The sequence below is a fragment of the Lichenostomus cassidix genome, chromosome 4A (genome assembly GCF_008360975.1).
Source record: "Lichenostomus cassidix isolate B80296 chromosome 4A, HeHo_3.0, whole genome shotgun sequence".
NCBI lineage: Eukaryota > Metazoa > Chordata > Aves > Passeriformes > Meliphagidae > Lichenostomus > Lichenostomus cassidix.
The window spans coordinates 9607439-9895796 of record NC_139485.1 but is presented as its reverse complement, the minus strand read 5'-3'; the positions used below and the strand labels follow the sequence as shown (position 1 = coordinate 9895796).

The window sequence follows — 288358 nt, the reverse complement described above, 5'->3', positions numbered from 1 at the left end:
ATACAGTAACTGTGTGAATGAAAAACCAGCAGTAAAATTCATCAGCATTTCTTTAGTTTCTTGAAGGCTGCCATGCCTTCTGCACTGATACGAGACTTTTGCAGCTCCCAGTGATGAACCTCCTGAAACAAATGACTGAGATTAGTATTATTTATAGATAACCACAGAGATCATTCATCCCTCTCAAGCTGTTTATTTTTGGGCAGCCCAGTAAAACTGATGAAATTGCCAGTTGTCTGAAATGCTGCTGCCAGTTGTTTGAATGAACGGTATTGATTATAGTTACAGGACTATTCATCTCATACTGGCACGCATACAATACATGGATTAGAAAAATGTTGTCTCTGTTGACAGCTGGGTTATGAAATGATACACTGAATTATATGTCCTTGCAGGCAGTGTCTGCATTGACTTTTCTTACCTTAATTCAAAAGTATTAAAAGTTGCTTGAAGGAATACAGAATGGAGCATCAGACTCTGAAAATATTAAAGTCCCTTCATTAGAAACAGCCAGTTAATGAGTTTATGTTGAAATGAGGTGACACAACAAAACTCCAGTGGGCACTAACTGGTTTGAGCAATCTTCTGCTGTGGAGGTGAAAAACATTTTGTTTTATTAAAAGAGTAAAGGACTTCTTAGAAGTTGCAGATGCAAAAGAGATGATTGAAGTGTACTCTATTACCACAGTTTTGTTTTAAAATCAAAGAAAACCTTGAGTCAAGCCCTGTCTGCAGTGGATACGGTAGTAGTCTTCTAGCTTCAGAGCAAATACCTTCATCTTTTTCATTTTTTTTTTTTTTTAAATGCACCAATGCAGTGATCGTGTTTGTTTACAGTTATCCTCAAAAGTTTTCCATTCTTCATTCTGTCGCTTACTTAATGGTGTGTATCCCACTTGTCTGGGTCGTTCCATCACAATGTCTTTTGCCGTGGGATTCACTGGAGACAAGGTCAGCAGATGGCCCATTGGCTGTGGAACAATCTGTTCTTCTAACTCAAATGACTTTGAACCCCAAAAGTTGAGATAAAAGTCCCTTTCACATTTTAGAGGATGTGCTTTTTCATTGATAGGTTGCTGTGTATATGAAGATTCATATTTTGAAAAAGTGGGATCATTAAATAGAGATTAGATAGATTTTTAAGTACCATGCTTGAAAATTTCCATTGTCTTGCTCTGTAGTCATGAGCAATTGAAAATAGATTAAGGTGCTCAGAGCATTTTTATTTGAGTTTTACTCATGCTTACTTGTTTATATCTCAAATAACACCATTGCCTCCAGCTGCTGTCCTGAGAGCAGACTTTCCCTATATCTACCTGAACTAATTGGTACATTGAACACCAGCAGTACACAGCAGTGACAGAAGTAACTTTAGAATGCTTGGATGTGTTTTAAAATGTATTTGCAATTGTCACAAATTTATTAAATATCTGCATTTAAGGTTTCACAAAATACATCAACCCAGGTGACTCCAGCTGGCGTAGATTGACTTACCATGCCACATGGAACTAGATCTGTATCACTATGGTTCTTAAAATGGTATTTAGCAGTTCTTTTTGGTAGAACCATGTATAAAAATGTTTATGAATTTGTGTGTTATTCAGTTGCCAAAGGATCATATCCTTCCTCAGCTTACATTACCTGTGATAGCTTTCAAGTGGAATATTTTTTACCATAATTCCAGTTTTTTTACAGAGTGAACTATCAATTTCCTGAACAGGAAAATATTTTTTTCTCTTGTTCTTGCTTTCTTTTCCTTCATATCTGAGATTTTTTTCTTAACCTATAATATTTGAAACCAAGAAGATGCTTCATTTGAGCATCTTTGGTTCTTCAGATCCTAGCAAGCCACTTTTTATCTGTCTGCTTCCTTTTGCTTGCTTTTCCTTTGTCTCAGCCTCTGCAATGGACCACTTTAATTGATGGTGTTTTAGTCTTAAATTCTTTCTCCTAAAATTTAATTTCCTCTTATGAGACGGGATATGCTCATTCTCTACATAAGTGGATGAGTTAGCGGAAAAAATACCCTACATGTTCATGGGAGAATAGACACCCCCACGCCCATGCTGTCAGCAGAGAGAGATGGATTCTGTTGATAATTTGTGTGGTGCAGTGGCTGTCAAGATACAGTAGCAAGGATAAAACACTTGGCAAAATTTAGGGGTCTCTTCAGCTGTGACTGGCTCTGCTTAATTGTTCCCCTGCTGAAACGATGCATCAGAGCAGCACAAGCTGAGCAGTTGTGATGGCTGAACTTGCTCCTGCTGCTCACGAACCAGAGAGACTGTAAATGCAAACAGTAGGTGCTCCCCTTACCTCTAATTAAAGCGTGGATGTGAGTTTGACTATTCAGCTGCAGTGTCAAGTTACTCAGCCAGCTTGGGAGGTGATAAGCAGGTATTTTTGCTAGATAGCTTTGCCTTTCTGGCTTCCTCGGCAGAAAGGACAGCTTGAGGGTGGAGAAATGTACAGTGATGAATCTCTCTTTCTTTAATTATGGAAAACTGTGACATTTTCTACAGTTCACTTTAGTGCAAAGGGGAAAATTTCCTGTGAATCCTAAGGAAAGATGTCCCTCCCTGAACAGAATTGCCTCATTCTTCTGTGAAGCTGCAGTATGACTGCTTCTGTCCTTCTTGTCTTTTAAAGATACAAGATCAGTTGTGGTAATAAAGACTACCTGTGATGGTTATCCAGATTCTTGAGAAAAGAATGACAGAGGAAGAAGTAAGAAAGGGTGATATTGTTATTTGAGAGGTTGCTTGCATAGGGCTTGTAGCTAAAAGACCTTATTTTCTTCACTGTTCTGTGCACTTGTCCATAAGGGCATTAACACCTTGTTGGAGAACTTGGATGTTGAAATTGGACACCCTAATGTCCAAACTTGCCTTTCAGCAGTCTGCTCAGCTGTGTAAAATGCTGTGTGGATATTCTAATTCAGGCCCCAGCTTTGTTCTTTGTGAGTAGCAATATCCCTTGCAAGAGGCAATCTGTGTAATCTCTGTTAGATGTCAGTCAAATGTCTGCTTTGGGGTGGCTTTTGTTGCCTTTCAGGAGAGTGAGGACGTGTGGGCTTGCTTATCTTAAATAACTGGTTATTTTTCAGATCTAGTTAATCACAAGCCCAAGTTCTTCACCTGAGCCATCCTTCCAGAGTCATCCATTCAGGTAGCTTTTTCTAATATTGGGCAGCAATTACATTTTTTAACACAAAAACTCTGATTATGCTTTAGAGGAAGAGCCCTTCTTCTTGTGGTTGACAGTTCTTATTTTTGAGAAGTTTTGGGGTTTATTTATATTTTTCATTTGATTCAGATTTAGTTTTATTCTTTTTCACTGTAATTGTGTTATGGATTAAAAACACGTCTTCTGTTTGTGCAGACAATGTCTGCTTACATCAAGGACAAAAAATTTAAAATCATATGCACAGCAGCATCTTTGTGTAATATTACTGTGATCAATTTCTTAATAAGCAACACCATATTATTGCTCCATTCCTGAGGAGAGTCTCACAAAGATGAGTTCAGTTTTCCAGGGTGAGATTAATTTCTCGCTTGCTCCCCCCTGGTCTCCCAAAACTGATATTCAGAAATAAATCTTTTAGGAGAGGAATTTAATTATCTTGCATTTCCCACATTGTTGGCTCTAATTAGCTGGCTGTGCTTTGGATTCTCTCTCTCATTTGGGAAGTTTGAATGGACTCTGTAGATACAACAGTTTTAGAAAGAGACTTCAGAATGTGGCTCATCAGAAGACTACAGCTCCTTAGAGTATGATTTGTTTCACTTATTGACTTGACCCATCACATTTATTCTGCTTAGCTGAAGTAATGAAAATTCTAGATACTGAACTTATTTACATTTGTTTGAACCATCCATTTGGTAAAAAAAATATTTTAATTGTGGCATTTCCATAGTTTTCTTTATTCCCAGTAATACTCTCCCTCTTGTGTTTTTATTCAAAATGAATTGTGTGATAGCAGGATATGTTTTATTTTTGAATGGGTTTGGGTGCTGGGAGAGAGCAGGAGTAGGACCAAATAAGTGAAGGGAAGCCGCAATTTAGAAAAGGATCTGGAGCCAAGAGTTAAATTGTACTTCTTTCTAAGACATGAAATGGCTTGGAAATTCCTTCTAGGGCACAACCTGGGTGTGTTTGCTGGTGCTGTTTAGAAAGATTTTCAATTACTGTATCATGAGTAGATTTTTAAAGGAAGGTTTTTTCCTAAAAAGAGTATTTAAATAATACTTGCTTCTTTTGGAACTAATGTGTAGCAATATATTCATGGTTACTGAATTACCCTGTTACTGTCAATCTCTCTGTTCCTGTAGTCCCTCAACAAAATTAGAGGAAGAATTCAGTGTAGTTTTCATTTCCTCCAGAGTGAAGAGGTGGCTCCTATAAGCTGGCTATCACTGAATCCTTGTAAAACCCAATAATTTTGATGGAATTAAATATTTCCATCGAACATAGATTAAAACAATAAAATCCCAATGGTTCTGTGCTTAAAGAGACAGCATTATTTTATGGATTACATACACTATGTGTAAAATTACTTCCTGCTGTCCTTACTCATAGTGCCAACACAACAGTCAACCAGAATGGAAAAAGCTTTTTTTTCTCTCTCGTTTATTTTTGTAAGTGGTAGCAATTGCTGACTTGTTACAGGCTTACATTCCTGTGTTTGTTAGTCCCATCACTTTGCCTTCTTTTTATTTCTACAAAAACAAGAAAAAAGAACTGTATGTAATAGTATACTGCTAAACCCATACAAAATTCTGAGCAGTCCATGATTTTTCAATCCATGGAGTTCATAATTTGGTTTGTTTGGTATGGTTTCTGTAGGTCTCAGGACTTTTTGAAATACAAGAATATACTGAGAGTGCTTAACTAAAACTAGCAATAGCCTGTGTCTGCTTCTAGCGTGGTTTTGCAGACTTTGCTTGGTTTAGTGGAGAACTATAAACGTCAGTTGTTTGCTTTATGTCTATTCAGTACCTTAAGAGTTCAGAACCGTGCTCTTAACCAGAAAGGGGGTTAGAAGTGTATTACTCTAATAAGAAAGATTAGAAACAAATCAGAATATTTTTAAATGTGTCACATTTGATTACAGCAGATTCAACAGTGAGTTTAGCCCCAGAGGCAAAGAACAGCATAATAGAGGGGCTTGAATGCCTGCTTTTCTTTTATAGGTGATATCTGTAGAACAGGAGGTAAGAAATACTGTCTGGGCTTCTTTGGGAAGCTTGGAAGAGCTGATGAATTCATCAATCCCTTTTATGCAGCTCTTCTGGAGGATTTAAATCTTCATGTCTTCAACTTATTAAATTATTATGAGAAAGTCATTCTATTGTTATCAAATTCATTTTTCTTATGCAAGTTTCTGTGCTATTTTTGTTATAGAAAGGTATTGTCTCACTGATAACATTGCCAGTGGGAAGGAGGGCTTGGACCAGCTCGTGCAAATGGAAAATACATGGAGAAAATCAGACTACAAAGAAGTCTTCTGTGCCTATAGCTGACATTTCTTAGAAAATGAGGTCTCTTAAGCCTCCTATTATAGTCTGGAGAGACACTTCACTTAGTCCATTAATCTATCTGAAAAGCTTTACTACCTGAGTTCAACAAATAAATCTATTCAAGGCCTACAAAATTTTCAAGTCCCAGAATAGTCTGTTGATGGGATGCTTTAAAAAGCTTGACCCTGTCAGGGAGTCAGTTTGAAAATCCGACTAGGAAAATTCAATAGCGCTAGCCCAACATCAGCTCCTACAGTGTATCAGTTTAATCAAACACAAGGACATATTATCATAGCCCTTTCTGTTGCCTGCTGCTTAGGCAGGGTAGAATTACTTGAGATCCATTTGTGAATGATGCAGAGAAAGAGAGGTTTCCTGGTTTGGAACCTAACTTTGTGATGAGCTGCTTTTTGCTGGGTGATCTGAGCGCTTCTCTTGATTATTACAGTAGTTCTAACAAGAGACAAATATTTTCAATTTACTCTGAAATTGGCACTGGACCTTGCAAGTTAAAATTCAGAATCATTAATCTATAAGACCTAGAAGATACTGTGAGTTACTTCATAAGAAATTAGTAAAGCAGAAATTTAATAAGCTTTTATTTGGTAGGACATGGGCTCATTTAAATTAAAGTAAGGCATTATTTACAATCTCTAACTGTGGTCACATATCCGTTCATACTCCGTCGTGCATAGCAAGCTGATTTTTTAAAAGCTTTTTTGAAAGGCAGCTGAAAAATTAATCGAGTTCATTGAGTTCATGCAATGGTTCCTCCCATCATTGTGTCTGTGCCTGCTGTGAGTGTGGTTGTGTCATCCAGAGCTGGCAGTGACTCTCCCCAGTCTCATCTCTCTCTAAGATCCTTCCTGTCCTTAGCACTGTTTGTTCCATGGTTGGCCTCCCAGAACAGGTGGTGCTGCAGACCAGGGATGAGCAGCAGCGGGGAGAGACCTTCAGGGTGACAATGGTCTTCTGCAGAGCTTGAGGAACGCCACAGCCCTGTGAGAAATTGCCTTAAAGCACAGGAATTTACTGTCTGTCATCCATGGTGCTGCAGTTGAGCTGTTTGGTAGATTGGATGTCAGAACTACTGTCCCAGAGATACCCACAGCCCTTTTGAGGCTGTTTCCCCCAGCTCTGTACTGATTTGGGTGTCGTGCAGTTGTGTTTGAGACAGTGGTGAGGCTCATCTGCTCATTCCTTGGCTGAACAATACCCCATAACTGGCATAATTCCTTACAGTATGTCAAAGACTGAGAGCTGCAGTATTTTACTGAGGGAAAGATCCACAGTGCATTGCTCTTTGCAAATTCATACTTATTTTCTGCCATAGGGATTAGCGTTTTTGTTCTCAAAACCAGAAAAAGCTTGGATACTGTTGCAGCAACATTGCTGTTTTGGACTTCCCCCTGCTATTTTTTTCCCCTCCCTTCTAAGTTTACTCAGTAGTTTTGCAGGATGCTCAGAATTTGTTGGTGTGTACAAGCAAGTTGTTAGCAGATTTAGTGATTCTTGTAAAAAGCCAGAGACAAGAATTTTTTTTATACTTCTGATAAAGTGTCAGAATATTTTCAGAGGAAAGCTTGTGTTTGCTAGCCATGTTTCCAATATGGAGGAGCTGTAATGGCAATAATGTAATCCAGATCTTTAGAAAAATATCTGTGGTTCTGCATTCATTTATACTTACGCTGATAAGACCCACACATGGCAAGATCACAGGAGGATTCTCTGCCCTGGATGATGTTTGTGTGTAAAAGAGTTTCTAACTCATAGGAATGGAAATTACAAGAGTCTTCTCATTTTCTGTTAACTCTCCAGTAAGTGAGAGAGAAAGGAAGAGAGAGACGGGGGAAAGGAAGGCTGTTCTTTGAAGTCATGGATTTGCAGGTGGTTTACTGCTCTGAGAGATTTTAGTAAGTGTTAATAGAGAAGAGACCAAGTAAGTATGGAAGTGTAATGGTGTAAATCAGATTAAATCATCTGACAGCCCCTACTACAGCTGGATTGTAATACTTTATGGCAGGGGAGCCTTCCACCAGAGTGAGCACTATGGTATTTTGACCCTCAGCTCTGATTCAGTGTCTTGAGCACATGGTTCTGTGTCTGTCCATCAAAACACTTTAGCGTGTTCTCAGATTTGTGTGCACAGTTTTAGGGTGTAGGAACATTTAGTAAAACCTTCTGTACATGCAAAGCAAGGTTAATTAAGCTGTGGTTCTTCAGGTGTGTGTGTTCCAGAGAAAGCCGAGGGCTGCCCACACTGCCACTGTCTCATGACACACCAGGGCTCTGATGAGGACTTCCAGGATCTCCTGAGTAGAGCCAAAGGGCTGCTAGTCTGGAGCTGGCATGAGGCAGTTAGCTCTTCTCTGTCACATGAAGATATGGGAAGAGCCCCACTTCTCCATCAACATTGCACATACCCCTGCAGACCACAGGGTGCTGTTGCTGGTGATTAATGAGATTGTTCTCTGCTTAGGAATGTAAGCAGCATTTCATGGAGCACAAAAAATGCATTTGCACCGTGTTAACATTTCACTATGCAGGTGGCTGAGAACAGACTTTAAACCAGTATTTAAAACTATAACAGTGTGTCCAAACCCTCTGAGATTAACATGTAATTTCAAAGTAGGTCTGCCTCTCTTGGCCTCCTGCTCCTGCTCTGAAAGGGCAGCAATCAGTTAAGAATTACCATGTAGCAATGTGACTTTTCTTTCACAATCAGGATTTTGCTGTACCATTTCCATCAATTTTGGCTTCCACATTACTCAGCTGTGCACCAGACAACTCTTTTGTTATGTGCCAATTAACCCAGCTTGATAAATAGTGATTATGCATAATTTATAAAGAATAATATTCTTGTTGTTCCCTGTAAATAAGGCTCTGGTTTAGCTGAGGGTACTGGCCTGTGAATTACTGTCAGATGTGATCATGAAGGTCCAGGAGGTTGGTAGCAAGAAGGACTCCATGGACTAAGGCAGATAGAAATTATATCGGGAACAAAAATAGATGGGGCTATGCTTTTGTAAGGGCAGTTGGGAAGTTGATGTGGCATGTCTGTAGTTTGCTCTTTCAGTGTGAATAGGTCTCTCAGTTCTAGTCCAGTTCTCACTGAATTCCATGTGAGCTTCTCTAGTGATACTGGTGGGTGCTTTATTGGATCCCTAAGGAGCATCTCCAAATAATTTCCCTGGCTGCTTAAGCCAGATTTCACAGCCATCCTCTTTCTGCTTCTACATGAATGGATCTGAAGCCTCTCAGACTGATAGGCTGACAGCAATGGGACACAAGAGTGAGAATTTCATAGCCCCATGAACTTTGAGTAGAACAGGGGAGGAGATACAGAAATGTGAAATCCAGTCCACTGGTCCAGGATGTACTTGCAGTGATGACAGTGCTTGCTGGAACACCATTGCAGAGCCTCCAGGAAAGTGTGAGGGACTGTTGCTTTGGGTACGCTGGGCTGTCTGTCAGCCAGCACCATGCTCTGCATACATAGAGCCAACTGGAAACCCTCCAGAGCTGGAGGCTGCTTGCACAGCTGCTGTTTTGGCGTTCACATCCCCTTTCTCCTTGGACAACCTTAACAGTGACCTTCACCTCCTGGTGAATGTTACCCAGCTCAGTGCTTCAGGTGTGTCGGCCACTTTGCCTCTTCTATCTCATCCTGTGTAATATATCCCCACAGGCCTATAAATGGCACCACCTCAGCAGACTCAGCTCATCTTTCATCACACTGCCAGAGCCTTGTTTTGATTTATTGCCTTTCACCACAGTGGCCCAGAATGAAGTCAACTTCTGAAATCACTTAGGGAAGGATCTGCTGAACAAGCATACATTTAATAATATGCCTCTGCCTTTTCACTTCCTCCATCCTGAGATGTTCCAGTGATATGAGAAATCCCTTCAGAGTGCTGGGGTGCTGGAGATCACTGCTGCTGATTCTCAGCTCTGAGGCACAGCATTGCCTTTAACTGCTGCTCTTTGATTCAACCCTGTGTTCTGCCTAACATCCTCAACTGCAAAATGCTGCCCTTTTCTGATGGGTGTGATTTTTTTTTCTTCGTACCACAAAGCTGTTGCTTCCCCTTAGCCTGTTGTTTAAAGTATTGTTCAGATAGATCATCTCTGAAGAAGGTAACAATAGCGACATGGGTACTCCCTGGTCTACCACAACTTGTCAAGTTCATATTAAAAGCACTTTTGAACATGTCTTTTTGTTCCAAGGCAGAGTGATTAATGGCTTGTGGAACTCTCATTACTTTGAATATACTTACAGAAGCATTCATGTTACTGTGTTTATTAGAATATGCATATTAATAGAGTATATTTTCTGCTTGTAAATAAATGGCTGATAAATTTTCTAGTGTTATAACTGAGCAATTTTTGAAAGAACAAATGTTTTCATATTTTCCTTAGACCAACACTTTTAGAAAAATTGCTTCAGAAAATAAGAGATACAGTTACAATCCAAAGTGATCACAGCAGGCAGGCATGACATAGGAGATTAAATTAAAAGCATTTCAAGTGGTGCAACAGATGGAAACAAGTTATTTCACTCGAGTGAGTGTTACATATTTGTGTTGCATGCACACTGTCCATGTTTCTGCAGAGATTAGTCACGAAACAGGAGTTGGAGTGTTGGATGTGAAGAACGCAAAGGATCGTTGTTTGCTGGGAATATATTTAGACTCTGCTGGGGAAAGCTCTGCCAGGCCCTCTGGCTCTCTCACACAGGTGTTAGCTCATCTCCCACGGTTCATGGAGCAAGGAGTGTGTGGTTATGGGTACAGAACAGGCTAAAGCTCTCGAAGGGCAGAGCTCAATGAACTGCTTTACATCCACTCGTTAAGTCTCTAACACTCTCTGAACCTGAAGGAAGCCCATGCCATAAATCTTAAGCATCCAGGATGGTGGAGCTGCAATCAGGAGCAGAGTGTTGGCATTGCACACGCTGCTGTTGGCAAGGCTTTGATCATCCTGGAGTTACTGAGCAGAAACATCTCTTTACTAGGGTCTGAAAGGCAGAAACCACTGCCTTTCCAGTTCTCTCCAGCACTGAGTTTAACTGTCTACCAAGAGAAGCCTCTTGCTGCTTCTCCTGCAAGCATCTGCTTTGGTGTCAAGACCTGCAGAGGCAGAAAGCAGTAGAGGTCACAACACAAATCCACAGCATTTAAATTTGAGTTCTACAACGGTGTTACAAAGTCTTCTTTCTCAAAGCTCTTTGTTTAAAACTGTGTGGTATGTGTTTAATGTCTTTCTTTTAAAACTAAAGGAAGTGTTTCTTGTGAGTAGCTTGTGGGGGTGATGGCATCAGAATGAAAAGTGATTTGTTGACAGTAGAAGATCCTGAATTGCCAGGACGGGCTTAATAAGAGAAAACTTGGTTATAAATTGTGCTGCCTGGTCTGAGAGCTTGAACTCCATCTTGTAATGACACAAGCAGGATAATGTGGTATTCTGAACAGCACGTACCTAAGTGTAGTCCTTAAGTACCTAACACGTTTTTTAAATCATCTTCCAAAAAAAAATCAATTGATTTTTATGGCACATATCTATCTTCTCTCACCTTTAATCCATTTTAAGCTTAAAACCCTATTTTATTTCTTTCAAACTCCAATGGTTTATACTTCAAAATGAGTCATTATTATCTGACTCATAGCTTTCCAAAAGGAAAGCTGTAATAGTACTCTGAATCAATGGTATTTTTTAAAAAAATAGTGTGTAACAAGTAAACAAAATCCTTTTATAATTTGGTCCTGATAAGAGGCTGACACTTTTCATGGAAACTGGCTAGATTGACTCCTGGGTCTCTTCCACTATCAGAAATGTGTCATAAATACAGAGATTCTGAATGGCAAGTGATTTTTCTTTTATTTTTTTAATGCAAAACATATATTATAATTTGGCAGGTTTGTGTGACAAAAGACTCATTTTGAGTTTTAACAAGGTTCTGCAGAAAAAAGAAAAAATTTTCCTTTAGCTTTGTGACCAGTAACCTGAAAACAGAGGTAGTTCAGACTCTACACCATCTTTGGTTTAGAAGTAGCTTGGGAACTAAACAGTGAGTACAAAATAGCAACATAAGCAGTATTCCCTTTTGGAAGCTGTTTAGCCTACCTGCAGTACATTCTCAGACTAGAACAGTTTTCAGAAAGTTAAGCACAGCTTTCTCAGTAAAATCAAGGTTGTGTCAGCCTGTCTTAGAGTTTGGCGCTCAAGAATGCCCCTTTTATTGGCATTTAAAATATACTAGCTGGTTTTTTAAGTACTAAAGCTTTCCTTTGCATATATATCAAACTGGCAGTTTGGGCCAGGGAGGTTTTGGTTCTGGTTTGTCTTCACCTGACTGAAGCTGAGCTAATGGACATCATGGCACGTGTGAGGCTTGGTGCTGCTGGTGTTCCCACTAGCACTGTTACAGCCTAAGTGGCTCATTTTTGTCATTGCAAGGTGGCATTTTTCATATGCTCATAAAATTCACATAAATGTTTCAGTGTGAAGAGAAGCTCCTGTGCACAACAAATTCATGTACATTGTTAGGGTTTTATTTGACTGCAGTCGTACATAGAAAAGCCAAAATATGTAAAATTTAATGAGTCAAGTATGTCATAAGTAATTGGGCACACTGAAGGAAAGCAAGGTTGTCGTGATGGGTTTGCACAGCACCCAACACTGAGGAACAGTAATTGGGATTGGGGTTCCAAAGTCATCCTGAAAAGCAGATAGGAAACAAAGGCTCCTTTAACAATGTGTGATGGAGTTGTGATAAGGTGACCAAATCTTGAGCAGGATCTTGACCAGAGAGTGTTTGGGGATCCTTGAATTTGAACATGTGTTGTGAATTGCTTTCCAGTAAATGGTTTGTAAAATATAAATGGATTAATCCTTATGCCTTTCATTTGCAATTTAATAATGTCCCCCTCCTGGTGCCTGAACATGCTGTTTTTATTTTATTTGCTCTGCTAAAAAGAAATGCAAACTGAAGGAAGTGTGTGTGTTTGAAGAAAGCATTAGATAGAATAAAGCAAGCTGAGCAGTTCTTTATAAAAATAACTAGATAAAACATTGCACTTTTATCATTGAGAAAACTGATGCCATAAATGAAGTAACAAGTAAATCATAATTTTGTTTTGTGCTCTGCTGTGAGGTTTTGCATTGGGGTTTTTTATTTGTTTTCAGAGGATTTTTTTGTGTTTGTGAGGGCTTATCCTTTTCTAGGTAGGATGAGAAGTCCTGTCATAGCCAATATCTCAGGCAGGTTTGTATCCAATTTCAAGTTGTAGCTTCCTTGGTTCCCTCCTGCCCCCAGGAACATTCACTATTAACTAATCCAGAAATAGCTGTTTTCAGAAATGCATCTTTACTCACCTGAATTTTAAGCAATATTTTCTTCGTGACAGAATTAAATGTCTTAATGAAAATGTAAAAGATGGTTTTATTGGCTATAGGTAAATGCAGTTCACTTCATTTTAAATTTTTAATATGATGGGCTTATCTTTAAAGGAAGCTCTCAAGTCTGGTTGCCTGGAGCCCCCTGAAAGTAGCTCATTCTGCATGCAGGGGCACTGCTGTGCTGATCTCCTCAGGGCTCAAGGTAGAGTTGTTGCTTTTCATTCTGTGTATTGAAATGAAAGCAAAAGCAAGCAGTAGAGGCATTGTCTGTCTCTCTAAGAGTAGGTCTGTATTCTTACTGTAAGAGGTAATGTTAATGGTAACCCTTGCTTTATTACAGCAAGGAAGTCATGGGATGGAGCCCTAGAAAATGGCAACTGCTCTGAGATAGGCTGCATATTATTCCATTATAAAGTGGTCCCATTAGTCTGTTGGCTGAAGCTGCCAGGGAGAGTTGTCTGGAGTCCAAGACAATTGGCAGAAGAAAGTGGAGGGAATAAAATTATTTCACAGCTGAGGGAAACACAGAACACAAAACTGAGGAACTGGTGTGAGCAGCATGTGATAATGCCGGCGGAGATGGAGCTCCTGCAGTGCCTTCCCTCCCAAAGAGCTGTGGGAGCATCCCTGGGGCAGGCTGACAGTGCCCCTGTGACACAGGGCAATTTTGTCAGACCTACTTTTGAAGAAATTGATATGGACAAAGTGGAATTTGCTCATAAAAAGAGTAATGAAGAAGGAAGAGTGTCAGAGGTATTGTAACCTCCAACCTCTGTCTCCAAAACCACTGGGCTGTTGCATCCAGGGCAGAAGTGCACTGGGTGCCACACCTGGGAGGATGCTGCTGACTTTTACAATTCAGTCATTAATGATATCATCCAGTGGAAATGGTGTAATACAATCCACCATTAACGTATCTGTTTTGTTGGCTTTATACATCTTTCCTTTAAACAAGCAAAATCCAAACCTACTTGTAAATGTTCTTAGTAACACTTCAGTTGTTTATAGTAAGAACTGGAAGTAAAAAAAAAATAAGGTGTCAGAGAAGTTTTGACTTTAGCTTCCAGGCAATAGACAGTAGAAATGTCAGGGCCTGTACAACCTTGTTGTGTCAGGAATACTCACAGTCACTAAAACGTAGAAAAACTGAATACCATTAGAAGGCAAAAATAAATTTTAAAAAGACATAAAGCATCTAATAACTTGTGTGAAGTGGGGCATCTTTTGAGATTCTGGCTTGCTGCCTTGCTGGGATCTTGCTTCTGCACTTGCTGGGAGTGGAAAAAAAATCTTGTCTGGTTAATCATAGCAAGTTTCAGCAGTGGGCCTGATCTGACCAGAGGGAGGATGGAAATGCAAGTAAAACAAAAGTCTAGGTTCATTGGGTTACACTGATGCTTGGGATGGCTCAGCTGCTATTCAGTACAGAAAATTAGATTTTTATTTATTTGGCTTCAGTTGCAGTTTGGTTGTTTGGTTTGGGGGGATTTTTTTGTTTTGGTTTTTTAAAGTAAATTGTGTTTACCACTGTTATCACTCTTGCTCTGAGCATTTTCCTTCCTCGGCAGGAAACACCAGTCTGTCATGGCCTGAAAGTTTCTTATCCTCTCTTGATGTGCTTGAGAATTCACAAGCTTCTGCCATACCAACACTTTCTCTCCTGGACACAATGTCATGTGGCAGCTCACTTTGAGAACAAGCCCAGTGTTAAATCTCGATTAATAAATACTCACCTTGCACCTAATGCCAAAATAATTGCTTCTCATGCTCTCCCACTGGCTAACTGCTGCTCAGGACCTCTCTCTCATTGTTGGACATTCAGACTTTTTCAGATCAGGTTATAAAGCAACTTGGTTATGGGCTGTCCTTGGAAACAGATGCGCAGCCACATAATTAAGAGCAGTTTCATACCTCAGCAAAAAATTCGCTTTTTTTCTTGGGGAATGAGGTTGCATCAAGCCTTGTCCAAATAATTTTTTAACAGCCAAAGTATGTGTTTGACCATCTGCATATTCCAAATACGGAAAAACAAACATAAATCAACTGTGATTAATTAAGGAAAAATACCAAAATTCTTACTCGAACATGAGATTGTTCTGATTGTTAATAGAAAGTACTTTGTAAAAAGAGCTTAAGGCTAAGGCTTAGTTAGCCTTTTAAATTTTTTTCTTGCAGCTCAGTGATGCTAGAATAATAGTGTAATTAAAATGACTGTAATTGCACATTTGTTTTTTGGAAAACAAGTAACAATATGACTGTGGGTTCATGGATATTCAATAGATTTTTCTGATCACAGAGGAGATTAGGTCACAAACTGTGTGAAAGTCCTAATGCTACAAAATTTCAACAGAACTGTGAGTTCAAAAATGCAAATGAACACTGAGGACCAAGATAATTGGTCTTTTAGCTTTTCCTTATAAAAACAAAGGTTTATTTGCCTTTTAAATGGGACAGTAAAACTGAATTTTGTCATCCTACAGTACATTCAGAATAGATAGTCAGGAATAATAAGCTACTGATAGAAGACAGACAGTCTGTCAAAGAGTTAACGTTTAAAATCTGCAGTGAATACAAACCTGAACCAGGGGAAATAAGAGTGGGCAGTAGTTGCATTTGTTAGAAGATATTTTTGGTGATCCTCCAGTAGGAAAAACAGTTGCAAATACCTGAAGGACCAAATCAGAAGCTCTCTCCTCCATGTGGGCAGCAGCTCTGTGTTGGCTCTGAGGTGTTACTTGGAGAAGGTCCTGCTTAGTCAGGTTGTTCACAGACTCTAGTTTTTTTCTCAGACTACTCAAGAATTGAGGATGGGCTCTTTACATTAACGAGCACAATCTGCAATGGAAATACACTTTAATTCAGTTGAGTCACAGCTCAGAAGTATTGCTCAGTCTTACACCTGATAAGAAATAATGGGTGAATCCAGGACTGTTTGAAATACTCGGGGATTTTAGGATCAGGAGACCTTTGAGAATATGTTTGTTTACATTGCAAGAAGGGATGTTTCCTAGAATACTTGTTTTTCTCTGCCGTACAAAATCTACATAAAAACTAGTAAACTAGGCCATTAATAAATATGTAAAAGAAGCTTGATCAGTGAGACTCAATGTATGTGAGGATACTCAGCTCCATTAATCCCACTTCTCTTATTATTCCCATGGAATTAGAGGGTTTTACACACCATTTAAATGATTTGGAGACTGCCAGACTTCCTAATGTCATTTTTGGTTTTCCCTTTTTTTCTACCTGTAAGTTAATGCTTTTTATTTGTTCCTTCAGCAGATAATTTTTATGGTAGCTTTTCTGCTTTATATCCTGCTGGTATATAGTTTAACAAAATGCCTTTTTAAACAGTGTATTTAATTCCTCAGTCATGCCTCTGGGAATAAATTCTTACTGTATTATAACTTCTTTTATATCTTTACTGTAATTGAGAACCTCTGCAAACTTTCCTTTCAGAAATTACCACCTCTTATTTCCTTTCTGTGTCTCAGCAGCTGTTTTTTGCTGCTGGTACCACAGCTGATCATGTCCTGTTACAGTGGCTTAAATACTTAAAGAAATTCCTTAACAGCATTTCTAGTTTTTGCATCTGGAGCTCCAGGAAGAAAATCAGATTTTCACACCTGATTGCCAATTTTAGATGTTCTCCATGATGCTGTGTCAATGAGCTGATATTGTGGAGAATCCTTTTTAAAATTACTTTAACAGTTTTTAGTGATCCTGAATGGTAGCATTGATGGTGGGAAATGTTTTGTGACAGTACTTTCAGAAGTTACAATGCTGTGCATTTCTGCATAGAAGTCATGTCTTCCTTACTGGTAATTACTTCCCCCTGCTTTTTGCAAAGTTAAATATGCAGCATTTTTGCAAAAGTGTTTAATGGGGCTGGTTGAAAATCATTAAATCCAGTTCTTGACAAGTGAAATTGTTAATGCTGAATGAACATTTTTCTGGAAAACTTTTTCATTACAAATGGGACTTGCTTATCCCAGTCCAGCAATGGTATGATTAGAAGTTCTGCTGTGCTGTGTTGTATTGCAGTTGTGCAGTCTTTTTGTGATCCAGAGCCCCAGCACCTCAAAGATCAGGCTCCCTCACTATCTCTCATGGAGATTCCCTCTATGCAAAGAACCTGGGGTCACAAGAATTTTGCACTTTTCCTACAGAGCTGAACAACAAAGAAGCTCTTTTTCCTGCAACTCCCATGAAGCTGGCCATGTTTATAAATTGAAATACTTTCGTTTTTGTCCAAAAGGGTCATTGTTCAATCTCTGTAAAGGATGGGAAATAATGAAGTATTTCCCCAGACAAGTACATGTGAAAAAAACCATCTTTGTCTGCGTTTTTATTTTTTTCTGGTACAAGATGGTTTCCTCAGGACAGCAGAATGGTTAACGACTAAAAGCCTTCCTCTTAAGGGATATCAGCTTTAGTCCCATGAAGTAACAATACCTACTCCTCATTTGTGTTGTCATATAATAAGTCACAGATTTTCCAAACTGCTTCTGAAAGATTTTAACACTCAGTAAAGAAGCCACCTTAACTTCTCACTGAAAAAGACCACAGAGTTTTCAGAGCTGTGGACTATAAGGAAATAAAGCATCCAGATGTCTTTGAATCAGATGTGAATCAAGTTTGGATACCAGGAAAAACTACACTTTAACATTCTGACTTTTAGGCAGACCTGACATTTGTCATGTAGCTCCTCACAGAGCTCTCAAGGTGCTACTCAAGGGAGGAAGGCAATGTAATCCCATTTTTACAGAATAAAGAGAGATTAATGGATTGTAACAACATAGGACAAAACACAACCGAAAAATAAATGTGTTCAGGCCAGTTTAATTGTTACAAAGTTGGTACAATTTACAGCTACACTAAAATTATTATATATTATCTCATTAATTCACTCCATCTGCTGCATCATACAGAACAATTTCAGGAATGCTTAGAAGGCTTACCTCAAATATACTTTGAAAGTTTGGTTGCATTCATTATATTTCAGATTTTTTTAACACCCTCGTCTGTCTTTCTTAGTCTGTTCACAGTTTTCCAGAGGAGTTTATGCCATCTTTGGATTCTATGACCAGATGTCCATGAACACCCTGACGTCGTTTTGCGGAGCCCTTCACACGTCCTTCATCACCCCCAGCTTCCCCACAGACGCAGATGTGCAGTTTGTCATCCAGATGCGGCCGGCGTTGAAAGGGGCCATCCTGAGTCTCTTGACCTACTACAAATGGGAAAAGTTTGTGTACCTCTATGACACAGAACGGGGTAAGCACCAGCATTTCTACTGATTCTTCTCTTTCATAGCTTGCTCTAAGTACTACCAGCGTTGGTATGTGCAGCCCAGTTTTCTTCTGGATGTAGGTAGAACGTTCTGATGGTCCTAGAAAACAAGTTTGTTCTGAAGGAGCTAAAATGACTAGATAAATGAAAAGAAGGCATCTTCATATAACTGATCATTTTTAAAGAGATTGTCTGAGAACAGTGTTAGCAGTGTAAGTATTCAAATTGGCATGCCTGATTTCCGCAGAACTGCAGACTCCAAACTTGCCAGGGTGTTTGAGTCCTTGCGAAGTAAATAGTCAACACTATGAAACAGGCTGATAAGGACGACCTTGCAGTGTGCATAACATTGCAAATCCCACACCACTTTACATAAATACACATTTCTTCTGTCACTGGACAAAAGCAATCCATGCTCAGATATGCTCTGGAGATGTCTAAGCATCAATAATGGTCTAAACATGTAGTGTGAAAGGTGCTTTAGGGCTTGGCTGGAGAAAAGATGCTCTAGATATCTCACATTCCACAGACAAATTGAGATGCATGCCAAGAATGGCCAGTTATATTTCACTATTGGAAACATACTAAAACCAGTGTTTTCACACTTAAGCCAATTGTCAACTACTAATAAGCAGAAAGTGTAGCAAATGCTGTAAAAAAGAGATACAGACATCAGAAACCATTTTCTGTGAGGAATTTTGTGGCTACTGCCTGCTTTGAGTGTACGGAATTTGCTCTGTTACAGATTTCACCTGGGTAGCATTTTTTGTATCAAACAGACGTGCCACTGCCCTTCTCATCAGCCCTATGATTTGCAGCTTTAAGAAATTCTTCAGATCAAAGAGATCTTGATAAACACAAAGAAGCTTAGATTTTGTTCCTGGCTCCCATGACAAAATTTCCTTAGGCTACTGCATATTGTTAGGATCAAGTCTTCAGTGGGTGTGCTTTTCACAGTGAAGGTTAGTAGCATCACCCAACTGAGAACCCAACTAAAACCTGAAAAAATCATATATTGAAAGAAAGTAATTTTTAGTCTGATTTAGGTGGATGCCAAGAGTTTCTAATTTTCTGAATGATTTCGAGGTGTTAAATATTTCTAGCACTGAAAAACACCAGCTGTGAGATCAAGTAGGAAAGTATGGAGAAGTTAAGAATGCCATTACATCTTAAATCTTATATCTCAAAACCACTACCCATACACCTGTCTTTCTGCCTTAGTCCACTTTTAGATGAAAGCTGCTGTGAATAAGCCATTTGTCTGAGTAAGAAAGGCTTGATGTGGCCAAATATGATGAACTTACAGCATGTGATAAAGTAAAACATCATGTGTTCAAGGACTGATGAAACTTACCATGATTCAGGGTAATAAAATTTGCTTTGGAAAGAATTTCACCAGTCATTCAAGAAATTTGGTACTTTAGACTGGAAAAATAATCCAAAACAGTGAGAGGTTCCCTAGAACTTGTCTAGATGACATGACTATCAGACTTACTGAAATAGCAATGGGAGTCAGGAGTGGGGACTTGCAGACTCAAACTTGCATTTATTTGCAGTTCTCGGTGTGTCCAGTCTTTAGGTAGACACAATCTAATCATGAGTTTATTATGATGGCTAATCCCTTTGCAACAGTTTACTCATAATCTTACAATGACTAACCAAAATCCTGGTGTGAACCTGCCATGTCTCACATGGGTGTTACACTGGCCCTGTGTTGTGTCAGCCATTCTGACAAAGTGTCAGAGCAACCAGTCTGAATTAGATGACAGTGAAGGTCACTGAAGGATTATAAAATGTAGCACAGGGCTAGAAGAAAAAGGACAGCTGTGTCTTCAGGATGGAAGAAGCATCAGTACATATAGGTAGCTTGATGATGAGCTCTGAGTTGTTTGGGGTAAATTTACATCTGTCCTTCCTCACTGCTGCTGTTTGATAACATATCTACTATCTGCTAAAATAGGGGGGGAAAATAACAGTTCATTAGCCCCACTTCCTGCTGTTTTAGTTTGCTTAATAGAAACTTGGTAGACATCCCATCAGAGTTTTAAGTCTTCCAGTATTATAGTAAATTAAGAAGTTTACTATAGGAGAGATGCAGGGCAATTCGGTACTGAGATTATGGACATTAGATTCCTTTGTTTAAGGAGTGGCAATCATGTATGACAGCACCTGAAACATTTGGAAATTCCAGTAAACTCATGAATTTCTTGTGATAGGCCTTCAAATGCCAAACAAAAAATCCTAAGAGTTTGGACAGTAATACTGGGGAATGACTGCTTGTGTCAGGCAGTGAATGGACTGTACCTGTTCCTTTGCTGAGAAATGCAAACACTAGAGCTGTCACAATTTTTAATAATTCCTGTCTTAGATACTTTACTGCTTTAGGGCACAAACACTGGAGAGAGAAGGAGGTAAGCAGTTTATTGTCAGTTCCTGAAATAAAATACCATTTAAATAGTGCCTTTCTAAGAAGATTATAATCTCACTGACAATTTGAGAAATCACTAAATATTAGACCACTCTTTCTTACGTTGAATATAATTTATGGACTAAATTGCTGTTGCAAGTAGCTTTACCGTGTTCTGCTGAAGCAAAACATTGCCATGTATTAAACATTGAATTTACTATTAATAAATACCACAGCATATTACAGATGCCATACAAAACTGAGTAAACCTTCTTGTGGTTTTTATTGAAGGCTTTTGGTTTAAGCTTAGGAAAACTGAGCCTTGTAAAATTGTTTTCTTGTTGTTCTTTGCCATCAAGTAATGTAATTTTATGGTTTCCCCCTCAGGTTTGCTCCTGCAGTGAATACAACAGATAAATCTCAAACAATAGAATAAAATTAAGATGTACAATTACATAGATAGGTGGTGAAGCTTTTAATCAGTTGACTTAGTGTGTACATTGTATATACTTACATTCTTAAGTATAAAATTGTACTTTCTTTTGCTTTGAGATGACTGCTGCAGATTGTGCTCTCAAATGTATATTTATGTGAAGGTAAAAAATTCAGTTTCTTAAAAGCTGCTAAAGCACACAGGAAGGAAAAAAAGTGAGATTCATTTATTTCACCAGCAAGAATTATGTCTTATCATTGCGAATTTCAGTGGATAAACTTACCCTTCTATGAAGAGACAGAAATTTAAGAGAAATACCAAATCACATTTCTCTCCTAATACCCGCAGGAAAAAAAACAAACCAAAACATCCTACTTTTCAGAGAGTAATGATGCTTTAGGAAATGGCTGCTGAGGGAAGAAAGGACATTATGTGGTGTGTAGAATAAATAGTCATATGTTCACTCTGTGCCACATGCTTTCAGTTCATGTGAAAAGGAAAGGCAGGGTTGATTTCTGTTTGTATTAACTCACATCAGTAAGTTGACACTGTTGGTTGCTGTGATGCGTGCAAAATATCTGATTAATTGTGTGGTGCTAACTGGCTCAGTAGGATTCTCTGCAGTAGAACTAAGACTAATTAAGATTATGTCAGGATGAGATGAGGTGAGGTTACATGCAGAAAGCTATTAAGAATTTGGGTGGAAATTGTCAGGAAAGTCACCTTTTGTATCTCATGCTGAGGATTATGTTTCATCAGAACCCTCAGGTTTATTTTCTGTCTTCAGGTTTGTTTCTTCTCTTGCTTTACTTTAAATCAGATGTTCCACTGAATTCAGTGAACTGGAGTAACACAGGTGTGAATGTGTGCAGAGGTAAACTTGTGGTTTTCATAATCATCTTACTGTTGCTTGAAAGTGTGAAGTACTTCTTGTGTAATTTAAAAAATGGTAGGGTGGATTATAGTACTGAAGCTTTTGTTTATTTAAATTATTAAACATTTCATAATGTTAAGTAACATTTTGGTTTATTTTTGCCAGAGAAACACAGTTTTGTACAGATTGTTTGCTTTCCATCTGTCAGTGTAACACAGACATTTTTTCCTAAGTTACTTTGATTTGTCATACCTGCTATGCACAAAGACACTGATTTCTGTCAGGCAGATAATTTAAACAAAACCGCACCAAGTGGTTTCTGTTATTTGCATCAAGTCTTCATCTTCTTCGGGTCACAGGAATCTCCACAGGACAGGCAAGTGGCTGACTGAGTTTGTGTAATGCCTTCCTACTCAATGGCAGCTCAGTCTGGACAGAGCTACAGGGAGATCAGATTTTTCACAGCATTGTAACCAAACCCCTCACTAAATCTGAAGTTCTTCTGTCATTTGGTTTTGATTGAGTCTATCAGTAGGTATCTAGGAAAAAAACCTTGATAAATAAGGTTATTGTTGGCTAATATTTTTTTTTCATTGGCTAGCAGTGGCTAGATGAAGACTGAGGCAGGGAAGTGTTAATCTAATGCTCCAGGTTATTTGGCTAAGTAGAGTTGAAAATATCTGCTTTAAAAGCAATTGCATCTTTAATCCTTACTGCTACAGAAAGACAAAAATTTGACCTGAATGTAATAGGTAAGGATGCAGAAGGCCTGAATATACAGGTTCAGAAAATATGACCAATCCTGTTTCTTCTAAATATAAAACCTCCTCATACTCTTCTTGCGTAAAGAAATGCCAGGTGAAAAGAGTGGGGAGAAAAAAAAAAGGTACAACTGGAAGCTTTTCAGTGATCACGTGTAAGGCATCAAATTGCCTTAAAATGGGTTCAGTACAAGGCAATGAGGTCTGATTCACTGCTTCTGCTGAAGACAAAGAACAACTCTGTTTAGTTCTGCTTTTACAAAATGAGGTTAGTTATCTATCGCTATCAAAGGACAAGACACTTCTGTGCTGCTTTCCCAGGAGAATGAGAGATTGGAGCTGATAAAAGAACTGGTATGTAGAACCAGGCTCATTATAGCTTCCACAAAATTAAATTGATGTTTTTTTTTTTTTAATAAGAGTTCCACTGAAAAATACTCATATGTAGAATGTAATTTTTTTTTTCCCAAAATGTGGGGTAAGATTAATGTTTATGGAATCTGAAAGGATTGTGCTTTAGTACTTGGTTGATTCCTAGGGATTTTAGAATGTTGGGTTCTGGTTGACTGCCTCTCTCCTGAAAAGAGGAATGAAGACTGTAAACTAACAGAATTACTGACTCTTGTTTATAAACACCATCCATCAGTAGAGAGGTGCAAAAGAACTCCTCCTTCCACATAGCTCATTTCTTAAACTCTGTATTGTCTTTCTGCATGTCAGGAAGTTTTATTTTCTTTATAATGATCATTCTTCAGTGAAGGGGAAAATGAAAATAGTGGTAGCAACTACACCAGCATTAGTAAACCCTGAATTCAGCACCTGCTGATCAATCAAATGTCAAAAGAATCAATGGCTGAGCTGTTCATTAAAATATTTATTCTTCAGAGCAGGGGAGTTGTAAAACTTATCTGAATCCCTTACATAAAGAAAAAAGGAATAAATGCTGGCTTACAGTATTCTCAGAATTAAACATGGGCTTGGTCCATTTCAAAATTACGATTCTTGTTTTCTAGCATGTTTATACCTGTTTAATTCTTCTCGGTTGCACTGTGAGGTTGATGCATTGTGTTTTGCTTACACTTTCAAAAGTATGAAAGGATTTAAAATTTTGACATTTTCTTCTCTAAATATCAGTCTGTGGTGAAGAATAAAGCAACATACAAAGCTTGTTTGGGAGCCTATAAAACACCAAAGGTGACAAAAAAGGGAGGGGTTCTGCAAACCTTGATTCTTCTGAGTTTTTTGGCTCTTTGCAGGAGTGTTTTGGACTGCAGCCCAGGATCATGGGGATGACATGCAGACAGTATCAATTGCTGGTATTTAGGTAGCTGTGTAGATGAGCTGTCTCATTCTCCTTTCCCACTTCTTTATTTAGTGGGAAATGCACAATAGGGAGTAAAATCTTGGCAAGACCTCCTGTGTCACAAGACCAGGTATCACAGGTCTCTACATTTGAAGAATTATGTGCCCCAGTAACTTCCATGTGGAAGTTTTCTTTCAGGTCAAAACAAACTTGCAGCATGGCCACAAAATGTGGCATCTTTTGCATGGCTTTGCTTGAAAGGATGTGGTGTAGGTTCAGGTTTTCTTGCTCTGCTGCAACAGAGACCACACACAGTGCAAAGATCCTTATGAAAGAAAATCCATTATTTAGCTTTAGAGAACAATCATACTTCATATACTTACATGCAATAGGAAAATTATCTGTTTCTTTCACTATCTGTCTTTTGGGAATGAGTGATTTTACCATCTTAAAAAGCCTAGAATTTGTGTTTATATGGGGTTGAAGGTCATAGATATTGCTTAGAGATGTTTGTATAAAATATAAGCAATTTACCCTCACTAGGAGGCAAACCTTGACATACTTATTTCAGGCTCATTGTTTCATTGCTTTCAAGAGTATAATATATGATCCAAAGCTCTATTCAGGAAACATATCAGGACCTTAACTGAAATATTTCAGGATTGCTTTACTGTTTGATTTTACTGCCTAAATGTGTTTGGGAGTAATCTGAGCCTGAACAGTTAAATCTAGCTTTTGATAATCACTTTCCATTTATTTCCTCTGAAATCTCTGAAGTCTCACACAGACTCCTTTTATCTTGGTCTCTGTGGCACACAGATACAGAAGAAAGCCCTTTTACTGATCCTTGCCCAAGCAAACATTGAGACCCTGTGTGGAAGAATGGATGTTGGCTGGTTTTTAGGTGGACTGAGAGCCTTAAGCATTTTCCTCCTGATCTTTCCCATTAGCTGCTATTTGTTTAGCTTACCCCTGGTAATCACTTAAACCGTTTTTCTAGCTTATGAACAAGAGGAATGAATCAACTTTGAAAGTCATCCAGCATGAGATGTATCATGCTGGCAAGATGCAGCTTAAGACCAACAGCACAGAGTTCATGGGGATATTCTGTATGGCAGCTTTGTGCCTCTTTACAAGTGTTGTGTACACACAGTGGGTTCAGTTTGGTGTTGAGATGCCCAGGCCCAATGCCTGAGCCTCCCTTGAAGCTGTTGGAACACACACTACTGTCAGCAGTGTTTCCAAGAAGAGCAGTAACTGCACATGTGCAGTGCATTTGTGTCTTGCTCCGTGGGGCCTCTCAGAATCAGAGTGTCTGCTCATTCATAAGGAAAAGGGTGTTAGGATATCCTCATATCCACACCTGCAGTGAGTGTGAATCCAGCTGTGGTTGAGAAAGTGTCAGATCTGACTTAAGTGAAATCAGGTTGTAAACTCGAGTCAGAGCATTCAGGATACAGAGTAGGAATGGGCAGGTTCAGGATAAATAATGTCTGGAAGTCTAAAGCAGGATGTGTCCACCCTTGTGGTCCTAATGAAAGCAACCAGAATCCTCAGGATTGGGAGTTGAGGATATCTTTGTAGTAAACAGGAGAACCAGCAGCATTACTACTCACCAAAGCCTTAGAGATAAGTCTGCAAATGATTGTATTTGTAAACCGAGTTGGGTAAATGCATGACTTTTAAATATTTATCAACCTTTGGTAGTCGTAACATTTAATTTTTTCATTGTGTGCACAAGTAATTTAAGTGGCAGATGCTTTTGTTCTCAGTTCATTTTATGCCTGCAACAGCAAGGCTTAAATGGTTAGAATCTCACTTTCCCAGATCTGAAACAAAGCTAAAGTTTCAACAGTTTCCAAGTGCAGGTGGAGGGGGAAGAGGCTGAAAAGATACATGAGAAGCATTATTGGCCCTTCTTCTCTGAGGCAAAGACAAGGACTTGACACAAAGCCAAGCCTTAGAGGTGATGGAGAGGCTTTGCTTGGAACCAGAGATGACAAGGTGGAATTTGTGGATCCAGGGAAGGAGATGGGACTTTTTAGACTAGAAAGGAAGGCTGTAGAAAAGAAAACCTGTATGCAAAAGGTTGAGGGTAAATTTTTTTCAAACCTATTTATTTAGTCCATCTTGCCCAACAGATCCAGGAGTTTCTGGAAAGTTTAGTTTTCTTTTTTATTATTTTGCACCTGTATATGCAGCACAGCTTTAAAAGCTGGAAGTCTTTGGTGTCTTTGGCATATGGATGCTCCAAGAAAGGCAGGCTGGCTTCACCTGGGAACTTGGGTTGATTCTGTCTGTGGAAGTAAACTTAAAGTCTGGGTAAGGAGGCTGGTGCTGTCTTCAGTGGGACTGAAGAAAGCAGCACTATTTAATACGAAATCACGATGAAGCAATTTCAGAGTGTGTACAAAAAAGAGATGTGTAACACTGCGTTAGTATGTGATCTTGACTACTTCAGTGAAGTAGCATGTTCTGGTTATCACAAGTTTTCCAAAGGAAGGACATTTTGACACCCTATTCCTCAGTGCAGTTATTTAGCATGGTAGTGTTCTTACAAGTTTGCAAATGTTATCACCTTTTGCTGGCTCTTGACTGTGTGTTTGCTTTTCCTGTGCTTCTTTCTTCACCTAGAAATCATTTTCTTAGCCTGAGTGACAGCTGCTACTGGTGGCCCCTGGTATTTATGGAACAAGGGCTGTTTCTTATTCACAATGAGGGAACAGGATCCCAACATACACTGTGAGAGACTACACACTTCTTTGAGCTTGACGTGGTGGTGAGAAGATGGTTTTCAGCCCAGGCAAATGAACCATTCACCAGGTGAAGAACTTCTGTGGAATGAGCACAGGCTGTTGAGGCTTAATGGAGCGACTATAATAGTTGCAAGTAGTAAAAAACACCAAACTCAAAGGAGATTTCTCCAGTGCTCGAGAAATATATGAGTAAAATGGAGTATCTCAACAAGTTAGTAAACCAAAGCTTCTCCTTTCACAGAGTGGCCTCAGATGCTCCAAAACAGCTTCTCAGCTGAGCAATGACATGCATGCTCTTTTCTCACTACTAAAAGGGAGACTTCATATACACTTTGAATTTCTTTTGGTACAGAACTGTATCATGCTGGGTTAATGATGAGTAAGAATTTAGCTTTTTTAAAGCCTTTGTGCTTTTGAAGTGATTTTCATTTGATGGTCTCAAACAGCAGTGAGTGAATGTTGGTATGCAAGGGGTTCCAGGCCCATTTTTCAGATGGAAGATTTGATGTACTGATCAGCAGGATAATGACCTGGCCTTCATCTGCTTACGTGTATGGAAATACCTTTGTTGGGTTGAAAGCACAGCGTGCTTTGACTTAAGAGATGTGCACAATATCATGCTGGAGGTCAATGGCCATGGTTACTAATGAAAAGCAGTTTTTCATGCTCCTGCACACGAATTCCCTTAAATTTTACCATGAATTTCCCTTTTCACCTAGAAAAATACTTGAGCCTTTGAAAAAAGTCATAATGGATTACTTAGAAGCTTTACATTTGAGGTAGTTATTTAAAGATGTTTGCCATGGGGTTAATATCAATGAATCCATTGGTTATAGCTTCAGTACTTTCATTCAACTAGGACACTTGGCCCTTTTAGATGTACTTTCTTCTTTCAGGCTTCAGAGAATTTACCCAACTAGTTTGACCACATGCCTTTTTCTTTCCAGAAAATACCAGCTGTCTTAGTAAGCATAAAGATGACTCGAGTGCTTTGTAGAAGGAGAATAAATGTGAATGCATTTGTGAAAAACCCACTCAGCTAGCAGGTGAAATGACCTCCTATTGTATTTAGGTTAAGGAGTTTTTAAAGGATTTTTCTCTCATGGAGATAGATTTTTTGCTGGTTTCTCATGGGACATTTAATATCACACCTTCTTTTTCTTTTTTTTTTTTTTAATTCTTCTTCTTGCAGTTCAGAGTAGGACAGCACTGTGAGCCTGCATTTCAGGAGGTATATAAGATATGGTAGTACAGTGGGATGAAAAATAGCTCCATAAAGTGATTAAGTGTTAATCTCTAAAGAAAAAAAGTGAAAAGTTCCTGACATGACTTTTATACTCAGTAACAAGCAATTATTCATTTCTTCAGCTCTAGATGCATAGCTTTTCCTGGCCACCTCTTCTGCTTTGATTCATGATGCAAAGAATCATCGGGAGGGAAAGGTGACCTGAGGTTTTATTCCTCCTTAGCCTGAGCTCATCGTGTTCACAGACTGTTGCTTTGCACTTATAAGTATTTCTGACTTACCTTGGTTGTCAGCAGCCCAAGGAAACAAATCAGCAGTCAATGATTTGCACAGCTTAGCAGCATTTATTCAGGGCCCCTCTTCAGTTTGTTCAACTGAACAGAGTTGTCATCTCTTACAACAGCAAAGCATCTCCTTTAATGCTGAAGTGTTTCTCCTCCACTGTTTAGGGCCACATTCCTCAGGCACTGCTCCATGATGCAGATGTGCCTTGGAGTCTGGATTTGCACCTGAAGTACATCTCTGCTCCTTCCAGTGAATGGGGTGAGGCCTAAGTGAGGTGCTTTTGCCAAGGCAGTAGCTCAGTGAGCAGTGTGGGCTGGTGCAACACACCTGAAAGGGAAGAATTTCACAAGCCAGAGCTGTGAGTGCTGGGAACAAAACTCAGGGCTGTCCTGTGCCCCAGTGCAGTGACTGGTGCTGGAGCTGTGAGCATCCCAGAGCTGTGCTGGCTATTCTGTCTTAGCCTAATGTAAAACCCTTTGCTCCTTTCCTGTTCTTGTGGCATGGTGTACAAAGCAGTCTAAACACAGTGGCTCTGAGCTGTTCTCAAACTGTCTAGATCTCATAGTTAAGAGCACTTTTCCAGAGAAGAAAAGGCATGACCGTGGTCATTAAAGATTTTCCGAGGGTACCTTAGAATATTTTAGACACTCTGAAGCCATTTAAACAAGTATGGCAAATAATGCAGACAAGTTCAGGTGTCTTTTTTAGCAAAAGTGTTTCATGCCGGTCACTCTAAGGACATAATATTGTAATTTTTTGTAGCTATATATGGCCTTGTAAATTTATACTATGATCCCCTTGGTGATACAAAAATAATGATGTAGTCTCAGAATTAACATGGGAAAGCATTTGTTAAAACTCTTGGGTGCCTTCAATTCAATATGAGTGGAGTAGTTAATACTGAAGGATGTGTGGTTCTAATGGATGAATACATCAAATAAACTAAAATGTTGGATGGAGTTGTGATATAAACAATATATTTCCTCTATTGAATGTAGTTTTCAGTTACATTATGTCCTGCTGAGCCATCTAAAATATTTCAAAGAATCCATAATTGTCACTCATTTTTACAAAATGCCAAAGTCATATACTACATTGACCTCATTCTATGTGCATTAATTCATCAAGAATTTAATTTGATGAGTTTCAGTCAGAACTGCAGTATTAAATCCTTTCAGTGCAATTCATTTATTTTGCCAGCATCATATACACATAACACCATTGTAGACTGGATTCTGTCATGATCTGCTGCTAAGACTGAAGATATTGTTACTGTGTTTCTAGATCAAAGAGTGCTATTTGCTGCAATCTTAGTTCTTTCTGGCTTTTTTTCCCCCTGCTTAAAAAAGGGGATATTATGATTTTAGGAGCAAATATTAGTCTACAGTTGGTGTAGCTTAGCACATCTTTTATTAGCAAGATAAGGCTTTATTCTTTAAGGGGAATGAAAAAGAAAAAAAAGAACAAAAATAGGGATATGAAAAATAAAGAAGCCAGTCTCCTGACATTGTTTGGCTCAGCAAGATCAAGCCTTTCAGCTGACTACACTGGTGTCAGTAATTGCTCTGTAGATAGAATTGCCTATTGCTCAGTAGTTCTGGCATTATCGATCTCTTGGGTTTGTCCATGAGCTGACAGCGATAATCTCAAATTAGATCAAGTTTTTATTAAAGGAATAAAATCAAATCATGCTTGACTGTAGACAAATAATAATGAGTTATATAAACACATAATTATTGAAGTAACATTTTTGCAGAGATCTCTTGAAAGGAAAGCCCCAAACCCCCCTGTATTGTTTTTCCTGCCATTTGTTACGCAGTTCTCTGGGCAGGCCTGTGGATTTTTAATGGCTTTGTAACGGTTGCCACAAAGAGGTGGAGAGGTGGGAGTGGAGAGCTGAACTTCTCTTTGAAAGGGGAGGTGGATGAGGGGGAATACAAGGATGCATAAGTTATTGCAGCCTCGAGGCAGCAGTAATTTATGCACTGACAGTTTGAGTTTCATGCTATGCTATTTTAAAAAAAGCCTTGCAATGAACTGCCTCTGTTACACAAGTGTCTGTGGTGCTTTCAGAGATATTCCACATCATGGAGACAGTTTGAGCAAAAACTTTTGGAACACATGCATCACAGTGTGGTAGTTGTCCTGTTTCAGTAAGAAAAAATAGTGATAAAAAAGCAGAGTTATTTTCCACATTTTAATATGAATTTGGTTGCCCTGAAGCATTTTCCAGGGTTGTCTCATTGCTTATTTGTCTGGTTTTAGATATGTTGATGCAAGTGAAGATTGTGTGCATCTGTGTTGTATTAGTGTAGTTATTATTGTCATCATCCTCTCTGGAACCACTTAGCTACACTTGTCAAATAAAACAAGAAAATGGGTGTGGATGGCAGACATTTAATAATGACCCATTTGGTTTGCATGTTTTCCTTATGCTCCTAATCAGGAGAGTCTTAACTTCACACAGCATTCCTAATACACAGGACCAAGCAATGCTTCCATTTTGACATGACCATATAGTTATATCTCTGAATTAAAGCACCATTTCCTTGTAGGAAAGTATTCAGCTTGGCTATTTGATTATGAATCTTCAATCATATATTAGTAATTTTCATTCTTTTAACAATTATTGCAAAACTACACATCTGGAGGCATAAATAAAAAGTGACATCACAAGTTTGAAGTGTACAGAACTACACTGAGCTTTCACTAACAATATAACATACTGAGTGTAAGCAGCTGTAGACCATTACAATTTAGATTTAATTTATGTAATCTCTGGATGGACCTTCTTCAAAAACTGGCCACAGTAACAGGCAATGTAAACACATCATTGTCTGTCTCATAGTGAATTTTAGATGCCAGCTGCATCCTCATAACATTTTATTGGGTCTCCTATGAAAATTGCGGATAAAAAGATAATGTGAGCAATGATGTTATTTGTTCTTAAGTTTTAAGTGCTATTCATTTTGCATAGATATCTTCTTGCTTTATGGGATATTTATTAGCATTTTTCTGCAGATAGTGTTTCCGTGACTTCAGTGACCTCCCTCTGACTCAAAAGCTGGGCTTTTTCAAAATGATTTTAACGTTAAAACTTTTACTGCAGGGAATTCAGACTGCTACTGGATGTAACCAAGCCAGCTCAGTTGTGTAAAAACCAGCATATGCCTCAGAGCATAGCAAAAGCCATTCACTGCATTTCTTTGAAGTGAAGCAATGCAGATTTGCACAGGTGAAGATTTGACCTAATGTGTTTAAAAATAATTTCTTTTCGTGTCCATTTCAAACAACAGAATTGTAATACAGAGATAAGAACTTGTGCAAAACCATTCTTATAAAAGATAAAAAAGTCTGCCATTTTTTGATATTCAAATGTGTTCTTTTTTCTAAATCCCAGATAGGTAATCTTTAGGACTTCACATGAATAATGGATGCTATTTAAAATGTTTGCTTTAGAACAATGAGTTCATTGTATCAATAATGAGAAGTTCTGCTGTGGACCACTTTGTAATATTTTGATTGTCATGTTTTATACCACTCTTGAGGTCAGATGGTAGAACTTCACTTAATTACTGTATTTAACCTGCAGTCATTACTGAAGGTGGGAAGGGAATACATTTTTGCTCTGTTCTGCAACATCTGTCACAATGGGGATTATTGAGAACCACTTTAAACAAATAATTGCAGATTATTACACTAGAGTGAAGGGAAATGGGGAGGCTTCAGTGGACATTTTGCTAGGAAATTGAGAATTAGCTTCAGTTTTATTACTCGAGGTATGTTTATTTGAGTTACAGTAAGAAGAATCGTGGCCGCAATTGTCACACAGAGACCAGAGTCTAGAAGCAATAAAAGTGGAAATTGCTGTGTCACAAGGGAAACTGGTTTTCTGTAAACTAATAAAAATGATGTTCTAATGATTTTTCTGTGGTTGTTCAGGGATTTTTAGGGACATATTTGTTAAAGAAACCTGAAAGCTGTTCTATTTTCCTGTGTTTAGTCTTTTTTAATGACTGTCCTTTACAGAGTATTCCTTGCTGCAGTGTCTTCTTCTCCAGTTACTATTCACAGTCTTTTCTCATTTCCTTTCCAGGAATTTTTATTTTGTTCTGTGATAACATAGGACTAGGCTCTTCAACGTAAATAAAAAATATATATTTTCTTTCCTGCCTGACAGAAATAAAGCTTAGAAAGAATAACTTAAAGTCAAGTGGAACCTGAGAAGGAGTGGGAAATGTTGAGTGAAACAGAATTTGAAAAATTTTTTGAGGACCAAGCTGAAAGATGTTCGTTTATCTGCAAGAAATGTGCTCCATGCTATTTCCAGCCTAACTTTTAGTTAAATCTTTGTTCAGTTTTGAAAGTAAGTGTTTTGAAAAATATTTTCCTTCCTTTTTTTCAGCATGAATTATAAATTCATCTTGGCCTACATTAATTTATTGTTGTGGTCCCCTTTTCTCCTAAAGGTGTGTTCTTCCAGGAAATGTATTGTTAATTGAAAAAAAAATTCATCATCTTTGTTACTGAATTAAAGGAGCTATAATTTCTAATGGGACACTTCCACACTTCCATAAAGAGTGAGTCAAGTTATAAGCTCACATTCGTATGCAGGGTATCTAAAATTTGAGAGTGGCCACTGACCACACTCTAAAGAAGAAAACAATAGATATGCTGCTTTTTTGCAAAAAAAAAAGTTTATCAGGATGTTAATATCCCCATCAGTAATATCCCCATATCAGTTAAATATTTTATCATAATATGTTGTCCAAGAATACAATTTTACTGAGACTAGAATTACTTGCATACCTGCCTTCAGTTGTTACCATCCACACTTTGTTTTATTGTATTAATAGCTATTTAAAAATAAGTAAGTTAAGACACCGTAAATCTATTTTAAATATGTTCCTGTATTAAATTTCATCAAAAGCAAACCAGATAGTTATTATTTTAAATCATTAAATTATGGCGTTGTTGCCCTTCTACACTATATAAAATTATTTAAAATTCATTTATCATTTATAGATGTTTATGAACACATCCTAACTAAAAATCATTAAATTATCATTGAAGCATTTTGCTACAACAAATATAGCAAGTTTTGGTCACAATTGTTCAGGTGCAGAGCAAACTTTTCCATGTTTGTTTTATTTCCTGCTCCCTGTGGTCTTGTTCCCATAACGTTTCCATACTGTTGTATAGTGTTGATCATGCATTATCTTTGTACACTTAAACATTGTTTTATTGATGTGAATGAGAGATGCTTTGCCTTTGCCCCAAGTGTTGGTATTTTTGTTAGGAATGATTATCAGAAACTGACCAGAACCTTCTCTGTTTGTAAGGATCTACTCAGGAGCCAAGGGTGGTGGGAGTAGATTCTAGCCAGACATAAGAAGCCCCAGACAATGAGCAGTCAGCTTTGATTGCTGTCATATTTCTTGCCTGGTACTTCCCAGACAGGCAACCTAATTTATGTTATTTTTGTATTGCCTTGTGCAGAAGATGAATAGTACTTGTGGCACCACTGGAGTCAAGTGAAGCCATGGTACAAAGTTGCATCTTCTAGCGGTGACAGTATATTTGTGGATGGAGTAGATCACCTAGACAAAGTGGAGTACTGAGACTGTCTTATCTCTTAGTCCTGGTGGCATGTATAGTTCATTCTCACACTAGCCCTTACAAATACCACCATGAAAATCCTGTTAAAACGGAGAGCTTTTCCTTCATCCTATTCAGTTTTCAAAGCAAAAACCCTAAGCAAAAGGAAAAACACTCCAGAATTCATTAAGCTTCATAAAAAATTGTCCTGCCAGGAAAGCAAGCTTGTTCTGTATTCCTTGTGGAGAATGGAGAATTTGGTGTCTCTACCATCAGCTGTGGCCCCATCATAAAGGACCACTGCATGCTCTTGTGTTCTAGCAGCCACTTCCACCACAGTGCTGTAAGGCTCCTTCCAGACCTCTGGTCTTTTTAGATAAGTGAAACTGCAAGGTAATCCTTTTTTCTTCTGAAATTAATAGAAATATGTAGTTTAAAAGGCAAGTCTCTGTATGTTGGGGTCTTGTTTTCAAATGGTGCCTGCAAGAGACTTTATGCATGAACTGTGCTTGTTTCACTAATTGGATTGTTGCATTCAGCTGCTGTGGGTTGCTTTGACAATACCCAGTGGAACCTCTGCATTTTGTGAGCAAAGGTACAATCATGGTGCATCAGTTTCACCACAACTGTAGCTGTGTTAAAACCATCACATTTGCCGACCATTCAATAAAGGTCATTCTGTTTGTGACAGAACAAGCCAGCCAGAAAAGGATTACATGGCTTCTGGCCAAAAAAAAAGAAAAAAAAAAAAAGGAAGGAAAAGAAAGGCACCATAGAAATATTTTACCTTTAAAGTTGTCCCTCTTTTTTTTTTTTTTTCCCCTTGGGATTCTTTTCAAAGAAATGAAGTGTATTATTCATGTGACTTTTGGGAGAAGGAATATTTGAAATAGTGTTTTAGCAATACATCACTGAGGTCAATATGTGTATGTCAGATACAGGTGTTGCAGTTTTATTTACTATGCAGTGTAGAGAGATGCAGTCTGATCCATCAAAGTAAAGAAAAGCTGCCTTCCACCACATTCCACCTGAGTGTGGAACAACTGCTTTAATGCAATCTGAGTGCTGCCACATCACAGTCTTCATCTCCCACCTTTCTTTGTGCTGGTAATGTTATTCCAGAGCACTTGGGAGAAAAGGCACAGTTTTGGTCTTCAAATGCCAAGTGAAAATTTAAGTCATTCTTTCAAAGAGAGCTGCTGGTGCAGGAGCTCCCTTACTAGTTCAAAGCAATCCCATGGCACTGGAGGGTTAAAGGTGCATCCAGTGTGGGTTTGAAGGTCATGCTCAGTGTTGTTGCTCTGAGGAGCTATGGGAAGGAAACAGGAACTGAAGCTTCAGTAGGGAGTGAAATTTTTCTCAAATTGTCAATAATGAATTTCATTTAGGAGAAAAATCAAGCAAGAAAATATGAATAATAGCAAGGAAGAGCTTTCCTGTGTCACACCAGATGTTCAACTCCATTCAAAATTCCTAGAGGAGTCAATGTCCAGTGTATTAGATGTCTCCATACTGCTTGAATATCATGTCAGTTGGCTGTGACTTGATCTCTGCAGCTTTCTAAGGTATGATAATTTGGATTCAAATTTGCCTTTTCTCCCTTTTTCGGCCAATATATTTTATATATTTTAAATTCTGCATTGCACAGGGTCCTTCCTGTCATTCAGGTTTAGATGCTTAGATCTAAATTGGGTCTTTTTGTAAACTCTTTCTGGAATAATACACACTAATCTCTTCAGAAATATGGCTGGAATGATTGCAAATGATCTCTAAATTCCCACAAAAATTCCACATGGCTTTAGCTGAAGCACATTTAGGCTAATGTTAATTGTCAGTGGTTTAAAACTCTTGGCAGGGAATGGGCAAGATCTAGAACATACACAGTTAATTTAGCTCTCTTCCTGCTTCGCTCCCAAGGTGTTACAGTTCCAGGATGTAAGAGGGAGAATAAAATATTACTATATGGGGAAAATGAGGTGGGAGTATTATGTGGAAGGCTGAGGAATTAGAAAGTCAAGTTGTTTCTCTTGTGCTGTTTGGGATAGATAATGTGATAAATCCACTCATCTCCAGAGTCCTGAGTACAGAGGACATTTGGGAGTGTGCCTAGGATAGGCTGAAGGTCTGAAGTGGTTTATCCCAGAGTTCCTGAATCACTAATGCAATAAAATCCGGGGAGGTGTAGACGGTGTGTGCCTCAGGACATGGCAATAGGATCATGCTCTCAGCCCTGTGTCTTTCAGAATGCCTTAATTTTGAACCTTCCCTCAGTTCCATATCATGCAAAGTGACAGAGGTGAATCACAGTGGGGAAAGTAAATTGAGTAGAAGCCATGAAGTGTAGCAGAGGAGAACAACAGTGCCATTTCTGAAAGATAGGAATGGAGACAACAAGACTTCCATTGCAGGAGAGACAAAAGGACCATCCAGGGAATGAGGACAGAGATGCAAAGTGTAGACCTTTTAAAACAGAGACAAAACTTTTGCTGCATTAAAAAGAATAAAAAGGAAAGGAATCAATTAAGTGATGAGGCATGCTCCAAACAGTGAGCAAGAATATCTGGCACTGAGAGCTAAGACCTTAGTGGGAGCTGTTAAGCATAGCAGTGCAGCTGGAATGTGATTCTGGACCTTTTGATACACTGTTTTACATAGCACAGTCATCATAGTCCAGTGTTTAAAGAATATGCTTTATAAATGTTTGCACGTCTTTTTTTTTTCTTTTCTTTTTTTTTTCTTTTTTTTTTTTTTCAGAAACAATAATAGAACTTTCTGCTATAAAAAGAAAGCTGTTGGCTTGATATTCACTGCAGGGGGAGTGTTGGTTAGTATTGAGCACAATCAGAGGGGACCAGCTCCCTGGAGTAAGCACAGGCATTATATTTTGAGCCTGGAACATTTGTACATTAATAATTAGTAAGGTTAGATGGAAATTTCTTATTGAAGTCAACTCCATTTGCTTGCAGGCGTGACCGACCTGGTTTTCCCTTGTATTTCATACCTGCACAGAGATAATTGCAGTGGCAGAAAGTGTTAAAAAAGTCTTACTTCGTTTACTTCGGGGTAAAAAATAAAAGTAGACAAGAAGTGTCAACCTGTTGCAGGAGGGTAGTGATGGAACGAGAGCCTTTTGGTTTAAAGTATTGATTTCCACAAAACACAACTTTTCCACTCTTCATACCTGGGACCTCCCTTGTTCTGTGAAATCTTTCTGTGCTTGAATGGCTACAGTAATGGTAAACTGGGAGATCAGAACTGTCAGTGCTTGGGCCTCTAGCTGTGTGTGCCAGTTACTGTATATTTGCTCCTACAGATTAGATAATGCTAAAGATTTTGCATGTTTTAGTTGGCTAACCATTGTAGTTTGCTAACCATGCAATCAGATTTGTGAGGCTTTGAATTCATGGAAGAGTAGTCATGCATCACTATAATATCAAAACAAATGGGATAAAAGAGTTCTTTTGTTTCACTGAATATCAGATTGAATATTCAAATAACATATAAGCATTTTAAATAATAATAAACACTTGGCAGCATAATTGCGTGTAAAGCCCAGCATAATTGGAGTACTGAGCCTGTCTGGTCTCAAGGATGTGTTTGCCACAGCTTCCTAATTTTACAAAGCAACTCTGAGAAAACATTAAGAGCAATCAAGTTTGAAACTGTGAAAACAGGGACTATGTGGTTTACATGCAACCCCTTCCTTGGAATGGATAATCTACTGCTCTAAAACCTTGGAGGGGAATTTTCTGTCTTCCTTTTCTTCTTCAAGCTAATAATGGATAGTCTGTCTTGGATATATGTACATCCCATTTAGTCAGACAGTCCTTATCTGTGCACTTGTTGAACATGTTGCAGTGAAAAAACTAATTAGCAGCATATTCTGTAGAGAATTCTGTGCCACTTTTTAAGCAGGCCACAGAGTACATATCCTGAGATGCAGATATCCTATTTTGGTAAGTATTTCCAAAGGCACACAGGACAGGTCTTTCAGAGGTATTTAGGGTTTCAATACACACAGAGTGACATTGTAAAAAGCACGTCAGTGAGATCTATGTGTGGCTGCCATTGAAGGCAGTGGAGGGCAGGCACCTCACCTGCTGAGGTTCATCAGCATCTGCATCTTAATTGCTTCTGAAAACCTGCTCCCACCATCCTACCCAAGTCACTTTTGAAAATGAAAGACAAATACCTGGGAAAATGTTACCTCTGCTGTACTGTGAAGCGAGTGTTTCTGAGAGAATCATAGGCGAAAGTCTTAGCTGTTTCAAATTTTCTGGTTATTGCTATTTCTAGATCATTTAACAGAATCTTTAGTATTTACCACATACACATGCAAGAACAAGACCTTTTTTCTATGTTTATTTATAATATAAAACTAAGAAACACAGTTTTACATGTTCAGTGACTTTACTGTGTAGTCATGGGTAGATACAAGTCTGTAGTTCAGCAGCAGCAGCTAACAAAAACCTAGTGGACATGAATTCATGAAGGATGCATGACCTTTTGCTGATTCTGCTCCATGTTCGTGGTGACCCAGCAGTGTACACTTCCATTATGCTAATTTCTGGACAAATTTTGAGGGCATATGTGTGTCTGTCAAAAGGTTCTTTATATGCAGGACCAGGTTTTGCCCAAGGTGATTGTAAGGTAAGGCTGAGCCTCTGCTGGAGTTGCCTTTGAAGTCATATAGGTTATTCCCTGAGTCCAGTTTCTTTGTGAAGCCTGTCATACTGGTATTTCCAAGCTGTCAATTATTTGGGCAGTAAATTAGACAGATTCTGCCCATGCCTAAGAAATGTTACTTTTTTTTTTCTTATTTTTGGTAAATATCTTGTGCTGTAGAAAAGTCTGGATCTGAAGCTCAGACCTGGCTGATTTGTGGAGCCAACTCCAAACTCTCTCCTTGCTTCCCCAGCTGAGCACATTGAAACTTGGAGGGATGAAGCCAGACCTGAATGTTTGAATCACATCCCTGTCTCTGTTTAGTGAATACTTAGGCTGAAATATTTGCACATTTGTGTATAATCCATCCTAATATTTCACATGAGCTGCCTTCCTGAGCTGAATCAGGAACAGCATGTGCAGTAACTGACCACAGATCTGGCACACATCTGGGGTTTCTTCCCCATCTGAGCTTACTGGCTCCAACCCCTTTATTTAGAAGGTGCAAAATACAGCAGAGCAGCCAGAAAATATTCTGTGGTAAGAGAAGGGATATCTGATGCTAAATTTCTTAGTGAGTTTTGGTGCAATGAAACAGACCTCTAATAGCCAAATGGGGTTACAAGGTTGAATAATGAAAGTAAGGTACTGTTTCCCCTTTAGTCTCTTTCTTCAAGAGCAGGTAAAGCCAAAGGGATTTCCTGACTGGCAGTGGGAAGCCTCTAATCTGCAGGTGTCATGAGCTTGTTGTGTGTCACCACCCTGCAGAGTAAACCAGGTTCTTTTTGAGACACAGAGCATTATGCTGCAGCAAGGAAGAGAGTTAGGTCACTGATACAGAGCACTGAGCCAGTCCATCCTCATTCTGCCACCTCATCTGTGTGAAGTGTTCTGAAAGGTAACTTGTTACCCCCAAGCTTTGTGCTGGGTCAGGTGTTGCCTGTTGATGCCATGTGAATTCTCCAGAAACTGCAAATTGTCATCCTGTGGCCTCACTGCAGGAGGCATCAGTATAAAGCAGGTCAGATGATACAGTCTGTGCTCTGGTCAATGCAGTAGGACTGTATCTGTATGTTCAAGCTCAATTCAGACCAAATCTGTTCTACCAAGTAGTTAAGGGGAATACAGACCAGTTTAGAATTAATATGAGGCCTTGCAATTAACAAATTCATCATTGTTATGGAGGGAAATGCTTGTACTGAAAAAATATAGGAAGTAGTGCTATATAAAAACTCCACATTGCCAGCTATTAGTAAAAACAAGGCAGAAATAGCCAGTTGAGTGACAAAAAAGAAACACATATGCAGACTGTGAATATGGATCCATAAATTATCATTTATATTACCATAAAAACTCATTTAAATTTCAGAATACTTTTAAGCTCGGTAGTCACCCTTTGATTGCTATTTTTTTTTTGTGTGTGTGTGTTCTGAATAAATAAAAGGAAATTAACTTATGGGTTGAGACATGAGACACATTCCAGCTGCAAGGGCAATTAAAATGCTGGCTACTAAAGGGTGAGATGCTGATGAAGAGAGACTTTGAAAGGCTGATAGCATCTGTTAATGAAAATTCTCAGAGCCATAAGATCTGTTTGCTCAGGTAGTTTGAAAACAGAAAGTGTAGATAAAAGTTAGGAAGTGGAATAAATATTTTTCTAACATGATTGATTGAAGGTCAGATAGAATAATTTTACTATGTTTGAGGACAATTCAACTAGCATTATTTTTTTCCAAGACATTTATCTGAGGTGAATCCAGGGTTTTTTGTGATTAATATGTATTTCAGTTCGTAGTCTGATTACCATAATCTCCTGTGATTGTTTCTTCAAAGGAATAATATTTATCAGTTTTTAGACTCAGCAGTTCCACACATCTTTTTAAGAGAAGGCAGACAGCAATACTCTTGCACACTCATGCTAAAAACCCTAAGGTATCATGATAAAGAGTTAACTTTTGTTATCAATACTTTTAGCTTACAGCATACTTTGAAATTATGTTTTTCACTCTTTGGATATATGAAGCCAAGTTTTAGGTATTTTCAAAATCCTCTGTTGTTGATAAGTGAATAAGTTTCCTTTTTCCATCCTTTAACAGAATAAAGGCAGTGATGCTTTCTTTTAGCTAAAAAAGTTATTTAAGCTTAAAAAGAATTAATTTTTATTTCCTTTCTCAGATGATAATTCCATGTAATACTTTCCTTCTTAACTCTATTTGTAATTGTATCACGATTATGCAGCTTTACCTGGAATAATAAATATTTTTTTCCATCAGTATCCCAGCTCAGTGGGGGCTTATAGCTATTCAGCTTACTCTAGTAAATAAGAGGAAAATGTATTCTGAGATGCCATAGGGATGGAACTGGCTTTACAAGGAATGTTTAGCAGACAGGTTGTCTTCTCCCGACTGATAATTGTTAACTCTGTGATTCCTAATTAGAACCTTTTTTTCTGGGATAAATATGTAAACACAATTAGATATGTACTTTTAACATGCAGTAATCAGCCTCATCAGTTGAGTGCTAGTCAACACATTGGGATTTTTGTTCTGGTTTTAGTTTTTCAGTTGCAGGTAAAAGATGTGAGTGATACCTGATGATGTTGCCTCACACAACTTTGTTCTGTTTTCTTCCATTCATTTTCATGCATGATTCAAACACAAAAAAATTACACAGCATCTCTCTCCCTCGTGAATAGAAAGAGAATATAAGAGACTGTCATCCAGATGTGCCTGAAGTTAAGTACCTGTACTAAGGTTATAGTGATAGCTTCCTGAGACCGGTAGGATGCAGGGCACTCAGCAAATGGTCTGTTGTGGATTTGCTGATGGCACTTGGAGAATGTCCTTGCTGGAGAATTCAGGGCACTCAGGGAAATTGGTGTTGGGCATGAATATCATAGGAATTTAACTCCATAGATTTGTATCTCACTGGTAGCATCAGTATCAGTTTCATCAGCATCAGTACACAGAGGATACCCTGCAGCCCATGCCACTGGACAACACAATGCTCTTCACCTTCTGTCACTTCTCAAAATTCATTATTCCTTTTTCTGATTTTCTGTGCTAGTTCTGACTTCTCTACACAATTGTTTACCTGTTACATTTTCCTCAAGCAGAATCTACTCTGGTTTTGAAGTGGTTCCATCTTGTCTGTTCTGTTACCAGAAGCTGTTCACTCAATTATTATTCCTTTGAAAATTATTTAAATAAAGATTTGCATAGCAAAGCTAAAACTGGAACACAGCTCTTTTGATAAAGTTTGGATCATGTCCTTGCACTGAGGTATCCCTATCTGTCCTACACCAGCAGATTTGCCCACAACAGTGTGAAAGTCATATGAATAAGTCCCCCCACGGAAGTGACAGCATTGCTTACGGCATCTTTTTGTCTTGTCCTTGGTTATTGAACTCTTTGATCCCTTACTACATTGCTCTCATTTTACACTGGCACAGCTTCATTCAAAAACAGCATCATTGCACTGACCTAAAACTTGAATAAAATGAGAGGTGAGTTAGATGCAAGGTTGCTATGAAAGAATAGATCAAGGTGAAATGGATTCTGAAAGAGCCATTTAGGGGGGGAAAATGGTATTTTACTGGCATTCAGCAGCTCTGAATTTCTACAGTTTTAGCTGTATCCCATCCCTAACAAATATGAACCAGATGGTTCCTGTAAATTCTCCTTTAGAGCCAGGCAAGTTCACATTCACTCAACCAAGCTGTCATATCTATTTGTGTGTATTTCTCTGTGTTTATGGATGACAGGTTGCAGTATTGTAGTGTATGTACAGGGGAAACTAGAGGTTTACAGAACAGAAAAAGCAGAGTAGAAATAAAAAAACATGTCATTAGAATGTGTTTTCTACTTGTCCTAGAAGGTTGTCTGCTACCCGAGTAGTGGAGTGTAACACTTTACATGTTGGTTACCAGCTAGAAGTGATCAGGTCAAAACCAGATGCAATCCACTTATTCTATTTTATTTAATAACTTGAACTTAATTGTGTTATGCTGAAAGAGCATCCCAGAGTGTGCTCATCATTTGCTGTGTTGCTTCTTGGTGACTGTTTGCTTGTTCCTTACTTCTTCCCCTACTATGAAGTTGTTAAGCAGACCCAGGTTATGCGAAGTGTACTTGCCACACAGACATGTTGGGATTTTGGATGATGGAGAATGTTTAGGGTTGACTAGTTGTTCTTTTTATACTTATGCCTAATGTGTTGATTTGCTTTCAAATTAGTGTTCGGCTCAGTGCCAAACTCACAGAATATCCAAAAATGTCTCAACTTACCAGCCTCGGGTACACTTTTAGTGTAAGTTGGTGTCATAGAATTTGTATTTGTCATGGGGAATCAATTGCCTGCATGGTCTCCTGGTTGGTGAGTTCATTGTGCCCTTGTCAAACACAGCTTAACTCTTAAATCACTGAAGTTCACTCATGTATCATGTCCCAAATACATCGTTCAAAACACAAGTATTCCGATTAGAGCCAATGTTCATTCAGGTGGCACAAGCACATTGCATGTCAGGAAAATACACCCCTCACAGATCGTTGGTACTCAGCAAGGCAAAAGGAAGAGCAAGTGCTCTTTCATTTCTGTAGGAGCCTAAAGGTCCAAGATCCTAGCAAGAACATTCAGAAAAAGGGAAATTTATGTAAGTGGTACTTTTTTTCCAGTAAGTACTTCGCTGCCAACTGCAAGGGCTCATGTGATGCTACAGATGTTCCAGTGGGGTCGTTTAGTCATGTCACATTAATGATTGCTGTTACTTAAACAAGAGTAAGTTCAATGATGTAGCACATAGAATTTCATATGGCTGATCAACCTGCTGAGATGAATTTTGCCTATGTGGATATGGGAGAAGTTTTGTGAGCTTTCAGAGATGTAAAAGAGTGAAATGTCCTCTTCACTTGTGTGAGTAGGGTTAGTTGAGAGATGCTTGTATCAAAGGAATGATTGGAAAGACAAGCACAGACTTTACTTCCCTGGCAGAAGTAGGAATACTGGGTGAATTTGTGTCTTAGTCCCACGTCAGGGAGGACTGGCCAGAATGTAAATACATCTTTAGGGTTGCCTAAAGTACAGATTGCAACAAATAATATTTTCCCTGCTTTAAGGGAAATCAATATAGAATGTTCTCCTTCTTTGCAAGCTTCAGTCTGCACACCAGACAAAAACTTTGGACCAGAGATAGTTGCCATGGCTGGCTGTTGCCTTCTCCTTTAGGGGTAACAAGATGAGAGATACCTGTAAGAGTTCTGCACTTCCAGGGTGCTCAGGGGTGAGCATTTCTTGTGGGGCTTTCACAGGTGTGTGTCCTGAGGGCAGAGTGTGGAAAAGCACTGGGTACAGGCCTGGTCACCCAAGAGCACAGAACACAGGAAATAATTTCCCTTTCCATTACTCAGGCAGTGCCCCCGAATTGGCACAGCTTGCATTGTTATGCTAAAGAGAAAGAAAAGTTCACATTTGAAGATAAAATGGTCCTTTTAGTTAAACAATCACACCGCTTATGTAACAGCTCTTTTAATGGTAAAGTACAGCTGGAGCCTGGAACATGTTGTTTACAGAAATGCCACGTAATGGGTAACGATGTGAAATGCGGTAAATGGCGCTGCAGGCATTAGATGTGGGGAGAGAGCAGAGGCTGGAGCAGTGAGGATGGGAGTGTTGCCTGCCTGAGAGCAGGGGGTTTGAACCAAGCTTTGGCAAACCAGGGAATGGGCTCTGCAAAGGTCATCAGAGCACTGGCCTAACAAGCTGCCCTGGGAAGGACAAATGGTTCTTCTCAAAGCAAGGACAGGAGAAGGCTCAAGAGAGGGGAGCTGGCACAGCACAGACAGTACCATAGGGAGGATTTCAAGAGCTGGTAAGGGTAGAGGGGGCTGTGATTGTAAAGACTTGATGTGACAAGGAGAAAGAGGAGGCAGAGAAGGCAGCAATTACGCAGCTCTGAAACTTTTCGCTCTTAGTTTACTGTAATTGTATTTTCATGCATAGGAGAAAGGCTGCTGAGTAACCTTGCTCTGTCTTGAAATGGTAAGCACTGACTAATGCACATGCAAACAAAACCACACTCACACCCACACAAACATGCTATTGCACAAAATTAGGAAAATTGCCCAACTTCCTTCTGAGATACTCAAGGTTTGACAAAGTGAGTTCTGACTCAGTGTTAACCAAAACAGCATGGCAGGCAACCAATGGCATCTTCACTCCAGCATATTAATTTTCCTTCTTTCCTTGAGATAGTTAATAGGCTTTGTATGTGTCATTAGCAAAAAAGAGCTACAGATATTAAGTGTCAATTTTTCATAATATTTTGAATTTATTTGTTCAATTTGGATTGAAAAACGTGGACATATGGACTGTTGTTGTTTACAGCAAGCTCAAGGTTCATACGTAGATGTTATATGAACAATGAAACTAAGTTGTAAATACTTATTACTGAGTAGAATCATATCTTTATAAAAGTGCATCTTTGTACACAAAGCATTTTTAAATCCCCATTAGTGGTATTTATGTTTCTACATCAAAATTCCTCATTTGCAGCCATCAAAGTATCTTAGGCTTAGATCTTCCTCCTACATGGAGTGGGATCACAATGCTGTCACAGACATCACAACCATTTTTGTAAAATATGATGTTAAGGAAGACTGAGTTCATTGTACTATACATATGTAAATGCCTCTCTTTCAGTAGTCTCAGAGGAAAGAAGATGCCAGAAAGAATTCTCAACCAGGGTACATATTAATTGTCACCACCTTTCATGGGATAGTAAAGTGCATTCATACAAAGAAAAGCATTAAGAATCAAAGAGGCTGCACAGGGAAAGTGAGGGCATTTGAGTGAGACCTAAGGAAGTCACACAGTAAATTATAATAATATAATAGTAATCCAGAAAATCACTCTTGCCTTGTTTGTGTCTGTAATGAGGTAATGGTGCAGCTCCTCTGGCTTCAGACAGCTGCTACAGATTTACAGCAGGCTGTGGAAGATCAGGCTGCAGCACAAGTTCTTTGTTATCACTGTACCTCTGCAAGGATGTCTGAGTTCAGAACAGCTATTGGTGTAATTCGCAGCAGTGAACGTGTTGTTCCTCTGTAGCTCAAACTCCTTTCACTTTCAGAAGTGTAGAGAACTGGTTATCACAGAGCACAATTAATTGGTTGTTGGTCCTGTACGTTTATGTGCTTGTGTATAAGCTTTTAAAATCTGGCTGTGGATAAGAGATCCACAGTACGACTAAATAATTAGACTGAAAGTTTTGCAAATAAATTATCTGGACAGAAACAGCACTCACATAGTTATGCTTCTGTACAATGAAACTACTGAAAACCACTGTGCATGCCTGAAGTAGATGACCTCTGTGTTCGATGGGCCTCTGCTCAGAATTGAAACAATTAGAACTATGCCCAAAATTAAATTGCCTGAGTCAAAACAGGTAATGCACCAAGTTCCCAGCTACATACTATAGTAAAGGGATGCAAATCAATATCTGATGACTCCTACATAGCAAGACTTGACAGAGGTCCTGTCTCCACTTCCATCACTTTTCACTTAGGGACTTGACTTGGGTTCTGTCTGTCGCTGAGGCACAGCTGTTCACAAGAAATGAAATGCTGCTTGCTGCTGTAGTTTCCCACTGTGCAGTCCTTGGTCGTTCTGTGCTGCTTCTCTCCTGTGTTGAGGATGCTAAATGAGTTGGTATTACCTTAATGAACGCATTGAAATCGTGGTTAATGCTGCTAGACTCCATGTTTAAAAACAATTTTTGAAATCAAAGTGAGTACCAGTAAAGTATTCTCTTGTGGTTGTGGCTCCAGTGACCAGTACAATGACTTAATTGGCATTCCTGTGCAGTGCTTGGATCCCTGCCAGTTAATGACCCATTGCTGCAGTCTGCACAGGCAAATCACCCCTTCTGTCCCACTCCTCAGGGTGATGGACTTCTGCCCAAGTAATGGCTGCAGGCTCCTATTCTCAGCTGGCACAGACCCCAGCATGACCATAAACATTCCTGAGAGGATCATAATATGATATATTGGACGGATTCTGATATGCCTTGCAGTAATGTACCACCAAGCCATTCTGCTGAAGTCAGTGACTTTGCCAATGGCGTAGCTGAAAGAAGAAACTGGTGCCTACACTGTTGTTTTCTCAAGTAATGAAGCACTTGCAGGCTCTCAGCTAGTCTTTGTCCCTTTAGATGATGCAAGTTTTTGTGAACCCTTTGTCAAACATTCAAAATAGTTTTTATCTTTTGTTCTGTTTTTAAATGGTTGCATTGTCTCTTCCCCCACAGGATTTTCCATTCTTCAGGCGATTATGGAAGCAGCAGTACAGAACAACTGGCAAGTGACAGCCAGATCTGTAGGAAGCATAAAAGATGTTCAAGAGTTCAGAAGAATTATAGAGGAGATGGACAGACGGCAAGAAAAAAGATACTTAATTGACTGTGAAGTAGACAGAATCAACACCATTTTGGAACAGGTATCTGCTTTTCAGAAATTGTGATCTGTGACAGTCATCATTAATATTTCCAGAACTACCTATTTCTTGAAATTAATAAAGTATCCTTTGAGATGTGAGTCCCAACAACTGGCCAGTTAGTGAAATTAAAATGCCACAGTGATGCTCATAGTTGATGGCAGCACTTACATGTAACCTACCAGGAAATACCTCTGTGATATTTTTTCCCAAATGTTAATAATGAATTATTTTAAAGTAGGTTGAGAACCTAAAACCTCAGCTGCCAGAGTAACATTACTGGAATCAAGGCTGCTTGTAGGGATTGCAAGACAGGTGCACTTTTTTAAGTGGAATATGAAACAAGAAATTAAAAGCCAGTGAAGTATCATAGAATCATCTTAAAGAATTCCCAGAAGGAAATACTGCTAATGAAAAAATCAGCTGGTAGTCCAAATGACTCATTAGCACTTTTTAGTGCATAAAGCACTCCTCTTTGCACAGCCAGTGCTGTTGACAGGCTTAAATTGTGGGTGACAGAGTCTAAACACCTTTATGGGGGAAGATGCATTTGGAGTGACTGTTCTGCTCTTGCATGGCTTTCCCAGTGTTTGCTTTGCCCCAGAGGCATGGCCATACCCTCTGGCCATCCCAGGGTGCTGCCCAGAATGCCTGTGCCACTGGTTGTGCTGTGCAATGTGCTTGAAGAGCTGTAGTAACAGATAGAAATTGTCGGGAGCAGATGCAGGACAGTGCCTTCTGCCTGGGCTCACAGCAGAGCTGGTGCTGCTGTGGAACCAAATCCATGCTGTTTGGTTATTCACAGGCATGTGGAATTCACTTGCCTTTAGACTGAAAAACCCTCGGATTACTGCCACTTTGTAAATTTACCTGTGGGTTCATAGTATGGAACAGATCAAGAGTAACATTTAGATTTCAAGAAGCATTAGCATATCTCTTAGAAATGTTGTATTGTAAATGACCAACAAACTGACCTCACTGCCATAAACCCTGGGAAATGTGAAACATGTACTCACTGTGTTCCTTGTCAAGATATTCAGTTCCTGCCAAGCCTTGAGGTGTATGACTTAGGGTCACTCTGTGGGGACAGCCAGGTGCCATAGCTGCTGCTGACAGAGCAAGGAAAGAGGTGCTTGAGAGAACAGAGCACAAGCCGTGCTGGTCCCTAACTCTGACAACTGGTATGCTTGTGTTGCTAATACACAGCATTGCATTTTACACTGTATTTTTAGGCAATATGGTGAGTGCTCTCTTTAGGGAAATTCATACTGAAAAGTGTAAGAAACTTCTTTTTTTTTTTTTTTCCTTTCGTTTGCTTATGTTCTTGGAAAAGATGCAAAACACCATACCTACCCACAGCCCACTCTTCTGAAAATGCTGCAGGAGAGCACTCCTGAGCCGAGCTTAAAGAGATCTTTGGGCCCACTCTCAGCTGAGAAACAGGCCTTTTGTTTGATCTGTCTAACTTCATTTACATTTGTTCTCATTTTTTCTTCTAATGTGCAAGTGAGAGAAAAAAAATCAAACCATTTCAATGCCTAAGAGGAAAGCTACATACCAAGCAAACCATATAGCAAAAAACCTTTCCTTCTGCTACTATTCTAAATTCAACTATAGTGAAGTTTAAATTTTATTAAGTGTATGATTCAGTCTTCTATCAATGTGATTAGCATCTGTTAAGTAAAAATCTGCTACTGGGGCCTCTGGGTTTCCCCAAACTCTGCAGTACATGCTGGTGCCCCTGATGCTAAAAATACCTTCTGACAGCAATTTACAGAGGTTTATTTATTGGATACTGAAAAGCAGTGACTTAAATTTCTGCAGGGAAAGTCAGGAATGGTGGATAGACCCTAGGTTGATAGCTGAACAATTACTAGTTGTAGGCTTTTCCTTCCATCTCCTCTGCTTACCTTGTTATCTTCTCATAAAGTAGTTAAAAGTTTTCACAAACATCTGTGGTACTTAAATCCATCCATCCAGTTTGCTCAAGGGAGTGGAGAGTTGTCTTTTTTTTAGCCAACTGTGTTTGCTGATAGCATATTACTGAGGGGAGAGATAAGTCTGGATTTGCATATTTCAAATCTAGCGTTTTATTGCAGTTTAAAAAGTCAATTCAGTGCTGTGTGTGGAGTCTAGGAAGGCTGCTCAGCTGAGAGGCACTAACATCTGAGCCTATTACCACTTGCTGGTGCACAATTGCAGATAGGCTTGAAGAGGTTTTTCCCAGTGAGAACAAAAGGAAGCCAAGACACCCTACCTGTCTGAACTGCTGTGCCAGAGTACTGATGGACAAACTGTGTCCTACAGAGGGTTGGCATAAGCTGCCTCAGCCCAGCTGCCTTTCCATCCCTCTCCCTTTTTTGGCCTCCTAGGAGCACACCTTCAAAGGTCAACCCTCCCATCAGCTTCTGGGAGTGATGCCTCCCTCCAGAGAGGAGGTCTGTGTGGTCACTGTGTGGCACCTGCCATTTCATTCTCTCAGTCAGCAGCAGCATTTGCCAGTGACCCTGGATTTCAGAGGCTTAAATAGAACTTATTCAAGAAGAAAAGTCATAGCAGAAATAAACAGACTGTAAACCACTAAACAGTCTACACACGCACTGAGTTTGCTATCAGACTTTTGGGCTCTTGGCCAGCCCATTCAGCAAGCTTGTCAGTGCTCTGCTCCAGGAGCCATGTATCATGGCTTTGTGTTAGTGCTTGGATTCAGTAAGAGTGACCTCTTTTCCTGTACCAGGCTGGTCAGTGTGTGCAGTTCTCTTCCTTTGATCCTTTTTTCAACCAGTTCAGACCAGGGTATACATCTCTCCCAAAAATTAAGGCTTATCCAAAACCAGTTACACATCTGGGGATTTTATTCTGAGACTCCAGGTCATTGTGAAATACTCTGTACCTTCCTCCAGCGATGTACAGACAGTGACCTTGAGTATTCCATATGCCTTTAGCATATGGCACATCTGTATGTCCCTACATTTCCAAGATCTGTAACCTGTCATGTGAAGTATTTCTCTTCGGAGGGCTGTCTGGTACCTGATCTTCCCAGCTGTAAATATAAGGTGGGGGAAAGAGGGCACCTCAGCTCCTACTCTGCCTGAGCCTGTTTTGTGCCAGATTTCATGCTGCAGGCCTGATCTGTTTTTGTTCCCCATTCAGAAGATTTTGTTCTATGCCTTATATTTTATCCTGAAGGTGGATACCCTGTCCAAACTTCTTCAGCTGTAGAGTAAGGGGAAGCAGAGGGATCAGCAGTTATTCTCTAAGTTGCCCTCTGTTTGTTCACTTGCCCTATAGCTCTATAACCACTGAGTGTGTGGATCTATATCCTCCCTTGCACAACAAAACTATATCCAATTCAATCATCTCCTGGCCTCTCAAACATACAGATAACAACACTTATGTCATGCAAAATTCATAAGCTCCCCACACTTCTTGTCCCTCGATGCTAAAATATTCAGTATTTCTTCACAGACAGATATAAAATTTTGTTCTCATAAACAGAAGAACATTTTCTTCTGAGAGCTAACAGTAAGCCTTAGCCTGTTCAACCATGTATTTAGAGACATGTTTTTGAGTTAAGAAATATGTTTTTCTTATTCCCAGGATAATAAGCTGTATTTCAGACTAGAGTGGCTTTATGTCCATTTAGAAGAAAATCTCCTGAGGGAAAATGAGGAGGAAGAAACTCCATTCAGGATCAAAATAGTGAAACTTTACAAAAGACCTGTTTATTCCAGAGACTGCATGCTTTTATGAGAAGTACACTATCTCCAAAGTTAGTCATAAAGGTTAGGCTCCAAGGCAATGTCTGTATTGAGTGTAGGCATCTCACAAAGCAAAAGCAATATTACAGTAAAGAATGCAGTGCCCAGAGTTTTTCAATAACAGCCAGACTGTCAAAGACAACTTAAAGTGACACATCTGTAGGATTAAGGAGGGTAATCTGATTGACTGAACTCTGTCCTGTGCAAGCACTGACTATGACCTGACCTTCGACTCTGAAATTTTGAAATTAGGATGGAGGTTCTCAGTACAGCCCAGCTGCATCTCTCTGCAGAGCTGCTCAGATCTCAGAAGAGTGGGCTCACTGCACAACAGCTTTCACCTTTAGGGTGTTGTAAGAATAAAAACAGAACTGCAGTATTGGGTTGGCCAACAGTCATTAAAAATAACAATAGCGAAAAATGTAATTGAAAAATTTCTACGCCTCTGTCGTGTCAGCTCCCTGGTTTATATGTTCTGTTATGAGCAGATGGTCTGGTGGAGGTTTGCCTGTGTGCTTCATAGCAATTTAAAATACAATTGCCTACAAATGCAGAGGGACACTTGAAGCAGAGCTATGGGTATCTTCAGCTTCTGCTTTGCATTAGGAGCCCAGCAGTGCCATGTCCTCTGAAGGCCATGTGCTGCTCAGAGCACACCCTCTAGAGCAGTGTGCCCATTGCCTTCTCCAGGGCTCAGGGCCACAGCCATGCCACAGGCTGATTTTATCCTCTGTCTGGAGCTGTGTGGAGCAGAGGACGAGGTTCAGCTGAGGCTCCAAGAGAGTATCTGCTTCGTACACTGTTGTGTAACATCACTCTGAAACTGGTACAGTTCATTTTTACATTTCCAATGAACTAGAAACTTAAAATTTAGGACATTTCTTCATTAGGGACCCATGAGTATTGTTGAGACCAGGATGTAAAGCGGAACGAAAGGTCACTTCTTTCCCTTCAGACCCAGGGAGTTTGAGCAGCTCACAAGTCCATATGGACATGTGGGGAGGAAAGGGGAATTGCTTAGGTCAGTCACCCTGAGGACATAGCCAGCAGAAGAGTAAGTAAAGAATGGACATAAGTCAAAAGTGACAGCTGTATGTGCCTTAAAGGGCCTGCTCCTGTCAGCTGTGAAACTCATAAAGGGCAGGAGATGAATTGCTAAAGCAGAGACAGCAACATCTTGGGTTAATCTGCCCCCCACACACAGCACATTTCACACACACCTGAGGAGAGAATTTCTAGCTTGTGAAAAGGAATGTCTCTCCTAAGCCATCATCCAGATTTCATAAAACTAGCCAGGTTCTAAATGACAGGAATTTATCGGAGCATTATTAGTCATCCTGCAGAATGATTGAAGTAATGGCACACAAAGCTTAAAAGTGTTCAAAGGACATTAAAGCACCGTTTTAAATGTATCTGATCAGTAGTAATAATAATTAATACAAAAAATGTCTCACTGTAAATGTGGTAGCTGTATGTAGAAGATTGCTGCCAAGCAACTCTTGTTTCTTGTGCCAGAGGCGTATGAACCTGAAGTCACCATTAGAGTTTTTATTTTTCTGTGATTGTAGCGGTTACTCATTTTTTGTTTTATGATAGTTTATGGGATATAAATGCACACACCAATGCACACACATGCATGTGCTTTTAATATTTTGCATATTTTTAGCGTATGTGCAGTATGCAGTTCTGCTGTTACAATCGTATTTATATGGCAACCTCTGCATTACCATTACCATTAAATGTATAGGGAACCAAAACCTTTGCACAGCTATGCTACTGCAAGTAGAGAGTCAACCATTATCCTGGATACAATATTTAAATTGCTATCATTGTGCTCATACAGAGATTGTGTTGGCTTTGAACTTCAGTTAATAGGTAGCTGTAAAAGCACAATTTGCCTCAGAGTCCACCTTTCTTTGCAGCTTTTCAGTGCACAGAAATGGTGCACATGTTTGCCCTGAGCCCTCTGAGCAATCCCACTCACTGTTTAGCCTGTGTCCACATTGTCTGAGCTGCTGTCATTGTAACCCTTGTGGTCAAGTCTCGGGAGCAAAGTTGGTCCTGAGGGCCGTTGGCAGTCGCCTCTCCCTGCTGCATTTGGGGTGCTTTGGGAGCAGATGTACTCATGGGTTCTCGTGCCATACCTGGACTGGGGGAGAGGATTTGGTCATTCATTTGCTCTACAGGTATTTTTCAAAACCATTCACAAGAAGTGTTTTAAAGACACAGAGTATTTGAGGGAAAGGGAGAGCTGGCTAGAATTTGTTCAATATGTGATCCCCTGAGTTTTTTGTCCTTCCCTATTTGTCTATCTCCACATCCCTAATAGCTCTGTGAATCTTTGTCACCTCTTCTAAGCTCCTGACTGATTTTGAAATCCCTCACTTACTCATCTCTTTCAGGTTTTAAAAATCAGTGTTGTATATAAGTTGCTTTGTTTCAGTCCTGGCATTTAAATGTGGTTCTTTCTTCTTACACATAAAGGATAAGCCCTTTCATCTTAGCAGACATTACCTTAATTTCTGCATCTGTCTCTCAAATAGTTTAATGCTTGAAACTCTGCTTCAAACCAAAGGCTTTCCTTAATTAGTTTCCAAGGCAACCAACCATCTTGGCGACAATTCAGATGAACCAACTGCAGGGAGAGGAAGGAAACACACTATCAAAATGAATAGTAATAGCACAATACCACTGTGCAAACAGGCGTTGTACATCACCAGAGACAGCGCGATAGTTCTGGTGTCTCATCAGTTCATTTACAAGGGAAGAAGTCCCAACTCAGTAAAAGAAAAGCTCCACAAGAGCGTGTCTTTTTTTCACAGCTGACTAAACTGGGATTAATGGCTTCACTGTGATACGAATCACGTATCTGGGGGAGGAGGAGAACCACTGGGGCTTTTCAGGGCCCCTTATGGACTGAGGTGCTCCCAAGTGCATTTCACAGAGCACAGTCGCCCTGCAGTTCAGACAGCAAGATTTTCAGAGTGGGAGCCACCCCCCCGGGCTTTCTGAGCCCAGCTGCTGGTGGTGCAGTCTGTGAGGCCCTGATGGTTCATAGCCACAGCCTTGTGGGGAGATGTCCCCAGACTTGAGCTCCAGAGGTGTGGTGTGTTTGCTCAGCCTCCAGCTGGGTTTGGATTCTGTGGCAAAATACCACCCCAGGGCAAGTCTTTCACTGCTTGTGATTATCCATTCCTACAGGATTCCTGTCTCTTGTCCCCCCTCTCACCTGTGCAACTCCACCTGTGCTCCAGCAGATGACCAGATTAAAGACATCAGGGGCAGCCTGGACTAAATTTATAGAGAATCAGGCCCTATACGTCATCAACTCAAATACAAACTTACCCCACAGAATCCAGCCAATCAGCTGGAAAGCAGGATAATAATTTTAGAGAAAACTAATGTTCCCAGTCTTAAAAAAAGCCCACGTTACTAAGTTAGATTTATTCGTGTCACACCCTGGGTGTGCATGAGGAGGTATAATGTTGTATGTACTGCTGGAAGCTCTTGTAAAATTTGTAATAAATAAAATTGTGAACAACATACATAGTCCTTTAAAGATACCCCAAATATATTCTATCCTGGGAAAACGCATATGAGAAATCAGAAAAGGAAAATATTGCTGTATCTTTATTAGCTCATCTAAGTAAAACAGCCACCCCTGCTGCATAAACTAAATCTAGTGAAAATAAATTAACTCTTCATAATCTTTTTCAGTTCATGGTTTATGCACCAAGTTATGTGGAGAATATTGCAGAGTGCTGTTTATAGTGAAGCAGAATAAACCTTTCAGACTCTTTGAATGCATTGAAAAAGGCAAATTGAGTACAATTCCAGTCACAGTAAAATGCTATTTATAATCAAAAATATAAGAAAAAATAACCTTGTCTTTCCTAGAGAAGATTGCACTGACTTTTTTTTTTCCTTAATTTTGTAGGGCATTTGAAAAGGAAAGGAAATGCTTAAAAGGAAAGAAAAAAAAAAGAATGGCTACTATTCAGTATTTTTGGTCTGCTTGAAGGCAGTGCTCTGCAGTACAGAACCCTTTCCAAAAAATTCTCATGTGAGCATTGGGACTGAATTACTGCGACACTTCTGGGTTATATCCAAATAATAGTTTGAAGTGATCCTGACATGCAGTAATGGTTTATATAAGCAGAATTCTTTTTCCAAGGACTCTTGTCCAATTCCAGGGAGTAATGCTGGGATTTTACTCTGACATGCTGATGGGAAGTATGAGGAAAATGGGAAATTTGTGTGTTTTTAAAATGAAAACTCTGTGACTCAGTTTAGCTGATTTTTTCCCTTCTTCCCCCAGTGGATGTAGATCCTTTTATATTTTGAACAGCGAAGACTGAAGAAGTTTTGTTTCCCCTGTGGGATATGAAAAAAAGGAATGAGCATTATTAGGGATTACAAGGGTGTGCTCTTAAGGGTCTTGGATGTACAGTTCCATGGTATTGAAATGCAGAAGGGACAGCTGCATATCTCCTGTGTCACAGGGATTGGGGACATGATCCAAAGGGCACAAAGAGCTGCCTGTGAGTGATGTGGATGCACCACCAAACTGTGACAGTGCTGAGCATTTGCGGAAGGTTTGGGCAACTAAGAATAAATGTAATATTACTAACAGTCTTTATGAAAGTGACTCCAGGTGTTGTGAAATTTAGGGAAGCTAAGGTGGAAGTCAGCTTTGGTAGTGCTGGTTTTGATCTACCTGATATGGGCTTGAAGGTGTACAATGAGAGCATCCACAGCTGCTGAGGAGCAAGGAGGCAGCGTAAGGAAAGGAGGGATGGAAAGCTGGAAATGAGGATGGTATTGTGGTGGGACCATGTTACACAGGATTGGAGCTGGTTGCACTGTAGATTGAGGGAAATGCAGTCATGAATGTTGCTAGGAAAAGCAACTTTTCTGTGATTTCTGTGAGATCTAAAGCCTATATGGGAAATTTTAGGTGAAATTTAAATTTCAGGAGAACGTAAGATTTTACATAGGCTTGAAAAAGTACTGGAACTTCCTTGGAAGTTAAATCATTTTTTGTGATCATTTTTCAAGGGAGGATATTTCTCAAAAAAGGTACTAGAACTGTGTAGACAATTTAAATATTATGTCCTTAAAACGATCTATGTGTGAAAACCATTGCTGCAGAGTAACATATTTAATAAGTTGTTTACTTCCCATAAATACAGCTGCAAAAATTCCTCCAGAACACTACTGGATTTTTAGTTTATTACCCTTACTTAAGAATCTAAAGAATTCAGTAACTAAAAATTTCTATGACACATCTCTTCAAGGAAGCTGTCTAGGAACAAGTATATTTTCTTGAGGATGTGTTGGCAAAATAAGGGGGAAAGGTCTCAGCAATTTTGGGTATCCTTTTCATATGGTACAAAGAATTTTTGTTGTGGTTGTAACAGCCCCTTGTATCTGATCTTGTTTTTAATGCACTAGCCTCAAGTGATGAAAGGTAGCTTAAGTTTTGATTATTTTTGACCTGAAGGTCTTTGTGTTGAAGGATGTGAGCTGTGAAGAGAGATGCAGTCCTGAGAGATACAGCACTGGTTTTATCTGTCTAACCAAAGAACAAATATTGATAGAAAGTTTATTTAATGAATTTTATTCAACTTTAAAGAGTAAATAATGGTGATTATGAACGGCAGTTACCAGGAATTATAAAACTCTTCATGTGCTCTGGGGTCTGGTGTTTGGCAGTCGAATATATCCTTTAACAATAATTATGCCAACAGATTAGTTTATCTGACAATATTGCTAAATCATATAAAGGAAAATTAATTTAAGAAATTTTTTTCAGGGCACAGAAAATTTTGTCAGCACAATTAAAGAAATTAGGAGACAGTATCATGCCCTCAGAACCAATGTTGCAGTTTGTGCTTTTTTTCTGAAATAATTTCCAATGTAATCTTTTATGCCCAAATTAAGTGTGTATTCCACTACACAATCTTCTATCAGCAAATGTCAGATTAGTTATGAGAAAAGAAGGTTTAGCCATATGGAGGGAGAACGAAACGCAACACAGCTTTCAGATGTTGCATTTAATTACCCTCCAAGGACTAACATGTACAACCATCATGTATCTGGAGATGGCCTAAAAGCAGAATTTCACTCTTGATGTGACTATCATGAAGGAGAGAGGCAAGGGAGAGAAGGGCACAAGAAGGGGGCAGAGGGGGAAGAAACTAAAGAAGTGCTTCAGAGGCATCAATTCCCTGCCTCCACCAGGCACATTTTTGTCCTCTTGTAGGAGATTCCGGTTCTCTAGGAGGGAATCTCCCGTGAGAGATATGTTGCGGAACAGCCAAAAGCTGTTTGAAGAATGTTTTATATGCCCAAACAAATGATTTTGATCTCGTGCTATAGAGAAGAGTGAGAATTTGTTTATGAAGTGTAGTCACAAATGTATAAGGTGGCAGTAGCATGGAAGTAAAATTCTTAGGTCCATATACAGCAGAAAAATAAAAAATACATCAGTTGGGACTGTGTGTGGATTTGTGACATTCTCTAAAGGGCATGAAGACTCTGAAATGGTGGCTGGATTAATCTCAACTATATATTCAGTTGTTTTTATCTGCAACAAATGGTATGTGTGTGGAATCTTCATCTTAATATTTAATACATTCTTCATTTAATATTTAACTCAAATTTAATATAGTACTCATTCTTCATATAAATGAAATCATTGTTTACTGCATATTTTACAGCATCCCTATCCCTGGTGGCCTGATTCCCGTCCCATTAATACCAAGTGAAGAGATAAATCGCCTTCCCTGGGTTTGCACTACAGTTACAGTCATGAGGTTTTGACCCTTTGTGTGAGGGAAGCAGCTCCTGCAGAATGTGGAAATGTTTTTCTCTCTGTGGAATTAAAGGCAGCACAGGTATCACTTGTTAGGCAGTGACAGACCACCAGTAGCTGGGACATATCTTGTCACCATGAGATTGTGGTTCCTGTGGAACCTGATATATTGGCACTGATAGTGTTGGTGTGATACAAAGAGACAAAATTGTGACACCAAGAAAGCCTTTTTTTATAAATTTACTGAGGGAAGATTGAACCTTGTCTAGTGTTTATAATCCTCAAAGGGAATTTGTTCTTCCTTCAGAAGCTCGTGTGTAAATTGGAAAACAGGCAAGTGGGCTCGGCAAGCTTACAGTAAAATTGAGCTGCTGAGGTTACAAGGAATGTTATTTTTACTGTGGTGTCTGTTTAGATGGGGAAAGTCCTGTTCCCATTCCAGGAGAATTTTTCTTTTCTGTTCTCCTCCTGTTTTTCCTACTCCTGCCTGGAAAATTTACGTGACAAGGGGTGACCTGTGCAGAGTAAACATAGTGAGGAATGGTTGTGTCCTGCTGTCCATCACTCGCATGGCAGCACTCGGGGAGGTGACTGCATTGCTGTTGGCAGTGTGCTGAGGCAGAGAACTGCAGTGCTGTGGCTGCAGACCCCACAGGCAGCTCCCCCACTGCAGGGGTGTCTTCAGGCATGGGAGGGAGGCCAGGGACTCTGAACTGCTTCATCAGTTTGTCCTTTCCTGAGTGTAGAAGAAGAGCTGAGATGCAGTGCTTTGCGTCTGACACTCAAGAGAGGTTAAACAGCTTGCTAACATACTGACAACTTTTTGGGCCTTCCCTTCAGTTTCTATTAAGCTGATTGGATGGTCACTCTGATATTCTGTTCCTCTCCTTTCTTCATTTTGTCCTGAAGACCAGAGAGCCAGCACGGCTGGTTCCACAGGGTGCTGGATCACAGGGCACACCTTTGCAGTTGTTCAGTCTAATATCAGGTAGGAGCTGCTCAGGTCTGAGATCAGCTTTAAGTAACTCCATCCTCAGAACAGAAATGCTTCCAGTAGGGATAGAAGCTAGAAAACACCTGACTTCATACCCAGGTGAGAAAACAGTGTGCTCCACAGCAGCTTAGGCTTGCCAGACAGTTGTTGCTGTGCTTGGTATCCCTCTGTTCCCATGAAGTGCAATCAACACTGATAGCTGATCCTGACAATGCTGTTAAAATTTTTTTTGCCCTGAGTCCATTTATCAGTTTTGCTTGTTTGCTGTGGGAAAGAAAGAATTGTGTGATCACTTCTGACATTTGCCCACTGCTTTGAAGGCAAAAGTGTCATAATTGTATTTCTGTAGCGAGGTATAAAGGCACATTACTGTCTAACTGGGGGTAGCTAAGTTCTCCTGTCCTCAGAAATGTGCATATATACTTGAAAAACAGTGGATTCTTTTTTAAATGTGGGCTTTTTGCTACAATGGAATCCAAATTAATGTACAAATAACCTCAACGAAGACAACAAAATACTTTTTAACTCTGATCTTATGGGAAATTTCATTTTTCTTACTACGGTCTTACTAAAACCTAGGAAGGAAGAGCTAAAGTTAACACTGCCTCATTGTTCCAGATACAGTCAAAATGGAAAGAGACATTACAGCAGGTCAGATCTCTGCCTGTCATTCCATTAAAGTGGCATATTTCTGCCACTTGTCAGGTATGAAAAGCGCAGTAAAAATTTTCAGACCTTCTTTGTGGCAATACTGCCTGTCAGCATCAGTATTTTATGTTATGAAAAGATCTAATAGACTCATAAAATATCTCAGTTTTCTGCTGTAGATGAGGTAGTCTGTACTTTTGTGATCTATTTTTTTTTCTTTCTTTTCTCATTTGTAAATAAAGGATGATAAATAACAGACTAAACTGACCAGATGGCAGTGGATTCAAGTGCAGGGAAGATGTGCTTTTAACAGGTATTAATTGGACATGGTAGTTTTCCTTTCACTTCTGCCAAAGTCCTGAGAACTCCTTCTCTCAGTAAAGTGCAAGCATATCCTCTTAGCTTGTACTTTTCAATGACTCTTCAAAATTAAAGTCAAAGAGGCAGGAAGGTGGATTTAAAAGTGACGGAACTGCTGGGCTTAGAGGGTTGTGATCAGCAACACAGAGGCCAGCTGGGGGTTAGTTACAATTTGGGGTGCCCTGAGGGTGCTGGGGCTAATACTGTTTAACCTCTCTCTGAGTGATCTGGGGGTTGTGGGATGGATTGCAGGCTCAGCAAGTTTGCAGATGGTACCAAATTAAGAGGACTTTCATACACCAAGTAGTTGTGCTACAATACTTTGAGAGGCTGATGAAGTGAGCAGAGAGGAACCTCATGAATTTCAACAAAGGAAAATGCAAATATCTATATATATCTATAGGGCTATCTTCCAAAACTGTAAAAAAATGTAAAAGCTAAGGCAAAAATTTTTAGTTGCCTGTTTATTACAATGATGACTGATGCAGTGGAAACCAAATTGTCTTTATGCTTGCATTCAAAAAATAACTCCCCTAGGTAAATGGAAGAGTAAAATTGGCAATCCTGACTTGATTTCTTCATCTGGCATGTAGGTCTGTGCTTCAAGTAGACGTGGTGCTGACCAGCAGATTTTACTTTAATTTTGAAACCAGATACATCTTAGTTATGTTCCCTCTAGATGTTCTTTTAATTAATTGGAAATATCCAAAGAGTTAATTAAAAATACAAACTTTATTTGATTCTATATCAAACCTGACATTATGATCTTTTTATCTACAAAGCAAGAATTATGTGGGATCAGAAATCTGAATTATTCATCATGGTTTCCAGCCATTTTTTTTCTCTCCTCCTTTGTTCAATGTAAAATCTTATAAGCTTTTCTTTCAGTCAAGGTGAAAGCAATATTAAGTCTCGGAAGTCAAACTTAGGAAAGACATGTAGCTCTGTGAAATCCTTGCCCTGTAATCCTGGCTTTCTATTCACCATCACTATTCAATATCCCACTTTCTGTGTAAGCTTCACAATATATCAGCAGTTGATGAGATTTATTTGTTATACTCCTGTTTTTCTTCTTCATAAAAAAATCTTTATCCATCGCTTTGCTCCCCTGGGAGTAACACATGTCTGTGATTGTTTCTGCTGGGCTCACTAATCCAGCAGCTCCCTTCAACATGCTGGACAGTTGGTGCAGGGTGGAAAGTGAGGGAGGAGAGTTGTACTTGTTGAGATTTAGGACAGCTGTGTAGTGTGTAGTGAATTTTAAACACATTGTTAAGATCCAGTTCAATAGTTATGAGCCAACACGGTTGATTGTGTGAATAGAAATGCTGGCAGGTCCCTTCTGAAGGATGCTTTATGAATTAAAGCTTGACTGTAGTATGTTGCACCTCCCGAAGGTCTAATAAACAGAATTATTTTTGGTCATTTTGAAGACATGACAACAGATGATACAAAGGTTGAGTCTGATCTATGCTAATGAGTCCTACATTTGCTGTTTGCAGTATTGCTCCTGATGCCTCTAGCAGCTCCATGTATGTTTTTCTTACAGCCTCTGACTTCATCTGTGGTGATATTTTTCTCTTAAATAAACACATTTCTGAATAGAAATGTAAAAGCTTTCTTATTTGTTATTAAGGTTAAAACCACAAAGAGTATTGTTGTTCTTAAATAAGTTCTTTGTCTCTAACCTGCCTTTAAGGTGAGATTAAAACATACAGAGAATTCAGTATGCAAATAGAATGCATACCAAATGATCTGAAGGAAGCCTGCACATTTCCACAGAAAACAAATGTGAGTGTAGGAAAGCAGATGCTTTCTACCAACAGAGTGTACATACAGTTCTCAAGAGGACCTGAACAGTAATTTATTTTGAGGCTGCTGGAAGTATGCAAATTCCTACAGAATTAAATGTGAATTTAAAAGAAATGGCATCTGTTAAGGACAATACTACCCAAAGAGGCAATTGGGAACTTAATAATTTAATCAAAAACTTGAACAGGCTCAGCAGTATATCTAAAGTCAGTGACTCAAATGTCATCTGTTTTTAGCAAAGACGCAAGCGGTCATGTTGACTTTTAAAGTGTGGTGTTTGGAGCATTTTTCTGTGACCATGGAGTACGTTTGTATGGTTATGTATAGATTTTCAGATGATTCTCCATCAAAAAGCATCATCTGTTCACTTGAGCTGCTCATAGGATATAGTCAGTGATACATTTGTGTGTATTGCCAGCATTATGTTTGCTATTTTTAATCCAGCAAGCCTGGGTAAAATAGATTATGTCCTGACACACATGCAATCACCACAATTATAAATTAAAATCTTACTGCTGGATGTTGTTCTGCTTGATGTCTGTGGGACTGGATGGGTGTTGCTGAGGTTATAATCTGAAGGCAAGGGCACAGTCTTGCACAAGGGGCATTGCTGGTGAGCCAGCAGCCGGCTGAGTAGACATGAGAAGTGTGTGTTTTCCTTCCTTATGTGAAAGCACAGCATCCCTGGAGTGGGGATGAGCACACAGGATGGCAGAGTTCAGGCTTGCCAGACAGTACTGCCTCCCCTGCTCCCTGTTACCCTCAGAGAATCCAGCTGCTGAGCTCGTCCTGCTGCCCTTTTGTCTCAGCAATTCCATTTAATGACTGTTTTTACAGAGAGATGCCCAAGTGAGGTCAGCGAGGGCAGGAGATGCTGCTTAGTGGAATGTGCAACATAACATTTAGTAGCAATTTTGACAAAACATGTGAGGTCAGATGTGTCTGTTTAGATGCACTGGAAATGACAAGTTTTCAGGCCTTTTGAAAGCCGTCAAAAGGCAATGAAGGTCACTGCTTATAACTTTGGGAATTTAACTTTAGGCATTCATGTATGCCAAGGCTTGGCCAGGGGTCTTGTGGTAGGAAATTCCCTGTACAACCTGGAGCCTGCCCAGCCCTGTACAGTTTAACAAACACAGTGAGAGGCTGGGCTGTGTCCTGCACCTCTCCTACACTCCACAAACAAGGAACAAAGTAAAGTTTCTTATGGGTGGATACAGTATTACCTCATTTCAGGGCAGAAATGCTTGAACTGATAATCAAAATTATTTTGGTCAGCAGGGAGGACCCTGTGATCACAAGAGTGAATCTGCCAGGTAAGGTCATCTCTGCAAGAAGAGTCTTCTGAGCCTCATGAGTTTCTCTTTGTTGTACTCTGCCCATGTGTTTGAAAAACACAAATTACTACATCCTGTCTGTAATGCCACAGGTCTGGAATACTCATGCTGCCCGTGGATTGAGCATGGAAGATTACTAAAATGTTCATTCTCTTACAACTGAATAATATGTAATGTTTTTCTCCACACAGGTTGTAATCCTCGGCAAACATTCTAGAGGCTATCACTACATGTTAGCTAACTTGGTAAGAACCTTTCTTCATGGCAATTATAGCTATGTTTTAGAGGGTAAAATATTCTGTTTGGGTTGTGGAAATTTTAATCATGAAGTGGAAATGCATGGATGAGTTCTTGGGTTATGAGAAATTATTTCAGTAAATACTAGAACTGGTATGTCATCTCTACTCAGGGTCTTTCTTTTGTCAGAAAATCTCATGTCTGCTACTAATTTTAAAGTAATAATTTAATTATATGTTTTCCACTGATTTCTGTCCTCGTAAATTGGGTACTTGGAACTGTAATTTTCTGTGTAACATGTTTTAAATTTAAGTACTCCAGGAAAAATAATTGTAGCGTATTTGTGTATAAGTGGTAAAAAGCTGCAAATTACAGTAATTCCATCAAGTAAACCACCAAAGCTGTTTAGCTTTTCTTTTGTATTTTAGAGTGTAGGGTTGTGCCTCTGTATGTGCTGACCTACCACGAACAGGCTATCTGTACCAGGAACACTTCTATCTGTATCAGAGCATCTTCTGGAGAGTAGGGTTGGTTTTCAGGGATGTTTGTGATGCTTTTGAAACACCATCTACTTAAGTCCCTTATAAAATGTCATGTACTGCAATTAATCTTGCAAGAAGGCTCAGGTTTGATTTTTATGTCTACTGTAAGTGGAAAAATGTGAGTTTTTCCAAAACTCACACTTTCTAGTTAGCAATCCTAATTACCCAGAAGTTCTCTGTATCCATGTTTTTGTGTGATTAAAGCAGGAAAGACAAATTTTAAAATATTCTTATTTAATATAAATACTGTATGACTTTAAGATGCGTCATTTTGCATTATAGAAGCAGTCATGATCTCACTGATTAGCTCGTGCATAGAAATACAGAGGTTCTTATTCTGGGCTGCCTTTTAGCATGTGTAACCATTGACATTCAGATAAACATGACTGCAATCAAGTCATACTAATCAAAAAGACTTCAATTTACTGCCTCAGGTATAAATAACAACAGAGTGGGAGAGAATCATCCCGTTCTGCTTGCACGTGACGTGCTGAGTGATGCTGTGATGGAGATGTGCCTGGCAAGAGGTTGAGTGGTTTTCTTTCCCAGTGCTGAACCTTTGTGTTCATTTTGCTGTACAGATGGGATTTGAGGTCTTTGACCAGTTCTCACCATGATCAGGATAAAAGAGGAAATGGTACTTCGAGTTTCCCTGCTGGTTTTTTCCTGACCAGCAAATATTACCTACCACATTGCCACAGCCAACAGGGAAGTTTTCTGTCGCAAAGAACAAGATGTTTTAATTTCTATTCTATGCTGCTATCAAAATCCTAATTGTGCTAGTAGTTGTCTCCTTGGTAGAATATTTTCAGCTAACAGGAGGGACATCAATCAGTTTCTTTTGTGCTTCACTTGTAGCAGGTAAAACTGAGCCAAAGGAAAGGGACTTTGTATGACAATGATTCTTTTTTTCTACATGTGTCCTCCCAGGGTTTCACAGACATTGTTCTGGAGAAAGTAATGCATGGTGGTGCCAACATTACTGGATTCCAGATTGTTAATAATGAAAACCCAATGGTTCAACAATTTCTACAGCGCTGGGTGAGGCTTGATGAGAGGGAATTCCCTGAAGCCAAAAACTCACCATTAAAGGTATTTATTGTAACCTGTCAGTGATGGACATTATATGTTTCTAACAATTCTTTGGGAGTTTTTAACCTCAGAGATGTGCATGAGTATGATACAGATCACTAATAAGAATATGTTGCAACATTCACTGCCCTTCCAGAAGAAAGAGGCAGAGGCTGTTAGACACAAGTGCCCACTGTGGTGGGAGTTCCTCAGATGCAAAGGCTTGGTCTTGCAGATCCTGTCACTGTGCAGTGGATATAAAAACTTTTAACTTGAACCTCTTGAGTTAGTTTTGGGCTGGATGTGGGGGCTAGATAGGTTAGGTTTTAATGGACTAGTGGATTACTAGTCCATTTTGATGGTAATAAAGATTTCACATGCAAAATGAAGTTGCTGTGGATTCACTAAGGAGCCACTGCCACCTCCTAGTCACTGCTGGCAGTTGCCCTCATAATCTAACCCTCTGTTTTGCACCATTGTCCTTTACTTAAATAGTCTGGCTGTTATAACTGCAGTCAATAAAATTTTTCAAATTTTTTTTGCGTGGAAGTTCCCAGTTCACCAAAACTGTCACAGATCGGATGAAGTAATTGCAACTGTTATTAGGAGACTTGCAGCCTGTTAGTATCTCCCCCAGATTTTTTTCTTCCTCAGCATCTCTATCATAGAGGGGGATGTTATTCACTCTCAAGTCAAGGAGTGCATCGGGGAACCCTGTGCAGGCACGGAAGTCATAAAATTGTCTAGGACCACTGCATGTTAGTAATGTTCCTATTATGTTCCTTCTTTCTCTTCTTTTGGTGTGATCTGTTCTTTTTCACCACTGTGCATAGGTGAATGAAACCTGGGTCTGGTGGTATACAGACTGTCTCAGGGAAGCCAAACCTAAGAACCACAGCCCTGATGAGACAGTTCAGGTCTTTCCTGTTTGCTTTGGGAAGGACACATGCAAATTAATGGAACACATTCAGAATTCAAAATTACTTTGATAAACTGGGGTAGTGTCTTGGTATGAGTAAGACAAAATTCAGGAAAGCATTAAAATACTAGATAGGAAGGAACACTCTAGTCCAGTTCCATGCATGGGGGTCTACCACTATAGGCAGAGGCACTGGGTTGGGCAACAGACAGAGTAGGAACCACTTACGAGGTTCTGCTGCTTCTGGCAGTGCCATTCATGAATGACTGGTGCCATTTGGAGAGATATTTTTCCATGCCTGGGATCATGTCATTTCTGTGAGGGAGGAAAATTATCTTAATCCCACTCCATCCCACAGCCTTGCTGGCATTTCAGAGGAAGCAGAGAAAGGCAAACAGAGGCCCACAAAAACCGGATTTTCTATTGTTGCCTGTGGATTAGGACCTAGTCCTGCTTTCTAAAGCTTCCTAGCAGTGATGCAGAAGTGAAGATAAGTATCATACTAATCTTAAAAGCCCTGAAATATATAAAGTTAACCTGAGATGATTTTATTCCACTTGAAAGCAATTTACCTTGAGGAAAAAATTATTCTCCCTCCTTAAAAAAGAATCTTAAGTATGTGGTACAAACACAAAGATTACATTACCTTTCCACAAATGTACGGCTCATTATAGAAATGTGTGCAGTATTTGTCAATCAGACAAAAAGCATACTTAAAAATTGATGTACAATATTTTTGATTAGGAAATAAAATTGCCTAGAGATTAAAGCCCTGATGTTTAATTTATTCTGTATTTTATCAGCCTTTCCCTTCTTTCTCTCTTTTTACTCTTTGCATGCTCATGCATTTATAAGTAGAATTCAAATAAAGTAGAAAATTAGATAGCTCTCTTGGCATGACTTGGAAGGGACTGCATTAAGGTTACTGACAATTGACGCAGTCTGCTGAAAAAATTATCAGTGTGTAAGTTCTATGTAGTGCTAGATTGGACAGCTATTACAAGATTTTTTTCTAATACAGGAACAAATACCTTAAAACCTCTGTCTAGTTCTGTATTGTTGTGTGGATTGTGACGTATAACCTTTGTTAACTTTCTGAAAGGGGAGGGAGTGATTATTGCAAAGCACCACAGGGAGAGGTAAAGGTGGGCAGGATCAGAAGAGTGCCTGTGCTGTGCAGTCAGAGGAGGAGCCACCACACTCCCCCAGTTTATAAACTGCTGTCATTTAAAACGCCATGAAATGTCTGCTCTATAACCTTCCTCACAGCCCTACCTTTGCACTCTTGTTTGTCAGATACAATCCTCTTGATCTGTACATGCAGACACACCTTGTGTTGTGCAGAGCTCCTGTGGCTTGATATCAAACTGGAGAACTTGCAGTAAGATAATACTCAGATTTAAGAAATGCAGAACCTCCAACTGTGCTACCGTGCCCTACAGGAGAATTAATTTCTGACTATAATAAATCTCATCCACAAAGAGAGTAGCTGATCAAGCAGTTGAAATTTGGATTTCTGCCTTCCTAACTCACACATGGGCAGCATGTCTTGTGGCCTGAACTCCAGCATGAGGTTCCTCAGGAGGCAGGGTCTCTGTGGTACCACAGAGAGGTGCACCTTCCATTCTTCATTTATTCTCTTTGTTCTCTTACAAATGATGTGGAGATACTGAGGATCATTTACAAGGGGTTTGAGATCTGCTCTTACACACTGAGCACGTTTGATTGCACCCAGTAGGTCTATGCTGAGAGGGTCTGCTCTACACCTGAAATTACAGGTGTGCTGAAATGCCAGTGGAACCCAGGGATGTCATATACAAAGCCCAGGCCACTCTAGGAGGGAACAACTTTCAGTCAAACACATAAATATGGAAAAAAGGTGGGAAAAAAACCCTCTTCAATGACATTTCCTAGGTGATACTAAATTTATAGCAATGGGGGGTGTCAACCAGATGCATGCAACGAGCAGTGGATGAAGTTGACAGCAACAGGAACACGTAAGTTAAGTTGTCTGCAGGTTTTGTTCAAGAGCTGTTGCTACACAGAGCTTACCACCCTCTGCAGATTTATCATGGAGTGAGGGAAAGCAGATGGGGAATTACCAAGGAGATGTAAAGCCTAAAGTGTATTTTGTGATTGCTTGTATCGCTGTTTCTAAGAAAAGTAATCTTATGTATTCCTTGCCACAGATGCTACCTAATCAGGATTGTGATCCAAACAGGAATGATTTATGTTAACTTTGATTCAAAACTGTCTTGGCAACCTTGTTAAAAACAAAACAAAATACCTAAAGCAAAAAGTCAAATATGAGCTTTTTTTTGGTATTGCTGTGGTCCCAGCATGGAATTGCAGACTTTTGTAGTAAGCTCATCTAGATGTGCAATTTTACAATTAAATACAAATCTTATGCAACTATGAACTGCTATTGTTATTTTGCTGCTATACGCTATACAGAATGAAAATATTTTTATTTTTCATTTGTTAATTCAAATAGGTGGAATTGTTACAAAGCACCAGCTGAAAGAGAGCAAGCAAAGGGCGTTGCAAGCATGATTCTTCTGTTCTAACAGAGAGGAGGACTTGACCTGATACACCTGAGCCAATTCTGAATTTGCTGTTTGTCACCATATTTTCTTTGTGTCAATTGCAGTACACATCTGCACTGACCCATGATGCAGTCCTGGTCATAGCAGAGGCGTTCCGGTACCTGCGAAGGCAGCGTGTGGATGTCTCCAGGAGAGGCAGTGCTGGAGACTGCCTGGCTAACCCTGCCGTGCCATGGAGCCAAGGGATTGACATAGAGAGAGCACTGAAAATGGTAAGGGCAAAGATACCAGCTGAAGAACGACAGCAGCAGTTCTGTGGAGCTTCTGTCCTGCTCTGTGTACACAGAGCTTCTGCACTCTCTCAAACAGCTGCAGCTCCTCAGGGGGAAAAAAGTAAAAACACAGTTAATGACAAACTTCAAAGGATGGATTAAATACATTCAATAGAGGGCAAGGCAGAGCAAACTAGCTCTCAAAACTTCAGCCAAAATCCCTCTGACGCCAGTGCAGCAGCTGCTTGATTGTCCCCACCAGAGCACCTACAATCCCCCAGATCCCCTGTAACACCCCAGCTTCCATGTTCAGTGCCTCACTGTAGCTATCTTGCTGGCAAAAGATACTTAGGCATTACCTGAATCTTCTTCCCAACAGCCTCAATTGAAAACTGTGTTTCTGAATCTGGTTTCTGAATATCTTTGTTTCTGAAGCTGGTTCTAGTGCATCAGGTCAGTGGCAGACAGTTTACCTGAACAGATCTGGACACTTATAAATAGTCACTCTGTGATTGCCACCACATGCTGCCACCAAAAGTGTTTGAGTCCTGGTGAGCCTCCCTGCCTGGGTGCAGCCAGGTTTTGCAAAGTGCTAAATTTTCCTGCCAAAGATAGAAACAAATTAAATTTGAAGCCAAAAGGTGTCCAGTGGGTGAAGCTGGTGTCTCCGTGGGCATCAGGATGAAGCTAGTGTAACAAGCTCTGTGAGACACACAGTCACTGCTGTGCTAAGGTAGCCAGACAGCTTCCAGGAAAAGCCAAAGGCAGGCACAGCGACTCACATCTGGATGCAGCTTATGTGTCAACTACCCTACAAATACATTCGCTCAGCCCACAGTTTATAAGACCTCTTGGGGTCAAATTTGGTTTTCAAAGTGCAGTACATCTCTCTAGATTTCTGGAGACAGAAATAACTTACATTTTCTTCCTGCCCCCTGTGGTGATATAAACTATTTTAAGAAAGATTCAAATCCACTTACTGATAAAAAGAAACTCCCTATATGTCAGTGTGAATTTGGCTCACTGGACAATTTTGGGTCCATGGAATTTTGGTTGTTTTACGTAGCCTTGTCTATCATCTCTAAACAGTGAACAGCAGATCAGTCACCAGTCCTGAACAGCTTGCATTTGACTAGTCTAACATCACCTCTTCCTGTAACTCTTACAGTTTTTGCTAAATATTAAAGCTAATTTGCCCCTACTGAAGTTTGAGACTAGTTGCCCTTTCTGCCTGAGATGACAGCTTGTCAGTGTTGATAAGTGATAAATGAAAGTACCTCATCCTTTCATACAGGGAAATAAGAAAGCCTTTTTCTTTGAAACAAAGTACTTTATACTTCGCCTTTAGATGATTCATGTGAGTAGGTAATGATAATGGCTTACCGTCTGTACACCCATCCATCCCGACTGAGACCAGAACTCCATAAGCAGCAGAGACAATTGTCTGTGCTCATTCAGAGAAGACATTCATTCCTTTCTCCTACACTGGGACTGAGCTTAAAATAAAGCACTTCCTGGAATGAGCAATGATATGTCATTCTGGTCTGCACTGCAGATCACTCTGTGCCGTATTGTGAGGGGTTTAGCTGCACTAATTGTTGCTTGTGCCTCACTGATCCTCCATTCTGTACCAGCGAACCCAGCCTGACCAAGCATGGCAGAATCAGTCTTCCTTACATTTAACATACCTTCAGGGCTAATTTCACTTAAATGCAGCTCACTCTGCCAGTGAGTCACCAGCTGAGTACTAACAAATATGTACAGCTGGAGCCAAGAGAATGGGGACTGGGGTTGTTTTGAAGAATACAGCTGGCTGTGTCAAAAGCAGTACAAGTCTCTTACACAGATAAAAAATAAAGTGAATCTTTTATTAAAATGTTTTTTCTGTTTATTCCCTCAAGGTACAAGTTCAAGGAATGACAGGGAACATCCAGTTTGACACCTATGGGCGGAGAACAAATTACACAATTGATGTGTATGAGATGAAAGCTGCTGGATCACGGAAGGTGAGTTTCAAGACACGGATGTGGATTTCACACCTTCACAAATATTTATTTCAACAAACCAGTGAAATTCAAAAATACCAGAGATGCAGTGTAATAACAGGGTTATGAGAAGCCCTCCCTTAATGCTGTCTTCCCTGTCCCAAGAACCTTGTTCTGTTCAGTTCCTGGACTAAACCATTTGCTCTGCTTAACGTCTTCGTTAGATTTTATGTCAACTTCAAACACAACTTTTTCCCTTAAAGCCCTTCTGGAGCTTTTTCACTGCCAAGCATAATACCTGCTGTCATGGTCCTGTGCTCAGCCCTATCTTCTAATTTCTCTCCATCTTTCCCTCCCTCCCTGTATTGGGCCTTGGAGTCACAGTGAAGCTGGAACCATTGAAACCTTCTGAAGTTAACAGAAAATGTTTGGTTTTAATTTGAATTTCGTACTTATTGTCTTGTCTCCTAAATAAAGTACAGGTCCTAAGTGGGATAGTTGCTAGATCTGTGTTATAAAAGAAGTCTAAGGCAAATTTTCAAAAATAATTAAGGTAGATGGGGTCACAGAAATACCGAGAGAAGAATCTGTGTGGCTGAGTCTCTTAAATCCCCTGATTTCACCTGGAGATAGGTGCTTAACCTGCTTGGTCACCACTGAGACTCCTTAAACATTTCTGCACATTCAATAATAAAATACCTGTAAACACTGCCCAGCTGCTCAGGAAGTACGGTGCAGAGAACAGTGTTACTTCTGTGTTGTGCAGAAATACAAAAGCTATTGTGATAGCTAGTGATGCAACCAAAGGTTAGCACCAGCCAGCTGATAAAGTCACCTTGTGCTCACAAAGGGTTTTGTGTCCCACACTGGAGATAATGCTGCTGTGCCTGCACTGCTGACCATGTCTGTGCCTCTGCTCTAAAGCCAGCTCAGATCTGCAGGGACTGTATGGAATAAAAATTACTAAATCATAGAATTTTACTTGGAATGCCATGCAGTTTATTTTCTTGTCTGTAGTGTATTCTTATGGTGTGGATACATGGGAATTTATTCCACAGGCACCATGATGATATGAATTGAGATATGGAGAATTTCATAGGTATTTTCACTTAGATTTGGCTTGTGTTGTTTTGCTCTTGGCATTGAGAACATTGTTTCTTTAAGGAAATTAATGTAATGCTAATATAGTCCCTTAATGACAAAAAGGGTGCATGAGAAATGTTACAATGCCAAAGAATTTGACAGGTGCTCTTACAAGTTCAGGTACCTGAGTCCTTGTAAAGGTGTGTAATGAGGTAACAATCTCCATTTTTATAGGCTGGTTATTGGAATGAATATGAAAGATATGTGCCAGCATTAGATCAGCTGCCCTCTAATGACTCTTCATCTGTGGAGAACAGAACTATAGTAGTCACTACCATCTTGGTAAGTTTTATGTTCTTAGTGTGTTTGTGTTTAGGAAACAAGGCACATGACTCCCGAGGTGTGTTAGACACCTTGTCAGGAGGCAGATGTTGAATACTGTGTGACTTCAAGTGACTGGAAAGTTCATTATCTTCCAGAGATGTTCTGAGGGCTTGACCCTGCAAACTTATATATGTATCAGTAAGTATGCTCACAGGAGGAGCTCACTGAGCTCACTGTGGTGCTTTGCTGCAGCTTCCCAGACACTTGAACTCAATTAAGTGCCTCATGTAAGTGAAGTTATTATGCATGCATGTAAATGACCCCAGGGATTGGCCTTCCTGCTGTAGAATCAAATCTTGCACCCCTCACTCAGGTACAGCTCCTGTAAACTCAACCCCTGTGGACTGAGTAAGGGTGGCACAGTGAAGCCTGTAGAGAACTGGAACTGCTCTAGCACTGGGTGAAAAGCAGCCTTTACCTGTGCAATTCCAAAGGAGCAAAGCTCTTCCTGTGTGTCACGAGCAGCAGCACCTGTGTCAGTCCAACGCCTCTACAGACCTGCTCTGTACAGCATTCGTTGTGACTTTTGTGCTTGTTACAATTCTACTAGCATGAGCCAACTTTATGCTGTTTCCTGAAGCATTGTGTTTTATACTCCTATGGATTTAGTGAGCTATAATCAGCATTTTGGCTAGAATTTTCCAAGAAGGCTAAGGGATTTCAGTGACAAAAAATGCTGCTGAGGATTTTAACCTAGCTTCCCTTAGGCTACTTGGAAAATATCTCCATCAAAGCCCCATTCTTGACCACTGGGGTTTTAGGAAATTGTGTTGATGGTACAGGTGTTGGATATGTCAGTCTTTAAACACTAAAACTTGAGTTATGATTACAGTGATGCTACTTGACTGTCTATCAGGCCTAAATCTACAAACAGAACTGTAACTTTGTTAAAAAGTCCTGTTGTCTTTAATGGCTCCATACTTGGAATACAATCAATAGTATGTGTGGCTGTAGGATGAGCCAAGGATTTTTAAACTGCAGAAGTTTGTCTTTTTAATTTCTGTACCAAACCACAAAATATTGTAAATATTTGCCAGTAATATAAAGGATAATAACAGCTCTCATTTTGTGTGGTTTACAGCTGTATTTTACATTCATAGACTTTTGATCTTTACTTTTGTTTCAAAGGAATCACCATATGTAATGTATAAGAAAAACCATGAACAACTAGAAGGGAATGAGAGATATGAAGGATATTGTGTAGACTTAGCTTCTGAAATAGCAAAACATGTTGGAATAAAATACAAACTGTCAATTGTTGGAGATGGGAAATATGGAGCTAGGGACCCTGAGACTAAGATATGGAATGGCATGGTGGGTGAACTGGTCTATGGGGTAAGTTTCTCTTAACCTTCATTTTAATGTTCTTTATGAAAAGTTATGCTCTAAGTTAATAAACTGCAAAATAAAGATCATCTGTTTGAATACTACCTTTAAAATTCTAGATATTTCTTTGTAGTGCCATTTTTATAGTCTACTTTTCTAATTGTTTCATTGCAGGAAATTGTCACTTTTTTTACTGCTGTTCTTCAAATCAGAGTCCACAAAACGTTGAGAAGTAGCATTGAGCAAATTTCAAATTCTTGTTTGCAGCAGAATTTCCAGTTTGCTCTTCATATACTTCTTCTTCATTTGCCACATCTCCTTTTTCTCTATCAGTCTCTTAAGTGCTGGCAGGGTGTCCCTCTCATTAAAGGTCTGATCTGGCATGCTGGCCCATCAGTTGGGTTACTGATGTTGGTTTGTGTTTGACCAGACCCAGTTAACCCCATGGTTGCTTTTCAGGGTCAGAGACAATACAGGTGTGAAGTCACCCACATTTTTTTTTTTTTTCTTTAAACCCTGGGTTTGGCTTCAAAAATCAACTGTCAGACAAAAAAAAAAAAAAAAAAAAAGCCTAATTCATTGCATTTATATTTCTATATTGGGTTTACATCACTTTGTTTAGTAAGAACAAAAACAGTCCGGAATTGCTGTTTTAGAAACTTCTTTGAAAATGAGAATTTTGGAATGCAGATAAACCAGATGGAAGGGGGAGAAAATTGGCTTTGCAGAAAAGACTTCTCAAGCTGATATTTCATCTTTTTTTTCCCCAAATGCTAATGAGATGATTTGTGATTCCGCCCAAATCTTTTTTGCAGTTTATTTTTAACAAGCTTTCCTTTATTAAAAATATCTGAGCAGAAGCGCATATTTCAATTGCCTCCTTTTGTTCCGTGGCTGAGTGTAATTTCTAAAAGTCACCTCAAAATTTCCTTGGGATAATGCATCATCATTCTTGCAAAATGTCTGGTGAGATAATTCTTTTCAAATGAATCAGTCTTTCTTAAGTAATTGCTAGATTTGCACAAGTTTTCTTACTCTGGAGCAGTCAGTCCTGATGCCTTACTATGTAATTGGTAGCCTGTTTGACTTGAAAATGTTTTATAGAAATAACAATGTTTTCATTGTATTGTGTTATGGTGGAGAGGGAAACCTACTGATTGGAGAAAGTAAACAGGGTTATGGACCCTTGGGTCACTTCTTTACTTCCTGTTGCATTGAGGTTTGACATCATGCAAATCTTCTGAACTCCCATGGCTCAGCTGTGTGATTTGGGAAACTGATGTTCACTCTCTTAGAGAACACAAGTCCATTGAGAACCTCTGAAGCAAAGGTTTTGTTTAGTTCCAAGCAAATTATATTGCACTGGAAACCTAAACCCTCAGTTGCTCTGTGTGGCTCAAGAAATATCAAGAGTATCAGCTGTAATTGGGTCCTTTTGATGTACTTGCAAGTGACAAGCAATGAAACTGTTCATTCACTTAAAAAATAACTGTACCATCTGGAAAAAGCATGACAAAAGAGAACCTGAAATTGCTGGTAACAGTCAGAGCACAGGCACTGTCTGCACTAGGGGAGGAAAGGTGTGATGTGGGCCATGGCTTTTGTGTCTTGAGCCAAGTAAGATTAGTGTGTGCAGCTGCTGTGCCATACAAGATCCACCTGGGTGAAGGGCCACAGAAATGCTCTGAGGGCTGGAGCACCTCTCCTATGAGGAAAAGGTGAGAGTTGAGGTTGTTCAGCCTGGTGAAGTGAAGGCTCCAGAGAGACTTTAGAGCACCTTCCTATAGTTAAAGGGGCTGCAAGACAGATAGAGAGGGATGTTTTAGAGGAGCATGTAGTGACAGGACAAGGGGGAATGGCTTCAAACTGAAAGAAGGTAGATTCAGATTAGATATTAGGAAGAAATTCTTGATTGTGAGGGTGCTGATGACCTGGCCCAGGTTGCCCAGAGAGGCAGTGGATGCCCCATCCCATCCCTGGAGACACTGAAGATCAGGACAGGGCTCTAAGCAACCTGATCTAGTGGAAGATATCCCTGCTTATTGCAGGGAGGTTGAACTAGATAACCTTTAAAAGTCCTTTCCAGCCCAAACCCATGTGTGATAAGCAGGTTGGCTGCAGCTGCCTTTTCCACAACCTCCTGGGACCAGCCTAACTCAGAGAGCTCTGCCTCCTTAGAATCAAACTTAGCCCTAACCATACTTGTGACATTTCCACACCAACAAAACCAGCCCCACAGACCACTCCTTAAAACAACCCCAAAACCTCCCCACCATTCTCATTTTCCCCTGCAAAAAGGTCAGTTCCTTTGTATTCTGAGCAGTTTCCACCTGTGTTTTCTCACCAATGAAAAATGGAGGAATTTTTCCCTCCCTGACCCCCAACAGTTCCTGTACTCACGCTGTGAGCTCCGTTAGTGAAGCCTCTCCACTGCAATGCTCAATTATTCAAAGGTCAGATGTGTCCCATGAGGTTTGAGTGCAGACCCAGGTTAATGCTTGCAGCCCCGTGCTGCTGAGCCAGCTCCCCAACCTGCCCAGCTGAGCTGAGCTGGCAGGCTGTATGGAAATCCGCCTGGCTTTCTGTAAGCAGGGAAAACATCCCCTGAGCTCTGAGTACAAACCTCACCAGCTGGCCAGACCTTTCCCAGCTCTATTTGCAAACATCATGAGATGCTGTTGGCCCCTTTCTCCATCCGTGGAGAGGGGGCTGTGTACCAGACTCACCAGGATGTGCACTAAGCCCTTTGAAGATGAGAACTACTCTAGAAGTGCTGATTATTTGGAGCAAGTGCCTCATTTACGTGCTGACTTTCCTTTATCTCTCACGGGCTTAAAACTCTATTAGGGAACTAAAACTGTACGTTACCGTAATGCCCCTGTGAGTCTTGTCGGCGAAATGACTGTCAAATTTGGCTCCTCTGGATTCCATTTTGGGAAGACAAGAGGCAGATTAGTTTTTAAGTACCTTTATTAGCATCTATGGAAGACAGACTTGGTGGGATAAAAGGGGCCTGATTGGTTTTGGTACCAGTTATCCAGCAGCTGAGCTGAGCTGTGGCAGAAACACAATCCTTTAGATTGCATTTGTCTCAAGTGATAAACAGTGAGTAGTCATTTGTCAAATACAGCATATTCCTGACCCAGCAGCCTCTTGCCACCACCTGGCACTGCTGGGGTGTCTCAGCCAGCTTTTTGAATACTGTGCCCTTTTTTGCATAGCCCCATGCGTGCAACTCGTTTCTAAAATTGCTCTTAGGACAGTCATAGGAAGTGAATGGTTTGTCATTTTAATGTCAAAACCCTAATTAACTGTGCCTAATGTTTGGGTTGTGCCAGTTCACTGTTACTGTTGCCCACTCTTCCTACAGAACGCAGTGCAGAGAAAAGGCAGCTTGCAGAGCACTGCACTGAGGGAGGGATGGGTGGGATGGGAGAGGCTCAGTCCTTACTGAGCTGTACCCAGAGCAGCAGTGATGTGTTACCATGCTGCAAGTCTGGAGGGTGGCACAGCCCTGACTCCAGCGTAAGACTCGCCCAAGGTCGGCAATAGCTAAGCCAGCTGGAGCTTCCCAAGAGTTACATATTGCCATTTACACACTGAAATACTTCCTGTTAGAAATTCTCCCTCCCCTGTCTCATATCGCATCAGGTCTGGTTGGAGGGCATAAAAGTCTGCTGTGCTGCAGGGTCCCCGAAGTCAAGGACAATCTCAGCTGTCCCTCTTGGGCCTTTCCTTGTGGCTTTGCAAGGGGCTGCAGCAGTGCACCTGGTTACAGAGGGATGGCAGCCCCAGAGGCAGGGAGTTCTGCCTGAGCAGATATTCCCAAACTTCTCTGCTTCAGGCAGGAGAACACAGCAGTCTTGTTAGAGAGGAGCTAACAGGACTTTGTGGTTGGTTAGCAATTTTTAAATGTTAGTGATAATAGTAATAGTAGTAATGATAATAGTAATACTTATTAATATTAATAATAATAATAGTAATAATAGTAATAGTAATAGTAATAGTAATAATAATGAATTTTGGCATAAAAGGAAATTTATTTGATATTTCATAAATCAAACAGTGTCAGTTCAGACTGAAAAAAAACCCCTTAGTACTGCTTTTTCATGCTGATGGCATCAAAATAAGACTCTTCATCCTGCCAGAAAAAAACTACCCATTCAAGCACTGTTATTTTTTTAACCTAGGAGAAATTTCCAAAGCATAGTGGAAACTTTTGACAGAATAAAAATAGGTAAAGCTTTTTTCCTGGACATTTCAGAAGAGGGAAGTAGCTAAATCATTTTCAGTGCAGGAGACTGAATCCCTATTTAAATCTCCCCAGCAGAGCAATCCAGCAAGGCAGGAGCTGTCCTGCAGTGACCCAGGGGCTGAGGACGTGCCCTCGGCTGGGGCTGAGGAGCAGCAGCAGCACCGCTGCTCGGGGCTTTGTACCCACCAGCTGCTGAGCACTAGACAGTCGTCTTTTCTCTTCTGTAGGGTCAGCCTCTTTCTGTAGGCTTTTATTTCTTCTTTCCCTTTTAAAGCAGGCTGCTGTTCTTCCTTCCCTGTTCAGCCAGGGGAAGCCATCCCTCCCCGGGCTTGATGCTTTTCACAGCGCTGAGGCTAATTGACAGTAGATTTAACACAGATCTTAATTGTAACTACAAATGCTTTGGGAATGAAAAGAGCAGCCAGACCTTACAGCCTTTAAAACTCTCCTCAGGTTAAAGAAAGCCTTTATAAAAACCTCTCAATATGTAAAACAGCACAAAGGAGTGAAGCAGGGATGTAAAGGACAGGCAGTCCCCGGAATGCCGCAGCCTCCGCAGTCTGTCAGAGTGGGACCACCGACACATCTCCCTGCCTTCAGCAGACTAACCAGCCTCGTGTGGTGCTGGCCTCTCTGGCTCTCCCAGCAGCATGTTGAAATACTACAGATGGCATATGCAGCCTTTGAATCATAGCAGAGAGGCAGACTAATTTGGTTCCTACTTCTCAGAGCATCCCACGTGCTCTTAGTCTGAGGCAGAGCCTGACTGTGCCATGAGTGGGTGAAGCTTGTCCTTTGCTCCTCAGCCCAGGTTTCTGCAGGGGGGAAGCCCAGATACAGGTCACCAAAGGCAGCTCTGATGCTGCTGTCCTGCAGCTCAGACAGACCCTCGCCCTGAACACATGGACAGATGTGGGGGCACTGGCTAGGCTGAGCTGTGGTGGGGACAGGATCTCAGCCCTGGCACAGAGCCACCCTGCCATGGTTCGGGGCTTTGGCTGACCTGGGTCCGAGCACAGGCAGAGCAAGCACACATATGTCCCCAGCTCCAAAAGCAGATGTACCCTTTATGTCTCCATCTGTGAATGGCAGGAGTGTGTCAGAATGAGCTGTGGGCATCCACAGAAAGCACAAATGGGCTTAACATTGACAAACTGCGGCAGACAAGGCCAACTGCCGTTTTAACACCTTAATACCTTTTTACACTGCTCAGCTAGGGCACATTAAGACTTCAATGCAGCATGTTGCTAGTCAGATATCAGCTGCTGGCTTTAAATAAGTGTGAGATAATGTGTTAAAACCACATTGACCCCATGGCCTGGCCTCTCAGCACACCCTGAATATCCTTTGGGATACTGGACTGCCTTTACAAAGGTAGCTTTTACCAGCCAATACCATAGGTGATGTGCTGCTCTGTCTGATGCTCTTTTCTGGAAACCTCAGACTGCACTGAGAAGTGTTAAAACATGCTCAGAGACAGTTGCCCTTGCAGCACAGTCTCTTCTGGTGCCCCTGTGTACCTGCATTCAGCACTTTTGGGGTGCCCAGATGTCTGGCTGCTGATGGAAATGGGGCAGTGTCCCTCTGCTCCAGTCTGCACATCACTGGGGTGCTGCTTGGCTTCCCATCAAACAAAGTGACTGCAGTCCAGACCTACTTCTTGAAAAGTGACCCTCGAGCAAAGGAGGTGTTCAGTTCTGTAAACAGGAATGACCCAAAGCACAGACAGGCATGAGCATAGCCCAGACCTCTTGCTGTCTCTAGTGCATAGCTTTGAAGCTGGGAGAGTCATCTGTAGGTCTGCAAGCAGAAGAATCCCATCCTTCCTTTTGGATTACAGAGGTGGAACATCTTACCATTTTTCATTCTCCATGTAGAAAGATATTTCCATTTGCTATTTTTTTTTCTCCCTCCCCATAAGAGTCTGGAGGTTTGCAGCTCCCTGAGGTCAGCTTTGAGCAGAGTGGGCAGTGCCTCTGTGCTGCCTGTCCTCTCTAAATCCATCCCTCCCACACTAGTAGGCAAAGACAGAACAAGCCTCAGAGGAATCCATGACATTTCTTGCCCGGCTCAAATGCAGTGAAGATGATGTTTGAAACGCCATTAGTCATGAGTGATTAGCAAAGCTTAGTTGTTGAGGTTCTTAAACCCCCCTCCAGTTCTGTGTGAAGAAGGGCATGTTTGTGGTTGTGTTCTTTTTAATCGAACTGAAATTGTATGGATTCTGCTTATCTGCAGCCATAACAGGGAGGGAAATTCTCAACAGTGCTGCAGTCATTAATGATCCTTTAGGGTGCTTAGAGCTCTCCATAAGCTCTCCATTTCAAATACTATATCTCTAGATAAATAAGCAGAGAGAGAACTGTTTTCTAACCTCCCTAGTGCAACTAATATTCAGGAAGTCATGAGCAACCAGGCTTGGATGGTGAGCAGCCAGGCTGGTCCACTCTCAGTGCCCTGGTTTCCCAAGACCCTGTGTGTGAGCCCATGCTCATTCCCTCTGCAGAATCCAATTGCTGCCACATTCACTTAGGAATGAGGGTGTTTTTCGGTCTTTCCAATACAGTGAATGCCTTTGGTAAGGATGGTAGGAAAGCAGGAAGACTGAAATGTATCAGAAAATTAGTATTTGCATTCCATTTAGTATTAAAATGCAGTTTGAAATTATTTACGGAGAAATCTGTGCTGTATGATACGAGCACAGTTAACAATCAGACCTTTAAAAAGTGATTTTTCTGTGCTTCAGCATCAACTTCATCCCCCGCACAGGAACATCCTGCATGAGCTCAGCTGGGCATGAAGGGGATACAGACATTATTGCATGCTGCATCAGCACTTAGGAAGAGTTCCACCATGTCTACTTTGGCAATTAAAATATTACTTTGGGAGAGTTAAAATTCTCCAAATCCAGGAAAATGCTCCAGAAATTAAATGCTGTTACAGCTGAAGCAGCCTTTCCCTCTCCCTGCGAGCTGTTCCAAGACTGGCAGTCCATGGGCAGAAGGGCCAGGCAGGAAGGCACCTGCCTCCCACCTAAGCTTCACTTCACATGGAGCCATTGCTAAGTCTCCACAGGGGTCCTGATCCATTAAGCTTGCTCTAATAAGGATTAATTTGTAAGTACCTCATTAGTTCAACAGGAAGTACAGTGGCATGGTCAAAGTGCTTAGTCTTCCAGCCAGCTGTGGACTCTGACTACATTTAAAAGTGATATTTTGTGTAAATCTCACACTGGCTGCAGACATCTAGTATTTAACAAGAGCTCAAGAAGCAGCAGCTACAAGACAAATATATGTTTTGGGGGAATTCCTCAGTGAACAAGTTCCAACATCTTTCAGTCTTGTTATCTCACTCCACTCATATCTGCCTTCCATTCTCTCCATTACTTAGGTGATGAACACATTCATCTGCAAAGCCAATAAACATTCAGGAAACCAAGGGCATTTTCACTTTTACACTCAAGCCACGTTCAGCTAGATTTTTGCAGTGAGTGACCACAAATCAACTGAGGTTTTCTCCTCGAGGAAAGGGCCACTCAAGGGGAAAGGCAGTGTCCCAGTACACAGGACTGTCTGAAGGCTGAGGGGGCTGTCAGAGGGGGCACCCAGGGCCATGATTTCCGAGTGGCTTCCTTACGTGCACAGGCATGGTTTTATCGGATTATTCCAGGCAGTGAACTTGTGCACATACCTTGTAGCTGCACATGCCAGTATGAACTGTCGAGAGATATTCCTGGGTGGCTGGAGCAGACCTTGGGGTTGTGTGTGCAAAGGGGTGCCCTGTGGAGGGAGGCAGCTGTGGGGAGAGCCAGTCCTCATCCCACAAGGCTGTCACTAGCCTTGGTCTGCAAACCCCAAGCTGGTGCTCCAGGAGCATCAGCAGCACCAAGTCTGTGGTGCTCAGATCAGCTGTATGAGAAGCTTTTGCCATTTCTGCTTATTAAACTTAAAACCCAAGCCAATAGCTAAGAGGAGGAGCAAACCAGATATTAATGACAGTCACGCACATCACCCTCAGATTTACATAAAGGCATATTCAATTCTTTTATAGCATGGATTTTAATCATATCTTATTAACATTTCTCATTAAGTTTTATTCAAACTTCCACTTAATCAGGCTTTATTTTTCCACCAGAAAGAAATTCATAGTTACTAGCGGTGGGAAAAAAATCTGATTTAAAAGGTGCACAGTGGTTTAGGTACTGATAACTTAAGGTTTCCCTAACAATCATTTTATCTTTCTGAAATTCTTAATTACCAGTGAAAGGCCTTCTTTAAAAGTATCAGTAACATGAATAGATAGGGTGTTTAAAATAGTGCATGTAGGTATGGAGACTCATAACAATCTTCAAATGAAAAGGGCTCTTTTTTTAGCATTCCATTCCTCTCTGATGCAAATGCTGACACCTGCTTGAGTACTTGGCTGGATCAAGGCTAGAGCATCTAAATAGCATGACTTCAGTCTTTCTAGCATAGGAATACAGATATGGTTAAATATGTTGAAAATCTATTCTGAAATGTTACTTTTAATCAGGAAACTAAGTAATTTGTTTTTACATGGCTGCCCACCCATGGAATCCAGCAAGGATATGTGGGTTAAAGGGAAGGGCATTGGATCCCCAGCACACAGGTGAATGACAGATGCAATAGATGCAATTGTGCTTCCAGGTGACACAGCCCCAGGGCACTGTCTGTTACAGGGCTGTAGAGCCAAGGTCTCTAAGACAGGAGGGCATGTATGCATTCTCCTCAGATTATCCAGGCTGTTCACTCCTCAGGGATTCACAGATTTGTGTTACCATTCTTCAGTGACCACAAAAAGGCTCTGTCTGGTTCCTATCCCCCACTATTTAACATCTTCTGCCCCTTCATGCCATGGAATTTCAAAGGAGCACACAAGTAGTAGCACCCAAATGCAGCTGAAATTCAGTGACTGATTACTACTCATAGGTTCCTTGTAGAGATCCTGGACTATTCAGTAAGGCAAGGGAACTCACTGAGTGAATGGAAAAGATAAAATTAAAACATAACAAACATGGGATGTTATGTTGGGTTAAAAACCCAAGACAAATGGGTGGTTACAGACCATTACATTGTTTTGGTTGCCATCTCACTGTCCAGTTTGTGGAGTGTTTATTCATCCATTTTAACTTAATAGAAATATCTGCTTCTGTCATGAGCCCCTTGCACAGATTTGATTGTAATTTTTCTTGTTAATAATTTTTTGTTAATATCATGTAGTCCTTAACTTCAGTGACTGCAAAATAGGCTGCAAAGAATATGTTTCTGCTCACTCTTGTAATTTACCATCTGATTCATTAGCCTGAGACTCTAGATTGTGATTCTGTAGTATGTGAGCTGTAACTAACTTGCGTTTGTTTTCCCTTTTCAGAGAGCAGATATAGCTGTTGCCCCCCTCACCATAACATTGGTGCGAGAAGAAGTCATAGACTTTTCCAAACCCTTTATGAGCCTGGGCATCTCCATCATGATCAAGAAGCCTCAGAAGTCTAAACCAGGCGTATTCTCTTTCCTGGATCCTTTGGCTTATGAAATTTGGATGTGTATAGTCTTTGCTTACATTGGCGTCAGCGTAGTTCTTTTCCTAGTCAGCAGATTCAGCCCTTATGAATGGCACTTGGAAGACAGCACTGAAGAACCACGTGACCCTCAGAATCCTCCTGACCCTCCAAATGAGTTTGGAATATTTAACAGCCTTTGGTTTTCCCTGGGTGCCTTTATGCAGCAAGGATGCGATATTTCTCCAAGGTTTGTTCCATATCACTCCATCACCTTTTTGCATTTTATGGTCATTTTCTGATGCCATGGTGCATATATGTTACTTTCTCAAATTTCTTTTTAATTCCAAATTTTTTATTTTGACATTCCATTCAATATTCAGCATCCTCATCAAGCCACCATGCTTGCTAACACTCACCTCCAGAGTAAGTAGCATTGCTTATAATGCCATTTATGCATTTCTGCCAAACTTATATTCACCATGTTGAGGCTGTAAAATGCATAGGGTTTTCTGTTTTCAGCAATGCTTGGAGGGCTACCGTGTTTTTGCTGCATATCTCATTTTACGGTCATCTCCTTGGTGCATATAACACATTCTGCTTTGCAAAATAAGATTTATTTTTAAAAGTCACATGCAACAGCACTTTAAAGCATCTCCACTCCCATCAAGGCTCCTGCTTGTTTTTTTACTTTCTTTTGAGCCTAATTAGTCCAGTTTTGTTCTTCTTGAACCATCCTTCCATCCTTTTGCTTACCACCATTTTGCACATGTTCATGTCTCCAGATGCGCTGTGCTACTGTCCTCTATGTGTGTTGTTATTTCAGTCCAGTCTAATCTGTTGTCCTCTGTTCATAGTCAATATGAACTAATAAGCATTGCCAGTTTCCATAAAGATTTTTCTTATTCATGAAGACAGTCTTTCTGGATAAGGCTGTAGTAAAGTGTGATTGATATTAGTACCAATTTAACAGAGAGCACTGCTCTTAACTATTGTAGAATTATATTTCTTTTCATAGAAGCATTTTAAAAACCAAATGAAAATAGTGATGCTCCCTCTAATTGAACAATGCATACCACAGATTTTTTCTTTGAATAATGTATATCAAGTTTCTACATTTACACTGGTAAAATACTTTGATGTGCTTGTGATAAGCAGTAAAATTACCTAGTTTCTTAGTGATGGAGCAATAATTTTATTTTGTATGACAATCATTTAATAACCAGTTTACAGCTAGTTTAATTATTAAAAATACCTGCTAATACAAACAGGATGCAGTTTTCCATGTAATAAGGTTGCTATTTAGAGGGAGAGATTTTTTTCCTCAGCACTGACATTCAAAATGTACCTTGTTGATCTCGGTGTTGCCTTTTTCAATACCTGAATCATTGAAAAGTTGCCAGATTTTCCTGCTCCATATACCATTAGGGGTCTTGAGTTGCCTTACTGAAGCAAGTGACAAAACCTCGGTGGAGTTTCTTGGGAAGGACCATGGTTTTATCTGTTACGGTGCAATAATCATCCTATAAATCCGTGTCAGTTTCCCAGTTCCCAGTGTTTGGGTGTGCTGTCTCCCTGTGTACTGACAGCTGTTGGCCTCCTCCCCCTGTCTACACTCCCTGTTTCTGCTTTATGCCTCAGTCCTGCATTGAAACTTTGCCCCACTGCTTGCTGTTAAAGGGGATGAGTAGTGATAGCATTTAAATTGCTGTTGACCATGTGGGTGCCCAATATAAAGGACCGGGAAATAAGCACTGGGACATCACATGGAAAGCTGTAGGCATCGCGCTGTTTCCGCTAGGTCTGGTTATTGACAGTTAAGTAGAAGTGCATAGGATTTTTGGGAAGCTCTCATGTGACTCTTTGGCATGGTCAGCCATTTACCTTATATAACAGGTGGAACACACTGTGGTTTTTTTCAATACCGCCAAGATAAGTGCCTTGGAAATACCTACCAAAAAAGGAAAGAGACGGCATAATATCTGTTTATTTTATCTGTCCATTAGAAGCTATTAGTTCAGTATTAATATATGACCCTCATTTGAAGATGTTGTCCAGTTATTTTGTTATCTTCCATGATAACATTCCAGGCAGTTACATACATTGTTACAGAAAAAAAAGAGAAATTTAATACCTTGATTTAAATTCCAGAAACACTGTTCCTTTGACTGATACGTTGATTTAAGTTGATTAAAATGTCAAATTTCTTTTCCTTAGAAGGGACTATTCCCAAGTATTCCATTCTTAATCCGTATCTTTGTAAGGTTATGCCATTCACAGTACATTGACTATATGAATGTTTCATACTATTTTATTGCCATTAAAAGGGGCTTCATTCTTCCATTGTGAGTTTTGTCTGAATAAATTTCTTATATGAGAGCGTACAGCACTCGTAGAGAGATGCCGACAAGCAGTCTGGAGAGATCACTTTTGTACTTGCTGATAAAGGCTCTTTCAGCTGCCTTTGTGTGGAACAGCTGTGACATCTAATGACTAGTTAGATCTATCCTCGGTGAGTATGCTGTGTGGATATTCCAGAGGATATATCCCTATACTCTCCTCTCTGTATTTAATAGGAGTCGTCTAAACAGAATCAGAGAGCAGCCAGGGGCTGGGGTTAGTGCATCCCTTGATGGAATCAACATTTATTTCAGCAGTTTTGTTCTGCTATCAAAGGCTGCTGTGTTTTCTGCATAGTGAGCTAAAGCATTGAAAATTCACTTTTGATGGATCAAAAGTAGATTATTAAACTTGCTTTTATGTAAGATGTGTACAGCAAATGGAATTGGGAAAAAACACAGTCAAATTTGTAACACTGTTCTGAGCAAAAGTATCTTTGAAATCTCTATGAGAGCATGTATTTTCATTTTGCTCTTTATTCATGTAGAACAAAGAGGCTAGATTAATTAATTGCTGATGGAAAAAGACAGAGGGTTATTAAAAACTGTCTCAAGAGGTTGGTCATTTAGAGGGTGTATTTCTAGGTCCCTCTTTTCACAGCAGAAGACTCAAGAGACTCCTATTAAAGGCCATGGGAATGGCTTTATGGGACTTTCACAGTAGCAATGAGAGGGTAACCTGACATTCCTGAAACTCCCACTGCCATTCCTATGATGGAGCATCTCAAGCCAGCGCTTCAGATGCTGTTGCTGCCTGTTGTGTCTCCGAGGCCGAGGGCTGGCTGGGCGTGTGAGCAGAGGGCTGGACCTGCAGCTTGGGGCTACCAGCTGGGCTGAGCTCAGGGTATCGAGGGGCTCTGCACTAGGAGAGCTGTTCAGGGTTACTTGTCAGCAGAACAACCATCCTGTATTGATCCAAACAGCCCAATTAAAAATTGAGTAGTGTGAGAAGCTTTTTATATATCTTTAATATAGGAAATCAAATATGTTTTATAGTCATGAGCAGAAACAAAATCCAAGCTATTTTGATAAATGAGGTTTTGTTTGAATGTATTATATGTATTATACTCCTGGAAACTGAATGTGAATTTGAATGTTTATTTTGTTTTTTCTCTCGTTACTAATTTGCTCTCATTTGACTCCATGCTTCCTTTTAAATTTCTTCTAAAGGTATGCACTCTTCCTGTTTACTTGCTTTTGAAAACACCATCTTTGTTTTGACAATTGAGTTATAACTGTGTTATTCCAGGTCTGTGTTGCTTCTCTCATTTGTTAGCATTCTAATTCACTTTAAAGTAATGTCATACAAAGTGTCTATTTATTGAGGTGATTTGGAAATCTACATTAAGCTAAAGTGTTAATTGTTTGTTTTTAATTACATCATTGCACATGTGGACACGAATGGCTTACATCAGAAAAAGCAGTGCTGGTATTATAAGCTGCGATTGAGTTTGTTACCTGAGTAATAGAAAAATATTTCTGTGGTTCACAGTATAAAGCAAACAGGCACTCTGATTACCAGCCCGGTGTACCTGTACTAACCTTTTTTCTCCTGCATCCCTCTACACCAGCCCCTGCAGTGGGTATAAGGAGTCTTGGTTTCAGCAGATGGACAGGGGGAGCTGGGGTCCTTTGGGCAAGGAGGCTGCCAGGCCATGCTTGTCCATGTTCTTGTTCTTCAACTTGTCTGTCTGTCTTCCCTCAGTGTCAACTTTGTGGTTTATTTGGTTTTTCTTTTGCCCCATCCTGTGACACCAGTGACAGCTTTGTCAGCCCTGACTGATCCACAGTAACCGCTGTTGAATCCTCCTTTCTGTGCTCAGTGGAAGACTCGGAGAAACAAGCCTAGTGACATCCAGTTTTCTTTGAAGTGACCTCAACTCTTCTGAGAACAGCCCTGGTCCCCATCTAGCAAGACCCCTCTCTTGCATGTAGGACCCTTGGGGAAGTGCCTTTTCCACCACGGGATTCCCCTGTGCCCACCTTCCCCTGCCTCTCAGCTGGTCTTTGTCCTGTATCTGTCTGACTCAGTTCATGCAGGTTGCCAGATCTCTGGGGTGAGGTATTTTTACCTTTCTCAGTGTGTAGGATGCTGTCTGAACATGCAGCCTGGCACAAACCTTTTATTGTTGCAGCCATGGGAGCTTGAGGTTTCACTGGTTTGGAAAATGCTTGTCTTCTGCACATCTCCATCCTAGCAACCCATCTGTCCTGCTAACAGAAAGGGCAGCTACCAATGCAAGTAAAACATTTCCTATGGGAAACTATAGGGAAAATAAATGCTTACTATTTTATTCCCAGTGCTTGCACTGAGTTTATCAGAACACCCCGGCAAGTCTTTTTTTCATCTTCCTATTTCAAGACCTACCTTAAAGGAAGAGGGCCAGGGGAACCTGGAAACTCCAGATGGAGCTGGTCCTGCTGTGGGCAAGTAGATGTTTCATCTGCTGGACCTGATAGCCAAACCCCTGCTCAGTCTGGCTCTGAAATTGTCCATATCACCGCAGGAAGAAGTTCAACTCCAGGTCTTCTCAGAAGATGGAAAGTATGTAGTGAAGAAAGAAGCAAAAGGAAGATGAATTTCATCTGATGTAGCCATCTGAAAGCAATAGACTGTGTTTTTTAGTGAGGCATTTTGGTTCCCTCCAAAGTCAGGAGGCAGATGGACACCTTTAGATTTATCCCACACTACAGTAAGTGAGATAAATCTCTTTCTGAGGGTGTCAGTCTCTTCTCTTTTTCTCAGCTGGCTGCAAAGGAAGCCTTATGTGACAAGTTCAGCAGGCACTGATTTGGAGTTTGATAAAATTGTGTCAGCCCATGAAAGAGGTATCAAGCTTTACCATATAGCTAAAACCAAGACCCTACCTGTTAAGAAAGCTGGCTAGAAAGGGCTTCAGCCATCTGTAAAATCCCAAGACACTCACATGATACCTACAAAGAATGTAGATTGAGGTAGAGAGATGACTTGACTTAATGCATTATTCTGTATTTATATTGCTGCAAATTCCCTTTGCAGTCACTCTGTAGCCTTGTGTTAGAGAGCACAGCAGCTGTACAGCCCAAGCTGAAACTTGGAAGCCTTTTATCCTCTTGGGAGCCCCTCAAGAAAGGCAGGGAGGTCTCCTCTACTTGTGGGTGATCTGGTGGATGTGTGCCTACCCTGAGGAACCAGCCTGCATCTGCCTTCTCAGTGGGAGCTGCTTCTTCAGCTCCTTGGGCAGGGGAGAGTGGAGAACAGTAGTGCTTCACTTTTCTCCACATTCCTCTCACCTATTCCAGATTGATCTCTCTGTTTTTATTGTGTTGGTGATTTTTTTTTCTTTGTTACGTTCTTTGATGTTGGATGAATACATTTTCTTCCTTTCTTTTTTTTTTTTCTTTATAATTTAATGGCATCTTTTTAATGGCTCAGGCAATCTCAGGCTCTGGCCAAGACTGGGCAGTTTACCATCAAACCCCCCCGTGTGGGTGGGGTGGGGCCACGGCACAAGAGTTTTGCTTTTTGCCTATCTCCATCTGTTAGTAGGACAACTTGTACCCACTGTCTGGGGATGGCACTGAGGGGCTTGAAGGAAACAAATAAACAGGTAAGAATTTTCTTGCTTTCTGTTTCTTCTCTTCACACAAGAAGAAACTTCACACAAACTGAGGACTGCAGCACCCAGGCTCCACAGATGTGTCTGGGATTGATTCTTCCTGCTCTGGTATCAGCTGAGTTAAGGGAAAACATGAAATAGCTTTGTCTCAGCACTTGAAATGATTCTTGGTCAACATGCTGTGTTTGAAGAACAAGCAATGTACATGGCAATGAAATTCCCCACCCAGCTGAGTGATGTGTCACTGCTATCCCTCAGCCCAGATCAGATACTTTGAGGCTGATGTTCAATTGCTGTAAAGCATCAAGAGCTCTTACTGGCAGGATCCAGACCTTCTGACCATTAGGCATTTTGTAATTACATGTTTGCAAATAGGCTTTTTTTAAAGTCCTTATGGGATCCCATTAAAAAAAAAACAAAAGCCAAAGACTGCAACAAAACACAATATTTTTCTGTTTCCTTCTCCACTGCTCTAGTGCTTATAAAGCAGAGATATGCTTGACTTGGAACAGTGCAACATGCAAATTTTAATTAACATAAAACATAAACCAAACCATCCTCTCTTCTCACTTCAATATGCAGATTCAGTTTATAATTCCTGCTAGGTTGTGATGAGAGAAGGATGCTGGATCACTTTTGGTTCATTCCTTTGCATGTTTACTCAGATTCCTTTTTGCAGTTTACTGTATGTTACATTTTGGGAGCTCATTTGGCAGTAAAAGGTGCATTTGTGTGCTCCAAGCTGGACAAAGGGACACAATGCTGGCATATCCCAGCAGGTCCAGTGCAGGGAAAGGCTGGGCACACAGAGACAACAAAAGTCTTCTGTCAAAAGCCTTCTCCAGCAAAGGATTTGTGGAATTCAGGAGAGCTTGGTCCTCCCTCAAATGAATTATCTGTTAATTTACTGTTCTTGTTTTCACTGAAAGACTGCAAAGAGAGTTGCACTACGTAAGACCAGGTGTACATCAGTTTTTCACTCCTAAGGAAGGTTATCAAGAGCTGACTCACAGTCCACCTGTTCACAGATACCTGGAGGATCTGAATAAAAGAGTTGTGCATGTGAATTTCTCTTCAGTGAAAAAAGAAAAAATCAAGGAATGTCTTCAAAGCAATTTAATGATGTGTATTTTTCCATAGATCTCTCTCAGGGCGAATTGTCGGAGGAGTCTGGTGGTTCTTCACTCTCATCATTATCTCTTCCTACACTGCTAATCTCGCTGCCTTCCTTACGGTGGAAAGGATGGTTTCACCCATAGAGAGCGCAGAGGACCTGGCTAAACAAACTGAAATAGCCTATGGCACTTTGGATTCAGGTTCAACCAAAGAATTCTTTAGAGTAAGTCTGTTAAATCTCCTTTAAGTGCCCCATTTATGGGTTTCAGTTGTTTGGTTTTACCTGGCTGTAGTAGCCATTCTGGTGAAAGCTGCTTTATGCAATCAGTACAGGTCTGAGTGCAGATTTTAATATCAAAAAGCATTTTATCAAAAATGGGTGGTTTTGCTTAACCTGAAACATCTCAAAATGGAAAACCTGACCTCTGCTGTCATGGGAAGGGTTTTGTAACACCAGTTTCAGAGGCTTGGTCTGATGAGCAATAATGCAGTCGTTGGCACAATATTTAGCAGAGAAAACTCTTGCAAGGAGTGATGCTCTTGACCTACTTGCTGTGCCCAGCTGGCAGCAGGTAATGCCATCCGACGTCACTCTCACTTGCCAGAATCAGGGGGGATGGGAGGCCTGTGTTGCTGCTCATTCCTGGTGGAGCAGTGATAGCTGCCATTTTTGTGTCTTCATTGCATGCCAGCGTCTGGCTGTGGCTGTAACAGTCAGTCACAGGTAAAAATTCTGTACCCCAGAGCTCTGGTTGGTTTTCACCTTGGTTAGGGAACCACAAGGTTTGAAGCACTTGGGGGTAGGGGCAGGTGCACAGTTCTGTTTCAGAACATCCTTCCTTTCTCCTCTTGCCAAGCCAAAAGCTGAACTGCAGAGAGTTCGGTGAGAGGCATTAGGAGCTCTAAATATTACCTCAGACCACTTTTATGTCTCTGAAAATGTTGTCCTGAAAAGCTCTTATTTCTGGTCTTTCCAAAGGTGAACTGTAATGCTCAGGCCTTTCAGGGAGCTCTTGGTTCTCTCTCAGCAGTGCCAATCAGATGCCATTCAAACCAACAGGATTTTTTGTATAGAAGAGTGGTCAGTGCTGCAGGACTAATTACTGCCTGTCACTCACAGGTGCAGGCTGGAGGGAGGAGGGAGACAGAAAAACCCTTGCTGCTGTAGGCTGATGAAATACTGAGGCCTCATTGGAGAAATACTCTGGGCACTTTGAATTTACTTAAAATTTCAATGCATGACCACACACACACACCTACATGTACATAGACGTCTAATGTAAACCTGGAAGAGAATGCAAAGGTATTTTATGAAGCTTTTGCACTCTGCCCTACCTACATGTAATGTCAAGAGATACTCAGTGGTTCTTAATTAAGTGTGGTAGCAGGTACGTTACAACAGCTTCTGTATATGTTAGAATCCTGTGAGATAAACACTGACCTTGTAAGGGTGACATTAGTATACAAAAAATTTTATTCTGCTTAATTATCAACCAAGGCAGTATTATCTTTACAGCAAAAATGAGTTGAGTAAACGTGTCAGGAGAGGTAGCACAACTTGATTAGAAATATTGTTGCTGTTTATAGTCACTATACTGACCTTAGGGGGAAAAATAGCTTTTGACTATCTTGTTACAGTTCATATAGAAAGAGGGATTGTTCCTTCATTTCCTTAATAGTTTGACACAAGGAAACCCCTTCTCATCAAGACATCAAAGGAACGAGTGTTTCATGTGAAAGAATACAAAGTCTGGTAAATGTATGAATGCTTTGTTGTGCTCCTAATAGTCTTGAGATGAGCTGTGTCTCTCTCCTGGTGCTGGGAAAAGCAGGGCTGTAAATGAGCTGATCTGTCAGGAGCTGCCAGCTCCATCAGGCCAGGAGAGGAGTTGGATGGGGATGGAGGAGAGCAGAGCCCCAGCAGTGTGGAGCGAGGCTGGATGGGCCAAGTGGGACAAAGAATGAGCCCTGAGTGGTGCTTCTCTCTCTTTGGCATTCTCAAGGCACACCAAATAATTTCAGTTGTATTAACTTCTGCAGTGTAATTAATTTGAATAGAGTGATGCAGCCATGAAAGTGTTGTAATTAGAGTCTTCTTTAGTTGATTTGAAAAGGGCAAAAGCTTTGCCTTAGATTAAATCTGTATGTTCACATAAATATCTCATTGTAAAGTCTTTATTAGTTACTTAATAACATGGTGAAGGTGGCTGAAACCTGAAATAACTTAAAGGACTGTTAAGGAGTAACTTGGCTTTGTAGCTGGGCCATGGCTTCACACAGGAGGTGAAGGACAGTCTCTGCAAGATCCCATTAAGAAGCTTCTATGGGTATATCTCTTTCTAGAGCTGTAAGGCTAAAATGTTTCTCAGAGATACTAATCAGATACTGATCTTAATGGTTGCTGTTGGCCTGTGGAAGGTGCCAGACTAACAGCAGAAAGGAAAAATTGCCTCCTGATGCATCATGAAGGGATGATACCTCAGTGAGCTTCAGATCCCCATCATCTTGTCGGCACGTGCTAGAAGCAGCTCCTTTAGAGCCTCCAGGCCATGGCTCCCTTCTGCCAACCCCATTTCCAGACAGGACCACTTTTGAAGGTTTTTTTTACAGTGTGAATACCTGAAACTGGACTAATACCAGCCTCTCAATTCAGATGAACAGATGGTAATGACTTTGAGCCACTTCAGACCTGGGCAGACTCCAGCTCGTGACCTATTTTCCAGTCTTGGCGGTTTCCCTAAACATCGCCGTGTCTCCCGGGTAGATGCTCTCCCAGCTCTGGAGGTTAAGCTGGAAACACCATTGCTGCTTGAGGCTTGCACAGTGACTGCTGTTGGCGTGACACTGCTCTGACAGTCCCAACACTGCTCTCACAATGCCAGCACTGCTCTCACAGTTCCAGCACTGCTCTCACTATTCCAACACTGCTCTCACTATTCCAACCAGAGCTGGTCTGTTGTAACAGTTTCACAGCAGACACTGTTCACACTCCTCACTTGTTGGTGATTCTCTGCATAAGGGCATTTATCCTCCCAGTATATCTAAGATTCAGAGGCACCTTCCTGTATTCTCATGGTTGTTGCTTGTTTCTGCTCAAAAACATCTTAAATTTTGAACTAATTAGCTCATAAAGGCGTTTAAATGGCAATCAATAGACTACATCAATTCCTTTTTAGCTTTCAAAGGGCACTCATCCATATTGAAAAGGAAAAGAAAGAACCTCTCCTGAGATATTTATTAACACACAGTCTGAGATTAAGGACTCCAAAGTACTTCTTTCTCTTTCATGAGCACTGGTGAAGGCCTGTATGAGAAAGAAGTTTCAAATCCCTAAGCTATTACTTTTAAGGGTGAATCTGTTAGAATTAACATCTTCTAATACATTCAATTAAAGTTTCAGCATATCTGAGCAGCTTATCAAATCAATATAACACTATTTAATCCAAATTTAGCACTGAGCCTGAGTACAATACCACACTCTAATACATTTCACCTACAATATGCATATATTCAAAAGGTGTGACCTTTACAACCAATTAGTGATTCTTGTCTAAACTTGGCTGTATTTGAACTTCAGTAGAAGCAGAACATGTTTGTAGACATTTAGAAAGAGAATTTTCACTTTAATTTATGGTGGTTTCTTTTAATTGATAGCAGATACCTGTGTTAAGAGGCTTCTGCAAAACAACTTGCCAAGTGTGTGTTTGATCATTGACAAACACAGCTGACCTGCTAGTACACTTCACTGACAACTTGTGTAGTTAATCACTACACCAATTATGTTAACTAAATTAAGGAAAAAATAAGGTCTCAATGTTATTTTATTGTGGAAATTTTTCTTTGTATATTTCTCAGCAATATTTTAAGGATGTCCCTGATGAAACAACTCAGCTAGCTGGTGGCTCTTCCATGCCTCAGGTGGAATGACTTGCTGCCCTGAAATTCCTGATTTTTTCTTCTGGAAATGTCATTAATTGCCAGGTCTGTTAGGAATTTCAATAGAAAGACCAAAGATATTTTGGACATGATGGTGGTTCCTGCTCTTACAGTTGGTTCATCAGTTTCCTCAAGAAGTGATTCTTTCCAAACCAGATTCAGATGTGAGGCCTTTCTGAACCTTGTCTATACATAAATTATGTATAAAACCACAGTTTTTAAGACACAGGAAGTCATGCTAAGGATGACCCCTTAAGATGTTCCCCATTTTGGTCCCTTCTTGGTTTCATCAAATCAGAATAGTTCAGCAGGAGCAGATAGAAAAGCATGAGATGCACTGGCAGGAGGCTTTGCAGTTCTGGTTGCCCATGCTGAGGAAAGGTGCTTTTACATGGAAACAGCTACCAGAAATGGGACGGGGAATGGTGAGGTGTCTCTTGAAAAGAAATTTAAATACCAAGTTGTTCAGCTAGAAAAACCAAAACCAACAGAAAACATTTCACTCAAAAGCAAAGAAAAAACACCAGACAGATTAGCACCAAAGCAGAAAATTACCGTACATCTGAAAAAAACAGTGAAGGAACAAATGAACTCCAAGTTCTTTTGAAATTAAAAGAAAACATTCCTTAAACCCATCAAAAGGATTTTGAAATACCTTCTGCTAAAAGCCCTTGGGGTAACTCAGAGTCTTGGGCTGTGGGAGGTGGGGCTATGGTGGCACCAGTGGGTCTCTGCTGACTCAAAAGAGCCAAGTGCCACAGGTCCCCCCAGCTGGCAGCATGCAGAGAGGATTCCCCATTCAGGTGCCTCTGACTCTGGCAGACGAGGCCAGTGCCATTCAGGCAGCCAAGCAGGAGCACAGCTCCATCCCAGAGCCTCAGGAGAGAGCAAGGAATTATGACCATAATGCGTTCAGAAGCACCAGTGTGTTACACTCCCTTGTAAGTTAAAGAGCTCATTGCTTTCCTCTGATGATAAGGTTGTGTGAAGATGAGAGGGAAATAAATTCCACCAGCAAGCAGTTTAGGTAAGGAAAAGCCTTGGGTTATACAGTCGTAGCTGCTGTGCAATTTTTATGCATTCTGTGCAATCAAATGGTATTGAGATCATCATTAGAGCCTATTAAAAACACCATCGTGAACTCTGTGCGTGCAGCACTAAGGGTTTCATCTGTAGTTAAACTCTTTGATTTTTAATTTCAAAATGTATGTTGCTAGTGAAGATGAAGGACTTGTTTCTAGCACAGCAGTCATACAAATGCTTTGCTTTTGCCTTTGGATAAAACTATGATTAGCAGTTTGGAGCTTTCTGTGTTCTTGATGTCGAGCAAAACAACACAGTGATCATAACAAATTCCTGACAAAAATATTGAAGTGTGATTGTATTTATGGGCTTTAAAGAATAGAACATCACAGAAAAGTGATAGCTTCAAAGATGAGTTGTATAGATCTGAGATACGCAACAGGCAGTGGTTAATAAGAAAAGTACTGTAGTTTAACTGTTTTTCAACACAGAAGGTGTGAAAATTTTATTCACCCATATATTCTCTCTCTCTTCCCTGTTTGACATAGGTGGGAGCATGCACGAATATTAAAAGGTGAATGTATGTGTGCAGAGAGATCAGAGCCTCTCCACTGCATGGATGATAGATGGTCTGCTTGTGGGGTTCGTTTAATCTCTTGAACCTCCTTTCTGCCACATGGCCAACAGGCAGTTTTAAAGGCAACAGGAAATCAAATGTGACATAATTGCAAAAGAAATGGTTTCCCATGAAGTGATCTAATGTCTTTAGGCCTATAGATTGGAGAGGAAAATGTATCCTTACGGGAACTAAAATTAACAGCTCATCCATCATCCACTCCTTGGAAAGGAAGCATTTGAATGGTGCTGGGCTTAAGGTGGCTGAACCATTTTATTAATTTCAGCAGTCATGCCAGGATTTAGCAAAGCTTTCAGTCAACACTTAGTAACAAATATTTGAATAAAACTCTCCATTATCTTCAATAACAGATGGCATTTGTCTGTCAGCTCTTCCTGCTTGTGGTTTAGGCTTTCTAGCTCACCTCTGCCTACATATCACCCTCTGTAAGAGCAGGGCTGTGGGTCCTGGGGGCCAGGTGGTGAGAGGGGCTGCAGCCCTTGGGAAGCTGGGCACAGAGGGGCTGCAGCTCATGGAAGCTGGGCACAGAGGGGCTGCAGCTCATGGAAGCTGGGCACAGCAGCTCGCAGTGGGTTAACGCCGTAACTGTGTCTGTACCACAGAGACGAAGCAGAGAGTGCCTGGGGGGAAAATCACTTGGTGTTTGAATGCTCTACTTTTTGGAGAGCAGCTCTATGATAATGATAATGACATTGCTCAAGACAGCGAGGACCCTGGTTTTTCAAGTCTCTCCTACTTTATGTAATGCTGCTGTGTCACATTAGTACATGCTTATTAGAGATTCATTTAAAATACATGGGTGCTGATAAATTACTCACAGCACTGCCACTGTTACTTTTGCATAATTAGCAAATACATGAAGGTTTAGAGACTCTAATGATGTGAATATGAAACATCCCCTCTTGCAGTCCGCTGGGATTTCTCCATCATTGCCTGTATATTGGCCTTTTCTGTCTAGAGCTGAAAACTCATTAGACCTGACAGTGTTCAGATCGTGTGCTGAAAATGCTGTTCTCTGTTAATTTATTACGGGCCAAATCCAGAGCAGGGCTGGTTGTGCTGCTCAGTTGCCCAGACAAGACAACTCTGCTGAATATGTCACTGCTGGAAAGATGCCCCTTAGCCTGAAGGCTGACGTAAGGCTCCCTCTGGCCAGCTCGAATGTGTGCTGCTCCTGCTCCCCGGGCAGACAGACAGACAGACAGACAGACAGGCTTACCCAGCCACTGTCACCCCCGCCCCGGTGCTGCTTCCTTGGGGCAAGCACTGCCCGAGCTCTGGCTCTGCCCATGAGTCACAGACGATTTACAAAGGCAGCTTGTCTCTGGTAAAGACTTTCATTTTAATTTCCCAATCAGCATTGCAACGAGGAGCAATGGATGGCAGCAATAAAGCGAGGAGATGAATATAGTCTGAAGTTCAGTATTGTGCCAGGAAAGGACGTCTTAAAATCTTGATTTACATTCTGCTGCTCAGACTGTTACTGGCATGTCAGCGACGTCTGGTTGCAGCCGGAGTGACTCTCTGCTTGTCTGTTTGTGTGAGCAGAGCTCACTGCAGAGAAGATGCCTGTTAAAGCAGCTCCAGCACATCACCCGCCTGCTGCCAAAGGTCACACTTTGAAAACACTGTGATGCACAGGGAGAAAGTCTCAAAACACAACTCTACAATATTGTGTTATTTCTGTTAGACACCTCCTTTTGTAATCAGGCTACTGTCTGTGTCAGGTGTGGAAAAACTGATGATGCTGAAGCCTGGAAGGACTTGATTAGGCTGCTTCCCCAGCTGTTTGAGTGGGCAGCACTGCTGTGGACTGTCCTTCCCCACCATCACCACCTCCATCAGCCCCCTGCTGGACTCCCCATCTCTCAGCCCCATGCAGGGGTTGTCTGCATTTGACATAGAGGATTCTAGGAAAAAAGCAGCAGCCCTGGGGTTTGTAAGCCTGATCCTTCTGCTCTCTGGGCTTCTTTTGCCCCAGCTGGGAAAGAAAAATGCCATTTCCAAAGTGTAAGTTATAATTTGAGCAAGAAATAAACATGACAATGTCTCCCATCACATGCTTGGCTGCACAATATTATATCATCAGGTCCCCCTTTCTTTTACATGTATACATACACTTTCAAAGATCTGTGTGTTCCTACAAACATACAGACTAGTTTACATGTGTATGCTTGAATCTTGCTTTTCTGTGGCATCCCACAAATTCATAAACCATGGGTAGAGTTTGGTAGACTTGGGGGTTGGCCTTGCTAGAAGAGAAATGCCCTGACCTACTTTCTTCTGCCGAGAATGTAATAAAAGCAAGAGGTTCATGTAATGATGGGATTGATTTTTCTGTCCATATAGGTAAGTAAATTGCTGGCATCACAAGTTATCTGTGGTTAAAAGCTGTGACATTGATCTATTAGACTCTGCCCTATGACCTTCAGTAAATGACATCTCTGCTTTCATGTCCTCACTGGGGAAAGGGGACTAATGGTGCCCTCTGGCCTTCGTGAGACCTATTTTTACCTTTTCAGTAAAGAGCCTGGAAATTTCAGGCAGAGGGACCTTACTAATAATATTTATCATGTTCTTATTTCTAATGTCGCATCATTAGGCCAACCTCCATGTGCTCCAGGGCTGGGATTGGGCTGAGGGCTCCCACCAGTGTCCCTCACTCCCCCCAGAGGCAGCTGTGCCAGGGATGACTCCACATCAGGCTTGTGGGGAGAATGGGAAGGCATCAAATCAAAGCCATATCTGAAAAACCAATGCAGTGGTGCCGCTCTGTTGCAATTTGCCATATTAGAGGTTCAACCAAGACACTGCCTAAACCCAGTGGATCTCAGTGAGGCCCCAGCCAGGCAGCAGCAGCAGTACCAAGGCAGTCTCTTGGCAGTTTTTTCATTCCTGTTTAGTAACTTGCTTTTTAATGGTTCATAAGCTCCTGGATTCATTAGCTGCTGCAGAAGAGCTAATTGCACATGTGGAAGGAAAGCAATGAGTGATGATAATGAAGCTATGGTTCACACTTAACTGCCTGAGTTCATTCCAGTGAGGTGTGCATCTGGATAAAGGCAGCATGTATTATTCAGATTAAATACCTGCACTGATTTTAGTATGGACCTTTGTGTTTTGTATCAGCAACATCTGTCTGTCTTAAGGGCTGTAAATTTCCCTTGTTAAGGAGCTATAATGTAGTCATAGGCTGGTGCAGCAGAGGAGAGTGTTAGGTCTGCTGCTTTAGGACCTTTATTGATGTCTCTGCCTACCTTTATGTGTGTGCTGTGGTCAGGATGCTCCACATGCTTTTTTATTTTGCTACACATTATTTATCACTCTGTTTTGAAGGCAGAGGTAAAAAAACTAACATCAGTAAAATCTAAAACTTTTAAAAGTATTAAACAGAATATGCAACTGGATTTTTAAAATAAAATTGATTTGGGTAAGTTTGGCCTGTGACTGGATGACCAACAACCCTCACCTATAAGAGAGCAATTTGAGCTTGACCGCTGGGAAATCACTTCCTGGTGCCTGTCATAAGAAATTAAGGACCATTTTAGTCATTCTTAATAAAATATCCCAACAGGGTGCACAAGGAGGCATTTTGAAGAAGACCTGCAGATTGTGGAGGAGGTGGCAGGGAGAGCTAAGCGTTCTAAAATAGGTAAAGGACAACCCTGTAACATACTTTAACTGCAGAGAAATGCTGCTTCCTTCCAACACAACAGATTCACCCCTACTCAGTAGTGGAGGAGGTGACACAATGTCACTTTTAGCAGAAGTGTGAGACAGATGTCTGCAGAGGGGGAAGGGAATTCGGTCAATGGGAGAAGGCTTCAGGTATTTTAGAGCTAAATCTAACCAGTGTCAAGGAATTGTCCAAGATGTGCTGGGGTGTGCTAGGTACCTCTAGGTGTTTTGGGATGTGCAAAAGTAAAACCAAGGCACCTGGTCTGGCTCAGCTGAAGCCAGGTTTGTGTGGGCTGGGTTTTTGGATTGTTGTATGGATTGAAGTAATAGCTGCAACCTCAGGCAAACTTGCCTGCTTCCCATGCCTATATCACTCACCCAGCCCTGACTGGCCACACTTTTGGATGCTGCCTCACGTTCTGGGTTGGTTTGATTTTTCATTTCACTGCTGGAGCCAACAACACATCAAACCTAGGAGAATTAGAATGGAAGACAGTGTTAAAATTGTGGACTGATTGAATTGGCATCTTCTTTTCAAATGAAGGCATTGCTACCCAGAAGCAACGTGTATTTAGGTGCCGATTAGTAACGGGCCAAGGGAAGTGAGTCCTTGGCACGAGAGCTGCTGGCTCTGCTGACACAGAAGGGAGCTGCCTGCGCCCTTGGCTGAGGTGTTTGTGGCTCATACTTCTGCATAAAAATATCCAAATAAAGAAAAGAAAATAAGCCAGCATTATTGACAAAGCAAAGGCCAGTTCTATTTATATCTGCAGTAAGGCTGCGATAATGAAAAGACGCTTTCATGTGTCCCAGGGCCTAGATGAAACACTGAAAATGTTGCTTTTGAGAAAAAAATGATAATAATATCCCCTTGAAATCCTGAGGAAATGCGTGTGGCGGACTTCTGGAGAGCAATATCAAAGAAATAGGAGTTGCAGAGCATAGGGAGTTACTGCAGTTATGGGCTTTGAATTGGCTTAAATCTATGCTTTTAAGTTTGTTTTTTTCGAAGTATCTCTTTAAAAGTAACACTTTATTGACAGGGAAAATGTTTTACTGCCACTGAACTCTAGCAGCAGTGCAGATCAGTCAGCCTTTACCTTATTTCGGAGTGTAAATTCTTTCTCTGTGGTTGCTTCTGCTGTCTGGCCCCTCTTATGGGTGTCAGACTCCTGGGGGGGCTGGGAGAGGCAGTGTGAATATCTGCAGAGGGGGACAGATGGGTAAGAATGTTCTTTCAACACAGAATTTGGAGCTTTATAGTTAAAAAAGGAAAGACATTTTTCTTGTCTGAAAGTCTTTTAGGGGCTTCTGAGGTGGTTCGGTTTTGTTGAGGGAATTGAAAAATTGGGAAAAAGGAGAATACTGACTAAAAATACCATCTTTCATTTCACCTCATTGCATCTTTGGCTAGCTTTAATCAACCAGTTGTTCCATGGCATTGAGCAGGTGTAAAATATGGTTCCAGGGGCAGAAAATGCCCTCGAGCATTGCTGAGCATGTGTGCAGGTGTCACAGCTCCTGTGGTGGCACTGTCCCTTTCTCCAAGAAGCCTCATCATAAGTAATATTACTCTCACCTTGTTATGAATTTAGGTGAATGGCTGCAAAAAGGAGCACTAACCAAGCAGGACTCGGTGGTCAGAGCCCATCACATCCCTGGTCCTCTCTCCCAGGATACCTGGAGTCCTTGGCCAAACTATGCTCCAAAACCAACATGTGTCTGATGCATTTTATATTAACCTTTCCAAGTCAATACATGCTTTGATCATTTCCAGCTTGCATTTTTTTCTACTCTACTAGATCAGACTGCTAGTCTTATTTAGTTAATTTGATAATTACAAGATATTGTGAAAATCTGTCTTAGCAGAAGGAGAGGTGAGCAATGATCATGTAGAAATGGGAGCTGATTTTTAACTACATCATCCAGAAGAGTTAAATGAAGGCAGCAGACTATAAAGCCCAGACTATTTGTTGAAAAGAGATCAGGTTTTCAGTTGTAGAATTTGGTTTTCTGAAGCATGAATGATGATATTCACCCTTTGCCCTTGGAGCAGGGAACGTGCTTTGTTTGGACCATGTGCAGCCCTGAGCATGCTGTTGGCACTCATCAGATAACTGTGATTATTAACAGTGCACAGATGCACTGGCCATTGCTTTCAGGTAGTCAGGCCAGCTGGAAAGAGTATGAAAGAACTTATTACAGACAGGTATTCAGGTGTGAGTTTAAAGATTGAAAGGAAAAGAAATTCTGGCTTATCTGTGTGATTAAAGGCACACTCTGCAGAGGAAAACAAGCAAAAGCATATGCAGTGCATGGAAAATTTGGAAGGCTCATCACTTCAGCTTGCTGAGAGGTATAAAGAGAGAAAGTAAAGATGATTTTCTACCTTCCTTTTGTCCCTTAAGTGCCTCTTTGCAAATATAAATGGCCATGTGTGTTTGTATTATTTATGTTAAAAGAAGATGAAGATTGTAAGGAAGAGAACCTTGAGACTAAGCCCCACCAGGATTGCCACTGCTCCTGCAGTCTCTGTGTTGGCTGGGCAAGCTGTTTTATGTTCCCTTTGTGCCCGAGGGAGCTGCACAAGAAGGGCTGGCAGGCTGGCCACGGGCAGTGCCTGGGACACTGCCTGGGACACTGCCTGGGACACTGCCTGGGACACTGCCTGCACTGCCTGCACTGCCACCTGCACAGGTGCACAGCTGTCACACTGCTCTGCTGCCCACAGGGCACAGGGGTGGTGGCAGCCACCAAGACAGGGACAGCCACCACCTCCCAGCACTGCTGGTGTCCCTGGGATCCCCACAGCCCCCCTGGCAGGTGCCTGGGAGCCATGCAGTGCCCTGGGCAGCTCCCAGCAGGGTAGGAGGTGTGGAAATGCCCGCAGGCTTTAAGTGGGTTGTTGGGAAAGCAGGAGCCCCAGGTAAGTGTGGTCAGAGAGGGCACCTGGAGCAGGCAGGGATCAAGTGGCTGTTGGGGTGTTCTGGCTGCCAGCCTGTGGGTGCCTGGCCCTGAGCCCCAGTGAGATTCCCTCCTTGGCAGGATCCATGGTCCTGCAGTCAGCTGAGGCTCAGTGCTCCGTGCCAGGAGCTGAGCTGCCACGCTCCCCACTCAGCTTCAGAGCCATCATCCTCATCTCAGGGTATCCAGTGTTAGCTGTTGCAGGGGAAGGTCAGGAAAATCCCAATTCCTTCTTTCAGCTGTGCAAGAACCGTTTCGGGCCCCACTTAGACCCCTCTTCATCCTGATGCTGGGCAAACAAAGCCATACAGCCCCTCTTTAGCCAGGAGATGCTCTCTCTTGCTTGTTTTTCACACCCACCACTCAGCCAGCTCCTCTGGTATTGTTGTCTGTCTGATTTCCTGTTGTCAATTTGGCTGATTTTAATTGGTTTGCATTTTCAGTTTTTCAGTTCATCAGGAGGAATAATTAAAATAAAATCCTGCCCTCCATGCTCCTCTCTATCTGCTGAAGCAACACCAGCTGAGCATGTTAATCTGAGGAGCAGTGCAGGCAGAGCTTACTCCCTGTGAAGTGTTTGGAAGCTGGTTGTTAAGCATTACATTATTCAAAATGCATTAAATTGCCCTGAATGAGGAGGAAACATGTCTCGATCATCAAGCTGATGGACATTAGCAGTCTTCTGCCACAAGTTTGCTAAGTCTGAACTAGATTTAGCTGCTGCCTGCCTCATTCCTATTCTGCAAGGAAAGCTGTGGACAGGGAACTGGCAAGAAGTAGGAGGCATAAATTCGAGGTACCCACAACTTGGACTGAAAGCCTTATATAAATCCTTGGGATTTCTAGACTTTAGAGAAATGCAGTTGGTATTACTGCCTTCTGTTGACCAAGCAGGAAAGTTTAACCCATAGTCCAGGATACAAATTCTTGAGAGTCTGGACATGGCTTTGGGATCTGAGGGTGGCTTAAATGTTCCTAGTGGGGAAGAGGGAGAAGAGGAAGTAACACATTTCTCAATATTTCCAGGTTTACAAAACTTGTGTGCTGAGTCGGAGTCTGTTAGGGTTTGCTCAGTCTCAAAACAGGTAAAGCAGGAAAAAACTGAGAGGTGACAGGCAGTTAACCAGCAATTTTCTTCGCCTTATTACTAATATTTGTATTTACTGCCTTTTAGGAAAATGTGGAACCAAATTTTGAATTATTGCTAATATTTGTATTTGCTGTCTTTTAGGAAAATGGGGAACCAAGTTTTGAATGTTTGACTATTGATTCATAAAGGATTTTGTCATTACTATTTATATCCGTTGTTTGAGCATCTCCATTAGCAGCCACTAGAATTTGGTCTCCTGTATCATAGACCTGCCATCACCACTGTGAAAAGTAACCTACTGCCTTGCTGGAAACCTGTAATAAGCAAATGTCAGTCCTTTCTAGCTGCAGATAGCATAAAAAAAACAATGCTGAGGGTTTGTGTGAAGAGGAGAGGCTCTTTTTGCATCTGTTGGCCATGATGGATGAGCTGGGATTTCCCACCCTCCCTCTGGCTTAGTAACAGAGCAGCACACAGGCAGATAAACCCAGCACAGAGCAGGAGCTGAGCACTAGGATGGGCACACACTGTTGCTCAATCTGAGGCTGCCAGTTACTCAGCAAGCAGTAGAATAAATGTCTGAGCTCTGCTTCTCCCTCCCCAAATGTTTTGTGGTTTGCTCTTTGTTCAGGGGTCAATGCATCTCTCTCCAAGCTACCTTGACTTTTTTATTTGTTAGCCTACATCAGTTCCAGGGTGTCATTGTATCTCTAAGCCAGCTAAGCCCAAGGAGCTGTCTTGCCTATGTAACTCTTCACTTCCCTTGTTTTGTCTCTCCCAGAGGTCAAAAATAGCTGTCTATGAGAAAATGTGGTCATACATGAAGTCGGCCGAGCCCTCGGTGTTCACCAAGACGACGGCGGACGGGGTGGCGAGGGTGAGGAAGTCCAAGGGCAAGTTTGCCTTCCTGCTGGAGTCCACGATGAACGAGTACATCGAGCAGCGCAAGCCCTGCGACACCATGAAAGTTGGAGGCAACCTGGATTCCAAGGGCTATGGTGTAGCAACCCCCAAAGGCTCAGCATTAAGGTGGGTGGAATAATATAACAATATCCATGTTGTTATAGTATTCCACCTACCCTGATGTATTGTGTTGTCATTTTCTTTCTTGTGGATTTTGAGGTAACTTAAAAGTTTAAAATCTTCAATATTCCATGGAGTTAAATAAGACGGTAAATTATGGTTTCATTTATTTAATGCATCCATTTTTTTGTGTTCTCTTCGTGTTGTCCTCTCTGATTGTTTGTTGCTGTTTTAATTTTACAGTTCAATGGCTTTTTCAATTTAAATGGTAAAAGCCAAGTTAACCTGCCATATGTGACGAATGTTAACTGCATGATGTGGTGTTCTTGTTACTTTTTTCTCAAAGACGATTTCCCCATCCCGCACACTTCAGTTTTGAGCAAATGTTATCCTCCATGCCACCTTCCAATATTTAACCCTGTATTTGCTGTACAGACATTTTGATAGCTCCACGTTCTGTGAAATTTTAGCCAATTTGTCCTCTTGTGCTCCTTTTTTTATACGTTACGATTTCCTAAGCATTTGTGCATTTTTTCTTACAAGTTATGTTTTATCGTTTCAAGAAATGCTGTTAACCTGGCAGTATTAAAACTGAATGAGCAAGGCCTCTTGGACAAATTGAAAAACAAATGGTGGTACGACAAAGGAGAGTGCGGCAGCGGGGGAGGTGACTCCAAGGTCAGCCTCAATGTCACCACAATCGGGTACCTTAGCAAAGAGTAATCGGCAAGGCTGTTATTTTGCTTCTCAAGAAAAAAAACTCAAAAAAGAAAGCAGATGAAAACTATTTCACTAATTGTGGTGGGGGAAAAAAGTAATTTTCTTGCTCAGTAGCTCTTTCAAAGAAACGGTGTTATTTAATATCATCAGGAGGTTTGGTTGAGCTTGGAAACCTTATTTAACTAACAGAGAGAAAGTCCATTGTTGTTGGGACCTACGCTGAGTAAATCAGTGAGGTAAATGTACAAGAAACCAATGATCACTTCTGGTCACCATCCTAACCCCAGGGGACAAGGCTTTGGTCTCATCCATGGTTTAGCTGTGATAGAGTGTGGATTTTGAGAGGCTTTTTTTTGCCAGGACCAGCTGTGCCAGCACAGACCTGGAAGTGAAAGGGCTTCTGTTTCCTTTGCTCTTTTGGGGAGGTTTTAGAAGTTTTGCCTGAAGCATTCAAATGTCACCCTTTGTACAGCACTGACCAGTCTTCTGCACACTCCTGTGCAGGAGCCCTGCATCTGTGTTTGACATGCCTTTGATACAGATGTGGACTCAAACCTGGCTCCCGTGACAGCAGTGGCAACGTTGTCACTGCCATCTGCTGAGACTCCCCCCAGCCTTGCAGGCAACCTGTACTGCAGCTTCACAAAGTTGCTTCAATGTGTTCATGTATTGCAAAAGTTAACCAGTGTGCTTTCCTCTTGCCAGCCTTGCCCTGTAGGGGCAGTTTCTGCAGTCTTTAACCCAGTGAGGAAAAGCTGTAGCTAGAGTTGGTTGGGTACTCTTGGTCACCTTGGGTGCAGGAATTACCAAGAAAATTAATTTAAATGACACTGTTATACTGAAAAGTACAAAAATTCATTTTCATAGTGACACTCTCCTACAGCTAGTAAAATCAGTTCTTCAGGGAACAATAACTCCTAATCTCTCTTATAAAAATGCTTCAGCTTTGGTCCAAAATCAATAATAACAGTAAACTGCAGTTTCGGACAATTACTGCAAATTACTGCTGCATTCTATTAATAAGAGTTGCTTACAGTTGGCTACATAGGAAATTGCTCAGCTCGTCATGTCTGCTGTTAGCAAAAGCCACTGTGTAATATTAAAAGAAGGAAAAGCTCTCGAATTTGGGTTGGTTCAATAGCTGGAGGTCTGCAGTGCTCAGCAGCAGCCTGGCGATGAGCACAAGCTTTTTTATGCTTTTTAGCTCTGCTGCTCATCCTTCACAGAACATTTTGATATGTCATACTTGCCAGTATATTAAATGTTTAGTATTCTCCTGGGATCCAGCACCTCATTGTCTAATGCAGCCTCCCTGAAAGAAAATTCTTTATACAAACCAGCTTCAATGAACTTTATTGCTTCAAGTTCATTGAATTAAACCCAGTCAATAACACAGCCCTAAGGAAACTAAAAAGGGCTTTTAAAATAGTCATAATTAGGGCAGGGCCATCCTATTTTCGCTTATGCTGGAAGACATTTTACAAAGAGTGATGCTGTCTATTCAGCAGGCCCTTGGCCTGGTCAGGCAGTGTGGAGAGAGTGGTCAGGGGTGCTGTGATAACCTGAGTTGGTACTCAGAGAAGAGGGAAGGGGAGCAAACACAATAATGTGTGTTTTGCTGGTTTAGTCTCAAGTGCTGTCTTTTGGCAGTTTGTTGTCACAAGCTGTGGTGAAGGACTTGTTGGAGCTACAGCCATCGGCTCTTGGGGCCCAGCTCAGCTGGCAGGAGTCCCCAGAGAGGAGAACATGGGGTGTGGAAGACCTCCCACAGAAGGCTAAGCTAAGGGTGGCAGGGAAGGGGTTAGTGGCTGTTTCTAGAGCTGTGGTAAATCAAAGGGCTTTTTTGTTATGAAGTGGCTTTTCCTTTGAGGTAGTTGTGAGTGCTGTGGGCTGTGATGCAGCACCATTGCAGGGGACAGACAGTGCCCTCCTGTCGCCCCCATCACGGCCAGTCCAGCTGTGCCCAGCCCAGCAGGAGCCCCACTGCCCTCTCGGCAAAGGAGAGCTCCAGGGCACTACAGCTCCAAGAGTCTCGTTGGCCTCTCTCTCCTCCCTGTCCTCCCACCAGCAGTGGCCCTCATCATTTCATCCCATCTCTCCAGTTAATTGTTTATATGAGCACGGTTTCATTTGTAGAACATTCAGAGGAGTCACTTCAAAATGGTTCTTTTTTTCCCTTTTACCTTAAAGGAGGGGGCAGCCAGGGTAACCAGGAAGGGGTGGTGAAGGTGCCTGAGGCGGAGATCCAGACCTTGCCCCCCATCTCAGGGCGACCATTGCTCACTCGGGGCAGCTCTCTCTACCGGCTGAGCTGACAGGCTCCTCTCTCAGCTCCCCCAGTAGAGACCCACCCTTGGGAAATCGCTGCCCCGTGTCCGCAATCTGCTGCCTCCTGCCTCCTGACACTGGGTTGTGTGTAGATGTGAGTCTTGTCAGACTGGTGGTGCCAGGTTCTTGAGCTGAATCCCTTTGTGACTGATACTTTAGCTCACGCCGAAAGCCAGAGGTAAGTATGAGCCTGTTTGCTTGTGCCAGTGCCCATCGTTGTACTGCAATGGACCCGATCACCTCTCCCGTGCTCGTTCCCCTGCGGTCTCGCATGTGGTGTGCCTGTGCTTGGACAGGAATGGTTCTGAGTTGTGAGCTCATCTCTTGTTACCCTATCTTCATCGCCATTGGAAAATTACACAGTGACTTCTATTTTCCACAAGGATTTTGAGTCTTGCAGCAGGGAAAAAGAAGGTATTCGATTGACTTTCTGCAGGTTTTTAATCTGTTGGGTTACACAGTGTAAAGTTAGGCCTCTGGCCGTGCCATTCTCCGGGGGTTCACTTGTAATTCAATACTAAAGAGATTGTGATGTTTTAATGAGTTTGTTTTAAAGACCTCAGCTGATGTGTCTTGTTTTCAGTGCTACCAGTCTGTGCCAGTGCTGGAGCAGAGGGTGCCAGTGTGCTCTGCAGTGCCTTAGCAGTTGGTACTGCCCAGGCGAAGGGAATTACCCCATTGCAGTAGTGGTCTTTATTTAACAGCTCTGAAGGGGAATGTGCTCCACCCATACGTAATTTTTCTGGGATGCATGTCAATATGTGTGGGCTGACTTGGCTGGTGCAGACATTCTGGTACATGCATCAAAACTTAGCCCTCTTAAATGAGTATGAATTTAGTTTCATGGGAAAATTATCCTCTCTTCAAATGCTCTTATATATGCGAGCTGAGTTCTCAATTGTGAGAGAATACAAAATAGCAGTTGTAAAAAAAACATATTCCAGGAAATATGTTGCAATGTATTACAAGTTTGGAAACTAATTATTTTGTTTATTATACAATCCTATCATCTTGGAGCTGAGTGATGGCTGAATAGGAATTTAACAAGAATTAGACAAAAGGGGATGCAAACGGCGGTCGCAGGCTGAGTGACTTAAGTGAAACTAATTATTCTGTTGCATAGGAACAATTTTCTGCTAAGATAAATTTCTATAGTTCTGCTGTTGATAGATTTCATGTATTCTTATACCTTCACGGTAACATTTAATGACAACCAACATGGAAGGAGAATGTTTGAATGCAGCTTCTCTCCAATTTCGCATGCCAAGATTCCTTCCTCATTATTTGACTTAATTTCTTTAATATATTCTTTTTTTAGGCTGATACCTCTTTTGGAGTGCATCTGAGAAATTACATGCAATGTAATACTATTTCTTTTTTCAATTGTTTCCTTTTAATCATAGGAATACTTTTCCGGTGTGCTAGTTGAGTTCTGCCCTCAGAGCTGTGCAATATCCCATTCCCAAGCCCTTCGGAGCTGTGAGTGTGGCCATTAGCAGATGGGATCTGTTCCCCCATGTCTCTGTGCTGTTTTGCTTTGATACATTTTCAGCACAGCCGTTAGCATTTGCAGCATAATTTTTTTAAGTGGCATATTTTTAGAAGAAATCTGTTATGCTTTATTTTAGATGATACCTGATGCCTAAAGAGCACCATTGCCAAACACGTCGTGCATAAAAAGAGAACATTTGGGGAAATGGCTATCTTAAAAAGATGCAGCACGATTTATTTGAGCAATTTGTTGGAAATTATGTTCATCAGCATGAATTTCCTTGTCATCCATTCTACAGACCTGGGTTATGAGCTGGAAAAAGATAAAATGGCTGATCAGAGCCAGTGACAGTAACACAGAGCTAATTCATGCTCAGAGCTGGGAAAGTAATATAAAATTATTGTATTGTGCAAATTAGTGACAAAGCAAAATAATGCTTTAAAAGGAAGACACCAGAATATTGGTTTAATTGACAGCTATTACTTTATGGTGTATTAGGAAGAAGTACTGTGTGTTTTGTGCCAGTGATGAAGTCAATGCTCTAGGAGTTCATTGGAGCATCTCGCTTAGAGCACTGCCAAGAAGGGCAGAGAGCCTGCTCTGGTTTGCAGAAGTGACAGTGCTGTTGTGCAGATTGTTGAGGGTATTTTCCTGGAAATGGAACCAGGAGACTCAGCATGGTAATTTGGGAAGAGTAGGTTGCCCACACTGGGAAGGAGTTGGTGGAGTCAGGGCTGGTGGCATCCAAGAATTGGGAACTGTTTAGTTTTGCCAGTATAACCTTTAGCATCATTAGGACTGGCTTTGCTGCCTTGCCAAAGCCAAACCTGAGTGTGCAAGGAGACCTGTTTGTGCAGCAGTAATTGTGACACATCTGGGGCTCGTGCAGGAGCACCACATCCTGCCTTTATGGCCGCAAGAAATCTTAAAGAAAGACTTGTTACTTGTCTTACCTTTTGATAATACCTGTGGTGCTTAACAGTTAATTTCCATAGATTGCTTACATGAGTCATTTATTCTGCACTGTAAGCATCAGCATGGAAAAGTCGAGACAGAAGGCTCTGTGGGACTGGAAAAGGAAAAAAGGAAAACCAGCAGCTGGAAGTGGAGCTCCCAGCAGCAGGAGCAGGGCCCTTCCTTTGAGCATCACCCTGGGGGTCTGGGCTTGGTTGTTTCTCTTTAATAGTAACTGCTGTCATTTAACGTGCAAAGGGAAAAGTAAATGCCTTTCTTCTTCTTCTCCTTCAAAGTGACTCTAATGTTTCAGCATTGCGCTCACGTGGACGCAGGCACTTGTGCTGCTCTGTGGATTTCTCTGTGCTCGCCGGCACTGTAACCGTGGGCCGAACGCCTCTAGCTTTGTACACACGACGTAGCTGTTCTTTGAATGTCTTGTGTAGCCTTTGGACTAAGCAGCACCTACCTGCAGCCTGCTGAGGATCCCAGAGCAGGAGTCGCAGAAGAAGCCGTTTCAAGAGGAAAATAAAGACGGGGGGAAAAATGGATGTGTCTAGAGGCAAGAGAAAGAGAAGGTGAGGGGATAGCCAGCGTGCAAGGTAAGTTGAGTCTCTTCCTCATACCCATCCAGGTTAGAAAGGACCCAAGCATGACAGGAAAGGTCCATGCCGCTCTTTCAGATGTTGTAGGTTTGAGCATGATGTTGAGCATCTGCCCTCCCTTGTTCTGCCTCCCTTTTGGGTTGCTCTTCCTGCCACCCCATCGCCATATCCGTGCCTCAAGTGTCGGGCACTGCTGTGAATGAGCTACAGTGACTTGTTATAGCTTGTATTTCCTAATCCAATCGGCGTGTATTATTGCATTAGCTCTTGGCACTTCTATTAAATTATGATCCTGTTAGTACAGAGTTTAATTTGTTTGAGCTACATTTATGAAACATATAAATATACTTTCATAGAGACAGCTGCTGCTGCCAAACACAGGCTGCAAACTCCACAAAGAGCAGAGGAACTTGCAGCCTCAGCTGGTAACACATCTGGCTCTGTAGAGGTGTGCACAGTGTGTGTAGATGTTACAATGACATTGTGTGCTCATTCAAACACTGGAATTTAAAATGTGTACCTGGGGACTGTGGAAAAACACCACAGACTGTGCAAGGATACAGTGGATGCTCCAACCTGTAATGGCAGGTTAGTCCTGCCCAGTGATGGAGACTAGAAGAAAGTTCTTTTATGGAGAACTGTTGCAGCTACTGAGTGCTCAGCAGGAACTAATAAAACCCATCCCCTGGCAGCTGGGGAGCTACAGCCCCAGGATGCTCCTCACCAGCACTGGGGGCCCTGTGCTGGGAACAAAGGGAAAGCAAAGGGAACTGCTGCTGCCTCTGCTGTTGAGGAAAAACAGCATCCTCTGCCAGGGGATTTATCGCTCTGCCTCCGAGCACTACCCCAGCCATCGACATGCAGCATATTTCTTAGATGGCTGGGGGATATATAGGGCTTGAGGTGCTGAGTTTTAATTTTCTAATTTTGAAAGCTCTTTGTCTTTTCAAACTAGATGGCTTTCACTTTTATCCCTTCCTCTGCCCAGCCATAAAGCATTTTAATCCCTCAAATGTTAAGTCTTGGAGATGTGCGACTGCTGGTAAAACAGGGCAGGAAAAAAGTGGTGTGGGTCTGAAATGGTAGCAAAGAGCAACCAAGGGCTCATTACTTAAAGAGGAAATGCCTGGTGCTTTTTGCATTTTTTCCTTGAATGTTAAATGTTCAGTGTGGAATACCAAAGATCACTTTTTGAGACAGAATGTAGGAAACAGATTGACAAGAAGGAACAGGGATTGACTATGTGGGTTTATGCCCATATTTTCAGGGCTCTTCACTCCTGCTTGAGGTACCAGGCAACTGTAGCCTTTAAACAAAGGTAGTATGTTTGGATAATGAGCCCATTTCCAAAGTCTTCCCCATCCCTCACGCGTGGGAGCATTGCAAAACATGAAGTCATGGCATAGAGACATTGCTAAATTGGTAAATTGCAATGGGCAGATAGATCTGATCTGGGCAAGAGCAGAGCCCTTGGACAATGCATTCACCCGCAGGTTTTGTATCTATTCAGAAGTTATTTCATTAACAAGATCTGACAAAAAGTCCATTCAATAGTTACAGATCAGGCTGGGATTTATACAGCTTGGGGGAATAAAGTGCCTTATTTGATTTAGTTTGGTCTTTAACCTCAAGCAATGCCCTCTAGAGAGTAGTGCTGGATTTGGTGTATCTTCCTAGATTGTTTCTATCTTTATATTTTAACGATGCCAAGATGGTTGTTAGTGAGATTTTTTATGGTATCCTGTCAAATTAAACAGAGTGCCTGGACTTGATTTCTGCCTTTGTCAGTCCATCTAAAGCCATGTGCCTGCATGGGCTGGCTCAGGGATACGGCAGTGGCCACTTACCTTCTGGCCCACTCAGCTCCACTCAACAGGACTGGAGACCCCATTCAGCATCACCCTGTGTCCTCCTGCCAGCAGGGCAGGCAGGGCTGTTGGTTTGGTGTGATGAGTGCAGGGAGAGGTTTCTCTGCTGTGCTGGATGCAATGCCAGGCAGTGTCCATTGCTCAGGGTCACACTGAGAGCAGCTCACTTGGGCAGAGCAGGGTGCTGATAACACTGAGGTTGAGGGTTCAATCCCTCTATGGGCCTTGCACTTGAGAGTTGGACTCAATGGTCCTTGTGGGTCTCTTGCAGCTCAGAATATACTGTGATTCTGTGATCCCTGTGCTCTTCAAGTATTTGCCTCTTGGAGCACAGTAAAGGTTACACATCCCACATGTCTGCAGCAAGCTGCCCACTCTGCTTGCCCTGAAGTTAGTGGAGATTGGCCAGTGAGATCAGCAAGAACAATTAATTCAGTGTTTTCAGTAGTTTTACCCAAGAAGATTTTAGGAAGCATTTTGAATTTTAAAAAATGCTTGTTTGTTTGCATCTTATTCTACTTGCCTTTCTCTGACACTGGGAGGTGGATTTTAGAAACCCAAGCACTTAACATCTGAACTCTTTGATGTTAGAATGGTTTTGGTTGGGTTGTGCTGATGTCAGCAATCCTAGGGATGTTCCAGCCAGCAAGAAGAGCTCTGGTCATAAGAAACAAAGGAAAACATTTCCTGCTGTAGAAATGAGAGTGCTCTAAATATGTCAGATTCCTAAATTAAAAGGATTAGGCAAAACCAACAGGGATTTTTAAATTATAAAACAAGATTATTATTATTTAATTATAAAAAAAGTCAAAAACCACTTTATAATGTACTAACCAAGACCTGGTGCCACCATGGACTTTCACCTTCATGTCACTGGGATTTGGACAGAAGGGTGATGAGCCCTTTGCAGAGGCTGAGCCCTTGGTCTGACCATGGGCCTTGGCCAGGGCAGCACTCTGATGCAGAGGGAGGATGTCACACTGCATTAATCTTGCACTCTTAGGAGGCACAGATTTGCCAGAAGCCTCCTGTGGCTTTCTGTTGCTCTGATGCCACAAATCTGCAATAAATCTGGCCTAGCCAGATACTAGACCAGATTTACAGCTGTTCTATGCCATGCAGTGTGATACAGCCATAGCCCAGGGCTGTCTTTGGCACTGTGATTTTGCCTTCTCCTGTGCACCCATAGGGCCAGGACCAATGTACAGGGAATCACAAACAGCTTTGTTGTAAATGCTGCATCCCAAGGGATGTGTGCCACAACACTTCTCCAACCAGAGGCATTTGTTGTCTGCTGTTGTACTGCTGGGAAAAATGAACAGGGGCCTGCTGGTGAGCACACAGGACTGTGCATTGTGGTCAGTGCAGTGTTAGGTACACAGGGAGGTCTGTTAGCAAAGCACAATTCTCCTGGTGACCATATTTACTGTGTGTTTGGAGCCAGCATCCACCTGCCTTTGTGAGAAGGATCCCCATTACCGCTGGCCTTAAATTTCTTCACTTTATCTCCAAATGGACTCTCTGTTTCTGGGTGAGATGGCCAACATCCCTTCCCAGTGCTGCTGGGGACATGGATATCCTGACAAGTGGCATTGCAGACACCCATGGAGCCCTCCTGTGCCAGGACCTGAGCAGTGGAGCTGCGGTGGTTGGAGCTCTTGCCCAGTGTTTGGCATCTCCTGAGCTGGGCATCCCTCCCCAGCTGAAGGGCTGATCAGCTCTGCTGCAGCTTGTGCTCTGCTAGCCTGAGCCTCAGCCCCAGGCACATGTGAAGAAAGGATGTTTTCAAGACCAGAGAGGAGCTCTCAGTGCTGATGTTATTCTGGTCTTCTTTCAAGTTTATGGGTGATTTCTTTACCCCCAGAAAAGCTACATTTGGACTCTCAAGATGCTGCAAGCAACACTGTTGTGAAAATGCCACACTGTACCCTGCACACCAGATACTCTACAGAAAATCAGGAACCAGCTGATGGTGGGAAAAGGAACACTTGCAGCTGTAAAACCCAGATAGTGAGAGGTACCAGGGGAGCCTATGGGCAGTTCCACAGCCTGGGAGATCCAGCGCAGTCCATGCACTGCTCTCCCTATCCTCTGCCTCCCCAAGGAAGCCCTTTAACTGGTGCTTTGAAGAGCCTTGTTTGTTATACCTTTACTTTGCAGCTCCCTTTTCTGAAAGATTGCATCTAAAAATTCTAAATGAATTCCGAGCAATGGTTCATCTGGTTTGAAGGAACAGTGTGCTGTCTGCCGAGTTCATTCACTCTCCTTGGCAGTGATTGGGTTTGGGTATAACATTTATATTACAACCATTAGAGCATGGAATGGGATGTGAATTATCCAAAGCTGTTCCAATCATCACTTAAATCTTTATGGATTGCAAGTAATAAACATAACTACAGTGTTGCTGAGACTTCATGCCATTTGAACACCAGTTAGAGCTGAAAAAAGTCTGCAGATTATTGGGTGAGATGTTCAAGTCCTAAAGTGACTTCTGTTTCCAATTCTCACCTCTAGTGGTCACTGACTCCTTGTATTGCCTGCTGTGACTTGTGAGGACCAACCCAAACACTGGCTAGAAAGGCACTGGCATCTTTCCTGGAAATTGGCCCTTTCCTGGCAAGACCGCAATGTTCTTTTCATAAATTAACAGCACTTTTCCAAGAAACTGCTCAGGCTCTTCACTGCAGTCCAAGTTCACTCAGGAAAGGGTCCTGTTTGCAGCACTGGCACACAAACATGATGGCCAGAAACTGGAACCCAACAGCCAAAGGAGCAGCCTGGCCAACTTGTGCAGTCATATGTGGGACTGCAGCCTGCTGGGCCTGTGTCTTAAGCTGGTAGAAGTTAGTGATGGTGGTAGGAAAAACATCTGGTTTGGGGTTATCTTCTTTAAATAAGTGCAGGTGAAATCATGAAAACTAACCTAAAAGGCCATTAATCAAACCACTAAAAACCTGTTATGATTTATAATTTGAGAGGGTCAGAAGTTCTACCTTCCCACTTTTGGGACTAATAAAGATCTACTTCTTTGATGATTAATTTACTTGTCTTCTACTTCAAGCTTGTTCTGGCCAGAAAGAAATATTATAACGCCACCAGTTTTCTCAATGGAGATAAAATTTACTGCAACTAACCTGAAACTGGGGCTTTGGTCAGAGGAGACAAGGCAAAAAATCCTTCAGACAAGTAAAGCTGTCTCAAAGAGAAGTAAGAGGAAAGAGCAGATGGCCTCTGAGTCATTGTGTTCCCTCTTTTCCTTAATAATTGTATGAACGGAAGATAGGTAATAATGAAATAGAAATGTAATACATGCTCTGCAATGAGCAATAGCATCTGCATGGTGAACATACTCAGCCTGGAAGTGATACCATATTTTATACAGGATCAACCTTTATGACAAAGTGCTGTGGTAATTCCTGAATTTGAGGGAGAGGTGGCCCAAGTATTTTAATTGAACCTGAAACTTTGGGGACCCAGTTCAGGGGTGAGATTTTAATCAGTGAATGCACACTGGTTTTCAAAAATCAGTTCACTCCATCAGTATCATCCTGTCCCCTTGGGCCACCAGCAGCAAAAGATCCAAAGGGCTTCTGGGGCTGGTGTCCTGCACCCCAAGGGGCTGAAGTGCAGCAGGGAGAAGGCCCCAAAGCCCCACAGCAAAAGGAAGAGGAGGTTCCCTTTGGGATGGTGTCATATTAGTTTTGGAAAAAGACTGGCACAGCTTGTTTTCTAGCAGTAGCTGATGGCTGAAGAGGGGAAGGTTATGCTGCCAGCACCCAAACAAAGTCTCCTAGCAGGGTGGCAGAGAAACCAAACAGCTGAAACACCAATAAATTCCACCTCTGTCGAGGTGTAAAATCATGTTTGTGGCAGCTTCTGTAAAGCCTGTAAAATAGGTGGGCACTGACCTTACAGTCGTGCCTCTCATAAAAAAGCAGCCATAGCAGATGGCTTAATTCCCTCTAAGGGCAGTACCATCCCATATGAGGCTCCTGGTATTGTTTCTCTAAACTCAAGTCTTCCAGTCATTTGTATGAAAAAATTTTAGAAGGGTTTGGTAGAGCTGCCCAAGAGAACCAGCCTCACATGTTTAAGCTTGGATGGTTCAGACATACTGGATGAAAAGCAAAAGCAAGGAAACAACCATATCCTTCAGTTATGGGGAAGGAAGAAAAACACTGCAAGTCTCTGCACAAGAGTACCATCCTGTGGCATCCAAAATGCTGACATCCCAATCCAAATGGCCTCATCTCATTTTCTTGGCAAACAGAGCACAACAAGAGAACATAAGCTTGCAAATATCTGAACATTTTACTTTTTATCAAAGCAGCCAAACTAACAGAGAGCTGGACTGCAGAACCACACAGGGGAGATGGAAAAGAATCCCATCGTTAATTAAAGCATGGAAAGCCAGTGGAAGCCACCTAGAAAACGGCCAAGGACTTCATAGGATATCTCATACAGCCCAACAACAGCAACATAATTTTTAAACAGCTGGAAAGCACAAAACTATCCCAAGAAAAAGACAAGGAAATTGAAGCCTTTTGAGACAGAGCCCCAGAAAATGAGAAAGTTACCGTCTGAGCTGAACAGTGCGACAAGTAGATGGTTGGTGACACAGCCTTCCCACAGGACCTGGACAAGACATTTAGTGTCTCCATTCCTCTGCCTCTAAGGTGATATTAAAAATCCCCCCTCAGTCAAACAGTGCCAGGGCAAGCTGTGAAAAATCCCCTTCCTAGAGCCAGCAGCCATCATTCCTAGAAGAGCCCTGCGCTTCCCTGTACAGCAACCAACAGAACACTTGGTGACTTGGTGGCCTTGGACTGGCTGGCACGGGCAGGGAGCTGGCACTGCTCAAGGGACACTGTTGGGACTGGCTGGGTGTGAGCTGAGGGGTGACACAGAGGATTTGTGTTCCACAGGCGCTGCTGAGCACTTGGTGAAGAATGCCAGGATCCAGACATGGCTCTCTGCACTTCCATCAGGACCTCAGCCAAAGCCATGACTGACTCTGACTGTTAAATTGAAGCAGGCTAGACAGCTACTCAGAGATGAGCAATGGGGAAGCATACCAGCAGCCAGGCTTGCTTTCCAATATATCTACTTATCTGGGGAATGTGGGAGCTGGGGAGCCCATCCTGCACCAGCTCACGCTGCATTCCTGACATGGGTTGCCCAGGCATCATGCTGGGGTTGCAGAGGCATCACACTTTCTCCCACTACAAGATTCCTCAAATCCTGCTGCAAAGGAAGCAGCTCATGCATTAGGAGGTTTACTTGGGATTTACTTCCTCAGAGCAGGCAAATTTTTTCCTTAGGACTTTGATGAAACAAGCTGCATTTTGTGCTTCACTAATTGATGCCTTTTCTTGCCCTTTCAGAGGGTGTCCTCACTCAGGTACAGGATATTCATCCCAGTGCTCTGCCCAGCAAACGTGGCAGAGCCAAGGGAGGCTGGCAGCTTGCTCAGGCAAATCTTCAGGTCATCTCTGTGCTGGGGTGACAGGACAGGCCAAGGCAGGGAGGGGCAGGCACCAACTACTCTTCCATGTCTGACTTGCTTCCCCTATCCCTCCGTACACATCCTGACCCTGTGCTCAGCCCCTGCTCAGCCCCCGTGCCAGGCAGGATGGGGACAGCCCCAGCACCAGAGCACCTTGGCATGGTGACAACTCTGCCAGCAAAGCCTGGGTGGGCCTGAAGCAGGCGGTAGCTCCTTGGCACTTGTCTGCCCATCCCACTCAGCTCCTTGTGCTGGGACAGATGGATGGACCTAATCACCTCTCTCCTACCCAGGCTGAGGGATTGGTACCTCACCTGGCAAACAGGGCTGTGACAAATTATAATGAAAACCCCAGTTTAGGCAAATTCCCATCTGTTTAGTTAAGATAATTTTAGTTTACTACTTTTTTGTTTTTTTCTTTTTGGCAGTTGCGTGTGCGCAATTAGCTGCAATCTTGGCTTAAAAAAAATAAAGCACCCTAATTAGCATATTAAGCCTCCTCATTTCCCAATACTGTATAATGTTGTGAAAGCTAATCTATAATGTATTGGATGTTATGCAAATTCTCAGTACTCCGCATGGGGTTTACAAAGGCATGCAAATTAAAAATTGTGTTCAGAATAGGACTGGGGGGAGGGGAAAATTTGCACAATAAAATATGCAGGTAGGAGGAAAGGTGTTTATAACCTTCTTCCTATTGTTTGTGTATTCTCAGCTGCACAATGCTTTTCAAAGCAGAGAGATGTATTGCGTAAAATCTCTCCAAATTGGATAGTTTTTAAATGAAATTTAAAATGAGAGTACTGTTCTCTGAGCAATAATTCACCCCACTCTCTGCTGGGGCTTGTAAGGGGTAGGTAAAGCTTTGACTGAGCTTTCACTGGCTGGCATTGCAGTGCTGCACAGCTGCTCGTGGCGTGTTTGCCTGGGGGGCACCGGGGGTCTCGACACAGCCCAGCTGCCCAGGAGGGTCCCCAGTGGTGGCTTGGCCAGGACCTGGCTGCTCCCCATCAGTGTCACCGAGTGGGGCAGGCGAGTTAGCTGCAGCCCGGGGTGTTGGCAGTGTGTGGGAGCGTGCTTTGATCCCGTTCATGTTTTATAGCCCTACCTGTCGGAGGATGCGGGCTGAGCTGCAGCACAGCTGGCTTTTTAGGATGCCGCTGGCTGCTGGTGGAGCTCCGTGCCTGCTGCCAGCGCCGAGCCAGCGAGCAGTGTCTCTTGTGGCTTGTCACCGCCTCCCGTTGGCTGTGTCCAGCCGAGTGCGTACAGCCAGCCCTGATTGATACTTAATTAGATTACAGCTGCCGCTTAAAAATAGCCATTTTATAAAAATAAAATCTTGGCTGCTGTCAAACCGAGCCCTGTGCAGGCCAGGAGTGAGTGGCGCTGCCTCTGCCTGGACCGCCGGGCAGCTCTGCAGGCAGTGCGGTGACCAGGGACCAGTGGTTCTCCCCACCTGGATGGCTTTTCTCTGCTCTTGCCTCCCTGCTGGGCTGGGTAACACCACACACGGTCGTGTCGGAGCATCCCGTGGGGCATTCAGCTCAGGAGCTCTTGAACATGATTTTTTCTCGTGATACCCCATGAGCTTCCTGGGCTCGGCTGCCGCCGTCCTGCCGAAGGACACGGAGCACCTCCGAGGGCAGCGCTTCCCCACATCAGCCACCGACAGTCTCACAGCCATCTCAGAGGCAGCTGCTTTGCAGATGAGGGAGCAGAGCTCTTCTTTACCAGCTCCTTCTTCCAGCATCTTGCGCTGCCCCAAGCATGGCAGGGCTCAGCCATTCCTGCTGCTCAGAGCTGTGAGCCCTCCCAGTTTGGGAATGTTTTCGTAAATGCCACTGTGCAATTTAGCTTGTATTTAAGGTGTTTTGTATACGTCCCGATGCTCTTTCTCATGAGTCTCTTCTGCTCTGCACAGTCAGGCACTTTGAGCAGGGCTTGGGGAAAGGCAGGGAGCAGCAAGAGCCTGACATGAGGCTGGCACCGGGGCAGACATGGGCTGAGCTCCTCCTCTGCTGACAAGAGACCCGAATGGACCCAAGGCAGGCCATGCATGTCTGCCTGGTGCTATCCCATGCAAAGGGGCACAGCACTGTGAGGATAAGGACCCAGCCGTGTGCGGCCATGGAGCAGGGGCCAGAGCGGTGCAAGCAGGAGCAGGAACTGAAGATATCCCTCAAGCAGGGAGCCTGTCTCGTGGAAACGGGCAGGAAAAACCCAAGACATCATACAAGGAGGAAGTGGAAATAACCAAACCTAACCGAGAGCTCCTCAGGTGCTGCTTTCCCGCACGGAAGGGGGAGATGAGCTCAGCCCCCCTGGGCTGTGGGCTCTTGGCAGCACCAGCCAGCAGCTCCGTTTATCCTGCCAACGTTTCCCACCCTGGGCACTCTCAGCCGGCGTTTCCATTCTCACTAATTTGCTTCACAGAGGTCTGCATTTGCTTATTTTCTGCTGCAGTTCCCTGGGCTGGGTGAGCTGGGGCTGCAGCAGCTCCGGGGAGCGCAGCCGAGCTCGATGCCTCCGAGCGCAGCCCTGCAGCGCCAGCCGCGGGAGCTGGAGCACAGGGAAAGGCTGTGCCGGCTGGCGAGTTGCCGCTCCGTGGAGCCAGCCTGGGGGCTTTGCTTTGCAGATGTGCACACAGACCCGCCGGGCAGGAGCTGCCGGGCAGCGGGAGCCGCCAGCGCTGTCTGACCGTGAGAAGCACAGGGCTGCGTGGGGATTCTGTCTGTTAGGGCAATAAGGGGGTCCTGCTGCATCAAACCCACCCAGAGCCGTCAAGCTACTGCAAAGTGCCCGTGGGGCACCAAAGTGGGAGATTGGCCTTGCTTTGTTTCTACTGCCTTCATTTAACAGTGAGTGCCGATTACTCAAAGCGATATGGGCAGGACCTGGTAATGTAGAGATGCTCTAGCCTTAACTTAAGGGGATGATCCAGTTGCCTGCAGTGTAAATACTTTGTGGCCAGGAACCCTGCTTTATCGCTTTGTATAGTTTTAAAGTAGTTTAAAGATTGAATAACATAAAATAACATAATATAATGTTATTTATGTTATTTCCCACGTGAAGAACTCCTGTAAACCTTGCAGTATTGAAACTCAGTGAACAAGGCATCTTAGACAAGCTGAAAAACAAATGGTGGTACGATAAGGGTGAATGTGGAGCCAAGGACTCCGGAAGTAAGGTCAGTCGCTGAAGGTCTTTTTGTACTGATTAGCAATCACATTTTGACCCACTGTTTGTTTATACCAAGAATGACTTTCAAAAGTTGCTATTTACATTTTGAAGGTTGAAAGAAAAGAATAGAAAAAAATAAGTAAGTCTCAGAACATGAGAGCGTTTTTCTTATATGCAGTAACAGACTGTAGTTGTAAGTATGTTTCACTGTGTATTTTACTAGAAAAACATGCAAAGAGAAACCCCCAAAGCCTCCCAAGCTGGTGTCTTAATTTAAATGTGCAAGTTTCAGCACAGTTATTATTACTCAGGCCAGCATATTTTCTTATTTTTAGTTTTATTGAAAAAACCCATTTTTGTTTCAAAATTATTAGATTCTCTACATGTCAGTTTGGGAAACAGTCACATGCTTGCTAAGGGCATAAATTTTCAGAACAGACAGCTGATAAGGAAAAAATGCCTTTTCTGCCCTATTTGCCAATACATTTTGAAATTTGTTTGATTTTTTAAAAAAAATCTAGACATACTAATGGTGAATCATTACCTAAATATTGTATGTTCCTTTTTATAGTGCTTTGAACCATTTTGCTGCTGTACTGTCCTGTCCTCCACCAGCCATGCTGTGGGTCTGTCCAGCCTCATGCAGGACCACTGTAGACCCCAGGGCAGGTCCCACCCCTGAGGTGGATCGGCCCAGGAGCTGCACACTTAAATTGCAGGAAATATTTATTTACACCATTCAGTTAAAAGAAAACACAGAAGATTTTTTTTTCTTTTTAATGCTTATAGACCCACTGGGGAGAAAAACACTGTAAAAGTGCTGGGCTTGTTGGAGTGAAGGACATTTTCAAAGGCACCAAGAGGAGGAGGAATCCAGCTCCAGCTGAAATCGGTCGCAGTTGAGTGCCTAACTCCCCTGGTGCCTTTGGAAGTGCTCTCTGTAATCATTCAAACAGAAAACTATAATTTCAAAGCACCCTCTCAGTGTCGGAGGACAATTCCAAGTTCCAGCAAAGCCAATAATAAAATTTCATTGATTTCACTAGGGCTGGAAGTTGCTTAGGGCTCAACCCAGTAGCTGTTGTACCAGATAAATGTGGGATCATGGAATAGCTGAACACACAGCAGCTGCCAAAGGGAACTGTGATGGAAAAGAGATATAAATGAGTAGTATCTTTAGTTTAAATGGCAGGTTGTTTGTTACAACCACATGTATCCAAACTGCCTGTGAAACGCACATACACAAGGTAGATTATATTTTACTCCGACTATATGCAAATTTAGCTCTCCCTAGAGAGACTCATTAACTGAGCTCTGTCAGCAGTGTTTTCTCTGGGCACAGCCAGGTTGCTTTGGCACCTGCCTGTCCACCCAGCCCAGCCAGGGCCATGCCAGCCAGGAGCTGTCCCCGCCCACAGCCACCCACCCATGCAGCAGCAGAAGGGTTGCAGCTCTATTTAATCCCGTTCCAGAACCCTGTTTTTAAAAATGCAAGCTTCTCCCCCATCTGACATGTATGGAAGGAAGATAAACCCCAACCAGTGATTTTTGCATTACAATGTCTGGTTTCATTCAATAACTCACTCTCCAGAAGGTGCTAGTTTAGATAGGGCTCTGCTGCTTGACCTCTAAGTAACTGACCATCTTTCTAGGGTGTTTTTTTTTTCCTAAGTGTTGAAAAAAAACCATTTTTAAGTTTAGCAGCATCTTAAAAATTTTACTTGCATTGACCAAACCCAAATGTGTAGTGGTTTGGCTTTTCTTTTTTCTCAGTTTTGTCATGGCCTTCTGTAAATCCTGCTGTTTTATGCAGCCACTGGCACAATTCTCCCACAGTGCCTTTGCCACCAGGGATGCTCGGCTGTAGGCAGCTTTGCTCTGGGACACTGAAGGCCTGGGGAAGGCAGTGGCCAAAAAAACCTCATCGCCTTGGAGCCAGCCAGGGTGTCACCCAGCACAGGGTGGAGGACAGAGCAGTCACTGCTGAGCAGCCCCGGGCTGCGGGGATGGGGGGACAGCACTGGTCTGTGGGCCGGACACTGAGTGTAGCCATTCCAGCTAGGGCTAATGCAAAGTTGTCTGTCTGTCTGTCTGTCTGTCTGCTCCTCACAGCAGCACTAACAGCGTGGCTCGTTTCTCTTAGGACAAGACGAGCGCTCTGAGCCTGAGCAATGTTGCTGGGGTGTTCTATATCCTTGTGGGAGGCCTGGGGCTGGCCATGATGGTGGCACTGATCGAGTTCTGCTACAAGTCTCGGGCCGAGTCCAAGCGAATGAAACTCACCAAGAACACGCAGAACTTCAAACCCGCTCCCGCCACCAACACCCAGAATTACGCTACCTACAGAGAAGGCTACAACGTGTACGGCACAGAAAGTGTGAAAATCTAGGGGTACGGCTGCGGGCCGGGAATGAACCCTCTGCGGTTTCCTCTTTCTTTCCTTTCTAGCTGTCTGTGCTGCTCTGTTGTGTGCACCTGCAGGCTGCTGCAAGAGGCTTTTCAAACATCGTCTTGTGGCAGTTTCTAAGTATCAGTGATTTAAATTTCTTCCCTCATCAGAAGTAGGATGAGAAAGGTACTGTTCTGTTTTACACACAGAACGTAGCTGGCTTCGTGCTGAAGTGAGTAACTCCTCTCTCCAGCATCGTGCTAGTTCAAAGTGAAAGTATTTTGTTAATTGCTTTAAAGATCACTGTAATCAGAATTATCATCTGTCTTGCTGCTGATCTCTTCGTCTTTGTTTTGTAAGCTATAATAGGTCAGGTAAGTGCTTTTAGGAAGTTACCCATAAAATTTACAGTAGAACCAATCCTTCTGCACTAGAATGCAAAGTAGAGCTGAATTGCTGACAAATGAGTCTGAGAAGGCCTGGTTAGCCCCTTGCCCACAGCCTGTGCCTCTCCACGGGCTGAGCTCCCCTTCCCTCGCTGCCAGGCGGTGATGAAATCTCTCTGGTTTTATTTTAGATCTTCACCCTGACAGCATGCAAGACAAAAAGCAGCAGAGAATGTGGCTACTTCATGGATTTGGATCACCTGAGCCAGTCGTACTCTCTCCGAGATGTCAGGCATGACACGCATTGATGATGGTGCAATGTACTTTTAATAGGAAAAACTGATTTTTTTTCCTTCAGTGCCTTATGGAAGACTCTGAGACTCACAACAATGCAAACCATCACCGAAATATTCTTGCTTTGCTTCAAAGAAGTAAAAGGAAAGGACGAAGAGGGGAAAAGAAAAGAAAAAGAAAAGAAAAAAAAAATGAAAAAATAAAAAAATGAAAGAGAAAAAGGAAAAAATAAAAGGAAAGGACTGGTAACAAGATACTGGTATGTGAAAAAAAAATTCTTGTAAAAAAAGATCAGTGCAACAAAAGCCATTCTTTGATACCACTGCACAGTAACTGAACTTGTGTCCTGAAAGCAACCGCAGCTGGTTTCATCAGCCACCCCAATCGTATCAAATTATGAAACTCCTCCTGACACAAAGCCTCAGAAATCTGCTGCGTGCGAACACGGACTGGCCTGCCACTGCTTGTATGAGCTGATGTCAAGATGTTTCAATATTTACTTACGGTGGTGTGATTTTATTTTTTTCTGAGCCACTTTAATCTCTCCAGCTAATTTGAGCAATTCTGTATAGCAGCAAAAGGTGTAACACCTGAAGAAAAGAATCTGTGCATTCAAACCAATTAAGGTCAATGACTGCGAATCTGTAAATCCAAAAGAAAGTAATTTGTGGAGCTGCATGTCTTGCTTCCAGATCAGTAAATTAATTTCTTGACAAGGTAGCTAAAGTGCAGGCAGAAAATATTGCATTCCTTTTTTTTTTTTTTTTTGTTCTATCATCAGGCATACCTACAGGTGCTTTATTAAAATGACATTGGGTGGCTTTTAAAATTAAAAAAAAATAAATAGAAAGGAAAAGATACTTGCTGTTTAGGTTCAGACCATATATCTCTTTTCTTGCTGTGCATTTGCATTTTAATCCACTGTTTAATATCAAGCAATGAAGCAAGAGAAGGGCAGGTTAGTTTTTCCCAGGCCTGCTTCTGCTTCCCCCCGGTTCTCTCCCACCTAGCACAGTGCTCAGCTAACACTCCTTGTGAGACAGAAGCAAGGAGAGAGGATAGTAACTCCACTTAGAGCTGCAGTTCCAGAGTCATAGTAAGCGATCTAACACGACTCCTGCTAGTGCTGTTCTCTTATATCAGCTCCTGCCAGCTCTTGTCTCATGCCTGGTGAGAGGATGCTCCTGTCCCTGCCTCTCTGGGAGGAGGACACCGTGCTGTGGCCACCTCTGCTCCACCAGGGGCTCACTATTACTCACATCCAACGTCTTAGACAGCAGCAGCATTTCAGCCTTGAACCTCTGCCTGGAAACTACTTAACTTCATCTCTAAAAATAAAAAATTAAAATTAAAAAAAAAAGCAAAAGGAAAAAAAAAACCACAAAACTTTAAACATATTGTCAATCACATGGGAAATGTTCAATGGAATATCTGCATACTAATTACCTCTAATCGACAATATGTATTTTCTGTAGTTTATGATAGAGTTTTATTTCATCAGTAACATACAATGAAAAAGCAACTCATTTAAACCAGTCTGACCCTTAGGCGTTTAGTTTGCTGATGATAGATTTGAACTTTTAATAGGATTTAAAAACAAACAAAAAAAAAGAAAAAAAAAAGAAAAAGAAACTCTTGTTAAAAATAAGTATTTCCAACAAAATGTAATATAAAATCATTTTAAAAGCTCATAGGAGAATAATTTATTGTTCGAGTTTTTAACAAGATATTGACAAAAAAAATGTTTTGTTTTCATTTTCTTTTCATGAAACTGTGATTTCTTTTTTTCGACTTCTGAACGCGATCACGTCCCCAGCAAGGGCGAGCTAAAGCTGTGCAGTTATGAGTTGTATTTAAAACAAACATTTTTCTTAAAAGCTGTATAAAAGATGTATGTTTATCAGATCAATTTTTAAGAGTGGAGGCTTCACACCAGTGAAGGGAGTTTGGTAAATGGTTCGATATTTTTTAAACTTGCATGTAAATCTAAAATGTGTTGAGTGCTTACCAATTCCGGCTACCAACTTCAAGCTATCGGAAGTTTGGCAGTAGTCTCATGATGATTTGTTTTGGTATATTTTTTTAATTTGTTTTGCTTTGGGGGATATGGGGGTTCTTTCCTTTTTCTTTTTTTTTCTCCTTTTTTCTTCTTTTTTTTGTAATTTAAGTTCCTATTTTTGGTCGTTGAAACTGCACTTCAGTGAGCAGAAAAATTGCCAAGCAAACTAATGGCTGTAAAAGCATAAACTGCATGTGTGGGCATCAATTACTGAGCCTCATTTTGATGAGGTGTTGTACAAAGAGTTTTAATACATTTTGTAAATAAAACTGTAAAGAAAAAAGATTAAAGAGCCTGCTTCTCTTTTAATCAGGGGAGAAAGAGACCCTCCCTACTGGTCTCCCTTTGGCCAGTCTGGGATGCTCCTTAGGTATTTACCACAGAACCCTGGTAAGGTTTGGGTTGGAAGGAACCTTAAAGGTCACCCAGTCCCAGTAGCCTCACTATGGGCAGGAACACCTTTCCCTGGACCAGGTTGCTCATAGCCCTTTCCAGCCTGGCCAGTTTAGGGGCCCCAAGCTGAACTGAGGGCGCTGCTGGGAAATCTGTATTTCTGGTTTGGTAACCTGCAAACCAACTAATTTCTTGTTGTCTCAGTGGTGGAAGCTGGTTGATCCTGCTGGGTCCAAGGAGCACCCTGTGGGGAGCAGGGAAGGAGCAGGGCAGAAGCCTCAGGGCTCCAGCCAGGGTGGGAGATGCTGTGCCTTGCCCCTGCAGTGGGCAGCAGCATGGGTAAATAAATTCCATAAGTGTTCACTGAGCAGATGTATTTTCCTGCAATTCCCTGCTTTTCAGCAATGCTTCTTTAAGGAAAACAAAAACCCAACGTTGCAGGTAATCCCAACTCTAATTTATGGAGTTTACTTCACCCACAGTGTAGTTTTTCCAAATCACCACAAACTATGAACCACAAGAAGTAATCCTGGTATTAAACAGCTGGTGTGCATCCAAATCACGCCTCAGCAGGGCAGCCTCTCTGGGGATACTCCTGGCCACAGCAGCCTCACGGTCCCTATCAGGAACCAGCTCCCTGGGCTCCTTCCAGGGATGTCAAGGGAGACACTGCTGTGGGCACCCAGGGTCTGCTGGGGCTGAGCTGGAGCAGCACCAGGCTTCTCTTGGATGACTAGGGATGAAAAGATCAGCTCGTGAAAAATTTAAAAAAAATTTTCCAGTGAAGGTCTTGGGCAGTAGTGCTGCTGCAGAGTGGGCGGGCATGGACCTGGGTGGTTTGGTACCTGCTGGCCAAAAGAGGAGCTGCCTGGAGTGTCCCTGTGGCTCTGCCTCTAGCTGCAAGGGAAATGGGGAAGATGTCCTGGCAGTCACTGGTACCTTTCCCAGCTCAGCACCTGGTGCCTGGCAGTGGGTCCCACCCAGGGGCTGCTGGAGCTCAGCCCCAGTGCTGGTGGAGCTGCCTGTGGTGCTCATTGACATGAGGGCAGGGGAGGACATGGGCTGAGCCCACCCTGTGTGTTCAGCGAGGCTTCAGCAACTGCAAATAAGCTCAGGAATAGGCAAGGACTAAACCAGAGCAATAAACAGCAATTATTTGATCCTAAACCACCTTACAAGGTGAAGTTTTCAGGATGTCCTGGGTGTAGGCAGGGTGCTGTGCTGGGCTCCATGTGGGATCACCCTTCCCTCAGGAGACAGGGAGCTTTCGCTGAAATGAGCCTATTTTTGTGTAAAGTGCCCACACAATGAACGCAGGGAGGCGTGGAAAAAAATACTGTTCTGTTCTTCAGCTTTCATTTCATGCTTAACATTCAGGCCAGCATGGGTGGGCTGCATTTTTCTAGAGAGCAGTCTTGACCTGTTCCCTGCTGCCTGACAGCCACACACAGTCCTGCCCCAGCCATGGGGGTGAGTGATGCTCCCTTCCCTCCGGCCCTGCCAAAATGTGTCTCTGCAAGCAGGGCTCGATGTGCCACGGAGCCCCAGCTAAAGGGTAGTGCAGACTGATGCCAGCGCAGCCCAGCCCTGCTGCCCCACCAGGGGCTCGCCAGGCACCAGATCTTGCACAGCAGGTGTGAAATTGTTCTACTAAACACGTGTGGGCTGGAACAAGGTAATTAGGGCTGAGGCAAAGTGGCACAGCTGCACCCCGTGAGCTAGGAGAGCCTGGCCAGCTGGGATGGGGTGGGGTGGGTTGGGGTGGGATGGGGTGGGGTGGGGTGGGGTGGGGTGGGTTGGGGTGGGGTGGGTTGGGGGATGGCCTCACATAGGTCTGTGGCACAGGGATGAGAAGCAGGAGAAGATCCAGCTATCCCAAATCAGACTGGGGCTGTTGGGAATCTGGAGTCTCCCTGGGCCACAAGGACATGGCCAAAGCAGAGAGCAGCAATGGCAGCAAGGCTTTGCAGCACCCCTGGAATACTGGGCTCCCACACATCCCAGCATGACCTTGTGAGAGACTTTTGCAGGTGAGTAATAACATAAGGAAAAATTCAGAATAATTTATCAAATTCCAAGAGCCATCAGTGGGAGCAAAAGGACCTCAAGAGTGTTCAAATTTGGGATTAAAAACCCAAATAGTAGCTCCTCCCCATGGCCCAGACCACAACTGACAACAAAATAAAATAAATACTGTATCATTGTGCCATAGTGTTTCCATCCGAGGTTTTGTGCAAAGCACTGCAACATTTATTTTTTCAAAAATAATTATTCTTTATGGTTATTAAAATAATAATATGTCATGGATATTAAGATTAAATTACAAAATGTCTTTGGTGCTCATATTCATAGTTTCAGTCTGGAAAATTGGCTCTGTTTTGCAGGCAGCAATACATAAACAAGATCTGGATAATGATAACTCTATTCAATTAACCTAAAGGATTTAAGTACAGAGATAATATTTGCATGGATGTTATAGATTTCATAGTAGTATTTACTGAGAATATAATACATTTGAATTTGGTACCAGGGAGGACAGTGTCCCCAGGAGCTGCAGCGCCCACAGCCCAACATGCTGCTGAGCATGGGACAACACCATGGGACAACACCAATGGCACCAGAGCACCTCTGCTGCACCTCACCCAGCCCATCAGCTCCAGGCTGGAGCACCAGCATCATGATGGGACACCCCTCTTTGTGTGCCCTATGGGAGGCAGGTTTGGCTAAAATCTGCCCCTCAGCATCCCAGTCCTGCCCTGACTCTGTGCTTGGGCTTTCTTGTCTGTATTTCATCAGTTAACAACAGAGAAATTACTGAGGCTTGTTTGTAATATGGCACTATCACTGACAGCATCAAGAATGGTTTCCAGCTTCCTGTGGGTACAAGCATTGGCACTGGCAGCAGCTGCCCCACCAGGCAAGGAGCAGCCAGACACCACATGGTACCCAGAGGGGAGTCTGAGCTCAGGAGGTGCCATACACACCTCACAGCCAGTGCAGCAGTGAAACCTCTGCCCTTCCCTGGAGCAGCTGGTAAAGCTCACTGGAAGCACCTGCAGCGCTGGTTTTGCTGGACACCATGGCACTGGCTGGCTTGAGCTGGATGGCAGTGCCTCCATGGGCTGACACCAAGGGCAGGATAATGGAACTTTTGTGCACACACTACATATCCCTTTTTTGCTCTTTCTAACATTGAAGTGTTATAGCCCTAAATTATTTATGCCGTGTGGCATTTTTAGGATGACAGGACACCTTACAGCAGAACAAGAAGACGAGATGCTACTCTGCAGCAGCTTGCAATCAGATGAGCAGGAGCAGAGAAGGTACTGTGGGAGGTGGTGGAGCACAGGGCAGGGGAGAACAGAGCCTAGGCAGGGCAGAGGCTTTCCAGCCGTGCATCATTTCCCCCTGGTGAAGAGGCTGTTGGCATCTCCAAGCAAACAGGCAGAGTTGATGCCTCAAGGTGAACTCAGAGCTGATCTGTAGCAGTAGATGAGGACCAAAACCAGGATGGGTGGTTGCACCTGGCCTGCCCCAGCAGACAGTGATGGGGAATCCTCCCATCATCTGTTTGTTGTGGTTTGGGGTCTTTCTTACTTCATTTTACTTTGAGGCAGGGAGGAGTTGAAGGCAGCAGTAATACACAAGATAAATTCAAAGACAAATGGCTCTGAGGAAGGGCTGGGAAACTTGGCAGATGATTACAGACCTGCCCTCTCAGACTGGGGACCTGCACAGGGCTCAGCAATGGGACTCAGCTGGTGACTGGACCACCAAGGGTTAAGAGGGGTGCAGGCAAGCACCCCAGCCTTGATGGCAAGGAGAGGGTGAGGCACTTAAATCCTATAAAAAATGCACAACACAAACTGCAGCCATGATGCTGGTAATGACTGGTGCTTTAGATAATGTTTAGCATATAAATAAAGTAATTGACCAATTAATGAGCATGTGGCAGATGCTTGATATGCTGTAACAAGTAGGGAAGGGTATGATATAACACCAGAAATTGATTAAAGGAATATAAAAGCAGAGCAGAGTGTGGGAAAGCAGTGCCTGGGCCCTGGGCCAGTTGCTGTGGGCAGGTTTGGGGTCAGGGCCACAAGAGCAGGGAGAGGGGACAGGGGCTTGGCCCCACCACAGGGACAGAGTTGGGCATGAAGGGCACTGGGGGAAAGGGGACAGCTATGGGATAGCCTGGGTTCACTTGCAGTCCAGGAAACCAACCATATCCTGGGCAGCAGCACAAGAAGCATGGACAGCAGGTTGAGGCAGATTACTGTACTCTCTCTACTCTGCTCTTCTGAGATCCCACCTGGAGCAGTAAGGGCACAAGATAAGGGCATGGATGTGCTGGAGTGAGTCCAGAGGAGGCCACAAAAAACCGCAGAGGGCTGGAGCTCTTCTCCTCTGGAGACAGCCCCAGACTTGGGGCTCTTCATCCCGCAGCAGAGAAGGCTGTGGCAAGACCTCAGAGCACCTCCAGCAGCTAAAGGTACCAGAGAGTTGGAGAGGGACTTTTTATACAGCATGGAGTGACAGGACATGGGGGAGTGGCTTAAAACTGACTGAGGGCAGGTTTAGATGAGTTATTCCTGAGAAATTCTTTCCTGTGGGGGTGCTGAGGCACTGGCACAGGCTGCCCAGAGAAGCTGTGGCTGCCCATGCCTGGAACCATTCAAGTCTCAGAGCAATCTGGTCTAGCGGGTGGCATCCCCACCGCGACAGAGGGGCGGCACGAGGTGATCTCGCAGGTCCCATCCAACCCAAGGCGGTCTGTAATTCCCTAACGCCAGAAAGCCATGGACTGGGGAAGGAGGGGATCAAAGCGACGCCGTGCTCGGCGCAACACTGCCATGCCGCGGTGGGGACAGCGGGATCGCCGCTCCCTGCGCCCGGCGCTGCCGGAGCCTGCGGCGGCTGCAGCCCGGGGCCAGTGCCGCCAGCCCGAGCAGCCTCCTCCCCCTCTTCCACGCTGAAGCAGATTTTTAATATCATTCCAAGCCTTTCGACAAATATTGAATTTGAATTCCAAATGTGGCCTGAGCAGGCTAATTACCAAAAAAATCCTCCAAAATTAATGTAAGAGCTGCGGTTTGATCCGAGGCAAATAAACATAAATGGTGTTTATTTAATATTCCCCTGCCCTTTAAACAAGGGAAGTTTGCCAGTGTTGAGGGAAAACTCCTCATCATGAAATAGCTGGAGCTGTGACCTATTGCAGATGCTGCAGATTACACAGAGCAATTAGAACATCACATCAGACAGGGCTTAATTAATGGGTTCTGGGTATCAGGTTTTCCCCCAGGACCATGGGCCAGGACCACAGCAGGGCAGGGCTGCTCGCCCACCCTCCCAGCCCTGTCCTTCTCCACAATCCTCTCAAATCATAAGAACACTTAGATTGGGAAAGACTCATCACTGACTCCAGCCCTCAATGCAGGGCTGCCATGATCACCATTAAACAACTGCCCCAAGTGTCACATCCACATCTTTGAACACTTCCAGGGATGGCGACTTCACTACTGCCCTGGGCAGCCTGTTCCAATGCCTGATCATCATTTCAGTGCAGATGTTTTCCCTAGTATCCAATCTAAACCAGGAGCAACCTGAGGCTGTTTCCTCTTGTCTTGTTGCTTGTTGCCTGGGACAGTAGGCTGACCCCCACCTGGCAACAATCTCCTTCCACAGAGGGGTAGAGTTATTTGGCCTCCCCAAGCCGAATTTTCTCCAGGCTGAACATCCCAGCTCCCTCAGCTGTTTCTCATCAGATCTGTCCTCCAGTTCCTTCACCCTTCTCTTCACACACTCCAGCCCCTGAATGTCTTTCCTGCCATGAGGGGCCCAAAAGTGAACTCAGGATTGGAGGTGAAGCCTCACTGCTGCCCAGCACAGTGGATGCTCACTTGCTGGCCACAGTATTGCTGATGCAGGCCAGGATGCTCTTGGCCTTCTGGGCACAAGGCCAATGAGTGTGCCAGCAGCATGTACAGCTACACAACGTGGCCAGCTCCATGCTTTCTCCAGCCTTGTGGGACTCACTGATTTGCTGTACTCTACATACAACTCCCATCACCAAACCATCACTGCTGTCTCCACAAATGCAGCTGTGTCTCTGCACAGACCCACATAAGGCAGAAGGATCACAAGGACCAGCTTTCTTTTGCAATGTCTCTGGGGGAGAAAGCCCTCCCATTGGCATGAACTTGGCCAGAAACTGTTCCTGTGGCCCTCTCAGGAAATCAGGACAGTGCAGAGCACAGCCAGGTTATCCCAGCCACAGCACAAAGCACTTTCACAAAGGTCAGTCACACCCCCGTGGCTGCTGGAGGTCGCTGGGGGTGTGTCTGCACTCTGCCCATGCCAGGCTCAGTGTAACATTCCATACCCCACATCCCATGCAAACACCACACTGCTCCTGCCATGCCAGCGGCACCACAGGTGAGGAATGAGCTCTCCAACTCCCGTCACTGTCTGGGATGACAGCTGGCCTGATGGTTTTCTGGAGATGACACTGTATTCAGAGACCCCCACGGTGACCTTTGCCCACCGTGGTGTGGCAGCCCTGAGCTTGGGGATGGCTGCAGCTGCGCCCAAAGCCTCACCTCATTCACACTCTACTCAAGCCCAAGGACTGGAGTGACTTTGATAGAAGTGTTTCATTTTAGACTGCCCTAATGAGGTAATTAAAAGGATCAGAGTATTTACCTTAGTTACTCTACTTTTTACTAATTCTTTCTCACCTCTAATCAGCTGGATAACTCTTACCCGATTCTCTTCCCAATTTGTCTGTGTGCTTCTTGCACTGCAAGGCAAGGGTTTGTAATCTTCTACAATTCACTCAGAAATAACCTCTAATTAATCAGAACATAGCTAATCAGGAGTTTTACTGCCCAAGTCTACAAGCACTACAATGTCTTAATATTTAGTATTTCAAATACAGGCACCAAGAAAACACACCTCTGTCCCAAATCCCAGATTACTGAAAGCATATAGCACCAGGAAAGCTCGACTTTTGATCAAAATTCCCTTTATACTGTATTTAAAAAAAACCTCACCAAAACCCCAACAAACCAGAGGACACAAGTCCCTGTATTAGTATTTGACACAAATCCAATATTTTAATGGCTCAAAAGAAGTTTGAGTAAGTTTGACTGAATGCAGGAAGGCAAACCCTGCCTTTTCCAAAGCTTCTGGGAACTGCTGGAGAAGGGCAGCACATCTGATACTTGGCAGCAGGCACCACACTCTCCAACCAGCCCTTGGCATCTAAAAAAGGGCAGGTAGAGAGGGCTCCTCAGCAAAGACAGGAGCCACCAACCTACAATTCCAACTAACATCCAATTTTCATAACAATCCATAAAAGCAATAAAGTGACCACACAGAGAATGATTTACGACCCATTGAGAAAACTATTGTTTATTTAGAAAAAAGGTTACACTGGTAGAATTCAGCAGATAAAAAAATTCTTTTTTTTTTTTAAAAATGTCATTGTGAAATTTTCAGACTAAAGTTCAGCAATACAAAGCTCCTGTAGCTGTAACTGAAACTTAATTTATTTCAGTTTTGAAGAGAGCATTTCCAATCAATCTAAAAACAACATGACAAACAAAAGGTGTGACAAGGGACAACTGAGCACAGGTTTAGGTTGGGATGGGACAGAGTTCATTCATTGTTCCTTTAAACAAGTCAACGTTATACACAATATACAAATAATCCCTAAGCATTGCATGAAAACAGTGCTCCCACTTCACTTTGTTTTTTTAGTTACTGATATTAAAAACAGGCCAAGTAATAAATAAAAACTGAGTTTAAATGAGGTAAATCCAAAAATGTTCAATAACTGTTTATTTGTGGTTTTCAAACATCTAAAAGAATGCAATTTCAAATTGAAAGAATTACTAAACTCAGGCAGTATTTTCGACAAACTAAAGTGGAACTATGTACACATGAAACCTCATTTGCACTATGGCAACTGTTTGTTTGCAGCACATTGTGCTAAAATATGGAATAGGTAACACTTTCAGCCAGGTACTGAAAATAAATGTGTAAGAAACTAAGCAACAAGTTAAAAATACAGTAATGTACAACTTAACAATTAAGTCCTTAGCATGGGGAAATAAAGCAGAGAACTGAATAATTTAAGGAGATGCACATGGGTCCTCTTCATTCACAATTTTCTGTGCAATCTATACTCTGGAAAATACATTTCTGGTCACAGCTGGATATCTTCCCATTTCAATGTCACCTGCAATGAAAGTGTACATAATTAGAATTAGATGTTCAAATGAACATTGATCTCACAACTTCACTTTTTATTCCATTCACAACTCAAAAAATGAGGGAGGAAATAAAACTATTTTTATAATTCCCTAACTCTAGCTTACTCCACAGCAAGAACTACATTAATATGAGCACTGTAAGTAGTGAAACAGTAATTTAAAGATACAAACAGGAAACAAGTAGTCCCTTGTGAAGGTATAAACTCCTGAAGTACAACACCCTAAACATGTAATATCTCTAAATTAGGCAAGAAATAAATGCAGCCAATCAGACATTGTACTTAGGGAAGAATGTTATCAAAGATTTAACAGGAGCACAGGATGGGATTCCACAGCTATGCTGCTACACAAAGCACTTTTTCATACTTCACTGTGCACACAGTGGGGTGCTGTCAGTGTTCCAGGCCAGATGCTCCAGTTCAGCCCATCACACAGCTGGATGTGAATTCCACAGTACAACTGGCATTTACCTGAGCACTTGTTACTTACAGTCAGCAAAACACAGTTGTGCTTCTTTATCTAATGACAATGCTCAATTTATACTGAATTGCTAATCAAGACAAAACTTCATATTTTATTATTAAAGAAGCTGCAAGTGGCTCAGTAGGGAACATCATCTACCAAGACCGCCTTTTTTCTTTTTTTCTGAAGTAACATTAAAAAAGTAAGAAAAAAACCTGGGATTCCTCCACAATGACCATACAATAATGGCTATGAAGGACAGAGTGAAGAAAATTCCAGCAAATTTTTTCCAGAGAATGCTCATAATTTTCAGTTTAGAAACTATTCACAGAAATATCTTTCATTATTTCAAGAAGATAAAAAGAAACAGTACTAAGGAGCAATAACATGAACTCCCAACCTTTTTTACCACCAAAGAGCACTTGGTATGAGCACAAGCTTTGTTACTCAAAACCCTCCACATTTGCGTCCTCAACTGCAGTGGCTGAACGAGCCCTGATATCAAATGGAACACGAGATCATTTCCAAAACAAGCCCCCTTTGCTCTGAGGCCACAATCCATGAGTGGCGATTTTTTTCAGATATTCAATTTTTTCTTTTTCTTCTTAAAATGCATAATTTTACACTGCCTTATGTATCAAGACTAATAGCAGTCTGTGGCTCAAGTTGGATAGATCAGGTGAACTAATTTAAGTTCACTGGGACACTTTCCTTCCCAAATAACTGAAAAAAAACATTTCAGAACTCTTAAAATGGCTCAATGCAGAGGAGAAAAAACTCCTACCCTCACACCCATAAAACAAAATTTAAGTGTGCACATATCTGCAGTGGTCTGAAAAAAACCCCAAACCATTCAGAGTCCCACCAACTTCCAAGAACAATTAATTTTTCCAGAAGATCCAGTCTGAATAAGCATTACTCAAAATACCCTAAAGTTTCTTTTCTTTCTTTAAATAGTCCATGTTTCCATGCCAAAGTTTTCCTTTATCTTCTTCCTCCTCAGATCTTACCAGATGAAAGATTATGTAGAGACACTGAGCTGATTTACTGCACTATGTAGCATTGTGGTTTAAAAGCCACTGCTTTTGTTGAAGAAGAGGATACAAAATTTGAGTTTGCAACATATTAGGCAAGCAGTTTCTAAGTAACACATAGACAATGAAGACTGATGACTATCAGAATGACATGGATCCACCTCTGGTTTTGTATAGCAACTTTCCTTGGAAAAGGCAACAAGGATGCAACTCCACCAAACACTGCTGACACAGTTTTATCATTATTATTATTTATTTTTTATTTTTATTATTTATTTATATTTATTATTTTTATTATTTCTTTTTCCCCTGGGGTAGGAATAAAAAAATTACCAATAATAATCACAATAATATTTTAAAAATAATAAGAGTAATTAAAACAAAAACCAAAATAACCCAAAACCACACACACCCCAATAAAACCTCCAAATGCAAAATACACTCAGACAAAAACAAAAATCCCCACAAAATAGTCAAAAAACCCCAAAGCACCACCCTGCCACCCTGGGTGATTTCAGGCTGTTTTGTCAGTGTATCTTTTACCAGTCAACAGGACCCATGGGAGATATCAGATCAAACAAACAAAGTAACAAACATTTTTACCTTGACTGAAAGAATCTTCATTATCTATGCTTGTCTGAAGATTTATGAGTAGATTCAGCATTAAGGAAAAAAACAGATGTACTTTGCTACATTTAATAAAAAGAAGCTCATTTGCAGTAATTTTCTTAAATGTCAACGTGTTAAAGGATATTGTTTCTTTTCTTCTTTCCCCCCAGTACTGTCCCGTTTCTCTTTCTTCTCTGTTTTTTCTTTATCATGTCTTGATTCCTTTAAGAATACACATATGGGAAATAGCTTATTATGGTACACACTCTACAGTATGATTAGGAGGACTGTAATATTTAACTTGATAACTGAACACAGCTAAAAAAATCATCAGTCAAAATGACAGTACTCAGCTTCTGTGATTTCTGAGATTATTTTAACTTTCTCATCCAGTTTTCTGGTAACTGCCAGCACCAGAGCTGCAACTGGGAACTACTGTTTGATAAATACAAATAAAAGTACATAAATAAAATAAATACTTATATAATATAAATACTTATACATATATAAATAAAAGAAATACTTGCTTTCACCAAAAGAAACTGTGCTGACACATGCACGTGAAATCTGAATTATAGACTGGCTTATATATAAATTAAGCCTACTTTCAATCTATTTACTTACCAAACCAGTCTGCAAATGTTTTAGATTATTCAGAACTTAAAGTTCCGAATTTTCCTGGCTGCTGCCAAAATGAGCTAGTCCTCTAAACTATCCTGCCAGGAGTGACTGCTGAAATATTTAAAGCCACAAGATACTGAAGTTTCAGAAGCATTTGCTTACAACATTCACAGCGTATCTTTTTAATTTAGGCTATAAAGCAGCAATAAATCTTAGGAAAAAAACATCAGCCTGTTCTGTCAGCAACAACACAGCAAATCAAGAGGAGAACAGCTTATTTTACCTTTTTGCTACCAGAGGAGCTCTTCTCCATCTTTTCTGCCTTGATTGAATCACCTTTCTCTTTTCCTGAAGACTTTGATTTGTTTTTCTCCTTCTCTTTTTCATTTAAGCGAGGGGAATCAGAAGGACTTTCACTTTTGCTATGTTTTGAAGAACCAGCTGAAAAAAAGAACAGGAAGTTTTAATTCACAACAAGTAAAAGCCTGACAAACACACCCACAAGAAGAAAAATACATACTTGTGCCATTTTCGTCTTTGCGTCGTTTAGTTGAATCCTGTGGTACCTCTCGGTCACTGTTTGAATGATCCTGGCACCAAATACAATTACACAGATGTTAGCAGACTGAAACACACTCCTGAAGTAGCAGCTGCTTAGATTGTTATTTTGGAGAACTCATTTTTGAATACTTAAAATGTAACTGAGGTGTTACATCTCGTGTGAAGTTTCTGGAGGTCGGTTTAGAGAATGAAGAGGTTTGAATACATTACTGCAAACCGACCTTTGAAAGAGTAACAGAACAAAAAAGCCACCTCTGACAGGGGTCACTCCTGCTCAGATGGGCTGTAAAGCCAATTATTAGTGCAAGGGCTTGGAACAGAGAGCTCTCCAAGTATGTACCAACTGTCTAAACTAGTTCATTAAAAACGTCACCAACCCTTTTTCGATCTTTCCTGTCCTTTTCATCTTTCTTCTCTCTCTCTCTGGATCTTTCCCTTGACTTGTCCAAATCTTTCTTCTCCACTTCTCTCTCTTTACTCTTGGACAGTGTTGGAGTAGTATGGTTTATGTAGTGCTGTTAAATTAAGGCAACATCACCAAATATTAAGTATGTATTCCCAGACATGTAAATAAAAAGAAGTCTTATTCTAACATATCAGATCTAGATCAAATATGAAACATAAATACTATATCAGCAAAACAAAGAGTGACTGAAGACATGTTCAAACTCATCATCTATAATTTAACTTACAGCTTATTTACTCAACACTGGAAATTCAAGAATATTTTCTCTTAACTGAAACATTTATATCAAATACACACAACACTGTTCACCAGAACCATTGGATACAGGAACACAAATCAGACACAGGGCTACAGAAACAGGATATGCAGATTACTGGACTCAGTTAACACCTCCAGTCTTGCCTGGAATGAATGAATGGATTCAACTGCTTAAAAAAGTAATCACTTATTTTTAAAGAATCATCTTTATCAACAAAGTATTTAAGGCAATACTTTGGATAACATGTCTTTTAATCTAACGTCTAATCTTCAAACGATAAAAACAGTTGAACAGAGAAAAGAATTGGGTTTTTTCTGTAATATGTCCTAGATTGTTACTCCACTATCTCTTCTAACCAATTCTGGTAAGCTCCATAAAGTGGGTAGCACATGTGTTATATAAATATGGATACATTACAGTAACTAAATCTGTCTTTTAAAATACAGTTATATAGTTAGATCTAAGAAATATTAAGAGCACATTTTAAATTAAAACCACTTCCCTTGGTATTTAAGTTATACCAGCACACAGATTTACATCAGTATACTTCAATCTTTCCTCAGTTACATAAGTTAACAATTTTATTTGGGGACAAAAATATCTTTTTATAAACATGTTCTCTGTACTTCTTTTTAGAGAGACACATTACTTACAAGGACACCAACAAAAGAGGTTACTGGAAGAGGTGAGTTTAGAGCAATCAAGATATCACTTGAACCAAACCAATTAGTGTTTCAAATAACTTTTTAAATTAAATTAATCCTGTCCTTCTCTAGTTTCAGTAAATGTTTAACTTACCAAAACCATACTGGTCCCGTGTTAAAAGTCACACTAACAAAATTTAAGTCTCTTTTATTACTTCACTGGAATTTTATTATCAGAGACTGAACCTTCAATACTTCTTTCACTAGGTATCTTTCTTTTTGTTCTTTTTTTCCCTCCCTCTTTCTTTATTTCATTTCCTACCATGCCATTCCACAGGTAAATTCATTCCTGCTCCCTTCTTTGCTGACAATGACATGCAAATATGTTTTCTCTAAAGAGCCCCATTCAGTTGTCTCCCAGAGATGCTTGCCATGTGAGAAAGCAAACTCATAGCTCTGCTTTCTCCTACTCCATTTCTCGTGCTCTCATGGCTGTCCATGGCAGATTCTGCTGCTCCTCTACCACTCCAGTGCAGAGTTTTGGAGAACTACATCCATCCTCCTCCTCTTTACCAGAAAGACTTCATCAACTTGCTTCTAGAAATGCTGCCAAATGACACCACAACCAAATTTTGTGCACTGCTGTGTGGTTTGTAACTTGGACAAATGCCAAAGCAAGAAAAACAAAAAACTAACTCAAGTCTGGCACCATTTATTTTATAACCTGCAATGTAAACCTGTATTTCCATTGTCTGGCTCCAGAAACTGACCCAAGTCAGGCATAAAGAAAGTCTGTAGGCAGACAACAGCACTAGACTTCTAACTCTGAATGGAAGCCGAAGTCATATATCTTACAGGCTTCTGAACAACCCATCCCTTCCCCAAACAAGTACGTGGAAGCACAGAGGAACATTTAACATGTCTGACACCATGTACAGGGCACATTGTCATTAAAATGCTTTAAGTCTGTTAGAATGGCACTGAAGAGTGAAGATTAGTTCATTAAGTGAGAAAGATTAGAAAAGAGCATTTAGAAAAGGAGGGAAAGGGTTGGACACCCCCCATTCCCTGAACACGTAGAGAATAAATGCATTAAAAGGTCACACAACTGCAATACACTTCCAGCTAAGTCTACACAAACACATTATAGTTAATTCTAAAATGGAACTTTTCAAATTAGCTAGAAAAATAAAGCTGTTTGCTGATAATTTAATTACAAATACCTCCACTGCCTGCTTAATTAAATCAATGTGCTAGTAAGTAAAATAAGTATTTTAAATAAAAATTCAGTTTAAGTAATGAAAATGTAAGCAAAATTTCAATTAACCAGATGAGTCTTGACTAATACAGTAAGGAAAAGTGAGATTTTCTAGATTCCCATATACCACCCTTCAGACAGAGGTGAGCTCAAGAAAAATACTACTAGTTTTCAGATTTAATAAAAACCCATTAAATATACAAGATACGATGACGACTTATAAAAGTATCTGGATTCAATTATAGATACTGTAATTTCATCAACTGTAAGATTAAAAGGATGCTTCCTTTACATATGCTCTCTATAAGCAGCTATAATTGATATTGGAAAAAGTCAATTAAAAAAAACAACCATCAGCAGGTTTCCATTGCAGAATCACAGTTATTTTGAATTAAAACATACAAAGTGTTCTGAACACTTTGTACAAAGATAAAACTAAAACAACAGTGTAAATACAGAACAGAAAATGGCAGTCCATCACACATTTTTAAATTAAGTGGATGTAAGTAATCCTAGACAAACCCATAAATTACCCAGAAAGGTCAAATGTTCAGCATTTTCCAAGTGATAAACCTTTGCCCAGTTTAGTTATACACTGGTACTGATTGTGTAATCAAAGACTTTATTAGCAACTTTAGGATATTTGATCCATTTCCTCTCAGTCACATCCCCTGATGTACCAGCACCTGTGCAGCGGTTGTGACTGTTACTGTGCAACAGTTACAATGTGCTTGAGTTTTAAAAAGCAACAAAATAGTTCCAGAACCTGTCTAAAATACAATATTGCAAGTGCTTGTCAGGCCACACCTGGAACACTGTTCCGTTTTGGTCCCTGCTATACAACAAAGATGAGCACAGGCTGGAGATGGCCCAGAGAAGGGCCACAAAGGCTGATCCAAGGGCTGCAAATCCTGGTGCAAGAGGAAAGGCAGAGAGAACAGGGCTTGCTGGGCTGTGATAAGAGGAAGCTTTGGGAAGACCTTAGCACCATGTCCCAGTATTTAAAGGTGACTACCAAGGGAGTGGAGACACCCTTTTAGCAAGGAGTCACATGGGAAAATAATGGGTAATGGATACAAGTTACTCCTGGGAAGATTCCAACTGGACACAAGAGGGAAACTTTTCAGACAAACAAACAATTTGGAATATCTCTTCAGGAAAGAGATGGATTCCCCAACATTGGACACCTGCAAGATTTGTGTGGAGAGACTACTGGGCCATCTTGCCTATACCATGATTTGCCAAGAAAGTCTGGACCAGCTGATCCTTGAGGTCCCTTCCAGCCATTCTAATTCTACAAACTCCTGAGAGCTTTCTTTACTATCCCTTCTCCTAAGACACTGAAGCTGAAGTGCATTTACAGGAAGCAAATGCACAAAAATCATAATTCAGGAGGTTGTTTGTGATGTTTAGAAACACAATACTATAGCACTCAAACATTAATACAATCGTAAGGAGAAAGAGTAACAATATTCCAGAGATGTCTCAACTATCTTTGTTTTAACTAAATACTGTTTTTAATTGGTATATTCATTCAAAAACCCCAAACCACTCTAAGTACTATTTTAGCTATCCTATTAGCCTTTTGGCCAAATGAATGGCTTAATCATAAAGACATTTCTGTGTATTTACAAGTTTTAGAGGAGAACAGAAGAGACCTATCACATCTCCTCAAAATATTGACAGAAAGGTAAATTCAAGGGATATTTGTTATGTTGCTTCTACACCACCAATCATCTCTCCTGTACAGAGGTTTCACACACCAGGACATATAAAAAAAAAAAAACCCTCTATTACTACGCGACTAGTTACAGGAATGGAATTTGAATTTTCTGATGGAATTTGCCACAAGTTAACTTCTCTCTGCAACAAAACATGAAAATAAACTTGGGTGGTTTCTAAAAGATTCAAACCTTTGCTGAAGAGTCCTTGAGTTCGTTGAGGTTGTCCTGTAGAAAATGAACGGAGATGACACGTGAGCTGGTATAGTTTTCAGAAACCAGAGGGACTTTGGGAAGCACGGCCGTACCCTTGAAACAAAAAACAGCTACTCCTTCTGGAATAAATCTTACGTTAATACTGTACTCTGAATAAAGCTAGGAACTGAAATACTTATTCAAAAGAAAGAAGGGGAAAAAAAAAAAAAGACAGTCATTATCTATTCTCTAGACTCTGCTACTAAATAAACTACGAATTAAGTCCATATCTAATTCTTCCTAAAACAGGGAAAACAAACTCTCCTGCCTAGACAAAAACATAAAGAAAAAGTAGTCTTAACTCTAAATTTAGCTAAATAAGAGGTGAAACAGGTTTAAAATATTTTTAAACCTGTATCTTCCCCACTTTCAGTTAAGTGTGGTAGAAGTCACTCTAGAATGACCTTACGCTGCTATTTATAAAAATCTTCATCATTATGAGTAGTTATCACTGTCACCTGTTTCCTCAAAACTAGTAAAAGCTATTTGATTTCTCCAAAATTAAGTTAAAAATTGTCAAGCAAATCTTACATAGAAAAATATGTACTTCGAAAAAAAACAGAAAAAAAAGAAGAGCTTGTTCTAAAGTTGGTAAGATGGTGAAGTTTAAAGACCCACATAATCCATCACAGTGCTCTTGATGAAGTATTAGTAACTTACAGTTTTAAATGTTCAACGTACTGCAAATTCAAAGATTCCATGAACATAGATGGTTTAGAAATAATATAAATATGGAGCAAGGAATGGCTACCCTGAGTCTTCAAGTAGGCTACGCCCATGGTTTTGTGCTGCGCTTGAGTGCTTGGGGTTTCTCTTTGCTGGGTAGGAGGCTTGGTGGCCACATCTGGTTTTATCGTAACGCAGGGCTCAACATGGTGGGAACCCATTGGAAATAAACAAACCTCGAAGGGAAGGTACAACAGAAGCTGCATGCGCACTGAATATACACAACTACAGGAGAACTGATCACCAAGGAGACTTTAAAATGGAACTCCTTTCAAGACTCCTCCTTAGAAGGCACATATCGGTATGATGCTCATCAAGAAGCCTGATGAATTCAGAGGTATCGTACATCCCGTATCATCCAGGAATCTTCAGTGCTATAGATTCTTCAAAGAAGTGCAGAAAAATATGCTCCACTCTGTTGCAAAGACTCATTTGCTTGTAGCTACCATTGCACTCCAAAAAAACTGACTGCTTAAAGCAATGAGGCACTTCTGTGTAAAAATTCTCTTGAAATTTCCAAACACTATTTTACAAAATTTGTGCTAGGTCCTTGAAGCATTATTTTGGTTAATTAAAAAATATTTTTATAGAAAAAAAAAGACAGTCCGCCAATAAAGAAAAGGAATGCATTTTCTAATGCAACATAAAACCTCCAGTGGTTCCAGTGTGTTTACTTGGCACAAAACTTGAAGGAAGTCGAATACTGGCATCCCAAACTTGTGAGCCTAACATGGGTGCTGCCTTCCTCAGGCTATACTAACCTTTACTGTTGAGGAATGTGACGGAGAAGAATGTGTATCAACTTTGCGGCGTTTTTGTTCTGAGGAAAGAACAGAAAAATGGCATTATTAAAACACAGTTTTAGAAGAGAATTGAATAATATCACTTTCTGAAGTACTGACTTAATTAAAGCTAGAGTTCATTTCCAACCACTATGTGAATTTTGTTTTCCTTAAACTATCTAGAGTTAGCAGTAAGCCTTGACCATCTTTATGAGAGTTTGTGTAATGTGAACAAACTGCTGCAAAATTAGGCTCACTCCAAACTTCCACTTTATGGAAGTCAGTATGTCAATTTCAGAATTGCTATGAAGACCCTGAAAAGGTGAACCCTATGAAAAAGATCAGGGTCCTTCCTTACGTGGTTTGCCTTAAGCAGCACAAATATAAAACTCAACATCAGCCTCAGATAATAACTTAAGGATTTGCTAACTCTTAATGTAAGAATGGACTGATTCAGCTTACTGCATCCTCCTTAAAGACACAAAAGCTTGTATCTGTCACTTTTCCCATTTTCTTCCAATTCAAAGTTGTCATGAAGCTCTCAGAGTACATATGAAGTTTTTGCATTACACTTTTGCAAAACTTGCATTGGCAAAGTTATACTAACACATTTTAATAAAAGGCCATTTAGATTTACAGTAAAAAAATGATAACCTTTGTGAGAACAAGCATTCACTGGAGATGTGTGAAGTTCCCACATTGACATAGTTTGTCTTATAGAGATATTCTGACCACTTGCTTTAGATATTGACTATATTGAAAAGCCAGCGTCAAAATCTTACTTATTATGTAGGGATTCTCTCACAACTTCTCTAGCATTTTTTGACATTCAGTGATTTTCAAGTGACACATTCTGTTTTTCTAGACAAGAAGAGAACCTAAATATTCAAACTTACCCCTTTCAGATTCTGATGTTTCTGATCGGGGAACAGGTGACTTCAAGGACCCAGCAACTGGCACCTTATCTCCTCCTTTAGCATTTTCCTTGGATTTCATTTCCTTCGCTAGATCTCTTTCTCTGGACGGCTCCTTTTCTCTCTCCTTTTCTGCAGTTGACTTTGACTCTATGATGGTAACAACCGTCTTGGACTTTTCTTCTTTTGAAGCTTTTTCTTCTTTCTTCACTTTTTCCTTCTCTTTGTCCGATTTTGGCGTTTTCTCCTTGATCTCTCTTGCTTTCTCATCTTTGTTTGACCGTTCTTCCTTCGGTTTATCTTTCCCATCCTTCCCAAGTGCCTTCATCTCCGGAGTGGCAGCTGGAGTCTTGTCTTTTTTTTCTTTATCTTTTTCCTTCCCGCTTTTTTCTTTATCATCTTTCTCTTTAATAATTTTGCTGCATCAAAAACAAACAGGCCAATTAGCATGGATACAAAACACAGCTCTAGCTTTATCACAGAAGTTTTATTTCTCAGTGTTTTGATAGAATTTTCTGGAGCAGTCACCATAAGATTTCAGATTTTCTGTTTCTTTATCAGAACAGCAACAAGCAAATGTTCTCATTTATCTCATTTAGCTAAAATAAAATGCATTTAGCAACTATGTCAGATCCGTAGAGCTGTATATTTTGAAAGAAATAATCTCATTTATTAAAAGTCAAAGAAATGGAAACTACTTATATAGAACCCAGAAATTAAAATAAAAGGCAGGTCATTTTCAAGTGTATTTCTGTGGCTTGGAAGGAAGAAAATAGAGAATGTGTAAGAATAGTTTTTCTCACCTATTAGATGCACTGTTTCCATTGCTTGTTGTCACCTTCGGTGTAGCGTTGACAGTTTTATTAATAACTTTCACCACACCCTGCGACTTCTCCTTTAGTTTATCTGCTTAAAGAAAAAGAGAACAGCTCTATTTCAGCAAGTTAATACACATCCTATTGGTTAACTACAGCAAGTAGCTGAGCATATTCATGTAAGGTCATGTGCAGCTAACAGCTAAAATAGGCAGCAGAACACCCTCTCCCAAAACCAAGTAAAAATAAAGAACATGCACTGATCCTATTTAGCATCACATTTACATTTTTTCTTTTTAGCTTAATAAGCTAAATTTTGAGAGAAGCCTGTAGTGTCAGAGAATTCTACTAAAAATAAATACATAATAATCGTAAGTGTGTTTACCAGTCTCCTCAGTAGTGCCCTCTTCCAGTCTAACTGTATTTATTGTGAGAGACGTAGGCATCCCAGCACCACCTGGCCCATTTTGTACTGTTGCAGGTACAGCATTCCTGGCAGGTGGGTCTTTGTGGTGAAACTCATTTTCAGGTATCATGAAAGGCTTCCTACTTTTCAACTGTCCAGAATAGCTGCAAGTCGCACAGATTGTTAAATATGCACAAACATAAAGCAAAACATGGGTTGAATCTTAAATGTGGATCTAATCTAACAGTTCATCTGTTATTTATTTCACAGTTTTTCCTAACTGATATGCAGTTTCTTCCCCCTTTATTGATGAGCTCAAAAGAAAAAGAAAAACAAACAAACCCACTAGACACAGAAGCAGCTCTACTTCCACACCCTCTTCCTCAACACCACACACACACACACCTGCCAAGCACACAGAACAAACTGACTACTGACAAAACTTCAAACTGTTAGGGCAACCTGAACTGCTCCTCAGGCACACGAGGATGCTTCCACATTCACCACAGGAAGATGTAACATGTAACTAAGCATTTTAGAATCATATACACTTCCAATAGCTAACCAGTCTTGCTGCAATAGCCCTTGGCTTTCTTCCTTTTACTATCCCTCCTATCTCCTTGCTGCTGTATTATTTCTCTAAAATTAAGCTATGCTCTTGTGAGTAGAAATCTTTACTATTTTAAGTGTTTTACTAGAGTCTTGCAAAGGCAATTAGTGATCATCCAGCACAAAATGAATGTTTTCATTCACACTGTCAGCACCGAGATGCAGGATAGCGAAATCTTCTGTGATAAGGTAAAAATCAAATGTTAGGACTGTAACAGTTCCGAGTCTTTAGATGCCTTTCATGATCCACTTTTAACCACTTTCTTAAATAAGTTGTTGTTACCCCATAGCCAATGCATATAGATCAGGTCTCTTCTCTTTCTCTTCCTGACATATCTTGTGTACTCTTCTTTCCAAGGCTTGACCCAGGTTCAGCACTTTTGGATACCACGGAAGGATTTTGGTCAGCACGATCAGGATGTTTCTGATATGTGTATATTCACCTGTTTCCAGGCAGTGCACAGAAGCCTAAAACATAAATTAAATCTGATGAAGTTGGGTGTTTTATTACAGCATTCAAAAACCTACGGGTTTTGGCATGTCTATTTACCTTAGTTAATTTATAGTGCCATTTGTGTACCACGTGTCTAAAATTCTCATAATCCAACTGATCAGCCTTATTTCCACCATCAAACCCAGTTGCTCGTAATATAGTTAGAAAGCCTGGATAGTTGCCACATTCCTACATGCACATCAAAGAAAAGAAAAAAGTAATTTTTTAGGAAACAAAACTGTTAATTCTAAATTCTAACATCTAAAGAATGAGACATGATCACACATTACAAGACTCACATAAATGCTTTTTTTAAAGCTTATTAATGTCTAAATTTTTGTTGTGGGCGAGAGAAAAGATTATTCATAATTTAACCAGCTTTTGCAAGGAGTATTAAGAAAATTTCCATATGCTCCCTAAATTATCTTTGACGCAAGCTATGTGAAAATCAGAAATGGAAATGGAAAAGTTTTTTTCATCAAATATATTTTTTAACACCATACAGAATGACTTCTATCAAAACTACATGAATTACAGTAAAATATAAACCAATTGTATGATTACACCATCAGAAAAAATCACACTTTTTAAAGCTAACAATTTCACTAAATCCATTTTTACTGGGCTGAATTACACAAATGGTTATTACATATTCCAATGAGCCAACTCATTTTAGTAATTTCCCATACCTTTTCATATATGACTCTGTCACTATGCCACCTGGTCACAGTCTCCAGCATACAGCATAAAAACCTGCCGTATCTACTGGCTTCATTTTCAGTGCAACTTGCAACTGTATATATAATATCAGAGAAAACCTGCAAATAGAGCAAGAAAACATTACTATGACCTTACTGGACTACAAAAGAAAAAAACCTGAAAAATAATAATAAATTTCTCTTATCTAAACCACCATTAAGCCAATTTCTAAATATAACACAGATTGCTTATATAATATTGTTTGTTTCCAAGCCTTTGTTACCCAACTGCTGGTCCTTCACACTTAGCCTAGAATCCAAGCACTGCATACAGCTGCTTGACACACTGTTGGATAGTTCAAGTGTCTTTACTGACACAATTGTTTTGTTTTCAAATTAATAATTATTTGAGCTGGGAGAAGTAAAGACCTTGTTTACCTCTTCTGGGAGGCATGGGAGACACTAGTTTGGCCTGTTGGTAGCGGTAATGATGTACATACACAGAGCTGTAGCTACTTACTCGGTCATAGCAGAGAAGTGTGGAGAAGTTAGGTGTTTTCTGCTGATGCACCAGTTCAACGAAGTGAGCACAGTAAACTGCATCAATTGCCGAAAAAATGCATCGAGGAAATATACACAACTGTAAAAATTTGGTGATAGTCTCATTTTTGGTAGATTCTTCAAAAAACAAAAGTTGAGAGGGGAAAAAAAGAAAGGAAAAATAAAGTAAGTTAATGGTTTAACATTTAACTACTCTCTTCCCAAGAGGTTCAGTATGACACATAGTTTGTTTTTTCTACACTTGGCCACTTGTATTTCAGATACATCTTTGGCATTGATCAGAAGAAGTCACCGTAAGTGCAACTGTTTGAGGGTGGGGATAGAATAGCAGGGTGGATGCAGCAAATGTTTGGTTTTTATTGGGGAAATTTTTCTTTTGCACAATTGGGCTAAAAACAGATTCTGGGAAAGCATTAGTAAACTTCTCCACCTGCTCAAATTGTGCACGTCAGCAAACGGAACACCACCTGCTATTTCCCTAGAACACTTTCTTTCATTTTTCTAGAAGGGGCTGACTTTCAGCTTGGTTTCCTTAGAAACTGAAGAACATGCTGTCTCTATACAATCCATTTTTCCAATTAATCGAACACTTAGAGGAATTTAAAGAACAGTCTTCAGTAAACTACCACCCCAATACACACTCATTTTCTGGATGTTTCATTCTACCACTGAGTTAAAGACTGCACTGTATCAAGCTCAAGAGTTACCTGCCTCTGACCAGCCACTGGTGGGTAAACTCAACAGCCCACCACACACCCAAACTGGTCCCTTGGCAACAAGGAGCATAAAAACAAGCCGAGAGGAATGTACAGCATGAAAGCAAAGGTCAGAAGGAAGTACAGAACTAAAGACTGCAAGTGGATGCCTTCAAAGGAAGAACAGTCATGATCCTCATAAGGCCCACTGGTGGTTTTGCACAGGTCACAAGCCATCATACCCAGGGTTTATTTGCTTCAGTTCTGTAATGCTCAGAGAATAAAGCTTGTTCAAGAAAGGACTGTCAGCTTTTATTTAACTAAAAACTTTATGTTGACTTTGTTTAATCTTGTTATCTACCCCTAAAGGGTTATAACAAACATTTGATACTTAAAAAAAAAAAAAAATCTATCAAGAGAATCACAGTTCATAGGACAGTCAAGTGTGTTGCGTCAGAAGTGTACAAACAAAGCAAGTGAGCAGCCAGTCAGAACAGAGAGTCTCCAACTGCTACAGCTACCAGGCTATTTACTCTGCCAAAAATTAACCTATTCTTAAGGGTACAAACATGTTATTAAAAGTTTGTAGACAGGAAGCCAGTTTTCAAAAAATTAAACATAAACTAAAAAAATAATAATAAAACCCACTACAGTAGATGTGCTGTTCAATTTCCTCATATAGTACAATTACAGATTATTTCTTTCAATGGGGACACTGCTGTAATAGTGAGCTTGTCTCTCAATACAATGCTGGGAAACTTCCTTCAGCTGATGCCCAAGCACAGGAGCAAACAATAAGCTATTTCCAGTATCCCACAGAGAACGTGTTTATATACAGATCATATCTACACAAACTATTTTCTACATGCTTTTGGGTGCTTCTTTAAGCAGACAAATTTACCAAGTCACCTCTAGACCAAGCTTTAATCAGGCAGCAATTTTTCAACAGTAACTTCTTGTACTTCATTCGCTGTCCACACCAGTACATTAAATATTTACAGGGAATAACTTCTCTTGATTTAACTGTCAGTGTTTCTTCCTTAAACCAGTTGGCTGGATCTTACACGAGTTGGACAATAAAACTCTTTTCCACTGGATTACGCTAGGCTTCTTGGGACAGACGAACTACTACTTCCAGTTAAAAAACTCAAAGTTCATCCAGAGAAGAAAACTGACCAGAGAAAAACATTTCAGATTAACCATACCAGCAGAGTTCACAAGCAACATGAAACATTAGAGAGGTTTTGTACAAGAAAAAACTTGGCCATGCTTTCTGCATATCTGCTATATAAAACATTTGCACGCTGTTTCACTGCACGGGGCTGTTAGGCTGGCACAACACTTCTATTGTCATTGGAACAGGGTTTACGCCACCACCCAAACACTGGCATATTGCTCCTAATCACAGGACTCAAACAAAATAAATTATCTCAAACCACTCATTGAGACTTTACATGCCTATTTTTTGTCCTGTAGCAATCATCCTGACTTAGCAGCATTCTAACTGCAGTTAGCAAGTACAAGCCAGCTTGCAATTACAAATTGCCACTGAATTGATCAATTTCTTACTTATTTTCTAAATTAGGGCAATATTGAAAAGATCTTGACATTGCAAAAAACAAAAAACTTCTCTATGAAAATCAATTACTCAGCATTTGCAAAGACACGTTCTAGCTAAAAATTTACCTTGCTAAAAAACCTCAACATTTAGAGATCAAATTTTCAAATCAACATTAAGAGTATTAGTGCAAGCAAGTTCTGGAGACAGTGACAACTTCAAAAACATCTACAGCATTTCCCCTAGACACACTTACTTGCCAGAAGCCAGTTATCTTTCTCTAGTTTCAGTCTCTGTAGAACCCTCTGCACATGCTCCAACTGTTTTTTCTCCTCTTCAAGAAGCTTGTCCTGCAGAGCTGTACAACGTTCTTTTTCTTTTTTCTTTTTATTTGGAGGCTATAAAATATCAGTGTAACTCATTTAATATTATACTAACACTTGCTATAGACAAAGCAATAAATTCCTGGTAATACTAAAGAATACTTGAAAAACTTTTCACTCAAAAATGTTCTGCTCTAGTAATCAACTGATTTTATGAACACTGGTCGAGTATAGTTAAGACAAGAGTGAGCAGACAAACCATAGATACAGGTGTCAAGACCTGCTTTCTGAAACTGATTTTGCAGCAATTTTCACTTAGCAGAGTCACTAGTCCTTTTAAAATTGGAATTATGCAGAAAATTCAATCCAAATTATGTTAATGTGCCAAATCGGAATGCATGAACCAGGTGACAAAACTTCCCAGGTCTGAACAACCTTAATATAATATTTCATTAAAAGAAACACTTTTCAAGGCTAGAAAGTTTAAACTGGACCACAAAATTGTATCAACATACCATTTCCTGATTGTCATCTATGGCTTTCATCTGGACTTTAAGTTTATTGACTTCTCTGTCATAGCTGCTGTGTGGCACAGCAAGGTCATACATTGTCAAAGACCAGAATGTAGCATAAAACTGAGGGCTGATGTCATCCCAGACTTTAGGGAGGTGCAGAGAAATCACAGCTTCGTGAACAGGAGCCATCACCAGCTCACATGATGTAATGTATTTGTGAACTTTGTGCTGCTGTTTATTTCCCTTCTCAGCTTTCTTTAGTTCATCATACTTTGACTGTGGATAAAAAATATAAGAAATAAAAAACTAATCTATATACACAAAAATTAGTCTTTTCTCAGAAACCTTTCTATACAACATTTGCACATGTGAAATGTCAGTACATAAAGCACTGAAGAGCCTCATACAGAATCTTTAGTCTTCATCCATACTGGATGGATTTATCTTCCTTCACTGATGCTTCTACCTTTTGTTACAGTAACACCTCATACTACACCAAGTAAAAATTGCTCTCCATATATAACTTTTCAGATTCAGGGACTAATTTCTTTCTAACACTTCCTGAGATACCACACTATTTGGCAGCTACAACGCTTTCCACCACAGCAAAAATCCATCTAGAACACCTGCAGAAGAACTTGCAGCTTTGAGGGAACAGGAAGGGAGAGAACTCCTAACGATAACCCAAGACTTCCGAAGAGGTGACTTTATTAGCTACAACTTCTGTCAGTTGTGTGATAGAAGTTGACACAGGGGATATATTTTCTAAGAAGATTAAGGACAACCTGTTCCAGCCCACAGCTTCGATTTCTAATTCTACTCATAAAACTTCACAAATTTAATTTACAAACAAACTTTATCTGGAACCTACCACCTGTACCGGTACCAGGTACCGGAGCAGCACTACGAGCAGACAAACAGAAGAGTCATACTCACTGAAATGTGGTGTGCATACATGGGTCTGGAGAGGAAAAATGCAGCATCGTGAGGTGTGTGAAACTCATTACACAGAACATCAATAGAAGGCACTCGCTTAATGTAATCCTCTGTGCTTAGATTGGATGCCAAAAACCCACCAAATTGTACCAGGGTGTCATGGCACTACAAGTGAAAGATACAAAAAGTTAGTTAACATTATTATTTTGTTCAACAATTAAGTTAGGGAGAGCTTGAAAGCCTGCTTTTTTTTTTTTCCTTTTCGTTTCTTGTTGAAAACACTAACACTAAACAGTAGAGCAAAAATTTTGTCATAGGGGAAGAACAAAATTAAAAAACCCACCTAGAAAAGCCAGCAGAACTCAAGAGCATTCTATTCTACCAGAATGGAATGCAACTAGTTCTTTCGGCCTAAGGCAGCAAAAGAATTCTTTTTTAAAAAAGGAAGTTCCACTACCAAATTAAGATTAGAAAAACGTGGACACTTAAGAATTAAAAATTTAACTTTTTATGACAAAGGACGCTTTGCTTTTTTAATCAGAAGTCACCTGTCAATTTAATATACTTTTAATACACCCATATATTTTAATAGTGCAATCATTGCAATTATTTTTAAAATCCTTATGTATTTGCATTTATTTTACTGGATTCTTATATACAATTTTAACTATTTTTTAATGCTCTGAATTCTTACATATTGTGCTGATAAACTTGAAGTTAACAAAAAGGAGGGGTTCTCATAAATACAGGTGTTTTTACTTGCCTGATCATACAGTTTTCCCACCAGCTTCAGATGTTTTTCCCCTCCTTCTTGAAAAATGACACCATTTCTCTGCTGAGCCATAAGCAGGCACAATGGGAGGGCAAGATCATGGTCCAGTAATGCATCTTTCAATCTCTGAGATGACTTTTTTGTATTCCTGATTTGGCCAAAGTACCCACCCTGCATATTAGAGAAAAAGTTACCCAAGTTGGAAAACAGAGCATGACAAATGGAATCCATGTGTGCTGACTGCAGAAACACTGATTAATTAACAGCAGTAGCTTCCTGTCCATGAGTAAAACTCTCTGGATCCTGCACTTCAATATACGTACAGAAGAATTAGAAACTAACTAGTCTTCCGTGCTATTAATTAGTTTTTGCTACTCCCCCTGAGCAGGGCTGAGCCAGCAGGACTGCAGCACATCCAAGCTCAGTGTCAGCTGGAATGCACAGCCCTGTCATGTAACACTCTACTTAGTATGAGATGCTGTGATGCACAATTAAGGTTCACATCTACACTGCCTTGGCTGCCTGTCTCAAGGCCTATGAGCTCAAAAGAGGGGCAACTCTGATGAAAGCACACACCTTTCTCAGCTGTGCTGCCAGAGTTCTTGAACCAGAGTCTTTAGAACCACCATTAAAAAGCAACAGTTATTATTAAATATAACATAAACGCACCTCAGCTTTCAGCTGTTCTCCACCAGTCATGGCTTCCAACTGTTCCATTGTCATTTCCTCAGTAATTTCTATCCCTGCCATTTTCTGCACTACCTCTTTTAAAATGAGCAAATCAAAGCTGCAAAGAAAACAGAAAAGTGGAGTAAGAGATAAGACAATTAATTTTGGGAAAGGCAATAGACATTACTTACCCTTCCTCTGTAGCTCAATGTGATTGTACCATCACCAAAACCAAGTAGGGACAGGGGAGCATGTGAGACTGAATGTCTACGTTGCAGGGAAGGGGACAAAACTACATTTCTCAAAATAAATACCCTAAAATAACATGCTGTGTTATAACCATTGGTAAGCTGCCTTTCAAAAACCATATGGAGATTACTAATAGAGAAGAGTTGATTATCATATACATGATAAAATTAAGTAAGTAAATGAAACAATAATATTAAGTGATGACTTAATGGAAAGAGAAAAGGAAAATTCAAATTGCAAACCTTGTTTTGAGTTATGATTCACACTGACACATGAAGAAGCAATTCAACTACCACTAAATAAATTGGATGAAGTATTCAAATAAAACTAAATGTTAAGAGTCATCCCTGCAGAGAAGACTTTATGAGAAAGGAAAAACAAACTGTAACAGCCCCACTCCTTTATAACATGGATACTTCTTTTTTAAATAATGTACTATAACTTCTGTGATAAAATTAAACACTAGCAGGTTTTTTCCCCGTCTGGCTAGCTGCTAAGAAAATTATTAAAGTAAGTTAAAGATTAAAAAGCAGAAAATGTCACAGCTATACAATTAGAGGAAAAGTAATGTACTAAAGAGTGTATCATTCCTTCTGCTATTTAACCTTCCCAGTACTGTGAATGGAGTTTACCAGTGCTAGAGCAACCACTACATGGAGTGCCTGTGTATAGCAAACACCTAAATAACACTTTATAAAAACTGAGTTTATAAGGATCCATTGTGCAATACTTGCCTTTTGCCAGCTTTCAGCTGGTTGGCTACATACTGCAGGAGGCCTGCAAGTTCAATTGGGTATTTTCGGAAAACTGCACCACAAAAGCTTGCCAGACCTAAAGCAAAGAGAAACAGCTGTGACTTCACCTCATGAGACACTGATCATTAAACAAACATTAACAAAGTGCATATGGCATCTTAGCAATACATGCATTTTTGGAACACAAAGAAAAAACATATTTTCCTATTGATTAAACATGCCAGCTCTCCATTTTGTTTAAAATATTAGCCAGGAGGTGCAAGTGAAATATTGATCATAATGATCAATGGTGGAATAGATCATAGGGAGGGTGAAGTATTTTAAATGTTATTGTAATAAATAAAACAAGAATACTAACTCTGAAGCCAGCTTGAGATTGTAGTGTCATCATGCTTCATTCTCTCCTTCTCAGGGTTTGCCAATGCTTCAATGATACAATCTTTAGTGGAGTTAAAGAGTATTTTTCCTCAACTTACAAGCACAAAAGTTACAGAGACTTGTTTGTCTGGCTCCACGATATGTAATATATGAACATCATACCTAAGTATAGCAAGCACTAACATAGTTCTTGTTTAAAAAAAATAAAATCATGAAATAGTACCTAAAAGCAGTATTTACCTCACTATTTACAAGATCACTATGCCTTCAAGAGTGAAAGTAATAAAAACCCATTACAAACAAAGAATAATTTTTATAGTGGGAAAGGATTAACAGAGAGGGTTCCATAACCCACAAAAAGTGCAAAGATATTTCCAAACTTCACTAAAATTTCCAGCAAAAAGCAGCAAGAATAGAAAACAGAGACAATATCTACTCACAGACAACAGATTTAATCTGGCCACAACTGCATCTTTATCAATAAGTGATGCAGTGATTTACATTAAAGGATACATGCCAAGACATCATAGTTCAGGGAAGTGAGGTATTTCAGTGAATCAACAACTGGAGTTATCAAGTTATCATATTTTTGTATTTGTGATAAAATCTGAAAGTTACAAAACATATTCAGCTGAACAGATACAGTAATCCTTATTTCTCACAACACAAAACCTACATAAAACATGTTTAAAATTAATGTTTCAGAAGGTCCTAAACAACTGTCAAAGTAAATAGGCAATCTCAATAATCTATCTAGAACCTCAAAGATACCAGTGAAACACGTCTCTAAAGAGTAAAAACAATTCTGTATAGTTTCTCTTTTCAATTATCAGCAAATAAAACAATGAAAACATTTTTCCTAACATTTCTTAAGAATCCTAAACCTTAGCAGTAGGATTTTCTGTTGTTACATAGAGTAATAAAAGACTACTTTAAAAAAAACCCCAAAACCACGAACCTAGCTCATGAAAGACTACAAGTAAACTGTATTAATCAAGTTCTAGGATATTTCTTTGGTACATGACACGTGTGTGTGTGTGTGTGTACACTGCAGTATTAATTTCTTCAAACAAAATCTAAACACTGGTAAACTGATACCCTTAGGTCACATTTGTGAATAAGATGGAGGCCCATCAACACATTTTTACACATCCCAAGCACTCTGTAACACCAAGTAATTTTAAAAATCCTTCCCAACTTGATAGGTGTATTTCAGACTTCAAAGCTTTAAGTTTTCTTCTAAATGACCCTGGTCCATCTTCACACATTCAGACAACTTTCAGAGCAACTTAACCTGAATTAGCATTCTGCACTACCTGATCAGCCATCCCTGTACCTGAGACAACCTCTGCTATCTCATATTAAATTTTTCTCTGCAGTTGGTTACTCAAGAGCTGTTTTAATATTTAATATCTCACTAAGTGTTATTAAGTCATATTTAGTATCTCATTATGGACACTACTAAAACATTACTATATTTTAAAATTTGTACCAAAAGTAAAAAATAATGGAATTAGAACTGCAGGTCTCTTCCTGAACTTCAATACTGGTTATTAGGATGAAATAACATTCAAATACATGTAACTACATACATAATCAAATAAAATTGTGGGATTGCTGTGGCTGAGCTTCCCAATTTGTCTCCCAGAGGGTTTCACATTTTCCTTAGTTAAACGCCTGTAAAAGAGAACATATTTTATTACAATAGAAAAGCTAGAAAAATATTAAAATAACAGATTAAGGTAATAGAAGAAATACCTTTGTTAATCTCAGTTGGTGATATGGAATACACTGTACCACAGTTCATAATTACTTATGGGAATAGACTACTTACTTCATGATGTATTTGGCTCGGTCTATGGTTTGAGCTTTAACTTTCACAAGCAGTGGGTGACTATTGTATGTTTCATTCTTCCATTGCCCATAGAGACGGTACCTGGAAAGGTTATACAGCAAAAGGAATTGCAGCACTGACAATTCAACAGCCCGTTCGCAAGGATAGAAACAAATCATTCCACTCACCGGTACTGGTATGGAAAGGTTTTGAACATTCCCCATAACTCCTCAGACATGCATGCATTGCAGTCCATCAGGGAAAGAGATGGAAGCAAGACTTGATCAGTAATACTCAACAAGCAGCTGAACAGTGTCTCCTGAGATAAAGACAAAACCCCAAGGTAACCATCAGCATGTGCCTCAGAGGCAACGTTATATATGCAATGAGCAGATGCACAAATTGAGCATTTTACCAGACTAATAAAAAAAACAAACACACCACAACATTAAGACTTCCAGAACAAAACAGAAATCTAAAAAGGACCTAGAAGTATCTCCCATCATAAATAACTTTGTAAATAATTTACAGACCATATATATTTTCAATAGTTTATTTGCCTGTATAAGATACTTGAACAAAGCTGCTGAAATCTTCAGCAGGTTGCAGCATTCTTTTTTGAACCACACCATTAAAAAATGGACATTTTGTGGAGTTGCATTAAGTGCAACACAGGAGAAAATAGATTGTGGCAACTGCTTTCAATGTATTAAGGTATTCCTGATCTCCACTTCCATTTTCAAAATTTCAGATTAAGACCTGAAAGCATTACACGTGTTCCCAAGACAGGGTACCAATTTCCATATTTTCAGTATCCTATCCTTACCCTTTCTTAAACATTTATCTTTGCTGTTGAGCTATTTTACAACAACTACAGTACAGCAGCAATGAAAAAAAAAACCACCAAAAAAACAACAAAATGCAAAACCCAGAAGAGATTGATTTTTCTCTGCAATGATTCAGGAAATCAGGATAAGCAAGAAAGAGGAGGAACAAGTAAAAATGAAAACTGCAGAAACTTCGTATTGAAAACTCACTTGTTGATTTAAAAAGAAACACTCATTTTTATAAGTTAGATTTCAACTGGATACTGGGGTTTCATTGTGAGCAATCTTAATAATAAATTAGAAAATTTTGAAGTAAATAAATTAAGCAATTAAAAAAATAATTGTACTAATAAACACCTTCCCTACTTTCAATTTGTCTTTTTCTCTATGCTTTTCCCCGCCATGAAAAGTGTATTTATAGAATAAATAGCTGGAGGATTTACAGCTAATTCCAAGTAAATGAGAAGTAAGATGCACTTTTGGTCACAATCGTGCATAAAAACACCCTCCTCCAAAATAAACTCACCATTTTCTCTTTATCTTCCTGTTTGCTTCCATCAGACTGAAACTGTAACAAAGACAACCACGTTAATTGTAGCACACTTAATGCAACAGTTACACTATCAAAACAGGGCTATCTCAGCAAAAGCATAAACCTGAAGGGCCAAGAATCTCAAATCTTTAATTTGCCACATCTGTCAGCATTAAAGTATTTTTGGACAGAAATTCAAATGCACAGATGAAACGCATTCCTTACATATACAGGGGCTTTGCTAATCAAAAAAGAAATAAGAACTAAAGCTACAAGGAAACCTGGTATTACATGTGAAATATCAAATTTTCTTACTGGAGAGGAAAAAAATGCCTAAGCATTCACCTTCAACCAAAAAAAAATCTCAGAATTTACAACACAATTACCAACAGCCATAGATTATTTCCCCATCTTTCTCTCATGGTAACACTCTTAAGCTTTTAGTCTTCGTTATTCAACTACTTTTTCTCTCTGCTTGCTCTATTCACCATGAAAAGCATATTAAGCTATCACACCAGTAAGTGCACAATTATTTTAAAGGTACACTTTAGCATGAAAGCTGCAGTGCAAGGTTAGTAGTCTAACTTTTAAACTACTGTATGGGTTAACTTAGAGTCAAATTACCTTCAGTTACAAGTATTTCTACTGTGTGTTAAATGTAGCTTCACAACTAGAACATGCTGATGGCAACAATGCATTAAAAATAACTTTCCCTATGTTACCTTAACCACTCTGTCACTGACGAATTTCTTCACAGTTCCAACCTAGAGCAAATAGCTAAAATGTTGCTCATTCTTGTTAGAAACACATTAAACTGTTATATAAATATATTTACAGTAAACCTGCACAAGAGATTCCTACTACCAAGTAATCTCCATTCCACTGTACATATCCTCAGAAACAGGAGCTTTCTCACAAACCTTCAGTAATTGAATTACAAAGTAGTCCTAATAGTCTGCTGACAGCAATAAAATGCATTAATCCCCTGAAATTATAACATCCAAATTAAATGCACTGTCAGTGCAACACGGCTATAATTCAAGTGATATCAATCTTCTCACTGGCCAGCAAGAAATGAACATCCTATACTGTCATAGTATTTACCATTGGGAAAACTTACCATTCTGGATGAGACGATGCCAAGAAATTATACATACACAGAGAAATGGAAGTAGGGAAATACTTGAAGTTTCCATGATTTTATTACAAAGACTACATAGAACATGAAGTTATTGTAGGTGTGTCACCCTATCACTGCATCTTGGAACCTAACAAGAGTAAATTCTCTTGACAAAATCTACTATTTTGATCAAAAAGATCTTCAATCCCAAGAATTATCTGTGTTCTTAACTCTGCATCATCAGGTACACTTGGACATGAAAGTCTCCCCTCAGGTGGTATATAAATTATGAACATTCCAATATTTGTTAGCTGAGGTTGAAATAAAAATACTTTGAAGAAAAAGAAAAGTTATAGAACTGAAAATTTCCCCTCCAGTGCCACTTAGATCAATCAACTTCTCCAATTTTCTGTCATAAGTTAAAATAAAATGCTGGGTAACAAAAGCCATGATTTTTAAATTTTGGGGAGGTGGACTGGTCACTGAAAATAATAGTAATTCAAAAATTATTTATTTTAAAATTTCTCTGAGCTGCTGTTTTTTCAAAAAGAATTGAAACTCTCAGTTGTTGACTTGAGAGTAAACCAGAAAGTTCTAGTTAAATAGCAAATAGCCAGAAAAGTAGCAAAAGAAATTATTAACCTCAGTCTGAACTACCAAGTACATTTTAAGGAAGTTCAGAATATAAATTCAAATTCTTTTTAAAAAAGAGGTCATACTGCCAGTCCTTCAATAGACACACAGTAAAGATATAGTCAAAAGACAGTAACCAATCTCAAGAGATCAGTTTATTTCTGAAGTTGGCAACTTGATGCAATTTCCACATTGAACTCATCCTTAGCAGCATCTAAAGATTGTCACTGACACAACATCAACAGCAGCAGCATTTTAACTACGTAGAACAGGAGGGAAAAACATGAAGTAAAAGGATGCAACATCCCCTACTTCCAAAGCAACCTAACTGCTAGAACAGAAAGCTGAAATTACTTATACTGCACCGACTACACTGTTGCTGTAATAACATAAAAGCTTCCAGACAGTTATCACCGTATGTCTGTTGGGTGTTTTAATTATACAAACACAGTTAATGTTTTAAAATATGGAGACCATAATGAGAAATCAGGTATCACTAAATATCCCTGGTTATAAACCAAAAGTGACTTAATTTGTTCACAAAAATGTTTATATAGAATTGACCAAAAATTAAAATAAGGTTCTGCAAGTGTGTCCTTAGTCAAAATTTTCTTTTGTTTCAGCATTTGAATATCTACACAATTAGCAAGACAAGCATTTGTTGACAGCAGAAGAATTGGTATTTTTCACATTTTGACCAGCTGTTGTGTCATACCAACCTCTTTCATAAATGCTTTTCCAAGGCGCACTACTTTTGCAAATAAAATGGGATCATGGGACAGATGGGGACCAAGGTAACAAAGCATGTTGAACACTTCCTTTCTCAATTCCTCAAAGCTCTCTGCTTGTTTTGGTGCTCTCTTGTTTGGCAAAGAAGAAATCGGTGACCCTTTAGCTCCTTTAGGTACACCAACTCTGAAAAATAAAGTGTGCAGCATTTTACATGAAATAAAAGTGAGAACTTCAGAAATGTATCTCTAATAAGGCTAATTAGTGAATTGATGCTTATAAACAAATCATTTCCTCCCCACGTAGGAGTGGAATTGTGGCTGTCACCTCACCTGCGGTACAGAGGCTCAATCGTCACGTGGACGAGCTGGCAAAGCGCGATCGCGATCGGCTTGTGCGAAGTAGCGTAAAACGGAGGCATCTGATCCATAATACTTTGTGCATGGTGCCAATCACCAATTTTTAATAAGGCTTCCAATAAGCCAAGTTTTTGATTATCAGGAGGCTGCAAGATAATGAAGAAAAAGTGTGTTCATAAAGTCTCCTTTACACTTCTCCTTAAGCAGCTGCAAGCCACAGCCAGAGAGAAAACGCTTGTACTTCAACCGGGTAATAAAAACGTAAGCAAAATAAAACTTGGCTAGACATTTAGACAATAAGCAAACTCCAAAAGAAATTATAAAACAGTCCATGTAGAATTTAAAAACTGGATCAAAGGAAAAGCTAAAAATAAAAGACAAATGTGAAAAGTTGCCTGATATATGTCTGATCACGTACTTTTCAAACTGTCACAATCTACTGGAGCTTATTTCCTTACAGGACATTTTAAGAACAATGCAAGTACTTAAGAATCCTTATGCTGTGTATTTGTCTGGGTTTAAAAGCACAAACTTCTCTTGCAAAAGCAGATTAGAATACAAAAAAAAGCGAAGCCAAACTAAAAGCCTTTTCTCTGTCTTTGTGTGCCTGAACCATAAGTTTCACATTAGCATCTATTCTAAGAGACTCTAGATTTAAGCGCAAGTATATGGAAAATTATTCACATTAGAGTAATGAGATAATAATGAATTTTAACCACACAAAATAAGCACTTTGTGGATTTAAATAAAGTCAGGTCAATAATTGCTAAATCTTGCTTTCCTTAGGCAGGCATTTATTCCATGGTACTATATCAAAAATAGTACATTAAAATGACATGCTGGGTACAATGCGCCTAAACTTAGACTGTCAACAGCTTTCACATGTAGTTACTCCCTTAACTGCTATGAAGTGCACAGCTAAGCACATACAAAAATACTTCTAACACAGAAACAAGCTTTTCAAGGAACAGCAAGCATTGCATAACAGTGTGTGCAGTCACAGAAGTTGGTTTTTGAATTTTCCCATCATACAGGCTCAGACTTTGTCATTTTAATCCTTCAGAAAAATGCTTCAGTTTCTGCTAGAGCTTAAAATTCCCTAGTTCTTAATTCTAAAGCTTAACCATAAAAATTGTCTTAATTCCTCTGACATTACTTGCAATGCATACACTCCCCATGTCCCATCAAGAATTTATTTTTCCATCAGAACAGTGTGACAAGCCTGCTTCAGAAAATTCTGGGTAGCCCCATCTGACTGCAGAGAAGGTGGACCAAAGCAATGTGGTATGAGCAAAAGGAGGAGGATCAGAAATTTGAGGGAGCAAAAGGAATTGGTTTAAGCAGCAGCTGTGGCTGCAGTCGATAGCCAGAGAGCAGTGACTATATTGGATGCCTGAAGGAAGAAAATGGAATTAGATTTTTCAAGCTTGGCAAGAAAATTGAAAGGAGGAAGGAAGGTCAGAGATTAACAGAATCAAGGTGGAGTAGAAGAAGTAGGAATGGGTAGACAAACCAGATTGATAAGGAAGCCAGGAGGATACAGAAAATCAAGGATGGAAACTGTCAAGACTGATGGATCCCTCCCCCCACTCCAGTATGCCACTCAAAAATGTAAATATCAAGCTTTTATTTAATTTTTTTTTTTGTTTTAACTAAAATATTTAAGAAGCACTTAGGCACTCAAATGAAGATGGCAACAGAACGGCTCCTAAGAGACCAAATAATCTGGTTTCTAAAATACGGCTTGGACACACTAAACCAAATTAGACCTAGGGCAGCATGAATATGACATAGCAGGAAGTTAAATGAAGAGTGTAAATTTACACATATGGAGATACAGGTTTAAAGGAAAGCACAGTGAACAGTTAAAATTAAAAATGTTCAGTTATAATCTTTTTCTACAATGCAGGATAATTATACCTACATTTCTAAGTCTGGCAATTCTTTACATCCAGTTCTTGATTGAGAGAAATAAGAAATAAGCTCTTATTAATGCCCTTATTTTTATGAAATCAACTGGGATTATACTATCACGGATGTTAGACGTGCATTTGTAAAGACTGGGAAGTGTATGAATGTTGGGACATACTTAGTGGAGCTGATACAACAGAGTAAGGGAAGAAATCAATTAGCTATTGAACCAAGAATATTTTATGTACAGAAATCTAGAACAAACCCCAAAACATGCATTTTTGCACATTCAATATAACAGAAATGCAGTCAGAGGACAAATACAAGCCATCCAAGAAGTACATAACTATTTTTCAAATATATACAAGCATGTTTTCATAACAATTGTTTTGTTTAACGTAATTTAAAATAATTTTACTGAAAAGAAAGCTACTCAAACACACCTTTTCAGTTTTCTCCTCCTCTTTTTCCTTTTCTTTCTCCTTTTCCTCAGTCTTTTCAGATGATAGGACGACCATTGTAAGTTTTCTGACAATTTGTTTAGCTTCCACTATCTCTCGCTTGTGTTCCTCAATGATGGCATTATCCCCTGGTAGAAGCTGAAAAAACAGAATATTATATCTAAAACTGAAGTCACCAACTGCCACTGTGGATCACCCAAGCTTGATGAAGAATTTCGTCCTTCCTTGCTACTAATCAGACAGCATTTCAGGGACTCAGTTTCTTTTCCTTGTTATCATCATCCCAACAGGGAATTACACTAATAACAGACTATTGTGAAGTCTACAACTCATGAGAAATAATATAATTCTACTCCTTCACAACCACTCATTGTCTGAACTTGCCTTGCCCTCCCCAATTCACCATTCACCTGCAGCTTTATGGCGACCATTACACACATAATCCACGATAACATTAACACAATTCAGTGCCTTTAATCCAAGTCAATATTCAAAATACTGCTCATCTGAAGGGGAAAAAAAAATTAATCACAAGGAAAACCAGGTAACCCACTTAGCCACACACTTTGATTGCATCTTTATTTTAAAGGAATATCATTTTTAAAGCTTATCAAATTTTCTATTTATGAGCAATGTGGGTTAAACACATATAAGATCTATTCTTTAAAAACCATCTTGAATAAAAGTACCTACTATGAACCTCAGCATAGTCTTGTACTTGAGAATGATCAATAAACCTACGCTCAAAAAGCAAATGGTCAAGTTGTGAGACAAAAGAAAAGCTTTTTCTAACAAAGCCAAACTCCAATTTAGCTCCTGAAACTAAGCTCACACTTTTCCTGCAAGTGAGTAATCAAGACTTACTGCAGAGTCATGACCTCTTTGATACAGTCATCTTCTCTTCTAATGTTTTTAACAAGAGAAGATTTTTATGGTTTTTTCTTTGCCCAAACTGACCACAGAAGGAGGAAAGACAGTAGAATTCCTCCATTTCACAGAAATTTGGGGAAGAACAAATCCCACTTGGAAAAGTAAAATGTCTAAAGGGCTGCACTTTTCCTCATCTGAAAACACAGGAAACCTACTTAGCTTCACCAAGAAGCACCAAGTGGGGAATTCCAATGGGTAAATTGTATCTTCTGGATGCCATACATTGTATCTGGCTGTGTGCGTATACACACTCCACATAAGAACAGTTTCTTCAGGCTTGGAAGGGCAGGGAGGGCAGAGGCGGGGACTTGCTAATTATTTTATAGAAACTTTCACAGCAAGTTAAACTAAGCCTAAACTCAAAAGAGATTAAAAAATATACCATCCCAAACATGCAAAGACAGAGACTGGCAGGGAGATTCTGGAATGAGACTGAAAATCACCATCATGCAGGTGAAGAGTGCAAATGACTGCAGGTACCCTGGAGCTGTGAGACTGACAGAAAACATGCCCACACCTGCACAAGCCTGAGCTGAGATTGCTCAGGCCACTGCCACCCCAAGTCTGAGCATGTCTTGTAAACACTCGTTAAAAAACAAGCATTATCATCACACATTCCTCACTCCACACCAGTTATCTGAGACATGCACCCCTGCTCTTGCTCCACCCAACACATTTTCAGTCAAAACACGCCTATGAAGCAGGAGACAGCTATTGACAAGTCAGATTGTGACTAAGGCTATGAAATGCCACACAAATTAATGGCAGGACTACCTTCCAAACCTTCCATAGATGCAACTAGAACTCATTCCTTGATTTCAGTGCAAGAGCTGAGTCTTAAAATTTCTTATCTTAGAATATCCATGGATATTCTGAAATTAAAAATTCTCGTATGATGTAAAATTAATTTCATAACATTCCGTTAACGATTTGTCATACTGAAATGCTGGCTGGTTGATAAGACTGTCAGACTGCAGAGCATAAGTCTCTGATTATATCTGAACATGTAAGTCCATTTGCTTCCTTCAACCTAACAACTGGTCAGAATTCTTGTAGAGAATGAGAGGCCTATTCAGAAACATGCAAGCATTTAAAAAAAAAAATCCTACTACTAAACTAAAAGAATGTTGGGAGCTGACTGTCCTACCACTTTTCTCAAAAACTGATCTTGTAAAGCAAAACTCAAATTGTCTAACTCTTAAGGAAGGTTACTTGGGCATTTACCTCCAACTTCCTACTCTGCCAGAAGGTAATAATCTGGAGGATGTTACACAGATAATTCAAATAAAGTTTATCAGCATTCATATTTCGATGCATGCTTATCTGAATATGTGGCATTCAGAAAGCTCTGAAAATTTTACAAGTCATTACATATTGTATACCTGCAGGTATTATACAGAATGTCATGAATCTGAAAATGTAGAGATAGTGTAAAGTATCTGATTTTTTTTAATGTCCTTAGCTTTGGCATCTAGCAGAGTAATGCTGTCACTTACATGAACATAAAGATCTTCCAGATCTATGAGATTATGTTGCAAAAGGACAGCAGCAACTCTGTATAAGGAGGAAGGGGTCTCACCACTTGGATCCTAAAACAGACAACATTGCAAATTTAAGAAAAAAAGCAATCAGACCACAGCAGAAGGTTATGAAACAGGAACAGCTCAAAGTTCAGATGAAACATTAACCCACAGTTCTCCCCGTTATCATGTTATTTAACTGCTATTACTCCAAGTCACTAGCTGCAATACACATTCAGTATTTTCAGAAAATGAAAACATTCAACTATCATCACACTCTATGGTGCTTGTATGCAATTCCTAACTATACATTTTAAAAAAAGCCCTTGAATATATTATCAAATATCAACCATGAGTCCCCTGCAAACAAACTCTTCACTTCTAGGGATAAGTAATTTGTTTATAAGGGAGTCTTTATTCATGCCAGTCCATACATAACTCTACAAATTCAAGTGGAAGGTACCAAGATTCTTTTCAGCTCTTTTAGAACATTAAGCATTCTCCTGTAAAATACGTTAAGAAGCTTACACTCAAATAAATGAAGTTACTACTTTTAATACTGGAATATTACAACTTAAAAATTAGTTTCTATGGGAAAGAAAAAGAAAAAAATCTGTAGAAAATCTGTTACTACTGACTGCAGTCAGTAGTACAACTGACTACCAAACCCAAAAATTAAGAATGGAAATACAATACCTGATAAAATTTGAATTTGAACCCAAGGATATGGCATAGAGTTTGAGGTTCACACATGTACATATAAGACTCTATCAGTGGTACAAAGAAATCATCATATTCAGGCCTGCACTCATAGACTTCTAGGATAATATCCAAAACTCTGTTAGGATCAAGATTGAAACATCCTGGTGGAGAAGGACAGAGCAGAAAAGTTACACATTTGGCACTCTCACTGTGACATTCTCATCATGACTAAACTTTGAAATATGGAAAAAAATCACTAGAAGAACTAGATAAAGGAAGAACATTTACTACTTCCTCATTTCTCTTCATAAGGAATCACTCATTCAACAGCTTCAAGAATAAAAGAATGTTCATGCATTGAACTGATACCCTCAACAGCAAAAAGCATTACTTTGTTATGCTCCAATCTGGCTGCTGAGATGACAAGCACATCCTCAAAAGATACTGCCGACATAAGTCAAAATCACAGCATGGATATCTGAGGCTACACCATAAATTCAGTATCTAAGTTAAGTATACCTACACAACATTCCCAAAATTAATTTTTCCACTGAAACAGGAACTTCAAAACACCATAATTCTATCAAAGGTGATCAACCCTCTGTAGTCATAAGATCATACAGAAAAACCAATGCCCATTTTCCTTCAATAAACTCCTTACCTATTAAAGATTTGATATTTTCAAGGATTAAATCACTAGTGATATTTCCAGATAAGTCTTGACCCAGTTCTGCAATGAGTTTTGCATAACCTTCATTCTCCTCTCTTAGCAAATTAAACTTCTGTTGCTTATAACTGCAAATAAACAGAAAGTAAACATTATCATGTAACATGCACCCAGTGAAGCTCATTTATTTGTTATACAAAATGCTCATTTTGAACACATTTTTAAGAGCTTGTGATTTACCTGAGCTATTGCAAAAACGACTGAATGTAGTATATGAATACCTGTAAGGTTGCAAGCACTCCAAACAAATCCAGCTCTTCTTTTATTTCAAATGCAGACCATTAAAAAGCTTAGACTTACACTTAACAGGAAAGCTTGCTCTACACTCTACTCTGGAGAACTGCTCTGTAGCAGTTCATGCTTAAGAACCTACTCTTGTTTCAAGTGATGTTCTTTGAGACTGAAACACTGGATGCAAAGACAGAAACCAAACATACACCAAAAAAACATAACCCTTGTTGCCCAGACTAAAATAACTGTTTGCCTAGTTATGAAAACAAAACCTATTCTTAATTTATGCAACAGCAATAATTAATTTTCTTACACTTTGTAAATTCATGTCACAAATAAAATTAAATACTAATCAGCATATATGGAATCCCTGTCACAAACACCATAGCTAACATGAGATTTTGTACTTCTCAAGAGTTTGAAAACTAATGGCTAATAAAATTCTTTTGTCAATGACAATTTAAAGTGCAACATATTTCCCAAAGAAAACTGAGTATCTTCAAAGAAACATTGCACATTGGTAAAAACACTGTTACCAGATTAATTACCATTGCCCCTTCCCACCCACTCCCCAAACCCTTGCCCCAAAACTTACAATAGTTTTGTCTTTATTTTAACAGATTTTTGATTGAACTGTTGAGACTGCTTGATGAGTCCCAATGACTCCAGTGTCTCTGGATCTAAACGCTCCTTTAGGACAGTGTCAGATACAAGATACTAAAAAACACCAAAAACACACACCAAATTTGTCAATTACAAAGACCTAGAAACCACACAATTACTTTATGCTACATATGTATTCTGACTACAACAGAAACAAGTTTGCATTTTTCTTGAAACACAGAAGTAGACAAAACTGAGACACTATTAGCTGAAACTGGAATTTTACAGTGGTAGATTCCATATACAAGAGCACCTTGAAGAAACAAGCCCCAGAGTCTAATTGCTTGTTACCAAGTACATATTGCATAGCATCCTGGGACATTACCATGAAGAACTGCATATTTACAAAGCCTATTCTCATATTCTGTGAAAAAGTCTTACTTTCATATGCTGAAGTTTCCTATAAATCAAGCTTATTCCATGCATTTAGGAATGCTACTTCTAAAGACAGAGGAGGTTGCATAAAGAAGTGCAACTCAAAGCACACTTCAGAAACTAAATTTCTGTTGAACTTGCAGGTGGAAAAATTCAAGTTCTCTCAAAACTCTTCCAAAAACGCAAGGGAGAGCTGTACTATATTCTATCACAACACTTCAAGGATTAATTTTTAAATTCTTTGGGCATTTGTGAAAACAGTCTTTTTGGAGGAAAAAAAAAAGCAAGCTTCAACACTCTTTATTTTTCTTGTCATATTTTGACATGCAATTTTGCCAAAAGACTTCTCACGTGTAACTTACCAAACAGGCCAATACCAGCTGTGTAAAATGATCCCTCTTATTTTTTTCTTCTAAACAACTTGTTTCAATATCTACAAAAGATGGGGGAAAGAAAGAAATCATTACTTGTGAAATTTTGAGAGTTTCTTCTTTTAGTAACTATTCTGATAAACGATAACACTGGGCAAAGCAGCTTGTTGATTGCATAGTAGCTTTTTGCTACTTCCCACCCACTCATTCCCCATGGGGCTCACAGAATATTTAGACAATTCTCACACATCCACAAGTTTCATGAAAGGTAAAACAGCAACCAGAGGAATGTTATATTAATTTTTCTTGCCATTCTCTTTGTTGCAATAACGCTTATGGCAAGCATTAAAAATCAATAGTAAGCACAAAACCAGAAATATGAACCGCTGAAGAGAACTGCATGATCCTGGCCTTAAGGTAATGTTCTAATCTCTTTCCCTGTGGCTTCAGAGAACTACCATTTACTGTCTCTCTGCAGTCTTTCACCAGCTATGGTTCTGCATTACCATTAACTTCTTCTGTATTGTCAACTACCGAGAGCAACTCGCTCCTACGGGAAGACAAGCTATGGAATAATGGCCAGGGAAGCAAACCTTCTAAAGTAGTTTTAAAAAAGCACTTCATTACAGGAAGTGAGGAGCTGCAAAAGGAGTAGAAAACTCCGTAAAAGAATGCAAGGCAGACATTACAATAAACAAAAAAACCAGCACACATATCCACGTTAAAATCAGACCACAGAGAAAACATCAGCAACAAAAATGTGAGAAAGAAGACCCTAAAGAGACCGAAAACCAGTGATGTAGCAGGGTAGAAGTGGAGGCAACAGACCAGCCAGATCAGCCTGGAGCTTAGCAGCCAAGACTTTCAGCCAAAGAACGAGCTGCAGCAGAAAATTAGTCCACGGAATGTGGATGAGTGGACAATTCAAAATTCTCATACATTGAAACACATCAACAATTGGAAAAAAAATCCTGACAGTAGCAAATACTGATTAGAGTAAAAAAGTGTTACAGGAAACAGCAAGAAATTGGCAAATGTCCTTTGTCTCAAAGTTCGAAATCTAGCTCCTTAGCCATACTATTCTCTGCTATTAGTCAAAGTATGACATTTGGCTACACACTAGTTTAAAGGAGAGGAGGAAAAAAATAGAAAAAATAATAAAAAGCAGACAGATACACTGGTTTCAGTTACTTAACTAATTCAAGTCTTCTAATGCAGATTAAAAAAGGATATCAGCGTAACACTGCATTATGAAAACTAGTTATTACAAAATTATGATACAAGTACACAGAATAAAACAGTATGAATAAAACAAAGTCAAAATTTATCATTCAGATGTATAAAGCCAAGGCTGCATATGAAAACTTAATGAGGTGCCTCTCTTCACATGCAGCCATAGCACAGAAGATGCCTCACTCCTTCAGTACATAGAACACACAGGATCTGTGATGAGCAGACCATCAAAAGAATTTCCTGAAACTTGTTGAAAAACACAGACATGGAGCAAGACAGAAACTGCAAGCAGTTAAAAGTAGACAGCATGAGAGCAACAGCTTTAGATCAACATTACAACACAAAAATCCAGAAGTTATCACCAGAATAAGAAGTACACATCTTTAAAGCCTGCTCAGCTGGCAGATAGTGACTCGATACCATTTGCCTTTAGATTTCTGGACAATGACCTTAAGCTCCATTTCACTAACAGTGACTGTACAGACAAAAATATTTACAGAACACATTCTGAGGAGAAGGAATCTACCTACCAGTAATTCAACTTTTATTTAAAATATTTAAGAATGATAACATCACTAAGTCACTGATTCCATTAGCTAACATCCAACATTCTTACAAGCTAGCTCCTTTAACTATTCTTGGCAGATCAACTTCCATTGCCTTTAATAAGCAAACTTCTGGAAACTATAACAGAACAAAGCAGAATGAAAAGACATTAACAAGTGAGGTACATATACACTGAGGAAGAATCAACACATGCTTTGTAAAGAGAAGTCATGCTTAACAGATTTAATGACATTTCCTGAAGAAGTAAACAAGCAGATAGACAAAACATGTATTTTTCCAAATCTGTTGCAATGCTGAGAGGAAGGGAACCCAACTTACCTAATATGCAGAATACATCAGCTAGGATAGAAGGCATGTCTTCTCGGAATTCCTAAGAAAAAAGATCCCACTTATTGAGTACAGAAATTCCAATATGCACACTAAGAAAACTATACCACTATAGAAAACACTTCATCACAAAGTTCATGCTTATTAATAATGTATATTATTAATAATGAAGATGCTTAATTATTGACTAATATCTGACTTAAGTGCTGTACTAATTATTGATATGTAATGAAACAACATAACCTTGAAATGTAATTTAAGTGTATCTGGTTAGCACCTCCACCTCTTTAGCCCAAGGGAACACCCTGTGTGAGAAGCAGCAACCTGCACAGTGACCTGCACTTTCTCAGGCACCAAACACATCACAATTTCACACAGCAACCAAAGATCCACCATTGCCACACGCCACCCCAATAGCAGGGTGCCCTACAGCCTTGCCTTCCCTAAACCCCAATACTCAAGTTCAAAAAAACCTAACAAGGTGACACTAGATTATTGCAACACATTTTTCTTTTATGTTCTATACACATCGAAACAGCAACTCAGCAAAAATAAGAAATAGTTTCAAAAAGATTTTCAATGTATTTTTCCTGGTTTGCTTTTTCAAGAAACAGCGATATTTGGTAAACTTGGAAGTTTAGAGGAAATTACACTTTTCCCTGTTTTCTCTAATACGCTCTCTACTTATTAAAGATATTTCAAGAAAAACCATTTTCAAACAAAGAACATGTCTAATGCAATATTTCAAAGGGCATCACAGAACTTGGACATCCCAACAGTTAAGATGGCAGGCACATTGTCACACGGTTATAAAAACCAGTAGAAGGCATCACAGATGTGCTGCATGACCAATTTGTTTTTAGCATTTATTAAAAACTTCAGTCTTCATATGCCCTTTAAATTGACTTAATTTTTAATCTATGTTTAAACGAACACATCTATTCTTCACCACGGAAAGTAGAGGGAAAAAATGAAACCCTGCCGGTCTACATACATATCAAGTGCACACAAATGAAGAAAAAACTTGACAAGAATGCCTTTTTAGACATGGGGGAAAAAAATCTCTTGAATATTCTCCTGCTTGAATTCCATCTGGACTTTTATAAGAAAGATTTTAGTAAGTATGCAATTATTACAAATATACACTTACTATGACATCACCAAGAACATTAGAAGCTTGATCATGCTTCAAGTTTCCTCTGACAACATGGTAAGCAAGCTCATACAAAACCTGCTGGATATCTGTTGAAAGACAAGAGATGATTAAGGAGCATATTAGCTAATCCTTTGTCTAACTGCTAAAACAATGTTTACAATAATGCTGTAGACTTCAGACAATGGACAAGTAAAGGGGATATGCTTCCCTTAATAATGGGGATTACTTTGTTATCACTGATGGATTAAAATTGATCATCAATATCTAAGACTTCACACAAGCAGAGAGAAAGATTATCCTCTTTCTCTAGACAGCTCACAGAATAACAGTAAAATGGGAAGAAAAACTACTGGCCTGCATTGAGTAACTTGAATCTTGACAGTTGGCTTAGCAAAGACACCTTTACCTTGTAATTCACATAAATATCATACTACACATACATAGGAAACTTTCCAGTACTTTCCTAAACATGTCTCATCATAGATATGCTCTCAAAATCCATTTCTCTAGAAGAAAGTAAAATTTAATTGGAGAAAAAATGCTTGATAAGAATTATTTTTTATTTCCTTTTTTAAGGAAAATCTCCTACAAGTCAAGAACGCAATCTTACAAAACCTTGTATTAAGCTGAAGCACTAAACGGAGGTATTCCATTTGAGAAAAAACCTGCAATGTTAAACACGGCAGTTCTAAAACTAGCTGTGATAAACCTGCAAGGTTCTAAAATAATACACAAAAATGCTGTTATACTTTTCATTATATGAAAAATAACAAAACCCCATGCTTTCACCTTGCACTTTTACCACATGGTTTACTCAATAAACAATATTCAATAACAAGTTACAGAGAACTTAATGCCTTAAACTAAGTACTCCATAACATGATGACTGCAAACCACTGTGAGTGAATTAAAACTATTTATTTTTTTAAACAGGATAATTTCACACACACATAAGGGTTCATATAGTTAGCTTCTAGAATAAAATCTAGTTTTTATGTTGAGCTTGCAAAAAGGAATTCCATTTTCTATAGCACAGGCCACCAATAGTGGACGATGCTGCCACCACCCACTACAAAGAAATCTCTGGCTGTCTGAAGGCAATTCTTGTTGTGGATGTTTGTATTTGTAGTATTCACCTTTAGCACACACTAATGGTCACCATACATGAATGTTCCATGCACTTACATACAGAAGTACCATATTCAACTGTTTCCGGGCTTCTTTTTCATTCAATTAAAACCAACCAACAAACTGCACAACTTACCTCTGAAACCCACATCATGGTTTTTGTTTTCACTGAGAGCACGACACAGCTGCACACTAAAATTTAAAAAAAAAAAAAAATTTTTAAAAATCATTACATGTCAGCATACACACACATATGTTTTTGAGGTTCTTTTTTGGTTGTTGCTCTGGCTAAAACAGCTTTAGGTTTGGGCAGTTTAAATGCATGACTACATTTTAATTTTTCCACAGTAAACCCTAATTCAGAAAACTTACAAAGCAAAGAAACACAAGACTCCCAACAGATCTCATACACATATAAATATTCTTCCTTGGGAAAAGTAAGAACATGAGGCAATGTGGAAGCATGGAAGTACTAGCAATAACCTACTGTCATTATCCAATGAGGAAATGCTTCTCATAGAATTACTATGACTATAGTAATTTTTAAAATCTCTCCAGTAAAAAACTTCTAACATTAAATTATGCACATGATTTCCTCATACAATGTTTTACCAACAGTAAGACAGAATTTTCTTTATTCCAGTCCCTAAGAGAATCCACTATAGGAAGCAAAGACCTGTCATGTTACATTGCCACTGGTCGCTCCTGGGGCTCCCTAAACCAAACAGCCATATGCAAAAGGCACTCTAAATACTGTGCAGACTGTTACATGAAATAAATTAATAGTTCTCTGTGTTATAAAGTAAATCCACTCCAATAAATCTCCACTACACTGACAGCTTAGAAATGGACATGCTTCCAAGATAAAAGGATCTTCCCTCTCCTCCACCACTACTGTCACCCCAGTATGAGGTTTCAAAAGCAGTTTTGTATTTAGAAGTGACAGTATTTAAAAAAGGGTAGTGATTTACCTTTATCATAACAGACACCAAAGAATATTTTAAGAACCTTTGTCACATTTGCACATTTTCAACCAAAAGTTCACATATTTTTCAAAGTATCTCTCACATGTAGAAACTGAGGAGGGTATCAGAGCTATGTCACATTCCTACATAAGATGACAAGACTACAGTTTGCTGTGGGAGCCATTTTTAAGCTGTCTCAAATAAGGCAGATATGTCAATTATTACAGAGGCTTATCACAAAAAATAAACAGTAAAAACAGTTCTGTAGCAATCCATTACTCATTCTATTTGCATCCTACATAGATTATCACTTCTCTAGCAGGACTAAACAGCTGTTCCAGCAATCAAAAGATTGTAATTAGCAAATATAAGGTATACACAGTCTTTAAAGACAACTGGAAAACAGGGAATTTCACACATAATCAGCAGAAACACAGAAGCTCAGCAAAAAGCAAAGGTATGGCTAAGATGTTCTAAGTGTCATTGAAGTGGATGCAATGTATTTGGAAATAACCAGAACAGAGACAGCAAAATAGGGGAATAGGTATTTTATTTCTCATGAATGGTAAATACACATTTTTTAAAGAACAGCTTTTTTCCCCTGCTGTCCCCGAAGAGTGTATTAGTACAATATAAATCAATTTTCTTAAATTTTAATTACTCCTTCATAAAGAAGCTACGCTATAAGCACTCATTTCTAAGTGCTATATACAAATAACAGTAAAATGAAACATCTGATTCCAAAAAAAATTATCTGAGATGCACACTTTGACCCCTATGTCATAAGACAGTATCATCAACCAAGTTACAAGAGCAACAACCCTGTCTGCTTGGACTGATGAGTTCTTTTAAGTACATCTTAATACAAAATCACAATTTCAACCTCTTCCCATTCTCTTTCCAGAAGTATCAAAACAGTATTAACAACTTCACATTACTTTAAGACACGAATCTGTTTGATCAATACAAGAAGAAACTTTAAGATCAATCTGCAAAACACCATGCTTAGTTAAATTGGAAAAAAAAGAAGGTAAAAAAAATTCTTTTTATGCTTCTATTCTTTTCTAGAGGCACTCTTTCAAAGGAAGACCACCTTTCTTGCAGGTACTGGCAGGCAGTACAGCTGCACTGGGCTAATGGTTGCTGCAGAAATGGGACACATTCACCAACACTTCCTCCCTTCTCAGCAGCACAGTTCCAACCCTCCCATCAGTTACATCAGTTCAACCGACAAACCTGGCAAAAAACTGGTCAAAACCCAAGTCTTAGGCCACCTCTGCACGTTGAAGCACTTACCACGAGACCACAGAAGCACCCTGGTGACTGATGACAAGGCAGAAGCCCTTCTTCCCAGTAACAAGCTGAGAGATTAGTTCATCTAGTCTTAACTGAGTGCATCAAACTAAAATCAAAGCAGTTGCACCTTCACAAGAATAGAAATATCAATGTGGGTACAGTCTGTAAAGTGTTCACTTACTACTCTGACCTAGTAGCTCATTGCTGCAAGCTCAGGATGGAGAACTTCCCAGTTCTACTAAAACCTACAACTCTTCGTCTCAAAGTAAAACTGTGTAATGTGTGTAATATCCTATTTAAAAAATAGGATAACCTAGAATGCAAAACTATTTTTTAAAAAATACACAGAATCACTTTTGAAAACCACAATTTCAAAATTAAATCTATTTTGGATTACGATGGGACAGATTTGCTTAAAACGAAAATTCTGAAGCAGTGTGAACAAGTTTGCATGGCAGAAGCAGCACTGGAACTGGGGCCTCCCAACTTGTACACCATGTCCTATAACCTCCATTTCACTCCCACACATGGATCAAAGCAGTAATTATCACAAAGTTCACGTGCCTGCTAATATTTAAGTATATGCATAATTTAACTGATGTAGGTAGTTCTTTAGTTGAGATAAAGTACAATCAATTCCATTTTGCAATCAGGATGGCACAACTACAACTAAATTATCTTTCCCCGATTCTCAACCCTTCACTTGCATGAGCAATGTTACAGTGTTAAAGTAACAAACAAGTTGGAAGTGCCTGAAAGATCAAGTCTCACAATTTTACATTCACAGAATGTTAAGGTTCTTCAGTTTATCTTGAGGCTTAACATATTGCATAAACTGCCAGGCAAGTACTTTATTAAAGCTCTCCATCTACACTAAAGGCTCCTTGATGTGTTGAATCTCTCACAAAGCAAGGTAAGGTACCAGTTACTTTGTGTGTTATAAATGTCTTAGAAGCAAATAGTCACTGCTGCATTACTATTTAATATTATGACACTTTATGATACACTAAATCCTTACCTTCTGATTTCTGGATACTACTATTAAATCATGACAAGTTGATCACATGATCAAAAACATCACACTACTCAAAAAAAAAATGAAAACATGGAGCAATTATCTTAAGCATCCACGATTAATCCCAGTGGAAGTTGACATATCAGATTAAAACAAACCATTTACTTCTCTCAATATAGTTTCATATTCCCCCAAAACATATAAATGTGTTTTCGTTTAGATAACTACTAACTGCCAAAATACTATCTCAACTGATCTAGTCAGATCATGTAAGCCATTTCATGCTCCAGCAAGTAAATATTTTTCCATAAGAACTAATCTTTCCTACTAATCATGATGGGGTTTTTTCCTTTCAAAAATCTACAAAAACCATCTAAATATTTGCAAATCTTCTATTTGCTAGTAATGTCAGTTTTGCTCTTTTGCAGTATCCTTCCCCTTCTCACTTTTCTAGCATCATTATAATGCATTGTCTTAACTTTGAACCACAAAGCCCAAGAGCAAACTTAGGCCTAGACTTAATTTTTATTTTTGGCTACACTGGTATGAGACAAATAATTCAATAAAAATAAGAAGCGTCTTTGCATTCCCTTTTTACTTTAATGTTTAAGAATATTTCACATGTTTCATTCTGAATAGCATCCTAGCTCTGTTTTCCTCTAATATATCAGGAGATAGGAAGTTTTGGAAAAAGAAACACAAAGTTACACACTGAAGGCTCTCAAATAAAGTCAGCATCCTAAAAAGTTCTCTAAATATTATCTACAGGTACACACTTTAGATTCTAGAAAGTAAGTTCATGCATTTTCTTCAGGTTTATAAACCTATCACTGCAAAACCTGACAACTATTATCCAGACACAATTACATTTTTTTTTAAAACATATGGCCTCATCTGCAAACTGCTCTTAAAGTCGTGCCTGGAACAACATTTCAGCAGTATTCCAAATGAAGTGCAAGTACCAAAAATAGAGGAATTTAGCTAATAATTTTGTTTTAATGGTCACACAGCTGATAAGCACTTTCTTCCCATCATGTTTAAGAAGTACAGCCCTGAGAGAAGAAGAGAATCATAAAAGGTTTCATCGTGGTCAAAAGCTGAGGTAACTTGCCTCTTACAATGCTCAGAGTGCTGAGAATCCAGTGTGAACTTTGTGAACTGAAGCAGTTGTCATTTATATGCTCAGCTATGAAATGTCTGTCCTCTTGCAAAGTCCGCACAACCTCTCAGTATGTTCCACTTGCATACTAACTTAATAATGGTCCTAGCATAATTCAAACCAAAAATTACATGGCTATAAAGGGGGCCCCTTCACTACAAAATGGAGGCTCTGCAGAGAACAGTGATTTGTGCAGGGAGACTCTGTGTTCTCTAATCTCCAACCCACTGCCTTTTCCTTCATGCACAAGGAAGATCATTACCAAAGCTGTGCAACGTTTTAGAAAATATTAACAAAACAAAATAATAAAATGAGAGAATATCAAGAAGTGTTTCTCTCAGTGATTCCTTCAATACCCATGTTTAAAACTGCAGGATTTTTTACTTACTACAGAAGCACATAGAAAAATTAAAGTAAGAGCATATAAAAACATATAGTTAGTACGGAGGATACCCCTGTCCAAAGAGTAACATGAAATGGCCAAACTGGTGAATTACCCCCTGAAGAGCAGTACTTCTGAAACACAACATTTAGTGAACCTGCCACATTAAGATGGCTTGAAACAGACACACACAAGGCCCAGAATGGAAAGCTCCTGGCACACCGGGATTCATTTGGGAGGCTGCAGTCGGACCCCTCGGTGCACAAAGATTACTCTGTAGGACAGAAAAGGCATGACTATCTGATCATATTTTGCCTGCGCCAAAGAATACAAGCGCCAGTCCGGTATCGGTAGAAAGGTGGGAATGGGGCCTCAGGCCTCTACCAGAAAGGTCAGCACCGTCGAGCCAGCGACACAGGAATGCTTCAGGGTCCGTATTACTCCGGGGGGCGGCTGAAGATGAGCCCGAACCCCGACAAATCTAGCCTAGAAGCTGGAAGGAGGCGCTCGGAGCGCCGGGAAAGCTGGGCCCAGCTACGGGGGCCGAGTGTCGGCGGAGGGCGGCAGCACCCGGCCGAACCGGACGGGAGGGCTGCCCAGGCCCTCCGCCCGACCACGGTTTCGACCGTACGCCCAGCAGCAAGGACGCAACCCCGACCGACGTCCTCCCCGCCGCCCCCCAGGCTCCCCAGGCGGGCGAGGCCCCGGCGCCCCCCGCCTCCCTCCCGCAGGCCACAGCGCCCCATCCCTCCCCGCGGCGAGGCCCCGCACTCACAATTCGCTCTTGCCGCCTTTCTCCCAATTCTTTATCCACTCGGCCGGGAGCAGCGCCGCCATCTTCCCCGTGTGGCGCCGAGGGCCCGGATGGAGCAGCGGCGGCGCCGGGTCAGAGGGGACGGACGGGCCGCGAGAAACCGCGGGACGCGGCCGCGCCGTGCGGGGAGGCGGCGAGGCACACTGCGCCTGCGCGCGGGGGCCGCGGGGGTGGTGCCACGGCTGCGCGTGTGCGTTAGAACCGCGGGGCGGGGCGGGGCGCGGTGCCTTGCGCGCGTGCGCGTTCCAGCCGCGGGTTGCTGCGTGCGCGCGTTAGAGCGCGGGGCGCGGTGAGCCGCCCGCGTGTGCGCTACAGCAGCGGGGCGCGGCGTGGCGCCGGCGTGTGCGCTGCAGCAGCGGGGCGCGGCGCGGCGTGGCGCGGGGTGTGCGCCTTGGAACCGCGGGGCTCTCGCCACAGACGTGGGGCGGGTGCCCCGCGTGTCGCGCGTGTGCGTTAGGAGCGCGAGGCGCTCCCTGCGCATGTGCGGTGCGGTCGCGGTGTCCTGCGCGTGAGATGTCTGCTCGCAAAAATGGCGAGAACGGTAAATCGTTTGAAAAAATAATCGGTTAGAAAGGGATTTATGTAAAACTTCCTGTGGCACATCTAAATGGTCTCTCCGATATAAGCACTTAGGACAAGCAATTGTGTGGATGTCTTCTGAGTGACACTCCTAATATATGTGCCTATTTTATTATATGTCGCTCATCTCCATTAAGTTTCCGCAAGCTCTTCTGTGTTCCCTTCGGTTGCTAATTGGGATATAAGGGTTAAAATACTCCATTTGGTCAGGCAGCACATGTTTTTAGTCTTTCCAGGCATTCCTCTTGCTTGTTGAGTCTTTATTTAACCTGCGTTCTGTTTCGTACATGCTTCCTCTGCTGAAGTGTAAATTGTTTAACAAATACAATGAGACTTCAGAAGGGGATTTCGAAATAAAATCAAAAGGTGAGGCCTCAGCGCCCCTGTGCCTGTTGCAATGCCAGCACTGCTGTGCTCTCTGCCTCGTGCTGTGTTCTCCTCGTCGAACTGAAACATGCAGCTTGCAAGCCCTTGGTGTAATAGTGTTTTTCCACTCACAAAATAGCTCTGATCGGAAAGGCAGGCATTTCAGCAAATCTACACAACTCTGCCTGAGAGAGGGAATAGTTTTGTTTCAATTATTGTTCACAGCCAGTCCCTGAAAGCTGTAAATCATGCAGAATGCCGCTGTTCATGGGCCCTAGGTACAACATCTACTACAAAGGGACCCATTTACAGCCCCTAAACTCTTAACACAAGTAATAAAGGAGGCAGATTCTCTGCTTCCCATACTTACATTTTAAATTATACAGACCACATTCCAGGCATATCAAATGCAGCATGACAGATGATTCACTCAGTTTACAAGTGCCTAATGTGTTTATGATAGGTTATTTTTAAAAAGTGTATGAAATAAATACATTTAAAATATATGTGTGGATGATAAGAGAATAGAATGGCAGGCCTAAGGAATAAGATGAGAGAGTATTGTAAGCAAGAGCAGTAAGTCTATTTAGAGGATAAGCCTAAGAGACGCATAAACAGAAAACAAGAATCTAGCAAAAGACATTAGGAGCAAGGATCTATGTAGTAATAGCTCTGTGAGGTCTGAATGTGAACATGTGAGATTTTGCCTTCATGATGAGAATGAAGAGACACTCATGGAGAAATACACTAGAATAAAGCCATCAAGTTGTAGGACCAAAAGGTTAAATTCCAAGTTTACTCAAGGAATCTAAACCACTTCTTTCTTGAAATATATTGGTAACAGACTGGGACAGGCTGAAGATAAAAGATAGTACATGCAATGTAGAAATACATGTGACAAAAACAATTTTAAAATCTGCTCTGAGAAGAGTTTGATTCCACAATATTTCTATGGTACTATAGAAAACATTTAGTGTTAGGATTTATATAAAATACACTAAATTAACATGCATTATATATATGACATGTAACCTCTAAAACATAGACACTTGGGCATTTTTATAAAGTAATGTAGGCAAAGCAAAATATTTTAAACATAAGTATGTACCAATTCCTCTTCCGAATAATGTATTATTGACACAGAGTACTCTTTGTTCCAGGCTACAAAGTCATATTCAGTCTTGACTTACCCTTGTTTTTGTGGTAGACATCTTTATACAGTGAAAAATCTTTCTCAGTACTATGTGATGTTAGCTGAATTGTGAGGAATTCCTAGGTTAAAAAATGAGATTTTATGGTTTAGTTCTATAAAACAGCCTTTTTAGTTTATTCTTCATCTTTTCATGAGGCTTTTGTGTGCTAGGGAAAGCATCATGGGCATCCTAAGATTCATATAAATGAATCAGAGAGCCTTGTTGAAAGCCAGGACAGCTTTTTGTTTCCTTCTGTTATTTCTACCGATTGACATTTACCTTTCTAAATAATGGAATAAAATAAAATTTTGAAAAGAAGGAAAAATGATGATGACTGTAAAGGCAGGATATGCCACAGCACAGTCTTAAGTCACCTACTGTGCTTCCTGCCTGAATAAAGAAGTACTCTGAAGGCTTTGTCCCAGCTACATTAAAGGAAATGCCTGTGTCACCACTATGGTAACAGCTGGATAGCAGTGGGAAGTTATTTAACTGAACAGCAGATACAAGGTTTTCAAGGGAGTAGTACATTATCCAGCAAATACATAGCTAGAAAAATATCAGTGGTAATTGAATCTTACAAAAATGTATTTATTCTTGGTTTTCTGAATAAATACTACAGACATCCATTGGGAGAGCTGGAAATGTACAAAAGCAGAAGAAATAAAACATCCAACAGCTCATTTCCTCTGTATTAACCCACTCCATGGAATTCATATAACAAGGCACAACTTTATTATCTGCTCTGAGAGTTAAACAATTGAGTGCTTTGCTTTTCCTGCACAGACAATATGGAATGGCTGTTTGGAATAAAATGTCATTTATTATTCGGCTTTCGTATCATGTCCATGTAAGAATTAATTGTTCTAAATTCCTTTTTTTTTTTATCATCAGTAATTGTTTGGTGATTGCTCCTGCATTCTTTTTCTGTAGTCGTTTCCTAAATTCTCACACAGAAGAAATAAAGGTACAAAGAAGGCATGCTTCCACATTATTCAGATGATTTCCATTTGGTAAATGCCATTTAGGCAATTAACAATCCTAAACATTAGCTAATACCGGCTGTTTCCATTCACTGGGCAACTGAAATAAGAAACATTCTCAGACAGTGATTGTCAAGTACATCTTGCAACTTTTGGGTTTTTTTCGTAGCTAAACTCAGTGTCACTTCATCATCCTGAGCTATAAAATATCCCAGATTTAATTAAGGTCAGTGGATGTGGAGGTTCACACCATTTGGTAGAGGTTTCCTTGTTTTCAGCTTGCAAAAAGCAGCATTGCTACAGTCAGAGCTGTTTGCTTTTCTTACCACTTGCCAACACAGACAAGAGCTAACTGATTTAGGTTCCGTTTCCAAACCCTGTTGACCTGGAAGTCCTCTGGTCAAGGCTTAACTTGTTGGTTCTGTGTATGTTCATGCAACCTGCTGGTGAATAATGAAAGGCAGAAAGGCTAATTAAGCTCCTCTGCATAATGCCTGTGATGAAGGGGCATTGTTAAAAATGGTGCTGGGAGCAATGCCTGGAGTAATGTGATTGGAACAGCATTTGGTAGGCAGCAGATCAATTATTTGCTTGACAATATGTTTCACTACCTCAACGTGGATTTCGTTCCCGTCAGAGCATATAGCTCTAAAGAATCCTGTTTGTGTTTTTTCTGATTAGCATTGACAAGGAAAGACAAAAAGATCCCTGAAAATCTCTGTTTCAGCAGCAGCTTTGAACAATGGAGAAATCTACAAAAACAGGAAAAAAGATAGTTATTTCTTTAATCACAGTGTCACCAAATGGCAAAATGTTAGTGCAGAAGTGGAGATCTGTAAGACACTTACTGCTGGGATTCATTTGAAGAATGAAGTCAAGCTGTTTTAATGGGCTTCACTCCCAGCCTGTGCTAGAACCATTATGTGGACAATTCCTGCTTGCCTGCTCTGAAGAATGACAGCACAATAAAAAACAAATTAATTAAGAAACATTTTGTCTTCCAGTATATACACCTTCCTAGAAAATGACATATCAAGGTCAATTATTGGAATCTCAAGATAATAGTATGTAAAGTGTGAAAACAGGAAAAAATCTGTGAATTTTGCATGTTTTGCAAGCTGAGCAGTGACGGTATCACTGGCAGTGTAAGTTAGGGTCTTTTAGCGCTTCCTAAGTCCACTAACACCAAAAGACAGAGTACAACTGGTAAAGCAGATATTCCTGGGCTCACAGCTTGTCACTCACTCATTGATTTAGTAGTTGGATATTCTTCAGGATGGCTCTGTGTCATTAAACCTCTTGGATTACACATATCCAAGAAAATGGGATGACTTACTGTGCTCTCACAAAATCCCTTTGGTAACTTCAGCCTGTAATAAGCACACAGAGGGTTTGTTGTATCAGTTCCTGGCAGCATCTCTCCAGTGTTGGGAGAGCCAGGCAGCTGATGCTGATGTCCCAGCAGCTCTGCAGCCTGTGCTTACAGTTTCTGCTCCTGCCTCTCTCCTCTGGCCTGTATGCAGAGTAGCTCCAGGTGGCTGGAGTCTCTGGAGAGGGTTGGCTGGATGCTGATGATGCAGGAAGTGTAGGAAGTGAAAGTTTGCAATCACCACTTATCAATGGGTGGGCAGTACCTGTGGCTTGCCAGAGCTGTTGGTGTGGCTGTTAGTGAAGCTGGCAGGCACTTATGCCATGGCATAGGTGCCTTGTGCTGGTTTATTGCAAGGGATTAAGGGTATTAGTGTATTGAGAGAATATGAAGCTTTGAAGGCAAAACCTGAATTTGGTAAGTCAAACTCTTACCAACACAGTCCACACCCTTGTATGGGTTGTGTACCCCAGATACCAAGTATGTTAAAATGAAAGTATGTCTGTGGCTAATGATAATCATGTCAGAGAAATCCTGAGCCCCTACCTGAACCTGGGGTTTGCAGACTGTTTGGAAGCTATTTCTGGAACTCTCGGTCCTGATTCCTCATTCTTGATCCCAGCCTGGAAAGCAGTCTTGGGCAACTTGTCCATTGCACTATGTTCTGCTGCTGCATCTTTTTCTAATAGTTTGTGTGAGTTCAAAGTCAGAAAATATTTGATTAAATACAGCTGGCTTTGACATTTGAAGAATATAATTTCTGAGCTTCTACAGCAATATAAAGCATTTAATAAGTTTACTCAGCTAAAATTTGGATGGTCACATTGAGTTGTCCCCATATATAATAATTCTCAGACATCATCAACAGGATGTGGGGAAAATTAATGACCAAAATGATCAGTTGAAAGGGATATGTTTATTAACCACAGCATTCCTCTTTGCTTCTCTCTGTGTCTTTTGTCCTGTCAGGGTATAAATGTGGAAGCATTCAGGGAATGCTTGAACTTGCCGTTTTTCTACTTATTATAACAGACTTACATAGTACCAGGGTGCCAGCATTAATATTCAAGCATGAAAGAATTATGAACAGATAACCGTTTATGTAGTCATATGTCACATGCTTGCTAAGTCTGAAGTCCAGGCTCTAGATAATTATTTCTTGCATTATTCAGTTCAAACAGAACTAAGGTAAATCTAAAACACTAGTTGCATGTTTGCAATTTTCGTCTTCATTTGGCATTTATCTTAGCTTGTCTGCTCATGAATTGTGAAAGAAAGTAAACATTTTTTGTCTCTGATTTGACACCAGAAGTGAACTTAAAAGTAGTTTCAGCAGCAGCATACTGAGACATCAAAAGAAGATTCAGTTTTTACATGTTTAGGTACTAACTTTCCCACAGGACATGTATTATCTCGTTTGGTACTTTTGCCATTGTATCACAGTTTTAGTTTTAATGAGAAGGTATTTTATTGCATTGTCTGATCAGCAGTGGATTTGGGAGTTATAGGAATGTTTGTCCTGCATAAGATTTCATTGCTGAAATTGAAATGGCTCATCATGTTTTTTCAGCTTTTCCTGTCTCTGTACTATAATTATACCTCTGTTTTTCTCAAACTTCCCTTCAGACTCTTCCACTCCCTTCATGAAAATGTAATGAGAATTATGTTTATCATATCACCTGCTTGCAACAAAGGGAAAGAAATAATGTACTATAATAGTAAGTGCTGTGGACAAAGGGTGTCCTACTGTTTGGGAAGAGAGAATTAGTTTTGATTTTCTGTGGACCAGCACACAAATGCATGGCTTTCCTATCAAATGACTTCCTCTCTTCTTCCAATAGTAGCAAAAGCACTGGAAGTAATTCAAGGGAAAAGACAGCTTTCAGACATCTGTTACTAATTAGTTATTCAGTTTTCTATTGTTATATTCAGGAAAAAATGTTCCTAGTCAAGGCACCATTTTGTCATTTTTCCATATTTGATTTTCTTTGCTGTACTTCTGAAATCCCATGTCTGGATTTCATAGCTTTTTTCACGTCTTTCATTAATCTGGTACTAATGATCCAATTGATTAGTCAAGGAGATAGGAAATAAATTACATTAATTTTTTAGGGATTATGTCAACAAATACAGTTTCCCATATGAACCTCTGTAACTCATGACCCATTGTTGACTAAACAGTTAATGCCAAAGAACTGTGTGCTAAGTCCAGTTCATGTTTATCTGGCTCAAACAGGTTGCAGCTGATTGAAATTTTTAACACAATTGTGTAAAGAAAGTTTCAAAGAGATTATACTTTTGGTATGATCTGATTTTTTCAGTTTTATTTTATCTCATATATTTTGATGGAAGGGTTTTTGGGAGGCGATCTAATCCAATCTCCTGCAGGGGCCAGTGGTTTTGTATTTAAACTTTTACAAAATTTTTTTTATTTATATATCAAAACCTGAAAGTGGGTCTCCACAAAACCACTTTGTGACCTCGAAAAACTATCTGCTTCATTTGGAAAAGTATCAAACCTCAACAAAGGCCTTAGTGAAAATCATTGTTAATGAATGTGTTAATAATGCGGTATGACGAGGACTCAGAAGATTAAATATTCATGTTCACACTGCAGTGTTAAGTTACAAACCTCTTATTGTGCCAGAGATTCAAACTGGGGTCTTAGTAGGTGCTGGGCAGCAAAGTGAGAAGCAATCCTTCTGCAAGAGGCCTTTCAGTGTGAGCCCTGGGATCTGCGGGCATTCTGATACATTGTATAATTACACTGCTTCTCCTGAAATTATCCCATACTATCCGCAACAAGTATTTGGAGATACATGACCTGAAAAAAGTGAGTTGCTACCGTTCCCATACACAAGGGGAAAACCAAAAATGCTTGAGAACATTGTTGCAGGTTGCTGAGTTTCCCTGAGGATAGCAGGAAGCAGGTTCCCTGCATACAGCCAAGTATCCTGGCTACGTTAAAGTGTGTTGGGTCAACAATGAGGGCATCTGAGTTTCTAAAAAAGAAAAAAAGTGTGAGGCAATATTTTAATGTTCAAGACCATCTTAGTCTTAGCCATGAGAATGATTAGAGCATTTTTGGCTATAACTACCAAGGAGAATAGCCTGAGGCTTCTGTGTGTTTTGGAAAATTCTAGTAACAAAGGAAAAAAATCTGGTTAAAGAGATTTAAGTCGTAACAAGCTGCAGTTCTCTGGGGACAAGAGGTGAGAGCAAGGAGAGCGTTGGGATGAGCATTTACCAGATCTGAAACCATCTGGAGAAGATGGGGTGGCATGAAGGGGCTACCGGAGATGCTGAGGGAGGAGAGGGGAGAGCGATGGGCAGTGAGGCATTGAGCGGACGGAGAAAGGGAAGGAGCTGAGGAGGGGGGCTGATGGGGCCGAGGAAACTGAGGGGGTTGTGGCGGCTGAGCGGGATGAGGGGAATGAGGAGCGGGGCTGTGGGGATGAGAAGCGGGGCTGAGGGGACCGAAGGGGCAGAGGGGATGAGGGGAATGAGGAGCGGAGCTGAGCGGATGAGGGGAATGAGAAGCGGGGCTGTGGGGACCGAAAGGGCTGAGCGGATGAGGGGAATGAGGAGCGGGGCTGAGCGGATGAGGGGAATGAGGAGCGGGGCTGAGGGGACCGAAGGGGCTGAGCGGATGAGGGGAATGAGGAGCGGGGCTGAGGGGGCCGAAGGGGCTGAGCGGATGAGGGGAATGAGGAGCGGGGCTGAGGGGACCGAAGAGGCTGAGCGGATGAGGGGAATGAGGAGCGGGGCTGTGGGGACCGAAGGGGCTGAGCGGATGAGGGGAATGAGGAGCGGGGCTGAGGGGGCCGAAGGGGCTGAGCGGATGAGGGGAATGAGGAGCGGAGCTGAGGGGACCGAAGGGGCTGAGCGGATGAGGGGAATGAGGAGCGGGGCTGAGGGGCCGCTAGGCTGACGGGCCGTTCTGCACTTCCCGCCCGCTGCCGCCGCGCGCCGCCCTCCGCCGGCTGGAGCCCCTCCGTCGCACCCCCACCGCCCCGCCAGGGGGCGCTACTCGCTGCCGGGCGGCGCTGAGGCTGCCGGGAGCCGCCATCTTCTCGGGGAGTGCTGCCGAGAGCGGCTCCCGCGCCGGGAACGGGACGGGACGGGACGGGACGGGACGCGCCGCGCCGCGCCCGGTGAGTGCGGCGGGACCGGGGCGGCGGCGGGACCCTGGGGCGGGCCGGGCTCCCCGGCTGCCCGCGCTGCAGGCTCTGGCCGCTGCGGGCGGCTCGGCGGGGCTCTCCGCGTGGAGCGGAAGGCTCGGTCGCTCCGCGCTGCCCCCGCCCTCACGGCGGTGCCGAGGCCCCGCTGCCCCCGGCCGCTGCCAGGGCCGGCGGGTGGTCCCGGCCGGCGAGGCGTTGCCATGGGGACGGGCGCTCCGGGCCGGGGCTGCCAGAGCCTGTCCCGAGCCGTGCCCGCATGCTCCGCCGGAACGCTCAGTGCTGCTCTTTACTAGAGTGAATGAAAAATTTGCACTGCTAATAAGCGCTTCTGTGTCTCTCTGGTTCTTTTGACATATTTGAATATTATCTCTCCTTGCCCACTCTTTTATTATTTTTCTTTTATTAGGACCGTCACTTTCTAGAACTGTTTCTTGTTAATAAAAATGCGGTTTTGTTCGGCTTTTCTTTGTTAAGATTGCAGTAGTTATTAGGAGTTTTATGGGAGAAGTTCGCTCAGGTAGTATTTTTTCAGAGGTAATTTAAGTCCAAGCAATTCTCTTTTGGTCAATGTCTATGGTCTTGTGCTTATATATTTCTCTTTAACAGTAAGTGTATTTCTGCTTCTGTACTACTCGTCTGATGCTTCTGTCTTCCTGCTGAAGGCCCTATAAATGAGTGTAAGTACTCATTTTGGCTTGGATAATTCTTGCACTGTTTTTAATCTGCATCTGCTGCAAAGTGCAAACGTGTTTGCAGCCGTACTTTCATTATCCCTTCACTGCTACAGGTTTACGTGTCTATTTAATTGCTATACTTCATACAGGTAACTGGGAGAATTTAGATTTTTAAATGAAAATATAGAAACTACAGTATCTTACAGTAGACCAATTTCAAAGGAAAAACAACCAGTTGCATGAAAAAACCACTTTTTTACCTTTTTTTAAATACTTTTTTTAAAATATAAATGAATATACGTTAACTTAATTACTCATTGTTTATCCTGAAGTAAATCTCTGCATTACAGAGGAAACAACAGTGAAGTATTCTCTCTAAGAGAGCAAGTTTTCATGTGATGGATTGGTTGGTCATGCTTTTATTTGGATATTTTCCATTTTCTTAATTGCTTCATTTTGCTATCTACTTGATTGCTTTTGCAGTTTTCTTTGAAGTCCTCTAAAGAATCCCCAACTACTTCCTTCCCTGAAAAGCTTGGCACTAACAGCACTGACCAAGAAGGGCAAAGGAACAAGTTAATGATTGTTCTGCACCTCCCCTGCCCTTTGCAACCAGCAGCAAAAGTGAAAGAATGCTGATGAGGGTGCTTGGTTGTGGGGTTTTTTGACTACTCCCACTGATATGCGACAGGCTTGCATTTGTTATCAGAAAAATAAGGAAACGTGTTCATATCTCAACTTTAGAAGTATGAAAATTGATTTCCTTTCAGGCCACATGTAGCTGTGATAGGACTTCTGTCTGTTGCTGTTCTCCCAGGGAGTGTGAGACAGCTGCAGGGAGCTGAAAAGTTCTAGAAAATCGAATTTTAAATCAGATAAGGGAGAGAAGTCTAGATCACTGGATTTAATTCTGTCTGCTGTTACATTCTTTCTCCTTTTTGCTGCCCTCTAGTTTTTAATTCCAGGATTTTGTTTTGTTGTCTTTGGATCTTCTGGAGTATTCCCAATCTGTGTCCCTTGCTAGTTTTAGTAAAACATCTACACTTTAGACTTTCCCAGACCTCAGACTCTTTCAGCTTTAGAATGTGTGTTAATTTGGATTTCTTGGCCAAGAGGGAGAATTTTAAAATTTTTTTGTCATAGTTTTGAAGTTGTGCCTTCATAAACAATGCTGAAGGTTATGTGAAAAAGAAGGTTTTTAACCTTTTTTTTTTTTTTTTCTACCAACAGGAATGTAAATATTGGAATTTACTCTAAAGATTGGTTGAAAATAGTGATGAAACCAGTATCTGCTTTGATTAAACTTTTGCTATATTTGATCTGATTGGATACTAATTCCTTAGGGAAAAACTACTGTAAGTACCTTTTGTATTCTAACAGTGTACAGTTCTTTGTAGCTTTTTATTTTTCCTAGCATGTGTTTTTTTTGGCAGAGTTCTAATCCAAAATATTCTGAGCATGATGATTTAAGTCAGGCTCTAGAAAGAGCAAGATTTTTGAACATGATAAAGGTAACTGTGTGTGAAGATTGAAACGCTGTTAAGATGAAGGCATGCTTCAAAGCTTGAATTGAGTGTCCCTCCTATCATATAAAATGTAAAATAAAGCTGCATATGTCTTGCAGATCATTGTCCTTCCCCTTCAATGTTTCGGAGAGTTTCTTATTAAATGGAAAGGCAGGCAGAGTATTGTCAACAGGCACAACTTCCATGTCTCATTTTTGGTAAAATATTACAATTAGAATTAATTCCCAAGTCCTCCCCATTTTCTGACAAACGTAAAAATAAAATATAGAGGATAATTCAAGAGAGACTGCCAAGTTTTCAAGATGGTGGGGGTTGTATAAATATATACACATAAATATATATAAAAGTATATATATGTATATGTGCAGATTGTCCTCATTCTTTAATAGCAAAATAATCATGCTGTTCTGCCTCAGGCTGCAGCTGAGTGATTTGTGAGTGAGGAACCCAGTGTGGCTGCTGTGGGCAGGAGCACTGTCTGGGCAGGGAAGGCACTGGGCAGGGAAGGCCCTCACCAGCAGGCAAGGCAGGAGGTGCCCATCTGGTGCTTTTTCAACTTTGCCTTAGAATCCAGAAGATTCAGCAGTTTTGCTGTGGCATTAATCCTGTTGCTGTAGCTGAAGTCTCATATCATTATATCTCCCTCTGAAAAATGCCCTCTTCTTCTGTGTTTTTCTTCAATTAGAAGTTTAAATGGTTTGTAAAAGGATGAAACACTAAAAGCTGAAGCATGGCTCAGACTCAGAGATGCATCTCAGGGCACTGCAGGTTTCAATTGTTGTTTTTTACTACTGGCTGTTCTTTTTAATAACCCCTTAACCCCTGTTGACTCAGTAATTTTTTTGTCTCTTAGCCACAGGAGCAATAACTTAGGCTACAGCATGCCAGTTTTTCCTATAGCAGCTGGTATCTACTCCTTCCTTCTCATACATACAGCCAAAGTTCTGATGACATTTAACTTCCAAGTTCACAAAAAGAATTTTTTTCCTCTGTCTTTAGCAGCCATAAATCAATTTTTTTGTTTATTTGTCTAGTCCGTACTCATATGACTTCTTAATGAAGAAAAATGCAATGTGAAAATAATTCTCAAAATGGAATGTTTCTATTGGCCTGGTTATGTACATTTTAAAGATGGGGATAGTGTAAAAGTCTTTGTGACTGAAGTCAGAAATTAGGGAGGATGTAATGGCCTACTATAACCTTGAGCAGCTGACTGACTTCCTGTCATGACAAGCCCTGATGGGAAGCTAAGTAGGACCTGTTGGAAGAACAGACAAATGAAGCTGAGCTCACGGGGTTATGTAAGCTTTGGCACTGAATGAGGAGGCATTCCGTAAATACATACCCTCTTTCTAAAATAAATTAAAAAGAATCTCTAAACAGAACTTTTTTTTAAAAATGTTATTGATAATTAGATATAAATATGCTAAAATTTGTAAACACTGTGTAAGTAAATAGTGTTTCTGGTAATTTTAATCTTTATAAGTACATTTTCAGTCAGCAACATGCACCTTCCTTGATCTAATTGCAGCTGAGCAGGCAGAAACTGAAGTTCATTGAAGTGACATATGCATAATCTGTGTGTCAGCTGGTACAGTATGTTCTGTTTGATATTTACTTGGTGCACTACTCACATTTCAAAATTCAGTCAACAATAAACACTAACGTGTACCCTTTGGTCAGGAGCATTAGGCTGTGCAAGTAGATTTCTGACTTGAAGGTTACTGCTGTGCTTGTCACATGAAAGAATTAAAAATAACTCCTTATAATGCCAATCTGGTTTACAGTTAAGGGTGGAAATAATTATATCTAGTGAAATATACTTGGAAGGGAGAAGGGAGTTTCTTACTTTTTCTTTGAAGCTTTTCAGATCTAGGCAATATGATAATGTATTTTTGCATAAAATCAATACCTGCTAATATTTTTAAAGCTGAATTAAACATGTATGTTTTGCAGAACTACAGCGTACAATTTTGCATTTTGAGCATAATTTTTTCTATATATTTTTGTCTTTATTTTTTCTTCTGAAACATAATCAGTAGGCTGTATAAATTGGTAATTAAGCTTGAAAGAGAGTGGTGTCTTGTGGCAAATAGCCTTCAGTTGTTTGAAAGCGGGATTAAAGTTGGCTCAGCTTCTGGAAGCCTTTCAGACTAAAATAGACTTTCTTTACTCACTGTATAAGAAAATATATAATGCTTCAATAATAGTTAAAATATCTGGCTTTTATAAGTGAATATGATCTTTAACATTTCTGGACCTTCTGCCTTTAATGGCTTAATTAACTTCAGCATACACAAAGTATGCTCTGAACTCAGGTTTGCTGCTGGTATATGTTGTAAAATCTTGTGTGCTTGCCTTAGGTGGCAGATTTTTGTGAATTTATGTTTCTTAGCTATAAACTATTCAATAACTTACCTTCACTCATTTTTTTGCTGCAGTTAATATCTGTCTGAGTGCTCTTGTGATGCAAGTTATTGTTCTACATCATTGTTCCAGCTAACTGGAGTAAGGCGAGTGCTAAAAAGCCTGTGCAGAAATACTCTTCCTAAGCTGGCTGTAGTTTTACACTTTGAATAGTTGCTTTTAACAGTTGTTTGAAATAGAAGTAATTGAGTGTCATACTGTATTTAAAGTAGTACTAATGTTGTGTATAAAACAGTACTTACACAGGCAAGGAGTTTGCCTCAATGCTTGATAAAGATATTTCTCACAGATAAAATTACAGTGAAATGTAAACCAGCCATGTTTGGAGGGGCTGTTCTAAGGAAGAGCTTCATAATGTGACTGAAGCATCATTAAGCCTTGCAGCTGCCTGGCAGGGCCTGGTCCTGCTTCTGTCATTGCAGTAGTTAGACACAGCTTTGAGAGGCTTTTAGAATGACAGGTGAACCGTTCTGCTCCAAGAGATCATGATTAAATTATGTGGTTGATATAATTTGAAAAAGCTAGTTCATATTAAAGAATTGATCTGTTATGATTGTACCTTCTGTGTCAGTACTTACTGCTCTCATGGTATGTGCTTTTTGTACTGTTTTGGTTGTGAGGATTGAGATGGATTGCTTAACTCCAGAGAATCCCAATGTGGGAAATATTTTCACTATCTCCATGCTGAGGACCTAATTTCTTTTTTATTCACCATGTTAGCAAAAGGAGTTTTGAAGTATTGATAGCACTGTAGAAAAAACCTAATATATATAAACAAATTAAAATGTAAAAAATTTAAACAGGAAGATCTTTTCTCACTCTGAACTCATTTCTATATAAATAAAATAGAAATGGAGATATACTGCTATTCATACAGCAAAAGCCATATGCATTTGTTTTGGTTTTTTCAGTGGACAATTTGAGAAGGAATCTCTGAAGGATGTGAGGTAGGCTTTCTTTGTGTTCTTGTAGAAAGTCAGGCATGCAGATAAGAAAATCATTATGCAGCTAACTGGTTTTCATTAATACCAATTCTTTCATGAATGCAGTGAGTGGTGATAGATGCATAAGGTCAGTTGAGATGTTTACAGGAAGAGTTCTAGAGGCATTAAAATAAGGGTTTAAAAAGAAAGAAACATGAACTTTTAAGCTTTCATTATAAAAGAGAATTGTTTTCAATTTATGTATGTATATGAAAAAATACCTGTTTTGTGACAACTTGCATATTATTAAATGTAATTACTGGTTTGTGGTTTCTTGCCCTTCAAAGTCAAGCACCTAGGTCAGATTTGTAGGTCAATCAATGTAATTTATTCAGATGCTATTTTTGAATTTGCTGAGCTAAAACAGAAAGCCACAGTATAATTTCTGGTGTTATTTCATTAGTCATTAACTGCCAGACAGAAGGAATTCAAGCTGGTGTTTAGAAGTCTTGTATCCACAATTTCATGAAGCACCCATGCCAGGTGTCCAACGTCATGTTTTCTCCACCTGCTTATAGCTTAATTATCTTTGTCATCTTGGCAGAGGATGCAGCAATCCTGCAATGCATAGGCATTTTAATTTCCCCCGCCCCCTTCTGAACCCTAAAAAAGGTTTTGTAGAAGCTAGATCTGGTGTTATAGAAGCAATTATTGTAACATCTTCATTGATGTTACAGAATGTATAATCAATAATATTGCAGGTGTTGAAGAAGCCATGTTTTTGTGTGCTGGCCTGCCTTATATGATGAGGAGTGGAAATAGATATATTTCAGGATTCCTATAAAAAATGGAGAAGGACACATGTTCAAATGCATATATACTCTGTTCTTCCTTATATGCCTTCCTTATCGCTGGTTTCTGAACTGTTACTGTTTGTGCTAAAAAGTTTTTTTGGGCCCTCTCATGATCATTTAATTTACCACTTTGAGATGTGTATCAGCAATAGCCAAGACTTTTAAGTCAATAGTATCACAGCACTTGTCTGGACAAGAGGTGAATTTTTACTGTGCTTTGACTCCATCCATGTTGATGAAGGTGATGACTGTCAATTAGTGGTTCTTGCACAGGACACGCTGTGGCCAAGTTGCTTTGTTTCATCCTCAGCAAAGATGGGGCTTGTTTGAGTGCTCTTAGCAGCCTTCTGGCACAGAAGGGATGCGAGGCAGGACTGGGAGCTGGTACTCACCCTGGAAATGTGTAGGAAGGAGCAGGAATGTGTGACAAGTGCTAAGAAGAATGACATTCCTTCAGGGAGGGAAGGGAGGAAAAGCCGAGGTGATGGCAGAGGCACAGGAATTTTTGTAGAGAGTATAGGCAGGGCATGGAAAAGTGGAAGCAATATGCTGGACATGAACACTAGTGCTGGGTAGTCCCAAGACACTGATCTTAAAAGCAGTGCGCAGCAATTTGGTGAAATGCCCCAGTGAAATAGCTGATAGTTTATTTTACAAGATATTTTGCTAAAATGTATATTGTGGTACGTCTTTACAATTTAACATAAGTTTAAAAGCTTTTTTCTTTTTATTGATGGTTTTACCAGTTATTGGCCACCTGTAATGGGCATGGTGGTCATGGCCTTCATATCAGGATAATACATAGTTGTGTTTGAGAATTGGGCTCTGAAATCTTGCAGCCATGGTCTGGCTTAGATCAGTATTTTAAATTTAATAACTTTGTATTTCAGGTTCAGAAGCCTTATGGCAGGGTTTTGCCCAGAACTTTAGTTAATTATTTAGTTGATTTCATTCATGCCATCTTTATTAAGAAATATAGCATACTTTTAAAGCTATAAACCTGTGTGTTCTCCAGGTAAATGTTTATAGGCCTCTAAGACATCTTGACCTTCTTGCTTTCCTTTATAGATTTTTTATTATTTTGGTTTTAATGCCTGGGTGTTTGGCTTTGTATGGCAGGTAATGCAGACAAGAGGAAGAGTTGTTATTTTAATATATAAAGGATGTGAGTTGAATTTTGCCAGTTTCCATGGTTGCATATGGGTATGATCTATCCTTCTGTCTGGGAAATTAAAACATACATTCTTTGTTTAGGAAATCTAAAGGAGATCCCTGTGTATGAAGAGATGACGTGTAATGTCCCACATAACTCGGAAGCTTGTGCCTCTGCAGACACTGATGGTGCCCAGGAATGGGCAGAGGAACACGACCGACTGGCAACTTTTGTTGGATTTCCACAGGACTGTCCGGTATCGGTGTTAGCTTTAGCACAAGCTGGCTTTGTTTATACTGGAGAAGGTGACAAAGTGAAGTGCTTCAGTTGCCATACAACTATTGAAGGATGGGTGCCTGGGGATTCTGCAGTTGAGAGACACAAACACCTTGCCCCCGACTGCAAGTTTATTACTGAATCCGCTTTTCTGGAAAATAATGTGGATCCTGTTGCCCAGAACTACCAAAGCAGAACTGAGAACGGTTCCAGCAATTCAGCCCTCCCATGTGCTCTGGATGACCCTGATGTGGAGGCAGATTACCTTTTGAGAACTAGGCAGGTTGTGGATATGTCAGATAGTTTGTATCCTAAAATCCCTGCTATGTGCAGTGAAGAAACAAGGTTGAAGTCTTTTTACAACTGGCCCCTCAATGGCCAGTTGACACCACAGGAATTAGCTAATGCTGGATTTTATTATACAGGTGTTGGTGACCAAGTGGCATGTTTTTGTTGTGGTGGAAAATTGAAGAACTGGGAGCCCAGTGACAGAGCTTGGTCAGAACACAAGAGGCATTTTCCCAAATGCCTTTTTGTCCTGGGCCGGGATGTTGGAAATGTTTCAAGTGAACCTATTCCTGCTGAGATTGGCATAAGTGGTCTGAACAATGCACAGCACCCAAGGAATCCCTCTATGACAAAATATGGAAAACGTTTACAAACATTTTTATCTTGGACGTATCCTGTTGACAAGGAACAACTTGCAGAAGCTGGATTCTATAGCGTAGGTAAGCCAGACCTTGGAATGACTAAACCTTTTACAAAGAAATTGTACATGAGGAAGTATCTTGTTATGAAAAAGAAGAGCGATTTAAAAAATTCTTATGTGTAACAATTTGCTAGAATCTGTTTGCTCAGTAAACTACTTTTCACAGTTCTTATGTAAAATTATATACATTGTATCAGGTGTGTTTAATAGCAACACATAAACTTGATCATAATTTATTCTTAGCAATAAAACAGCTGAGTGTCTCCTTGCCTGTTAAAACCTTTATGATACATCTTTCACAATGGCAATTATTTGAGTTGTCATTTTTTTTAAGAAATGAAGTGCTGTCCTCAAGACGTTAGGTGTAAGGAGTGGGCCTGTGGCCTGCACAAAGCCTGTGAATGCAACACTCCAGGTTGTGTGATATTTGACTTAGTTAACGTGTGTTTGCATTACCATGGCACGTGGACACCCAAAACCAGCAAATACCACTACTGCCTACTTTATGAAGTCAGTGGTGCCAGTGGACAAGCCTTTACTCTTAGGACATGTAGTATTTGATTTGGATAAGGCACCATCTCTGTGCATTGCTTTCTCAATTAGATGGAATTGCACAGTGCTATTAAAGACTTCTGAAATTCCTCACTGAGAAATACTGTACGAGTGCAAAGTGTGGCTCTCACTTGGTCACAAGGAAAAGGGGATTATCAGGGGTAATTTCTTGCTCTCATCTTAATTGACTTCTCTCTTAGTAGCTCTTGGAATTTTTTAATCTGATTGTGTTTATTTTACTTGTGGCCATAAATAAAATCTTTGCTGTATTCCTGTATGGGTTATAAATGGGCAATATTTGTACCCAGTCAAACTCTTTTTATTGATTTCTTCTTATATTCTTAAAAGTACCCAGAAATCTTTATTGTGGAGTTGCCCTAACTGGGCACTAGCTTATCAGACCTTCAGGTGACTTCTGAGAATGCTGTTCCCTGTGGCCTGAGAAGATTTAGCTGTCTAAGAAAATACTATCCATACCTCCTCTTATTTCAATAAAAACAATATTTAAGCACTTTCTGAGGCAGTCTTGTATCACAGTAGGCACAGTTCTAGAACAGAGGATGCAATTCTCTTCCTCTAGTTTTGCTGTTGCTGATTAGGGCCTGTTGATCTTAATGGGGAAACGGAGCACCAAAAAACCCTGTAAACATCTCTTATTCTTTGTGACAGACATCTTCAGGCCTTGTTTACCATTGGTTTGAGCTACTTGCTAATAGATTATTTTTAGTTTTTGCTTTTTATCTGTATAATTAATTACTGGAATTCAGGAAAACTTGCTCCTCTTATGTTGTGTTTCTTTGAGCTCAGCTCTCCCCTAAACATTTGTTTCAAGTCATGTGTGTTGTCCTCTGTTAAAATGGAGTTAGTTGGAATTGTGAATCAGTAAAAGAAATATTTCTTTTCTTAATTATGTAGTATTTTAGTTGAAAACTTGGTATTATGCCTGCAAAAAAAGATTTAAATTTATGTGTTTCCTCAGGTAATGGTGATCACGTTGTGTGTTTCCACTGTGGTGGAGGATTGCAAGAATGGAAGGAAAATGAAGACCCTTGGCATCAACATGCCAAATGGTTTCCTGGGTAAGGTACCTTTCAGAGTTTTCTTGGGGTGTGTCCAAGTCTTGTTTGCCGTATATTGCATTTGAATGACAGCACATACTAATAAAAGTTTGAGAAGGTTGATTATGGCTTAACATTGTTTCAATTTATGAAAATAATTTTATGTTGGCTTATTTGTAGGCATTATTAAAGGGAAGAAACCTGTGTCTGGATTTAACCCATGTCTCGGCAAAAAGAATTGTGTAGTTTCGCCAATATGTATCTGGGAGGGTTTTTTTTTTTATCCAAGTGCTACATTGTAATGGTTGTTTTAAATACTTCCTAGATGTAAAAGTTTGTAACTTATACCAGGATACAAAATGACTAAAGAGCTGTCACTGTGCAAACAAACCTGAAGAAGTCAGTAGTGGCATGGAATATAAAACACAGTCCTCTCTAATTTTAAAGGATTAAGGATTCCAGACAGTGGTAGTAGTAGTACCAGAAGCAGTTTTTAGGAAGACTGCCAATGTTGTCTAAAATCTGTTTTGAGGAAAGGAAGAATAGTATGACTCAGTAGTTGTCACGGATGGACAGAAGCCATCCAAATGCAAGGACTTAGTTACTTATATAGCATTGATGAGATCAGTGTCTTTTATGCATTGACTGCCAGATTTTTGTTCTGTAGTGAAAGGCTCTCTGGAAGTTAGATATTAGTATTTATGCATTAGCTGTTCTCTTTTTTAATAGTGGTATAGGCAGTTCTTAATTATTAGCCTCTGCCTCTTGAAAGAGATACAATTCCAAGTTTTTAGCTTGGTGCAGTTAAGGAATGTTTTCTTGCTACATTTCACTCCTCTTTATATGGGTTTGATTTTGGTTTAGGTTGCTTAAATTGTGTCAGGTTTGATTATTTCCTCTCAGATCATAAACAGTCTTATTTGGGGATTTTGTTTGCACATTAGCCTCAGTGGCAGTGTGTCAGTCTCTCAGCTGCTGTCTGTTCCTGAAGGTGAAGTAACTGCTGGAGCTGGAGAACTCTTTTCAAGGAGTTATGACATTCCCTAAATCTTTTGGTAGGGAAGAGCTCTGCCCAGTGGCTAAGACTGTCTGGGAAATAGTGAAAGAAAGCACAGAAGGCTCCTGTCTGACCAGTGGCTGCTTTTCTTTGATTGAGAAAGGCTACAAGAACCAGCATTTTAACATAATGTTTGTTTTTCTTTTGAGTGAGCCTTTACTTTTAGAAATCTGTGTCATGACCTGTCATGGCCCACAGCTCCTAAGCTTTCTGTTTCACCAAAAATGTGAGAAAGATAAGTACTGCTTAAGTGATTAAGATGTTCTTAGGAATAGTACAATGACATCACAGATGTTGACTAAACATTTACAGTTTTTAAAAGCAGGCATTCTGAATGATGTAGAAAATGTATCAAAGCTTCCATAGTTATGTATTAAATTTTTGCTGCTAATGCAGTTGTATTAAATCTAAATATTTTTATTTTTAGGTGCAGATTTGTGAGCAAGGAAAAGGGGATAGAATTTATAAATAATGTTCACTTAAGAGATGGATATAGGGATTCAACAGTAAGTTTGTTGTGTATTAATCATTTTATTAAAATAGAAAAAATCAACATAATTTTTATGTGAAGTTACCTTTTAATTATGTGCCTATCATTTAATCCACCTGCTGCTTCTTTCATTGGCAGAAAGTGAAAGAATGGCAGTATGTTTTGGTTCTGTCAGTCAGAGTGTACAGATCTCCCTGGTCTCTTGTGAATGTTGTATACTGCATACCGAGCAAATGCCATTTGTTCTATAGCCTGGGAACCTAGGGTTTATGAGGAATAATAGCAGATACATTTACTTTTCTTGTTGGTAGAGCATTGCTAAACTTGTGTGTAGTCACTAAAATGTAAAACCGATGGTATTTTAGAATTCTTACGTAGACTAAGAATCATGTACATATGATTATTGCAGAGATCGGTTAAAATTATAATAAAATACTGATCCTTTTGTACATGAGGAAGTATCTTGTTATGAAAAAGAGGAGATTAAATCGTTTTAGTGACTAGAATAACTTGAGATCAATGAACTGCTTTCTGTTTTGTAACTGTATACATTTCCTTCTACTTTCTCCAGAATTGTAATTTTTTCTCTTTATATTTCACTTTTAGACAGAAGCTGCTGAAGGGACAATACTTCCTAAAGGTATCTGTTTAAAACAAACACCCCCCCCTTCTATTTTAGAGTGTACATATTTGAATGTATAGTGAAGGGAATGGTTCATTTAAAAAATAACCCTATTACATTTTTAAATAAAGCATGACAGGCAAATTGTTTGATTATATTCTTCCATTGCTTCTAAAGAACTGCAGAATGTATTTTATTTCTCTTAGGAGAAATATAATTAATTTGGTAAATATGGTAAAGGTTGTGAACCATGGAATAAGTTTATATGGGATACTGTCTTATAGCTAGTGAGTGTGTATAAGTATTGAATTAGTAATGCTGTGGGATGAATGTTAAAGAATACTGCAACTGAAACAGTCCTTTTCATGGGGCAGGAAGAGTTGGTCTGTCCGATGGCAAGGACTAGGAAGCTGAGAAAGCCAAAGTAGTTTGTTCTCTGTTCCAATATCATGCATTCCTGCAATGCTTTTCACAAATACCAAGCAATATAAAGACGACAATTAAAGGAATGGTAGACGAGCAGTCAAGCAGCTTCATCCCAGGGAATGGGAGCTGTTGCTCGCAAGAGTGGTTACACAAAACCTTCCTTTTATTTTTAAAGCCTTAATTTTTAAAGATTAAAATGGAAAAGCTTTGCTCTTTGAACAATGTTGATGAATAAGAGGAAGAGGAAGGTCCAACAGACTGAAAAATGGTTTCCCCAAGTACTGTGTCTTAGCATGGATAGACCTGCTTGATTGTTGGTGGTGCTGTGTTTTGGTTTTATAAATTCAAATTGTTTATTGACTTCTCTCAACATATGTATGATTTTCTTTTCTTCTCTGAACTGAATTGACATTGATGTAATGTTACTTATCCAGTGTGACTTGGAATTTTGGATGAATTTCAGATAACATTCAGCTACAGAATTTGTGGTGTTAGTTATATGAGACATTATTTTATTTGAAGTAGTTGATTTAAACAGCAAATCTAGGAGGATTTCTATAGTATAAATAAATTAAGGGAGACTGGGAAAGCTAGGATAGAAGGAAACTTAAATCTGCAGTCTTTACAACTAGCAAAATTCTCAAGTTGGAAATATGGTTCCTTTGGCTACATATTTGTTTGCAAATATGTGTCTTAGAGTACTGTAGTAAATACTGTCCAATAATCAGATTCATCCTTCTTAAAGTGTTTTTGTTTTGTTTTTAATTTCTTGTTTTAGATGATCTCTTACAGAATCCTTTGGTACAAAGTGCCATAGCCATGGGTTTCAGTTTGTCTGAGATTAGGAACACCATGGAAAAGAGATTGCAGATGACTGGAGAAAGTCACACATCTGTTGAGGATCTGGTAGCAGACTTAAGTGCTCATAAAGAAAATACAAGGGAAGAAGAACCAAATGAAATCCCAGTTGAGCAAGATGAGCTTATTCAATTACAAAACCTCTGTGTGTACTTTCATATCAGTCCTTTAGTCTGTGAAATATTTTTTATTGTTATCTGTTTATTCTACCCTCTGATCCCAGTCTTACCTACAGTGAAGTTACAATATTGTAACTTAATGACATTTGGTTTGGGACATTAAATAAAAAACTGAGCAAAGAGGGTGTTAAAATAATAGAGTGTAGCAGCATTTGTAAATATCATCTCTAAAATAAATAGTATCTCAGAAGTGTGTTACACTGAAAGTCTAATGTGCTTCTGGAAAAGGTTGTATGTGCTAACAAAAAAAGCCAAAATTGTTGTGACAATTATATTTAAAATTAAGGGCAAGAATAACTACAAGAATGTAGTTATGAGAAGAGCTATAGTTGTGGCAAAATGGAATTGACACAGGGGCACTCTGTCATATTCATTACATTCAGTACGAAAAAGTCATGGTGGGGGGTTATTTATTTTGCAGTATATAATTTTGCTTGGGGTAAAAGCATTTTTGTTCTTGATCAATAGGAGCAAGTGTACTTCTAAATGGTGTTTCTTTTCAGTTATCTATGTTCCAGCTTTGCTGGGACATGCAAATCATGCTCTGAAAGCCCTTGTGGTGCACTCTGCTAATAGACCACACCCAGGAGCTCTGATTCAGGAGACTTGTCATTTAAGACAAGCATATGGGTGAATTCACAGGGAGGGCAAAGACCATCTGGTTGGCATGATAAGCAGGGATCTTACCAGCCCACTCCTTTTAATAAGATTTTTAATAAGACATTGTGGGGTAAAAAGAACTTGCAATGCACCTGGACCTTATTTTGGTGGTTGGCTGTGCAGAGCTTCCCCCAGCTGACAGGGAAAGGTGTCTAAATTTTTCATTTTCAAGTGGGGCATATTGAAATAATAAAGAGGTCATGTACAATGCCAAATTGATTCTTTCTGTGCTACAGATTTTTAAGCTTTTTGAAATACAGGCATTTTGAAAATGGGAACAGGGAAGGAAATCACATCCTTATTTTTCTCACTGGGGAAACTCAGAAATAAAATCCAAATTACTTAAACAGTAGCAATGAGCCTTTCTCTTCCTGCTCAAATTTTGGGGAACTTGTCAATGAGAGGTCTGTGAAAAGAATGGTTCCTGATTGAAATATGCATATCCTAAATTCTACAGGTATTTCATGCTTTTACAAATGTAGATAGATGCACTCCCTGCTTGCATTGGCCTGGGAGATGTAATGAGATGAGAAGGTGTAAAAAAAAAAAGAGGATTCCATGCTGCAGCTAGGATTCCTCTCTCTTGTAATTTTTTTTTGTTCGTTTTAAGGGTGTGACCTTTAAATCATATGAAGAAAATCTTGTCCATGTGTGTAAAGAGAACAAAAAACAAACCCAAGATTCAATGGCACTAAGTATGTTAACTTCTTTTTATGTGTCTATTTTCCTTAGACCTCAGTACTGAAGAGAAGTTAAGACGCTTGCAGGAAGAAAAGCTTTGTAAAATCTGTATGGCTAAAGATGTATCAGTTGTCTTCATTCCCTGTGGTCACCTCGTTGCCTGTAAGGAATGTGCTCAATTACTTAATGAATGCCCTCTATGTCGTACAGATATTATGAAAAGACAGGAAATTTTTATGTATTAGTGAAATACACAGCACTAGGGATGCAAATGTTTCCTGTTTTATTACTTTAAAAATGTGTAACGTAATGTAAAAAATGCAGTTAATTCCAGGATGTAACCAGATGGCAAGATTTAGATTTTGCTGCTGTCAAACTCCACACATTTTAACACTTTACAAATTATTTTCCTTAAGTGATTTTTTTGTATGTAAAAAGCAGTATGTATGAAAGCCAAATATGTATATTTTGTAACTTCAATTCATAGGCCTGGTATGGCAAACCCCAAGTAAAGCAAACCTTTATTTATGTGATCATTCCATTGCTTCACTTCAGTAGGACGTTGTATGACTGAAGTTTATGCAAATAGAGTTGTACAAAGAGCCTATATAAAGTTTGTAAATAAGTTAATTTAAAGGATAATTGTGTACATGTGTATTATAGCTGAGATTTTAGCTTAAAAATATTATGTAAGATTGAAAATAGTCTCTTTTTTCTGTACCTTTCATTGTGACATAATTCAGAGAATACACATAAACCTGCTGCTGTAGTACTTCACCTTATGGTTACTTCTGCTACTTTGTAAGTTAGTCTGTTTTAATTTAATCCCTGTCTCCCTATCTATTTTTCTGGTTCAGATGTATAAATTGGCTTCAGTAAACTGGTTTTAGTTATCTGTTTTTCACAAAGATCCATCTGTATATTAAATGTATATTAATTTTATTGATTAAAAGAGAACTCAAGAGAAATTAAGGAGATTTTATGTAACCTGTGCCTTTCATGAGAGGAGACTCATTTTAAATTTGCCCCCTACACAAAAACGTGTTCAGTTTGACTTTTTTCTGTTTTTTTTTTTAACACAGCATTAAATCCTAACTGATTTATCTGCTAATACTTTGCACTGCTTCGTATCTTATATTTTCATAGAAGATTAAACTCTATCTCTAGAAAATGCTTTTTTAAAAATTCACTAGCAATATTAGAAATCTTTCATTTTTGTTCTTGTCAGTTTGCAGCATTTAAATTTAAAAGTTAAGAACTGTTCTAATGACAGTCACCTTAAAATACCTAAATTATTTCTTCCTGGACTGATCCTCCATTTCTGATTTTAAAAGTATTACAGCTTTGTATTTAAATACAGCTGTCTTATGATCACTCTGCTTAATTATGTCACTTCCTTATTTTGTGGAGCTAGTCATGTTCTGTGTATGTATTTTTTATCTTTGAGTTCTATGCACTAAGGTTTAGAATATAGAATATACAGAACATAGTTTTTCACATTATAGAAGTTTTAAATACACAGAAATGTATTATCTACCTTTTCTATTTTTTTAAATCTGTGCTGTGTAATGTTATGAATATTTAAAATAAAGTGCAACCCAGACGTTCTTTGATCAGTGTATTTGATTCTCGCATGCAAAAAAACCCCAAAAAACAAACATAACAGGAGGCTGCTTTCTGTTGCTTTTTGTTTTGTAACTAAACTCTTATTAATTTAACCTGAATGTTATTAAGGATAACAAATATATTTTAATTGGAGAGGAAATCAAATCTATTATTTGTATAGATTGAAGTTTGTGAATTGTATATCTAAAATACATCAGTTTTGCTATTTTTTATTATTGAATTTTGTCTTGGGAATAGATGTTGACTAGAAATTCATCAAGAATTCAGCACATATAAAGAAATCAGTTTTATTTTGTCATTTTGTGACTTAGTGAGGAGTTTAGTGTTTCAGATAATTCATGCATACAGTGATTTTTCAGATATGAACAGATATGGACTGGCAATTCTGACAGCCTTGTTCCTAGCTCCCATTTTTTTCTTGCAGGGAGGCTTTTATGTACTTATCAAGGGAAATAGAAGGGGGGTTGTTAGCCAGGAGCTGGTGTACCTCGCTGAAATAGCTGAGATAGCTTGTTTAGTTAAGGCTGCAAACTGTGCTGTGCTGACTTGTTTAGCAGATGGTTGGTTACCTAAGCTTGACCTGAGTCATGTGAGAGAGACTGTTTGGATCAGCTGGATCCAACTCACAGGCTGCAGAACCTGGCAAGCCACTCAAAGTCCTGTCTGGCAAAGAGATAGACCAAATTTCACTTTCACAAAACTACATCTCTGTAAGATGGTGATTCGGGGTGTAAGTGTAGTATGTAAATTTTCTGAGAAAAGCTGGGAAGTAGGTCACACATAGAATCTTCTACACTGCAATGGAGAGTAAGCACATTGTCCTACATTGCATAAATGCTTCATGGTAAAGCTTGTTAACTTTTAAAGGGTGTACTTTTATACTTATATATATATCCCTTACTGCAACTTTTTCATTAATATTTTAAAACAGACAGCTATATAGCAATTCAAATTGTAATCACTTAGGGACATTAAAGGGTTAAAAGCCTGTTAGTGAGATGACTAAATAACTGCTCTGTAGGTTTAGGCTTTTTAAAAAAAACTATAATCAGAGTTCTATTCAGACTAAATGTGAAAAAATAATTAGCACAGTCATCAAATTCTGACAGCTTGAATTAGAAAGACTTTTTTTTCAAATTACTTTGATTTTCAGTATCTTAAAGAAACAGAAAAGAAATTCCATGGCCTCTGATACCGGGCTGAGTGTTTAAAGACATAGAAATAAAGAATGCAGATAAATGGAGTGGAAGCACAGGGGCTTTGAAAAGGAGGTTAGCAGCAGGACAAAGATGCTTTGGGAGTTGATTTTTTTATAAGAGTTACCTGGGAGCTGTGCATGATATTCAAGTATCAGTATTCAGTAACTTTCTTCTAGTGGCTTTTGTGTAACATTTTTCTTCCACGTTATTTGTAGCAGCTGAACTACTTGCTACTCTGGATACATGAGAGATTTGCAAGGGTTTTCAGTAACATCCTGGAAGCATTTTGCTTAGAAAGCATGGGAAGTGCATGGCTCATTTAGAAACAGAAGGCTAAAATAAGGAAAACTCAAAGATATTTTTGTTACACGTGGAGCATTTTCTCACTGCCTTGAAACATGGGCCCTGAAACACAACACTAACTTACTCAGCTCATTGCAGCAGCTTCTGTCTCTACAGCTATGGAGCTGTCTGGACTTCTTTTTAATTTGTTTTGAGGCTTGGTCTAAAGCTCATAATACAATAAAAACTTCTTAAATTATTACAGCTTGGGGTTTGTTTTTTTTGTTTTGTTTTGCTGTTTTGTTTTGTTTTTTTTTTTAATTAGAGTATTTATTCATTTTAACATAGTCTGGTTAGTTTTGACCACAGTTCTTCAGTGAGTTTTTCTGTTAGCTGTATGTGCAGTCTGAAGCTATAGGACAAATAGTTGACAAAGTTTTTGAAGCATTGTTGTTAATCTAAGCCATGGGTTTGAAAGTTGCCTTTTCTATTTGTTTTTAGTGTAATTAACAGAAATGTAAATACAATGGGTGGTTGGAATTGAATTATAACTGGGTGGGAGATTAACACAGGCACTTGGATATGGTGTTCATGTGAAACCAAGCTGAAGTGTTGCACTCTAGAATGGAGCATTACTGGGGCAGTGACCTTTGCTGTTGTGGTATTCAGGAGATACTTGGAAGAGAATCTGCTCTGCCTTACAAGGTGTGCAAGTTCAAGCATCTGATGTGTGAAGGTCAGCTCTTCATAGAGCAAAGGAGGAGCTGGAGATTTTCCTGGCTTTTGCAGTGTTTTTCTGCAGCAGTGAGGATGTGACCAGTGAGTTGTTACACGGTATTCTTTGTTACCCTCTGCTTTGTGCGCGACTGACTCCTGTCAGCAAGGCCAGATGCCAAAGAGAGGGTTAGAGAAGCACTTCCAGTGCTGCCCCCGAGGCTTCTCTGGGCTGGTCTTGTGCAGAGAAGCTGGACTGGCCTCTGCTCTTGAACCTGGCTGGTGAAGGGTGCTGGTTCCCTTCTCCATAGGGTCAGACGGGAAGAGCTAGTCTACCAACATCTCCTTTATTCCTCATGGAACTGAAGTATGAGCAAATACTCTCCCTCTTACCATTTGTTGTGTGGTATACGTGCATTAAGTTCTACTGAGTAGCTTGAAAACTTGGTCAAGAAAATCTTTCCTTCCCCAGGCCCCTGCCATGGCTTCACACTGATTCAAGTTGTTCAAAGTCCCTACTCATCTTTGTGAATGCCACTATGTCATGTCCCTTCAAGAGCTCTACCAATGGTCTATAATACAGCAGTCAGTGTACTGTAATAATAACGTGGCTTTTTGTGAGAAAGCAAATGGCCTGTGATGATAAACAACCTGTGCTGAAATTCAGCCTTTTAATTTTTTTTTGTTAACCAGGAATTCCTATTAAGCAATACTGACATTACAGTAAAACTACAAGTGTTAACTTAGAGAACATGGGTCTATGGCTAACTTACCAAAAAGCTTGCTTTTTTCTAGGACAGAAGATGGTATATGTTCAGTTATGAATTATTTGGATAAACAAAACCCCAACAAAAATCTGGGACAAAATGCTATTATATTGTGAGTATATAACATTTCAAGCTGGTTGAAAACTACTTGGTTGCTTTTGGATGATTATTAATTTACTGTTTTGTAGTCTAAATAGCTATTGATGTTGGCTGAGATAAATTGCTTGATAAGTAATAATTGCTGGAAATGTATTGGAGAGATACTGGAATTAGGGTTTTGCTCTTGCATTGAAAAATGCTTACTATCAAAAAATGAAGAACACATTTGGAGAGCCCCACTGTGAAACCATCTAGAAGAATCATTACAATAATTGCTGAAAAGCCAGGTTTAGTATAAATGCATATAGTCCCCTTCAAATTTTGGAGAGTGAATTAATATAACCTTCAGAGATTACCAAGACAGTTTTTGAATGTATTCATGTTAGGTCTTTTGATTTTATGTAGTTAGATCTTGCTGTAAAACTCTTGACACAATTTCTCTTATGTAACTTAATTTTACAGTGTATGATGAGAATCATCACTTAAGCCAAATAGTTAATCTTCTGAATACGAACTTTTCAAAGGTGGGTGTCAAGCCACAGGCATCTCTTCCTTTTAACTCTTGTGTTACACAGAGGAACTTCTGAGTCCAGGACTGACTTTAACTCCCTGTCCTGCATAATCAACCCATATTTTGTTATTGGAGTCAGTATGGGGGCTCTGTCTGCAGGATCCAAGCTGCCAGAAAAGTAACTGTTGTTTCAAAGGGGTATTTTGCAAAAGAGATGTCCCAAAAATAACAATTCAACATCTGCATCACAATTTAGGACTTTTATAACTTTGTCAACAGCTGCGTTCTTAAAGGCTTAATTGGCAATTGCAAGTTTCTTTTAGGAAGACCCATGTTCTGGTTTGGAAGCTTCACCTCTGCTGGACTCACCGCTGGAACCAGAGGTACAGGGAATGGAGAAATGGGGACTCCTGGGGGAGTGGTGTTTATGGTGAGTGTCCCAGGTGTGCCCCTTGCCACAGAGGGGGAATCACTGTGTTCACAGCTGCTGGCACTGAGGCTTTGCAGGACTGCTACTATCACACTAAAGGAAGTTAGTATCTAAAGTATTTTTATCTTAACGGTTTTGAACACCTGTGCAACCCACCAACATGTCATAAATTGTTGTATTCCTTGCTACTTGTTATGCATTGTGACACTTATAAAAACCTTTAATCACAGCTAATGACACGATCACACTTTGCTTTGCTTCCACCCCCCACTGTGTCAGAGTTGAGGCAGCAGAAAAGCCCTTGAGCCTCAGACACAACTGGCAGTAGGGGGGTAACTTGTGAGAAGCACAGTCTGAAAGAAACCTTGAAGCTCGTTGATGGTGAAATCTAAACGAAAGGAAACCATGCATATACAGGACCTTGGGTATGTGGTAGGTGAGCCCCAGAAAACCATACAAGTTTATCTGAAAGAGTAATCTGTTCCTTGACCTTATCGGTCAGTAACAATCCTCCATTGCCTAGACTTCCCCTTTAACCCCTTAAGTTCCAGCTTCAGTAGTTTGTGGGGAAAAGACCAAGATACATCACCCAATACTTGTGTTTGTCTGCACATATAGAAGAGTGCTGTCAAATACATTTGATAGAAGATTTTCTTCAAAGCTTAAATACAAAAGTATTTGACTTTGTTGTTTATAATTGTTTTGCTCTATCATCTTGGGCAGAGGTTGAGCTGAATAATAGCACTTCTGTCTCAGTTCCACTCTAACTTCACCTAACCACAAGCCAGCCTCCTTTCTCCCCTTTTTAGGCAACCCCTGGCTCCATGTCAGAATCTTAGGGGAGCTGAAGCCCTATGAACTCTGATCAGCTGAGAACTGCTTTGTGTTCCTGATGGGTGAGGTGCTTTACACATCCAGAGTATGATGTAGTTTCACAGGTTTTTAGATGTTGCTCAGTTAAAGCTGCTTCCCTTGCTTGGCATCAGTTGTGCTGTTTGGCCTGATTGACCTTATTTCAGTTCTTGGCAGCTTCTCACCCCAGCCCTTTCTCTGTCGCACACTCTGTTCTTTGCTGACTCAAAGCAGGCCCTTGCCACTTACCCTGCTTGCCCAGTTTGAAACATGTTCCTCTGGTTCCTGTGCTTGCTCCTCAGACTTTGTCACTGATGCTGTCATAGTGCCTGACTCATAAAATGAACCTTGATTCATGGTCCCTCCTTGATTCATGATCCCTCCTTGATTCATGATCCCTCTTCATGGATTTAGCTACAGGACAAAAATATGTCTTGCCTGTGTCTGTCTTTCAAAACTTCCCTACATCCAGAAACTGGAGCAGATTGTGTCCTGGATCCAAGAGAGGTAGCCTGATTGGTAACACTTGTTCCTGTACCTAGGGTGAGGTGATGCCTCAAGTGAAAGCGACTGGTCCTGACTGCAGCCAGGAGAAGGGCTTTTCATTATTTCCTACCAAAAACTGGTGTGGCTTTTACACAGTTAGCTGATGGACCTTTAGAACCTGAGTAAGGGATTTTTATCTCAAAGAACGAGACATAGAAAGAGCACCTCACCCAAACAGGAGAATGAGCTTGGGGCTTTGCGTCACAAGTGGCACAGAGGACTGAGTAAAGCTGCTGCTTCTAATGCAATTAGCAGGAAGGTATCTGCGACTTAGTGGGATTCTGTTCATTTTTAGAGCTGATAATGAAGGGGGGTTAAAACTTCCTTCCTTTGTAGTGGTATGGGACAAACTGATTCTGTGCTCCCTTACAGAAGGAGCAGGCAGAAACTTACTGAATCAAAGAAAATTCAGACATGAGTTGGGTGTTCTGGAAAGACCTGGTGAGAAATAGGGGTACACAAGGGAGACTCACGTAAATGGAAAAAGGAAGAAATTATTCACAGAGCAGGGAAAGACCTAAGGAGCTACTAATGTGCAATCTTTCTCCTGCAAATTATCAGAAAGTAACCCATTTTTTGATCTTTATTTTTGTTTCTTATGTAATAGCTCATCTTCAAAAGGATTTAGAGCAGATTTCCCTGGAGTGACTGAGTCAGATTCAAAAGTCTGGAAAAAAAAATTTTACCGGGTAGACTGCTTTTTCCTTCTGTACCAAACTCAACAGACAAAAGTACAGGCCATCAAAGCTACTACCTCACCTTGGGACAAATCCAGTATACAAATTTTGGTTTCTTTTTCCAATTCTCAAAAGCAAAGTCTTAAAATAAATAAATAAATAAATTATTGTGGGTGGTGGTCTGTTGGGATTTTTTTGTGGGGTTTTTTTTGTTTGTTTGTTTGGGGTTTTTTAGTTATGTTTTTTGAATGGCTGTTTTGTTTGTTTTGGTAGGATTTTTTTGTTTGCTTTGTTTTGTTTTTCGTAATACAAATGAGGAAATGGAACTGCACAGGGGGTTCCTATTCCGCATAAGAAAGAAAAGGAAGAAGCATGCAAAGAAAAGGAAGCAGCATGAGCATGAATCTCCTGCCTGGAAAAATGAATCAGCCATCTGGCAGCTTGAGTTTATTCTGATCTTCTCTAGTGGTGAACCTCTGGCCATTAATTCAGACACAGAATTGGTATCTGCCCTCTCCTTGCTCAGTTTCCTGTGTGACTGATCATGAAGAGCTCTTTGGATCAAGCGTAATAAAAGTGCCTGTTGTAAAGTCTTTGTTAAATCCTCTCTGAATTGGGCTCAATATCAGAAATGGTGGACTTTGAAGCACTTAAAGAGTGCTTTTTTTGACAAAGATGGCATAGTCCTGTAAAATACTTTCTCCTAGTTTTTCACAGAACTTCCTTTTTATCTGATATAAATCCTTTCTAGACAGGTCAGAATTTAAAATATCTCTATTTCTTTATAATGCTTAGATAGCACTTATTTTTCTTTTACATTTTTCATTGTATTGGAAAGGATGCTAGTGTGCTAAAACTATACAGAAACTTCAGGATGTTCTTTGTTTTTTTCCCAAAGTCTGAACTGATGGTAAAAACCCACTTGGGAATTGGTAGCTTAGAAAGAAGTGGTGTGCTTGCAGAGGAACTGCTTTTCATCATCTTCCCTGCTGTACCAACTGGAAGGCTCAGTCCCAGAAGCATGATTTCTTCCTGGGGAAAACGCAGGAGTTAAGCTCTTCAGAGAGCCCGTCTGGCCCCCTTAAAGGTGAGGAATCCTCACAGGGCATAGCTGACTTGAGAAATTCCTGTCTTCTGGTCACTGGAGCACTCAGCACCTTCAGCTGTGCTCCTGAAGTGCTCCTGCAGTTGTACTGGAAAGGCTCTGAGAAATTATCTGGGCTGGGGGGGGCGGGAATCAAACCAGTCCCTTAGAAAACAAATGTCCCTCCCCCCTTCTCTGATGAGGCAATAGTTTTGCTAAAACAGGGCTGAGCAAACAGCTGTATGAAACAACTGAGAGGGAGGAAATGGAGAGTGTGAAATCCTCTTAGGCAGGCTCTGTGACCAGGGACACACCTGGAATCTGGTCTCTAGAGCGCTTCCATGTTTCGTCACAAGCAGAAAAAAGCAAATTCTGTCGTGTGAGTCAGGACACCCAGAAGCATCATGGATCTGGGCTTCCAAGGCCTGAATCAGCTTTGGAAATGGGCTGAACTCTCTGCCATGGTATTGTCAGCACTTGCACACTCAATCCTTCAAAACCACACCTTAAAAACTATGTCACGTTTTCTTTATGTTAGGTAAACACATTTACCTAAAACCTCTCAGCTGTGAGCTCAAGGGTGAACTACAGTGTTTTTGGAGTAGAACAAAACACATGTGCTGTACATGTATTTCACGCACAGCTGACTGGAGCTGCCTCGTGTTGTGTTCCTGCCAGCTCCTGCAGTAAACTGCTGTAATCTTGCAAAGTTTTGGAGTTGTAATATGAGTTATCCCTATTGTATCTTAAGGAGAAAACACATTACTGGAATTCTGTGTGCAGGCAAGATGTAGTTTATTTTATTTTCACGGAAAGGTTGTCTATCTGGCAGCTGTCAGAAGTTGACTTTGTATGGGAAAGGCATAAACTTGTCCAGTGCCTTTCCATCTATTCCCAAGTGTTGTTTTACAGCCATATAGATTATTTTTAAAGCTTACTTGAGGTTTGGCAGTTTTTTTTAAATACACAGTTCTTCTAAAATTTCCAGACAGACTATCAGATTAACATTAAAGATCAGCAGCAGCACCTGTAGCTGTAATTGAAACCGTGAACATAGTTGTATGACTGGGCATTCAGGATGCTATTTTAAAGTGTTCCCTACAAGGCAATCTTTCTGCTTATTTTCTTTTTTGTTTTTCCCAACCTTGACAGGTGCAAAACGATTCTGAAATGTGAATTGAAACTACAGAATATAATTTATTTTTGCAAGTCTGTCTCATATACCGACAGATTGCATCTAGAATTCCTAGGTGACATCAACTTATATTACACTGTTTTAGGTGTTTTTTTTTTTAAATAATTTTAAACACTCCTAATCTGAGCACAGTTTCCATTGTAAGCATTATTTTCTCTGCGGGATGCCTCGTCTCAGTTTGGAAAGACTGGAACTGGTGGATACTCTTCTCTTAAGTATCCTGCCTTTGTTAGGCAGGTAAGCAGAGCAACTCGGCTTAGCGACTGCTTAGTTATGCTAACGCTCCCCCCAAAATTATAAGTAGATAAACACAAGAGGGTGATTAGAGACTAATTACCAGGACAAAACTATTATTGTGCTGAGCGATCTAAATACACGCTTACGTGGAACTATTCAGCATGAGCAATGTGCTTAGCATTACACAATAAAGTGAAAAAACCACGCGTCACAAATTGTATATCTGGTTACTTTAGGAATTCTGTACTGCTTATATGGATCGCTTCATATAATCCTCACGTAGAGAGAAAAACGGAATCCCACCAATGCTCATTTAACTAGAACACCCTTGGCGCCGGGCAGCAGCAGAAAGCGTTTCTGGAGAACGCTGCCGACCACGCGAGCTGCCGAGGGTGCCAGCAGACATTGCTGTGCGCGTCCTGCAGCTGCCGAGATAAGGCACTCCGCACCCACGTGGGGAGCCGCACGGTTATCTCGCAGCGCCCGGGCTGCCCGCACTCGCCTCGCTTCCCGGCGGCACAGCGCAGGCAGAGCGGCCGGCCCGGCGGCGCCGGCTCCGCGGGTCACTTTGGAGCGGCCCAGCTGTGCCTCAGCCGGACCATTATGTCCGGTTACTCCAGGGTTGCCCCGGCGAAGGGCCCCGGGCTGCGTGCGGCCGGGCGCGTCCCGCGGGCTGGCCGTGTCCGAGCGCCGCTCCTTTTTAGGCCGTGCCGCGCTCCCGCTCCGCTCCGCTCCGCTCCGCTCCCGGGCCCGCCCCGCGCCAGCTGCGCGCCCGCCCCGCGCGCATGCGCCGCACCTTGTTTACCCCGCTCGGCGCGGCGCCGCCGCGGGCGGCCGGCAGGTGTCGCCCCACGCCCAGGAGAGCGGGCCCCGCTGGGCGGCCGCCAGGTGGCGCCTGCGCCCTCCATTCGCCCGCGAGCCGCCGAGCAGCGAACACCCCAAACAATCCCCAGCGCCGCCGCCAAATTAAATAACCCCGACCCGCCCGCGCCCCGCGCCCCCTCCGCGCCCACAGCCCGGCACCGGCCGGGACGGGCGCGCAGCCGGCGAGCCGCGCCGGGGATACGGGAGCGGAGCTGCGCGCCGGGGCCTCCTCGCTGCCTACGCCGACACTGGGCAAGGTAAGTTAGAAAATGGCGGCGAAGCTTCTGGAAGTTTGGCGGGGGGACTCGGGATCGCGGTACGCGGCGGCGAGGAGAGGCCGGGCCGGGGTTCGCGGCCCCCGGGCCCGCGCGGGGCGCCAGGCCGGCTGGCCGCGGGGACTGCGCGCAGCCAAGATGGAGGACGGCGGGGCCGAGCCGCGAAAACACTCCAGCCCCCCCCTTCCCCACCCCCCGTTCCCGGCGCGCCGCGGCGGGGAGGGGGGAGGCGAGCGGAGCGCGAGTGAGAGAGCGAGAGGGCGCCGAAAGCGGTCCCCCTGCCCGCCCCGGCCCCCTTCCTCCTCCCCAGAGCCGGCCACGGGCAGGCCGGGCCCGGCGCTCGGCGAGCTAAAATGGAGAACCGCCTTCTCCTCCTCCTCCTCCCCCCTTCTGCTGAGCCGAGCAGGGGCTGCCGGCAAGATGGAGGACTCGGGCATTGTGTGCGTGGGGTGTGTGTGCGGGCGAGCCGGGCCGGGCCGCTCGGCTGGGCGAGCCAGGGGAATGGGGTCGGGGCCCGAGCCGCGCTCGGGGCGAGCGCTGGGCCGCGCAGAGAAAATGGTGGGGCGGCCGCCGGTGCCCCGGGGTCGAGTGTCGGGGGAGGCCGAGGGCATGGGACTGGCACTTCTGACAGCGCTCGCCACGGCTCCCTTCCCCCTGCTCCCCGCTGCCCAGCAGCCGAGTTCTTCTTGCCAGCCCGCTCCCGGCGGGTTCCCCGCGCAGGGAAGTGCCGAGAGATCAGGGTTTCTCTGCTCCGTGTCTCTTCCTAGAGCTGGGGCAACTCTGGCCTCCCTTCCCCGTGACTGCCTTGGAAGGCTGGCGGGAGCGGGGCTCCCTCGGCCCAAGTGAGGACGTGGGGACTGACCTACACCTTCCCCCCCCGCCCCGGTGCCCAGCTCGGGGAAGGCCTTTGTGGGTCGAGTTTTCCCCTCCGAGTGACTTTGGGCGAGCTCCTCGGCGGCTGCCCGCTAAGAGGAAGAGTTGTGGCAGTTTCCGTTCGGCTTCCTTTATTTTTTTGTAAAGAAAGGGCGCTTGCCAACTTGTGCCGGGGACGCCCGATGCCGGGAGCCGCGTGTTGCAGGAACCCCGCTGGGCTCTCGCCGGCCCCGGTGGGGGAGGGGGGCAGGAGGAGGAGGAGGAGGAGGAAGGAGAATGCTTCTTACTGGGGGGTTTTGGCGCCACTTTTGTTTTAGATAGTGCTCCTCTGCCCCCTCCTCCTCGGCACGCACTGAACTGAGCTGAACCCTGCCCAGGTAGGAAACGAGAGCTTTCCTGGTGTTTCTCTTTTCTGGGCGCTTATTTTCTCTACACGGATTAAAAAAAACAAATATATATTTAGTTGTTGCTTCGGTTAGGGACGGAGGGACAGAGGAGTGAGCGGCCGCAGATGCCTGGGCTGGGAGGCCCTGTTTTCTGGGAATTCCTCTCCCTGCCCGAGCGCATCCCTGCTGCTGGGCGTGCTGGCCTCGGGGGCCCGCACCGCTCTGCTCCCCGCCGCTCTGCCTCCATGCCTTCCTCTGTCCTGCTAGTGTTGTATAACCCGTCTGCCCCGTGGAAATCCGGGACCCACCGACCTCAATTTTTTTTGTTTGTTTGTTTTATCCCTCCTCGCCCCCGAGAGCGGGCGCGGAGGCGATCGGGCCCCTCTTTCGTTGCTTTTATTTATTTGTTGTACTGCCGCGGCTCGGGTCTCCTTTTTTTGTGTTCCCACGGGATGTGGCGTTGGGAGCTGACACAAAGTTTCGAGTGCCCAGTCCGGTGCTCTAGCTACCGAGGGTGGGTTGGGTGGTTGGGTTTTTTTCGTTTGTTTTGTTTTTTAATTACTTTTTGGCAGCCCGGCTAACGCTGCTCCCCCCCCCCGCCCCGCCCGCCCTGGAAAGCTCTCCCTCCCTTGCCGTGCGCTCCCCGAGCCACACCCTGGCGTGTCCGGTCTCCCGAAGCGCCCGAGCCGCCGCTGTGACCCCGCGTTTTCGCTGCGCGCCCCGGGGCCGCCGCCCGGCGGGAGCGGGGGGGCCGTGCCGGCGCGGTCCGGGCGGGCGGGCGGTTGCCGAAGTGCGTCACGGCGGCCCCGCCGGGCCTGCTCGCCGCGCCTCGGGCCGCGCCCGCCGCCCATTGGCCACCGCCGCGCGGGAGGCGGCCGCTGCCGCCGGGCCCGGCCGGGCCGCTCCGCTCGGCACCCCGCGTGCTCGGCTCCGGGGCTGCTGCAGCGGAACCGGGGAAAACGCCTTTTGGATCGCTTCCCTGGAAGCTGTTGCACGGCCGCTTTTATGCTTTTTGTTGAATCCTGTTGTAAATGACCAAGAATGAGAGTTCCTAGCGTTTCCTACTTAGAGGTGCTCTCCGACACAGGTCTCCCTGTTAACTCTTGGCAGTTCAGTCTCCATTTGTGATTGATAGTTTATTTCTCGTTTGTGGTGCTTGGCCATTCGAAACAACTTTTCCCCTTTTTCATAGTCTCTTTTCCTTAAATCAGTAATCTAATGATTATTATTCCCGGGGTATTTATCTGGTATTGAACTTTCCCAAGACTTATCCATGTGCAGGCTGGCTGATTGTGTGCAGGTAAATAAATACCACGAGTGATTGTGCAACTGATAATCATTAATCTCTGTCATCTTGGTATCACTTGCTCATTATCCTCAAGTCATAATTTTGTGGATCAGTCTTCATGTTGATCAGTCACAGACTCAGTACCACAGATCTAGCATGGGGCACTTTATTGGGTAACATAGTTTCTTTTTCTTTATAGCCATGATAACAGTTTCATTTACTACATGAAACTTGGTGTGAGGGCTGCCATGCCTTCAGCATACACATGCATCTTCGCTGAAAGCCCTGGAGGTGAATGGGCTGGAATCCCCACGCTGTTCTGATTAATTAATCAAAGACTAAAAAAGCTTCGAAATTATACAAAGGATAAAAATATTAATTGAATCCCATCTCTGACAAGTAGATCTTGCTCTGTAACTCATGAGGCTCATGCTGGTCCTTCTTGACAAAGCCAGTGACATTTTATGGTGTTGTCTACAGGTGGGCTTTGTGCAGCCTGTGAGACAAACCCCCTGAAGTTCTGTTGCTGTTGTTTGTATTAAGTTAGCTGTGGTATATTTAGAGTTGGCTGTTGCATAAGCTTAAATTCAAACAACCAAAAAAACCCCACAGGCATGGAACCGGGGGGTAGGACAGACTTTAATCTTTCTGATACTTCCTAATCTTCAGATAATCCCAAGGTGTGTACTTGGGCCAGAGTTATGCTTTTGGAGATTTTTCATGCATTTACAATTTCAGGATGATAATGCTCAATAAAGTCAATAAGCAATGTAAGGATTTGTTAAACTTGTGTTTAATAAGTTCAGTTAAAATATATGTACAGCTCTCCTTTAGATGTAAAGTCTTCATGTTTTGCAACTGAAAACTGAAATTAATTTGAGTGAGTTGGTTCAAATCGAAGATTCTGTGATATTTGAATATATTTAAAAGAAATTGGGTTCTGTGAAATTGCAAAAATTGGTTATTTGTAGATTATTAAAATAGTTTGTTTAAAAATCCATTATGTTAATCGAATAGCATTGATTTTATAAATTGGAGTATTCAGTTAGCTGGTTGTTACTCTAACTCAAATTCCATAAATATATCACTTTTGAACTTTGTGTTCAAGTGTTTCCATGTTTGGAGTGAAATAATTTCCAGTTGGAAGGAGTGTAAATAGAATTGTCAGTTAAATACTCTCTAGGTTTATTTTGTCTCAGTATAACTTACCAACAGCAACTGAATTTAAAAAAAAGGAATGTATGCAGCTCCTCTTGAATATTACATGCTACTGCAGCCTCCTGTAGCAAATAGCTGCAGGCAACAAACCGCTTGAAAGTTCCTGCTCTTGGTGGTGGGAGCAACTGTGTTAGACTTAGTTAAGTCATGAAATTGATGTTGGCATATCAGAGTTTTATGAACTTTTTAAAATTAGGTTGCTCTTTGTCACTTAAGGTTCAAATTTAGAATTATTCCAGAATCCTCGTTTGTCATTTTCATTTGTGGTCTCACTGTCTCAGTTGTTTTGCTGCAGGCAAGTATTTTAGGAGAGATGAGCTTTTCTGAAACTTGTGTGCCAGCAAAAACAGGTTGTATGTTTTACAGAAACCTGAAGTACTTTGGTTGCTTTTTTTTTTCACCAAATGAATCCCCCCAAATAAGTAAATATTTCTGCTTGTTACTTGTGCTTGTTGGTTAGGTCACAGAAATGCTGTGTTTTGTCAGATAAGACCAGGTTTTGAACTCAGTGTGATCTCTGCCTACAGTGGCCATTTCTTCTCTGATTAATTTGAAAACTTAGGAGAATACTGTAGGTGTGAATTTCCAGAATGGTACTGTTGGGTTTTGGTGGTGGGTGTTGTTTGTTTGCTTTTTTGTTTTTCTTTGATGTGTGTAATTAAGAAAACATACTGGAAAGAGGAATGTGTTGTCGAGTTGGTCTCTGTCAACGAGATGTGAGAATTTCCAAGAGCTTCATCTGGTTCAGTCCTTGTTTTGTCATGGAGAGAAGTGATTGATAGCAGCCATCAACATACCAGTTTAATACTCTTAAATAAAAGCTTTGCTCTCTTTCTTAGTATCATTTAAAACATTCATATTCTGAAAACTTCATCTTATATGATGACCATTGACAAAAAAGAAGGGAGTGATAATCTAGTTCTTGGGAAACTGAGGTGAGCAGGGAATTGGAGTTTTAGGTTGGAGAAAAAAGCTTGGACACAGCAAATCTGTGGAGGAATGCAAAGAGCTATTTTCCATATGCATCACAAGAACTTATGTGGTGACATAGAAGCCTATAGCTGGAGTTTAGAGTCAATGCCATCCAACATTTTAGATCAACTCCCCTTTTAGACTCCCAGGGTAAGTAAAAGTGGGAGTTCTTCATGGTCCCATAGGTCCTGTGCCATTGGCACTGGCAGTCCTGCGGTACGGGCTTCTCTGGGCCTCCTTTTGCCTGCTGCCCCTGGTGCCTGCTGACTGCGCGCAGGGGTGGAGCTGCCCGGGGCTGCGGGCAGCTGAGCCGTGCGGGCTGGGAGCGCGGAGCCTCTCCCGGCAGGAGGGCCCGGGCCGTGCCGAGCTGAGCTGCAGCGGCTGCCCCCGGTCCCCAGGGGGCGCCCCGGCGGCGGGGCTGCGCGGGCACTGGGCCAAGGGAAGGGTAGGGAGCGCCTTGGGTCGCCTTGGCAGTGTCACATTGCGGAACTGGGGCTCTTGGGCCAGCGTTCACTCGGTCTAAAACACTGCTTTGAAGAGTAAACCGGTTAAGCTCTTTCATTCAGTGAACAGGTTTCGTTTTTGAAGTTTAGTCCAGTGACTTCAGTTGGCTTTTTATATGAGAAAAAAAATCTGCTTTGAAAAAGTTTTGTATCTTTGTGGTTTAAGGGTAAGCCTTGAAATCTGATGTGGCTTTTGACAAGGTCAGGTATTTACTTAAGAGTGCTACAGCAAAAACTTGTTTTGAGAGTACTAGGTTAAAATTATAGCTTATTCATATGTTGTTTTAACTAGAATTTATTTTCCTTAGGTATTCTCATCTTGAAGTTCATAAAAATCTGGTAAAGTTGGAGAGGTTTTGTTTGTGTGTGGGTTTTTTTTTTGTTTGTTTGTTTTTTGTTTATTTTGGGTTTTTTTGGTGAGAGTAAATACAAAGTAAGGGAAGTCTCTGAAGGTGACCCTCATTTAGATCATCACAGACAATGGTAGGACTGGTGCTGATTTGTTGAAGTTGGGAAGCTTGAGGAGCTATTACCTGACTGGCTTCTGTCTTGAGAAAGATGTTTCACTGTTCAGGTATCAACACATAAACTGTGTTCTTTTTTTCTTGATCCTGTCAATTTGATGGGTGAGATCAGTGAGACTAGACCAGAATCCTAGATTCGATAGGTTCTGCCATTCCATTATTTCACAGAATACTCGATCAGTTTTTAGTATGTCTGTATTTCCAAGTGTTCTGCTGTTTAAGTCTCCTAGATCTGTGAGATCTTGGGTAGAGAAGAAGGGAAAATGAAACATTTCTTTCACAAACATTTTCTGAGATCTGGCACTGAATTTTGAAAATAGGACTGTGGGAAAATTTGATCCTCTAGGGTACCTCTTTGGCTTTTGTGTGGCAGTTGGCTCTTTCTAGCATATACAGGCTACAGATTTGCATGGAGGAGCAGAGGACTAGTCTGTATTTAAATTCCTTTATGCCAATTTGAATTAGAAATGAAGGACATGTATTTGTGTGCAGCTACATCTTGTCTTAATGTGGCTTCAGAGGGAAATTAAATTAGTTGTCAGATAGCTGCTTTGTCCAGGTATGTACTTTATTGTTGTCTACTCTGCACTTTTTTTTTTTTTTAAATTGTGTAGCTAGCTATGATTTCTGCCTTTGGAAGGCTTATTTTTGTTAAAAAATATGATCAGAAGAGGGAGTAGATGTAAGAAGATTGGCATATATAGCAGGGTAGTTTGTGATCTGTGATTGAGAAGCTGATCACAATATCTACCCAAAAAAGTATCTGAGAACATGTGTTGGTTGGTTTCAGGGATTTTTTTTTTTTTTTTTGTGGTAGGTAGGTGAGTGGTTTATTTTCTTATGGCTCTGAATCTAATGGCATATTAGTTCTGCCCTTACACAACCTTTTATGCATTTTACTTTTCTGTGCTTTATTTCAGTAAGCATTAGTCATTATATTAGAGCAAGGGAATATGAATATGTGTGACATTAGAAATCAGTTTGTTTTCTGCAGCAGTTTTTTGTTACTACTTCTGTGTAGGTCTAGAGAGGAAAGCATTTTTGCATCTGTTCCCATTGTTCAAAGGTTGATAAGCAAGCTGATGACTTCTGCTTGTGTTTTGAAAAAGGTCTCAAATGGTGCCTGTTGCCCTATAATGCATATCTCTGCAGTGGTTTCGACTGATAAGAATTGTAAGAAATTTCAGCGTTTCCTATTAACAAAATAATGAAATTGAATATACTGACATTTTGAAAAAGACAAAGCATTTCTGAAACTACTGATCACTTAAAAAAGTAACAACAAACCTTAGATATGCATGTTTTGTTTAGTTGGGATTTCATTCCAAAATGGGCTATGGAGTTGCTGCAAAGGTTTGGTGAAATGCTGCTTAGCTTGTGGCCTGTGGGTGAGCTTTGGGTGATGTGCAGGATAGCTGACCTCATCTGCAGGCTCCCCTCCCTTCTCCAGTGGAACCTCACTCCCTGGAGTGCAGGCAGCATGTGGTGAACACTCTTGTTTGATGCTTGCTGGGAAGGTGTGTGTTGTACTTCGTGTGGTCACACAGCAAAGAGGACTTAATGCAGTTATTTTCCTATTGCTTAGTCCTTGTGAACTGACTGGAAAGAGATGGACATTTTTGACTGGGAAGTAATGTTGCAGTTCTTGGGTATGGCTGAATCACAGTTTTTTACTGAGCATAGGATTTCAGCCTAAGTTTTAAGACCTTTCTTGCAGCATCATATCTGGGCAAAAGCAGATTGACTTCCCCTTTGTTTACAAATAAAAGTAAGCTGTTCAAGCTAAAGTTTTTTTAGTGTTTCATGCTATTACCTGTTGTTTCTTTATGTAAAACTTTCAGTTCATCCTTTAAGAAGGATCAACTGAAAATTTGGACCATATGAAGTCTTAAGTAAGCAGATAATAAGCAAGTGATATAGTTGGCTAATTTTTTTTTTTTTATTGTCAGAGTGTAATCTTCCTGTAAGGAGAGTTTGTATGGAGCAGGGATGTGAATATTGAAGGTGTGTATTTTTTAATGTGTTACTTTTATTAATGTGCTGTGGGTAATCAAATATATAGATTACTGAAGTTACAAAAACCCCAATGTAAGTAGTAAGTGTCAAGAACATAGTCTTGTAATTTACACATGCATTTGAGGTGTCTGGTTTTCAATTTGAAGGTGACTATCTGACCTGAGTCCTGGAATAAGATGTTTTTTATAATTATGGATATAGTGGTGAATTAATTTAATTTGTGCAAGATGATGGTGCATCCTGACCACTGGCCATTTATTTTCTTGGAAACAGAGAACTGATAATTTATGATGTTTTTTCCAAGGGAGGAGACTGGGAAGACTTGATCAGACCTTTTTTTTTCAAAACAAGAATGACCAGTGGCTGCAGTCTGTATATCATATGGCAGAGCTGTGCTTGCAGGAGGGAAATAGGAAAGAGAGTTGATATACTGTATTTTGATTTAGGGTAAAGAATACAATTTAACTATATTTGAAAAAGAAAGATTATCATATTAATGATTTAAGGTTAATAACATAAGAATTTGTAAAACCTGGCTATTTGGGTACTATTTGGGATGGGAATAGTATTCTTGCAGGGAGGTTCTAGTTTGGTGTATGGCTATATACTATTTTATTTTTGTTGTTTCTTATGTTCTGTTTGAACAACTGTATCCAAAACAGTTTCTTTTAACACCACATGAAGTAAAGCTTTGCATTTTGAATGTGTGGTGGCTTTCTGGAAGTGATGCCACAATGAAAAAATTACTTGTGTTCTTGGTCACAGAATTGCAAAGTGGGAAAGGGACCCCAGGAGGTCTAGTCCAGCCCTCTCCTTAAATCTTGTCCTGTAAGGCCACTTGTCCAGTCAAGTTTTGAATGTCTCAGAGGATGAAGAGTCCACAGTTTCTTTGGCAATCTGTTAGGGTGTTCCTATTGGAAGGTCCTTTTTTATTTCAGATCTTAAAGTCATCTAAAATTCTTGTGAAGATACATGTTTTTTCATCCCCCAGTATATGTTTAGAAAGTATGCTTTGATGTTGGAGGCTTGGAACCATAATGTCCTGGTTTAGAGCTGGTGATGCGTTTTTATTGGGAGTTTTTGAAAAACAGGGAGGTGAATGGCCGCTGAATGACTTTTTGGTGCCTACTTTCCTCTTCCCTCTCGTTGCATGTGCTGTATTTATCCTTCTCCTGTCCATGCTCAAGCTTCACTACTATGCCTGACAAAGTCTTGCAAATAAAACTTCCTTTCCTAAGCATTTACCTGTTCACTTAAGTGTCATTTATACACTAATCAAAATGATTGTTTTTGCAGTTTTCATATTTAAGGAGTGATATTTTTATTCTTTCTCATAAGTATTATTTCTAGAAATCTACAGTTAATTTGAAACTATGGTAACCAGAAAGGAAAGCTGCACAAGTATCTCTCTTGGATCTGTGGTATAGGTCTGTTGCTACTTGCCTAATAAACAGTTGGCTAAAGAAAAAGTGAAACTGGCTTTTTCATGTTGATTTAGGAAATGTAAAAATGGTTTAACAAGGCAAATGCATCAATGACAATGGAAAATGTTTAGGTTTTATTCCCCACTGTATTATATTTCTGTTTTAGATATTCTGCGTTTAAGGTATTCTTGTTTTATTAAGTGTGCTTCCATTCAACTTGCTTTGCTAAGCTGTATTTTCAAAATTGATATATATTGGTGGTTGATTAATTTAAAAAATGTTCATAATTTAAAAAGTATTGCTGATGCGGTGATGTGTGTATGCTGTATTACCACTCTGCTATGAAACAAACCAGATTTGGTACACAGATGAGCTATGGCTTGACAGTTGAAATATAATCAGAAGAATCAGCCATTAGGAATTTCTTGCTGCATTGCATTGTCTCTGTTATACTGCTCAATTTCTATTCAGCAATGCAGTGGTTTTATGAAAGTTAATAAACTTTTGTACTTATAGTATGATTGTACCTCAGAGCAGTAATTGGTGTTAAGCAGAAATTTTCAAAGGTGGCAAGACACAGATTGTTTGCATCAATATGATACAAAAATGCCAAAAGAATTTTCAGACACTTTCAGTTCAATACGTTGGATAGAATAAAATACAGAAAGTCATCTGTTACATATACAGTAGGTCACTCATTAAGATTCTTCCTATTCGCCCCCAAATGCAGTAACAATCTCTGTAAAATTGAATTCTCAAGGGTTTTCCTTTTTGTGCCAAGGGGCTGTAAACTATGCAAAGCATACCTTGCATTCAAAACTGGTTAGGGAAGTTTTGTTTACAAGAGATGATTTATGCATTCTTGCATAATCCTACAAATGGGCTTAGTCTTCCCCTATCTCCAGTGAAGGGAAGCATGGAAAAATTCTAATGGTTCTTTTGGATGCAAGATTGACTCAATGTTTCTGGTAGCTTGGGGATTTAAGAAATATACTGAAGTTTTTCAGTTCTAGCAAATGGTTCTTATTATTAAAAGTATATAAGGAACTAAGCATCCTAGGAGATGAAATGGGATTACTATGATGAAGCAAAATACAGCAAGAAAGATGGGGAAGGTAGGAAAGTGTAAGTGTATGGTGTTGGATACTAGAGCCATTTCAAAAGTATGCTGTGTGTCCAGTTTTATTATCTTCTCCTTTTTTATTCTGTTGTGGAATGTGTTGGCATTGAGTTATTGGATGCATACAGTATAAATAATTGCTTTAATGTGAAAACTTCATCTTGGAATACATTGCCAGATGTGGAAGGTGCAGATGTTTGTCTTGAATGTTTAATTTTTCAATTCCTGACTATCAAACATTAAAGGCTTTTTGAGTGGGATTTGGAAGGGAGAAATCAAACTAGTAATCCATCGGAAATGTAATTTTTTCTGTGAGGGTAGTTGGTGGAGAGACTAGTTACTTCACTGATGTGAAAGAACAGAATCAGGCAGTTATGTAACTAAGTAATTTTTCTACATAAATTCACATGCAGAGTTTCATCTCATTCATAATGTTCTTCTTTCCATACTTGTTCACTTCAAGCTGCTGAAGATGAGCTTTCCCATTCACAGGGCAGTTCCATGGGTAGGTGCTGCTGGTAGGGTGGTCCTGTCTCCGTGTCCTGACCACATCTGTTGTTGTTAACCTTGTACCTGTGTTTTCTGACCACTTGAACCCCACAGGTGAACTGGTTTAAGGAGCTAAACTGTGAAGGAGAGTAGTTTTCTGTGGGTTAAATTCCTGTGGAGTCGAATGTGTGCTGCTTCTGCATGGAAGAGGATATGGGAGCTTTTGGTCAGTGAGAATACAGAAATATTCAGTATGTCAGTAGCTGAAGTGCTGTATCAGTTACCTGGTCCAGCAGTAGTAGCAATGTCTTCTGCAATTGTAGAGCCAGGAAAAGAAAACTTTATTCCTGCTGTAATTTACTACTTTTTACCTGATCTTACTCATGAAAACCATTAGGCTGATATGCCAATTCCAAAAGTAGTCTTCTAATCTCTGTAGTGATCTCTGTTTTCTCTTTTCTTTCCCCCCCGAAATGTTACAAAGTCTGTCATAGATCAATTAGAGCTCCACAAGGAAATTCAGGACTGCAGTTGATTTGCATTAATTTATGCAGGCAGGAAGATTATGTACATTTTTCTCTGGTTTCAGTCTGTGTGCCGGTTAGAAGTTGTGCAGGTGTTACTGGGAATAAGATGGAAGGAGTAAGAGAAGATTTTAAGAACAGTTATAGAGGATTTTTCTTTCAGCCTTGGCATGGTTAATCAGATGCTGTTGTAAAAACCCTGCTAGACCTCCTCCTTCAGCTGGATGCTCACCAGCCTGTTGTGGTTAGATCTTATTATGAGCCTTTGCACTCTTGCGTTTTCTGTGGTTTCTGGAAGCTGCAGTGCCAGTTCTATATGTGAGGTCTGGCTTTGGCCTGTTCACAGAATATGGACCATGCTATGCAATGATCCTAAGTCCCATCCCTCCTACTTTCAGAGATTTTTGGGGCATGCTGAAGCTACAGGTCTCATCTCTGAGAGTACCTGATAATTAAATCGGACATAACCTTTTTTAATCTCATAAAATATTAATATTGTCCTTCAGAGGTTCTGGGAAATGCCTGAACATGTAATGCACCTCTCCTCTACCTCACTTCTGGCTCATTGCAGACCATTTTGCTGTCTTCCACTCCTGCAAGAGAGCTTGTAGAGTGTTTTTTGCAACATGGGGTACTAGCTAAGAAGATGCTGGCTTTCTTTAGGTGTTTGGGAGGAGCTCTGCTGTTGAATTATCAGAAACTCTTACATTGTGATTCATTGCCTAATTCCTCACCATTTTAGATCTTAAATCTGGGAAAACTTGTCTGCTCTAGGCAGAACTGTGATGTATTGAAAATAAGATTCTTTATGAAAATCAAACTGACAGCTACTCTGTGGGCTGTGATTTTGCTTTGTGAAGTTGTGGTCTGGTCAGGAATACTAGGCAACAGGAAAGTCATATTTACAAGATTTTTTGAGTTCTCTAGATCATTTTAGGTTGTACAGAGGATTACAGAGATGTGGGTTGTTCAGTATGCATTTATATAAGCCGTGTTGGAGCAGGAGTTTCTTTTTTGGTGTTAGAATTTGTAGCAGGCAGTGGGCATTGGTTCTCCCCAGTTTTGCAGGTGCTCTTTAGAAGGACTTGTGAATATAGCTGCAATTGCCTGAGCTCTCTGTTTCTCCTTACTGCTGTTGAAATGTTTCTGTGGGACTTCCCTGCTTGGAAGCATGCCAGAATGAGTGTGTGGGAAGACTTAATACTTGCTACTTACATAGCATTTTGTATGTTCGAACTCTTCTGCAAATATTAACTAATCTTTATTTAACATTTGAGCCTAATTTCTGTCAGTATAAATCAGTAATGGGCAGTTATGACCCCTGTTTTTCTTGATGTCAAAAGAACAAAATACTTTAACTAGAATAGTAGGAATAATCTTCATAATCTCATTAACAAACAGTTTTTTGTCACTGTACCCTTCTGGCTTCCTTCATGTGGTGTAGAAGAAAGTTACGAATGGAGTGCAGTGCTACTCTTCAGGAGGTCTCTGCATTGTAGGATGCTGACTGTGGGTAGGAATTGCATTGTGTTCATTTTGCATGTGGTATTTCAAGCTTTTCTGTGTTGGTTGTTTCTGCAATATTAGGGTTTATTTCTTTCCAGTCTAGGGAGCCATAGCATATTCCTAACAAGTAATGCTGTGAGAATAATGTTCATTCTGAGCTTGCTGCTTAGGAACTGTCATTCACCTTAAAATGTACAGTTAGGTTGAAAATTCTTGTAAAAGTTACTGAGGTTTGCCATACTTTTGGCATTATAAATGCCAGTGCTCAGTTAAGTGATATTTATTAAATAGAACTGCTATGACAAATTCATTAAGCTGTTAAGTTTTAATTACTGTAAGGTTCTTGCAGCACCAAAACCAAAGCAGCTGTAGACATTTTTATTAGGGTCCCATACTTTACTTTGAAAATTACTGTTACATTGTTTTTTGTTGATGCTGTTGATCAGCTCTAAATGATTAGTGTGTTTATGGAAGTATTTGGCTGCAGCAGTCTCTGAAAAATCAGCATATGGATTTCAAACAGATTTATAATTAATAGAAATGTTCCTTTTGACTGGCAGTTTTTGCTGATAGTTTCTTTTGCATTCTATTAGCCAGATTTTCTACAGCTTCCTTTTATTTTGAAGAGATAGTAAAATAGTTTTCTTCATGTAATTTACAACTGTAATTTGCATGAATTTATAAACGTGTGTCTTAGCAATTTAGATTGGATATGTTTTCATGTTAAGCATCCTTTTAAAGTGTGGCTTCAGCAGTTCTGGCTTAAGTATTAAGATTTTGTCATTCCAGACTTTGCTTTGGGAGTTAAACATGAAAGTTTGCAAGAAGAGGTTTATATGGTGAATTAAATGCTGGAAACAGTGTGGATTAACAGGGAGAAGTATTGAGATCAGTGTCCTTAATATAGGTGGGGTAGTGAGGTAAAGCAGCTCGTTTTCTGCACCAGGACAGGCCTGGATACTATTCTGTAGCATTGGCTATCATCTTTGAGACACTCACGGAAGGCTGAGGAAAATGAAGTGGTGGCTTTTTGGTCTTAAAGTTTTAACAGAGGGGTCAAAGAGAATTTCCCTAAATTAATGTAGATTTCTTTTTCACATGTTTTCTGATAACACCATGATTTGTAGAAGCAACACAGATCAGTAAAGAAAATAATTAGAAATAGGACTGTTTCTCATTACATACTCTTGGAGTGCTGAACTTCTCAGTTGTGAGTGCTGTCTGTGTTGGAATAAAGCTGGTCCTGGCTTTGCATGGAGGAATGGTAGATTCTAATCATGTCTGATGTGTTGAAGAAACACTGTAATAGTAATGGATTAGAGAACCTGAATGAGACCACTCTTGGTTGTATTTGGTAAAATGAGGTACTGGTTCATTTTTCTGCAGGAATTTAATATTTTTCTACTTCTGCCACATCTCTGCAGCTTTCATTTCCATTTTATGTAGCCTTTAGGCAAAGGTGATTGGCCTGTTGGCTTGTCAGAACATTGAATTTATTCACACAGCACAAACCAGAGTGAGTTGAGAATTTTCATTACTGTGGGAAAAACAGCATGTGGGGCCAGGCCTTTCTGTTTCATAGCTGGCTAGATAACACGTGGTACAGGCACTTGGGTGCTGTGCTAAGTATTCCTCATAGTGCCATAGCCAGAGAGGGTAGGCTGGATTTGGAGCAGTCTGTGGCAACTTCTAAAGCAGTTGTAGCTACCAAAACAGTACAGACGTCTCTGTTTGCTTTTGATGGAATTTGATGGTTGATCATGTCTGCCATAGTGTCTCACTGATTTTCAAAAGAGCCGTTTTGCACCAGCCACAGGACTCTTTTGTTGAGCCAGCTCAGCTTATTAAACCGTTGGAAAGCTAATTCATTTGAAAAGAAATTAATAGATTGTTGCTCAACAAAGAGTCTGACAAGTGCCCTTGACTATGAAGTATGGCCAGAAGTAAATTCAGGAAGGGGACAGTGGGATTGCTCTTTCTCCTCTAGCAACCCATCTGTTTTATTGTTTTATGAAACTGCTGTGGTTATTGTTTGTAGTTTCATTCATTATTTAGCAAAAAAGAGGGCAGTTAATGCAATCACTTCAAAAATTGGTATAAATGTCCTCTTAGTTGATAAGTGAAAGGAATAATGGAATACAATTTGAAATTACTACAACTTGGCCAAGTTGATGCTACTGAGCAGCTTCCTTTTCTACAGGTAAATGACAATTTGAGAAGGTATAGAAAAGGCAAAGATTGTGAAATAGGAAAGTAAGTGAAAATGGTGGAAGTGTTTAAGTTGTAGAATGCATTTTGTATAATGTGTAATGTGTTTTATATTCTTAGTATTCAATGATAGTGGTCTAAAACCTTTTAACTGCTGGAGAGCACAATGGTTTAAAATGTTTATTCAATTTTTAGATTTGGTAGTTTCTGCTCAGAAGACTTAATGATATTTAGAGTTTAAGAGTTGGTTTTGCAGGTCATATATTGGGACTTGTGTACCACAGCATCATAAAACATAGTCAAGAGTCTTAGAAACATGGGATTACTTCTATTTGGGAATGTGGTGTTACTTCTATTTAAGTGATTCTCTGGAACCACAAATCTGGGAATAGATTATACTCCAAATAAAATGGAGGAAGATTCTTCATGTGTTTCAGGGAACCTGTAAATGGCTGAATTAATCAGTTAGATGTCACACAGTGTAAGCTGCATATTGCTGTAAAATCGCTGCTATTTTGGGCATCATACAAAAGTGTAACTATTGCAATTGTCACATTCTGAAACTGTCTCTTGTAGTGAATCAGAAGTTACTATATTTCTGTGGTAATAAACAACAAGCAAAAAATGTTACTTCAAAAAATATGTTTCACCAGTGTTGTTACTAGATCCTCAAATCTTGAGAAAGTAATGCTAAGGAATGTTTTTCTATAGATATACATTGAATAACTTCAGAAGGAGAGGAAAATAAGTTGTTTCTGTTAAGAGAAATACAAATTGTGGAGAAACAGAGTTGTCAAAAATGGTAAGAGTCTAATGGTTTAGACTATTTAAATGTTACAGTATAATGATAAATCAGCATTGAAGAAAATGCCAGCTCATGGCAGTAAGGAGTGTCTTTAAGGGGCACATAGTTGGGCATATACTGCAGTATTTTGGTTTGTTGTAGTCTATATTGCTTTTACTAGACAAATAAGGTTTTTATCATTACTTCTGAAGATATTTTGTCCTGCTATGTAAGTTAAGGTTTTTATTCTAAAAATACTATTTGTATTTTAATTCTTTAGAATAATGTTGACTTTTGAAGCTGTGTGTTCTGTGCACGTCTTCATCTGCATTCATGACGACCTCCCTTCCCCCAAAGCACAAAATTCAAACAGTGCTAGATAAAGGAAGGACTTCCATTGTCTGTAATAGTGCTTTTAGTGTTGCTTCAGATGGTTTTTTAAATTATAAAATAATGAACTATCGTATTTTGTGCCCATCTCTTGTGCATAAGGCCTGGCAGCACTCTTAAGTGTCAATGAATCAAAAATGCCACACCTGCATGTTAGGAAGTTGCTGACTTACTCTTCCTGTTTGTAAAATCAACCTGTAATCAAGCAGGTTTAATTATGGATCACACATCTCCTGTCCAGGGCAGATCTGGTTAATGCAAAATTACCAGAAATGTAGTTGTGGGCCTCAGTCTAAGGGACATCAAGCTTCCATGAGTGTGTGATCCCTTACTGCTTTGTCCGAGTACAGGCACTTGAGCTATCACAGTCAAAGGGCTGCTGGGTGTGCTTCTGTGTCTTGTTGGCACAGAGGGCAGATATTTATGCAGAAACCTGGAAAATGTGTGATTTAAGTGTCATGCTGCAATTTTTGCCTATCCTGTAAATTAGTCTGTGTTCAGACTCTTTGGTGGCTTAATTTTGTAATAACATGGTGTTTTTGTTCTGAAAATGCCATGCAGTAACTCAGAACTGCCTGGGTTATTGTTCTCCTGAGTGTTGTTCCTTGTGGACTGTGTGTGTTGACACTCTAGGTGGGCATACCTGTTGTGTGCATTATCTACTTGTATTGCTTTATGGGGTACAAAATGAAATTCAGATGTTATATTATTGTTGAACTTCCTAATAACTCTGAAGTATTATTAGACGAATAAACTCCTAATTGAGAGCTTAATTTAAAAAAAGGCAAAATATACAGAAGAAAAGCCAGTTGTACTGATTTTACTTAATAAAGACTGAATTATATGGTAGGTAAATATTGTCCATTTCATAATGTCTTTTTTCATGTGGGGGGCAAGAAAATACAGTCAGCACTGAAGCAGCCATAGCAAAAAAATTGTCTACTATGAAATGGCTGAGGGAAGATTAGGAAGATGAATACTTTTTTCCCAGGTTTCTTTGGGCTTTTTCTGTTTGTTTTTATTTCTGGTTTCAAACTGTTTCATTGGAACACAGATAATCTGTCTGGTGTCACTTATAAAAGTTTGTAAAAGGTTTGTTTTACATGACTAGAAGTTAATAAATTATAATTTTATCAATTTTTCCTCAAATTCTGCTCTTAGTGAGTGATTTTATGTCTGTATTAAAAACACTCAAAAATCACTATCTCCTATGAATGAGGAGAGTTTTGCCAATTGCAGCTCAACAAAAGTTTTTACTAGCAAATTCTCTTCATTGATTGCAAAATGCACGTGTATCCCTCCTTTCATGTGACTGAGGGGACTAGAATACTGCAGTAGTGCTGGCTTGGTATTTGTGGCTTTGAACTGATAAGGTTAACAAAGTCATGTGTTCTTTCACTTTTTGTTCTCTCCCTGGCAGTGGGGGGGATTGGTACCTGTTTGTGCTTCGGTGCTATTGATGCTGCTTCAATCAACCACAAGCAGTTTCAAGAGAAATCTTGAAGACATTGTTTCCTTGGGGATTTGTTGCATTTGCAACATCACACCTCTCATCCAGCTGCTTACAGAACGTGATTATCAGCCACTAGGGCTGAATATTTAAACATGGTCACTACATAGTGTTTCCCTTCTCATCTCTGATTTTTTTTGTTTTTTTGCTCATCAGTAAAGCACTCTCTCCAACCTGTTTAGTTTTGTGGACTTCTTCCATGTGATGTTTTTCCTATATTCATTGTTCTAGTATGAGTTCTGTCTACTTATTTGTCTTGCTGACAGAAATGTTGATAAATTTTTACAAAATGAATTTTTAAACAAAATACATTTTCTTAATTTTACTGAGGAGGACAAAAGTTCTGTCTTTTTTCTAGTCATCAGTCAGTCTGTAAATGCTTGATATTGTTTCTCCCCCCACACCCCACCTCCCCTGTTAGCCTTGTGTGCTCCAGAAAACCAAAAAATCACATTAAAAAATGTTTGGGATGTTTGGGTTTTTGCCATCACGTTGCCTAGGTGAGAACTGCTGACAAGTAGTATGTCATTGCACATCAGAGACTGTGTGATACAGAAAACATCAAATGGTATTTCGACCTGTACAATGTAATTATTTTTTTATTTGTTTTTTTTGTTCCAGCACGTGCCCATATGGTCATACTTAGTTTACATTACACAACTGTGCAGGAGATGCACATGTTTTAAACCATGTAATTTATTAGTAAATAATAAATAATATTTATTTAGTCTGTTATTTTAATGTAGATTTTGGGAATGGTAAGTATTAAAAATTGTATTTGTTCTTTCAGTATTAGGATAGGGAATTGTCATAGTGCATGAACCCTGATGTGTTAATTGGTGAGAGATGTGGTTTAAATAGGCAACCAGGGCACTTCTTTGTCTTCTCTCCCCTGCAAATATTAGCTGCAATTGTGAACAAGAACATTGTTTTGGTAAAGGGGAAATATTTAATAGCTTAATTTTATGCTAGTGCTTGAGGCTTGTAAATATTGCAGTCCAGCAAATACTTGAGATTTCTTGAGCTGGAAATTGCTGCATGTGTTGCTCCCAGGTTGTGCCTTGTATGTAGAGTGAAATGCTTGATGTAAAGTGAATTGGTTGTTGAGCACTTGTTTTTCTTCAAAGTTATTGGAGAGCATGAAAATATCTTGGTATCTGCTTCTGCAAATAGTGTTGGACAGTTGTCTTTTTTACTGCAAATTGATGTTTTTCCTTGTTTAACCGTATTAGTTCTTGGGGAAGTCAAGTGAAGATATGTTGATATTATTAAAATTCTCAATTTATACTGTACAGTGTTTAACATATCAATTGAAACAACTTTTATTTTCTCCATTAAATGTTTTTTGGGGGGCCTTGAGGAGATTAACTGTGATTGCGTTTCTGTAATGTGTATATTCAAGTTGGGCTGTAATACAGAATTAAATACAGAAATACTGTAAATGTAAAAAAGTATTAAACCTTCCTTGCCACAGAATATATCTTGGTAGTCTGTAATCATTGTACAATTATTTTGCTTGGAAGGAAGAGTTGTGTATTTGTGTATGATAGATAGAAACCTGAGGACATTATGTTAGGCCTAAAAGGGTAAGGTATCCTTTGTGGATTGGATTTTTTTGTAGTCATAAAATGCCAAGAGTTATTTCCTTAATTATGTTCTAGGTGTTAGGAGTTTTATGCATTTGTTTGTGAGAAAGCTGTGTGAACCACAATTTTGATGGAATACTATTTTTATGTGTCACTATGAGGGTGAAAAGGCTTATTTAGAGCTTGTATCTGGTAGTATATTTACTGCGCGTAAATTCAATACTAATACTTGATATCTAAATTCTAACACTTGCTGTGCTTTCTTACTTTTATTAATATACCTGGATGTTAATTGGAGTTAATTGCCTTGGAGACCTATGCAGAGTTCTGTAAATTGAATGATATCTCTGGGTCTTGAGAAAGCTTTTTTTCATTTCTCACATGGTGTTTGTGTGTTGTGATTTTATTTTACTGTTGAACACCTGTGACTTTGCCATTCTCATGCTTTAGTCTTACAACTATTCCAGCTGTGTCCTTAGACCTTTCCTTACCATGTAAGTTAAGTTCAGGAGGAGCTAATTACTGCTTGTTCAGGGCCATCATCCGTCTTCTCTGACCTTTTTAAAGGTTTGGTGCTGCTGTCTGGCTCCCTCTCTGCTGGGCTGCTGTTCTTACCTTTGTTCCTTCCCTGCAGCTAAGACTTGCACAAGAGGAATTTTACTACTCTGTGGCCTAGCAGGTCTATCTTGCTATGATCAGCTGCAAGAAGTGCTTACATACCTTTCTGGTTGTTTTTTCCTTCTGCCTTATCTTCTTAGTGTACTGTGTATTGTACTGGGATCTGCAGTTCTAGGATAGTTTTTGCACTTAGCATATGAAGCCTTAAGTTAATTCACATAGTAATAAAATTTATGTTCTGTAATTAATTTTTTTTGGCAGGCATCTGTTTCACAGTAATGAATTGGTAGCAGTTCCTAAAATGTCTGTTGACTGTCTAGAGAATTGTAGGAAAGCTGCCATTTAAAAATGTTTCTCATAACTGAAAGAAGTGGGCAGCTTTATATTAACCCATCTTTTCTCAGAAAAACTTAAACTTCCAACTGAAATCTGTCTAAATTTTAAAACCCAGTGCATTGTTTTTCTCTTGATCTCTGAATTGAAAGGGTAGTTACTTTCCTTTAATCTCAAAAGCACCCTGAAATTAAAAAAAACTTATGCTAAGGTTAGAGATAGCAGTTGTTTTTCTTAAAGAAAAAAACCCCCATGAAAAACTCCAAACCCAAAACCTGCCAAAGAAAAGCCCAATTTGACATCATATTATCTATTATCACTATTGTCTCCAACACTTTAACAGCAGTTGAAAACTGTGTCTCTGATTGTAGGTTCATTTTAGGTTGCTTGCAAGACTAAATTCTTAGCATTTAATGATCTAGGATTTTCATACCCTAGGGCAAGATTATACTGAGTGGAGGTCAAGCTGAACAACCGCCAGACCTGATTTACACTCGGATAAAAATGTTCTTGTCTAACAATTAGATTGAATGTTATTACCTCTTTCCTCAACTTGTGCTGAAAATTGTTTTATATTGTTTCAAGAAACAGGCAGTCTGATGCCAAGAAAGCACCCCCTGAATGGAATATTAGTCTCGTCTTTCGAGTTTATGGAATTGCAGAGGATCCAGGTGTATGGATCAATGGTCCCTGGCATGTGTATTGTTGGGGATAGAAGACTTACTCCAAACAGAGTATTATTTTAATACATAAACTCTTCTTGATGTGATGTCCATGTGAAAGCAACAGTCAATGATGCTGAAGTAGGAAGATGAAGAAAAATCTTGGAAAGATGTAACCTTTGATTATTGATATTTGAGTCTTCCCAGACATCCCTGCTAAGTGTGTTCTAGTGAGGTTGGTATAGTTACTTTTCCAGATCAGTTGATTGACTAGTAACCAGTGTTTTGACACTTGTGTAATAGATCATGACCAAAACAGTGAGACTTTTTAAATACATGGTGGGTGAGCAATTAAACCGTTCTCTGAAACATTAAAAGTAATTACATTTAGTTAATGTGGGCAAACTAAAGGAAAGATTGTAAACATATTTCAGTGGAAGCATTGTGTTATTGTAACTAAACATTATGAGTAGCTATTTTGTCAGGTGATGGTCAGGTCAGGATACAGGCTTCCAAAGGCATGCCTGTATAGGAATTCCATTTGAGTTAAAACAAGATATTATACTTGTAATCCTGATTAGTGGTACAACGGCATGAGAATTCTATACTGCTGATTTATTGCCAGAGCAATTCTAAACATTAGGTAACTTTTTGAGTAAGAACACATAGTTGGCAGTTTGCATTAGTAATGTAAAGAGATTACTATAATATAGCTCATTGTTCATCCAGTGTTCTTTTGAAATTGGTGCCTTGGGCATTAAAATGATGACTTGAAAAAAATTGCTACTTGATGATACTTAGGCATACTAGGTTATTTTTTGTGTAAAGGTGTTTTAAACATGCATGAATCCTAATCCAGTTACCTACTTTCAAATATCTTCTCTTTTCACATAATGTATAGCCAACACTGTGATGAGAAACTGCATGTAATGAAATTTTTTTTTTGTAAGCAAATAATGATTTCAGGAGCTGTGAACTTGGTGTATGTAGTAAATGATTTTGCAGAATCTTCCCTGGTTAAAAAGTTTTTATTTGCCATTAGGTGTTATGATTTGATGTTGCAATCTTGAGTGGTGATCACAGACTTCTGGTAAAAATAATTGGAGAACAAAATCTGTTAGACATGAGTAAGAGCAGAGTCTGCTGAGTTCAACACAGGAATAATAAATAATTGTGTAATGGATGGCTAACTAATTCAGTCAGAAAAACACTGCCCTTGAGTAGGTATCTAGGAGAACTGAATAGCTTAATATGGGGGGAGTCAACGAAATTGAAATTCTGTTTCAGAGAACTAAATATGTGTTTAGAGAAAATGTATTGACTTATTTCAGCATTGCATCAGTACACAATATAAAATGGAGTAGAAAGATCAAAGCAATCTGAAAGAGGTGGTGCCTATTTTAAATAATCCCTCTTCAGTCCAACTGTTCAAAATATTTGGAATTGTTATTTACTGAGAAATGTCAGAGAAACTGAAGGAGAATTGGAAAACTGTACATGTAACAGTGTGTTGTGCTCTCAATTGCTGAGTTACCTGTTTCTGATTTGAGTGTGGGGAGGTTGGGGGACAGGTATTTGGTACAAAACAGAGAAACCTGTGCTAGGAGTCGGAATGCAGTTAAATTGTGAAACCACATCAATTGTTGGGGAAGACGTGGTGACAGATACAGCACTTGCATTCTGGCAATTCTTGTTTTAATAATTAGAGGTAATTGCAAACTGATAAGGCAAATATGATCATGAACTGAAAACAACAAGAAGATGACACCATTCAGATAATAAATCAAAAGCTGAAACTATGGTGAACAACGTATTTTTCCGTGCAATTGTGAGACAGCTATAGGTTTTGTTGGTTGTCCTGTGGTGACTTTTGCTGTAGTAGTTGACTTTTCCATCCCTCTGTCAGAGGTTATCTCCCATGCCACAAAAATCAGCAAGATGGGATTTGTTAGCTCTTCAGTCTTCTCTGTTTGCAAGTTCAGAATGTTAGCTTTAATTGTCACTGCATAGTTGCCATTAATAGATCTCACTGTACACCAGAGCATATGAAATGGTTTATTTTGTTTTGGTTTTTTTTTTGAGTTGGGTGGTGGGTCGGTGTTTAATTTTTTGGGTTTTTTTGCCTTCTCCAGTGGAACAGTAATTATCAATCTAATAAAGTTTCCTCCCCCAAAGCTCCCCCCTCAACAGCACCCTGTCACGAGTCCTAGAAAAGGGTTGGTCAGCAGTAAATATATCTGAATTTGCCCCCCAAAATCATGATTATTTAACTGCTGTACGAGTTAAACTGTAGATGCTGTAAATTGAGTCAGCACTGCAATGTAACATTATTTTATCTTTTGTACATACTTACTACCTAACTTTTAGCAGGCAAAAGTGGTTTTTATTATGCCTTGTAATGAAGGAGCTGGTAAACTATGATGGCTAAAAAAGGATGTTCATTTTGTGTTTGACACTGAGTAAAAACAATAGCTGGATTTTATTCCTTATGCTCAAGATGACATTTTTGTCTCAGCTGGAAGGAAGGAAAAAGAAAGCAATATTTAGAATGTGAGCCTTGCTCCATGTGCTGGACGTGGGGGGCTTGGTACCTCCAGGTGCTGGAAAAATGCTGCAAGTTTGATGCACCTCCAAGAGCACGGGGCAGTTGTGAATTCAGCTCATTGGTGCTGTAGGGGACACCCCATTCCAGAATTTCTCTCTTGGAGTGGGGGAAGGGGGAGGAATCATAGCACATGTAGCTTGTTTAAGAGACATCTGGCACTACTGCTCCTTTTTTTTTTTTTTAAGGAAAATACAGGAAAAAGGCTGAAAGTACCTTATCTAAACAGCTTCTACTGTGCTGCTGAGCTTGTAAGTCTGATAGTTGTAGTTTTAATATTTTTAGTGTATTGAACACTGCTCAAATAAAATATTTACTGCAAATTGTGATACTTGCATAATGTCACCAGTAAATTTTCAACATAATACAAATTTAGCTGTAGGGTATATCTGTCTTTTGAAAGAGGAGGGAACTACTAGCTTTATTTACGTGATGAATTTAGTCAAGCAAACATGTACAGCTTTATTGATTTTTTTTTTTCCTTTTTTTTCTTTTTAGAATAAATGAAGAAACCAAAGGTTTAATTTTGGTTGATTTAACAAGCTGTACTTGTATGTTTTAGGTCTGTGTAGAATGGATGCTTTTTTGTAAAGGATATTCCTGCACAGTAATAGAGGCACTTATAAAAGAAAATAACTTCAAAAGGACAAGTCTCACTAACCTTTGCTTCAGAATATTTTATACACATCAAGACTTGCTCGGTATTTGTCAGCCTACTTGGTAAAATGAGATTGGTCTCTAAAAAACCTGGGTTTGGTACTCTTTCTGATGTTAGCTTTCATAAAACAGGCCTGATTTGTTACAGCATTCTGAGTTGGCTTAATTTGTTACCTGCCACAAGAAAGCAATTACAGAGTTGAAAAAAATTGATTGAATAATGCCAATATTTTTGCAGTGTTCCTAGGACATATGCAAGTGTCCAGGCTGCTTTCCTCTGGATGTTTAATGAATGTCAGTAGTTAACTCTAGGTCTCCATACAGGAGGTTTCAGTGCCAATCATCTCGCCCATGAAATTATTTTAAGAGGTCTCTCTTCTACGATGAAGAAAAAGGAGAGAGTCATGTTTATGCTTAGTGACAATATGTTTGGGTTTTTTTAATCCAGTAATTAATTAATTAATGGGTTATTAGCATTCTTCTTTGTGGATATATTCACTTCTCTAAATTGTATGGGGGAAAGCCATGAACATACAACTGCTGTTTGCTATAAAATTAGTATTCAGTACTGCAAATCTCTGAACAAACCAATTGGGATTTTAGCCCAAATGTTATGAGGGAGAACAAGAACAAAATGTTGGGTATTAAAAATGTTTAAGTTATGACTGAGGATGTATGGAGCACAGATGTTCTGAGGTTGGCAGAATTGCAGAGATAACTTTTTAATGAAAGATAACAAGGTTTTTATCTTTATTTCTTCTGTTTTAGAAGCGAAGCCAACTTTTGCATACATGAGTAGTTTGCTTGAATTTTATTTTGTAAGGATGATTATTTAGATTGATTGTTGAAAGAGCCATAATCCACTTATGAAAGGCTTAGGTTTTAGCTGTCATACTGCTTGGTTTGGATGTGGCACAATATTTATTTCTTTTTTCTTGACTATTCCTTTTCCTTTTTGATGGCATAGATTTTCATTTGGGCTAGGGAAGGATAGATGATTGCTCTTGATTGCTTACAGGAATAGCGAGGTAATGGCAGTCTTTGGAGCCTCACTTTCAATGAGTTTTCCAGTGCTGCTGTGAGGCTGTGGATGCAGAGGTGATGGAGCAGGTGGGAGAGCACCCAGCGCTGGGTGCAGAGCAGTCGCAGCCCTGCGGGTGGCCCAGGGGAATCCCACACAGTGATGCCCTTGCTGTAGTCCAGGCCTGGTAGAAAAAAAGCTGGGCTGCCTCAGCAGAAGACACCACGATGATATTGAATGAAGCATCCTCCTCCTGTTTTTGTGGAGTAGTTTTTTTTAGTTATTTTAAAGGTCAAGGTAGGACTAACACAATTTGACTTGTGCCTATATTTTTTTCTGTTTCTTTCTGTGGTGAATTTAGTCTCTTTTAGTTGTTGTCTGGAGCTGGTTTAACCATTTTTATGTAGTGTGAAGCTTCAGCTAATCAGCTGGTGAATCTCAGCTGACAAAACATAGAACCAAGTTGGTCTCTTTTTGCCTTCTGATCTTGGAAGGTGTGGGATCACCATGCAGGGGAGTAGAGGGAGCTCTGCAAAAGACTATCCAAAATGCACTATGACCTGGGCTGATACAAGCTGACTGGGAGATGTGCTTGAGAGATTTTACTTTCCACTCTTCAGTAGTTTTATTTTATAGGGTTTTCCCTTATTTCAGCCATCTAATACTGCCTGTATCTTAGAATAGCAGCTGAAGCTACTGCAGTATGTACTTGTATAGTCCCTCCTCCAGAATTTGTAATCAAATGCAGTTGTTCCTAAAAATGCTCAGAGTTTTGGACACAAACCCCTAGTGATCCTGACTTATCTAAGGGAAAAGTCTACATGATAGGAGGGGAAGCAGTGAGGCTCCCCTAAAGTGAGGCACCTTGCAGGCTCACATTAGTGGCAGAGTAAAAAATAGAACTTGCTAGATGGTGGATGCCTTGTTAGTTGGAAAGCCCTGCCTCCACCCTATGTACTGAAGTAATTCATTGCTGTTGGTACATCTGAACAATGCTAATTCTGCTCAATGATTTGCTATGCAGCAGGTTACCTGCTTGCTGTGGACTGTGCGTGACTTCATCCCTAGCTTTTACAGAAGCAAAGATTTTGAGGGGATGTGCAAAGTACATTTTTGAAAAATCAGTGTGTGAAGGGGCATCTTGTTCTATTATAAATAATGCCTGCATTTAGGTAGCTGAAGGGTGTGCTTGCCTTGTGTCATAAATGGACCAGTACTCCTTTTTTGACTTAAGTAGGCATATGTGGATTTTCCCCCCACCTTTTTGCCCCATTTATTTATTTTTTTAAAGTCTTGGTTGTTATCTGACTTGGCTTTTATGCTTCCTAAGAGCCTCATTTTCCACGCAGTCAGACTACAACATCTGGAAGCAATCTCTTCTTTGGCAAGGAGAGATGTGACAGACACAATGAGGTGTAACTTCTACTTTTGTTATCTTACCTTTGTGTTTTTTAAGACATCCAAACCCAAACCATTTTAAAGATACATGGGAATTTCAGGTGCATTTTAGCAAAGCTTGGGAGTATTGTTGGGCAGGATGATTAGAAAGTAACACGGGTATTTTCCTCTTTAATAAGCATAATAGTTGCACTTATTGTACAGTTCAGTAATCTTCCAGATATTGTAATGCATGTATCAAGTATTTTAAAGCCATATTTTACTGGACAGTATAAATTATGAGATACTAGTATAAAAACCTCATAGGACACAAGCAATAAGTATACTTTCGTTTCAAAATAGTATTTAACTTACTTCATTAAAGGTATTGATGTTATTAACGGTACTTTAATGAGCAATCCTATGAATGTGAAGCACTGTAGCAAGCTCTTTTCCTTCTGTAATAGTTGTTCCACATACTTAATAAAACTAGGAAAAATCGAAAAGTACTTTTAATGAGAGGGGGATTATTTGGTGGTGTAGTTGGGATTGGCAGACTTATTAGGGTGGTACAAAGGTCCTTGTATATTTATTATTCACTTTTCAAGCTTCTAAAGTTGGTGTAAAGTTTTCAACCTTCACTTTAGGTTTTAGCCTGACTTCTTTTGTATGTCATTTGAATTGTTTTTTTGTTCATTCGTCCCTCTCCCTCTGCAATAAAGCTTGTTTAAGATTTTGCTTTCACAGCATTAAACAAATTTTACTTTGTGTTGACCAGTGTGTGCATTAGCTCTGCAGGCCTGTGTTTCCACGTGCTTGGCTGTTTCCTGGCTGTCTCTCTCAGGTTCTGGGGGTCCTCAGCCACTGTCAGCTGGGCTTCTGGCTGAGGGGTGGTGAGAGGTGAATGGTTGGTTATGTGCATACATGTGCTGTCTGCTGTGTAATGAAAAGGGAGGAAATGCATGTGAAAAAGGAGTAGGGAGAGTGCTTTGAGGAGACAGCTGAGACTGGGCAGGTGCCTGGTGAATTTAGAGACAGAAGGTGCTGTCATGGGCGATGTGTATGTCCCAGGTAAGGTGCTTGTCTTCAGGGCTGCTTCCCCCTTGACAGGTGTGTGAGTGGGAGCTGGTGGATGATTGAGGTCTTAGTGCCTGCTTAGCCTCACCGAACTGCAGTCTCTTGGCAGTGGCTCTTCTCAACAGAAGGGTAGGAGTTGTGGCAGGAACAGTGGGAGGCCTCCAGTTTGCCACTTTGGTGTATGAGGTCCTGTGTCACAGCAGAGCTCTGCTGCTGGTAGTGATGTGCTGACCTTGGCAAAGCTCCTCATTGGCTTTGCTGTGAAGGTAGAGTTCAGCTGCCCGTGCTGCATCCAGTGACTTGAGTGGCTGCAGGAGGAGTTGATTCAGTTGGCTTATCCAATGGAGGGCTAATCGTGGGGGAAGGAAATGGTATTGTTTTTATAATTTGCTTGCTACTGGTTCGCCTGAATGCTAGAAGGAGCAGAAACTCTCCTGTGTGCTTGGAGAGAGGGAAGGAAGACCTACTGCTTTCAGTAACAGCCCATGGTGTTGGAAAAGCATCTTCCGAGGTGGCTCTCTCCCACTTATTCAGCAGACTTGTATGAACTAAAGAGCAAATGTTATAAAAAATGAATGAAGAGCAGGCCAGGGGAAGAAATGGTAGTGATGGCATAAAATCAACAATATTCGTAACATGGCTTTATTTTTTGGAAGATGGAGAGATGTATGGTCCCAAGTGGTGTGGAGGGGGGTGTACCAGCAGGGGACAAAATGTGAAGAAAGAAACTGGAAAGAGCTGTATTAATTTGGTCATGTAGGTTCTTTGATGACATGTTAACTGTTCAGTGGCTTTGGCACCAAGGATTGGTCCTTTGTATATTGGTATATTGTCTTGTGTGTCGCTTGGTAATCAAGGAAGAATGTAGCTTGATGGTCTGTAGTGCAGGTCTTTCTGTAAAGGAATTATAAGTCTCATTTGTTAAGCAAACAGCACAAAAATAACCACACAGATAAAAGTATTTATTGCATTATTGTTTTGTTTAGTCTTGATTGCACTATCTTAATATGATCACAACTGCTGATACAGTTATAACTATATGGTACGGTTACATTACCGAATTCTACTTGAAATATGTTTTCTGTATTTTACTCAAATTTCAGAATTGCTTTAAATCTTGTTGGCAGCTGAAATATAAGGTTGTGTACTATTAGTAGAAATAACTCACTCTTTGAGGTCTGTAGGGAATGTCGTGCAATTGCTCAAAGTTGCCTAAAAGTCCACTTACAGAGATAAAAGTAAAAGGAATATAAAGAAGCAGATTTGTCTGGGTTTTTTTTTTTCCCAAATAAGCAAGCCTTATTTTATCAAGCAAAAGGTTAGACATATTCTAGTTTATCAGAAAAAGAGGTGAGAGGTATAATGTAGCTGATAATGGCTTTCTCTTCTAAAATAGGTAAGGTAAAATACTGGACATATTTCTGATCCTTTATTTAAATTTTATCTGACTAGCATTTTAACTGTTGCTGCTGCATAATTGGTCCTGAAGCATCAGCATCTCTCATTCACAGATAGATAGATAAATAATTCAGACATGAACTTTAGCCATACTCTTCAACATCGCAGTTTCAGAAGTTATAATTTTCTGAATTGAGATCCTTGATTTTACAGGTGATTAATTGAATTACAGGAAAAAAATCAATACATCTCTGAACAGCCAATCCTGTGTTACTCAAATATTTGTCCTGGCCATGTACCATTTTTTTTAACTTTACATCTCTGCCTTCCCATAAAAATAATAACTGTTTTACTGATTTGCGTTATACAACTTCCAGATAATCAATGCCAGGCATCCAACAGCACTGAAAGTAAACAGCCTGTGTAGGGAATGTCCCCCAGCCAAAACCCATCTACCTGAAACCTTGCTGTGAGCTTGGTCAATAACACTGGAGTTACTGCACTCACACAAGTGTGCAAAACACAAGCGTCTGGGACTGATCTTGTGATTCTTTATATTGTGTGTGTGTGTGTATGTATACACACATAATTAGGTATATTCTTAGAGCAAAGGCTGTTCCCTGAATTGTATTAATGTATCTGTGCATGCAGTTGGAACTGTGGGAGGACAGGTAGCCCTCAGCAACTGCTGATCACAGCATATGTGTTATTGTGTGAATTGTGCTGGTGAATTCTGTCAACTTTTGGCAGAGTCAACATTTGGCCAGTGTATTTGAGTAAATCACAGCCATACCTAAACTAATTATTCGTGTAATAGGGATAAATAGACTTTAGGATTTAAATCTGTTTTTCATGAGGATGCATTTGGAGTCTTGATAGTGTTTCATGCTAGGCTCTTGCTTTTAACAGTCAAATTAGTTTAAGCAGAAACCCCTCCTACATTTGTAGTTGGAAGCATTATGTATGATTACTGTTCCTGGACTGCTCCTGTTGTTTCAGTAGGTTTTTTACTTCATAAATGTTTTGTTACCAAAGTTTTAAATAGCAAGGTACAATAAAGGGATATATTATTTCTGCTATTACAATGTGTTTTGAAATTCTTCTGCTTGTTTTGAAAGCTAAATACTGAGACTAGTCATACTGCAGCAGCTGTATGCATTTCTATCTTTGGAAGAGGCATTGGAATCAAACATGTATGTGCCTTTATTTCAAAAAAATGAAGAAATCCTCTGGTGTCTTAATCTAATCTAAATACAAATCTAAAGGAAATGTGATACAATATTATTGCAGTTTTAGCAATCTGTTATAAAGTTTATTGCAGAGAAATAACTAGGTCAACCTCTGGATGACCTGTCTTTTGGAGTTTCTTCAGTTAGCTTTAGGCTAGAGCTCCACCTTGTGATCCTTCAGCAGGATACATTTTCTTTTTATAGTTAATAATTTAATTATGATTTCACAAAGTTGAGTGCCTTTAAAAGTTTTCATGGGCTTGAGAGATTTCAGTGTCTGCTTGGGAAAATTAGAGTTGGAATTCTGTGAACATGCCAAAAAGGAAACTCAAGAGCTGATTTTTATGATACAGTTTAGTTTAGAGTTAACTTCTTGGAGTTAACTTTTAAAATAATCTGCTTATTAGAACAAATTTAGTAGATAATGTAGACTTTCACTGTTTGGAATGGCACTTGAAAGAATTTCACTTCTTTCTTTTCAGACTTCACTGGGATATATGATCTTGATGTATTTTAGAAGTTTTGGTAGGAAAGTCATCCATATAAGGATCCTTTCTTACTGACTTCCTGAACCGGCTGCTTTGAAGGAGTCATCCAGTGTGTGCATGAAGAAGACATGGCTGGCAGTAGTCTTGAATTTACAGAAAGTGTTTAGTGAGATGAAAGATCTTGGTGAATGACCAATGTCACTCTTTTCCCATACCAAAAAAAGAGAACATGACATGAAATTGGAAAGTGATAAATTGAAGGCAAAGAATATGCCTTTTGGTAGTATGGAATTTGGCTGTGGGAGTTCTTGGATGGAAGACTCTTCACTGAGTATTGAGTTAAAAAAAATATTTTGAAATACTAATGGAAAAAATAAGGTGTTGTGAAGTATAGGGGCAGCCTCCCTGGCCAACAAAATCCATGGATTATTTCTGGATGCCAGGAAGGTATTCAGGGAAACTTTGCCATAAAGGAAATGTGTTCTTCCTTGGGCAGCTTCTCTTGCCTGCTGCCAGAGAGGGCTTGCTGGCCTGGGTTGACCCTGCTGGCTGACCGTCAAAAGTCCCTCTCTCACTCTGGATGTATGTAAATCTTGTAAAATTATTCTTTACTAGGACAAATGAAGGGGGTTTTTGGTCATTGCTAAAACTTGAGCTTGACGCCTAAGATCCCTTACACTCTTTATACACTGTTGCCAGGTGTTCATCTCTAGCTTCTGTTTTCCAGATTACCAGTATATAGTTGCACTCATGAGGACTGAATTTATTCTACCTTCAAGAAAAATAAAAAATGTAACTCTCTGTAGTTTAATGCTTCAGCATCTAGCAAGAACTTGATATGCCTCTTATGTTCTAGGAGATGATTCTGACAAATGCCATGTCTTCTCTCAGGTTTTGTGGTCTGTCGTAAGATGAGCAGTTCTGACAGGAAGTTCAAGTTGGTGTAAATGGCAGACAGCTTGTTTTGTTAGTGATTTATTTGATTTGTTCGATGTAGAGAATATATACTCTAATAATTTGCCCATTCTTTTTCAAAGTTTTGGGTTTTTTTTCTTTGAAGTATATCTGTGGTTATAAGAATTTATTGAGATTTTTGCAAAACTTGGTGGGATAGTTGGTTTGGGTTTCATAAAAGGAGCCAATTTGCATATAAGGATCCTGATTGTCACTTCAGGAGATGCCTTGCCTCTCAACGCTGAAAAATGTAAACTAGAAAGAATCAAATACCAACACATTGATAGGCAGGTTGAACTTGAAACTGGGCAGTGTGGTTTTTGAAATTTGCATCTCTGCTTTGCACTGGGACTGAATCACAGACATACCTCAAAAAGAACTTGTGTGGCTGTATCTCCTTCTTAATTTTTCTTTTTTTCTGTTCCCCTCTCCCTGTACAGCTGAGCAGGTGCCAGCCTAATGACCAAGGCACTAAAGTGTCTTTTTTCCGAGTTTGAGTTGGTGATTGGAATAAAAGTAAATACTAAGAGATAAATAAATATAAAATATATTTTAAAAATCCAAAGTGTAGAACTTTTCGATATGTTAGCTTCTGAGCATGTCGTTTCACAGACAGCCTGGATGGTATAATAGCACTTTGCTGCCAGAGGATGGAATTTTACCCTTCCCTCCCCTGCTTCTGGCTATGCAGTCTTGTGTTTCCTGTCACTTTACTCTGGATATCTGCTGTTGAACCAGTTTAACTTGAGAATCTGGGAGCAAAATACTAGAGTTGTATTTTGCCCATTTTAGTCGGGAGTTAAATTGGGTGATACTGAATTGGCAGAGCCTACAAAGGTGAATGGCTGTGCAGGGGTTGTTACTGTGCCTGGGACCACAGGTTGCTACAGAGCGTGTAAATAGAGTGCACTGGTCATGTGCCCATGTGGTGGCTTTAGAGAAGGGAGGAATGCAGTGACAGAGGTTGTTGCCATTCTGCAGCACGGGTGTTTTGGAAGCTTTTTATCTTCTGCTGTGTTTTGGATGGATCATGCTTTAGTAGATGCAGACTGTCTTGAGATTGATCATCGTGATCCTCCTTGCCTTTTAGCATTATTTATTTCCACTCTGGTTCTCTGCTTTTATGTGATTATGTGAAATGTGAAGAAAGAGAAGGTAGTAAGTTCAGGGTTTATGGTTTCTCTCAGCTCTCTAAATCCTGGAAGCTACAGTGGCCCCTAGCCTTCGGAATAAGCACTTGCAGGACAAAACCTGTCCAGCCTCTCTGCACACGCTCGATTGAAATGCAGTCTGGAGCAGAGCTACCAGACATTGAGCAACATGTGCTTAGCATGCCAAAATTAAATCTTTCCCTCAAATACCTAATCACGCCAGCAAGCTGTAGAGTCAGCAGACTGACTCTGAAGGTTTTCCTCCTTGGTATTCTGTCTTTAAAATACCTGAACATCACGCGTTCTTAATTTCACTGTGTAAAAGCTAGCCTGGGGAGCCAAGTGACATAAAAAAACTTCAGCCCAGATAGCCAAAACTTGCATTTGAAGTATCCAGGGAGGATTTTTCCCCCCTTAAGAATAGGAAAAATAAGCGAAAAACCAAAATTTATTATAATGAACAGTATGAGAATGAAGTTTAAAACGAGTATTTAAAAATCTTTAGTTTTCTTGCTTAAACACAGCTGTGTGTCCAATGTATTCCTTTGTACTATGTAGATAGTATTATCTTCCTTGATATTCTTAAGAGTCTTGATAAATGCTTCGAATGTTAAACCTGTTGTAAGTCTGGTTAATCAACTCCGGAAGATATGGAGTTGTGAAACAGCTGGTTATAAGAACTTGTTGTAAGACTTTGTATTTATGGAAAATGACATGGAAGTTGGCAAATTGGAGATACAAAGTTGCAATATGTAATGTCCTTAAATGTAAACATACTGTGCTTCACTAGAATTATCCTAGTGTTGCAAATTCTGGGCTCTGCTACTTGCAAGATGCTAATGAAAACCATTCCAGTTTGCTCATGCCATTCAGAAAATATGGGTGGTGGGTTTTAAAAAAAAATTTTGTTGTATTTTGTTGGGTTGGAGTTTTTTCCAGTGTTTCTGTATTTTTATTTTACTGCGATACTTTTACCGTTTGTGGAGTCACTTTGTAGAAGGATCGTGGGAAGAGTCAAAATAAAATCTTTAAACAGGAAAAAGCTTGGTTGGAAACAGAGAATGTGTTTCCAACTTGTACAACTCCAAATGTGGAATAATTTTCACTGTATTTTTATATTTATTTTATTCCAGAAGTTGTCTGCTACAAAGGAAGAAAGAAAAGTAAGCTTGCACTTCAGACTGCTTTTTGAATATCTTTCTAATACAGTGGTGTTCCAGAAGATGATAAAGAAATGATAGCAGCTCCAGAAATACCAACTGATTTTACTCTCCTTCAGTAAGTACTTTAAGAATTTGTAGTTTCATTTGTAAATATAACGTCTATTTTTTAGTATTATGGTTTGCTTTCTCTTGGAAACAAGAAAACAAAATAACAGCTAGTGTTCTGTGTTTTTTTTCTATTGAGATGTTGATAAAAGCATTGTTTTAATTCTTGAAAATAACACTTAGGAGTCTTTGAAGAAGGATTTTTTTCCACCTTTTTCTTTCTTTCATTCTTCTCCCCAACTTCCTGGTTGGAGGGTTTTCCAGTCCACATCAGTGTACATAGTCAGCAAAACCAGGCATGGCAGAATTCATGTTAAAAGGGAGCAAGCTCCTTTCAGACATTTGCCGTAGTGAGAGACTGTAAGTTTTGGAGTGTTTTAGAATGTTATAAATAATTCTATAGGAATGAGTCTCCTGTGCCTCCGGTCATCTTTCTGATTGGTTTGTTAATTGAATCAGGAATTGTGATAGTGGGTGAAATTCATTGTACTGCATCTGTGTGTTAAAATGTAGTAGTATCATTTAAGTTAAATTCTGCAGGAAATGTAGAAATAGAGAATACACAAGCCAAGCATTCTCCATTAATAATTCAGGTGATTTCACACACCATCCTCCTATGAATGTTGCCAATAAATTATTTGGGTATCAATACAGTGTATTTTGATGTGTAGAAAGTACAACAAATGAGTTTGTGTGTTTAGTATGTTTTTACTTTATAAGCCTACGTAGAACTACAACTTATCTTTTTGATGAGGAAACCTCACCTAAACTTCTTTTCTGTACCTTTCAACATATGTGCAAACCTCTTCATTATTTCCTAAGTTTCTAACAGCATGAAGAAATCTGTTCAGACAGTTTGGTTGTCAGGGAAAGTGATACTTTTGGGGGTTTTTTGCCGTTGGGTTTTTTCCCCTTTTCATTTTGTTTAAGTATTTGTGGCTGATATTGAAAGCTCTTTGCTTTTTGAGATGATGTCATTCTTGTCACATGCCAAAGCCATGGTTCCCAGCCTGCTACTATTTTCTACCTACCCTCAAATCTTTTAATCTTACTGTATGGCTTCCTTCACAGGTATGTTGTTTGGAGGAGGCAGGATAGGCTGTGAGAGTGTGGATATTCTCTGTTCCTCAACAGCAGGCTTGGGAAAAAAGCAGTTTCACTGTTGGTGTTGACTTACTGGACTGAGATCATACTGTGATTTTATGTAGTATATTTAAGAACATTTCTGATGAAATGTGTAAATGGTTTGTCTTTTTATCCTTGCAGGGAGTCTGAAACACACTTCTCTTCCGATACAGACTTTGAGGATATTGAAGGAAAAAACCAAAAACAAGGCAAAGGCAAAGTATGTTCAGTCTTTAGGGATACTGAAACATTTCTACTGTAAAGAATTGAAGTGTTTAGCACTTGCTTTGAAGTTGAACAAGCTAGAAATATTTTCTGGAAGTGCAAGTGTTCTGTGGACAGAATTCATGTTTTTATTTTCATGAAAATGCTTCATCTTGACTCTTTCAGTGATACTTTCTTAGTGCTCTGAAGGCATAAGGGAGGTAGGGGTGGAAAGGATGAGCTCTGATTTGATCAATCTCTTGGCATATTTTCTATCCCATACTTAAATTCATCATGAATTCTGTGTCTTTTAATTTGAAAAGTGAACAGAAACTACTAATTCAATTGAAAGGGATTTTTTTTTAATAAATTGCAGACAGGAGATTACAGTAGTGGAGTGGGAGGTCTAAACCGAGTTCCCAGCCCTTTCTCCCTCCCTCGGACAGTTGTCTTCCCCACCTGCCTCTCACTGGCACCACGTGTGGCTCCTTCCCTGCCTAGTGCTGGCCTGAGCTGTGACCTTTCCCTGGCCACCCCATGTGCCTGTGCCAGTACAGAGCACCTGCTATTGAGAGGTGGTGACGGATTTTTGTACAATGGTTGTGTAATTTGTGCTTCAAATGTTTTTCTTTCTTCTTTCTGTATGTCATACTTGATTTGGGAAATCAAATACAAAGACGCCTGTCTCCTCTTCATCACCCCTGCTTGCCAACATATGTCCAGATGAAAAAACAAAAGGTTAATGAATTGCAGAGGAGACTTTGTGATGTGTTAAGGGAATCACCTTAGCTGTTCTAAAGGAAATGCATATTATCTGTTTTAAAATTTAAACAAAAGAAAGACCTGTGTTATGCACTATCACTAATCGTAGTTGCTAAAAGATTTTAAATGAAGGAAGGAGGAAGGGGAACCTGTGGAGTTCTCACTGGTCTTTGTATCATTCAGGATTTGCTGTTCTTCTCAAATTTTGAATTTTAATTTATATATATACATATACACACATATATATATAAAATACTAAAAAAATCTGGTTGCTGAAAATAAAAGACCTTGTTTATATTTGTCGTGGTATGGATAATGATTTCTTTTTTTTAATACTTTGTAATAATTAAGTAAAACCTCTTGTGTGTGTGATTGCAGACCTGTAAAAAAGGAAAAAAAGGACCAACAGAGAAGGGGAAAAGTGGAAACGGAGGAGGGAAACCCAGTGGTCCGAATCGGATGAATGGACATCACCAACAGAATGGTGTGGAAAACATGATGCTCTTTGAAGTAGTCAAAATGGGCAAGAGTGCTATGCAGGTAAGACCTGGGATATCTCTATGACTTAGATGTAGATACAACTTAAATATAACAATATTTTCCTCTGCATGTAATTTAATCAAATGAAGTCTAAAGTAGGTTTTTTTTTCCTTCAATTTGCTGGTTTTACTTGTATATAAGGATCAAAATAAGGTGGTTTTGCTTTGTTAATGTTTGAATTCGAATGAACTGATTTTTCATTTTTCAGTGTTATTAATGAACAATCACATATGTAATGAATAAATTTGTACTATAATTCAAAGTAAGTTTTTAGTATCTTGAATGAAGAAAGGTTATTTTCGTTTGCACAACTTACATGATCTGAGAATAAATGGTTGTTTCTTTTCCCTCACCCAAAGTAAAATCGCTAGCTACAACTTAAGGACTCTTTAAATCCTGACCCAAATTCCAGCCAATTACAGTGTAGCAATATACTCTGGCCAAGTCAACTTAGGGGAAATTTAACCTGTTCAAGTCTCTGCATTAGGCACTGTCTCTACTGCATTTACTAACAGGACTGATGTCACACTATTAAGAAATACAGCACTGTTTTTGTTGGGTTTTTTCAAAATTCAGTTAAGTCACTAAAGCATTTGCTCATCTGTGAGTCTCCCGTGGAGAGAGGGTTAAAGTGTAATAAAGTGTAAGCCTGTCAGCCATGAAGCTTTCCTGCTGACTCACTCATGTGACTCCTCGGCAGCAGCGTGAAAGAAAGACTATCTTTGGGATTGGAAATCTGGAGCTTGCAGCTCCTGTAATATACATGCAAGAAGCTGGGTTGCAGTGCAGTCCTCTGAAGGTTTGCAGGTTCCTGCGTTACAGCAGCTCCTGCATTACAGCTGGGAACAAGAACAAATTCCTTGGACGTATTTGCACAGAGAAATTCTGATACTTCCATCATCTGTTCTGTTCTGTTTTAAGGTGGATGGAAAAACAATACTTCTCTAACTGTTGTTCAGGCTGTTATCAGTGATTGTATCTTCCTGACCTTTTAACTGCTTGAAATGATATACAGTCAAAATATTTTGCTTTCCAAGGGCAAAATGGACTTTTGCCAGGTCTGATTACTCTGTTGAATTGGGGAATTGATACCTGAATCTTTGTCAATTTTTTAAAATGAGGAAGGAAAGTATTCTCAAAATATTTTTAAAATAAAGTCTATTTCAGCAGTCAGAGTACCAAGTTTTCTCTGTAGCCCTCAGTGTTTGCTTATCTGGAAAATTTTGATAATAAAATTTTAAGTTAACAATTTTATTTTAAATTCTATTCTATACCTTCTTCTGAATTAGCTGACCAGGTGGTGTTAGGTCATAGGTTTGCCTTGATGATCTCAAAGGTTTTTTCCAACCTAATTCGTTCTGTGATTCTGTGAATTAGTGTCTATTCCCTGGCAAAAAGAGATGGTTCATTCAGAGAGACAAAATGTTTCAAGAAACTACTGTTTTGCTGGAGCTTCTTTAAATTAAATAGATTCTGAAAACAAAGCTGCCTAATTGAAATATTTGTTCCATTCCTATCATTCTTCAGTTCTTGCATGGTGACCTTCTTTAGAAGGCAAATTTAAGATGTTTTCTTCATATTTCACCCTTCTGTTCAGGTTAATCCACTCAGTTCTAGTTCATAGGTTCTGTTCCTACTGGAAAGACCATGACAGTTTCACTTTGAGATATTCATTCTTTTTGTCTTGCTGACAGAAGTTGTGCATCACACTGTAAACAATCTGAGATTCAGGGAAGAGGGATTTAGCTGTATCTCTGTTCAGAAGTTTTTCTCCATGGCTATATATTTTATTTGTCTTCACGGCACTCTTGCCTGTGAGAGTAGGCACTGAGAATACAGACAGAAAGCTGTGGAGATGCTGCATAGTCCAGCTGTCTTTTGGAAATTCTGAATTATTCCGTCATTCAGGGAAGGGTACCAACGTATTAAAAGAAGTCAAACCTGAGAACTTGATACTAAAGTGAGCCTCTTGTGACAGTGTTAATAAAATCATGTGATTCTGTGCTTTTATGACCTTGGCAGTAGATGGTTTGTACTCTACAAATGGATGGTTAAAATGTAATAGCATGTAAATTCTGTTTTCTCAAAATGATTACCACAGGTTTCCTTTTAATTTGCTTCACACTGAGGTTTTTTAATAAAACATGCTAGTAGTTCCTATTTGCCTTAGTGACTACAGAGTAATTAATGTCCATGGAGTGTAGGGCAGTGCTGTTCATCCTGTTATGGCAAATGTGCATGGAGGAAAATTCATCAAAGGGGCACATTTTTTAAGGAATATAGGGAGCTGTAGCTGTTGAAATCAAATTCACAGTTATCTTCAGAGAAGTGTCAATAGCTTGGTCGAATAGGGAGAGGGTATAAATAAAAATTGTGATTCTGTAAAAGAACCCAATTATTTTTGCATTCTTCCTCTGAGAAGGTTACTGTAGGAGTGTATGGTATTCCTGTGCTTTATGTTTAGGGTGTCAGTTTTGTACTGGTATATGTTTATAAAATAAAATGAGTACTTGAGAGCTTAGGGCAGTAAAGGATCATTTAAACGTTTAGTTCCATATTAATAAAAGAAAAAAGAGTTCAAGTTACTTAAAGGATGAAGAAGAATCACTTACTGGAAAACAGTAAAGTAATAATGTCTTCAGTTTTTGAAAACTGAGCAGTGCTTTTTATTTCTTTTCTTTCAGTCTGTAGTGGATGACTGGATAGAGTCATACAAACATGACAGAGATATAGCACTTCTTGATCTCATTAACTTCTTTATTCAGTGTTCAGGCTGCAAAGGTAAGATACTGAAATGTTTACTCATCCATTCAAGTAACAGTATAGTGTGATTCTTAATCTTTGCTTTCATACTACTGATGCTGCAGGACTGCTCCATCCTGTAGCTAGTTTACATTATCAGGTTCTTGGAGTTAAACAAGTATTTCTGAAGGTGGGAGCAGGAGGTTTAGAAATAATATAGTGTTGTTTAAAGTGCTGATTAAGCATTTTGTATTTACAGCAGGTAGAAATCAGTACTGATGTTTAACATGTGCTTCATCTTCCTCTGCTCCTGCTATTATTTCAGAAAACCATCTCTCCTAGCACTGGTAGTTCAGCTTGTTCAGTCTTGGAATTCTAATTTGGATGTACCTATTTTGTATCACTGATTGTTCTGAGATTGCTTCATAGCTTTTGTAGACATGCTTGATTTAAGAGATATTATGGACAACTTCATGGTAGGCTGCCTGCAGTAAGGTTGCGTTTCCATATTTTATTTTATTCCTTATTTTCTGATTTTTCTTTCCTCATTTCCACATCCTCCATTCTTTTACCTCTTACCTTCTTTTGAAGAGGAGAACGTAACTTGCCATGCAGTGTCACTATGCTTGATAGAGGAGGACTGGATGTAATTTGTTCTGCTCAAGTGTTTCTCTGTCCTGATAAACTTTTAACATGCGTAAATCTCCAGAAAGCTAACAGCATTCCTCAGAGGTTATCTGTGCTTTCAAGAGCAGTGACCTTTTGATTATAGTTACAAGATAAAGCTGCAGAGTCTTTCATGACAAGGATCATCACAGAAAGTATTAAATTTTGCAGTAAACTTTGGGAGATCTATTTGGTTTTTATATCACCATCTACGCTCTACCAATTTGAGGCCAAGACAAATAAAAATTGCATGAAATCCTTTTGTTGATTACAGTGCAGAAGATAATCAGTAGCAGTACAGCTGTTCAAAACAGTCTTGCACCATTTAGAATCTTGAGTCCTAAAAGGTCAGATGGTGTAATCTGTCACTGATAGAGAGAGGCACAAGTGTCTTTGACTTCCGAATATGAGTGAATGAGTCAACCCTAAATGTGTGTGTACATGCACACAAACACACTTCTTGAAAAGAAAAATAATAAACCCCCATATATAAATGGTGCTAGGTACTTGTTAGACATGGATGCTAGAAGAAAAATGTGGAATTTATGGAAAATAAACATGTAATGTCTATGTTAGGTGAAAATGGATTATTTTTACATTGTAGCAGGAGGCATGTCATCTGCCATCTACAGCTTTCATATTAACAGTGCTAATGACCTAATATCTAAATTGTAGGAGTTGTTACAGCAGAGATGTTCCGACATATGCAGAATTCTGAAATAATCCGAAAAATGACTGAAGAATTTGATGAGGTAATTTAATGAAGTGCTGACTATATATTAATGTTAATTTTTATTTTCTTTCTACCCATTCTAATCTTGCTGGATCACATTGCTAGAAGTTTATTTGAAGAATAAGGAGTTACAAAAATTACAGGACTTTTATGAATGAAAATACTAAACTCTCTTATTTCATTGATTTATAAGACTAGGAAGTAAAGCTCTGCATGTATGCAGCTTCTTTTATTAATGTTTTAAGAAATCAATATTGACTTTCAGTTTTTAAATAGTGGGAACTCTTACTGCTGTGGGGCTGTGGGGGATGCCTCCTTATCTTGCTGTTTATGGAAGGCCTTAAATTCTTTCTTATAATGGTTGCTAAATTTTTATTTCAATGGATTAATTAATTTACAGATTATAGGGATTTAAATTTGATTATTCTCCAATTGAAGACTAATGCTTTTCCTTTCATGAGGATTATAACTTTTTTCCCTTTAAATTGTCACTTTCTGTTCCATAGAGTGTTGGGGTAAATAAGATGTGTTGGGGCATTTTTTTGGTGGGTTGTGGGGTTATTTTTGTTTTGTTTGTTTGTTGTAGTTTTTATTTTGTTTTGGGGTTTTTTTTGGTTGGTTTGGTTTTTGCTTGTTTTTGGTTTTCCTGGGTTTGAGTGGTGTTCCTTTCATCCTGTGTTCCAGAGAACGTAAATGTAGCTTTAAAACCTCCTACCTAAATTTGTCTAGTACAGAAACAATTCTTTCCACTGCCACCCTTCCAATAATTAAAAAAAATCTGTAACTATAACTGAGGGAAAAATGGAATATCCTTTTCTTTAAAAGGATTTTAGTGTTCCTTAGAACCACCTCAATGTGTAAATAGATTTGATTACTCTAAGGCAATTATGTGAAATTTATAAAGCCACATCTGGGACTGTTGGAACATGGGGTTTTTTGATTGCTATGTCATGCTCACTTTTTCTTGTAACAGAATTCTAATGAACTCTCAGATTTCTAATCCCTTTTCATGGATACTTTCTTTATTTTTCAACCTGTATTGTTGTTCAGCTCTGATACAAATGATTAAGTTTTTTTCTCCCTGTCATTTTACCATTATTTGTAAAGGGTCCCAAATAAGGAGAGGGACACTCATTTATTGTATTCAAGGTGTTGTAGTAGGTAATTTTATGACTTCAGGAAGTTTCAGTCTGATATGTAAGCATTTCCTTGTAAACTTTATTGTGATCCAGACCTGGCTGTTCCTAAACTTGTTACCTAACTGTTCATGTGATGATTCTAGTGTAATGAAGCAGATTTGTAAGGCATATAATTTCTTTTTCTTTCTTTTGAGTCAAACAAAAAAGAGAAACCAGTAGTTAGGATGCTGTCTTCACATTATAACAAGTCTCAGCTGCAAAGTAGATGCATATTTTATGGAATATTCTTCTGATGTATCATTTTTAAGGCCTCAGAGATTATGGCTTTAATGTTGTACCCATCTCTTCTTAATCTTTATTTAATGAAATAACTTTTAAGACATTTGAAGGAGTTTCCTATTTCCTTTTCTGTGTTTTAATAGGATAGTGGAGATTATCCACTAACTATGGCTGGCCCCCAGTGGAAGAAGTTCAAATCCAGTTTTTGTGAGTTCATTGGAGTACTCGTCCGACAATGTCAATATAGCATCATATATGATGAATATATGATGGATACTGTCATTTCACTGCTTACGGGGCTGTCAGACTCACAAGTCAGAGCGTTTCGGCACACTAGCACACTGGCAGGTCAGTGAATTTTATTTATTTGGGTATTGCTTACATTTAATGTTTTGTGTTGCGCAGTACAGAATTATTCTGGTTAGACTTCTTCATACTTAACATTCAACTTGTGTTTTATTGTGTGATACAGTTTTTGTCTAATGCAGCTTGCTTTGGGACAGCTTTTTGTCTTGGGTTTTTGTTACTGGAAAACACAGCACTGTTTTAAAGCATTCTTTGCTAGCTGTTTGGTGCTTAATTTTTATTACCTTTAAGTCTAGTAGAAAACGTAAATAGAAGGAAACTTTTCAGTTGATTCTACAAGTTTGTCTCTGGTCATAAATAAGGGTGTAGGTGTCTTTTAATCTCAAATGCAGTTGAACCTGTTCATACTCTGCATTAAGTCAAACAGAAGTTGTAGTTTATGTTGGTTGCAATTTTTACTACAAACTTAAATTGTGCTACATATTGAGGCCATGGCACAATGTAAAGTAGCATTTCCAGTCTTAGCATTAGAAATATTTCAAAAGAATTTTTTCATCAGTAATACAGTCTCTAAATTTCTTTATGTTTTCAAGTAATTGACCTTTTCACATAATTTTTCCCAATCTGTTAAATTGTGAAGAAATCCCTTATAAGTTAAGTATAGAGTGTTTCAAAGAAATATATCAGTGTATGAACTTCTTGGACAAGGGAGTCCTAAACTTGCACTGTTTACTGAGGAAGGGTTGTGAATGGCATTGTGTGGCTGTCAGCTTATGTGAGGTTATTGTAGCAATTTTACTTTGAACAAGGTAAATTTAGGTTTTATGTGGAACTGAGGTTTTGCCACACTGGAAATAATTATTGTTGGCTTCACTGAACCTGGCTGATTTACAGCTGGCTTCTGTCCTGACTGTCCTGTCAGTCCTTCTGTACCCTTGATAGCTCTCTTGAGCTTACATTAGCATACTGTACATGGGGCTGCTGCTGTGTAAGACTTCCACCAGCCATGGCATTTCTTATGGAGAGAGGAACAAAATCTTTTATTTCAGGAGAATTTACAGGTTCTGATGAATCATCAGTTCTGACTGTTGTACTATATGACTAATGCAAACTCTAGGTCTTGAAAAGCAATTTTTACCTTTTTTTGTTGTTGTTGAGTTGTGCCTGAATAAAAGTTGCAGAAATTGCCCTTTTGCATGTTAGTTTCTGTCACACAAATAATTTTTTTATAAGCTATGTGTTTGCATTTGTTTGCATCAGTAGCCAATTCTGTTGGTTTTGTGTGTTCATCTGAGTTTTATTGTTTGTGTTCTTAAGATTGTGTTTTATATGGAACAGAGCACCAACAAAATCCTTGTATCTATTTACTGGTACTTGTGGTAATTTGGCTTCTGCGATGAGCTCAGACTTGTTCTTTAATCTTGATATCCTTGGAGATCACAGTGTGAGATGATGTTTCAATATAACCATGTCTTTGAGCCTTGCTCATCAGCTTTATGCTGGTGATACATGCACAAGAATTTTCTGTGTGTGCTCTGCCAGTGCAAGCCCTTTCATGCCTTGTTACAGAAGCTCACAATACCAGCAAGTACACAATTGATCACCTTCTGGTTTCTGAAAAAGGGATATTTGTCTGCACTCTTTTAAAAAGGTTTGATTTAAAAATAAAAGCGCACCAAAAATCCCATGCAAGTGTATTTTATATTTTGGTCAGTTTTCTGGCTTTTAGTTGTCTAATGTTCTTTCTCTAATTCTCCTAATAAATGAACCTCTAAAAAACCTACCCCTTGTTAAAAGTAAGTTATGGGGAAAAGCCTGGTGTGGTATGGTGGCATTGGTTGTCTAGGACATGTCTTTTTGAAAAAAGAAACTTCTTGTATATTTAGGATTAAAGGATATCAGCCTAACTAATTCTGATAACGGAATTCTTTTAGTGTTTCTTGGGCTATGTTTGTAAATCTTACATTCTACCTGCATTTTTGGGAGGAAGCATATCCTATGTCTCAAGTCAACAATAAAAATATGCTTATGTTGTAATAAAAATAATGTTTATAGTATTAAAGAATTTACAGAACAGAATAACAGTATTATATCTGTTGTCTTAATACATAATGATACTTGGTGAAACATTGTTCAAGTTTGTGTATAAAAGATTCACAGTGAATGTATTTTCATAAATACAGAAGGGGTTGACAGAAGGAGGTGTAAAGGTTTTTCTTCTAGGTTTTCTTAAATCAGGTAACCTTTTAAATAATTTTTATTCTTTTCATTTATTTTTGTAGCCATGAAGCTGATGACGGCTTTAGTGAACGTGGCATTAAATCTAAGTATTAACATGGACAACACACAGCGGCAGTATGAAGCAGAACGAAATAAAATAATTGGGAAACGAGCTAATGATAGGCTGGAACTCTTACTACAGAAAAGAAAGGAGGTTAGTGCAACTCTAGCTGGTGTGCGTGTGATGAGTGTTCATAAATGACAGCTAATAATTATTCTTGTTCTGTAATTTGTTTTGCTAGTTATTATTCTCTCTAGTTCTTTAGATTGTTCATGTTTAATGTTTAAAAAACTTTGAAACGTGCTTCTTACTGTCTGGTTTTCTGTAGAAAAAAGTAAATGTAGAGTCTTAAAAATAGTAGTGTTGTAGTAAAGTTAGTAAGAGAGACTGCAATTTTTTTGTTGTATTTCTTGACTGGTTTCCTACACTGAGCTCAAATATGTAGCCAAAATTAGCATACATTGAAGGCTTTGGCTTCTAGAGAAGATCTGCAGGTTCTTGGGGCAAAGTACTGCTTTTATAGTGTCAATAATGATCTCAGCAGAAAGTGTGTTTAAAGGCTTTAGATAAGGCTTATTTCATCTACAGAAAGCACTATCAAAATTGAAAATGCAGTCTACTTCTATTTTCTGTCTTTTGTGTAAAAGAGATTTGCTGATTCGCTGCTGTCAGTGTTGTCTTGTTGAAAGCCCTAATTCATTCAGGTTTCAGTTTTTACTTTTGGGGCAATTGGTGGTTTGATTTGTGTTTGTTTTTTGGGGTTTTTTGGGTGATGTTTGTTTTCTTTTGGGTTTTTGTTTTTTAGACTTAAGAAATAACTTTTTTATGATCAAAGGAAACCTCTCACCTTTGCACCTCAGTGTTTGTGCTGTTACCTGTTAAGGGTTTTTTTTCCTGACAGTTCAGACAAACTAACAACTTTGTCTTCTGATCATCTCCCAAAGATCTTGCAGTTCAAGACTGATCTCTTAAGCACCCATGCAATATAGTTTTGTTAGATGTGTGTGTGCAGGCCCAGTCCTAGTGTGAGGAATACATAAAAAAGCAGGAATGTTACAAGAAAATAAATCAAATTTTCTTAAAAATAAATTAAGAAGGACCTTTCAGAAACTCCAGATATCTTTATTACACTTTAGGAATGTGGTCAGAGTTACTAAAATTTGTATGCTGTGGTAGATACAATTTCTTAAATAAGAGCATATTGTACTATGAAACAAATCTGTGAATATTTCAGGAAAGGATTTAATGGTCACACTTGTAGATGTTAATTTAGTTTGTCTGGCATCAGCACCATCTGATCTGACTGTAAAAGTGTTGCTCACTGTTTATGTACTCTCTACATTCTTTCAGCTTCAAGAAAATCAGGATGAAATAGAAAACATGATGAATGCAATATTTAAAGGTGTTTTTGTGCATAGATACCGGTAAGTTTCTCTGAGTAAGTAACATGTAGCATCACTAATTTATTCTGGAAACTGGTTGCAGGTTATTTCTAATTATCCATCTGTTTGAACTTACTGCCCCACTTCCCTCTACAGAGATGCAATTGCTGAAATAAGAGCCATCTGCATTGAGGAGATCGGAATATGGATGAAGATGTACAGTGATGCCTTTCTTAATGACAGCTACTTAAAATATGTGGGGTGGACTATGCATGACAAGGTAAACTGCACTGAGCAAAAGGAGCAGAACCAAGACATAGAACTCCTTGGTTAGGTTATTGATCTTGCCAGACTTGGTTTGGATCTCTTAATTGTATGACTTGGTCACTGCTTTCCTTATCACTCAGAAGCACTGGCATTTCAGAATACATATAAGCCAGACTTGAATCTTTTGAATGTTTTTAGTGAGTGCATAGTGATTTTTTAAGGAACTGTTATTTGTAGGCAAACGGTCTTTCCTATTTATTTATTGCTTATGCAAACTTGTAGTTTGTGGTACTTAACTACTTCAAATTAATGCATGTCATGACAAAATGCAGTCCTGTAGCCTGGCAGTTCTCTGTTTTGCCAAGTTAAGAAACTCTCTAGCATTCTCTTATAGCTGTAAAAAGCACGAGAAAAACCTGCTTTTGTGCTGATGAGTGCCTCAAGCTGCTATTACCAGCTACCACCTAGAGACTACTCTCTGCTTGGAGGGGTCAATAGATATAGTTTACAAATACTCCCTGACTCATTGTTGAGTCAGCACATTGCCCCAGTTCTTGATTGGAAACTTCAAGCTATTGAGTTTTAAGTGAAAAAAATGAAGGATGCTCAGTGTTGCTGTGCTGTTCATGGGCTTGATGTAAAAACCCAATGACCTCGGGCAGTGGGGTGGTAGAAACTGATTGAGGCCATCTGTACCTTAAAACATGTTTTCTGCTGAAGTAGATCTTGTATTTCAGGAGGAATATTTCTCTCATTATCTGCTTAGTAATTCTGACTGAGCAAGATATGGTCATCAATGATAGAAATATCTTGAGTGTTTAGAAAGAGTAAAGCAGGTGTAGTTTGATTTATGGAGATGGTAACTGCAGTAAGACCTTGGGGGGTTTTGTTTGGTTTTGTTGCTTCACTGCCTTGTTGCAAACAAGGTTATATTCTTATGTCATTAATATGATTATTGGTAGTATATTGTGACAGTGTTTAATCTTTGTCTTTGAATTAATTCTGACTGTAAAAGAAACTTGTCTTGTATGACATGAAGATCACATCTCTATCCTATACTTAACTTTTAATTCAATTTTTAATTTTATTTTAGCAAGGAGAAGTAAGACTCAAATGCCTAACTGCTTTGCAAGGGCTTTACTATAATAAAGAGCTTAATTCCAAATTGGAACTCTTCACCAGTCGGTTCAAGGTTAGTATAACTTCTTACTTTTGAGTATGTATGATTTTTTTTAAAATTTGCATTACACTTCTTTCCTCTTCAAAAATACTTTCTTCTGTGTTCTTAGGATAGAATTGTGTCTATGACTCTTGACAAAGAATATGATGTTGCAGTCCAAGCAATAAAATTACTCACTCTTGTTTTACAGTAAGTACATTTATATTTCCTTATCTGACATACAACAAATACTGAAACTTGAAAGTGGTTCTCATCCCTGCGGGTGAGGCCAGCAGCATGACACTTCAGATAATCTGAAGGCTATAGAAATGTCTATGCATCTTACACTCAAAAAAATTGGAATTTCCAAAGTAATCTGTCTAGAACAGTGTTACTACTTATCTCCCCCAGTTCAGTAGGTGTAAGGGCTAGGAACTTTGAATTCAGCCTCATAGTTAGAAACTCTCTTGGAATGTTTGAAATTAAGAACACGGAATATATTGAACATTACGCAGTAGTTCAACTCTTGAGCATAACTTTCTAGCAATAGCTCATACTTCATCAGTATATTTGGTTCAGGAAGACTTTGGAAGTTTTAGGATGATAAATAGAAGGAAAAGGTGTAGGTTCTCATTCATTTCCATCTCCCTCATTAGAGTTCATACTTTGTTGACTCAGCCTTTTTGGTTTTTTCTTTCTTTCTTTCCTTCTTCCCATCCCTACCCCTAGGAGTAGTGAAGAAGTTCTGACTGCAGAAGACTGTGAAAATGTCTACCACCTGGTTTATTCAGCTCATCGGCCAGTAGCAGTTGCTGCAGGGGAATTTCTTTATAAAAAGTAAGATGAAGAAATTATAGTTAATTTCTTGCTCCTGTAGATTTTTCTGCATTTGTGTGCATTAATACGATGGTTCTTATTAGTTTTTAATTAAGAAAAGGAAAAACGGAATCATAGAATGGCCTTAATAAAGAAGTGGGAATGTAACATTGCTGTAGTTTCTGAGCTGCTATAGTTTTTCTGAATGGGAAATAGAAAGCAGTTTTGAAGGCTGCACTTTGGAAGCTTGTACCTTCAGGGAATTTAATGAAAATGCTCCTATGTCTTCTCTTTTCCCATCCTTCCTGTAAAATGTCTTAAAACTCTCATGCAGTTTGGGGCCTAAAACTTGGGCTTGCATCATAACGAGTGTTTCCCCATTTGCAGTTCCTCCCCTATACACCCCTCTTCCCCATTGGCCCATATAACCATTTCATAAAATATTTTTTGGTTAAAAAAGTCACAAAAAATCCAACATGTGTCAGGTGTCTAGGAGAACAAAATAGAGTTTCCATCTAATACATCTCAGACCTCTTTCCATATTTCTTAGCTGCTTTAAAGTCTCCTGTAGGCAGGTTCAGAAAATATAGTTTGCTAAAGAGTATAGGACCTTGAGCACCTGCAATTATCACTGATGTTTGTAAAGCATTTTGTTATAATTATACATTCCACTGGAATCAGTCAGTGAAATATCAATCCAGCATATATGAAATGCATATATGAAATTGTTCAAATTATACTTGTCCCAAATTACTTCCTTTCAAAATAAAATGTGGAGCCAGGCAACAAGGTATTTAGTGTTTAAAAAACCTGTATCTTGATGTGAGTTGACTATGGTGAAGTCAATGAAGAAGGAACTTGTCAAGAAATAATTTTTCTTTTAGACTTTTCAGCCGCAGAGATGCTGAAGATGATGGAATACTTAAAAGAAGGGGAAGACAAAGTCCAAATGCTAATCTTGTGAAGACATTAGTGTTTTTCTTTTTGGAAAGTGAAGTAAGTTGGGTTTCAGGGATATCCTTGTTTTTGTGGTGTGTGTGTTTGTTGTTGTGGTTTGTTTTAATTTTTTTAAAATTTAATTATGTTGTTTTTCTCTTCCCCACTCATTGGTTAACTGTGGATCTGTCCTGGTTTTCCTATTGTTTGAGCAACCTGGTTAAAGGACTGTTCTGTGTGGTGTTTATTTGAAGCATCTGTCACTACACAGTGTTGAGACAGGTTGTGAGTGCTACTCTGACAAATATGCTGATGTATGGATGTAAAGAAATTGTAATTTAACAAATCTAAAACTGAAGAGGGGAAAAAAGCAAAGCAAAAAACCCCCCAACCCCTACCCACCTATCCCCCAAGTTTTGACAGATTTTATAGCTCTACTCCTTGTAGCTGTTGGTCTGGATTCATCATAAAAGTTAATTGGGGGTGAAAATCATCTGTTTAACCAGAGAGCTTGCAAAACTTGCTATGTATTTTTGCCACAGGCAAGAGCCAAGTGTGAGAAATACCCTGTATTATAATTCTGTAATGAACTTCATTGCTGACAAAATACTTCATCTGTTCTCATTTTAGTTGCACGAACATGCTGCTTATCTTGTGGACAGCATGTGGGACTGTGCAACAGACCTCTTGAAGGACTGGGAATGTATGAACAGTCTTCTGCTGGAGGAGCCTCTCAATGGAGAAGAACGTAAGAGAATTTTGTAGATCTTTGTTTATATTGCTGTGTAGTGTCTGTTAGTCTTGAAATAACAAAACAAGATGTTTACTTTTATGAGTCCCCATATATTTTTCTGTGTTTCTGTGGCTGTAAGAAGTCACTACTACCAATTATAAAATGTGAGGAAGAGCAGAAAGAGCTTGCCTTCTGGTATGGAGGTGTGACACAAAGAATAATGGTTAGAAGAAAAGAAAAGGAATAAGCATGCAGTGTTGCCTTGTTGTTCCACACGTTCAGGCTGCACTTTTGGCATTAAAGAAACTAAGTTGCTTGTGAAATTGGTTAATTTGTTGTTGCAACTACCATATAGAGCAATGCCATAATTTCTTTAATTACAGTAGATCCAAACAAAACCCCTGGCATAATTCTGTAATTCATAGGTCTTAGTAAATGGACCTCTGAAAAATGGAAAGGAAGTAAAATGATTATAAAACTTAGTATTTGTTCCACCTGTGACTCATCCAGTGATAATTCCCTATATTTTTCAATATTTTCTGGTGTCATTTTATAAGGTACTGATTTTCTCTGACCTGTCTGCCACCCCCACCTCTGGAAATGAGCTGTTGGTCTACATGTCTGTCTTTTTGCCTTTAACAAAAAAACCAAACAAACAAAAAAAGAAAAAAAAAGAAAAAAAGAAAACCCAACAAAAAAAACCCAAACAAAACCCCCAACATATCTTGATCCTTGTGGAAAATGAAAAATCAAGCTGTGTGTTAACATCTGTTTCTTAAATTTCAGCTTTAACGGACAGACAGGAAAGCGCACTGATTGAAATAATGCTTTGTACAATTCGGCAAGCGGCTGAATGTCATCCTCCTGTGGGAAGAGGAACAGGGAAAAGGGTAGGAAGCAAAAAACTGCTCATCTAGAGATGTGGGAATGGCTCTGTGGGACCAATGTGGGAAGAAGGAAAAGACTGTAGGCTGTTGTTGCTGAAGGGTCTGAAATGGCAGATTCATCTTTGGTCTCCACAGCCTCCATTTATGAGGCTATCCTGGCCAGTTTGCTTTGTCTGGACTTTGGCATGTGCTTAGTACAGTTTGAACTACTGCATTTGTTTGTACTATTAAAGATAATAAAAATTGTTTTTGAAAACAGTATTGGTTTGAAAGGAGGACAAAAATCAATGTTTGGGAAAAAGTAAAACTATTTTCAGTGTGAAAGAGCAAAATGAGGGGCAGGAAAATACACTCCATAGTCTTTTGGAAGGATGCCAGTCCACCAATTGGCTTTTCTGTGATTATACGGAGTTTAGACAGCCTCTTTTACTGAGGAATTAGGCAGTCTTCTCTCAAGACTGGTGCATCTTTTGGTAAGAAACCCATTTAAGTACAGATTGAAAACTTGTATGAAGATAGGATTGACAATTGAGTAAATATCATTAAAAATTGTAAGTAAGCCAAGGGGTTCCCATTCTTATATTGTCATTCCAGTCATGGTACTTTGTTGCAGGAAAGGTAAACCTTTTGTTCTAGGTTATCACTTCTGTTTTCAAGATAATAAATGTGTTAGGACTAACTTTGAATTGCATTCTTTGAATGCTGAATTATGTTGTTTTGTTTTTTTTCTTTGTTTTAATTGCACACTTCCCTCTCTGGCTTCATATATTGATATTTTACAGCGGTATTATAGGTCTGTGTACCTAATAATAATTTTATGAAAGATAATGGAACTTTGCACCAGGACTTTTAGTTGTAAAATCCTCACAATACCAATATTTTAGGTGCTGACAGCAAAGGAAAAGAAAACCCAGTTGGATGACAGGACAAAAATTACTGAGCTTTTTGCAGTGGCACTTCCTCAGTTGCTAGCAAAGGTAGGTTTAATTCCATTTCTTGCTGATGGACTGTTGCTGGGATGTGCACAAGTGTATTTCTGTAATTAATGATACAGCTTGCCATGAGTTTTAATTTTTTCTTAATAATCTTTGTTTATATTTACTCTTCTGTAATGAATTATATTGTGCAAGACTTTTTCATCTAAACGTTTTTTCTTGCCAATTTTACAGTATTCTGTAGATGCAGAAAAAGTCACCAACTTGCTGCAGTTGCCACAGTACTTTGATTTGGAAATTTATACAACGGGGCGATTAGAAAAGGTACAGTAACATCCACACATTAACATAAAAGGAAAAGTCCCAGAATTTAGACTTAGTCACTGGAATTTCAGTCTCAAATCTAGGAGTGTTTTTTGAGTAAAAGAGATTTTATTTATTGTAACCCTTACTTATAGTGCAACCTGGATTTGAGAGTTGTGACTGGCTGTGCTTCTTAGAGATACTGAAAGTTTGAGTTTTCTAAGGCCTGTCTGGCCAGTTTTAACAGAAAATCTTGCAAGTTAGATGAACTTAAGTCAAGAACATTAATTGCTGGGTTGTGGTTATATTTGAGATATGGTGTCTGACAGATAAACCTTGTAGAAACAGCTCAGTATTTTCTATCAGTGAAACTCAAAAACCACCATCATCATTGCAAGAAAAAGAGGAAGGTTACCAGATCACAAATAACATAGTTACTGCTCTCATTTTATGTGCTATGATGATGAAGTTGGTGAAGCTGTTCTCATCTCTATTACATTGTGAAACAAGTAGCTGGAAATCACTGGAATCAAAAAGTGATAAAATGTGTAGTTGACAGCATAGCCAACAGTGATAGAGCAGCAGTGAGCAACTGAGGTTGAGGGGAGGAATATATGAACAGCTGAAGTTGGCTTCAGTGCCAACAGTAGAGTGTTATGAAACTAAATCTTCAATTATACAGCTTTCAGGACCACAGATATATGTTTGTGTGAGTGGGAGGTAAATACTTCTGTGTTGTTCAGTTGTCATTGCAAATTCAAGCATTAGATAAGACCATACCGACAACTGCAAATTTTTAGTCACATTGGTGGATTTGGTCTTTGACAAGCTCCTACTTAATTTTTGATAAATAGACTTTTAATTTCTCAGAAGCTTCACTAAATTTCTAGAAGTGTTTTGTGTTCTGCATCATAGTTTACAAAAGTAATAAATGGAATTTACCTTAAAAAATTTCTTAAGGTTTATTAAAAATGTGTGTGTGTATATATATGTACATATATATATATATATAAATGCATATTTCTTCTTTGGCTTATCTTCCTTGTAGCATTTGGATGCCTTACTGCGACAAATCCGGGATATTGTGGAGAAGCACACAGATATAGATGTTTTGGAAGCCTGTTCAAAAACCTACCATGCTCTCTGTAATGAAGAATTCACGATCTTTAACAGGGTTGACATTGCAAGAAGTCAGTTAATAGATGAACTGGCAGACAAGTTTAATCGACTTCTTGAGGACTTCCTGCAAGAGGTATTTTAATGGACAAGATCAACTTTTCCTGCCCTTGTGAATATTTTCAGTATGTTTTTCTGCCCTTCTCTGCAAGTCAAAACTAAGGATGGGAGCTTCCCTCTGACTTTCAAAACTGTTTAGTGGAGTGCACTCGAGAGCACAGTATCATTGCTGTGATGGTGTGAACACTGTTCTTTTAGATTAAGACAGTGAGTCTTTTATTTTGATCTCCTTTTGACAAGAGTCCTTTGGGAATTTGAGATAAGTTTTAGATAATTAAATACATAAACCTTTTACTCTTCGGTTTTGAGGCTTACGTTTTTGAGAGTTGTAGTATTGTAATTTTACTAGGATTCTCCTCAGATGTATCTAGTCTTGCCTGTGGTTGCATGTTGCTGTTTTTAAATATCAAAATCTGTAGAAAACACTCCCCCTCCCTTCCTGAATGCAAGCAGATGCAGTTAGTAGATCAAAAATAACTTTGTTCCCACACTGTGTTGATCTGAAAAGTGAGAATCTTCTAACAGAGTATTTAACTTCACTGTGGGATCTCTGACATTCAGACAAAACTTGTTTCTCCTCTTCATCTGTGGTAAGGAGCTTAGGAAGTGTCCTTTTGACAACTTCATTCTGAACATTTCTTAGATGCATGTAGTTTACCAAGCTCTCCTTTTTTCTCTTGCTTTTTGTTGGGAACTAGAACTCCACTCTAGAAATCCTAAACAAGAAATATACCCATTTGTTTCCCTTTGTGATGAAAAGAAAGAGTGAGAGGTAAAGCAAGGAAATGAGCTGTCAGAAGTTGGCTTGAAGGAAAATGACAAATACTGTGGTGGAAGTGTTGAAATCCTTAGTTCTTTGACAGAGTTGTGCAACTACAGAATAGTAAAACTGGCATTATCTCTCTGCTAGACTAAAGAGGCATTTCTTGACCTCAGTTTATCTTATGTACAAATAGATACCCTTTTTACCCTTTCATTTTTTCCACTCTTTTTTCACTAAATGCAAGTTTGTCAGAACTTATGGGAAGATCAGAATAAACCACTTCCCTTACCTCTGTCCAAGACTTTTTTCCTGTGATTCAAGTAAGATTGAAGTACTGACCTGTGGCCCATCTAGTCCAGTGTCTTTTGTCTGACAGTGGCCTCTGCTGGATTCTTCAGAGAAAATAGAAGCACCTACATTATACATTGTATTCTGCCATCCTAGGCTTTTTCCGTTCGTTGTTTTTTTTTTTTTTTTCCCTTCCCTTCTTCCTCCCCACCCCCTGCCCTCTGTCTTCTGCTGCTGCTATTTTACAGAATCGTAGAACTGTTTAGGTTGGAAAAGACATTTAAGATCACTCCATCTCTAGATATGAGCTGCTTACTGCCTTATCTCTCTAACTCTCCTAAAAGCAAATGTGACATGATAAACAATTTAGAATCAGGTCCTCACCCTCTCCTGCCCCCCAGTTGGGGTGTGTGTGTGTGTGTGTGTGTGTGTGTGTGTTTGATTTTAGTAAGTTCCCCAGGTCAGTTAGACTACACTGCTTAAGACATCTCACTGTATGCTTATTAAATAGGGGGAGGAACCTGATGAAGATGATGCATATCAAGTCTTGTCAACACTGAAGAGAATCACTGCTTTTCACAAGTAAGTTGGCTTCCTGCACACATCTGCCAGGGTTTGTAGTGTGGGGGATTGTTTGTTTTTAAATTAGTATCAGGGTTTGTGGTGAGGGGGGTTGTTTGTTTTTAATATATCTTACTTTTTAATGCAACTTCATGGGGGTTTTTTGCTTTGGGTTTTTTTTATTTTGTGCATGTTTTGGGAGGTGTTTAGTGGTTGGGTTTTTTCCTATTAATTTTTTTTTCAGACCAGTTGAGCTTTTAGTAGTTGTTAACCTCAAATTGCAGAAAAAGTATTAGTTAAATAATATTTTTTGCTTCATTTCTAATGCTTCCAGTGCTCATGACTTATCAAGATGGGACTTGTTTGGCTGCAACTACAAGCTATTGAAAACTGGCATTGAAAATGGAGACATGCCAGAACAGGTCAGTAGTTAAAATGTGTTCTTTAGGCACAACAACAAATAGCTTTTGTTGCTCTCTTTTATTGGTCGTTGTCATCTAATGCTTTTTTCCTTTTGATTTCAGATTGTTATTCATGCACTGCAGTGTACTCATTATGTAATCCTTTGGCAGCTAGCAAAAGTTACTGAAAGCAGTTCCACAAAGGTATGCCTTGTTCCAGTTGTATTAGTAAATAAACATTTGTACGTAGCTGCAAGTGTCATCAAGTGGGAACTGTGATGGAATTAAGACTGGGAATTTTCTTTATATTGATACCTACCTAATCTTGCTATTCTAATAAGTTCTGAATTCATAGTTTAAGTAGTCACATTCTTGACTTACAAACTTAGTATTACCTTTAATTGTTTTATTATTTAAATGTCAATATTATGTTTAATTTGACAGAATTTTAAAGTAATAGTAAATAAATGTGATACCTATCAGGCACAGTAACAATACTAAGAAGGAGTAAAATGAAAATGATCAAACACAGTATAGTCAGCCTCACTGCTGTCAATAGTGGGTTTGAATTTGTTTGGAAACCATGAAGTATCAGTGACAAGTCAGTGAGATCTAAGAATTTGGACACTATCATAGTATTCCTATTGCTCAGTATGTTGCAATCCTACTTTACTCTTCATCAGTCTTTTGAATCTGTTGTTAAATAAAGACGTGAAAAGATTAAGTTAAATTTCAGATTTTTTTAAGGGAGTGATGAGAGGCTCTGTTGTGGTTCTATGTATAGTAATCTTGAAGGGCAAAGCTCTGGCAAATGTCATCTTTCTAATTTCACTTCTTGAAAAATCTTGGAGGAAGGATTAAGGTTTTCTGTATCCAACACTGCTTGGAGAAGTTGATGAAGTGGTTCACTATGTCAACTGCCTGATGAAAAAAGGTCTTTTTTGACAGCTCTAGGTAGTTTAGAGTGGAGTTTGTAAATGCTGAACCATTTTAATGATTTCTCTAACAAAAATTGAAAAAAATGAAAAAGCTGTGATCAAAAATACCTTTTCTGGAAACCTTCTACAGTCCTGTAAGAAGAGTGCTTTTTTACTGGAAACCTATGCTGGAGTTGCACTTTGTTATTGGAATTACTGTTAACATGCCTTTCTTTATGTCAGAGAGGAGACAAGTAAATTCTTCAGTTTTTTTAAACACTTTGAATTTCATGTTTGTAATTAATATAAGAAAAAGAAGTTGTATATGACTGTCGCAATTTACTTGAGAGAAAACAAAGGGAACTCATGACATTAATTATGTATGAGTAATTAATAATCCATTATTGCAGTACCCTCACTTTAATGTGAGGATGCATACATTTTTTTATTTTAATTATTTTTTTTAATTTTAGGGTGTGGTAGTTCAAGCTTCTGGTAGATGCAGGAGTGGAAACCTGTGCTATGTAACTTGCACTAATGATTTTATAATAACTGAGAACACCTGTATCAGATTATGGTGGTTTTCCCCTATCTGATGAGACTTCTTTAGTCCACTCAGTAATTACATTCTGAAGGTGTGATAGATAAATATGAACACTGACTGCCTAATTTACACTTGAACACTGACTGCCTAATTTACCCATCTGTGTTTTAATGGCTTTTAACATTTCCAAACCCAAATGTCAGATATGAAGTGGCTGCAGAGATTGTTGAGACACATGTAGGTGTGTGAAGGATTTGGAGGCTTTGTTACCTTATTCTCTAAAGGGTAAACAGCAGTCTGGAGGTTTTCATAACAGTGATTAAAGCTTTATCACAAGCCTAATGGCAGAAGATGAGCTAAATACTGACAAGTTGGTTTAGAAATGAAGATTAACCTAGCTGTTTTGCAGCAAAATGTAATTTGTAATACTTTCAGCAGGAATGAAAAGAACCTAATTGAAAAGTGGTCTCTTATTGAGACTATTTTTTTGCTCCTGCGTAATAAAGTTTGGTAAATTAGAGCTTTCATTGGTTTAACTTATGAATTACAACTATTTTGTGATATTTTGCTGCTTGACTGCTGCTGAATCCAGGTACTTATAAAAGTTCTGTTGACTTCAGTTCAATGAAAGTGGGATGTAATAGCAAAAAAACCCCACAGAAATAGAAGTGACAGAAACGTACTGTGCCTAAAGATTTGGTTGGTTGGTTTGTGGTTTTTTTGTCCTCTGACAACGTCAGCATCTGCTGACTGTGGTCTTTGTGAACAGGTTTGTGAGCTAAGTATGGGAATTAGCTTCATAATACATGCACTAAATTAAAGACTCTATAAATGGTTCTGTTTTAATAAAAATATAAACAAATAATTCAGTGTAAAGGAAAGAAAATATTCCTGTGTATAATTCTCTTAGCATCAGTGTAGTCATCTGAATGGTAAATGTTGAGAGAAAAGGTTTTGTGTAGAAAAGGACTTGTAAAATCATGTTATACCTAAATTCCTGTCAAGAAGCAGAAGTTGCTTTTGTTAATCCTGTTGAGATTAAACAATGTGCTGTACCCAGTGTGTTACCCTCTTTCTTGGAGAGAGAGACTCCTTTCAGTGTAGATTGCAGGCATAGTTTTTAAACTTTCCTCACATGTATTTCATGTTTGTCTGGACTGATGCTGGTTACACGGTTGGTCTTGTATTACGACTTCCCCAGTTTCTACTGGGGCTAAATCTTCACCTGATTGAGGAACACTACCTGTGTTACACATGTGGGTGGTACTTAGGAACCAACTGGATACTTTGTTTGGACAGTAATCTACTTTTTGGGAAGTTGTTGCAATGCATAAAGCTACCTTTTTTTCCAATGAAGGGGAAAGAAAACCAACTCCCATCTGATTATTCCACTTTATCACAAATCAGTGAATTAATTAAAAAAATAAAATAATGCCATGTAGGCTTGTCTTTTTTAGTTATGAACAGCTGCCTAAAATCTATCCTTTAGGCTGAAAATACAGATATTTTAAAGAGAAAAATGCTTGCTCTGCAATTTTTTGGGGGTGAGGGGAGGTGTTTAAATTTTTTAGGTTTGTTTCTGAGGGTTTTTTTGTCACTACTTTTTAAAATAAATAACACGATTTCCATGCCAACTGCCATCTCTTCTGTGTTCCACACAATGACAAAATTAAGGAAATTGCTACTTGCTGTTTTTATTTGTAATAGTGACTTTTTAAAATAATGCAGTGGACTTGAATGTTACCACTAAGGTCTGTGGTGGACTGCTGTGTGAAAGTGCATACACTGAATGGGACTATAAAATTGAACAAGCAAAACTCTTACATTAAATCATTCTCTTTCAAGGAGGATCTTCTACGTCTGAAGAAGCAGATGAGAGTGTTCTGTCAAATCTGTCAACACTACCTGACCAATGTAAACACTGCTGTTAAGGAACAGGTTGGTGGCTGTTGTTACTTGCAGTCTTCTAATACTGTACTTTTAAAGCGGTTGTAAAGTTCTTCTTGCTAATATTTTTGGTGTTTATGTGGGAATGTGATGTCGTGGATGTTCAGGCTGAATGCCCTCGGAGTGTGAATACATACTGTACTTGTATGCTTGCCCTCCTTATGTACATAGTATTTCAGAATCAATTTAAACTTGATTCTTATGAGTAATTTGAGGCAGCATAATGTTTTATGCAGAGGGGCTTTTCATTTCTTTAAATGATGACTCTGCAGGTGCACTGTAGAAGCCTTCTGAGTGTAAGTTAAGTGGGAGAGTTCCATTTCAAACCTCTTGCTTGCCATGTGCTAATGACACACATCTCCTGTGGAGCTGTGGATTCATAGGCTCAAAACTGGAAGAGCTAAGGACAGCAATTTAAAAGAGAGAAGTTATTTATTTGGTTCTGTCTTTAAAGGTGTGCAGGTGCAGCTTTCCTTCCTCCCCTTAACTCTGTTGCTCCATAACACAATATATTCCTTACTTCTTCAGAGTCCTGGCTATTTTGAAATGCTGGCATGAAGGTTTTGGGGCTTGTTCTTAATTTTTTTTTTCTGTTTTAAAAAGAACTGAGACATGATATTGGGAAACACTTGTCCTGAATTCTGAGGATAACAGTCAAAGGAAATGATTAAACTGTAGGGACTGAGTCTCTTCCAGTCTGTGGGCAAATAGTTCTTTGGCCAGGACACTCACAGGACTTTAAGGTTCCACTGAAGAGCACAGTTTACTGATAGAAGGATTAATGCTAAGAAAATGCCTTTAACAGTCTTTAGAATGCTAAAATGAAAAAAAATGCAGTATGTCTCTATAGGGGTAGGACCAGATTATCTTCTAGATAGACAGTTTAATTAAAGAAATAGAAAGCCAGGAGCCTTTCTGCTGCTGAAGATAATAATAACCTGGTTAAAGTGGAAAATCTGGTCCACTGAGTTACACAGTTACAGCTTTTGAAAATCTTGCTAGAACAAGAATATTCCTGGAGCTTAATAGGCATATTCTATATCCAAGAGGTATCTAGAGTATTAGTCTCAAGGTGTAGGGTGTGAAAGTGCAAGTAACAAAAATTACTGAAGATCTGATTAGGTCTGTCTAAGAGGCTGTATGACTCTCAGGCTCTGCTGAATGCTCTGGAAACTAGAACTACCTAGTTACACAGGGCCCCTGTCACATAGGGTGCAATAGCCTTGGTTCCACTTGCCTTCTCTCATCTCGTGAAAGGACACAAGGGACTTCAGAGGAGCATGTGTATTTTTTGTGACCTGGAATTAGTAATATTCACTTTGAGGAGCTAGAGAACAGACCCGTTCATGGAAGTACATGAGAGATTAGAGTCAATGAGGAGGTGCAGCACTAAGCAGTTTGTTGCCTTGGTCTTTTAGTTTGGAGTGTCAGTCTCTGTGTCAGGGACTAAGATATTTGATCCTTCTGGGGCACTGGGGTACAGACATTTAAATCTGATATCAGATGCACAAGTTAGCCAGCTAAACGAAGAGGTGGTTGCACTTTTGGATTTTTGCACTTTAGGATTTAAAAGGATTGAATAACCTCTGCTTTTAGCTGTTAAACAAATGTGATTGAAACAATTTTTTAAAAAGACAGCAAAAAAGAGACTACTGTGGTTGGAGTCCACAAAGTTCTCTAGTGACCTAATGTAGTATCCATCAGGCAGAATTTGGGAGTTTCAGGCTCCTCATGTTTTAATCTTGCAATATTTTTATATTTAGTTGGCATCATCTGTGCAATATTTTTATTTGGACACCCAGCCTTGATATAGGAACCTGCTGTGAGAAGCTGTGCATATTGACTTCAGCTGGCCTTTGCAGTTGTGTAGGACTTCAGTGGCCTGTGTGCACTCTGTTGAGATCTTAAGTATTTTGTAAAGTGCAAATACATTATTCTGAACAAAATCTGCTTTCCAAGCAAGTATTTACTAAGGTTTCTTTTTAACAGGCTTTCACAATTCTGTGTGATGTTTTGATGATCTTCAGCCATCAGATTATGACAGGAGGACGTGACATGTTGGAGCCACTTGTTTACACTCCTGATTCTTCCTTGCAATCTGAACTACTCAGTTTTATTTTAGATCATGTCTTCATTGATCAGGATGATGATAATAATAGTGCAGGTTTGTACAAAACTGAAGGCTCCTTTTTATTGTTTGTTTTCTAACTAATATATTTGTTTCCCTGTGCATTTCTGGGGTTTTGTGGTGGTGGTGTTTTTGTTGTTTTTGTTGTTAGATTTTTTGGTTGGTTGGTTTTTTGGGTTTTTTTGTTTGTTTTTTTGATTAATTTTGTTTTGTCACAGAGAGATGTTCATGGGCACAGCGGTAGGTTTGGCTTTTAAATGTACAGCTGATTAAACCATTTTCTGTATTTGGAACATGTATGATAATCGCAGTAAGGGTTTGGTGTAAAAGGCACAAATATTTGTCTCTGTATCAGGGTAAGAGACTTGTCAGTGGACAGTGAAGTGCATTGTCATCAGAACTGAGATTTGCTTTTCTGAATCCTTACCGTTAGCCCATGTCAGTTTTATATATATATGAATGTTTAAACATGGACTCTTTAAACCAAACAGTTTTCCTGTTCTGAACTCTTTCTAGATGGACAGCAGGATGATGAAGCCAGCAAAATTGAAGCGTTGCACAAAAGAAGAAACCTACTTGCAGCTTTCTGTAAGCTCATTGTATATACTGTGGTGGAAATGAACACAGCTGCGGACATTTTCAAGCAATATATGAAGGTAAATTTGAAGCTTAGTAGTGATACTTTATAACAAATAGAATACAGTGGCTGTGGAGTTTTTAATTGTAACTTATTTGTTTACCTTACAAGATAACTGATTCAAAATATGAGGAATTCAAAACTCCAGTGCTGTAGGCCGTTTTCTGTATGTAGAGGGAAAAATTACTGAGATGAGTTTCACAGTTCCAGTGTGTGGGTGGTGGAGAGGGATGAATGAAACCTGCTAATTATTTTTATGTTGTTTATACTGGTTTTATTTTCTTATTCTGATTGATGGTGTATTTTTAATTCACCTATTAGTTTAGTAGGCCTTTTGAGAATGTTCTTCCAAAGATCAACTCCATGATGTCTAGCCTCATCAAATAATTTAAGTTTAAACTCTGTAGAAGAGAAATAAGGTTTGAGTCCCCTCTACCCCTCCCCCCATTATCTTTATATCTGTTTCAATCTTAAATATAAAAGACTCTTCTGGCTCATGGGATTTACAGCTGCACACTAATATGAATTCTCATCTTGTGAATATGATAAAGCTTTGCTCCTTGGTGATTACCTTAAAAATTTAAAATTTGGGTAGCCTGCTTTTATCTGTCTGAGTGTCCTACATATGTTTTTATCCCCTAAATATCTAATTGGGTCTTTCTTAAGCCTGAAATACCTGAAGAACTGAACAGGCAGCTGTCTCAGTTGGAAAAATTATGGCTATGATGCTGTCTGTGAGTGCATTCTTTCAGCAGAGAAAATATAAAACTCCCCACCAGAGTTACAGGAGTTACTAAAAAGATTAGATTCTAATCTTGTCCCCTGAAGGGGTGAACACATGTCATTAACAAATGTGTCATGGCCTTGAAGATAAATAGGTCATTCTGCCTCTAAAGTAATACTCACTGCAAGAACAAAAAGTGGGTTTATTCTTTCCGCATTTGATTTTTTTAAAAATTATTATTATTTCAGAGGTGGTTTAGGTGTAATTTCGGTGTAACCATGAACATACTGGGGTTTTTTTCCTTTAGATAGTGTTTGATGTTTCTTTTTAAAATAAATTTTGTTTTCAGAAGAATATAGTAGTTGTAATGTTTTCAAAACTAATGTTGATAGTTAACCTCTTTGTTTTCCCTAGTATTACAATGACTACGGTGATATTATTAAAGAAACGATGAGTAAAACAAGACAGATAGACAAAATCCAGTGTGCTAAAACACTTATTCTTAGTTTGCAGCAGGTAAGAATTTACAGTATTTTTATGCATAAAATTCCATGCTGTAGATGATGACCTGTTGTTTAGTAACTAGTGTGAGGTATTGATGAAAAAATTCTTGCTGAAGTCAAGGATAAGTAGATCTGAACTGAAACACATTTTCTGCCGCTATGTGAAAAACTGCCAGAAGTCTTCCTATGCTTACCAAATACTGTACCACGAAAAATGTATGAGAGGCCAATAAATACAAAAGGAATGTAACTCTGAAACCTTCATGACTCTAAAAGAATAGTTTAGGTCATGTATTGAGAAATAAGTTGTGAAATGGCCAGTTTACTTTGTTTGTGAAACAGATAAATACTTCCTGCCTGTGTGGTGGGGGGCTGTGGTTTGGGGTTTTTTTGTGGGGGTTTTGTTTTACTTTGGTGCATTTTTTTTGGTTTTGCATTTTTTTAAACTATTCTGAGAATAAATTTGAAGTTTTAGTAATTTCTTAATATTTAGTAGGGACTTCACACATATTTGTTATTAAAACAGGATTTAATGCTCTCTTCAGTAAAGCTTGTTTGTGTGGAAACCTGATGAATTCAGTTAAGGTTAGCTTAGGATTCCTCTACTCACATAAACCATCTGCATGGATTTTATTCACAGGATCAGAACAGTAGAGCCATATATCTGCAAAACACTGTTCAGCATAGGTCGCTGCTATCCATGAAAGACAAATCTACCCAAATTTGTCTTCTCTCTCCCCATACCTGCTTTTTTGACTGTTATAAAGCTACATAGTGAATACAGATATAGGTATTGATCCTGGTGGACACCAAACAGAAGAAATCCTTATTAAAGTAAGGACTGGTTTATCAGTATGGATATTGTCAACACAAGGGAGCATGAGGCCTTTCCTTTTAGCATGACTCTAAAGTAGCTAGTGTAACTACAGTTTAAAATATGTAACTAAGCATTCTTTCGTTTATTCTTTGTGATACAAGAAAGTGAAAGGTGTGTTAGATAAAATTAGATGGAAAAATGTGATTATTGAAGTGAATTGCAGTCAAATTTAGAAGGATGAGAAAAGGATTGATGATTGATCAAAGAAAAGAGAAGACTGTAAAGTTCAGAGTATTCAGCTTTGACAACTATTGATGAATAGTTAAAAATCTCGTTATCAGTGGCAGACTTTCTGGTGTCTTTGGCAATTTCCCTGAAGACATGTTTCCATTTTAGAATTTCTTCTTTATTACTTGTGTTTTGAAAAGAGAGAAAAAAAGTAGTAATCAGTAGTTTGACAAACTACTTAGTAAGTACTTAGTAAAGACCGGACGAGAATTTACCCCATTTATTTCTTCTCTGCTAGTGTATGTAATTATGGAATCCTATTAATTTTTTGTATTCTCACCTTTAGAACACCTGATTCAGTGAAGCTCTGAAATCTGTCATCCAGTACATTTATAGTTGGAGTGCTTGGACAGTGCATTTCAAGGTTTATCTCTGGGGTGCAGACTCTTCAAGAGTAGCTTTGACTTCACTGTCCAAAACATCCATGTTTGTCTCTTGGTGTTGTCAGGTTAAGAGTGGGGGAAGAAGAAGCTGTAAAACATACTTTTAGACTGAGACTTAGTTCTGTGTGTATTGGTTGAAAGTTTGGCATAATCTTTTAATACATGAAAATTTCCCTTTTCATTCTATACAGCTCTTCAATGAAATGATTCAGGAAAATGGTTATAACTTTGACAGATCATCACCAACGTTCAGTGGCATAAAGGAACTTGCTCGACGTTTTGCTTTAACGTTTGGATTGGATCAGCTGAAAACAAGAGAAGCTATTGCTATGTTACACAAGTAATTGTGTGCTTTGTATTACTTCCATTTTTGTTTACATTTCTTGACTTACATAAGATAGTCTTTTCAGTCTTTGAAAATCAATTTGTTAATACAAAATGCATCAGCCCTAGAGATGATATAGCCCATATATTTCATTAAGAGGTGACTGCAGTTTAGTCTTTGAGTAAAACCCAAATGTTTAACATTGTTGTTCTCCAGCATCATTTTATAAGCATGCAAATGATAGCAGTGTGGATGCTATAATGAAAAAGCCTTTTTAATGTCTTGCCTGTAACTGTAAGAATGGATTCAGCTCATTGTGAGTAGTGGTCATGTTGGCCTCATGCAGAAAACTTGCAATGAAAAGTAGAAATTCCATGACAGAGTGTGTCAAGATTCAAATAATGGATAGTGTTCACTTCTTTTACTGGAATATGGAAACATCAAATTCTTGTTTCAAGTTATTGTATCTCACAGTGCTTTGAAGTTTTGTTTGTGCTTTTTCTGATGTAATTTTTTATTTCTTCTTAGGGATGGCATAGAATTTGCTTTTAAGGAGCCTAATCCACAAGGTGAGAGCCACCCACCATTAAATTTGGCATTTCTTGATATTCTCAGTGAGTTCTCCTCGAAACTTCTCAGACAAGACAAAAGAACAGTGTAAGTATTTTCTTAATATTCTTAATATTTGTAAAGATAACCACAAAAGACATGTACCAGAATAAATATTTGTGTATTCTATTAATCTAAAGTGAAATCTTTGACACATGAAGGTAAGTTTACACTAAAGTCGTCAAGTATAATCACAGAGGGTAACTTGTATTTATCATTGTTATTTTTCATTTTGTGATGGATGAACGGAAATCATAATCCTGATTTGCTGTTGTCAGGCCTTCCTGTTTACTAGATGAGAAACGTTGGGTGTTGATTTCAGTAGTTACTTATCTTGACATGTTAACACCTTGTTACAGATTTTTTGCATCTCTGTGTTTCTTTTTCAATTTAAAGGTATGTTTACTTGGAGAAGTTCATGACTTTTCAGATGTCTCTACGAAGAGAAGATGTGTGGCTTCCTCTCATGTCCTACCGGAATTCTTTATTAGCTGGTGGGGATGATGATACCATGTCAGTGATTAGTGGAATCAGTAGTCGAGGATCTACAGTAAGAAATAAGAAGACAAAGCCAGCAACAGGCAAGCGGAAAGTACCCGAAGGTAGAACTTCTCTTACCTTAATATTTGCTAGAGTAGATATTTATGTAAACTGCACATATTGTTCCGTATTTGTTAGTGTATGTTGGTATGCCTTAATATATTTTTTTCAAAACAAGTGTCTTAGTGGGAAAGGCATTAATTTGATTCATAAAAGGAGATAAGGTCACTATACAGTGTTACGTCATACAATAGAAACTTATATTGAGTGCTCTAGCCAGTGATTATAAATCCAGGCCTTTTGAGGCACATGTAAGGCTTTGTGGGCAAAAGTAAAGCACTTGATTCTCTGTAAACAGAAAGTACACACGTAATTCATTTTTCAACATTCACTTTTAGACAAGTTGAAAAAAACTTCATGGATATTCTTCCTGTGTTTGCTTGCAGCTGAAGAAAGCAGCAGTAGTGACAGTATGTGGCTGAACAGGGAGCAGTCAATGCACACACCAGTCATGATGCAGACACCTCAGCTCACTTCCACGATAATGAGGGAGCCCAAGAGATTGCGACCTGACGAGAATTACATGGGTGTCTATCCTATGCAGCCTGAGCACCACCAACCGCCGCTCGACTACAAGTACGTACCCGAGTAGGTCTGCTTTGTGTTAGTGTTCATACACAAAACCAGTACATGTTTAAAATAGAATAATGGTCTTTTTAAGCACGCAAGTAACGTGGATGTTGGCTCAAAGGCAACAGGAAGAAGCCGCGCGACAACAACAGGAGAGGGCAGCGATGAACTACGTCAAGCTGAGAAGCAACTTGCAACACGCCATGTGAGTGGAGTGAAATGTTCCTTCAGTGGGTCAGGGAGGGGAGGGTTTACAAATGCAGTTTTACACCTGTATCTTTTAAGAGGGATGCGTCTTCTAAATTTAAAAGTTCTCTGCATTCTTAAGGACTGTGTGGTTCTACAGGAAAAAAAGTACAGGTTGCAAACCAAAACCATGGGCCTATGTGTTGAGGAGCTTTACATCTTTCCCCTAGTTACTTGTAATGGTTTTATTACCAGTACTTCATGTACATTTTTTTAATACAGTGACACCAATTAGTATAATTAGAATGACTCCTCAGTTTTCTCATAAGATCTGATGTTTCATGTAGAAGTTATGAGGAAAGAGGATGAAGGCTGTGTGGGATTATTTGTAATGGTTTTACACCTCTACTTTGTTGCAAAGACATTCTTCCTTGCCTTATCATAAGGCAGAAACAATTTTTCTTTTAAGTGGCAAAACTTAAGTTCTTTTTCACTTAAGCATAAATTAGGTGTGGAGTAGATCTGCTTATCAGTACTCACACCCTCTCAGAATAGCCATTTAGAAATGTACCACAGTTATCTAAATTGACCTTTGTTAGGCATTCTCCCACACTCTCTTAGTATGTTCTGGTTAAATACTAGCTTTCTTTAGCAGTAGTTGTGCATTTATTTAGTTACTTAATTTCTTTTTTATCTAATGGAATTATCATTTGTTAGGAGTCCCTTACTGAGCATTAGTTTTTTAAATAGTCAGATAAAAGTCAACTTGATTTAGTGCTCAACAGTATTGCTTTTCATTTCAGTCGACGTGGTACAAGTCTAATGGAAGATGATGAAGAGCCAATTGTTGAAGATGTGATGATGTCATCAGAAGGGCGGATTGAAGATCTTAATGAAGGCATGGACTTCGACACCATGGACATAGACCTAGTAAGAACTTTACTTCTCTTTTAGTGGTCTTGGGATTTGTATTTCTGCTTTTCAAGTAAGATATTTAAATCAAGTTTTCCTTCTGATGAAACAAAAATCATTCTTGTTGCTCTCTGCATTGTTAAAGGGCTGTGCTGTTGTCTGTATTACAAGAGCCATCTGCTCCAAGAGCCATACAAAAAGCAAGAACACTTCCTGCAATAATTAATAATAACATTTATCCCTTGTGAATTCTTACCCCTTGAGAATTCAGCTTCACTGACTACAGTGTAAAACCTCTTCTTTTCTGGTGAAATTACCATTAACCTGTTTTGTTTGTTTGCTTTCTAAAGCCACCATCAAAGAACAGGAGAGAAAGAACGGAACTAAAACCAGATTTCTTTGACCCCGCTTCAATCATGGATGAATCGGTAGGTTAACTTATGTAAGGGGAAAGTGATATAAATAAGTGTTAAGGTTGCCATACTCTTCTGACTTCAGATTTTAAATGGAAAGAATGCAATCTTCAGGTTGTCATTGTTAGTTTATTTTGACAGACTGGTACAGTCAGAGAAGTATTTTGTGCTGTAATTCAGCTCCATCCATTCTAAGGTAGTCAGTGTTCTTTGCAAGTTTATAGGATTTTTGTTCTTAATATTTATATATAGCTATGTAAAAATTAAAAGCCTAAGATTCTGAGCAGGAAACACATCTGGTATGGACAAGACCCTCACAGAGGCTGGTAGCAAAGAGCATTAGAAAAATAAAAAAATGTGCATATGCAGTATTAAAGGCAAGTTTCCTGTTGTGCTGAGTTTAGTTCAGTGACTCTGATGTCATTACCAAATGTCAGCATTGGATGGTTTGCATTTTGTGGTTTTTTTTTTTTAATTGGCTTATTTACTTTTGTGCATAAGTAAGATAATGGAGAAAATAAGAGATAATACAGATACCTGTTTATAGAGATGAGAGGTATTTTTTCTTTCCATATAAAGTTTTAGGTCCAAAACATCCGAAGTCTGTAGTTTCTGCTTGCAGTTGCCCTTTTATCCGACTTGATAAATCTGCAGTCTCTATTCTCTTTTAAAAATCTGCATGAGGGATTCCTTCTGTCTTGAACCACTTGTAAAGTATGCAGCCATTTTTGACCTTGTGTAGCTGGTACAAAATTACACTGGAAATAACAAGCTGCAGCAAGCCAGCAGAGGACAGTACAACAAGGCTTCCTGGGAATCTTGGACAGCTTGGTGGAATTTGGAAGATGGTTATGTATTTTTTTACAGTATTGTTGCAGCGTGAACCTGTTCTTGTTTATGGGAGAAAGAAGTCCTAAATACTGTTTTAAATGCAAATCCATATATTTTGTACCAGTAGGGCTTTGCTTTAGTGATAATGAATCAGTTAGGTTGTGTGTCTGGCTGTCATGTGTTCTGTTCCGGAAGTAACACCAAGAAAGTATCTCACCTGTTCTCTGACATTCTGTTTTACAATAGTTCTTCCACTCCCCTTCTCGATTTTTTTTCCTGGACTGATCTGTGAAATACCAGCCACTTTTCAGTCTGACAGTGCTGACACCGTGGCCTTCTCCAGATGGCATTTAACGATTTCAGAGCCCCTTTAGCTTTGCCGCTCTAGCCGCAGCTGAGAGCCGCTCTGCTCTCCCCGGCTGAGCTTCGCTCCCCGAGCGGCGGGCGCAGTGCGCGGGAATGGCCGCGCGGGGGCAGCAGCCGGCAGCGCAGCGCAGCGCGGGGAGCGCCGGGCGGGGCGGAGCTGAGCTGAGCTGAGCTGAGCTGCGCAACAGCCGCTCCTTTACATAACCTATAAACCAGAAACAGAACCCCCGAGCAGAGACAGGCGACAGAACACGGACACACAGCACAGCTCAACCCAACAGTCAGTGGGCAGCATAAAAAATTATTTCAGAAATTAAAAAAAAATAAATCTCAGATTAAAGTTAATGTGCTTTATTCATATAATTTATTTCAGAGGTCCCTTATTCTCGCAGTTGTTGCACTTGCTTTTAATAGGCGTAGACATAATAAAGCTGTTTAATTTATTCAGATGCACATGGTTAATGGTCAGACTTCTAGTTTGTTTTCTCATTTTTTGCTGTGCCCAGGTATTGCTGGCATCAGACAGCTGTCTGTGTGCTAAATTGTAGGAGGCACCCAAAGTGAGTTTAGTTCAAAGAACAGTAAAAATTGGTTTGTAAACAGATAAATGTGAGCACCAGTGTTAAAGTTCAGGAAAAATTAGCCTCTTTTGGCTCTCGCTGATTTTTCTAAAGTCCTATAAAAGCTAGGACAGTCACAAAATCTGGATCTTAATGGGAGTTTTTTTTGGCACATCAGTGATGATACCTACTTCATTGGCATAGAAAACTATATGGCTTGTTCTCACATGGGAACTGAAAACTGATTGTGTCAGGACAGGAATCCTTTCAAGAAAGGATTGTTTGTTTCTTTCCCTAGTCACACAGTCTCCTGAAGGACAGTTGTTTGATTTTACCTGATGATTGTTTGATTTTTCACTGTCTTCCTGACAGAGTGGATACATTTCCTAGGAAATGCCAAGTTTGTGTCCTGGTTGGCTGATGTGGGATGGCCTGTGGTTTCTGTGATCACAGACACAGCAGCAGCCACTGTCTGGAGTGTTTTGTCCCAGGTTTAGTTGCTGGAAATGACACACTTGATTTCAGGTTAAGGCCAATAGAATGTCATTGTTAAAGAAGTCTGAGTTAGGCACCTAACTAAAAATTATTTTGCAATTATTACCTAAATTAATTAAAGCACAGACGTTACCACATTCCTACTGGATCTAGTTAATTTCAAGTGTGAGAAAAATACTTCTAATGAATGAGGAGCCCTTTTCATATTATTATCTAAATCAGAAGTGTGGTTAATCTGGTTTGGAAGAAAATAAACTTAATAATGCCTTAACATATCTTGAAGTGTCTTAATCTTAAATCATATACTAATTGCTTTGTTTTTTGTTAAATGTGTAGTAGACTACAAATTGACACCATTTCTAACTTTTTTTTTAGGTTCTTGGGGTGTCAATGTTTTAATACCAGAGCAGCAAATAAATCAGTGGTGAAGTCATTTTCTAAGTGGAAGAGGAAGTTTTTCAATACAAAATTGTGGTAGATACAGTGAAATTCTGAACAGATTTTTCTCTAAGGAGAATGACATGCTTTCAAGATCAAGTGCATTGAAGGGGCAGTTTTGTTTGCCTGAAAAAAAAAAGAAATGTAAAGGACAAGTAAACAATTTGAGGATAAGCTACACTTTTTGTTGGGAAAAAAATCAATATTTTATTTATGTGCTATCAGTTTATTTCTGGATCATAAGAAGTATTCCCTTTGAGTTTTAATCTTAACAGTCTGAGAGGTGTTTGGTACAGATTTGAGCCCCTCTCTATACATTTGCTGGCTATACTAAATAATCATGAGCTCTGCTGGATTGCTGTTCACATCCATGAACTGAAATAGTAGATGGATTGGTTTTCTTACAGTGATAGAACCAGAAGAGTTGTCAGTATTTTCAATTAAATGCAAACTTCAGCAACAGAAGGTTTGTATTAATTAATCTTGGAAAAAACTACGTAAAGCAGAATTTTAACAGCTTTTTAATCTAAAACACACTTTTTATTCCAAAAGCTTCATGTTAGCCTTCTCAGAAAGGTCCATAAACTATAAGCTACCAGAACGTAACAGATCTCACTCTTGCTTGCCCATTACCAACCCTGAAAGTTTGCTTGTCCTTTAAGAAAAATGTAATGTTGTGAAATTCCTTCCAGTAGTGCCACTGTATTTTGTCTCCAAATAAAAGAAGCTTATTGTAGTATGTTTGCAGAAAAATTCTAAACAAAAATTATACAGCTTATTAGAGTGTGGGAATAGGGATCTAAATTTTAAATAAAATTATATATATATATAAATTGGTGCTGATTTTATAATTGCGCAGTTTGTTTAGTTTTTTCTTACTTTTAAATTCCAACTTAAAATTATGAGGTTTCAGAAATATATTGAAAGTTTAACAATGTTTAAAAATAGAAGAGCATGAGAATTCATGCTTTAAAAATGATTTTTAAATTTGTATTTTATATTGTTTTATCTATCTGTCTTTGCAAGCAGTCTTCAGGTTAAAGATACTTCTAACAGGTTACAGTACATTTCCTCTATATGTAAATTAGATTGGATAATAGAAATTCATAAACAACCCATAATATTCTTTGAAAGCTAAGCTTTAAACTTCATTTTGTGTCCATTCACAAATAAATTAAATTTGGTCTAAAACAGAAAGTGGATCTATGCCATTTTGACATTGACTCATTTTGCAAGGCTTAGGCAGCTAGACATCATTTTAAAGGAAATATTAACTTATATTACATATGTATATTTTTTGTCAGTTGTCTCTCAGTTCTTGAGGTATATTATTTTAATCATTCCATGCCTTAATACGCTTGCAATACAAGAATCTCCCCAAATGGGTGAATACAAAAAGGCTTCCTGTTTTTAGACTCAGAAATTAAACATTCGGCTGTGGTAGCCAAAAACCATAGATTATCTAAAGGATCATGATAAAATATAATTATTTTACTAAGTCATGGGGTAACAACAAACTCAAAACTAGATCTGCCTAACTCATTTTACATAAATAAATACTCTCATGTCTAAAAGTACTGCCTATATTGTTTTCCACACCACTGCATTTAATAGAACTGCTGAGAGGACTGTATATATGATTTTAAACTTAAGTTGATTTTTCTTACTCTTGAAGGAGTGTTTCTTTGTGAAAGCAGTTCTTACAGCTTTGTTTTCAACCAGCTAAAAATGTTTTATATATTTACCTTAACCTGTTGTCCTCCACATTCTATTGTCCTAATTGTACTGTTTTCTGATTTGTATTTATGTCTTGAGACAGTAACTTTTTGAATAAAAATAAACCTACAGTATGTTGTATGTTTGATCTTTTTAAATTGGGGTTATGGGAGGACAGTGAAGAAAGGGGTATGAGTAATGCAAATGTTATGTTTATAGAAATCAAAATCTTTTTCCATGTCTTTTAAGTGTTTGTCTCAGAGTTGGGATAATGTATGAAAAACTGCACTGTTTTATATTTGTAATAAATTGTACAAGTTTTTAAAATGTGAATAAAGCACTAATTGGGTAATAATTTAAAGCAGAAAAGTTAATGCAATCATGATTGTTTTAAATATGCTTTAATTTGAGATAAACTTGTTAAAAGAATTAGTGTAAATACAGAGTGAGCTTTTGAAGAGGTTAGTACCTGCAAATAAAATTTTTAAAATTTGTATAGAACTTTTACATGCCAAGAAAGCAGTGGTTAATTATTTTTGTGTTACATTTTTAAAGGTGTATTAATAGCCTTTCTGTTGGTTTCTTTTTCCTAATAACTATTACCTGATTTTACTCAGAATGCTTTTGATTTGGGCATTGGAGATGCTGTACATAGTCCAATGGAAATACCATTAAATGTGTATTCTACTTTCCATTCCTTAAATTTATCATACACCTGGTAAACATTCTGAGCTTAATTGGCCAGACAGCAAGGGAGTGAGGGGAAAACCCTAAACATCTCTTCCCCTCCCATTCCCCTCTCCTCAACTACTGAGCACCTCTAGCTGGGGATTAAAAACTCCTTTCTGGTACAAGACTTTTTAAACCAGTAATTTTAAAATCTTAGACAATACTTCTAATTCTTGCTAATGTAACTTTAGGAGTTTTGGGTTGGTTTTTTTTTTTTAGTTATTATTATTGCAAATGTTCATTATTCCTGTCTCTAAGTCCTGCTGTAAGTTCAATAGTATCTTGTGGAAAATTGTTTTAGTAGGTTCTAAATTTATGATGCAAGAAAAATACCTTCACTATACAATGTAAAGTTTGTTCTAGTTACACCGTTTTGGTACAAAAGCCTGTAAATGAAAGAAATCGGAGTTTTGAAGAGAAATATGATAAAAATGTAGAAAAAAAGC

The 288358-nt window shown here is 39.7% G+C and overlaps 4 protein-coding genes and 2 long non-coding RNA genes across 22 annotated transcripts in view; 4 read left to right on the top strand and 2 right to left on the bottom strand.

Annotated features, from left to right (window-relative positions):
* Positions 1–126427, top strand: part of GRIA3 (glutamate ionotropic receptor AMPA type subunit 3) — a 141830-nt gene extending 15403 nt beyond the window's left edge. The window contains exons 3-16 of one of the 3 annotated variants that reach the window (XR_014852229.1): positions 17955–18194; positions 46840–47027; positions 62945–62998; positions 64463–64624; positions 68173–68340; positions 70242–70346; positions 71643–71750; positions 72921–73127; positions 82765–83141; positions 90030–90228; positions 104115–104362; positions 104920–105034; positions 120902–121016; positions 123153–123293. Coding sequence is in view for 2 of the 3 variants with exons in the window: in XM_085060440.1 (XP_084916566.1) it covers positions 17955–18194; positions 46840–47027; positions 62945–62998; positions 64463–64624; positions 68173–68340; positions 70242–70346; positions 71643–71750; positions 72921–73127; positions 82765–83141; positions 90030–90228; positions 104115–104362; positions 120902–121016; positions 123153–123398 (2417 nt within the window). In the remaining variant the exon portion in view is untranslated. Of the gene's footprint in view, positions 1–17954; positions 18195–46839; positions 47028–62944; positions 62999–64462; positions 64625–68172; positions 68341–70241; positions 70347–71642; positions 71751–72920; positions 73128–82764; positions 83142–90029; positions 90229–104114; positions 104363–104919; positions 105035–120901; positions 121017–123152; positions 123401–123975 lie in introns of those variants that run through there. The other 2 variants (XM_085060440.1, XM_085060439.1) reach the window with 2 other exon arrangements.
* Positions 126428–133919: 7492 nt separating this feature from the next.
* On the bottom strand, positions 133920–179673 carry THOC2 (THO complex subunit 2). 8 transcript variants are annotated; one of them, XM_085060433.1, is made up of 40 exons: positions 179482–179672; positions 174026–174081; positions 172756–172847; positions 171597–171648; positions 169470–169540; positions 168665–168786; positions 167773–167906; positions 167106–167272; positions 166386–166478; positions 163942–164097; positions 161561–161733; positions 161219–161414; positions 159469–159510; positions 158741–158782; positions 157576–157706; positions 157388–157489; positions 157146–157230; positions 156067–156160; positions 155534–155614; positions 155155–155251; positions 154172–154289; positions 153494–153673; positions 152731–152895; positions 151795–152070; positions 151213–151354; positions 148663–148820; positions 148134–148262; positions 147502–147633; positions 147235–147419; positions 146322–146506; positions 145925–146030; positions 145104–145540; positions 144187–144245; positions 142637–142753; positions 138474–138611; positions 138056–138125; positions 137819–137976; positions 137060–137136; positions 136909–136956; positions 133920–134775 (listed from the first exon to the last, which is right to left on the bottom strand). In XM_085060433.1, exons 1-39 carry the CDS (start codon positions 179541–179543, stop codon positions 136929–136931), a joined length of 4908 nt encoding a protein of 1635 aa, XP_084916559.1. In that variant the 5' UTR covers positions 179544–179672; the 3' UTR covers positions 133920–134775; positions 136909–136928. The 8 variants fall into 8 exon arrangements, 6 of the variants coding, with proteins under 6 accessions (XP_084916559.1, XP_084916560.1, XP_084916563.1 ...); XM_085060434.1 differs by having other exon boundaries at positions 145925–146027; XM_085060437.1 differs by having other exon boundaries at positions 142637–142672; positions 179482–179671.
* A 111-nt stretch (positions 179674–179784) lies between these two features.
* On the top strand, positions 179785–183632 carry LOC146437433 (uncharacterized). Its single transcript, XR_014852225.1, has 2 exons — positions 179785–180061; positions 183323–183632. It is a non-coding gene; the product is annotated as an uncharacterized LOC146437433 (long non-coding RNA).
* LOC146437432 (uncharacterized) lies at positions 180224–185001 on the bottom strand. Of its 2 annotated transcripts, none has more exons than XR_014852226.1 (3): positions 184557–185001; positions 183490–183588; positions 180224–183393 (listed from the first exon to the last, which is right to left on the bottom strand). It is a non-coding gene; the product is annotated as an uncharacterized LOC146437432 (long non-coding RNA). The 2 variants fall into 2 exon arrangements; XR_014852227.1 differs by lacking the exon at positions 184557–185001 and adding an exon at positions 183978–184119.
* A 3796-nt stretch (positions 185002–188797) lies between these two features.
* On the top strand, positions 188798–206687 carry XIAP (X-linked inhibitor of apoptosis). Of its 3 annotated transcripts, XM_085060431.1 has the most exons (9): positions 188798–188868; positions 190096–190220; positions 193730–193765; positions 195850–196752; positions 198265–198364; positions 199828–199906; positions 200497–200530; positions 201717–201941; positions 203368–206687. In XM_085060431.1, exons 4-9 carry the CDS (start codon positions 195882–195884, stop codon positions 203559–203561), a joined length of 1503 nt encoding a protein of 500 aa, XP_084916557.1. In that variant the 5' UTR covers positions 188798–188868; positions 190096–190220; positions 193730–193765; positions 195850–195881; the 3' UTR covers positions 203562–206687. The 3 variants fall into 3 exon arrangements, with proteins under 3 accessions (XP_084916557.1, XP_084916556.1, XP_084916558.1); XM_085060430.1 differs by lacking the exon at positions 193730–193765; XM_085060432.1 differs by lacking the exons at positions 193730–193765; positions 201717–201941.
* A 7828-nt stretch (positions 206688–214515) lies between these two features.
* STAG2 (STAG2 cohesin complex component) lies at positions 214516–287317 on the top strand. Of its 5 annotated transcripts, none has more exons than XM_085060429.1 (34): positions 214516–214656; positions 248696–248840; positions 250097–250175; positions 251300–251461; positions 254146–254242; positions 255545–255621; positions 257164–257368; positions 259609–259760; positions 260958–261031; positions 261146–261269; positions 262350–262448; positions 262546–262625; positions 263145–263252; positions 264116–264227; positions 264798–264915; positions 265687–265790; positions 266672–266764; positions 266957–267046; positions 268074–268277; positions 269824–269894; positions 270208–270295; positions 270398–270478; positions 273581–273673; positions 275672–275846; positions 276327–276466; positions 277586–277687; positions 279354–279502; positions 280016–280144; positions 280493–280698; positions 281083–281272; positions 281388–281471; positions 282256–282382; positions 282715–282792; positions 285405–287317. In XM_085060429.1, exons 2-34 carry the CDS (start codon positions 248797–248799, stop codon positions 285426–285428), a joined length of 3759 nt encoding a protein of 1252 aa, XP_084916555.1. In that variant the 5' UTR covers positions 214516–214656; positions 248696–248796; the 3' UTR covers positions 285429–287317. The 5 variants fall into 5 exon arrangements, with proteins under 5 accessions (XP_084916555.1, XP_084916551.1, XP_084916554.1 ...); XM_085060425.1 differs by having other exon boundaries at positions 281358–281471; XM_085060428.1 differs by having other exon boundaries at positions 281358–281471; positions 283357–285462.
* Positions 287318–288358: the final 1041 nt, after the last annotated feature.

What these genes read in the sequence shown, in the direction of transcription:
- XIAP (XM_085060430.1), top strand. Translation starts at nt 195,882, where the DNA reads ATGACGTGTAATGTCCCACATAACTCGGAAGCTTGTGCCTCTGCAGAC. An exon ending in AGCTGGATTCTATAGCGTAG is followed by an intron (nt 196,753 to 198,264) that starts GTAAGCCAGACC and finishes GTGTTTCCTCAG; the next exon opens with GTAATGGTGATCACGTTGTG. An exon ending in CATGCCAAATGGTTTCCTGG is followed by an intron (nt 198,365 to 199,827) that starts GTAAGGTACCTT and finishes TTTTATTTTTAG; the next exon opens with GTGCAGATTTGTGAGCAAGG.
- THOC2 (XM_085060433.1), bottom strand. Translation starts at nt 179,543, where the DNA reads ATGGCGGCGCTGCTCCCGGCCGAGTGGATAAAGAATTGGGAGAAAGGC. An exon ending in AAAGGCGGCAAGAGCGAATT is followed by an intron (nt 174,082 to 179,481) that starts GTGAGTGCGGGG and finishes TTTAAATTTTAG; the next exon opens with TGTGCAGCTGTGTCGTGCTC. An exon ending in GGGAAAGAAGAAAAGAAACA is followed by an intron (nt 136,957 to 137,059) that starts ATATCCTTTAAC and finishes TGCTGAATCTAC; the next exon opens with TCATAAATCTTCAGACAAGC.
- STAG2 (XM_085060425.1), top strand. Translation starts at nt 248,797, where the DNA reads ATGATAGCAGCTCCAGAAATACCAACTGATTTTACTCTCCTTCA. An exon ending in ATGGAGACATGCCAGAACAG is followed by an intron (nt 270,296 to 270,397) that starts GTCAGTAGTTAA and finishes TTTTGATTTCAG; the next exon opens with ATTGTTATTCATGCACTGCA. An exon ending in AGACAAGACAAAAGAACAGT is followed by an intron (nt 280,145 to 280,492) that starts GTAAGTATTTTC and finishes TTCAATTTAAAG; the next exon opens with GTATGTTTACTTGGAGAAGT.